At 43.6% G+C, this 287,468-nt stretch overlaps 6 protein-coding genes and 1 non-coding gene across 22 annotated transcripts in view; 3 read left to right on the top strand and 4 right to left on the bottom strand.

The window, feature by feature from the left end:
• The window catches only part of REEP1 (receptor accessory protein 1), a 115,535-nt gene extending 20,631 nt beyond the window's left edge, over positions 1 to 94,904 (top strand). The window contains exons 2-11 of one of the 3 annotated variants that reach the window (XM_063078320.1): positions 32,503 to 32,575; positions 44,980 to 45,056; positions 54,085 to 54,205; positions 56,370 to 56,483; positions 66,498 to 66,647; positions 73,949 to 74,126; positions 78,764 to 78,799; positions 85,202 to 85,353; positions 87,683 to 87,750; positions 94,615 to 94,904. In XM_063078320.1, the coding sequence (XP_062934390.1) occupies positions 32,503 to 32,575; positions 44,980 to 45,056; positions 54,085 to 54,205; positions 56,370 to 56,483; positions 66,498 to 66,647; positions 73,949 to 74,126; positions 78,764 to 78,799; positions 85,202 to 85,353; positions 87,683 to 87,750; positions 94,615 to 94,630 (985 nt within the window). In that variant the 3' untranslated portion in view covers positions 94,631 to 94,904. Of the gene's footprint in view, positions 1 to 32,502; positions 32,576 to 44,979; positions 45,057 to 54,084; positions 54,206 to 56,369; positions 56,484 to 66,497; positions 66,648 to 73,948; positions 74,127 to 78,763; positions 78,800 to 85,201; positions 85,354 to 87,682; positions 90,741 to 94,614 lie in introns of those variants that run through there. The other 2 variants (XM_063078322.1, XM_063078321.1) reach the window with 2 other exon arrangements.
• MRPL35 (mitochondrial ribosomal protein L35) lies at positions 94,446 to 104,590 on the bottom strand. The gene is made up of 4 exons (XM_063078323.1): positions 104,498 to 104,590; positions 99,363 to 99,552; positions 98,060 to 98,204; positions 94,446 to 94,791 (listed from the first exon to the last, which is right to left on the bottom strand). Exons 1-4 carry the CDS (start codon positions 104,538 to 104,540, stop codon positions 94,603 to 94,605), a joined length of 567 nt encoding a protein of 188 aa, XP_062934393.1. The 5' UTR covers positions 104,541 to 104,590; the 3' UTR covers positions 94,446 to 94,602.
• LOC134363425 (small nuclear ribonucleoprotein E-like) lies at positions 98,964 to 99,227 on the bottom strand. The gene has a single exon (XM_063079036.1). The coding sequence runs from the start codon at positions 99,225 to 99,227 to the stop codon at positions 98,964 to 98,966; it is 264 nt and encodes an 87-aa protein (XP_062935106.1).
• Positions 104,591 to 109,553: 4,963 nt separating the features above from the next.
• Positions 109,554 to 145,869, top strand: IMMT (inner membrane mitochondrial protein). Of its 9 annotated transcripts, none has more exons than XM_063077596.1 (15): positions 109,571 to 109,824; positions 117,839 to 117,912; positions 118,610 to 118,799; positions 121,512 to 121,626; positions 122,694 to 122,795; positions 123,143 to 123,238; positions 126,144 to 126,280; positions 130,599 to 130,702; positions 131,939 to 132,074; positions 133,707 to 133,836; positions 137,902 to 137,916; positions 139,274 to 139,497; positions 142,356 to 142,487; positions 143,614 to 143,743; positions 144,913 to 145,869. In XM_063077596.1, the coding sequence occupies exons 1-15, from the start codon at positions 109,780 to 109,782 to the stop codon at positions 145,524 to 145,526; spliced, it is 2,244 nt and encodes a 747-aa protein (XP_062933666.1). In that variant the 5' UTR covers positions 109,571 to 109,779; the 3' UTR covers positions 145,527 to 145,869. The 9 variants fall into 9 exon arrangements, with proteins under 9 accessions (XP_062933670.1, XP_062933671.1, XP_062933666.1 ...); XM_063077594.1 differs by having other exon boundaries at positions 122,667 to 122,795; XM_063077593.1 differs by having other exon boundaries at positions 122,658 to 122,795.
• A 6,072-nt stretch (positions 145,870 to 151,941) lies between these two features.
• On the bottom strand, positions 151,942 to 187,740 carry PTCD3 (pentatricopeptide repeat domain 3). Of its 2 annotated transcripts, XM_063078701.1 has the most exons (24): positions 187,630 to 187,740; positions 185,724 to 185,776; positions 185,586 to 185,622; positions 181,668 to 181,713; positions 171,715 to 171,783; positions 170,618 to 170,722; positions 168,758 to 168,881; positions 166,671 to 166,786; positions 164,517 to 164,587; positions 163,558 to 163,645; positions 163,141 to 163,201; positions 162,769 to 162,854; positions 161,957 to 162,101; positions 161,248 to 161,298; positions 159,456 to 159,542; positions 159,023 to 159,051; positions 158,027 to 158,133; positions 157,141 to 157,219; positions 156,950 to 157,040; positions 155,747 to 155,832; positions 155,048 to 155,196; positions 153,498 to 153,539; positions 152,925 to 153,083; positions 151,942 to 152,571 (listed from the first exon to the last, which is right to left on the bottom strand). In XM_063078701.1, the coding sequence occupies exons 1-24, from the start codon at positions 187,731 to 187,733 to the stop codon at positions 152,481 to 152,483; spliced, it is 2,076 nt and encodes a 691-aa protein (XP_062934771.1). In that variant the 5' UTR covers positions 187,734 to 187,740; the 3' UTR covers positions 151,942 to 152,480. The 2 variants fall into 2 exon arrangements, with proteins under 2 accessions (XP_062934771.1, XP_062934772.1); XM_063078702.1 differs by lacking the exons at positions 151,942 to 152,571; positions 153,498 to 153,539 and having other exon boundaries at positions 152,995 to 153,083.
• Positions 154,002 to 154,138, bottom strand: LOC134363478 (small nucleolar RNA SNORD94). Its single transcript, XR_010021729.1, has one exon. It is a non-coding gene; the product is annotated as a small nucleolar RNA SNORD94 (small nucleolar RNA).
• Positions 187,741 to 188,117: 377 nt separating the features above from the next.
• On the top strand, positions 188,118 to 268,706 carry POLR1A (RNA polymerase I subunit A). Of its 5 annotated transcripts, none has more exons than XR_010021647.1 (36): positions 188,118 to 188,282; positions 194,123 to 194,327; positions 195,178 to 195,327; positions 197,256 to 197,363; positions 198,339 to 198,424; positions 198,549 to 198,652; positions 202,512 to 202,598; positions 203,993 to 204,098; positions 204,472 to 204,634; positions 206,860 to 207,030; positions 207,172 to 207,294; positions 209,416 to 209,646; positions 215,386 to 215,640; positions 220,592 to 220,783; positions 226,854 to 227,003; positions 228,141 to 228,324; positions 231,085 to 231,167; positions 231,284 to 231,442; positions 233,048 to 233,146; positions 234,152 to 234,304; positions 235,644 to 235,726; positions 238,082 to 238,247; positions 239,135 to 239,356; positions 240,249 to 240,463; positions 242,623 to 242,790; positions 243,627 to 243,762; positions 244,242 to 244,399; positions 248,881 to 249,007; positions 250,421 to 250,531; positions 251,155 to 251,439; positions 252,341 to 252,541; positions 253,335 to 253,452; positions 253,980 to 254,144; positions 254,458 to 254,596; positions 266,966 to 267,172; positions 267,942 to 268,706. XR_010021647.1 is itself a non-coding variant. In XM_063078095.1 (35 exons), the coding sequence occupies exons 1-34, from the start codon at positions 188,206 to 188,208 to the stop codon at positions 254,556 to 254,558; spliced, it is 5,142 nt and encodes a 1,713-aa protein (XP_062934165.1). In that variant the 5' UTR covers positions 188,118 to 188,205; the 3' UTR covers positions 254,559 to 254,596; positions 259,041 to 259,097. The 5 variants fall into 5 exon arrangements, 2 of the variants coding, with proteins under 2 accessions (XP_062934165.1, XP_062934163.1); XR_010021646.1 differs by having other exon boundaries at positions 266,966 to 267,184; positions 268,029 to 268,706; XR_010021648.1 differs by having other exon boundaries at positions 266,966 to 267,184.
• Positions 268,707 to 287,468: the final 18,762 nt, after the last annotated feature.

Below are 287,468 nucleotides of genomic sequence, written 5' to 3'. Positions count from 1 at the left end.
TCTACAGCAATGCAGGGCATCACACGGCAAGAATGTGATGAGCAGGAGTGAGCTAATCTTCACTCACTCTCCTTTTAAAGCCATCAGAGCCATATCTATTACTCCATGAATGTATCAATACCTTTACAAGGGCACAGTCCTCACAATCTAATCACCTCTTAAAAGCCCCACCTTTAAAACACCATAATTGGATTTCCCACCCTCTTAGCACTGCTACAATGGAGATCAAGTTTCCAATACCTGAACTTTTGGGGGACACATTTGACCCATTGCAGGGTAACTCAGGGTGTCTTTTCTGATACTGTTGGAAACCATGGTCTCCTTTGGATTCTTTACTTTTGAGGTTCACAGGTTAGAATTATTTTGGTTTCGAGAAAAAAAAATACAACTCTTATTGGCTCATATAACTTGAAAGTCTAGAATGGTACTGACTTCAAGTGAAGCTTGATCCAGCAGCTCAAGATTGGTATGGGAGCAACAAGTTCTCTGGTCTCTCCTCTGCACACTATTCATGTGCCTGTTTCACATTAAGTCTGGCTCTCCTTGTAGAAGAAGAAGGATGGATTCCAGCAGCTTCTAGGGGCCTTGTATTCTTCATTTGTGTCCAGCAGGAAGAAGGCATCTCTCCAAGAGAGAGAGCATCTCCTATGGGAGACATGGAAACTTCTTCCCCAGAAGCCCCTAGCAGGCATCTTGGTCTCCTGAGATCACATGCCCATCACTGAGCCAATCCCTATGGCAGGGGAATGGATGTGCTGACTGACTTAAATCAGCCAGGATCCTCCCTAAATCTGGGGATCTGGTCAGCTTCTCCAAGCACAGGGGCCACGGAGGCCTGGGGAGGGAACCCAGAGAACACTTGGGTCCTGTTACCAAGATGAAAGCCAGCTGGATGGTGTGCTGCCAAAAACCTGCAAGGAAGCCTTCCGTATCCATAAGAATGTAAAACACTTTACTGAGTAGCTACTACGTGGTAAATCTTGTGCCACACTGTTCTTTATTCATTTCAGCACGTACACTCAGTCATTTGGTCTTTTTTTGTTGTTTTAATTTTATTTTTTTCACTGTACATGTTTATGTGGTACAGTTAGTTGTTTTAATACATGCATATATTATATAATGATCTAATCAGAATTGTTAGCATATCTATCACCTAAACATTTGTCATTTCTTTGTCATTCAAGATCCTCTTTTATGGCTCTCTTGAAATATACAATACAATGTTAGTAGCTATTGGAAGTTTTATACTGATGTTTCTGGACCATTTTTCCAATGCTGGTTTTTAGATATGCATTTAAAATCAGAAGTTCAGCAAGGTAGATGACAGATGCCCTTTCAGGTGCTTTATCTTGGTGAAATAAGCTAATGTCTGAACAAGAAAAGATCTTTCATGGTCTTCACATGTGTTTTGTACTGATGTTTCTAAACAATGTTTTAATTCTGCCAAACAATGAATTTTCAGAGATGCACTTAAAATTTGAAATTCAGCAAAGTCGAACAAATGCACTTTCATTGGCTCCATCGAAGTGAATGAAACGAAATTCTGAGGTAGGAATGATGTATCATTGTCTTTTATGTAAGTTTCATACTGGAAGAACTTATTCTTCCTGTCTAACTGTAACTTGGCAACTTTGTACCAGTCTACCAACCTTTCCCTGCCCCTGGTAACCACTATTCTACTCTCTATTTCTCTCTTTTTAATTTGTTTTTCTTAATTAACCCATGATAATTGTATATATTTATGGAGTACAATACAATATGTGGGTACATTCATACTGTGTGCAATGATCTTATCAGGGTGCCTAGTATATCCATCACCTCAAACATTGTCACTTTGTGTTAGGAACATCCAACATTATCTGGACTAGCTATCCAGATATGCACAGGATTTTGTTGTTAACTGTGGTCTCCCTCTATTACTAGAGAACCCTAGATCCTATTCTTCCACCTCCCAAATATTTTGTATTCACATTTTGTGACCACCCTCTCCCCGTTCCCCCTTCCTCTTCCCCCCACCAGTCTCTAGTAATCACTATTATACTCTCTGTCTTCTGGTCTTGAGTGAGCACTACCATGGGCCGAATGTGGGTCACCAGAAGGAGTCATTGTCCTCATGGCGTTTTGCATGTTAGGCTCTGTAATTTCATACAAGGTGGGCACCACTGTCTCTTTCCTAGAAGATAAAACTGTAACTCAGGGCTAGGTGGCCTTCCCAGTAAGTAGGTCAGTGGTGGCACATGCAGACGAGCATGATGGGGCCACTGCACCACCTGGCTCAGGACGGCGTGGGACTCAGGGGTGTACATTCAGGTCCCAGTCTAGCCCTGGTGAGCTGTGTGACCCTGGGCATGGGACTGTGCCTTCCAGGACCTCGTGGAGGGGGAAGGGGCTGGACCTCCTGGTGGGCAGTTTCCCTGATTGTTCACACCGTCCACTCTCTACATCTTCTAGGAGTGCCAGCTGCTCTGAGCTAGGTAGACCCTCTCAGGCTCTCTCCAGAGTCTTTGGGACCCTGCAGCATCTTTGATGTTTATGGTGAGGAGCTGTTGAAGACAGGAAACCAAGGAGGAAAGAGGCAGGACCCTCAAGAATTGCTTCCCTGCATGCATACTGGGGAAAAAGAGGAGTGCAGGATTGGCTGGTGAGTTGTTAGGCTTCCACCCACCCAGACCCAAGAGAATAAGTTCAAGGAGCTTGAATTGGAGAGACTCTGGTCCATCTTCCTTTGTAGCAGTTCAGCCCTGTTGCTGGCTTTCCTGTCCTGGCCGGCTTGGCCCCAGCCAGCCTGCTTACCCAACCTGGGCCTGCCTCATCTTAGTAGAGGCTGGGATCCAAACTCTGAGGTCAGCCTGGGCCAATCCAGCCTCGCAATGTCCTCTGGGTGTGACATAGGCACAGCACATCCCTGGAGGCAGCTCATGCAGCTTAATGAGGCTCTGGGTGGGGAGGTGGTTTCCCCACAAGGCATGGGCAAATTCCCCAGATGACACAGATGCCTAGGCCCCCAAGCTGCTGCCACTAGGCTGAAGGCAGGATGAGGTCAGCTGTGGTTGCAGCATGCCTGGCACCAGGGGAGGAGATGTGGGGCTGGTGAAGTCACTGGGGATGGGAGCTCTGATCCTGGGAGGAGAATTTGGAGAAGCTTCCTGGGGAGATGGACTCTACCACTCATTGTAGGTCAGTCTTTCCTTTACACTACTGTGCTATTTGGCAGTTTGCAAACTGCTTTCACATCTGTTGCTGGATCCAGGGTCACACATGTGGTGGCTCCCTAGGTGAAACCAGCCTGCAGATGCTTGTTTGGTTTGCAGTGTTTTAGATTTGCATCAGTTACCATCATTTACAATTGAGAGATGTGGCACCCGAATTCAAATTTCTGACTTCTCTTGAAGAATCAAAAGAAAGATCTGGCACCACAGGGTGATTCCAGCAGGGGAGCATCAGCCGAGTTCAGCCCCCATCTGCTCAGTCCCCACCTGGCCCGGTTACTGCAGGCTGTACTGTTTCTCATCTTACACCTGGTGTTTTCCATCACTGGCCTGGCCCTTGGTTCTGTATTTCCAGAGCAACCTGGGGAGGCAGGCATTGCTGTTTTGGCAAAGATGTAACCAAGGCTCAAACTGGTTTCAACATGTCATGTAGAAAAATAGTCACAGCCCGATTCAAGCATGGCTCTGCCGCTTAACAGCTCTGTAGCCCTGGCTGGGTGAATCAGTTGCCCTGGGTCCCAGTCTTCCCATTTGTCTCAGTCCATTTTCTGTCACGGCAACAGAATACCATAGGATGGGTAATTTATAAAGAAAAGAAATTTATTTCTTGCAGTTCTGGAAGCTGGGAGTCCAGGAGAATGGCACCGGCCTCTGGCGAGGGCCTTCTTGCTGCTTCATAACATGGCAGAATGCATCACATGGCGAGAGGGCAAGACAAGAGAGCCAGAGAGAGCTCCCTTTTATAACAGAGCCACTCCTGCAGTAGGGACATTAATCCGTTCATGAGGGCAGAGCACTCATTAATCCATTAATCCATTCATGAGGGCAGAGGGATTAAGTTTCCAACACATGAACTTTGGGGGCACATTCAAACCATAGCACCATTTATAAAATGAAGGGGTTGGGGTCTAGATAGTATATTGCTCAGCATGAGAATCATATAGAGTACAGAGAAGCTATGAGAGAAGGACAGGACGGAGAGGGATGGCTGAACAACATAGCAGAGAGGGCAAAGGAATTTTTTAAAGGACCTCTGATATTCTATTTTAATCCATTTGCTTTTCTGTGATATAAACTTTCTCTGTCTCCCAGAACTTTCAGTAAGATTTGCTGTTCACACTAAGAAAAAGAAGGGGAGTAGCTAAATGCTCACCGGGGGTCCTCCCTGCACTGACGTCTGTCACTCTGAGTAGTCATTGGCAGTGTGCTGCTAAGTGCTAGAGGGGCATAGGACCTGTGCTTTGTTCCCCCGACCTAAAGGCAGAGCATAGATCCACTCACCATAATAAAAAGAAGTACTTATATAGACACATACGTATACTTTATGTCAGATGTTGCATTGGCAGTTTGCATACGTTGTTTTGCTTAACCCTGACAACAGCCCCATGGGGTAGGTGGCATTATTTCCTTTTTTCAGATGAGCAGTCTGAGGTTTAGAAGGATAAGGAATTTGCCCAGCTCTTAGACATCAGAGTCAGGAATCAAATTTGGATCTGTCCAGTTTCACTGCCTTTGTGTCGACTTTGCCTGCTGTTCCAGGCAGTATGAGGTCAGGAGGAGGGGTGAGAACGTGACCAGACTGGCTTGCGCTGACATCTTGGGAGTTCAGGTGGGAAAGGTAGACTGTTGAGGTCAAAATACAGAACTTTGCTTTTAGGCAGGGGCAAGCCAGTGAAGCTTTTCATCAGGGGGAGTGATGTGCAAGCAGTATTATCTATGTCAAGTTTGGAGCAACAAGGATTGAACCAGAGACTTGGCGGTGGGAGTGGAATGAGAGGGCTGAATTGGCAAATCAGCAGAATAATTGACAGGGCCTTGGGCCATGCATGTGTTAATTGGAAGGAATTTTGGAAGTCAGCTAGTCCCATCTTGTCCCAGTGCAGGAACTCTTCTGGTGATATCAGTGACAACTATGCTTCAGGTCACTGCCAGTGCACGGTAGTGGGACAGCATTTCACATGGCAGTTAGCTTCTATAGCCAGCACAAGAGGGCAAGAGTTACTCACTATCTGCACTGCATTGAATAGTGTCCCCCCGCAAATGCATGTCCACCTGGAACCTCAGAATGTGACCTTATTTGAAAATAGGGTCTTTACAAATGTTATCAAGTTGGGATGTGTTAACATTACTTCATTACTGGATGAAGGTTGGCCCTAATCCAGTGACTGGTGTCCTTATAAGAAGAAGGAATGAGGACACAGACTGAAACCTACAGGAGAACACAGTGTGACAATGGAGGCAGACTGGAATGATGACTCTACAGCCCAAGGAACACCAAGGATTACCGGCAACCATGAGTACCAAGGGAAAGGCCAGGAAGGATCCTCCCCTAGAACCTCCAGAAGGAGCACAGCCCTGCAGACACCTTGTTTCAGACTTCTAGCCTCCAGAATTGTGAGAGAGTAAATTTCTGTTTTTCTAAGCCACCATATGTGTGGTACTTTGGTACAGCAGCCCTAGGAGACTAATGCAGTGCCCCTTACCTTGAACAACCTGGAGGCCCACTGCTGGCCTACCTAATGCAAGAGGAAACAAGGACAACCAGCATGATTTGTCCTTACAGAACTGATGCAGCCTCCAGGTACTTGTCTCTTTCCTTTCTAGTGTTCACAATCATTTTAATAATCTGATCTAGAATTTTGCATTGATGATCAGGACCCTCTATAATGTGATCCTAGATGACCTTATTTTTCATTCTTCCCATGAATCCCTACATATCATGAGCTTTTGGGGCCTTGACTTGAGTCACTGCTACCTGTCTCCTGAATGCTATCCCCCTCCCTCGTCTACTATATCCTACCTTTTTTTTTTGGAAGCTGCAGTACAGGATTGAACCCTGGAACTTGGTGTTATTGGCACCACCCTCTAACCAACTGAGCTAACTGGCCAGCCCCCTACCCACCTTTAATGCCTACTTTTTCTTCCCTGGACCATTCTAGACTTAAGTGGATTCTCTGTTCTGTAACCACAAAGCACACAGTGCTAGCACCATTTATAGGGCAGTATCCTACACAGCTATCCTGAGACATCTTATGTGTTTTTGTATTTCTTAACCCATAAATTTGTGTTTTTCTTTTGTTTTGTTTTTTAATTTCAGCTGTGTTTGTGTCTTGCCTCTTGGGTTCACATCTAAGTTCCCTGAAGGCAGACAGCTTGTCTTTTGCTTCCTTTTCTCCTTTGTACACTTTGTACATTGTTATTACTCAATATGTGTGTGTGTGTGTGTGTGTATGTGTATATATATATATATATGGGGGGGAGGAGTTTTGAAAGAACAAGAACAATTTTCCTTGTCCAGGAAAGATTAAAAAGAAGAAAGGTCGACTTGAAGGGAAATCTTCTTGACTTTAGGGTAGAAAGCACACTCTGGCTCCTAGAAGGTGAAGATATATCTGTACATATCCTTGAAGCACAAAATCCCCTATCCTGCTCTGAGCAAGTCCACATAAAGGATTGCTTTATCTATAAAGCAGCAACAGCATCATCTTCTGTGTGCCCAGTTCTGTGATGGGCGATAGGGAAGTAGTGGCGGATAAAACAGACATGACCCTTGTCCTCAATGAGTGTTTAGTTTTGTGGGAAATACTGACAAAGAGGAAGTGAATACTACTTGACCTTCTTCCCTGTGGCTTTTCATTCAGGTGGCAAGGTACAGCCAGGGCTGGCACTGGGATAGGCTCCTGGAAGCCAGGTTCGTGCTGCATGACCCGCCCTCTCCACCTGGCTATGGCTGATTGGATCAAAGGTGGACACCTGACCCCAGCTGAGCCAATTGTATTTTCCTTCTCCTGGAAACACAGATGTGAGATTCAGAGGTAGCTAGTTGCTGTGGACTGAACTGTGTTCCCCCCAAAATTATATTTCGAAGCTCTAACTTGCAATGTGATGGTACTTGGAGATGGGGCCTTTGGGAGATAATTAGGTTTAGATGAGGTTGTGAGGGTGGGGCCTTTATAATGGGATTAGTGCCCTTACAGGAAGAGATGCCAGACAGCTCACCCTCCCTCTCTTCCTACCTTCTGAGGACACAACAGGAAGGCAGCCATCTACAAGCCAGGAAGAAAGCCCCCATCAGAACCTGACCATGCTGGCACCCTGATCTCAGACTTCCAGTCTCCAGAAATGTGGGAAAATACATTTCTGTTGTTTAAGCCATCCAGTCAATAGTACTTTGTTATGGCAGCTGAGCTGACTAATAGAGCAGTTATTCAAGAGGCAGGAGATGTGGAGGCTGTGTTCTGCCATATGGATTGAAGAGCAGTTCATGTGAAGAGCATGTGTGCTGTGGTTTTTTTCTAATTTGGTCTTGAGGCAAGATAGCCTTTCTCAAGGAGAGCCTTGACTGTGGGAAAGTTAGGTTCAGGTGTGGCAATCAGGTGAGAACTAATGAGAAAGTAAAACCAAAATGCATGAAAAAGAAGGAATTTATTACTTACAGATCCCAGAAAGGTTAGGGGTGCCGATAGGTGGCCAACAGGAAGTCTAGAGTTGGCAGGGAACTCAGCCAGTGGGTGGGGGGAGAGAGGGAGAGAGAAAGGACCTGTGAGACTATGCCTGTATTAAGGTCCATGGGTGCTATCCCTGACACTTTCCCATGGGGTTTGTGGATTGGCTAATTTAAAGAAAACACATGTGAAGAGGGAACTTTTTTACATGATTCTGACATTAACCATTAGGTTTTATCATGATAAGTAGCCGTGAGATGTGTTGGGGTTTGGGTCAGTGGGATGGGGATCATGTGGGCCATGTCACAAACCACCACATGGGGAGGGGAAGTTTTTACTAGGCCAAAGGTGATGGGGTATGACTGGGTTTCAAATAACTTATGTCAGGTCTAAAAATGGACACCAAGGCAGCAATTATCTTTAAAAAATTTATGACCATGTGGAGGGTGGGTCCATAGAAAAGGAGGAAAGACGGACATTCAGAGAATGTTGAGGTGGCAGGAACGCAGTCTGGCCTCCCCAGGACACTCCAGTCCCAGGTTCTAGCCCTGGACGAGGCTCAGCTCCCCATGGGTTTGTGTGCTTCCTCCCCCTGCCATGTCCTCCCTACACATTCTCTTTATGCTTAATCCAGCTTGAGTCCATTTGTGTTACTTACAACTAAGAGAACGTCTCTCAAGACCCTTCCCATCTTACAGGTGAGGAAAACCAGAGCAGAGAGGCTCAGTGACTGGCCCAGGGTACACTAGTGTGTGACAGCAGTCACGCTGCTGTCTGGGACTTCAGGCCAGTTCTCTGCTGTTCCTGCCCTTTCAGGATGTCAGGATGAACTTGTTAGGGAAGCAGCCCCAGGGTGGTCTGAAACCACGGGGAGAAATGCTGTTATTCCTCCTCTGCCCTCCTTTTAAAACACGGTCTGTGTTCTGTCACACGTGAAAGTGCCTTTCTAGGTCACACGCGTTTGTCCTTTTTTTCTGTAATCCTGTCAAATGGAGTAAGTAGCAAGGCCAGCACCGCCTGCGTGGTTGCATTTGGACATTGCATCTAAGAGATTCTCAGCAGCGAGCACTGGCTGGCAGCCAGGGTCTTCCCGTTCCTGTGTGCTCTTTGCTTTCGTCTTCCTCCCGTTCTTCTAATCTGTACTACATTTATATCTCTAGAACAGGTGATTTTTCTCTGAGCCATATGATAAGGAATGCCTGACACCTGTGCCCTGCTTGGTTTCTATATTTACGTTAGGATATATTTTTAAAATGAGCTCATTAATTGGAAAATATACAAAATAGAAGAGAAAAGTTATTGCTATTTCCACCACCACACTGGAGCTGCCAGTAATGCAGAGAATCTTTCTAGTTGTTTTCGATTTGTGAACTTAATTTGTAAAATATATTGTTGTAATTTTACACATTAAGAATTTTGTGTCCTGCTTTCCTCCTTAGCATGGCAATAGGACAGTTTTGTGCTGTTTTGAACATTTTGTAAATATCACTTTTAAGAGCTGCACGTGTTTTAGTAAGTTGAGCACAATTTACTTAAGTGTATCATGAATCCTTTTTGGTCTGACTAGACAATAAATAAATAAATATGGGAAATGTAAGAGCCGTGGCTCTGTTTGTTAGGTATTTTAGGTTGTTTCTGATTTTTTTGTGACTATAGCTAATGGTATAGCCTTTGCCTTTGTTTTTTTGGATCTTTTCCTTATGCTAGATTCCAGAAAGTAGAATTGTGGATAAACAGGTGTGGCTCTTTTAAAGGCTTTTTTTACGTTATCAAGTTGCTTTTCACAGAGGGCTGATTTGTCCCCCTGCCCAGCAGCAATGGGTGAGACCTATCAGAACATCACTGTGCATCTCTGCCCTGGCCTCTGAATAAGTAACACGTGTAAGAATAAATACCCATGGTGTTCTATTAGCGTTCTTTGTGGCCTGGTAGGAGAACTACTCCCAACCACCAATTTGTAGATCAAATAACACTTATCAAGAGGGAGGGAAAAGCATTTTGTTCTTTCATTTGATGAGGTTACAGTAACTGTCTCCACTGTATGGAAAAATACTTTAGATTTTTTTATATAAAAATCCTTCAGTTATCTTTTTTTTTTTTTTGATAGTAAAGACTAGGTAACAATTTAAGCAAAACTAAGAATATTTTATTATGATCATACTTTTTCAAGCAAAAGGTAGGAAAATGGGAAACTAGATTGTCTTTACTCAAAAGTTTTTGTGTGTTCTGTATTTTGGGAAGAGAGGCTTTTGGGTTTTGAGGCTGGGGTAGTGGGGAACATCTCACAGAAGAGGTAGGGATTTGATTAAGGCTTTAAGGAGGGTTGAGAGAGAACCAGGACCCAGAGTGAACATAGACTTAGCATAAGGCTGAGTTAGAACTCTTATGGTATGTTGGGTTTGGCTGGATCAGCAGGTATGGGCCAAATTTGCAAGATCCTAGAAAGTCAAGCCCAGGAGTCTGGAAAATTTTTAATACTCTGTATGAAGTCATTCAAAGGTTATGAGCAGGGAGGGAAAGCAAATTGATACAGCCACTCTAAAAAATAGTTTGGCAGGTTTTTTTATTAAGTTAAACATATACTTATCATCTCTTGTAGCCATTCCACTCCCAAGTATTTGCCCAAGAGAAATGAAAACATATGTCCACACCAAGACTTTACTCCAATGTTCTTGGCAGCCTCACTTATAATAACTAAAGGCTATGAGCAGGAGAGTGGCCTGGAGAGAACTGTAGCTCTGGCGGATGACTCTGGCAATGATGTGCAAGGGGAACCAAAAGGGTGTCAGCAAAAGGAAGGAAACCTGGTTAGAAGGTTCTTGTAATCCTCCAGGCATGAAATGAGGAGGGGCGGGTGGTGAGAGGAATAAGAAAGGGCTGAGCAGAAAAGTCACCACAGAGGAGAAGCCCAAAGCTTGGAGCCTGCTAGATGTGGGTACCACGGGAAAGAAAGAGGAGAAAAATCCAGTCGAGTGGCAGATGATGGTACCACATATCACAGAGGGCAGTGGTTCTCAAAGTGTGTTAAAAATGCAGATTCCCGGGCCCCACCTCGGACCTGCTGGATCAGGCTCTCCGGTGGTGGGCCCAGCAGTCTGTTTTAACAAGCCCTCCTGGTGACTGTCGGACACCCTCAAGTTATAGAGCCACTGTAACAGGGAAATTGGTTTGAGTTGGGGTACGTGATCCAAGAGGAAATGTTGGAGACAGGGGGTGAAGTTCAGGGACGAGAGCAGCAGGGCTGATGTGGACATTGGGGCTTGTCCAGCAGGTGCAGGCAAGAGTGTAGAGGATGCTTGGAGGGAGGGAGTGGGGTAGAAGGGAAGGCAGAGGCCCAGAGCAATCTTGGGGGTATCTCAGTGAGACTCCTTTGGTTGCACATCCCAGAATCCTGTTCCAGACCAGCTTAAGAAAGAAAGGACACTTATGGGAAGAATGCTGGGGCAGCTCCTGGAACCTGAGGGTAGGGGGTCCACCTGGGCCTCATGAGGGACTGGGACCAGGAGCTAGGCAAAGGTCTGAACCCAGACAGCTTCTGTACCTGCCTGTCCCTCCCCCACTCTTTTAAATTCATGTAACCAGTATCTAGTCACCCTTTAACAATATACCTGTTCTAGGTACCAATGATGAGCTAAAAAAAAAGACTAGACTTTGCCTCCACATAGCATGTCTTCATGCCTTAGCATAAAATGTTGTCCTTGCTTCTGTCTGTTCCATTCTTCTTTTTCTCTCTGCAGATGTGCATCTCTGCTTTGGTGAGCATTTGGCCAGATGTGGCCACCCCAGAGCTCCTTAAGTTTTTAGTCGTCATTTTAAGTAACCTACAGATATCTCAGCCCTGATTCTAAATTCCTGGGGAAAAAATCTGTAAGACCCACCTTGGGCCCAGCCTTGGTGACCTCACCTCTGGCTGGAGGCAGGGTCGCCTTTGGGGTGGGGGTGGGTGGTCATTATAAGACAGGGAATGGACAGCATAGTGGAGCCAAGCAGCGTTTGTCCCAGGGTGCATTGATTTCATCTTTGCTAGTGTGAGCGTGTGTCTCTGTTTGCCTTTCGTGATGAGTTAACAGAGCACCTCAGGAGTGACGTGGCTGCTTCCAGAGGGAGGAAGGGAGTGCCCCACTGCAGGTTTGTGTGCACAGATTATTAGAGACCCTTATTGTTGGAGAAGAGCTTTATGGTGCAGAGAGGATTAAAGCATTGTGTTTTTGCAGAGGGTGGGCTGCGGTGGGTAGATAACCTTTAAAGTCCTCTTCCCACCTTGGGAGTCTGAGATTGCAAATGTGACAACAGAGTTTGAGCATTTGAGCCTGAAGGAGGGTGTCATGGTGGCTCCTGTATTCCTCCCTCTTATCTGGAGTGCACTCACCTTTCACCTGGTTGGTGCTGTCATGAATTTGGATGCATTCATTTTTCTTTGCCCCGAAGTCTAGGGTTTGGTTGCTAATGATTTTACAGGAAATGTTCCTTTGTTTGATTGGAATATTTATGAGTCCTGGGAGACCACAAGAGCATATGTATGAATGAATATACCCCTTCCTTAGAGGGGGGACTTCAACCCACTGGCTCCCTTCATAGTCTTGAGTATAAACTGCTTCTTTAACCTGTTCTCTGCATCTGAGCCATTCATTCATTCATTCAATCAGTCATTCATATTTACTGCTTACCTACTACGTGCCAAGCACTGTGCTAGGAGTTAGAGTTCTTCCAACTTCATGTTTCCAGTCACCAGCCTTGTGACCTTCCTCTTCAGTTTTCCCTCCTCCCGTCACCCTTTGGATCAACACTAGCAGAATGTGCTCTAGGGAGTGAGAGCTTCCCTCAGCCTAGCTTCTGCCTGACCCAGCTACACTAAGCCACTTGTAGCCCTGAACCCACGATGCTCTATCATGTTCCTAGGGCTTGCTCTCCCTTCCTGGAATGCTTCCCCAAATCCCACCTTACTACTCAATCTAACAACCCCCTATTTATTCTTTTAAGATCTGCTGGAGCATCCCCTGCCTGGGGAAGTTGCAGATTTAGAAGCCCAGCAAGGCGTTCGTTGTGGGTGTGATGGTCTGTTTGAGTGGCGTTCAGCTAGACTTGAACTCGGTGAGGACCAGACTGTCCCACTCATATTTGTATCATGACAGCAATGGATGAAGGATCGAATGCTGCTGCGGCCAATGGGATGGGCAAGAAAAGGAAAGGATAAAGAAGAAAATAAAAATCACTCATAATCAACCAGAGATACATTTTGCAGGGGACCTTAAGACTTTCTGAACCCAAAAATTTTATGTGGTTGAAGTTACGATGTATCTTGCTTTTCCACTTAACATTAATATATTAGTATTTTCTTATTGTCCATAAGAATTCTAAGGTAAAATTGTAGTGGCTTTTTAATGTTGTATAGCCAATTCCCTCTTTATTGTTGGACATCTATATTATATTCAATTTTTGGCATAAAAACACCATGAAACGTATTTATGCCTTAATCTTCGTTTGCCTCCGATGATTTCTTCTGGGTGGATTCCCAGGAGTACAATTACTAGGGCAGAGGATAGCAACACTGTTAAGTTTGAGAAATGATGGCAACTTGCCTCCCAGAAACATTGTGCCAATCTCTACTCCCATCTGTAGTTTTTGATGATTGGGTTTGTGAATTCTTTAAAAAGATGGAGTCAAAACAAAGCACCAGTGGCCTCCTAACTGGCTGTGGCTTCAATTCAGAGAAATCTTTTCTCGTGATAGGCGCCAGCATAGAGAAAGACCTGTCACAGTGCAGCCCTGGGGGCTGAGAGGCTGGCCCTCAGTGACAAGGACCAGTGTTAAGAGCCCAGCTGCCCTTTTCCAGGCAGGACTCTGGGACCCGGGAGCCTCCAAGAGAGACTGAACAGCCTCTGGAGCCGGGGAGGGAAGGAAGCTGCTTGCTGACCTCTGGGCCCGGGCTCCAGGCAGCACTCCATTAGCTGCACGTCCGTTAATGAGGCGCTCCAACTTCAGGAAGCTGGGCTAGCTGTATAAAGTCTACCGGGAATTAAAGGGAAAGGGAGTGTGGGGGAAGCATTTACTGCTGTCCTGGTAGGGGAGGTCACGACCGTGCGTTCATCTGCAAGGGGCCTCCTGGCCAGTTAAGCCCAGGAGCAAGTGAGGGTTCTGACAGGTTAGTCATTCCCCTGACCGGGAATCAGACCCTGCCTGGGGACCGAACTTGCAGCCTCTTGGATGTGCACATCTGTTGAAGTGTTATGTATACTCTTGCTTGTTTTTCCTGACATTGGCATTTATGGAATTGATAGCATTTACAGGACACTTTGAGAAATAAAATTAAAAAGCCCTAATCAAGTTTTTATTTTTCCAGCTGACTGTGTACAGTGAGGATGATTCCTCATAAATTATGTTTTTAAATTGACATTACATTGTCACTTAGTTAATTTAAAATATGAATTGAGGAGTTTAATATGAACAGGATGGGAGATGGGAAACTAATATCTGGTGAGTATCATCAGGCTGGTCTCTTTAAAACTCTCTTGTTTCATTTAATCCTTAAAATGGGAATTGTTATTTCTTATTTTTGTAGATGAGGAAACTGAAACTTAGAGGAGTAACTTAAAGTCATAAATCCCTTAAGTGGTAGAATTGAGACGAGAACCTTTGTCTGACTCCAAAGCCCTCGCCCTGCCCAGTGTCCAGGGGGTTGTTTTGCTCCTGGCTCTGGCAGGAGCTGGAAGGAAGACATTGCAAGACAGCTGTCAATCATTATCTGCTCCTGGGGAGGGGAGGGCTGTGCATGAGCTAAGCCCCTCATGGTTTCTGCTGGTGCTGTGATCTGCTCTGAGAAGCACTTAGAGCCGCTTCAAGGAGGAGCTTCAAAGGGAATGCGGATGGGAAAGTTGGACAGTTCCCAGCTCCTCTGGTCTCAGATCTTCACCGTGGGTGCTTGTATTTAGTTGGGGTGATATGACTTCTTACACAAACATACCCTTTTGGTGGTCACCTTATTCACATCTGGATCCTGCTCAGTTGGATTTCTGGCTCTGTCCGCTCAGGAATTGGATCCGTACCTTTTGGTCCATCTGGGTTTGTCGGTGGGACTCTGAGGTGGGAAGGGCTTTGTGCACACAGATGCGTGATCTTGTGTCAGAGAGGACTCAGTCAGCCCCAGTGGACACGAGTTCAGGTTGGAGAGGAGAAAGCCAAGGGGACCTGAGTTTTGGGCATCAGTTGTCTCAAGGGTTATGTCTGTCAAGGCCTCTTCCCTTTTTTGTTTTTGGTTGCATGAACCAAGATAGAGAAAACCAGCTGGGCTGAGCATGAGCCAGAGGGGACTTCTTCACTGTGAAGAGGAAGGGAATTGCAGCTGGACTCCCTGGGGTGCCAGGACCCAGGCTGGAAGGCTACTGGGTAGCCTGCTGTTCTCACTGCCTCTCCTTCCCCTAGGCCCTGGCCTCACTTCTCTGCTCTCCAGCCACATCTGCTTTACTCTCTGCACTTGGGTGTCTGTTGCTCTCTGTCTCCAGACTTCTGCTTTTTATGTATATGCAGCTAAACACAGCTGCCCACAGTGGCAGTCCCCACTCCTGAGCTATATCCCTTTCTTCAAGTATGCAGCAGGAACTACTCAAGTTTCTCAGTGCCAAAAGGAGGCTGCGTTAAGTGCTAAGGGAATATTACAAAGTGTGTAGCAGGCACACATATATGGCATAACCTTCCTTCTAAGGAGCTCAATGAAGGGTTTCACAAAAAGAGTAGCACTGGATCTGGGCATACAACAGTGGCCCTAAAACAGGGGCTGTTTTGCCCCCAGAGGACATTTAGCAATGTCTCCAGACATTTTTGTTTGTCACACCTGGACTGGAGGCATTTAATGAATATAGAGTCCCGGGATGGTGCTAGACATTCTGTAATGCCCAGGAAAGCCCCTCACAACAAAGAATGATCTAGCCCCAAATGTCAGTAGTGCCAAGGTGTCTAATCCAATGCATTAGAAGCATGCATAGGATTTTGGCAGGCAGAGATGGAGGGAGAGCACTCCGGGCCAAGAAAATGATGACTGAGCACAGTGGCAGGAGCGCATGAGTGGACACAGGAATTAGTGGAGGGCCCATGAAGCTGGTGGGGCGGCTGCAGCTAGATGGCAGAGGCCCTCGGTACCAAGATAAGCAGTTTGGACATGTCTCTATGGGCAGCAGGGAGCCATGGAAGTTTTTTGAGCAGTGGAATTGCCCGATTAAGAGTGGTGCCAGTTCTCATCACCCCAGCGCTGCTTCATTGCTTGTCGTGCTGACAGCCTCAGGGATGAGAGCACACCTATGTTTTCCTGTGTTCCTCCCCTCTCTATCCACTCTTTGTTTTCCACCATCCAAAGAAAGGCTCTGTCAGCACTCTGCCTTGCTGACCAGGATTCCCATGCTGGCAACAAAGGGATACAGCCAAAATGACGCCCTTTTGATCACTCTAGTTCCGCCTGCAATTTCCAGGAATGTTCCAAGGCACGGGGTGAGGTCCGTGACAGCTCAGATGGCCTTGTAACAGCTTGGCTTTGCCTCCCCATTGTCTGGGGGCTTGCTAACATCCTCACACTGTCTCAGGACACAGAGCGGGGAGTAGAGAGCCATTTCACACTCAGCGGAGTCCAGGCAGTAGAGGCAGCCGAGCAGAGGCCAGGGTCAGGCTGCCGTCATGGGAGAGAGGAATACCTGAGCTGGGGGCAGGGAGGGCACCCCTAGCTCAACACAGTGCTCTCCTCGTTTGTTCACTGCAGGCTCACCAGCAACTGTGCTGGGAGGCGCTGGGTGAATGCTTTCATAAGGAAACAGCGAGCGACCAAGGTCCAGAGAGGGGGTGAAGGCCCAGGATCACCCAGCTAGTTGGGATCAGAGCTGAGCCTAGAGGTAGGATTCCTGACCCCCAGTTGGGTGGCCTTCCTCGTGCCACATCTCACCTTCAGTGCCTGGGAACCCTGTGCTGTCATCCCGGGCCCTGGCTAGGCAGCTTTAGCCAGTGCTCTGCCCTCCAAACTCCTTCCTTTTCCTAAATTCCACTGCTCCCCAAGCAAACCAACCAGTCAGCCCTAAACAACAGTGTGTCCTTCTCTACCTGCTGCCGGTGGTCCAGGAGCTGTTAAACTCCTCTATGCTAAAATGTCAGAGACTAATAGTTACTTTAGTTATCACCCCCTCTGGGGTATCTCCAGTGATGCCTAAGCCCAGGCATTTCCTGACAGACCAGTTGGGGTTGGGGGTGGGACCTCAATATAGTGCTGAAGGCCTTCTTGGCTCAGATGCATATAGGGAAAGGGAGTGGTGTGAATTTGTCAGTTGTTTTCTCTGTTTTGGTAGGGGCCCAGGTTGGACCCCAGCCATCCTCTGAGACCCCCCAGAGCCTTCTGGGAAGAGCCATTTCTCTGAGGGCACTCACCCGGAACCAGTCAATCAGGGGATAGGATGCTTTTATGATTCCACTGAGACAGTGGCACCCTCCCCGCACCTGCCAAAAACATTCACACTGGAAATGTGTCTCTTACCCCACCCTGGCCCCCAGGGAGAAATCTGTCTTGCAGGCAATGGCTGTCCTTGGTCTCCCAGCCATGTGGCATTCATGGGTCTTGTTGGAACAAGGGCTTGACTCAGCCCCCCCCAGGACTGTCCCATCTGTCATGATGGCTCCCATGTCACCCTTCTGGTGGTGGGACACCATAGTCCATGGTCCTCTGCTTGGAGCCTCCCCACAGGAAAAATAATTTTGCAGGTCTATGCAGCATTTCCATTTTCAAAGTATTTTCTTGGATATTATTCCATTTGACACTCCCCCAGCACCTTTGAGGACACCCCATTTTGCAGGGAAGATAAAACAAGCAAGGCTCCTGGACGCTTGTGCAGGGACCCACATTTGTTAAGTGGCGCAGCACAGACGAGTGCCATGGTCCCCGAGTTCCAAGGTCTCTGAGGTCAATCTCTCCTTCCATGGTGCAGCTTAAGGCTTGAGTGGCTTTAGAGCCAGGCAGAATGGAGGCCACATCCCCTATTCACACATGACCAGCTCGGTGGGTGGGGAAAGCCTCGGGATGTCATCAGTGTGAAGAGAGATCAAGTGGGTGGTTTGTAGCACGGTGCCCGCGTGTCCTCAGCAGAGGGCACTGGGTCTGCACATCAGACGGGCCTATGGCACTTGCTCCCAGGAGAACTCTGAGGAGAAGGGGTAGATCCATAACACGGTGGCATTGACCTGGTTCCTCACTCTTTTGTCTGCTTTCAGCAGAACACAAATTGTGCTATAGTTTGGGCGAGACTTGTTAAGTGGCTTATGTATCAGATGATCCCTTTTTTAATAAACCAATCCTCATGAGGACTTAAAAAGATTTCCTCAGTAAAGCCGAGGATTCATGCTAATACAAACATAACATGTGATCACAATATTTAACTGATTCTGTACAACCAAAAAAATCGGAATATTTGTAGTTTAGCACTCTGGCTTTGAAAATCTCACATTTTAGTTTCAGCCCTGCCACAGACTTGCTGTGTGACCTTAGCTCAATTAGTTGACTTCTCTGATCCTCATTTCTGGTCTATGAAATGGAGATTATAATCATGCCTCCTTTATAGAGTTTAAACTGCTTAAAGCCATGCCCAGCACCCAGCAAGTACTCAGTAATTGGCACTGGTTACTATGGGATGTTAATTTTTTTTCAAAATGTGAAGCTGTCCTTCTTGGTGTTGGTACCCTGGCTAACAGGACATCCCTCACTGAGACTTTCCTTGTGTCTCCCCGTGCTCATGGCCATTCGGGGCTCACAAGTAGAAAGAATGCGAACTGTTTTCATTCTGAAGCACATGAAATCTCTTACATCTCCATCCTCAAAGCTAACTCCTTCTGCTATCTGTCTTGGAATTTTTCTCTCCTTCTGAGTGACCTCGTTTTATCCATTCTCTTCAGATCCGTAAAAGCAAATGGCACAGTTGTTAAAGAGTAATTCTCATTGTGTGGTATTGAGAGGAATATCTTTATTTTCCAGACAAAGCAAGCTGTTTCTTATATTTTAACTTCTTAGCTTCAAGCAGTATCCAACCATTCTTTTTAGAGCAGTCCAAAGGATTGCCCTTTGCAGCATCAAAAATAAAAGATTATTAGCCACACCGGGCCTTGCCTTCTGTACGCAGGCCCATGTTACACACGGTGCCCGGGGGCCCTTGGAGGTGTGTAGCTGCACACTGGAGAGGCCCCGGTGCTGGCGTCCTCCCGGAGAAGTGGTGGCCTTTCCCACATCATCTGCAGGGCAAGTGGGCAAGAGTTTCCAGAACGGTGGCTTCTGGCCCCACGGCTCCATGTGTGCCTGGGCTGGCCAACTCAGGGTGAGGTTCAGGAGAACTTCCAGCCAGAACTATTAGCTGTGTTTGTTCCTTAAACGTCCTGCACTCACTCCTCATTAAGACATGTGCTGGAAATTTTCCTCCCAAAATTTAAATGTTGCTCACTGAAGGAAACTCGGCTGCTTTCCAGCTTGCTTGCTTTTCATGGGGTTTTGTGGTGTAATCAGGGTGGCATTCTGGGCTTCAGCCAAACATCCCTTTGCTTCAGACAATCTTTGTTCTTCCATGGCCAGGTGAGATGGAGTCTCAGGTCTGGACATAGCCGCTCTCCCCTAACTCCTCCCTCTGCTTCAGGTTAGGTGACAGCAGTGCTTTTGTTAGCTGGCCTGAGCCTTTCTGCTGACAAACCCAGTGGCTTGGAATCATGATAATTTCTTATGAGCCACACATTATCTGTAACCAAGCCACCTCAGATCCTTGCTGGAACAAATCAAGATATAAAAAAAAATAACGATGGATAAAATATCAATAGCAGGAACATTTTAAATAGTGTAACTTCTAAACAGAACATAACATACAGCAATATTTTCCTTCTACAACTGGAACCATTTTTAAAAATACGTATTTGCATTGCTTGTTAATTTGCCCTCATCTTAAATGTCATTACAGTGAGTGGCTTGAAACGTGGTGGGTTTAACATGTATTCTATGATTAGTAAATTTTATTTTGTTTGAAAGTTTTAGCAAATTAAATAGCATTATACCATGAAACAGAACAGATGTAAATTGAAAGAATTATATATATGTTTTCTTCTAAATTTGTTAAGGACTGTACTAAGTAAATTCTGTTTTTATAAAATTTTCAAGTATGGATGATTTTGTACAAATACTTATGTAAAGTTTTTTTGGTTCATACACATACATTTATTTTATTATTTTAATTGTGATTTAAAAAACTCATAAAATTGATCATCTTAACCACTTTTAAGTGTATAATTATGTAGTATATGACTCATTGTTCTGTAACCAATCTCCAGAACTTTTTGATCTTGCAAAATTGAAAATTGAAACTCTAGAGCTGGTTGGTTAGCTTAGTTGTTAGAGCATGGTGTTATAACACCAAGGTCAAGGGTTTGGATCCCCATACCAGCCAGCTGACAAAATAATTTTTAAAAAAGAATATTGAAATTCTGTACTCATTAATCAAATCCCTATTTCCCCTCCCCACAGCTCCTGGCAACCATGATTCTGTTTTCTGTTTCAGTGAATTTGACTTATCTAGATAAGTAGTAGACTTATCTAGAATAGCTCACTCATAAATGGAATCACACCGTATTTATCTTTTTGTGACTAGCTTATGTCATTTGACATAATGTCCTTATGGATTGTCCATGTTGTAGCATGTGTCAGGATTTCCTTCCTGTTTAAGGCTGAATAATATTGATATCTGTCTATCTGTCTCTCACATTTTGTTTATCCGTTCATCTGCTGATGGACGCTTGGGTTGCTTCCATCTCTTGGCTATTGTAAATAATGCTGCTATGAACAGGGGTATGCAAATATCTGAGACAGAACCATTGAAAAGGCTCACCTACATTCTACTGTGTTAACTTGGCTGATTTTAACAGATGAAGAAATCAGTAACTCATTTGGCAGTATTTGTTCACATGGTATCATGGGATGGTAAGCATAAGGGATGCTGCCTCAGGGTAGCCATGCGAGGGGGTTGGGAGGACCTGGGTTCATATCAGGGCAGATGCGTTTGATTGGTGGCGCCTGAGCCACAGGCCCACACCCTGCTGCAAAGGAGCCTGGGAAAGTGAGCATAAACCATTATCAGCTTCAGGTACATGAGGTGGAAACTTCCCTACACAAGGCAGGGGAGCTCATTGCTGTGCTGGGAGCCAGAAGACTGACAAGTGCCTGTTACACCAGCTTACCAGCATCTAGAATTCCCACGTCCCATTATGTCAGAGCTCTCCTGTCTGCCAAGAGTGGCTTGGCATGGCTGAGATCACACCATGACATGGATGCTCGAGGTGGTGAATGTAAAGTGTAGGACCACCAAATTCGTGGTGCTCCTGTGGTCACTGGGAACCTTGGAAAACCTCTGCACCGTTGTTCATGTGGCTACCTTTCCATGGTTGTCCTCCCCTCCTGTCTCTGCCAGAACCAGGCCTTGCCTTTCCTTAGGCTCCCACTGGAGTCCGACTCTGTGGGAACACTCCATTCTTCCTTTCTTGATCTGTTCTTATACCTGTGTTCAGGGGTCGATCTAGGTTTCAAGGGACCTGAAGCTTACAATTGCAGGGGGCGACCTTTTTCAGAAAAAGACATCAAAAATTTGATGAACACATTGCTAGGACCCCTCCCAGGGCCCAGGCAGTTGAGGGCCTGGTAGCTTAATCTTTATTAATCACGGTCAATCTACTTTTGCTTGTATTCATTCTTTTTTCTCTCTCTTGTTTTTCTCATTTAAAAAATTAGGGTATGATTTGCATAGAGAAATTCTCCCTTTTTATTGTGTGGCTCTGTGATCTTTGACAAATGCACAGTCAGGCAACCACCACCACAGTGTAAATATGGAACAGGCTCGTCACCTCCAAAAATTCCCCTGTGCCCTTTTGTAGTCAATACCCCCCCCAACCCCCGTCTCTGACAACTCATGTTTTCTGCCTCTATAGTTTTGCCTTTTTCAGAATGTCCTATAAATGGAGTCGAGTAGTACATAGCCTTTTGAGTCTGGCTTCGTTCACTTAGCCTAGTGAACTTGAATTTCATCCATGTTGTCACCTGCGTCACCTCCTCTGCGCACAGCCCTGGAGGTGCTCAGATAGGAAGGCCCAGTCCTGTCCTCAGAGAGCTCATAATCTAATGATGAAGGCACTTGAGCCCATCATCATATGCCTTTCCTTCCACACTCAGCACACACAGCTTTGCCCTGCCACCTATATTGTTCTGATATACCTGACACCCCAGCCACGTTGCGACTGCCCAAAAGATAAAAGGTCTGACTTTCTTGAGGTATCAACTTGGGTTGGAAAGAACAAGGCATTGGAAGCCAGGAAGACTGTTTGAATCCAGCTCACCCACTTAGGAGCTCTGTGACCTTGTGTTGGACTCAGAAGCTGGCACAGAATAGGGACTGAATAAATGTCTGTTGAATGAATGAATGAATGGGTGAATGAATGAATTGACTTAACCTCCTTGAATCTTATGCCCCTGCTGTGTAAAAGGTAATAATAGCAGTCACTTCAGCTGACTGCTGTGGGTATCAGTGCTTGGTGGGTGTCAGTAAAGGATCATCCTGTTCCTGCCAACTTCCCCGAGGTCCTCTGATACCCTCCCCAGACAGGTACTTTCACACATGCGCACCTCAAAGCTAGCTGGTCCCTGACGGAGGACAACCAGCACCTGCCATGTGGGAGCCAAGAGGGCACCAGCTGGGCAGACAAGTCCCCAGAAAACCCCACAGATACCTGCTGACCCCCCTAAGTCCAGATCTAAGAGCCCCTCACACTTACCCCCCACCCCCTTTCATGGTGCAGACAGGAAGGCCCATCCAGTCCTTCCCTCTCCCCAAATATGCATCTTGTAGGGGTCTTTTAATGAAGTCCATTGAGGGCGAAAACCCTTTAGCAAAGACCTCTGGCTGGAGGTCAAGTCTCTGGCTCTCAGATCTGGGGAGGGGACATGGGCTAGCAGACAGGTGGCCACAGGGCAGTTGTAAACACATCTGTTTTCTTCTCTAGAACAGACTCAGTGGGACTCATCACAGGGGTTGTTATGAAACAGTTATTTGTATAATTACATTTGCTGGCTGCCTTCCCTACCGGAGAACCCAGGGCACCCAGTAGGTGCTCAACAAATATTTAATGATTGAATGAGAAATGTTTTGTGGTTGAAAGAACTGGCATTTGATGTTAGTATTCCTGTGGAAGGGAAGAGAAAGGAACGAACATCTGTTATTCATCTATGGTATGTCTGAGATGTTAAATCTTTACCTATAGTCTCCTCATTCAATCTGCATAGTGGCTGATGAAAGTAGGTGTTCTTGGTTTCTGCCCTCCAGGAAACCAGTCCAGAGTAGTTAGGAACATGCCTGCCGTCCCCCACAGCTAGTCAGTGACGGAGCAGGATTCAAACTCAGGTCTGACGTCAAAGCCCATCCTCTTTCTACCACACACAATAAAGCAGGGTTTCTTTAGAAACTTCTACAGGTTAGACTTAAAAACAAAAAGAGATTCAGATTGACATTTGAGCAGGATCTGAGTGAATTGGATTGTAGGGTTAATAGCATAAATTGAAATTTTACAGAATATTTGTTCCTGCTTGAGTCAAACTTTTCTGTTTTGTGCTTTTCTAAGTTGGGTTTGAGAACATTTCTGTAATCCCATGTAAATGGGGATTTTTGCAGCACACATTATACAAAGCTGTAAATAAGCAATAACACCCCTCCCCTCCCGTGCTAGAGGCAGTGTGGTTTGGGGAATCATCATGGACGTGTAGACGGGGGCCTGGAGTTGAATCTTGTTGGATAGGGGAAGAGATCTGGCAGATCCCTACACCACTCTGAGGTTTGGTTTCTTCATTTGTGGATTGGGAAAGTAACCCTAGATATCTCAGAGGGGTGCAGTGCAGATCAGATGAGCAAATAAGTGAATGACATTGTGTGAGGGGTGTCACCCCAGGAAGAGTTGTATATGTGTTAGTTGTCCCAAATCTACAGAGAGGAGCAGGAGACCGAAACATGCTGGGAAAAGAATGACTCTACAGAGAGGCCAGTAGAATCACATGCCAAGGAGAGAAAGCAGAATGTGGTTCATTTCTGTTCTGCCAAGATCAGCACAGACTGACAGAGATCCTCGTCTGCATGAATGGTTTATTGTGCTTGGAACCCTGTAATTGTGCTGTCACCTGGTGTCAGTAAATGTATAATGCAGGGCCAGAGTGGAATTCTGTTCAGCAAGGAAACAGGCAGCATTCTCCCTCCTGCTCTTCTAGTCCCCATTCATTCATTCATTCATTCATTCAGGGATCACCTGCAGGCTCTGAGCACTACGGAGTCAGGAAGGCAGTGTATCACAGCAGTGAAGTGATGGGAAGTGGAGTCAGACAGACCTGGGTTCACGTCTGACCTCATCCCTCCCCTGACTAATTGTGAAGCTCAATTACAGTAGTCCCCCCTTATCTACTGTTTCACTTTCTGTGGTTTCACTTACTCATGTTCAATCACAGTCTGAAAATAGGAGAGTGAAGTAGAATGAGATATTTTGAGAGAGGGAGAGACCACATTCACATAACTTTTATTATAGTATATTGTTATAATTGTTTTATTCTATTATTAGTTATTGTTGTTAATCTTTTACAGTGCCTAACTTATAAATTAAACTTTATCATAGGTATGTATGTATAGGAACAATCATAATACATATAGGGTTTGGTATTGTCTGTGGTATAGGCGTCCACTGAGGTTCTTGAAATGAACTCCCTGTGGATAAGGGGAACTACTGTATTTAATTTCACTAAACCCCAGTTTCTTTGCCTGTACTATGAGGAAAGCAATAACACCTGACTCATATGAAGTTGAAAAGTGATAATGCTCGTAGATAAGTTTGCACAGTTTCTGATGTATAGTGAGTGCTCAGTAAAAAGTAGCTTTTAAATCATAATAATATAATCTCTAGGGAGCCAAGATGCACAGTGGGCCAGTTCTGCTGTTTTCTTTTCTCCCACTAGCCTATTAGGAGGTCACAGTGGGTAAGCAGACGCCAAGGGTTGGGACCCATGGCAACCAAAGCCCAGGTAGTTCGCAGTGCCATGGGAACCTTGAGCTGTGTGCCCAGCCTGAGCAACTCTTCGCTCAACTTAAGCTCCTGGAAAACCATTGTGAATGAGATGTTCCCTGCAGCAGTGTGGTAAAGGTCAGGCTTTCTGAGGTGCATTCGGAACCCAGGCCCATGGCGTATCTGAGACGGTTCTTTTGGGGCTGGAGTGTTAGTGGGCCTTGGAGATGCATTATGGCTTTTATGAATCTTGTTTTGCCACACATGGACCCTCCGACATCCGGATAGTACTGGTCCCCTCATAGCTTGGAGGCTGATGCCCAGCTCAGCTTTATCCATTTTTGGAGACACACACTCACAGCTCACTGGTGAGTGTGAACTCCTTCAAATGCTTTTGGTTTTTTTTTAGGTCAGTTTTATTGAGGTGAGAATAGTAAAATTCACCCTTTTTTAGTGCAAGTGTTTTGAGTGTGATTTTAATTGAGTTTTGACAAATGCATACGGTCGTGTAACCACCACCACAATCAAGATGCAGAGCAGCACCGTCACACCTCCAAATTCCTGCACACTCTGTAGTCAGCCCTTCCCCCCACCTCTAGCCCTGGCAACCACTGCTCTGGTTTTTGTCCCTATAAATTTCCCTTTTTCAAAATAGCACATAAATGGAGTCATATCACATGCTGCCTTTCAGTTTGCTTCTTTTCTTTACTGTAATGCATTTGAGCCTCCAGATCCCTCTGATTGCAGCAAGATTGGTGATTCTGAGATAAGCATGGAAAATCAATAGCATTCCTGTACACTATTAATAACCAATAGAAAATCTAATTTAAAAAATTCACAATACCACCACCAAAAAAAAAAAGCTGAAGTGCCAAAGAATAAGACAAAACATGTGCAAGATCTTTATGAAGAAATTTACAATATATCATGAAAAGACTTTAAAGAAGACATCAAGAAGTAGAAGTGACCATGTTCATGAAGAGAAAATATGGTATCATAAAGATCGTGGTTTTTCCCAGGTAAATTTTGTGAATTCAGTGAAATTCTAATCAAGGTTTTTCGTGGAACTTGACAAGCTATCTCAAAATTAATATAGAAAAGCAAAGGGCCAAGAATATACAAGACAGTTTTAAGGATATTAGAACTATGGTTATTAATATTATGGTTATTAAGATACTATGGGTATATGTGTGTGGCTAGACAGTAGATCAGTGGAATAGAATAGCTGAAAATAATAGCTATACAGGTTGGAAAACTTTGTATATTAGAGGGGTAGCACTGCAAATCAGTGGGAAAGGATCCAGTAAAGGTTACTGGGACAATTGGGATCCATACAGAAAAGAATAAAATTTCACATCATACATAAAGATGAATTCCAGATGAATTAAAACCTAATAGTGAAAAAGCAAAAGTTAAAAACTTTTGTAAGAAAATATATGTGACCAGGATTTCCTCAACAAGATACAATAAACTATAAAAGATCGATATATTTGTCCATATAAAATTTAAAACTTCTCTACAACAAAAGACACCACAAACCAAGTTAAAAGAGCTTATATCTGGGAGAGACATTTGCAATGCATATGTCCAAGAAAGGATTTATAACCAGAATTCACAAAGAATTCCTAAAAATCACTAAAAAAAGATAAACAACTTCATGAAGGGATACAAGCAGGCCAGTTAAGCAGCCCAGATGGCCAGTAGGCATAAAATGTTGCTTAACTTCAGTTGTAATTGAGGAAATACAAATTAAAACAAACATGGGATACAATTTCACACCCATCAGAATGGCAAAAATTAAAAAATCTGACTTGTTTGGCAAGAATGGGAAGCATTAGAATTCTTTTACTCTTGCATGGACTATAAATTGGTACAACCACTCTGGCAAGTGGTTTTGTGTTATTTGGTGGAAGATGCTGTACCTTATGACCCAGAAGTTCCATACTATGTATATACCACAGAGAAGGTCTCAAATGAATGCAAGCCTGTACTGGCCACTGCAAAAAATTTTTTTTAAATGTGCACAAAGAAATATGTACAAGAATGTTCATCATAGCCCTATTTGCAACAGGGAAAAATTGGAAAGAAACTAAATATGCATCAAAAAAAAGTCATGATATACAAGTGTACTTCCAAAAGTTTGTGGAGCAAATGGAATTAAAATACGAATCTTTACATGAACTTTTTGAAGACTGCTCATATTCATATAGTAAAGTGGTACACAGTAGTTAAAAATGATATAGAGAGACAAGTATCAACATGGATCAAACTTCAAAACATAAAGTTGAATTTAAAAACATATCTCCCAGTGTAATACATGTAGTGTGAATCCATTTGTATGATGTTTAAACAGGGATAAACAATATTTTTTTCTATTTATGCCTGGCTCATGTAGGTAATCAAAACATGGTGAGAATGATAAAGACCCAATTCAGGATAGTGGTGACTTTTGGAGAGGGGGGAGGGATTGTTTCATGGAAGAGTATATAGAGGACTTCAAATATCTCTCATGTTTTAAAGTTTTTTTCAAATTAAAAATTATAGCATATTTATTGGAACACCAAAAGGAGCTCACAACCAAGGGGAATTTTTCTGTTAGAGTAGATGATAAAAACAGTCTTAGAGATTAATTCTCATAAGAAGTAATAAAAATTGATCTATAAGCTTTTAGAAAAAGAAATGATATATTTCATTGCATAAGAACAAAAAAATATATATAATCAATATAAATTTTAATACTTTTTAATGCTCAGATGAAACAGATGCCTTCATGAATTGGAAGATCTTCTGTGCAAATTCATTTTCCTGGATATGGCACACCATTTTTAAAAAGTAAAACATATACAAACAGAAAACTTCCGAGAACATATGTGTACAATTTAATATACATTTGTGTTTATAAAGCAAAACTCTGTAATTACCACCCAGGTCAAGAAATACAGCATTCTAGAAGCCCTTGTGTGGTATACTGTTTCTTCAGTGCAATTTGTTTTATAATAGTGTGAACAACCTTTATAATTAGCTTGTAATTCTTTTACATTTAAGAATTAATTTTAGAAAACATACTGCTAGCATTGATTTTTTAAATTTTCAGTATAACTTAGGGTTAGGAAATGTCAATCCAACTGTAGGATGCCTGAGAAGACTGGGGAAAGTACTGGTTTATTTCATGGTTTGCAGAAGACGTGGCCACGGTTAGCCACCACGGTGCCACAGCCTGTAGCTGAGCCCTCGGCCACTGATGGTGTCCCTGCAGATTCCAGAGGACGATAAGTAGTCTTCCTCAGCAGCAGTAACTGGAGTCACATTTACAGTTCATTTGCATGGGCACTATCTCTCTTCCCTTGGCCAGAGCTCCAAGAAGTTGGTAAGAAGCCTTAGAGTTGTGTTTTTCTTGACATTGGCCACTGGAGTAGGTGTGTGGCTTTTACCATTTGGGGCCATCCCCCTTCTATCTGAGCATTTGCTGTTTTTCCTGGAACACTGGGCATTGTTTTAAACACTTGAGGCAGATTTCCCTTTGTGATTGGGTGAAGAGTCTTTGACCCAAAGACTGGGAAACAGTACATTAGGCCAGGGTTCCTCTGCCTCAACACTATTGACATTTTGGACTGGGTCATTCTTTGTTGTAAAGTACTATCTTGCATGTTGTAGGATGTTCAGCAGCACTCCTGGCCTCTACCCACTAGATGCCAGTAGCTCCCTCTTAGTTGTGACAACTAAAATGTCTCCAGATATTGCCCAGATGTCTTTGGGAAGCTCAATCGCCCCTGTTGGGAACCACTGCGTGAGATTGTGGTGTTCACATGAGATTGATGGATGATCCCTTTGAGGTGCTGCAAATGTGGAGCAGGTGGGGGGAGCAATCTGGAAGAAGGCCTCTAACTTGGAGCAAGAGGAAGAGTGAAGGGCCAGGATAGGAGAAACACAGCAAGCTGATAAATGGAGCCAGTAAATTGGGGTGACAGATAATAACGGTGGGGAGAAGGGAGGGTGGGTGCAGAGCTCTGAGGTGCATACGAGCTCCCTTCGAAGATAACCGGGAGGAGTGTGTTAACACAGAGCCTGGACTCTTCCATAGAGAACAGCACTCAAGCCTTCTACCATCTCTCTGCTTGAGCCAACCTTGAGCACCAAAGGAGCTTCAAGCCCTCCTAAATATTTTACCACTTTCCTCCTGACCTTGTAGGGAGTTATGCAAGTCCAGCAGGTGGGCTGAGTTCCTGGGAGAGGGATTGCAACTGCTTGATCATTTATTCACTTAACAGACACCCACTGTTTGTCAAACACCCACTTGGGCAGGAACTGTGCCAGGCACTAGGGACCCCACTAGTCACCCAGGACTGGATGGTCTGGATGGGGAGACAGACTTAGCCAGCACAGGCAGCCCTGGGAGAATAAAGAAGGCAGGCTCTGTCATCAGGCTGCCTGGGCAGTGTCCCAGCTCTGCTCCTGGCTGTGTCTCCTTGGACAAGTGAGTAATACAGCCAAGCCTCAGTGTCCCAGTCTGTAAAGTGGGGTTGTCAGAATTCTTATCCTGTACAGGTATGAGGATTAACTGAAAGAGTGTGTACAGCCTGTAGGACAGTGCCTGGCACTAGGGAGCACTCACTGATATGAATATTTTAAATGTTTTATTACTAGTACTACTACATAAGGGCTGCCACAGACTTAAACAGTGTCAAGAAAATTCTGAGAGAAGAGAGAGCAAAAACTTCACAGAAGAAGTGCCTTTTTGAGATGGGTCTAAAAGATCAGTGGGAATTGATAAGGAAAAACAAAAAAGTTGTGGGGTTGGGGGAAGATTATGCACTAAGATTCACGCAGAAGAAAGAATAGCCAGGAAGTCACAGATTGCGAGTGAGCGTGGCTGATCAGGGGACAGCTGCTGGCTTTGTGATCCCAAGACTGAGTGAGGGGTGGGCCATGAGGCTGGAAGGAGGGCCAGTGGGGCTGGTGGAGAAAGACCTTGCAGGGGAGCTTGGTCTGAACGGACCTAAGTACCAAACCCTTTCAGTATGGGCCTGCTTCATTATTTCTTTTCTTCAAAATAAATTAAGAAAAATGGGCCATTTTAATCCCATTCCCCTCTTCCCTGGGCAGTGAAATCCTAAATGTTGTTGAGTTTTTGGAACTGAAAAGCAAATTTGCCTGTGGTGGGACCCTGTGCTGTCACTTGGGGGCCAGGCAGGGGGATGCTGGCAGCCAGTTCACAGCAAAAGAGTCCTGCAGACTGAGCACAGGCCTCCCTGTCCAGGCACCTCTCAAAGCTCCCTGGCTCTGTGACCACTCAGAGGGTGTCACGGCTCATTGGAGTTCACAGAGCAGCCAATCATTCGGCCGCTGGGTGGAGATGCACTTTCCACCTGTCTCTTCCACCACTCACATGCTGCCTCGGGGCAGGGGCTGGACACCATCCAGGCAGACATGGATGATAACCAGGGCATCTGTGCCCAAGCAGTAGCATGTTTATTTCCCCAGAGTCTGGGGTGTTGTGCCTGAGGCTTTGCTGAATCAGCCTGGAGCCGTCTGGCATCCATCTCACTACCAAGACCTCAATCCCAAGGTCACAAGCGTCCTCTGGACGGTACCAACTTTGGCTTTGCACTCAGAAACTTCATGCATTGAACACATACTTACTGAGTGCTTCCTACTGCACCAGGCACGGGGGTACAGTTATGAAGGAGACAGACACCATCCCTGGCTTTGTGGAATATACATTCTTGGGGGAGAGTCAGACACTGAATAGACCAAGTCTTATGGATAAGGGCTAAGAAAGGGAAAAGGACAGGATTGTGGCAATGGAGAAACTAATCCTCAGGGGTGTGGCGAGGACAGGAAAGGCCTCAATGAGGAACAAAGACTCCCCTGGTACCTGAGGATGCTTAGGAGTGGGGCAGGCAGAGGCAGGGTGCAGGATTTGGGAAGACCTTCCTCACCAAGCTAGCTGTGATCAAACCCACTGAGCTTCCTCGGGCTGCACCCCTTGGCCTGTCTGGTGTCTTTGGCACTGATGCCTACTCTCTTTCATAAATGTTCCCCCTCCCACCCCAGACCTATTTTTTATCCCATTTGCTGGATTATGTTGCTCCTCACACAGATAACTTCTGCCTTCCCATACGGTGGCCTTGGTCTCCAAGGCAGTGGACAGTGGTGGCAAGAAGCCAGGTTAGGGGGAGGCCAGCCTGTCTGGATTCCAGCCCCTGCTTTACCCCTTCGTAGTCACAGGACCTTAGGCAACCAAGTGACTAACTGCTGCGTGCATTGATGTCCTATCTATGAAAGGGCTTCCCTTGACCAAGGCAGCCTGAGTGGGATAAGGCCTATATGAGTGGAGTTAACACAGCCCTCTCCTCTTCAGTGTCAGAAACTGACTAGGTTCCATTAACTTTGCTTTTCCCTGGAAACCTGATGAATGTGGAATGTTAGGGTGTTCCCTGGCAACAGTGCTTGTGGTAAAGTTGACCCCTGCTTGGTAAATTGCATCTGGACTGGGAGTTCTCTGTACCGACCTCTGCATAACCCAGTGAGCCATGGCTATAGGCTTCCTCAATGTGGTGTCTTTTGTAACCAAGCAGGCTCCTTGCGGGGACCCTGGAAGCTCCGTATGTGGGGTTGTCACAGGAGATACTGGCTCCTGTGGGGCCTGGGCCAAGGCGGCTCCTGCACCTAATCAGCTTGTACCTGCGTTGACACTTGGGGGTGACCTCATCTGTTAGGTAAAAGGATTAAACGCTTACAGCTCTGACATTCTATTCATTCATTTAAAAATGTCTGTTGATGGCCTACTATGTGGTAGGTGCTGAGAACACAATACTGACTGAGCAAAACAGTTCTCTGCCCTCAAGTTACTTACGGTCCACCGGGGAGATGACTGTCAGTCAAAGCATCACACAAATAAAAGAACACCCTGATAATAGGTACATTGTGCTGCAAGAGTGTAGTGGGGGGATTTGACCTGGCTAGAGAGGTCAGGGAAGGCTTCTGTGAAGAACGCACATTGGAGCTGGGATCCGATGGATGAACAGACGTAACCAGACAAAGAAGGGGAGGGATGATTCCCGAAGGAGAGAACAGCACTGGCGGAGGCAAGGTGGAGGGAATGAGGGCAGGTGGAGCTATGCTGTGCAGGTCCTTAGAGGCAGGGCTGAGAGCCCTGGGCATAGATCAGTGAGAGCCAATGCCCGAACAGTCACGCTGGTGGTGACATTTTTGCTCCTTCATCTTAAGAGCCATGAGAGCAAGTTAATGGACTTTGGGGATGTGTGTGTCGGGAAGAGGGGTTGGCTTGATTGGATTTACTATGTGAGAAGCTTAATCTGGATGCAGGAGGCTGAGGTTAAGTCTGAGGGGAGTGAAATTTGAAGGAACTTTGAGGGAAAAGGTTTTGATGGAGGAAGCCAAGGTGTGAGAGGGAGTTATAGAGCATCAGGTGGGGATTAGCAGCAGGAGGGGAAAGTCGGCTTTAATTTCAGGGGTCTTGGCTGCTCAGCTAGCCCTCCCCCCATTTTTTGGCTTCCATCACCCCAAACCATCCTTCCGTGTTGCCAAACCACAGATTGAAGGAAGGTGAGTGTATGGGGGCAGTAAAAGGAGATAGAGGTTCCCAGCAGGCCCCAGCCAGAGCAGAAAACCTTCAGGGCATTTGTAAAAATAAGTCAAGCCCCACAGCAGCATTTGCAGTAGCTTGGAAAAGTGCTCCTGGCATCAAAGACAGACATTTTGCATTAAATAGGATGAATGAAAATCACATCATTTTTCTCTCTTCCCTCCAGGCTTATATTTGGCACCCTTTACCCTGCGTATTATTCCTACAAGGCTGTAAAATCAAAGGACATTAAAGAATATGTAAGTAGTGCTTTTTGTTTTGGAGGGGGTGGCTGATGGGATGGTGGGGGCAGCTGGGCGTGAAGTGGTGGGAGAAGGTGGGTGCCCTCTTGGTGTGGGCGCTGGTGGCAGGGTGAAGGAATTCCTTCATCGCCCCTCTTATGAGATTGGACTGGTGTGGCCCAGGAGTCCTCTCCCCTCTTTAGAATTGCCCTCTGTCTAGACCTCGAGTCTTGAAGTAAGGAAAGTAGAGAGGTACAGCGAGGGGAAATGGGCTGTACAGTGCAGCAGACCTGGGTTTATTCATGGCTGTCCTACCCTGGCCCCATTCCAGGTCACTGATTCCAGTGCCCCACCATTTAAGCCCAGTTGCTATATAAGCTTTTTGAGGGCAGGGGCTGTTCATCATCCTCTATCTGTTTCCCGCAGCACCTCTCAGAGGGCTGAGCATGTAGGAAGGAGGTCAGGAGGACTTACTGGTTGGAGGATTGTATTAATTACTGTTGGACGATTTGGGTGCCCCAGTTACCAGCCCTGGGCATGCTGGGCAGCTTCAGGCAGGAGAACGTTAGACCAGCCCCCATTGACAAAGACTGGCTGGGGTGGGTGGTGAGGGAAGGGTGTCCCTTCCCATGTAGGACACAAATTCAGGTTAAAGTGCAAACTGTGTGGATTTTGGCATCAAGAGAGGTTAAGCCCTGCCTCTGACATTCGATTGATGCAATGCTGGCCATGTAGCTTAACCTTCTAAGCACCTCAGTGTCCTCATCGGAACAGTGGGGTGGGGTAACAAAAGTCCCTCTCCCTCTTTTACCCAAAAGATACCAGTTGGCAAGTTTGGCACAGGTAAAGAAATAATTCAAAGTGGACTTGGAAAGCCATTTTCTTTCTCAGATTTCCCAGGAAGTCTTTATGATGAAACTGGCACCTCCAGATCAATTGCAACCAGAACTCACCCCCTACTCTCCGTGTTTCCAAGAACTACTTGCCGTGGCTTGGGTTTTGCTGCTTCTAAACAGGGGATGGGGGGTGAGGAGGAGACAATTTCTCCTCTGGAGACCAGGTCCCTGGTGTATGTGAGGGAGTCTCAGAGTGCACACTGTAAGTAGCTGCTAAGTTGCAAGCACAGAACCTCCTGGTTCTCAATTGACTTGGTGCAGAGCACAGCATCAGGCAGCCTCTTCCAGCCCTCCCTTCCCCAACCCCTCCCCGCCTATGACACAGGGAAACTGTGCCAGGGAAGGAGGCCTTCCTGGGGTCACCGCAGTTCGAGGTGTGATGCCTGGCTTTGCAGGGGCACAAACTCGATTCTGTCAGCTCATCTGGGAGATATCAAACCCTGGTAAATGGTTTTGCTCTGACTAAACACACAGGAGCCTGGTTTGTGAGTCGAATGGCAGTGAGTTAATTTAGCGTGAGAACTGTAACTGACAGGCAGAGCAGCTGTCTGTGTTGGCTGAGCACGAGGGCATGCTTTCCCAGGAGGGGAAGCTCGAGAGTGAAGATGAGAAGAGGTTTCTTGGTAAAAATGGAAGCGGAAGAAAAGAGCTGAGTGGTGTTAGGGGAGGCTGCCTCCTTTCTCTGCACTCACGCAGTCTCACCCACTCCCCCTCACTCTCTCACACATTCTCCCACACTCCTGTTTTCTTCTTGCCATCTGTAGGGAAAATATAGGAAAATGGTCAGGGCTCCCTCAGATGTTCAGAATCTTGCCACGCATTTGATGTAAACATGCACGTGCACCCAGGTGTTCTTTGGTTGTCCAATGTAATTGCGTATAGACACCCAGGTGTCCTGGGTCATCGGACTTAAGTATAAAGGAGAAGGGCTCTGAGCCATGCCCCCCTGCCCTGGCCCAGGGGGATGAGGAGGCTGCTACTGCTGTTGGAGGCTGTTGCTGCCAGAGCCCCCGGGACCCGCCAGGAGGCGGTCGCCACCGCTGCTGCTGCTGCTGCTGAGAACTGAGCTCGTGTCATCTGCCAGTGGCTCCTGGGATACTTTCCTAATTACCTAGTGTGGAACTGCATGTGAGGGGTCTGGTGATCCAGCCTGGTGTGTGAGGGGTCTGTGACCCAGTCTGTATAACAGGTTTGAAGGGTCTGTGGGCCATAACACCTAACCTGGACAATACAAATAGAAAACTTAGGCTAACTCAAACGATGAAACATCTTGGCTTTAGTTATGAATTGCTTTAACAATACAACTGGCTATGTTGGCAGGATTCCAACATTGCCTAACCAGACAGTTAGCATAGCCACGGCCCTAACCTGACACCGTCCTTTTGACTAATAGGCCCATTTGTCCAAGAGACAAACCTAAGAGTTTCCTCTGACTCCTGCTTCCCCCTCACCACCCAACTTCATACGCACTCCCCAGGGGTTACTTGTCTATTCTCTTAATAATCTTTCAAACCAGGTCTCTCTTCCTTCTCAGCTGTCCCTCCCTTAAATCAGGTTCTCATCGTTTTCCCTAGAATGTTGCATTAGCCTCCTGTGATGTGTAAAGTTACAAGACTACGCCAGTTGTCCCAGACCCCTCACACGCAGGTCCACGGTAGGTAACTGGGAAAGATCCCGGGAGCCATTGGCAGATGACACGAGCTCAGTCCTCAGCAGTAGGAACAGCTTACAGCAGCCTCTAGCAGTAGCAGTGGTGGCCTCCAGGAGGGTCCCGAGGGCCCTGGCAGCAACAGCCACCAGCAGCAGTATCTGCCTCCCCAGGGCCCCCCTGCCTCCCCGGGGGTGGGGGGCCCCATGGATCAGAGCCATTCGTCCTTTATACTTAAGTCCATAACCCAGGACTCCTGGGTTCACATATGAAATTACATTAGTCAATAGCCAAGGAACATCTGGGCACACGTGGATATTTACGTCAAATACTCGGCAAGATTCTGAACATCTGAGAGGCCCTGACCATTTTCCTATATTTTCCCAACAGATAGTTTTTATTGTCACTAACAAACTAGCATGAATTTAGTGGATTGGAACAACACAAACGTATTATTGTACAGTTCTAGAGGGCAGAAGTACAATGGGTTTCGCTGGGCCGAAGTCAAGCAGGGCTGCATTCCCTTGGAAGGCTCTAGGGGCGATTCTGTTTCCTCACCTTTTCCAGCTCCTAGAGGCTGCCTGCGTTCCTTGGCCTGGGACCCTTCCTCCTCCTTCAGAAGTACAACGTGTCATCACTCTGACCCCGCTGGGACAGGTTCTGCACTTTTAAGGATTCATAAGATTTCACTGAGGGCCGAGCCCGTGGCGCACTCGGGAGAGTGCAGCGCTGGGAGCGCGGCGACGCTCCCGCCGCGGGTTCGGATCCTATATGGGAATGACCGGTGCACTCACTGGCTGAGTGCCGGTCACAAAAAAGACAAACAAACAAACAAACAAAAAAAGATTTCACTGAGCCCACCTGGATAATCCAGGATGATCTTCCCATTTGAAGGTTCTGAACTTAATAACTCTGCAAAGTCCTATTTACCAAATAGGGATTATCTTTGGAAAGCCATTATTCTGCCGGGCACACCTCCTAACTGGTTCCTCTGCCTCCTGTGCCTCATTTCCCACTCTGTTGTGCACAGAATGCCCAGAAGCCTTTTAAAAGTAGGAATCTATTTATTTCACACACACACCCTGGATTCTTTATTGGCTGCTTATCACCTGTAAGATCAAGTCCAAACTCCCTCTTGAGCTTGCTCCTGCCTACTTTCCAGCCACTTCTCTACACGTTCTTGGTGCTCTAGATCTTGGGTACCTAAGGTGTGGTCTGTGTACCAGCATTATCAACAACACCCGGGAGCTTTTTACAAATGGAGAGTCTCAGGCCCTACCCAGACCTTCCAAATAAAAATCGGCATTTTTAACAGGATCCCCAATTTGAGAAACATTGGTCTCAACATTCGTAGCTTCTATGACTTTCCAAACTTACTGCCCTAGTCAAAGTTTTTGGATGAAAACTTAAACAGAAAAGAACTTATCGGAATTTATACAATTAACTAGAAAGCTGGAGAAAGATACTCAGAAATTGGGGAGGATCCAAGAAGGCTGGATGGCAGTAACAGCCAAGGGAAGCTTCTGCCCGAGTCCTCAGCTTGCTGTGTGGCAACTGAGAAAAGCAAGTCCATATGCAGAATAAATGAGTATTCCAGAAAAGACTCTATGCTGCCTTCTCTTCCAGGAGGCTGGCTGGTGCCTTGAGATATGGGGCCATCGTAGAGATGCTCATCACTGCTGCTGGCAACTTGGTCTCTGAGCAGTGCTGGTGGCCGGGTCAGCCTCGGTGAGAGCATGTTGCTGAGCCCTCGTGCTACCTGTGTCACTTCCACATGGATAGTTGGTACCTGAGTCCACTGAACATGCACCATCTTGCCTGAGGAAAGAGGCTAGCTGACATGCATAGCCTCTTGATCTACCTTTTTTTTTTTTTTTTTATGACATCCACTTGATGATTGAGAGCCTCCTCTGCTATGGGACCTTGTGGCAAGCATGAGCACTGGCCACAGATATCTTCCTTGTTGGGGCCCATTTACATCATTCCCAGACCACTTCAACACCTATCTCTCAGCATCACCCCTTCCAAGTACCCCATCCAGACAAACCCTTAGCTGGTGTTTTCAGATGCACCCAGGATTTGCCTTACTCAGGCATGGTAAGAAACACAGACATGGAAATGGCTATCAAGAAGAAAGTTTATAGTCACGGTTCCCTAGAAGTGGGAGACACAGCACAGAGGGCCACATGGGGAAGCCCAAGGGTCAGACAGCAGAGGGAGAGTGGAGGAAAATGGGCAACAAACAGCCCTTTACCGTAGTTTCCCTGTGAAAGGTGAGGCAAGGCAGGGTGAGAAGATTTAGGATTGATTAGTTTGAATAATTCCAGCAGGCACCAGGGTGTGGGGGCTGTCTCTGTTGTCTGTACTTGGCCCTGGAGTGAGGAGGGGCTGGGGAATATTGGCTCTACCTGTGAGAGCTCGGTAAAAGAGGTAGTTTGGTTAATGCATGATGCAAAGGTCCGAGGTTTAATCCCTGTACCTTTCAGCTGTCAAAAGAGGTAGTTTGAAGTATGGACTCTGGCTTGGTTAGTTTGCATATGAAAGGCATGCTCCTGGCAAGTCTTTGGCTATCTCTAAGAACTGGCTAGCCCTGGGAGGGGCATTTCTTCCAATCAGCAAGGTCCCAGATGGCAGAGCATCAATAATACAGAAAACAAGAAAATGTACTTAGTACACCCGGTGACGGTATAAACACATTACTCTGGGGCATTTCTCCTTCCAGACTAAGTGCACTACTCAAAGTTCTGCGTGCAGGGGACTTTTCCTCCCCCCTTCTTTCAGGGCCACTCCAGCCTGTATAGCGGTCCACTGTGAGCTGGTGCCAGCAGGTCGTGTGGAGTCATCTGTCAAACAGCCTCAAAGTTTTTCTTTCTCCGTCATTTGACATAGGGGATTCCCTGTGAGGCTGAAGCAGGGCCCAGACACAAGAGGAGTGTGAAAGTCTCCAGAAATGTTAGTGTGCCTGGTTAGAAGAGGAGGGTTCAAAGGTGAGGTGAGGCTGCAGAGGTGACTGAGCCTGCTACCCCCACGGCCTGTAGAGGAGGCCTTTTGCAGGCTGCCGGGAACAGTGGCGGCAGGGTCTGGTGGACCATGGAGTCCCAGCCAGCCTCTGAGGGTCGTGGAGGCTCTCCAGGCCTGCTTCCCACCCTGAGCGTTGAAATCTCTTGCTGTGCATGAGGATCACAGCTTCTCTGCTCTCTCCTCTCCTGGATCCTGCCCCCGACCAGTCCAGAGGGACATCCCAGTCGTGCTGTCAATTTTCCATTCCAGATTTGCTCCTGGACATCGCCTCTCAAATCCGCCATAGCCCCCTCTCACTATTCCACCTGAAGGCTCACCCAGGCTCCTCCTCCCCCATCTTGCAGGGAGGTTTGGATAGAATTCCTCAAACCTGGAAAGTTGTGTTTTAAACCTTGGGAAAAATAACTGTCATTTGATTTCTGTGAGGTATGATGGGGGAAACCATTTCCTGGTAATTTTAGATGATATGGTTTCCATGTTCTGAGTCACCAGTATTCCATTTACCTAGTTAGGCTCAGTGAATCGTTCTCAGATCCTTCTTTCTTCACGAAAGTATTTTAAAGTGAAGGAGTGTGCGATGGAAACTTCTTTAGGCTAACACTTCAGGCTCTGCCGTGGCTCCCTCACCTCTGTGTATAGCCCCAGCCTCCCTCCTGAGCTTTGGCCTTGCCTTTCCAGGGTCTGCTGGTCATTCTTCTCAGTGTCCTCCTGGGCCTTCGGTCTGTCGTCAGTCACAGGGAGCTCAACCTCTTTTTCCTAAATTGGCTCTTTATGTTCTTGTTGGTATAAGTGGCTCCATAATTACCATCACTCATGTCCAACTTCTGCAGACACCTTTCTTCCTATGTCTATGCACTGATCCACTCCAAAGGCACTCAGAGGAAGCGTTTGTTGCCTCACCAGCTGTCTAATTCTGTCTTTCCTTCTCAAAAAGCCATCTAGACAGTATTTCCCAAAGCATATTCCTTCTCAACCTTCTTAAAAACATCCTTTTTTTTTTTCTTCCCTGCCATTCACAAGGCAAACATTCTAATCTGGTCATTCAAAACATACTCATTCAGTACCTACTATGTGCCAGGAACTGTTTTGGGGAGCAGAGATATAATGATGTGCAAGAAAAGCTGGTTTCCACCTTCAGGGAGCTTACAGTCTATAAGGAAAAGCAGAGGAAAAAACAGGTATTCGTACTTTCAAAGCAGCGTGGTAAGTGTTATGACAGGGAACATGTCTGGCACTGCAGGAGGAAGAAAAGGAGAGGGAATTTACCTGGATTTGGGGCACTTCTCAGGGGAAGTGATGTTTAGATTGAGATCTGAGGGCTGAAATCTGGGGGCAAAAGAAGATGCACTGTTCAGGGCATTGAAAGAGGTTCGTTATAGCTGGAATGGGAAATGCAAGACAGTAGGGGTGTGGAGGAGAGCTTTTCATGGAGATAATGAGGGACCAGTTCATGCACAGTCTTGTAAGCCAATTTAAGGAATTTGGGCTTTATCTTAACAACAGTAAGGAGCTATCAAAGGCTTTAAACTAGGAAAGAGAATAATCAAATTTGGATTTAAGAAGATCATTTAGACTGGAATATGAAGGACAGATTGGGAAAGGCAGAGGTATAGAGACCAAGCATGAGGCTGTAGTTCTATTTTTTTTTTTTTTTTTTTTTTTTTTTAGTGGCTGGTATAGGGATCCTAAATGTAGTTCTGTTCTAGACAGGAGATGGCAGTGGTCTGAAGTAAGGAAATGGCAGAAGGGAAGAAGAAAAGAAGATGGGTTCAAGAGAAACAGGAGGGTGGAAGTGACAGAACTTGGTGGTTGGTGGGCTGTATTCAGTGAGGAATGCAGAGCTTTCCCTAGGAAGACTGTGTAGTCTAGAGTCAGAAGAAGATGTCTAGAACAGAGCCCTGGGAAGGAATCGATGAGCCTGAGAAGTGGCCAGAAAGGCAAGTGGGAAGCCAGGACAGTTGTAGTGTTGGGGGAGCTTTTCAGAAAGTGATAGTTTCACATCCAGCTGAAAAGTCAAAGTCAAGTCAAAAACTGAAAAAGAGTCCCTCACACTCCCTTGAAGTATGTCACAAAGTGGAAACCCCAGTGAGAGCAGTTTTGATGTGGTAGATGCAGTGCACAGTGCAAGTGGGGGATGGTGAAGTAGACACCGCAAGTATAGATGACTCACTGTAGAAGTCTGTAGCTAAGGGTTGTGTCAAGGAAAGGGAATCTTTATTGTCATTGTCCTTTGCTTTGTTTTAATTGAATATTCTAAAGCATGGTTTGAATACTAAAAAGAAAAGGCATACAGAGAAGGAATTCTGGTTCCTGGCCATGCGTCTGGATGCTACTGTTGGGAATTCCTGGATCCTGGGCCCCAGCATGCTGTGGACTTCACAGCTGGATAATGCCTTGTTTGCCCCCTCTAAGGAGCCTGTTCTGCTACAGATGACCTTGGCAGCCTGTGGTGCCTGATACAGCAGTTATGAGGGTACTTCCAAAAGTTCGTGGGAAGAGTCATATTCTTTTAATTCTATTTTCCGTGAATTACTTGAAATACCCTCATGTTTCTGATGGAATAAACTTTGTTTTTCTGAGTAGAGAAGGTCTCTAAGCATAACAGATCGAGCTACATGTTTTAGAGTCACAAAGACAGTGGGGATTCAGCAGAACAGCCCCTCCCCACCCCTCCCCTCCACTCTCTTTCCTTCCCTCCCCTCCCCTTCCCTTCCCTCTCTTTCCTTCCCTTCCCATCCCTTCCCTTCCCTTCCCTCCCCTCCACTCCCTTCTCTTTCCTTCCCTCCTCTCCCCTCCCCTCTCTTCCCTTCCCTTCCCTCCCCTTCCCTTCCCTCCCCTCCCCTCCCCTCCCCTCTCCTCTCTTTCCTTCCCTCCTCTCTCCTCCCCTCCCCTCTCTTTCCTTCCCTTCCCTCCCTTTCCCTTCCCTCCCCTCCCCTCCCCTTTCTTCCCTTCCCTTCTCTCCCCTCCCCTCCCCTCCCTGCTCTTTCCTTCCCTTCCCTTCCCTCCCCTCCCCTCCCCCTCTTCCCTTCCCTTCCCTCCCCTCCCCTCCCCTCCCCTTCCCTCTCTTTCCTTCCCTTCTCTCACCTCCCCTCCCCTCTCTTCCCTTCCCTTCCCTCCCCTCCCTTCTCTTTCCTTCCCTCCCCTCCCCTCTCTTCCCTTCCCTTCCCTCCCCTCTCATCCCCTCCCCTCTCTTCCCTTCCCTTCCCTTCCTTCCCCTCCCTTCTCTTTCCTTCCCTTCCCTCCCCTCCCCTCCCCTCCTCTCTTTCCTTCTCTCCCCTCCCCACCCCTCCCCTCCCCTCCCCTTACCTCCCCTCTCCTCTCTTTCCTTCCCTCCCCTCCCCACCTCTCCACTCCCCTCCCCTTCCCTTCCCAAAGCTGGCTGGAGACTTCATTTTTGAGAGCTGTTTTTGCTGGGTGTAGAATTCTAGGTTGATAGCACTTTAAAGATGTCATTCCGTTTCTTCTGGTACTCATTGTATCTGATGAAAAGTCAGCTGTCATTCTTATTGTTGCTCCCCTGTATGTAATGTGTCTTTCCCTCCTCTCTTCTTTTAAGATTTTCTTTGTGTTTTTTTCAACAGTTTTACTGTAATGTACCCAGGTATGATTTTCTTTTTATTTAGATTGCTTGAGATTCTCTGAGCTTTCTGGTTCTGTGGATTTACTATTTTTTATCAAAATTTGGAAATTTTCAGCTAGTATTTCCTCAAATAATTTTTAAGTCCCATTCTCTTGTTGTTCTCCTTCTGGAATTGCTATTACATGTATGTTAGACTGCTAGATGCCTTTCCGTGGATATTGAGCCTTTCAGTGGAGGCTCGATCTAGGCTTTAGTCTGCATGACTCTATTGCCTTGTCTTCAGGATCACAGATCAATTCTTTTGTTGTGTCCAATCTGCTGTTAATTCTACCCAATAACTGTTTTAGTTCAGATAGTGTGCTTTTGAGTTCTAGGATATAATTTGTTTCTTTTTAAAGAGTTTTCTTCTTTCTCTTGAAATTCCCCATCTTGTCACTCATTGTATTCATCTTTTTCTGTAGATTCTTTAACATATTTACACTTTTTTAAGGAAAATATTATTGAACCTATCCTTTTTCTCCTGGATAAGTCTTGTTAATTAATGACAAAAGAAAATTTTAGCTTTCATAGCAAAACCTTGTTAATAAGTTGCTGTATGTTTGTATATCTTCTTTGGTGAGGTAGCTGTCAGATCTTTTGCCCATTTTTTAATTGGGTGGTTTGTTTTCTTATTGATGAGTTTTCAGAGTTCTTTGCATATTTTGAATTCATGTCTTTCATCAGGTATGTGTGTTGCAAATATTTTCTCACAGTCTGTGGTTTGTCTTCTCATTCTCCTAACAGTGTCTTAGCAGAGTGAAAGTTTTTAATTTTAGTGAATTCCTACTTATCAGTTTTTTTCTTTCATTGATTATGCTCTTGATGTTGTAGCCAAACTTATTGTCAAGCACAGGGTCACCTAGATTTTCTCGTATGTTATCTTCTAGAAGTTTTGTAATTTTCTGTTTTGCATTTAGCTCTATGATTCATTTTGAGTTAATTTTTTTTGTGAAAAATGTAAGGTCAGTGACTAGATTCATTTTTTTTATTGTTGTTGTTGCATGTGGATGTCCAGTTGCTCCAGCATCATTTGTTGAAAAGACTATCTTTCTCCACTGAATTGCTTTTACTCCTTTGTCAAAGACTAGATGACTATATTTGTGTGGATTTATCTCTGGGATCTGTATTCTGGTCCATTGATCTACTTGTCTCTTCTTTCACCAATAAATACCATGCAGCCTTTATTGTAGCTTAATAATAAGTCTTGAAGTTGGGTAGTGTTAGTCTTCTTTGTTCTTCTTCAGTGTTATGTTAGCTATTCTCTTTGTCTTTTGCCTTTGCATATCAACTTTAGAATTAGTTTGTTGCTGTCCATAAAATAAGTTGCTGGGATTTTGATTGGGAAGGCATTGAATCTATAGATCAAATTGGGAAGAACTGACATCTTGACAATATTGAGATTTCCTATCTGTGAACATGGAATATCTATCCATTTATTTAGATCTTCTTTGTTTTCTTTCATCAGAGTTTTTCTCATATAGACTTTTTTCATATTTTGCTGGGTATATTCCTAAGTAACTTATTTTGGGGGGTCCTAATCTAAGTGTATTATTTTTTTAAATGCTGGTATATAGGAAAGTAATTGACTTTTATATATTAACCTTGTATCCTGCAACCCAGCTGTAATGACTTATTAATTCCAGAAGGGTTTTTTGGATCAGTTCTTCGGGACTTTCTACATAAACAATTATGCCATCTGTGAAGAAAGATGGCTTTATCACTTTCTTCCCTGTTTGTGTACATTTTCTTTTGTTTCTTGTCTTACTGCATTATCTAGGACATCCATTATGATATAGAATAGAAGTGATGAGAGAGAACATCTTCGCCTTGTTCCCAGTCTTAGGGGAAAGCATCTATTTTCTCACCATTAAGTATGTTAGCTGTAGGGTTTTTTTGTAGATGTTCTTTATCAAGTTGTGGAGATTGCCGTATGTTCCTACTTTGCTGAGACTTTTTATTACAAATGGGTGTTAGATTTATTCATTATTGATTCAATAGATATGGGCCCTTTGCACGTTTTATTTATTTACTTGTTTGTTTATTTGTTTATTTATCTATCTATCTATTTGTTGTTGTTGCTATTATTTTGCAACTGGCCAGTACAGGGATTGAACCCTGGACCTTTGTGTTCCTTTGTACATTTTAAATTGGGTTATTTATCCTTTTATTGTGGAGTTATGTGTTCATTATGTATTTGGATATAATTACCTTATTAGATATATGATTTGCAAGTGTTTCCTTTCATTTTGTGGGTATCTTTTTACTTTCTTGATGGTGTCCTTTCAAGCACAAAAGTTTTAAATTTAATTCTATGTGTCTCAGCCACGTCAATATGGATTCCCTTACTCCAAGGGTTGAATCCCTTCCAGTTTCTGCCTGCTTTTCATTGTTCTCCAATAACTTCAAACAGTTGTTTTAAAATATTTTGTTCAGCGTTTATTATCATTATTGGCAGGAGGGTTAGTTCAGTACAAGCCACTCTACCATTACTAGCTGGAAGGAGCAGACTAAGGAATTTGTATTTTATTCTGCAAGTTGGCGATTTTCAATGGGGAAGAAGTCTGATGAGTTCATACTTTGGGGAGATTAGTATGGGAGTTGGCTTGTAGGATGGGTTGGAGAAGGGAGAGCCAGGAGACAAGGGAAGCAGTTAGGATAATCTTGCAGTAGTTCAAGAGAGAGGAGACAAAGGCATTAATTAGGGAGAGAGGCAGTGGAAATGGAAAAGGATGGTCACATGAGAGAGATTTAAAGAAAGATCCAGTTTCTGTGAGGGTCCCTGGTGCCTTCCCACAAGAAAGGATTCTTAACTGACCAGTGAGGATTACTACCATTTCATCCCAGAGTCTGGCCTGGTTATAGTTTATTCCAGGATATGTCTAGGGGGAGGCCTGGAGCATTTACTCACCTTCTGTCCTGGAAAAATGACCTGATCAAATCCTGTGTCACTTCTGGTCTGCAGGTCTCCCTGGCTCACCTGAGGGCTATAGAAGGCCTCCCAGGATCTAATTGGACTTTGAGCCTGTGTCAGTTATGGAACAGCCTATTTGCTTTAAGCCCCAAGGTCTGGAGTAGATCTGGCCATGAGCTGGGGAAGGACAGGGAGAAGGGGTGACAAGTGCAAGCTACACTGCCTGGACATGCCCAGCATCTCCTATCTGGGCCTGTTCTTCTTTACATTGGGCAGTCATTTATCCTTGACCTTTCCTACTAGCTATGTTGCTTTCTCTTTCCACAGGTCAAATGGATGATGTACTGGATTATATTTGCACTTTTCACCACAGCAGAAACATTCACTGACATCTTCCTTTGTTGGTAAGTACTCCAGGAGTCAGGGCATTTCAAAGGATGATTTGCCTAGTGTCAGGGGGCGGGCAGGAAAGGGCTGAGACCTCAAATCTTACCTCAGGCCAGAGTCGCAGGGGCAGGGATGTTAATGGGAGTGTGTTTAGCCCATAAAACTTGTTCTTCAAGTAAATATTCATTGAGTGATGATATAAGAGCTGGTATTTTTCTAGGCACTGTAGGCAAGGTAATAGGAATAGACAAAATGGACACAGTTCCTCAATTAATGGAATTGGTAAAGAAATATTCATAGGTTTAAAAAAAAGGAATGAAAGAAATGGTACACAAAAGTGTACAGTGAAAAGTAAGTTTCCTTCCTACACCAGTCAGTCCCACCATAACCACTACTTACAATTGTGTATCCTCTTAAAAAATTTATGAGGGCCGGCCTGTGGCTCACTTGGGAGAGCGTGGTGCTGATAACACCAAGTCAAGGGTTAAGATCCCCTTACTGGTCATCTTTTAAAAAAAAAATTATGTACATATGTGTGTACACACACATACACACACATGCACCACTCTTTCTGTTTTTAATAATAATATTATACATAACAGTTCTTATTAAATTTATTTTGGAAATACTTTCATATGAGCATAAATATCTCTACCTATTTTTTCGTGGCCACAGAGTATCTCATGGTATAGATGGAACATGTGCATTTAACTGATCCCCTTCTGGTGGACATTTAAGTTGGTTCCCATTTTTTTTCTTATAAACAATGTGGCTATTTCCAGCAATGGAGCAATTTTAAAACATAAGGTAGGTCTTTGTATTGAGATATATCCTATCTTTTTAAGTGAAAGAGGCTGTGAATAATATAGGTATCCTGTTTATATCTAAAGAGCATGAGTTTGGGGCCGAGCCCTGGCGCACTCGGGAGAGTGCGGCGCTGGGAGTGCAGCGATGCTCCCGCCCCGGGTTCAGATCCTATATAGGAATGGCCGGTGCACTCACTGGCTGAGTGCCGGTCACGAAAAAGACAAAAAAAATAAATAAATAAAAAATAAATAAAGAGCATGAGTTTGTGCACATGTGAATGTGTATTAAAAGTAGTGTGGAAGATATAATTAATCAGGGTTATTTCTACAACTTGGGACCAAGGGGTTGGTTTTGCATTTGCTGTGTTGTATGAGTTTTTTGCCATGACCAAGTGTCATCAGAGAAAGATATTTCCATTTTGGAAAAAAAAGTTCTTACCCAGAAAGAACAATATGAACTTACTGTCTGGGATGTCCCAGGCCAAAGAACAGATCTAAATATTACTTCTCTGAATGCGTTTTGGATCAATGGCCTTAGTTATCTTAGTATGTAGTTTTTCCCCTTGAAGGAGTCTGGCTCTCATCTCCACTGGGAGAAATAGATGTCTCAGCCATTGTGGCCTCAGGCTGTAGGGAAGGAATCTGGACTTCCTAATTTAACGTGTTTGCGCCATCCTGCTCTGCACTGTGCCCAGATACCACAGCAGACAGTGGATGGGGCTGAGTCTGCTTGAGTGGAGAGGGAACTCTGCTGAGCCATCCCTGTCTCCCCAGGCCCCATGAGGCTGACACCAGGAGCCAGGCCATTTTGTGCAGAGCTACAATAGGTAGGCTCCTGTCTGATTTATGAAGATGAGGGTGACGGGCCCAGCCCAGTCAAGACCGTGTCGTTGATTAAATAGATTAAATCTGTCTGCTGCTGGGTGATCTCCTGCCTGCTGTCCTCCTGTCCTTCTCTGGAACACCAGTGGGAATAGTGTTATTCTCACGAGCTCTTTCCTGAGAGTATTGGCATTTCAGCCTCTCTGCTTTTTGCTGGGTGGAAATCCTGTCTAGTCATGGCTATTTCCTCCCTAGTATCTGGAATAAGCCCTTAACCATAGCCCTGGAATTTTAGCATTTCAAACCCAGTAAGCACTCAACAGCTATTTCTGGAGTTGATTTGATTTGGGGAGGCATATTTATTTTTTAATGGTACCATAACAAATTACCACAAATTTAGCAGTTTAAAACAACACAAATGTATTATTCTACAGATTTCGTAAGTCAGAAGTCCAGGTGGCATCAACTGAGTTCTCTGCTCAGAACGTCACATGGCCAAAGTCAAGGTGTGGGCCAGCCTGGGCTCTTATCCAGAGGCTCTGGGGGAGATTCCTCTTCCAGGCTTATTCAAATTGTTGGCAGAATTCAGTTCCTTATAGTCGTAGGACTGAGGTCCCCGTTTTCTTGACATGTGCCGTCCCCTCCATCTTTAAGCCAACAATAGTGTGTCAAATCTTCTCATGCTTTGAATCTTTGTTGTCTTCTGCTACCAGCCAGAGAAAGGTTTCTGCTTTTGCTTTACAGGCTTGTGTGATTAGGTTAGGCCCACCCCAATAATCCAGTATAATCTCCCTATCTTAAAGTCAGCTGATTAGTGACTTTCATGACATTTGCAAAGTCCCTTTTGCCATGTGAGGTAACATTTTCATGGGAGTAACACCCAGGGGAGAAGGTCATGGACCAAAATGCTGCCTACCACCGGAGGACGTTTGATACCTGGTGTATTTGGAGAAGGTAGGCGGGGGTGGGTAGGATCCGCCTCTCTTCCTGACACACGTGGAGGCCTCACTTGCTCCCTCATTTGATCCTCTTGGCTGGAGGTGTCAGGCAGCTTATGGGTGGGAAATGAGTGTCCCTTGTCCTTCTGGTGGCCTGAGCTCTGCTTCTGCAGAAAGGGGGCTCCTTGGGAACCTTCCATGCCTGCTTTCGCGCACAGCCTGCTCCTACCCTCACCTGCTTTCTCTTTTTCTCCCCACCTCCAGGTATTATAGGTCACGATCTTCCTCTGGGAGGGTGCTCCCTCCCTCTCCTCCCTCTCGCCCTAAGAACAGGCACAGGACAGGCCCATAAGGGAATGTAAGAGCCCTGCTTCCCACCCAAGGACATGGGACATGGACACCCGATCAGCAGCTCTGAGCTGTCTTTACAATTCAAAAAAATAAAAATAAAAGGAAGTTTACGTCCTAAAGTGCACCTCTTTGCCTCCCTCTTCACTCATTCCCCTCTTTCCACCCTCCCGTAGGGCAGTTTTCTGTTCATTGTTAACTTTTTTAAACATCCTATCTTGATGAGAACAGTAATTATAGATTGTCATAGGATAGGATGGTGGCTTGTTTCACAATTTGGGGAGGTAATTTCATTTAGTTTTTAAAAGATTATAAAATAATACATGCACATGGCAAAATTAAATTGAAAAAAATACACTGGGGCCGGCCCCGTGGAGCACTCGGGAGAGTGCAGCACTTGGGAGCGCAGTGGTGCTCCCACCGCGGGTTCGGATCCTATATAGGAATGGCCGGTGCGCTCACTGGCTGAGCGCGGTGCGGACGACACCAAGCCAAGGGTTGCGATCCCCTTACCGGTCACAAAAAGACAAAAAAAAAAAATAATACACTGACAAGTAAGTATCTCTCTTCCCCCAGCCCACAATTGCCCTCCCCAGAGGTACTACTGTTAAAAGTTACTTGTATTTTATTCCAGAAATGTTCTATACACATTGATTATGTGTATTTGGGACAATTTCATCACACATCCAACCCTCTTAGAATATATCCACCCCTCCAGACTGTCAAGGTGTTGTATGGGGAGGGTGAGGAGATTACAACTGTCCTGCACTCCCAGTGCTGTGCATATGTCTTGGAAGCTGTGGAGGAAATGTGGGGGAGCCCCTGGCCTTTTCTCCTTCAGTATGTGCTAGAGGTCAGTGTTCTTCAAGGGCTTCTCATGACGGAATGAATAGGGTCCTTCTCTACCTCTTGGGTGAAGGCTGGGATGGTGATAGGTGGGCTGGAAGCAGAGTTGCTTGGTGGTGATTGTGTTGGTAGAGCCAAGGGACCCAAAGGCCTCAAGGAAACACAGGGTCTGAGTGGCTCAACCTGGAGGATCTTGTGACACTTAGCAAAAGCCTGGTTCTGTGTGTAATGATTTCAGAGGCAGCCAACTCCCCCCCACCAACACACACAAACTTCAGGGATGGAGATTTGGTGCCTGTAAGTGAGGATCTGGCTTTAAACTGGGGTTGGCACACTTTTTCTGTGAAGGGCAAGATAGAAATATTTTGAGCTTTCAGGGCCATACAATCTTTATTGCAAATACTCAACTTTGCCACTGTAGCATGAAAGCAACCATAGACAATACATAAATGAGCGGGCATGGAATGTTTTAATAAAGCTTTATTTGTAAGAATAGATGACAGGCTGGATTTGAGCCATGACCCATGGGCTTAGGACCCCTAGATCCATTCTAGCAAGCAGTAGAGACCAGCTCTGACTGACGTAAGGAAAAGAGAAGAAAACAATGAGAGTTTGTCAGGAGATGCTGGAATAATTCAAAGAACGGAAAGAAAAGCTGAAAAACTGAGACTGAGGGGTGGGCAGGGTCCCTCAGAGACCCTAGCAATGAATCTCAAGGACTTGCTTGTATCTGCTGCCACTTACTCCCCTCAGCACTGTTTCTCCCAGTTGCAAATTTTACTCTCCTATGATCTAGAGATCACTAAGTACTTAGTACTTACTGTGATCTAGAGATCACTTGGTATAAACAGAGGCCACCAGGGGCCTGACCATATGTATGTAGGATGGAGGGAAGGGATATAGTCCCAGGGAAGGTGGTGCAAGAGGTATCTCCTACCGTGAATATTTGTAGAACCTACTGTGTGCAAGTTCTGTGCAGTCGTTGGGTGACTTAGGCAGAGTCAGCACCTCTGGGCAGCCTTTGGGAGAGAGAATCACCTGGGGCACTTCCAACCCCAGTGAGCTACGGGTGCTGGAGTACATCTGTCTCTCTCCCTCCGTCTCATGCTCTTCTTCTGTCCTTAAGTGGGTGGTCCTTGCTGCTTCTTGTCCTCTCTTCTTCCAGGTTGGTGGTTTAGGGGGAGCATTATTTTTTCTCATGTGGTGTATGTGTATGTCCTTCCTCTCTCTTTTCCTCCCTCCCTCCTTCATTTCTTCCTTTCTTTGCTGGCTAAGATGGACAGCCTTTACTCCTACCCAAGAGGTCTCTTGCCGCTCTAGACAGGTAAGGAGGTTTCCCATTTATGCTCTTTGGAGAGAGGCCTTAGAGTTCAACAGCAACTCCCAGCTTCTTTGGATACCATGCCCCAAGGGTCAGCTGGCATCCCACAGAAGCTTCTCTGGTGGCCAACATACGCCATCTCTAAAGTCGCCAGAAACATAGATGTCCTCCACTCTCTAACACTCGAGGCCCACTCAGTCTTAAAGCCATTTCCTCATTTGACTCTGCAAAGGGCAGAGGCCTCACCCACCAGAGGATAACCTATAGAGACCTCCGAGAGGTTTGTTTTGGGCCTATTAAGGTTGAAGTGATGCCAGGTAAATAGTAAAAAGAATTATGAGGTGGACGTTGGTGAGTGACAGAAGATGAAGAGAAATTTGGAGAGAGCCAGAGCCCTTGCCCCCACTAAGACTTTTTTCATTCTTCCATTGCAACATTGCAGCATTGTTGGGGCTGGGGGGAGGGGGGCGTCACCTGGTCCTCTTTGTTCTCCTACTGGATGATAAACCCCTAAGGGTGAGGATATGTCTAACCTAGCTTTGGTTTCCCCATATACTGCTTAGCACTTCCCTTTTACCTCGTAGCTTTTCAATAGAATTTTCCCAGCTGACCAAATGAATAAAACAACAAATCAATCAATAAGCCAGTACTTATTTTTGAATAGACAAGTGGGGCAGGAAAAAAGCTTGAGGAAAGAAAGTGAAAGAAAATGTAGTAATTGCAAACAGTAGTACGCAGTCTTGACATTTTGGTTTTGCTACCAAGAAAAGACTCGAAAGGAGCCTACTTTTAACCAGACCTAGAAAGGTCAGGAATTTCCAGGTCAGCTGTAAAAGCTTCCCTTTTTTCTTCTCTGGATACTTATGCCACCTTTCTGCCTGAGGAACAACCTCAGGGCACTGTGATTCTTCCATAACCAGTTAATTTCCCTTGCCCGAGATTCCTTCAGAGGAAGCTCCATCACCCAAGATGAACAGGGAATGCAGAGTAGCTCTCTCTCACACCAGTCTGGAGCCACATGGAAGGGCAGCACCCAAATGGGCAGGTCTGGATCCCACCCCAAACGAAGTCTGCTACCCCAATCTGTCACTGGAGATGCTCTGTCGGTCTAACAAGAGAAGCCTGGGAAGTGAAGCCAGAAGATTGGGAGGCAAGAAGGTTTTCAAAGGCTGCCAACAGCGTGGATGGGATACACTAAATACAGAAAGGACCCAAAGGATGAGCAGAGTCTGTAGCAGGGGGCCAAAGAATAAAGAAGGCTCAGGCAGTCCAGAAGGACCACTCAGGACTTCGTATGCAAACTCATCCCATGAGCTCTAATCTCTTAGCCTGGGGCAGGCTCACAGTTGGCCATACACAGGGAAGGTGCGGTCGTGGGGAATCGAGCTCTCTTACTCATGTTTGCACGGAGGGGCAATCTCTATCTATAAATAAATTGCATACAGAAATTCCACTTCTGGGTGTTTTTGCTAGGTACCTTTTCATGTTTACGTAAAGAAGTACATACAAGGAGGTTTACTCACAGCTCTGCCATGGTAGCCAAATATTGTAACCATCGTAAATATTTATTCATGGGGCCTGAGGAGATGCTCGTGCACACATATGCAGCCGTTAAGAAGAGTGAGACAGCTCTGCACTGGTATGAGATGTCCCCAGGGTATACTGTTAATTGTGTGTGTACTAGAGGGAACCAGGTATAGGACGGGTGTATGGAATGCCACTGTGTGTGTATGGGGGGCAGATAAGAGTCATATGGTCCATACCTACATGATTATATATCCTAGCCCTAGTCCACCTCTGGAAGGATGTGCAGGTAACTGATGTTTTTGCTTTTAGAAAGGGACCAGGGGTCGGGGTGGAAAGGAGACTCTTTGTTGTATACTCCTTTGGACTTTTAGAATTTTTTAAACTATGTGTGTGCATGACCTATTTTTTTAAACTGTGTCTTTTACGTAATAAATAACAGAGCCGCAGTGCGACAGATGCTGTTGGGATGATCTGTGTATCTTGTGTTGCCTGACTCATTTGCTTTCCCCTTGTGGCTGGCAATTACTTGTTTGCAAAACAAAAGTTCCTCCATTATTAATCACCAGAGGGCTCAGATGTAGGAGAATCTTGCCTCTGTTCTTTCAGCACCTCCCTCTCTTTTCTGGCTGCGGAACATGAAATAGTCTTGCCATGGAATTGCCCCCCAGTTGATGAGCCTATCAGAGGCAGAAAGCAGGGGCCAGTGGACCCTGACAAAGGAGGAGTGGGTGGGGCTGCTGATTTGAGGGGTTCTGTGTGAGAGTTAAAGAGCCCCAAAATGACTTGCTAGAAATTGCTCTTTTTAATTTTTGGCTCCCTTATCTGGGGAAGATGCCTGGAAAGGAATTCCTTTTCTGGTCCCTCAGACTAGAGTAGGTGACGTTCTGCCTCATAGCATCGGGTTTTAAAGATACCCGGGATTTGTTTTAATTAGGCACGCACACACGGAGATGGCTGTCATGGAGGAGGAAGTCTGTACTCACGGATCCCTAGAAACAGGAAGCATGGCACGCAGGGCCGCAGGGAAAGCACCAGGGTCGGTCAGGAGGCAGAGGGAGGAAGCGGGGTGGGGGCCTTTACTGTGGCTTCCATAGGAAGGAACAGGCGAGACAGGGTATGCAGGCTTAGGGTTGGCTAGTTTGAATAATTTCTGTGGGCTCTGGGGTGTAGGGGTTGTCTCCGGTTGTTTAGTACCTGGTCCTGGGGTGATTGGGCAGGTGGATAGTGGCCTGGAACACGAGAGCCCAGTAGAGGGGATGGCTGGAATATGGGCTCTGGATTGGTTAGTTTGCTTACGAAAGGTGTGCTTGCAGGCCAATTCTTCACTATGTCTAGGAATTGGCTCACCCTGGGGAGGGCAGTCCCTCCAGGGTCAACAAGGTCCCAGATGTGAAAGTATCAGAATACAGAGAATAAAAAGATATGGTTAATAGGCCTCAGGACTGCCAAATATGGTTGCTCAGGTTGTTCACAGTACAAGGTATCTGGCTGAGGAGGTGAGGGGGGTTGAAATCCAGACCAAGCTCTACTTTCCACACCCAAAGACTGCATCTGATATGTTCAAAGGCACCACAAGAGGCCACCACGGCACTTGTCTCAGGTTGCTGTTCCATGCTATATGTAGTTATTTTATCAATCTCTGTTTCCCTGACTGGACTCTCAGTTTCAAAGATGCCAGAATCTTTTCTGTGTTTCTCATTGGACTGGAAGCTACAAGAGGGCAGAGATCAGGTCTTTGCTCACCATCGTCTCCCCAAAGCTTGGCACAAGCTGCCACGTATAGGTGCTGGGTGAGTGTTTGTGGGACAAATAAATGAATGGGCTCAAATGTATGCAGGACATCAACTCCAGAATTGTATCTTAACTGCATTCCAGATTCTTCTTTCTCTTGGCACCAAAAAGATCAAGATCTGTTTACCTACCATTGACTTGAGTGGGGCAAGTTCCTGGCAAGAGTTGGGTTCCTGTCCCAGCTTCAATTTAGGCCAAGAAGACAGCCAAGAAGGAGAGGCTTTTATTCTCAGTCTGGGGTTCTTTGGCAGCTCCACCCTGCTGTAATTCCTCCTGATGTTTGTGCCTCCTTGGCCACGAGCAAAGAAGGAATGATTGGGTATGCGGTGGGGACATGGTCTTCAGAGCCTGCAGGCTGTGGCTGAATCCTCAGCTCTAACCCAAATGGATGTAGCCTGGCAGGGCCTTACAGTGATTGCTGGAGAGAACCTGCATTCCTGGCTTGCTTTGGCAACAAAAGAAAATAGGAACCAACTTTCAAAGAGAGGCCTTGGAGTTGTGCTGTGTGTGTGCATAGGAGTGCATACGCCTTCATGGGTGGAGGAAGGAGGAATCTGTGGACATTGCAGCCATGTGTGGGCAGGAGAGGCATGAGGTGTTGTTGCTGAGAACCTACTGGAATGTGTTTTCTGCTCTCTCTCTCCAGGTTTCCATTCTATTATGAACTAAAAATAGCGTTTGTAGCCTGGCTGCTGTCTCCCTACACAAAAGGCTCCAGCCTCCTATACAGGAAGTTTGTCCATCCCACACTATCTTCAAAGGAAAAGGTATTTATTTATGCTGCTCTGCCTTTCACTCCTTCCAACTAGTGAAAAATACAAAAAGTGATAAATAAAAAAGGCAGATTATTTTATTGCAGGATTCCCCTTGATGGGCTCTTGTTTGCCCCCAACAAGCTGTTCCTTCTAATCTTTTTTTTTTTTTTTTTTTTTGGCACACCAGTCAGCTAACAGTCTTTTTTTTTTAAGTGTATTTTTTGGACATGTTTAGAAATAGTGGGGGAAATTCTCTAAAAGATGTTATTTCTCATTATTCATTGTAAAACATTTACATAAATTCTAACAAAGAAAAAAATTCATTCACAATTTAACCCCCAAACTGAATTTCCTTCCTTTCATCATGCTTAGCCCCCGTCCTTTTGCAGATATGATTTTTACATAGACTATTTAAAATTTTACATGGAATATTTTTTAAAATACTTTTAAAATTTAACACAGATAAAATATTTGTATTCTGAGATCTTAAACATGACTGCATGTAATTCATTTCTACTTGGTCTTCATAATTACCCGTGATAATAGAACTGTTTATTCCCTTACTGCTAGAAACTTAGATTATTATTTTTTTCCTGATATAGATAATTCTGCAGTCAACACCACCATACATGGAGTTTAGTTCCTGATTTTCTTAGAATAAATTCTTAAGAGAGGAATTATTGGGTCAAAAGATTCAAAACATTGCATGAATTCATTAATTATATTACTTTCTAAACTGATTGGTAGGATTCCTTAACATAAAATAGCACTATAGGTGACTTGATACATTAGTTTCTATCGTTTCTGAAAGTTGAATGCTTTGGACGTCTAGGGGAATGCTTTTGGGAATGTATCAATTGGAGGAGCAGACTACTGTAGACATTTCTAGAAATCCCATTAGGAACTAGGGCCTCAGAAGTGTGGATTTTGAGGAATGGATCCCTGCTGTGACCTAGTTATCAAATCCCTACTCCTCCTACTTCCCTTTCCTCCAATCCTGGGCTCCCCTGAAGCCACCAGTGTGATTTCCCTTGAAGTGAAGGTGACTGACTCTTAAGAGCTGCCAAGAATCACTCCAGAGTCAGTCGAGGGTGACAGTGAGAGGGAAACCTTAAACCGGGACTCCAGCAGGGGGTTGCTGACCCCACCTGCACACCTCAAAGCAAAGGAAATGCACTAATGTACTGAACTTCATGAGGCCCAATGTCATTGTCTTACTGAACTCTGAAATGAGCTACTGTCAATACAAAACAGCATTTTCTTAAACAATGACAACAACAAAACAACCCAAAAGAAAACAAACAAAAACCAAAACAAACACAAAGAATAAGCCAGAGTTGATCCGAATCTGAAATAAGCCAATAATGGACTTGGCTTTGGTCCCTGCAGGAGACCTTGATCCTGTTTCCACCTCACCTTTACTTTGTTGTGTGATGCTGGATGACTCCTAATTTCTGTGTTGATTTCCATATCTGTAAAATGATCTCCCTTATCAACAGAAATAACATCCATTTCTTTCTGCATCCTAATCCCTCTCATCAATACATTACATGGGGTGATATCTGGATATAGATTTAAGTAACTATAAACAAACAGAATTTTAGAACCGTGAAGGCCAACGCCCTCAAGGTAAGGAAAATGACAGTGGTTTTCACGTACTGAAACCAGCCCCTGTGTTAGATGCTCTGCTGGAATTACCTCATTTAATCCTCACCACACTCTACGAGTTAGGTAGTTATCATTATCCTCATTTTTCAGAAGACAAAACTGTGTGTAGAGAGGCTGAGTGCTTGCCAAGGCCTGATGGCCAGTGAGTGGCAGGCCTGAGGTTAGAAGCCCAGGTTCTCTGTGTCTTGTAGAGCAGCTGTCTGTGGAATGCCACCTCCAGGGGCCCCTAGAGCCTCCCTAGAAGGTTAGCGGCCTTAGAAACCATGCCAAGGCATTGCTGGGTCAGTAAAGTCGCTATTTCTTCAGAATTCCCTTTTCCGCTCCCCTGTACCTCTGCGGTCTCTCTCCTCCTGTCTCCACACACGTACTCAGAATGGCTGTGGCTCTTCAGGCCCAGTGAGAGTCAGTGACCGGGCAAGCCACCAAGCCAGCACTCAAGAGAAGGGAAAGAGAGCAGAGACTTATTTGAACCTTTCAACTCAGTGTGTCTCTGTTTTTCCTGTCACAGGAAATTGATGATTGCCTGGTCCAAGCAAAAGACCGAAGTTACGACGCCCTTGTGCACTTTGGGAAGCGAGGCTTGAACGTGGCGGCCACAGCGGCCGTGATGGCTGCTTCCAAGGTACCATGCTGGGCCCTGACCCCTGGCTGTGTGAGCACCTCAGTCCCTCCAGTCTGCCCACTCAGCACCATGCAGCTTGCATAGGACAGGCTAAAGATGAGTCGGTGGTTTCTCATCTTTTTTGGGGTCCTTTTGAAGCTCTGATGGAAAAAATGGTGAATCTTGCCTGAGAAAAGTCTCACACACCACACACATGCACACACACACATGAATGAAGTGTCCAACACCAGGAGGCTCGCAGAGCCCCTGAAGCTCACCTGTGGGTCCCAGGTTAAGAATTTCTAAATTCCTTGGAGCTTAGGCCTGGGAGAAAGAGAAGAGGAGGGAGGGAGAGAGTGCTTCTTTGCAACTTCCCAGGGTGCAGTGGGAAAGTCACCTCAACTCCGAATGGACAGGTGGAGAGACTGTCTGAGTGAGTGGGTGGATTCCATGCTCACATGGCCCAGCAGATCCAGGGGAAGGAACCCAGAGAGAACTCATCCTTCCAACCTGGAGGATGGTGATGTGCACAGCAGTGGTAATGGAGGTGGAGGAGCTTTGAAATAAACACTGGTCTTTGGGATATTGTGATGTAAGCATTACTTCTTTTTCTTTTCCATCCAGCCCTGTTCGTGAGTCCCCTGTGTTCCTTCCTAGCTGCTTCTCACATCATATTCTTTGTCATTGTGTCAGTTTCTCATCATGTAGTTAGACATGAAAAATTAAATTGGTCAGACATTTCCTCTCAAAGTAAATTCAGCAGATTGTCTAGTGTTTCCCAGCGACAACCCCTGCGTGTGGACAAATCCACATATGGAGCAGGAATCTACCATCGGCCAGGGTGGAGGAAAGGCAGTTAGGCTAATGTTTGGGAAGACACAGTAGTGGCAAGGTGAGTTGTATTAGCAAAGGGAACTTATAAGTCCTGGATGGTGATGCAAGGGTTTTGGAGAAGGAGGTGGTGGAACTGTGGAAGGGTTTGGAAGAGGAGGCTTAAAGCAGATCTTGGTGCTCCATAGGCTTTCGGTGGATGGCAGGGTGGAGTGTGCTGAGAGCCAGCTGGGCCAAGGGACTGAGCTGGGTTTTCTGTGCCGTGACCCAGGAAGAAGCACATTAGGAGCATTTCTGGGAGAAGGACTCAACACACAGGGCTGTTTGAAAAGCACCTTCTACCTGAAATCAAATTCTGCAAAGGCTGGGAGAGAGGGAAGGAAAACCAAAAGGAATGATCCCTGTTGTAGACAAGGATCAGCTCCTTGTGTATCACAGAACTTTAGTGAAGTGTCCCACTACTCCATACAGCTGACACCTGGGGGGGGAGGTCTCTGCACACCTTAGTGTCATAGTTGCTGGCAAGGGGATGGATCCTAGGGAGTATCTCTGGAAGGGAAATTCTGCTTTGGCATCTATCAGGATTTATGAAGAACCTTCTGAATTCCAAGAACCTTTTGTTTGAGGTGCAACCATTTTATGCTTTTATTTTTACGCTGAAAGAAAAGAGAACTCAGATTTGCTAAACTGTAAACTCATCAGGCCAACCTTGCAACATAAAGCTACAGAAACCCTCTGTTAGTCTCTCTCTTCACCACATCTCCTCTGCCTCTGAAGCCTGAAGGAAGATGGGCTACTGCTGTTTTCTCAGTGCAGTCATAGAGTATAAATACAGTACCGGTCATTGGGCTACTCAGCTGCATGCATGTAAATTTTATTCTGACAGTAACTTCTGCAGGGCTGTCCTTTTCCAGATCTGCCTCAAGCTGGAGGCTCCAGAGTCTTGATACCATCCTGGCCAGTCACCACCCACCCCTCTGACCACCCGGGGAAGCCCATGAGCCCAGGACTTCTCCAGCCAGGCACCTCACAACAGCTAAAACCTGAAGGAAGCTCCAGACAGTCTGAAACTTGCCTCAGGAAATAACTGTTCATTAGTTCTTTCCAGTTAAACTAAAGTAGAGAGGGATGTCTGCTTTCTATTGAATGTGGTTTCAGATGAGAAAATTCTCTGCCTTGTGGGGCTTTGCTTTTTCTCTCTAAATATAAATATCTGGAGAGAGAAAACACATCTCTTCCAAAAATAACGCCCTCTATTTTTGAAAGATGTATACTTAAAAAAAAAAAAAGTAAAATTCAAAAATTCAGTCTGGCTGAGGTGTACATCAGTGGTTTCCATAGCAACAGTGGATCACTCCAGGTAGAGGTCAAAGAATGATGACTCACCAGTGGGTCCAAATCTGGCTTTCATGCCCAAATCACCTGGTAAGCTTTGTTTTTTGTTTTTTCATAGGTTCTCGGATATGCTGAATCAGAATCTCAGGCAGTGGGCCCATGAATCCCTATTTTTAACAAGTTCCCTAGATGATTTTTAAACAGCCAGCTCTATACAGGTCACTGCCTGAGGCCCCATTTAGAACCATACAAGCATAGGTGGTTAGAGTTAAAATCGTTAACTTCCGTAATATTCCTGGAACGCAGACTTAGCTCCTTAGAAGCATTAACCTTGGGAATGAAGAAAGCTGGGGAAGGGGGGGCAATGTTTATTTCCTCAAAACTTTATGCCAGTCGAGAAATACCATGTTTGGACTACAGGTGCTTCCACCTCTCGTGTAGTACTCCAGGGAGCCTGGCACAGTGCTCTGTACCCAGCAGAGCCCTGGACAACCTAGTTGATTGCCCCAGGGGATTAGTCAGAGAAATTACCTGAACAAGACACCATGCCAAGGCATCCGTGACTGGAATGACCTTATAATTTATTGTCCAAACCAGGACAACTGAGAATGAAAGGGGTGCTATGATAATTACTGTGGGACAACAGGTATAAACCACGCCTGTCCCAAGCAAACCGGGATTTATGATCACCCTACTCATGAATTCATTTTAAATCTCTTGGACCCTGCCTGTTTTCTCCCAGAAAATACCCTCAATTCACAAATCAGTTCTCACTCTAAATGTCTACCACATTTAGTCAAAGGGATGAAAGAGGGAACGCCACGTGGGGGAAAGACTCTTAGCTTTGGCAGATGAAATGGAGGCTGGGGTATCAAGTGATGAGATGGCGTAATTTCTCCCTTTCTTCTGTGCTTTTTTTCCACCTTTGATGGCTCCCTGTAAAGTATGGCAAATCATAACTAACGCCAGAACGTTTCATTATTTTAGTTATAGTCAGTTCCCATTCATATTGTCAGAGCTAGGGCTAAGACCCTTTAAACCCTTTGTGCAGACTGGGTCACCAGACCCCTCACACGCAGATCCATGCTACGTAATTGGGAAAGATTCCAGGAGCTGTTGGCAGACGACACGAGCTCAGTCCTCAGCAGCTGCTGCAGCTTACAGGTCCGGTAGCTTACAGGCCCGGCAGTGGCGATGGCCTTGCGGAGGGTCCCGGGGCCACTAGCAACAGCCTCCCGCAGCAGTAGTGGCCTCCCCATGCCCCCGCCCCAGGACATCCTGCGAGTGGGAAGTGCTGGGGATCAGAGCCACTCGTCCTTTCTACTTAAGTCCATAGCCCAGGACACCTGGATGCACATGTGCAATTACATTAGACGATAACCAAGGAACATCTGAGCACAGGTGCCTATTTACATCAAATGCTCAGCAAGATTCTGAACATCTGAGGGGCCCTGACCATTTTCCTATATTTTCCCAACACTCCCGAGGTGGAAACTATGGAGCTTGAACAGAAGAATGAAAGATCTTTTGACTACACTTTTAGTTAATCCTGTTTAAAATAATATTGAGCCCTGAGCCCTTTCCCTAATAAAAGTAATGTTTGCAGGTTTTGAGTTTTTTTATCATCATGAAGTGTGAAAAAACTTTGTAAACCATATCTTATACGATATATATTATACAAATAGAAGTTATAAAAAAAACTCACACAAATAAATTTTTATTAATGTTCATATTAATATTTTATCTTATAACTGAAAAAGATAAAACAAAAAAATTAGACAGGAGAAATTTCTCCCAGGGCAATTAACCCCCTTCCATGTCTAATTTTCCCCAAGGTCTAACTCCTATCCCCAGGAAGTGCAGATGTATCTTTTCTTTCAGTGAAAACCACTCCGTCTCCTTCCCAAAGACACAACTTCTCTAGCACCTTCTGTCTGAGCACCCCTAGTCTCTTGGCTGGCTCTGCTCCTATATTAGCTGTTTCCTACCTATAATTCCACCCACAGGGAAAATTGAGCCCCAGGCCTTTTTAAGACTAGAATTGGAAATCTCTCTCTCTCTCTCTCTTTTAAAAATACTGCTCTGGAAATTCATTTTTTAAGCAAAACACATTCTCACATGAAAGAGAAACCGTAGTGAGAGGAACCAACTGATCTAAAGTTTTGAAACCATGAGGTATCCAGCTCACTTCACCCCCCTTGAAATTTGAGCCGTACCCTGTCTCTTCCACCTGCCTGATTCTCAGACCTGGTCAACCAGCCTTGCTTTTTACTCGTCTTATAACTTGAAAAGTAATGTTGTTTTAGTTCCCCTGGAAATTCTGTCCCTAGAACAGTTCTATTAATGCCAATACTATTATTAAAGTCACCTGTTGAACAAAGCTGCTCTAAGAAAAACTGGCCTGCAAATTAGGGATTCTTCTCGTGTGTGTGTGTGTGTGTGTGTGTGTGTGTGTGTGTGTGTGTGTGTGTGTGTGTGTGTGTGTGTGTGTGTGTGTGTGTGTGTGTGTGTGTGTGTGTGTGTGTGTGTGTGTGTGTGTGTGTGTGTGTGTGTGTGTGTGTGTGTGTGTGTGTGTGTGTGTGTGTGTGTGTGTGTGTGTGTGTGTGTGTGTGTGTGTGTCCTCTCCCCGCCACCCCATGTAATATTTCCCTATTAGATTTTTAACTTCTTGAGATGAGGGGCTCACGGCTACTCATTAATCCTTGTTGATTGATCTGAAAGTATACACCTTTTTGTGTCTTCCAATCGTCCTCTGACATGGTAGCCACTTGCCATGTGTGGCTATTTAAATTTAAATGAATTGAAATTAAGTATACCTGAAATTCAATTTCTCCGTTGTACAAGCCCCATTTCAAGTCCTCAGTAGCCACTGTGGCTGGGGGCTGATAGACACATTGCCTTTCCGTCATCGAAGAAAGTTCTATGAGCAGTGCTGCCCAAGCCCCCTGCTAACCCTCCTGGGTTGTCCTTTGCCTTATTTTCACCCCTATGCCTGCAGCTGCTCTGGCTTGGACAGGACACTTTCTCCCCCGTACCCATTTAGCTCCTTGGGGCCTTTGTATAGAAAATTCACCAGGACATTAAGGAGCTGGAAACTTAGCCTATAGCAAGCAGCACCACACTGTCACGCATTTCTTTATCTTCCTCCTGGGCCCAGCCCCACTTTCACTCCAAAACTCACCCTCCCCCAAATTTCACTTTGCCTACAATTATGGTTAGTGGCTACCAGGGGATAGCCAAGCCTTGGTTAAAGCCCTAGTTTCTGAAAAGCTAGGCACGATCCACTGAGAGAGAAGTTATGTTTTCCCACCCATTTTTTTTTATTCCCACCTAGTTTTTCCTTAAAAGAAAAAATGCTCTAGGAAAGAGTTCAACATAAATAGCAAAAAAAATCCTTATCTTTTATTCATCAGTGCTGCTTTTCTAAAACTCTGGCTTGAATACAAGGTTGCTTTCAAACCACCCTGACATTTTATTTTTAGAATCAGAAGTTTATTCCAGGAGTTCATCAGCCCAGTGGTTTGGGGCTTCTGACCTGACTGGAGTCAGTGGCCTTGCATTTCTTTTCTTTCCAGCACAGCACTACCTATTTACCATTAATCAGAGGGCAACACTGTTCTCTCTTCAAAAGACCTCCCTGTGTCAGCTTGTGCCTAGGAGGAAGAAGAGATGTCTGCTCTCGTCTCTCCAGGTCCCTGTGTCTCAGTTCTCTGGCTTCACTCCCTCATGTCTGCTGAATCTAAGGAGCCAAGGACTCCAGAAAACCCCACACGTCTCTTCACCCCTCAGAGCAGCGTTACCCGGCCTCCAGGCTAACTTACATCGAGTTAGCCTGCTTTCTTCTGTTTTGGCCAAGGATGTGGCATAAAATTAATATTTAGAATTCACCACAGCAACCAGTTTTAAACACCAAGATTATCTAACCCATTAGGGACAACCTGCTGAAGAAAGTTTGGAAGTATTCCCTACTCTCTCATCTCCCGAACAAACCAGCTTAGACTCGAGCTTTGCTTTCAGCTCTTGTCTAAGCAGAACCACGTGACTATTCGCCTGTCATTCAGCCCCGTCATCCTGGACTCCTGCTCTCCCAGGGTTTCTACCTGGAGTGTTACCTCACCTCACTCCACTTGGCAGATGGTTAGGTGGATTCAGACAAACTAAGCCCCAGCATCACTGGCAGCTGAAACGGAAAGGCTGGGAATTCACACGGAGTTGCTGGTCTGAAGTTACCTGCCCTTCTCTGTTCCATGCTTACCTGCAGATATTATGTAGCCCGATGCATCAAGGGTCCAGTGGACAGAGAGAGCCTGTCTGCCTGCCTGACCTCAGAGAGGAGCCTGGTTGGACCTAGAAGGTCTGAGCAAACAGTCTGAGGACCACACAGGAGCCATAAGAGCTGGCTCTCGGCTCTGGTGACATGGTTCCTTCTGCTCTCTGACTCCTTGCTCGTGCTCGCTCCCTTCCTCTTGTCCGCACTCCTTAGGCATTGGATGCATTTCTCCAGGCCCCCACCTTGCTCTCCTCTCCTTCCAGGTGCCATCTCATCCTTTCCCTGACCTTCAGCTGTCACCTGAGCACCTGGTTCTCTGTGAGGCTGCAGTCCAGCGTTTCTGGTTCTCTGCCGAATGCCTCCTCCCCTTGTCTTCTTGTACCTTTAGTCAACATTCCCCTCACTCCACATCTGCCCCTCCTCTGTGTCCCACCTTCCTCTCAGGCATGCAGGCTCCAAATCTCAGTCATCTTTGATGCCCCACCTTCCTCCCACTTACTCATCAAGGCCTGACCATTGGACATCCCTTCCTTCCCTCCTTCTGTGTCTTCTTACCCTGCTCCCTCCGTTCTAGCTTGGACTGTTGCAGTAGCTACCCAAGCGGTCGACTGCTCCTCTCCCTTCCTGCTAGAGGCCTGTCCAGTCCAGCCCTGATCCCGGCCTTACAGTCCTCTCTCCCTACCTTTCCAGTTCTTCTGGTACTGTGCCCACAGCACCACCTTCTGTTCTGTTCTACAAATAGCAACTCTGCATGCTGTTTCTAGAATTTTCTCACTCCTACCTCTGCCATTGCTCATGTTGGTCTTTCATCTGCCTGTGTTTCCACCTTTTTGAAATCCTGCCCACATTTCAAGGTAAAATGCCACCTCCTCCACAAAGCCTCCTCTGATCTCAGGTAGAAGTCTCTCACTCCTTAGTCCTCCAATGGCACTCTGTGGTAGTCATTTATATTCATGTCTTATCTGCGTCCCTAGTAGATGCTCAGTAAATGTTAAAGAAATGAAAGACTGTTGTGCATATTTTTAGCTGCCACGGCCAATACAGCAATGCTTCGCATCAGGTATATCCAAAATATGGGCTTGGGAGATAAGCAAACCAGGTTTAAAAGTCCCACCTCCACTGCTTACTCTTGTGCCTCTGTGAACCTCAGCTTCTTCATCTGCAAAATGGGGATGCTAATTGTACCTGCCACAAAACACTTCAAGACAATGTACTTACAGGCTTCCCAGAATGCAGAGCTCATAATAAGTGCTTAATAAAGGTTACCTGTTATTCACTTCTACTGCTATGTGGGTTTGATGTGTGAGGCAGGTTATGATCATCTCTTCACTGTTGAACAGAAATAAAAAATGTCAGACACTGGCATTGGGCAGTTATTTACAATTCAAGCTCCTCTGCAGAGGAGGCTGTTTTCCATTCTGGTCACAGTCCATCTCACATGGGCAGTGTCTTCCCGGGCAGGCCACCTCCCACCCTGGGCTTCGGATTTCTCATTGCTCTGGGCCTGACTTGCCATACAGTTCTTCCTCCTCCTCTCCAGCCCTGAGGTGTGGGGATCCCTGCAGGGCAGCATGCAACACGTGAGTACCTGCCACCTGCCACGAGAGAGGGAAGGTCAAACCATGAGTTGCTGGAACAAGAAGGAACCTTAGCTGGCATACACTGTACAGAGGAAACTGAGTCCTGGGATGTTGCATGACTTGCCAAAGGTCACACAGCTGTTAGCTGCCAGCTTGGATCAGAGTGAGGGTCTCTAGTTCCCAATCCAGTGTTCCTTGCATCACTCCAAGCATACCTTCCCTCTCCCCCCACCATACACAGACTGACACTTTGTGGCCATTTTCTGCTTGGATCACACCACCGGCTCTGAGGACCAGTGGCTGAGTACCTGAGAGATGACTGTCTGCCACTGAGGATTTTACATTAGTCACAGCCCAGGATATTTTAAGGTTGTCTACCTTCTCTTCTGACCATTATAACAAGCACCTCTAGGAGTAAAGAAGCTGCACTAATATACAAAAGACAGGGCTGGCTGGTTAGCTCACTTGGGAGAGCATGGTGCTGATAACACAAAGGTCAAGGGTTCAGATCTTCATACTGGCCAGTGACCAAAAAACAAAAGATAGCTAGCAAATGGTGCCAAGGCAGGCTCTCTCTTGACTTGAGGAGAGGCTGGGGCAGTACCTAAATGCAGAGTAAAAGAATATGGATCACAAATATATGTTATCATTAAGATATAATTTCTTTAAAGCTTTATCACGTGATAGCATGGGCATGTTTGTAAATGTAAGTATAAAAAATGATAGCTACACTTTTCACTAGCACCTGGACAAATTTGTCTTGTAGATGTCCTTCCTGCATTCCCAAGTCCTTTCTCCCTTCTCATTGGCTGTTTCTAACAGGGCCTCTCTCATGCACACACCTCCCCCTCCCAGCCCCCACTCAGGAAGAGAGATCTGCTACCTCAGGGCTTTGCCTCTCAGGAGGAAGCATGGACGAGGCAAAGCTTCCAGCTGGGATGATTCATCTTGACTTCCACATGCTGGGGCAGGGCATAGCTGCTGTGTGGAGAGTCCTTCCTGGTGAACCTGAAAGCCAATCATCAGATGCTGGCCTGACTCACGTGACCAGGCCTGGGCTGGTTCACAGACACCTGGTTTACCTGTGCACAGTCGTTATTTGGTGCAGCCCTCTGTCACCTCCCAGCACCTGCTCATCACCTCCCTTGCAACTTCTGGAATCTCACATCCAGCCTGCTGCAGACTACGAGCACCAGCCACCCTGCCTGCACCAGTTAATGTGACTTCTGCATTGTCTCTCATTCAGGGCACTTTCCAGAAGGAAGGCTAGGGAGTATACAGTCCTTATTCTGAACATCCGTGTGCCCAGCTGCCAACAGGAGAAAAAAGGGAAAACAGATATTGGGGGCCAGTTCTCAGTGTGCGCCGTGTGGAATATCTAGAATATTCTCATTATTCTCACAGCCTGCTTTCTTCACACTGCTCATTACTCAAAAACCTTCAGTGGAGTGCTCCATTTATTGTCAAAGACCAAATGTGGGCAGCCGAAACCCAGTCCTCCAGGCTTAGTTCCCGTTACTCACACCAAAGCCGCTTCTCATCGGGTTGGTTCACTCACACTTTCCCAAATGCACACCAATTTTCGCTCTCACCCCCTGCCAGCAACAGCCTCCACCCTTCTCTCTGCTGAAGCAGCCCTCGCCCCGCTCCAGGTTAAGCTCTGCACGAGGCCTCTGCTGAGTGTTCAGCCCACAGTGCCATGCCCCACCCTGATGTCGCACCTTCATCTTTCTCGTGTGCTGCCTTGTGTACACTTGCGTCCCAGTGCCCAGGCTGGACCATGAGCTCTTCAGGAGCAGGGACCATATCAGACTTATCTTTGTTCCTCCGCGGGGCTGCACACAGAGTTTTGTGGACACTCCAGCAGTGCTGGTGTGAGTGAGTGAATGAATGAATGAATGAATGAGTGAGTGGAGGGAGGGGAGGAAAGAGGTGAGGACGGCTCAACTCCCTCCAACCCCATTTTGCTGGCTTGATGCCCATGGCTTTTTTTTTTTTTTTTTCTTTCCCCTTTATCAGGTGGCTCGACTCTTTCATTTTGTCTCCTCTTTGGATCTCAGAGAAGGGCAGGTAACCCTGTTGAGAGGTGTGACTAACTCCAAACTGATCCAATCGGGTGGAGAGGCCACGCAACCACCTGTGCCCACCAGCACCTGGTCTGGATCGGAGGCAGGTGTCTCTCCCACCTGGACACCTGTGTGTGTACATGTGTGTTAATCCAGGCTGGGCACACAGAGCCGGGCCTCATGCCATTGTCCTTCCGGAGCCTCTGTTGTGTTAATATGATAGCATCTAACATGTGATTAACTTATTTGGACTTTTTTCTTTGTTTAATGCCCGGAGAATGACTTGAATTTGATTGTTGATGCTATCGTGGTAGAAATTCTCTTCCTCTGTGTTTGATTTGTTAATCTAGTTTTATGTCCCAAACAAGGCCTGGTCTTCATGCAGCATGTTGATAAGGAGCCTGCTTGGCATTGACGTGAGCATGGATAGCTGTAGAGGGTGACTCTGTCAGTGAGGTGGGACACTGTGGGATTTAGAAAGAAGCACTAACTCCTTTTGAATTACCAGTGGGAAATGTGGTTATGCTGGTGGCTTTGTTACCAATTGCCTGACTCACTAAAAACCTCTTGTCTTTATTGTCATTGTCATCAGTATCTGGCATTAGATACTGTGTAAGGTGAGATAGGCTAAAATTTGTTGTGCTCTGCTGAAGCGTTCCCCTGTGACTTGGTGTGTCCCTCTGGAAACGAGGACCTCATCAAGAATTTAAATCATTCATTTCCTGGAGATACCACGTCTTCCTTCTTGGTTCCGTTTCTTTTTCTATTTAAATATTCCCTTTTTTGTTGTTTTTTGGTATTTGTCAGCATCATGCAAGCCCTATGTTCACAAAAATGGGGTCCTCAAGGTGACCTTGAGAGAGTGCTTTGGGTGTTATTGAAAATTAAATTGTTCTGATTTCTTAAAGGTAATGCATGTTCTTGTACAGAATTCTAAAAGGACAAAAGGGTGTACAGTGAAGAATAAGTCTCATTCCCACCCCCGCCTTTCGCTGGCACAGTTGTTTTAAAGAACCCCTGTGACTTTTCCACAGGCACTTTCACTAATAAGAGACATTCTTGGCCGTTAACACAGTAGAACTGGACCCCCATCTACTTAGTAGACAAAACTGCAAGGGCCTCATCTGGGGTGGAATGAAGTGTCAGTCCTTGGTGGTGACAAATATGAAAAAATGTACTTTTCTTTCACTTTGTCCCATCTTCTCCCACCCAAGTCCTCCAAGGAATTCTCCTCTGAGACCCCTTGCCTCTCAGATGTGTACCCTCTGTCCTCTGCACCCTACAGCCCTCTGACACTTCTCATGCACTCCTTGTGGACACATCTCAAGGCCCTGTTCAACAGATGCTCCCGCAGGTCTGAGACCCTGGCTGATGTGTCAGTGTGGGAGTGGGGATTTCCTACACTTTACTCAGGCGGCAGCTCATAAGTAGCCCTACGTTCCTTCATTCAATTCCTTGACCCCTAGTGTGTATCAGGTAGAATGGCTGCAATAGTAAACGAAACAAACAGTTGGCGAGGAAAGCAAACCAACAAACAGTGTCAACAGTTAAATATAATTGCATGGAGTACAACAAAGAAGTACAGGCTGCATTGAGAGCAAATTACAGGGAGTCAGGATGGTTGGAGAAAGCTTTTGTGAGAAGGGCAACCATATTTCATTGAATCTAAAATGCCGTGGTTTCTAAGAAACATCATTATTCTATGTACCACTAAGAAAGAAAATATTGCCGATTAAATTAGGACACAATGCTTTTTCGCTTAGAATGTTTACTTCTTATTAAAAAGACTCTTTTAGACTTACTTAGACAGAGATTTGTTAGTGTGTCACTTCTGTACACACATTAAAAGGAACACATAAGCCCAATAAGTTGGTTAAAGTCTTCCCAACCTCACTTCTTCACTTTTAGAGTCCCTGAAGCACTTTTCACCTCAGCCCCTCAGTGTCCATTTGTGACCATGCCATGTCATTCTTTGTTCCTTCCAATGTGTTGAGGTAGTTATTGTTTCTGGAATTTTCATCCAATCTGCTGATACCCATCCTGCTGGTTTTGATGCTGTCGCTTTCTTGATTGTACCAGGAGGTGTCAGTGGAATGTGTTTTAGGCAGCTAGTACTCATGTTCCTTCCTCAAGTGGTTCTTAAATGGTTTGTTAATTAAACACTCAGTGGCTTCCATTGTCCAGTCATGCCATGGGGAATGACAGCCACATGTGTTCATGTATGGCAATGACAATGATGTCAAGGCAGCTGCAATTGTAAGACCCACTCCCAATTTCAGAGATGAAAAAATATGTGTCTTGGAATTGATAAAAATCACTTATAAGAAGTCTAGGAGTAGATGGGTCCAGTCATTACTCCAGTGACATAGCAATGTCAAGGCTCTGGGTGGATGGTTCTCTGATTCTCCTAGTCACAAGCTATCATTTCCAGGTGTATTAGTCAGTTTCTATTGCTTATAACAAAATACTCAGAACTGGGTGATTTATAAGAGGCTAGGAAGTCCAAAGTCCAGGGAACATATCTGGTGAAGGTCTTGGTGGTGGTGACAGTGATGCAGGGTCTCACATTGTGAAATGGTGTAGCAGAGAGAGAAAGAGAGACAGAGACAGACTCTCTTCTTCTTTTAAAGCCCTCAGAACCACGCCCCTGACCACCATTTTTAATCCACTCACTACTGCATGGTCCTCCAATCCAATCACCTCGTCAAGGCTCCACCTTTTAATTACCATAATAGGATTTCCCAACCTATTAACAGTCACAGTGGGGGCCAAGTTTCTAATACATAAAACTTGGGAGACATTATTCAAGCTTCAGTGAGTTTTGGGGGGACATAATTCAATCCTGTACACCAGACATCTGAACCACACTCAAAGGTAGAAGCAGGAAGCAGGATCAGGCTTTTCTCCTCTCACATATCAGGAAGAGAAAATACCTTTCCCAGAAATCCCTTGGCAGATTTCCCCTTATATCCCACTAGCCGGAACTGCAGCATAAGGCCATCCACAGCTGCAAAGGAGGTTGGGAAATATGTTTTTTTCTCCCCATTTCAAGAATGGGATTGGAATGACTTTTGGACGGTTAACCAAAAACGGTATCCCCATTGTGGCCAGATACATTTGGGATATACTAAGTTAAACAACCTGAAACACTGCAGGACTTCTCAGAGCTTTCAATATGGTAATATGGCTCATTTATTATAGAGAATGTTATTTTAAGCTTTTCCAAACTTAGGGAATCCAAATTTATTTTCCTAAGGCAGAGAACCCATTTTGCAGAATATCAATGACCAAACACTCTTGGTTGTTCGCAGAAGGCAGTGCTCCAGCATAACAAAATGAAGATTCTTATCGTGCACTGAGCACTGCGGTGGGTATCCTAAGGGCCTAATCTCATTGAATCCTCAGCACTATGCTGCCAGGTGGTTGCTAGCCTGCAGATGAGGGCATGGAGGTGGAGAGAAGTTAAGGTCACCCAGCAGTTAAATGAGAGCACTGGGATTTGAATCCAGGTCTGATTCAAGAACTATTGTTCTTAATCTTCACTCTCTGTTGCTTCTAGTCTGGCACTTCTGTGCTGTTATTTGTACATTTGTCTTTTTACATTTAGTCAGAAATTGAGCTGTATATTCGGTATTTCGTAATAGCACCTAGTATGGTGTCTTGCCCATAGAGAGTACTTCATAAATAATTGTTGAGCAGATAAATGAATTAAATGGGAGGATGAATGAGTGAATTAGTGAGTGGTTTGTCCGAATGTTAACCTAACACTGAATTACTCAATTATAATGATCAGAATATTTTCTCACTCTTTTCAGAATCAATATTTGTTCTTTAGTCATCAAATTTCTTCTAAATTCTAGATGTCATCTAAAATGTTTCTGATGGACTGGCTGGTTAGCTCAGTTGGTTAGAATGCAGTGTTGATAACACCAAGGTCAAAGGTTTGGATCCCTATATCAGCCAGCCACAAACAAACCAACGATAAATAAATAAATAAATAAAATGTTTCTGAGTAAAATAATCATGGATCATTGGCTGTTACATTTATTTATTTATTTATTTATTTTTGTCAATATACAATGTGGTTGATTATTGTGGCCCATTACCAAAACCTCCCTTCCTCCTCCCTCACCCCTCTGCCTCCCAACAATGTCCTTTCTGTTTGCTTCTCGTATCAACAGCAAGGAATTGTAATTGTTATGTCTTCCTCCCTCCCACCCTCCCCCCCGTTTTTTTTTTGTATTTATTTATTTATTTTTAGCTCTCACAAATAAGTGAGAACATGTGATATTTCTCTTTCTGTGCCTGACTTGTTTCACTTAATATAATTCTCTCTAGGTCCATCCATGTCGTTGCAAATGGCAGTATTTCATTCCATTTTATAGCAGAGTAGTATTCCATTGTGTAGATATACCACATTTTCTGTATCCACTCATCTGATGATGGACATTTGGGCTGGTTCCAAATCTTAGCTATTGTAAATAATGCTGCAATGAACATTGGGGAATAGGTATACCTTCGACTTGATGATTTCCATTCCTCTGGGTATATTCCCAGCAGTGGGATAGCTGGGTCATATGATAGATCTATCTGCAATTGTTTGAGGAACCTCCATACCATTTTCCATAGAGGCTGCACCATTTTGCAGTCCCACCAACAATGTATGAGAGTTCCTTTTTCTCTGCAACCTCGCCAGCATTTATCATTCACAGTTTTCTGGATATTAGCCATCCTAACTGGGGTGAGATGGTATCTCAGTGTGGTTTTGATTTGCATTTCCTGAATGCTGAGTGATGTTGAGCATTTTTTCATATGTCTGTTGGCCATTCACATATCTTCCTTTGCGAAATGCCTATTTAGCTCTTTTGCCCATTTTTTAATTGGGTTGATTGTTTTTTTCTTGTAAAGTTGTTTCACTTCCTTGTGTATTCTGGATATTAATCCTTTGTCAGATGTATATTTTGCAAATATTTTCTCCCACTCTGTTGGTTGTCTTTTAACTCTGTTAATTGTTTCTCTTGCTGTGCAGAAGCTTTTTAGTTTGATATAATCCCATTTGTTTATTTTTCCTTTGGTTGCCTGTGCTTTTGGGGTCATATTCATGAAGTCTGTGTCCAGTCCTATTTCCTGAAGTGTTTCTCCTATGTTTTCTTTAAGAAGTTTTATTGTTTCAGGGTGTATATTTAATTCTTTAATCCATTTTGAGTTGATTTTAGTATATAGTGAGAGGTATGGGTCTAGTTTCATTCTCCTGCATATTGATATCCAGTTATCCCAGTGCCATTTGCTGAAGAGGCAGTCTCTTCCCCAGTGTATAGGCTTGGTGCCTTTGTCAAAGATCAGATGGCTGTAGGTGTGTGGGTTGATTTCTGGATTCTCTATTCTATTCCATTAATCAGTGTGTCTGTTTTTATGCCAGTACCATGCTGTTTGGGTTATTATAGCTTTGTAGTATACTTTAAAGTCAGGTAATGCTCTGCCTCCAGCTTTATTTTATTTTATTTTATTTTGCTCAGCATTGCTTTGGCTATGCCTGGTCTTTTGTTATTCCATATAAATGTCTGGATAGTTTTTCCATTTCTGAGAAAAATGTCATTGGAATTTTGATAGAGATTGCATTGAATTTGTATATCACCTTGGGTAGTATGGACATTTTTGTAATGTTCATTCTTCCAATACAATAGCATGGAATGTCTTTCCATCTTTTGTGTCCTCTTTAATTTCTTTCAGCAGTGATTTGCAGTTCTTGTTGTAGAGATCTTTCTCACCCTTGGCTAAATTGATTCCTAGATATTTTATTTTTCTGGTGACTATTGTAAGTGATCTAGCTTTCTTGATTTCTTTTTCTACTAGTTTGTTGTTAGAGTATAAAAACTCTGCTGATTTTTGCATGTTGGTTTTCTGTCTTGCAAGTTTGCTGATATTTTAGTGCATCTTTGTTTTATTCTGGCATGTCTTCTAAACCTAACTGTGAGCCCCTTTTGTTTCCCCCTCCCTCTAACTAACTCATTATGCATTTGCTCCTTTATCCTTTCTGGATCATTCACTGCAGTGAATCGCTGTGCTTTTTCGACCATTTTCATTTTTTTTTAATTAAGTAAAATGAAAAAATCTCCTAAACTCTTCTCCCATCTCTGAAAACATTTACTCAGCTGTTTTACTCTTGTTTATTTCATCAGTCCCACCACCAGCTCCAAGTCCTCTTGTTAGCTGCCCAAATTGATTTATACTGATGTGTTGGGTCTGTTCTGTCTGTTGTACCTTATTGTCCCCAAGTCCTCCAGACCTCTAGGACCACTCTCTTTCCTCCATTATCCAAATGAAATACCTCTTCCACCACTGCTGTCCATGTCCCTGTTTGGACCCCACTGCCATCCTACGTACCTGAGGGAAGTCTGCACACACCCAGTATTTCTGAAGATGCTGATGTCACTGATTTGTCCAGTGGTTCCTTACCTGTTACTTCTTGCTCCAAACCCCAACCCAATTATCAATAACCCAAGCCCCCATTCCCCTCTCAGGTTTCCTTCCCCCAAACTTGAATCTCTCTCTGACCCCCAAGGCACACCTAAAGTGATGCTGCCATCCCTGAACCCTCATTGCAATCATTTTCACTGACAGATTCTCTCATCCAGACAGCAAGAACCTTCCCTTTCATTAATCTAATGGATTTATCTTGCTCTCCAAAACAAAAGAACAACCCCGCCTCCCACCCCCCAGATTAATTCTGTGGCTCCTTCAGAATATGAAATGGTTACAGTCAGCAGGGTTGTTTTTTAATATATTTTTCTTCCCTGACTCATTTTATGAAGTTCAAATGTGTTAATGGAAATAAATGTGTCTTATAAACAGTAATGTGCTGTACAGTTAAAGAAATTGCTGTTGTCATTCATTTAAAAATATTCTGTCTGCATTTTACTTCCTTTGAAAAGAGTAAGGACTGAGCATATAGAGTAGCACAGAGGTTTTGGTTTTCTGACCAGACTCTTGTGTACTGAGAACTGAGAAGAACGTAGCCATATAAGGATCTTTATTTATGCAAAGCAGGAGCGGCAGCCGACGCCCTCTGGGGAGTAGGAACTGCTGGCAGGAGCCATGCCCCTGATTCTGTCTGAGGCTCTAGCTCATCATGGGGGTGCCTGAAGGAGAGGAAGGAGCCTGGAGCCAAAGGAGCAATGGCTGAGCCCCTGAGGAGGCCCTGGAATATTCCAGGGCTCGACCCTCTCAATGTTTCCAGAAAGTACACCTGGGCCCTGCCCTGCTGCAGAGTTGTTCCAGGTCTTGGTTTCCATCTTGCTGACCATCAGAGCTCCCCCTTGGCCTTTGTCATGCCTGCCCCCCATGAATGCCCATGAACCTGTGCGTCAGGCCTCTGATGTGTGCCCCCTCTTGTGTCATATCCAGGGACAGGGTGCCTTATCGGAGAGACTCCGGAGCTTCAGCATGCAGGACCTTACCACCATCAGGGGAGATGGTGCCCCTGCTCCCTCAGGCCCGCCACCACCAGGGTCTTCGCGGGCCAGCAGCAAACACGGCCAGCCTAAGATGTCCAGGAGTGCTTCTGAGAGTGCTGGCAGCTCAGGTAGGTGTTCCTTTGCTTCCCCTCTTTCCTAATCCTTGGGCCTCACTTTCATGAGAGCAGACTGCTCCACCATGTGGCATGCAACCTGGCCCTTGCTCCATGGACCTGCCACCAACACAGACATCAGACTATGCCAGGCCAGCTAAGGGGCAGAGCACCACTCAGGCCAGGTCAGGAGGGTGCCCTGGGGACTCAGATCGGGGCAAGATTAGGTCACCTGAACCAAAGGGTTCTGCCTTCTCCATCTGATTGTCTGGGGAGTTGGGGGTGGTTGGGTGGTAGTGCCTGGGCCAAACCTAGAGGCAACAGGTACAGCGAGGCCCGGGCCATGGAGCTTTTTTTGTTCTTTTCCCCTCTGATCCCACACTCCTTGGTGGGCTACCTGTATTGAGCTCCTGAGCGTCTCCTCTGACTCACCCAGGGCTTCCAGCTCTCACGGGCCCTCTTCCCTGCCTGAATATTTCCTATTCACTCTCTCACTGTACTGTCTCCTCCGCATACCTGACACCCCATTCACCACGCACACCCCCAGCTCCTGCACACCAATGGCCATACTAGCTCTGAGGTCTAAGTCCTGTGGAGGCCAGGGCCTTCCAGAAACCACACCTCTACCTCCGACGTCTAACTCTGGTTGTAAAACACCTGGCATGAAGTTTCCATAATCGGGATTGATCAGGGGAACTTGTTAAACATGCAGAGTCCTGGGCCCATCCCCAGAGGTGTCAGTAGGTCTGGGGCGAGATCCAGACGTGTGATGTCATAGAGGTGCAGCCACGTTTGGGCCCCCCCAGCATCTGATCCAATGGTGTGTGTTCCAGGCTTGTAGAGGACAAGGGCATGAACTAGCGGGTAGGGAATGGGGCCAGGTCTCACTATTTTCCAGACTGCTCCTTGGGGAGATGACAGGGACCTTGACTCTCAGGAGCTGAGCACTGCTGCTGCTGGCAAAGGGTTGCTGGTGGGAGGTGTAGGGGATGGTTCTGGGTTGCCACCTCCATCGCTCCCTGTGGTGGGAAGGGTGAGGATTGGGCCACTCTTTTAGAATCTGTGGCCATGACTTGTGCCTGGTGGTTGCCCTGCCCTTAAACGTATAAATAGGGACGTCCACGCCACCTGACCCTGAGTGGATGCTATGAGGTGCAGCCTGCAGGGACACCTCGGCCCTGCGTCCCGGGCCTGACAATCGCACACGACTCTTGGGGGTCTTAGACATGGATGGAAAAGCATGAGCCCTATGGCTGCCCTGGGAATGACCACTCATGCCCAGAGCCAAATGCAGCGCAGGTGTCCATCAGTTTCCTCCCCTCTCAGGAACGTCCCCTCTGCTCCTCCCTCAGGTTTGAAGACTGGGCTTTTCTGTTGGGAGATGCTTTAACCCTGTCACTGCTGGAAGCAGGGCAGGGTTGGGAGGTGGAGGCTGGGCCATAGGGTGAGAGCCATCTCAGGAAGGGGTTATCTCCTGAGGAACCCCTCCCAGGAACTTAGAATGGAATCCCCAAAGGCCAGGCAGGAAGGGATCTCGGGGGTCATTCAGTCTAATACTCTGATTTTACCAGCAAAGAGATGGAGACCCAGGAAAGGGGACTGTCAACAGGGTCCCCCACAGTGGGCTGCAGCAGAGCACAGCCTCCTGACTCCCGGGCCAGTCCCACTGACCACTCACCTGCTCATCCAGGCTTCACTGAGCATCTGTAGCTTCTGACCTGCCAGGCGCTGCCCCAGAAGTAGGAGTGAGAAATTGAATTAGGCATCATCTCCACCCTTGATCAGCTCATTGGCTACTGAGCCTCAAAAGAAAGCTGTCACTCGGAAGTAAAAAGGGCCCCAATTCAGTGAGACCCAGAGGCCAGAGAAAGAACTGAGGGGGTGAAGCCCCAAGGGGTTAGTCCCGCAGCAAGCAGCTCACCCTCTGTGCACCTCATTTCTGTGTCTACATGGGGATGACACCCATGTATCCACACAGGTTGTTGTGAGGCATCAATGACATAAGCCATGCAGAAGTGCTTAGCATCATGCCTGTTACCAATATGTAGTAGCTGCTATTATTGTTCTTGTTATTTATCTCACCCAAGAAAGCACTTTGTCATACTAAGTGTCCAGGAGAGAAATGGGCTGCCTTGTAGGGCGGTGAGATCCCTGACACTGGAAGGGCCCAAATCAAAGTTGAATGGTCAGGCTCTAGGGAGGGATTCCTGCTTTGGCTAGGAGGTGGGCCTCAGTGGCCCTGCAGTCCCTTTCTCTCTAAGAGTCTGTGTTGCCCTTACAGAGGTGAGCCAAGTGGAGGAAGCAGGCTCAGAGAAGTTGTGCACCATGCCAAGGCCACACAGGACCAGAACCCAGGCCTTCTGCCTAGACCTCCCCTTGGTGGATTATTTAGGGCAGCCGCAGGACTGGGAATCTGAGAAACTTGGTGGAGTCTAAACGATGATGGGGGTGTGGCCTGGGCCTTGAACCGGTTCCCAGCCCAGCACCAGGTAGAAAACGATTTGGGATGATGTGTTTTGGCACTGGCCCTGCCACCCTCCATTAGCAAAGATGGTGACATCCCCTGCTACACCCCAGGGAGGCCGTGGATCACAGGCTGAGAGAACCAGCCTTGCTGTTATGTGACCCGGCCCTCCACACTGCCCTTGGCCCCAGCATCTGTGATTCAGGGACCTAGAAGAGAGGCCAGGCATGGTCTCCCCAGCTGTTCTGGGGCCTAAAATAAAAGCCACCTCAGAAGGAAAGACAGGTGAAACATGGCCCAGGGCCTGGGTGTCGGACAGAAACGTCCAGGTCAGAGGCTCTGGGGCTGTCATACCCCTGAGTGGAGGATTGGGTGCCTGGGAGGAAGTCTAGCAAAGGAAGCCCAGCCATGCAGGTGGTGTGCCCTGCCCAGCTCAGCTTGCAGCGTGGACCTCGGATACCCGGCCTGGTCAGGTAGGGAAAAGGGCTCAGGGCGGGGAGGAGGCTGGGATTCCATCCTGGCTGGCTGATGCTCAGCCTGTGCAGACACAGCAAATGCAGCACAGCAAGGCACACGCCACTGAGCAGTCACCACACTTGTTTCTGCTGGGCCCAGATTCAGCCTCAGAACTTTTCTCACAACAGTACCCCAGGTGGTCCCTACCAGAGGATTTGACTTTGGCACAGGAGATGGACCCAATTCCCTTCTGTCTTCTCCTATGACAAAAGGGCCCAATAATCCCTATTCAGCCTACGTCTTAGGGTTGTGAGAACAAACAAGATCATTTGCAAACCCTGGACAGGTAGCAGGAGTCGAAGACAGCCTGGGAGAGAGGACAGGTAAGAGGTGGTGGCTGCACCCGTGGAGTTCTGTGCAGCCACTGGAAGCAACAGATCACAAGTACACACTGATGGATCTTGAAAACATTATGTCTAGTGCAAAAAGTACAAGACTGAATGAGATTTTAAGATTTTATGTAACATTTTCTGTAAAATAAAACTATATGCCCACCATGCAAAATAATATGGAGTTTGCAAGAATAACACATTTAAACAAAAAGATGCACATTAAAATATTAAAATTGCTGCTCCTTGAGGAGAAAGGAGCATATGAGTGGGGTGTGGGGACAAAAGTCATGCAGAAGTACACAAGGAGCAAGGGGGTCCCATGAACCAGTGAGGAGCATTTGCTGTGAACTGAGAAGGGAGATCCACACAGTCCTCTGCATCTCAAAGAAAGGAAGGAGGCAGCATGTGAAGGAGGAAAAGAGGAAGGAGGCACATATGCTGTCCCTGCAGGGTTACTTTGCTCCGCACGCTCCTGGAAGGCAGTCACACAGTCTCTGCTTCCCCCTGTAACCACCCCAACTCGATGTGCCTGTCACATGCCAGGCACACAGAGGCCCTGCATGTGGTCAGGGGAGGACACAGGGTCTGGGCATTGGGGATGGAGAGGGATAGTTCTTTTCTGTTGTTTTCAGCACCCAGGCTGGGGTTGGGCAGTGCATCTGACCTGACCCCTCACCTGCCTGGAGCTTTCCTCCTTGCTCCAGGGGTCAGGAAGGGCAGGAACTGACATTGCCCTGTCTGCAGGGTGAACTGGAAGGTACTTAGACACCATATATTGAATGCCTAGCATTGGACACTAGGAAGGGTACCAAGGGAGTTGAAAGAATGGTCCTGGCCTTCCAAGCACTTGGAGTCACTCAGTCAGCATGTATTTAGTGAGCACCTACTATTCGCCAAGGCTCAGATGTGCAAGACCGATGAAGAGTGCAAGGCAGCAGCCAATTAGGCCTTCGGCCAAATGCACAGCCACTAAGGACTTTGGGGTTCAGAGGTCAGTCTGAGGACGTTTCCTGGAGGACATTCTGAACTGGAAGGCATAGAGAGGAGAAGGCTTCTGGGCAGGGGTGGTTGGCGTTATTTCCCAGAGCAAACTTTGACCCCATCCCCGTCTTTAGGGCTATGGGCCAGGTGAGGGTATTTTCTAGCACCTGAGAGGAAGCTGGATCTGAGATGATTCCTCTTCTCCACCTTGGTGTCTCTGCAGAGACCCACATTTCTGGGACCCATATATTGAACACACTAGGATCCCCACAGCTCACCCAGGCCTCCCTGTTTGCCTTTGGGCTGGTTCCTGTCCAGTGGGGGATGTCACTGATGGTGCCCCCACCCCGTTCCCACAGTGTGTACCTGCTGCTCCACCTGCAGGACCCGGAAAGGTGAGTAAGCAGCCAGCCTCTGCAGCGTGCTGGGCTCTCGCCTCCAAAGAAGATTCTAACCATGAGCTGGCACCTGACCTTGGGGTTCCCTTTCAGCTGCGTGGTTACAGAGGAGGGGTCAGGAGCTTAGCCCCTTAAAACAGCAAACACATTGTCTTACCATTTCTGTGGGCTAGGAATTTGGGAGTTGTTCAACTGGGTGGTTCTGGGTCAGGGTCCCTCAACGGGTTGCAGTCAAGACTTCAGCCAAGGCTGAATCATCTGAAGACTTGACTGAGCCTGGAGGAGCCACTTCCAAGATGGCTCTGTCATGGCTTTTGGCTGGAGGCCTCAGTTCCTTACCACATAGGCCTCTCTAGGGCTGCTTGAGTGTCCTTACTACATGGCAGGTGGCTTGGCCTAGAGTAAGTGATCCAAGAGAGAGAGGGCAGGCAGGAAGCTGCGGTACCTTTTTTTTTTTTGTCATTTTTTGTGACCGGTAAGGGGATCGCAACCCTTTGCTTGGTGTCGCCCGCACCGCGCTCAGCCAGTGAGCGCACCGGCCATTCCTATATAGGATCCGAACCCGTGGCGGGAACGCCGCCGCGCTCCCAAGCACCGCACTCTCCCAAGTGCACCGGCCCTGCGGTACCTTTTATGACCTAGGCTTTGAAGTCACATCTGCCACTTCTGCCTTATTCTGTTTGTTGTCCAGCCTACACTCAAGGGGAGGAGAATGAATCTCCACCTTTTGAAGGGAGGAGTGTCAAAGGAGACAGCAGTATACTTCCTCATGTTCTGGGTGATGAGGACACAGGAACTTACCCAGGTCCTCTGAAGTGACAAAGCTCTACAGTTCCAGGGCTTTCTGGTCCTGGTGCAGCCAAGGGAGCCCTGGTCCTGCTTTGCGACTTACTAGCTGTGCAACTTTCTGTGAATCACCTAACCACTCTGAGCCTCAGTTTCTTCCTCTTACAATGGAGATAAAGATCCCTGCTTCCCCACCTCACTGTGCTGTTGTGAAAATGGCTGCAAAAGGGCTTTTTAAATGATTATTATTGGAGCAGCCAGGGACCTCTTGGAGAGGGCATGAGCCTGGGGTCTCACAGTTCTGGGTGGGGACTCCTGCTGCTGCCCTCCCAGTGTATGTGTGAGTGACGGCTTGGTGGAGCCATGGCCACCCCGGGTTGGCTGAGTTGTTCTCTCATGACCTGCACCTCCTATTTGCTTGACCTTAACTACACACATTAGGGACTGCAGAGGGTGCTGGACTAACCCAGCCCATCTCCCCTGCCTGGCTCCCCTGTGGGCATGGCATGGCCCTCCCTCATAGGTGGTGAGCAGGACATGGAACTGCATTATGTGAAGTGTCCTGTCTCCTCCACTTCTTCATTTTTAAGGCTTCTCAGTGCTAAGCTTTTTAAGGGCTATGGAAGACCTGGGGGTTTTGGAGGCCATAAGGCCAAGCTGAACTGTCAGAGGAGTGCTGAGCCAGGGGACAGTAAGAGACCAGCATTCGCCCACTATTCTCACTCCAGCCAGCGTGTGTCCCAATCCACATCAGAAATAGAGGGGCTGCACACAGCTGGTTCCAGTGCTGGATGCTAGGACTTGGGCCTGGTGGACATACTAGTTCATGGGAAACAACAATGCAGTCCCCGGGGCCCCAGGTGACTGTGGTTATTTCTGTCTATTCCATTCCAAAAGCCTCTAATTCTGGGATGTCACCACCTGAGGGACCAGAGAGAGTAAAGCTGCCTTCTCCGTTCTTCCCTGCTGTGTGCTACTCTCAGAAGCCCTCACCTGCCACCACACCTGGGGGTTTCACAATCAGAGGCTGCGTTCCCAGTGTATTTAAATCTAACTGCAGTTGACTGTAGGAACTGACTGGTTTGGGAGGGCCACTGTGGCAGGCTGCATGTATACAAGAGTGTGTCCAGGATTCAGTGGGCTGGGTGGGGATTCTGGTGTCTCATCCCAGAGTGGGCAGGGGAGCTGCAGGGAGGGGAGTTGTTGGGGAGTGGGCAGCAGGTGGGTTGGACCTGCTCAGGGTCCTGACCTGGAAGCCTCTGCCCCAACTCTCCTGCTCTTGGGCCTCGACCTCTCCAAGGGCCTCTTACCACCCAGTGCCCTGGAGTTCTTCCTCTCCTCTCCCCGAGAAACCATCGGATGACTCAGTTCCCTAGGCCTCAGTCTCCCCTCCTGTAAGGCGGTGTGGTTGGTCCAGCTCTGATGTTCTCTGCCAGTAGAGCCTGCTGGGTTGTGAAGTGTTGGCAGGTGGTGCCAGGGGGGAAGGGGTTTGTCTGGCACCCAGGGCTGGAGGCTGACTCTTGAGCAGCAATGCTGTGAGGGAGGATTTCAGGGGGGGTCATAGACCCTTTCTTCCTGGTCCCCTGAATTGATGTTTTGTGGGGGACTGCTCAGGCCACAGCCTGGGAAGCTTCAAGTCCTTTGGGGGGCCTTATAGAGCCCCAGGATCCCTGAGCACAAAGGGAAGTTTTCTAGGGGTTGTAAATCCAGGTCTTGATTCTGAAGTGGGGGTGGAGGGAAGGAAAAGTGGGCATTTGGGAGGCTAATAAGCACATCCTAGGGCAGTGACAGCACAACAGCAGAACTCAGAGGCTTCAGAGAGCTGCAGGCGTTGGGCAGAGCCTCAGTTCTAAGCTGCGCATTTCAGATGCCAGGAGAAAATTCTCTCCCCACCTCTGCTCCATTCACTCCCCTCTCTCCACTGATTCCCTGTTGTTTCCTGCCTTTTTCTGTACTTCTATTATTATCTTTCTCCACCACCCTTACTCCCCTGTTTTCTCTCTGCCTACCTTGATGCAATATAGAACTGGATTACTGTCTGTTAGAGAGATAGAGATTGAGATAGAGAGAGAGAAATGCATTTTATTGAGTGTGGTTCCTGGACAGGATCTTTCCTCTGACCACAACAGGAGGAGTTGTCGAGGTTTAGCGCATGGGAAGTGAGTGTGTGTATGAGTGTGCATGGGTGTGCGTGCTTGCACACGCACATGTGTGAGTTTCATGCACAAAGACCTTTCCCTAACAAAATGTTCTTTTCTCTCTCCTTGGTGGCTGTTGGGGACGCGGATGTAAGTGTTCTGGATGGGCGTGCTCTTCTTCAGACACATTTGCTGCCTTCCCTTAATGCTTCCACTAACGTGTGCTGTGTGGGGTGTGTTTGCTAACCTGGGGAATGTTCTTCTGCACTGCGGCATGGGGTTGCCAAGGCTCTGAGCAGGCGACTCTGCTCAGACCTTTAAAGGGCTTGGAGACTCCGCCAGTTCCGCCCCACTCCCTTCTCCCCTCCCCCAAGAGAGAAGAGGTGGAGCCCGTGGCCCAGCCTGCTGTAGCTCTGCTGACACGTTTCCTAATACAGAAATGTCAGCTGAGGCCATACACCCATTCTCCTGCTGTGAAAGACAACGGGGACCCCTACTGTGTCCTAGAGGTCTTCCAGCCTCAGTCACCTTGGTGGCAGCTCTGGGGGCCCTAGGCCTTGGCTGCCATCACCTGAGACTTGGAGGTGGTGGTTGTGGCCATGGCCTTGCATGGGAGACTCTCCTCCCACACAAATTGTCTCCAGGACCATCAGTGTACCAAGATGTGGCAGCAATACCCTTTCAGGCCTGTTGCCAGGGGTAAGGACCTATCGGTCACAAATTCTGTTTAGATCGGCAGGGACAAGAACACTGAGGAGGCACACTGCTGAATTTTCTGCCCAGCTACTCATCCTCATCCTCACCCCAGTGCCGCCCTCAGTGGGATCATGTTCTGTGGGGTTTATTTCTCCATTTATACTCCACCCTGTGTCAAAAAGGATTTAAGTGTGCTTGTGGAAATATATATAATATATAAGAACAAAGGAAGAAAGATGAAACAAGGAGTGGGCAAGTAAGATGGAGTCAGGGGTGAGAAGAACACTTAAAATGCCTGCCATCAAGGTGTAGACTGCCAGAGAAATGGGGCTTCCTCACAGCCACTGTAGAGAGGGAACACAGTCAAGAGATGCAGTGTACACAGTCAAGAGATGCAGTGTACACAAAGCAATAGCCAGAGGTTCGGTGGCTCAGCTTGTCCTGAGGTATGTTCTCATGGGTCCTGAGAGTACAGCGAAATATTACAAACAACACTCAGCAAGAATCTTCAGTGAACACAGTGACCAGAAGGGTTCTTCCCCATGTAGGAGGTTCTCTCTGCACCTTCCATCTGAGGCTGCTTCTGGCCCCCAAGCCGCCCACGCCAGCCTCCTTTGCTCCTGGCCTCTGCTGAGCTGAGCCCTCGTTTCCTGTTGCTGCCTGAACATCTGGGTTCCCGTTGGCCATCGCTCCAAATGGACCAGAGGGTCATGTCTGTCCTACCCTGTAGTCCTTGCTCAAGAATGCAGTGGAGAACACACATAAAGCCATTTTGGTTTCAGTCCTGAGGCTGTGATGATTATGATTGTGGTTATGTGTGAGTTCACTGCTCAGACTCAGTGAATTCGGAATGGAGGAGTGGGCTGAGCTGCTAGGTGCCTGAGGATCTCATGGTAACTCTGGGCCACCTTCACAAGCCCAGAGCGATCAGTACAGGAAAGTGCTGGGCCCAGATGTGCAGAGGCACAGACTCGAACCAGAGCCCACCCCACCTCCACAACACTGGTTTCCTGCTTGAGCGGAGCTGGCCAGGCTGCCTCTGCAGTTTCTGCCTTGTTCTCAGGGCTTTTTGTCCTGGACAGTTCTGTCTCTTTTTCCTGCTGTTAGGCAGGAGGTATGTGTGTCCAGAAGAAATTGCTTGGTGGATGGGTGTTGAGCTCTGAGATGGTGTCAGTATTCCACTCAGTTTAGTTGATGGTGGCCACTGTGCGCCCAGCCCTAGTCAGGTGCTCAGAGAGATCAGAATGGCCCCCAAACCTCAGGACTCTTTTTTTTGGGCTCAGGCAGTGAGACTGACATGAGAACCAGGGAACACAGCACACACCATGTGGTACAGATGTCAAGCATTATTGGGGTCTCAGAGTAGGGGGAGGCCAGGGAGAGCTCCCTGGAGTTGCTGGTCTTTGTGTTCAACAGGGTTCTAAGGGTGCAGCTGCTTTGGGCAGAGGAAGGGACCAGAAGACAACCTACACCTGGAGTAAACAGGCTGGGGGAAGCACAGACTAAAACAAATCAAAGGAAGGCTAAGGATCTCAGGCCCTTACTAAGGCACACACAGTCTGAGCAAATCACTCCCCAGCCTTCAATTCAGCTTCGAGTCTTGGTCAAGGCAGCTGTGCTGTCTTGCTGCCTCCTGCTGGCTACTGGGGAGCACAGCAGCAGTAACTGGCAACGCTGCTCAAGATCAGGGTTCAGTTGTTAGTTTTGCTCGACGTCTAGTGCTATTAAAGTCTGGCCAGTCCCCTGTTGATGGAGAGAGCACATTTGGTGCCTGAACATGTTTTAGGAGCAGTAGGTGGTATCCCGGGAAGATCTCTGGTTTCTGTCTGTAGACTTCAGGGTGGTGGGCCAATGACCACAGGGCTCCCTAGCTCTGCTTCCGGTGATTATAGGTAAAAACAACATATGAAGCATAGAAAGATGTGTCTGTGGATGTCAGATAAGCTGGGTACAGGCAGAAAATATTTTGTATCTCTGCTAAGGTAGAATCTCCTGGCCGGATGACATGGAATATGTTATTAGCATTTAACATTGTTAAAATACTGTGCGTTCAATAAGATGGATTAATTCTGAGCTTTTCCTGTGGATTTATCCAAGGCAGACTAAAACAGGAATCTTGGTGACATTTTCTTTTTGGTGGGGGAGACTACTGTCAGATTCTCTTTCCATTAGGCACCTCTGCTTCTCTAGGATGAAGCCTTTGAAATGAAAAATCTACATAGATTTGCTTAAGGTTATCCCTCAAAGCTTCCTGGCATTTTATATCTTGTCTCTTAAAGAATCTGTGGAGCTGGATATGCAAGCGTAATGCACTGTCACCATTGCTTCTGTGTATACTATGGAAACTGTGCTTTCCTCCCTCGAAGTCACTGCTGCTCTCCTTTCTAGAGGGAACTCTTTCCCCGAGTATTCTTGTGGTGTGGAGTCACAGGTCTAGGCTGGAGGGTTGGATATGTGTCAATTAAGGTGGCTTCTTTCTTCTCCCAGGGAAGCAGTGCCCCCACAACCTCCCTTGGTAGTTTTTTGGTAGGTTCTGAGCCTGTGGTTGTTTTTGTGCACAGTGCTGGCGAGTCTTACAATTGCACTCTCACAATCCTGGAGGCCCTGCAGGGAGGCCCAAAGAGATCAGCTGCTTCTTCACGCACAGGGGCCTCAGCTGTCCTAACAGGGCTGACTTGTCGTGCTGTGTGCCTAACCTTGCCCTTCCTTGACTCTTTCTACACTGACCCCTCCTCGCTCTACTTTGTCTCCTCTGTGTAGATTGCAAATGCACATTAAGTGGTTGAGGGAGATGTGAATGAGGGTGGTGTGAAGGCATGGGAGCCCCACCAGGTCCAAAACCCATTGGCATTTTCTGACGAGGAGGAGGAAGACCTGCTGGATTTCATGTACAAGTATAAGGCACCTCGAAGAACGGAATTGCCCTTGGAGGTACACGGTGTCTGGGGCTGTGGGTTGGAGCATGTGTTTGCACAAGGACTTTGTCCTGGAGATCTGGGGGGATCCTGAAAACAGCATCTCTTGGGGCATCCACTATCTTCTGAGTGCCTAGGGTGGGAAGATCTCCCTCCATCAAACAGGTAGGACAAGCCACTAGGTTGCATCCACCTATTTCCCAAGGGGAATAAAAAGACCCTACTAATTTTATTTAGAAAATAGCAGAAATGCTAAAACATCAACAGTTTTTTCTACCAGATATTAACAACCACTAACCTAAGATGATGTATGAGTGAAAAGCAACCCAAATGAGTGTTTTGGGGGAAAAAAAACCCCAGAATGTGTTATTTGACAAGTTTTTTATAAATAAAGCTTGCTTATCACTTATCTCCAACACAGCATAGCACCTGATATGAAGGAGCTAGTCATAAAATGTTACTAAAGAGGAACAGCTCTTTAAAATTACCAAAAACAAGACACTTGACATATTCACTACTGCCAGTCGTATATGTGGATGGAGTTTTGGCAGCAGGAGAGCCAAGCCTGGAGCCTCATGGGCCTTGCTCTGTGATGTGGTAGGGAGTCACTGGTCATGGGCTCAGGTGCAAGACCTGCAGAGTCTTCCTCTCTGCCCCCTCAGGTCTCCTCTCCTGTTCTCCATCTCCTGAGAACTGCGGCCTGAGAGTCTGCCTGTGGGAAGTTGGGAGTCCCCTATCCGCAGAGTAGAGCCCTCTGTGAGACTCAGATGAGGAGGCGCATTGAAACGTTCCCCTCCACAAACATAGAGGCCTAGCGTTCCTGTGCACACTAGGACAATAGTTATGGCCACCTCTGTGTGCAGGAGACCATCTGTTCCTTCCCAAGGTCAGGCACATGTGGATCGATTTCGAAGTTACAAGGTTTGGGAAAAGATGTTGTGGGCTGGGAACGCTGCTGGAGGAGTCTGGTATGGGCATTATGGCCTGCGCAGCCTCCGGATGAGGAGAGGAGCCCAGCCTAAAACGTTCTGGGGCCCAAGGGTTTGTGCTGTTTTGGTTTTGTTTTTTAAAGCTGCACAAACCACTTGACTATTTACTGTTAAACAGCCTGCCGAGAGGCAGATTACTAAAAAGGCAGGTTACACTGCTGCTTCTTTTAGTCTGTGTCCAGAGGTGGTTGGTAAGCATTTCCCAGTGGTAAGACTGCAGCCTGAGGACTCGTGTCAGGGCCTAGGCTTGTTCTCGGGTTCATTCACTCCCCCTCCCCTTCGTGTGCCTGCCTGACACTGAGCTAATCACCAGGAAATGGTGGTGACCATGACATGGGCCTGCCCACAGGTAGTTCACAGTCTGGTGGGGAAACAGTGAGCAGAGAACATGTACCCCACTCTAGGAGCAGAGTCCTCTGCTGTGGGGCACGTACAAAACACTGAAGGAGGTGACGAAGCCTGGTTGTGTGTGGCAGGGCAGTGGCGAGAGGGGCTTAGGAAAACCTTTGCAGAAGTGACTTTTGAGCTGGGTCCTTGGGAGGACCAGAAATGTGCAAGACAGAGAAGGGAGGGAAGGGCTTCCAGTCAAAATGAACAGAGGTGGGAAAGGACATAGTGCAGAGGAAGAAGTTTTCTGTATGTGCACAGAAGTGGACAGAGACAGGGCCTGAGGGTAGGTTAGGGTCAGTTGTGTGAACCCCTAAATGCTGTGCTAGGAGAAATGTGTCCCTTTCCTTTTGTTGTAACAGTAATTCCTCCTGTGATTTGTGTATCTCACAGAAGGAGGGGTCCCTGAAGAGTCATCTGTGGGGGAGATGAGGTGGAACCCTTTATACTTAAAAGTGGTGTGTGCCTTCATGGTGTGGTTTGCTGTGCACTAAAGGGTTTCACATTCAGAAAGGGGACTGGAAATTTTGCGATAGAAATTTGAAACACATACAAAGAAATACGAAGCTGGTTCCCAAAGGAAATAACATAAAGGAAAGAGATGGGGAGGCGTTTCTCTTCGCTGAGTCACTTAAGATTATTTTGCTCTGGAAAACAAGAAAGATGAGTCATTCCTCTGCACAACCATCTGCTTGGGAGAGCTCAGGACTTGGGAGAGCATGAAGTAGCCAAGAGGGACGTGGCCTTCTCAATGGCTCAGCTTTACGAGGATGCATGGAATGTGACTCTGGTGCTCGATTCCTGTTGGGAAGACTCAGAGGGAGACCCCAGCCCCAGCCAGCTGCCACATACATGGGCTTTTGGCCAAAGGAACTGGATGCCTCAACACAAACCCATCCAGGTGCTGTCTCCAAAAGATCCCATATTCTGTCAAATTGAGGGATACCTTTCTTTCTGTTTTCTCTACAGGCACCGCCTAGAATCCTTCGATATCGCTTCAGGAAGAAAAGTACCTCATCCTCAGCCACTGAAACCACGTGAGTGAGATGAGCCAACAGCACCGGATCCACAGAATGTCTCTTCTCTGCCTTAAAGAGCTATTCACTAATAACAGAAATCTGCAAGCTTGGTGTGCTTTGAGTGTGCCGCCTCACAGACATGGCCTTTTCCCTCTCCCCTCTTATACTTTTTTTTTTTTTTAATTTTTTCATTTTATTTTGCTGGGGAGAGGCTAAAGGGAAAGGTAGTGGGGGTGGGGGGTGACCTTTAAGTCATCTGAGGTTAGTAATTTTCTGCAGTTGGATTATCGTTACAGACAGCAGTGCGTTTTTAGAAATGTAAGAGAATCGCCCCTATGCTGCTGAGATGTACATTTGTAATTTATCTGTTGCATACTTAGTTTTTAGTTCTGTAAATGCAAACAAAGCAATTTTTTAAAACTTTTTTTGTTCTTGGTACTAATATTTTGACTATGATGTACATATTTACGGCTTTTGGCTTAATATAATGGACTTGCAAGGGCTGCCAGAGATTCTGATATGTAAGAAAATTGCAAAAACAAATATAAAAATTTTTTTTTTTTGGTTCTAGAGAATGTCTCAGATATGCTTATAAAACTTCCAAATACAGCTCCGGTAAAACATCCCTTTTCCTGTGGGAAGATAGTCCATATTCTTCAAATAGTTATTTAGTCAATAGGCCAGAGAAATTAGAAATGAAGAGATATTTTAGCAGCAGAGATGAGTGTCATGAGAGGTCAAGGGAAAAGCTATGGAGTCACAGGAAGCTTGTCTCTTCCTTGGATTCAGGATCAGGAACTTCTGAATCTTTTCGGGGGATATAACATTGCCTTAGGCAGGTGGCTCACCCTTAGCAAAACTTCTTGGGGATAGGGACTCATAGAGCTGTTGGGAGGAATAATTTTGGGTGTTTCAAAAGTGCTGGCAAATGACTATTTCTCCTTTATAGTGATTAATTTCCCCGGGTAGAGGAGACTATAATCTGAGCACCTTATTTTGGAGAACCCCAAGCAAAAACAAACAATAGGAAAAACCCTAGGACTATGCTGTTTCAGAAATGCTATAAAATATATGAGACACACGTGTAACAATCAAGATGGTGGGTTCTAGAAAGGTTTCAGAGGTTGAGGTCTTTAGGGATAAGACATGCTGCTCAGATTCATGGGCAGCTGTGGCTCACACCTTCTGTTCCCTTCTGGCCTGTGCGCATGTGAATGGGAACAGACTCACACTCATGGGCGCTCTAGGTCTTAACCAGATATTTTATACAAGCCAGATTGCTTAGTCAGAGAATAAAGCACTAGCTGAGGAGACTCCCTACTTAGATTTGAAAATTTTATTTGAAAAGAAGAATCTGGTTTAAATGGCACTGTAGTCTGAGGTAGCTTCTCTCCCCTCTGAAAGCTGAGCCGAAATGTAGGACTAGTATATTTGTGCTTAGAGTTGGTGTTTTCTTTCAGTGTAATGCATGCAGTGGTCACAACCCAGTTACTCATAATATTTGGACTGTGTTTGCTTGTAGATATGCCCTGAAGACTAGAAAATTAGTGTTATATGCCACATAGAACTTACTGTCAACCAACTACAAACAGGCCCAATTAAAAACTGCTCCATTACTAGGCTACAGAAACATGTTATCAGTGGCCTTGGCTGATTACACATTAGCTGGATACTAGCCACCTCTGAAAGGGTTTTATTTGAAGTTGACTGTTTCCAGATACACATATTGAAATCCCTTCCTCTCACAGTTCCTCTGAAGGTGATTTTGTGATTTACAAAAGGATTTAGGAAAATAAACTAAAAGCAAATTGTGGCTGAGAGGGCAACTAGAGGACATTTGCTCATTGTGCCCCTCACCTACCAATACCTAAACCTGTTGAGGAAGACAGAAAATCTGTTCTCTTCGAGCTCACTGAATAGTTCGAGGAAAAAATACTCTTTAAAATGTTACTTACCTGTTAGTTGACAGTACCTGGAATTATCAGAAACAAGTGCAAAAAGGCTTTAAGTTAAGCAGCTTTTTAGCAACTTTTTTTTTTGTTTCTAAAATAAATGCCTTTAGCAGCAGAATTTAAAAGCCTATTATGAACAAGCTATATTTTCACCATTTCACAATGGAAAATTGTAACAAGTACAGGTTATCAAGTTTGCACTCAACTATGCCAAAAAAAAGTTTGAAGCACTCTAATCTCAGACATGCTGTATTACTTCTTATTCAAGATTTAAAAATATAAAGGTATACAAACTGCTGTCTTAATGTAAACGTTCCTTCAAGTGTTCATTAGGGAGTTGGTTTCTCTCTTAAAGACACTCACTGTACAACTGAGAGCAGCTGTCATATTTCTGGCAAAAATGTGTTTACTTATCCACAAGCTGTATATTTGTGTATGGACTGACATAAAATGTGAATGCCTATAAGTGTACACGTAGTGGTGTGTTCTGTCTAGAGGATATAACTGAATGTTTATAATTTACTGGCTTATTGACACAGGCTGTTTACAAAATGCTAGCTCGTAAGTCTGTAATTCTCATGTCCTAACTTTTAGTTAATTGCCATTAAGCACCAGTTCTGTTTCTGAGAAGGTGAGATGTGGTCTTGTGCTTATAAACTAAAGAGTTTAGTCATAATCCCTCCTGGCTTTATGTGACTCGCTTGCCTACTTTGCTGGCCTCTGACATGTGTATTCTCCTGGGTAAACTGTCCATGTGTTTGTGATGAGAGTGCTTGTCAACCATGACCATCACTGAATCTTCCTAGTTTTTCACCTTGCACAGTATTTGCAATGGCAAGAGATATGCTTCATCCTCTAACAGCATACAAAGAGCTCATATTCTGGATTGTGACACTGTGCACATTTCCTCTAGTTTATTTCTGTAGTCCCTAAAGAACGATCTGTAATAAAATAGTTCACTGGACCGTGCATCAAAGGGATGTAAAATTACAGTATTCCAAAGGTTGAAGTTCTACTGTTTTGTTATAATGCCTGGTATACATCTTGAATAAAGTCTTAACATTTTTCTTTTAAAAAACATCTTTGTAATGTTGGGCTTATGAAGAAAGAAGAAATACTTTTTAAAAAAAAAGTAGCAAGGATTGGAAGCTGAGTGCTCAGCAACTAACTGGCCTGGTGACTTGGCCCCATGCCTATTGCATAGGATTATTGGGAGGAAAAATAATTAAATGACATGAATGTTTTGAAAACCAGTTCATTACACAAATATAAACCTGAAAGTATCACTGTTTTACATTTTTAAAGATCATCAGTGGAAACTGAATAGCTGTGCCAATAGAGTAGTTCATTGGTAGGCAGTTTTAATTCTGCAAACAGACCACCTTTGGTCTGTCGTTCTCTTTCTCTGAGCATTTCTTCATCTGCAAATGGGAAAGTGCCTGCACAGGTCAGAACAGGGTGGCTGGTGCACATGCAGGGCCACTGTGGGTGTAGGGATGCTGTTATCCCGATAGCAGCCCTTTAAAATATGAACAGGTCTGGGCTGGCTGGTTAGCTCAGTTGGTTGGAGTATGGTGCTGATAACACCAAGGTCCAGGGCTCAATCCCTGTACCGGCCAGCCACCAAAAAGGAAAAAAAATACATATGAACAAGTCCTCTCAAGCTTCTTTAAGTGGTCATAAAGACTTGGAAGCTCAAAATTTGAAAACATTAAAATTAAAGACAGGCCCATTTTCTTTGCTTTTATAGTTCTATATTTTATGTCTGACACAAGGACTGTAAAGTGAAGCAGTAGCAGGAAAAGAAGCAGATTCAGAGGACTGAAAGCAGGAAAAAGAGATGGAAAGAAAGAAATCCATTCATTTATTCATTTACTGAGCCAGGTCCAATGTCAGCAGTACTGAGATTAACCAGGTTAAGAGCTGACAAATATCAGGAAAACAAAGTTATAAAATTTAAAAGCTGAATTGGTACAGTATCATAAAGAAGTATTTAGTATTTATAAGTACTGTCACCCAGCCCCCTTTTTTAAAAAAGAAATTTTTTTTACATTCATAGATGATGTTGTAGAGCAGTGAGAGGGGCAGGTGGGAGGGGGTAGGGAAATTGAGGTGGAGGTGGGGGGCGGAGTTGAGGTCCATGGGTTCCCCCACTACTGGAGCTGGGGGGTGGGGGGTTCCAGCAGTGGCTCAGTTGTGGTTGGGTTGGATGTGATCATTGGGGGTCCTGGCTAAGGCCCTTGGCCCCCTCCCACCCTGGCTCACAGGCCAATGGGGATTCCAGCAGTGGGTGGGTTGTCCCTGGGCCCAGCCTCTTTCTTTAAAGAGAAAATTGCTCAAAGTCCTCTGGAAAGTATGAGGGTTTTCGAGACTGAAACGAGTTCATGTCTTAGGACAAAAATGTGAAGTCACTTGTTGATTTAGTGCTAGATTACAGTCATAGAGTGCTAGAAAGATCTCAGAGGCTGAGATCTTTATGGATAAGGTGTATTACTTAGATCTACGGGCAGCTGTGCTAGAGAACAGTCATTTGCTGATTTAGATAATGAATTTTCATGTTATTAGAAGACAGGGAAATACACAGGATCTCAAAGAGACTGGGGTTCTGGGACTTATTAGCTATACTTTTAGGTAATTTATTTAACCCTCTCTAAGCTTCAGTTTCATCAAATCTAGACTAGGGATAATGATATCTCCTCTGCAAGGTTGGTATGAGAATTAGTAGTTTTATAGGTAGGTACCCAGATTTGTAGATATACCAGGACATAGTAGGTGTTAATAAACTATATATATGTTTGAATAAACTATACATATACCTTTAAAGCTATACATATATTTGAATGTCATTTAGGTAGACTCTTTAATATAAGATGCCGTATTTTCAAACTATACTCGTAAAGTCAGTGTTGATAAGCCCTCCTACCCACAAAACAAATTGTTATGTATGAAATTCCCTTTCCCCTAAATCATGTGCCTGTCAACCCTTCCACTTCAGTCCATCTCTGGATGTTGAGGCCCTGGTCCCTGGCCTACAAGAGAAACCAAGGTGCTCTGAGGCCCCTGTAAGAGACCCCGTCCGTATTTGCATTAGAGAAATCATGGAGGCTATGGGAAAGTGTCCTCCTCCCCAGCTTCTGCAGGCACTAGTTCCATCCCACTACCAGGTGAAAAAAGATGTGGAAGCCTTGTAAGTGGGTGGCTTCTGCCACCTCAGAAGTGTGAAGAAATGAAAACCCATCAAAACAGAACACCATTCCATGTTTCAGGCTCTTACCTCATCTCAAATCAAATGTCTGTTCTCTATTAATTGGTCTTGTAAAAAGATGCACACTTTGCCTTGGTTTTAGAATATTCTGTTGTTACCCACTTTCCTTTTAATGCACACACACTAGTTTCAAGAAATCCCGCTAATAACCCTGTCCTGACATGCCACAGAACTTTAATTTGGTCATCTTTTACCTTATTGTGCTAACAATAGAGGAACATCATCTTATCAACATCAACTGTTTTATGAAAGGATTTGAAGCAGTAATTCATGCAGAATTCTCTTCAATAATGGTTTTCAACCAGGCAAAGTGCTCTTTGCTGTTTATAAATTCTTCCCAGATGATTCTGATGGGAGAGCTGAGAACCACTGCCCTAGGCTGTAACGACCCAATCAACTGAATTTTACTCAATGCCTCCTACCTTCAAATAAATAATGCTTAACTCATACATCATTTCTAAAATGACTCAGACTTTTTCCTTAGTTTCTACAATGCATTTTTGGAAAATTCTGGAAAAAGTTTATCCTTACAAATGAAAATATGACAATACCTGTAACTGGCAAGCCACCAAAAAAAGAAAAAGAAAATGTGAAATCTCAAGTGGATAAACTTTTAAGAAATACCTTTCAAAACTTGAGTAAAAAGTGTTTGTCTTCACTTGTATAGCCTCCTCTGTTCCATAAAAGGCCATGCCGAAAGGCTATTTCAGTTACTCTTCTATGAAAAAATCCTGTTCCAATAAGCTAAATGAGAACTACTGTGAACACAATGAACCTGGTATGCTAGATGTTAAGTGTGTTGCTACCCCATCTTCACCTCAAAGTGAAACTGCTCACGTAACTCTTCTTAGCTCCACGTAAACCTACTAACACAAGTAAATGGGCCAGGGTAGGCTCCTGACCCAAGAACAGCCAATCCCTAAACTGCACTGTGAGACAAAAGAAAGCTGGTATAAAAGGTAAGCTGGCCCAGTCAGATCACTTGGCAATTAGGGACTGGAGACAGGAGCTGAGGTTCATGGTGTAGAAAAGAACCTCAAAGGTACAAGCTAAAGTTATCATGAGGGAACAGAAACTGTCAGTAAGCAAAAGCTATGAATCAGAGAGTTGATGAGTATAAAAAGAGTGGAGTTAAAAGTGTATGAAGAACCGAGTCGCACGCATGGCAGAGCCCAAGCCTTGTTAAGATCCACCATCTCCTGCTGAGGATCACCATCCAATTTCTACTGTTCCTGAGGCCTGGGGGTGACTTCTGAGGGGGAGATAGGGCTGGTGAGGTGGTTCCTGACTTCCAAGGCACGTATCCTTAAAATAATGTCACACTGCTTGAGCTAACTTGCTAGATTCAGAGTCTTTTTATGTTTGTCCTAACTTGACATTGCCTGCAACTAAATAAGCCTAATTGGAACAAGTAGTTAAACCATTGTCATTTGTTAAAAATAATACATAATATTAAACTTCTATTTCTCTAAACAAATCTGGGAATGCTTAATCCGTTAAGTTTTAAAATTTTCATAAGTTTAATGTTGGTATTGTATGTTTACATATCAGGTAGTACAATTTACATCAAATTTTATATTTAATCATTTTTGCAAAGACATCATGTACACAAAGATACATATTCAGTAACTGGGAAATCATAAAACTTCTGATCTATACTTTCAGGTTTGTTCGATCATGATACTTCTGATAAGGATCAGCAGCATACCAGTTTCGCCTCTTCCAGAAAGACGTCGTCATTTTATCTAAGAGTTTACTCTGGGTTTTATTGCAGAAAACAAATTCTCTCAAGCGTCTTTTTCTTGCAGCCGTCTTTTTCCATAATTTTTTCTTATAACCAGCCTGTCATATAATATTAGAAAGATATTTAAAGTATTATATTGTGTAGTAAGATATCTTCACAACTCATGATTTATAAGGCCCAATGGGAATAAAAAACACACTTCCATAGCTAAGTTTTTTGGAAAGATGTGATTCTCAATTGGGGGTGGGCAGAGAAAGCATGTGTAGTTTGACAAAAAAATAGTAAATAATTTAATATTCTGAAAAAAGATTATTCAATTAGAATGACAGGAAATAAAGCTAAATAAATTTGTATGGCTGGTGAAGTACAAGTTAATGATATATAATTATAATAGCTAACTTTATATGCATTATCTTATTTATCTCTTCAGCAATCTTCAACAACATACTATTACTCTCATTTTACAGATTAAAAGAAACAACCTTAATTAGAGAAGTTAGATAGCAGACTGAGGTCTGAACGCTAACAAGAGTTCTTAACCACTACATTGTACTATCTTTCCTACTGTGAAAGATGATGAAAGGGAATACTGGCTAGGGTGATAACATGTTCATTTAAGGGGCTGAGTGTTACAAGGGCTGAGAATCAGTTCTTAAATAGATTGCTTCATTTATTCTTTTCACACACTAGGGACCAATTTTTATAGGAATTACTTTTCTAAAGAATAGCGAATACAGTGAAACTACTATTAGGAGTGGTGAAGGAATGGTTAACCCATATATTTAACCCAGAACTTCCATATATACCATCCATGCATTATTGATTTTGAAGAATTTATTTTTAGAGGAATAGAAAATTAGATTGAATAATAAAAACTATAATAAGAGACCGTAGGTGGCACCCAAGTTAATCACCACAGAGTAAGTTATAAGGAGGTGAGAGTAAGTACTAAGCTATTGGTAAGAGCCCTTGGGTTGTTTCAAGCCACAGGCTCTTCACGGCACTACACCAACTAAACAAAACCATGGCTTTTCATTCAGAAGGTGCCTTGGAGTTTGACATGTCTTAGTGTCATCATTGTGACCAGCAACTTCTCTACTACGATGATGCTCAGAAATGAGGGAAGGTTATTTAAGAGTTCTGATTTTAAAATGCCAGAGATTAGATTTGTGCTCATTGCTTACAACTTTAAATTCAAAGATTCAAACCAAAATCCCCACATTTGTGTAATAATTTTCTGCCAAACTAGGTCCTTGTGGATCTCTGACTTAGACATCTAATCTCCTGTCCTGGGCCGGCCCATGGCTCACTCGGGAGAGTGCGGTGCTGATAACACCAAGGCCCCGGGTTCGGATCCCATATATGGATGGCCGGTTCGCTCACTGGATGAGTGTGGTGCTGACAACACCAAGTCAAGTGTTAAGATCCCCTTACCGGTCATCTTTTTAAAAAAAAAATAATCTCCTGTCCTGCTCATCACCACCAGTATCCTTTAAAGATTACTCTGTGGAATGGAACCACTATAAAAATGCTTGAAACTTTTTAGACACTCTAGGTTCAGAAATGGAAGGAGGGAATAAACAATAAAAATTAAGAACACCTGGATGAAACCGTGCCACAGAAAATACTTTGTTTTTATACATTAGTATAAATTAACCCACCCAGATTTTTTGTTTTCCTCTTAAAATTAGATTTTGATGGGGGCCGGCCCGTGGCTCACTCGGGAGAGTGCGGTGCTGGTAACACCAAGGCCACGGGTTCGGATCCCATATAGGGATGGCCGGTTCGCTCACTGGCTGAGCACGGTGCTGACAACACCAAGACAAGGGTTAAGATCCCCTTACCGGTCATCTTTAAAAAAAAAAAAAAAAAAAATTAGATTTTGATGAAGCAGACTGTTCTGCACATGCGGCCCTGAGCTGGGGCTAGATATTACGACTAGAGTTTGATCAGATCCTTTATGGTAACATGAGGGTTCCAGGACCCAATAAAAGGAACATGGAAAGGAAGGCAAAGAAAACCACCCACTTCATTTTATCTAGGGCCAAACGAGAATCTGGAAATAACTGATATGATAATAAAGGGGAGGAAATGTTTCCAATGGTCCAGAATTCACAAAACTCAGAACTGTTAGAACTTTAGCTATTTACGGATTACATGAATGCCTGCTGACTGTTGTGGGAAACGAATTACCACAGTATTGTTTCAGTGTAGAACTGAGCTGAGAGTTCCAATCAACCCATTTACCTACAAATTTAGGATTGTTTATACTCCTTTCAACCTTTTGAATATTAAGAAAGTTCAACCAACTTATTTTTACAGGAAGTTAAATTTTTATCTTTAAAGAATATTTGTTAACTTCCAAAGAGTAAAGGGAATTAGTATTTAAACAGTTATTAAAACTCAAAGGTGGTTTTGGAAAACTCTGGTTTTAAGCTGCTTTCTAATTATTAGCCACCATTTCCTTGAATAAGGATGTGAATTAAAAAGCCAACATTTACACTCAGGACACACTGTGGGAAAGGACAAAGCAATAAAAATTTTTCAGACTCAAACTTAGAGGCTGTGGTCCCTAGCCAGAGTAATTAAGAGTTCTGTCTGAGATGGTTCCCAATCACACATACCAACAGACAGAAACATTGGTTAAGTAAAAAAACAAAAAAAAAAGCGTATGTGGGGTTAATATACTGCCATAAAGATTAAGCCAGGGCTGGCTGGTTAGCTCAGTTGGTTAGAGTGCGGTGTTGTAACACCAAGGTGAAGATTAAGCCACTTGGAGAATCCAATCCAAGGTAGGCTGAAATGCTCTTCAGTTCCCAAATCTGAGCCATGTGACTAAGGCCATGCTGAAGTCTACTGTGCTGTTTTAACTTAACTGTTTAGGCTTAAATAGAGCCTCTAGCTGGACGGTCAGCTCAGTTGGTTAGAGCATGGTGCTGATAACATCAAGGTCCAGGGTTCAATCCCTGTGGCCAGCCACAAAATAAACCACCAAAATACGAACTAAACAAAACAAAGAAACAGAGCCTCTAAATAGGTTATTAAACTTATGGAGTTTCAAGGGCTTCTGGTAATCACTAGTTAAGCCAGGTATGTTACAAGACCTGATGTGAACCTGTCCGATAGTGAAGACATTTGCCATTGTAAATAATATTTGGTTTGTTTTATGAATGCTTACACATTTTCTTCACATGAATTCGTTTACACAGAGAGATGCCTGCCAAGCTGGTACTTAGGCGCAGCACTGTAAGGGCTATTGGTAAGATGGGGGGGAAGATGTGTCAATGAACAGGCTAACTGAATTCTGCTCATTTTAATTTCCTGCTCACACTTCTTCTTCAATTAAGTAACGGTGTGAAGACTTACCTTTCTCCTTAGCCAAAGGCCAGAATGAAGTCGAAGAAACCTATAGATGACAGCTTTCACAGTCTTTCTCTTGCCTTTTCGTGAACTGAAGTATGTTACATTTCTGACTGGTAGCTTCAGGACATTTGGAAGCATGAAGACCACTCTAAAATATATTTAAAATTTTTTAACTCAGCAATCAGACTGATTAAAAGATAAAACCCATTTCTATACTTAGAAATAAATGAAGCAGCTCTAATGGAATAGAGCTAATTTTTAATCTACAATGTTACTTCAAATGATCCATGACACTAAGCATAAATAAGAATAGGAACTATCACCAACTTGCAAGTGTTCTACAATCTACCCCCTCAATTTCTATGAAAGAATTTATCCTATTATATTTTAATCACCTGATTTCTTATCCATCAGCCCATCAGACTGTAAACTCCTTGAAGACTTCAACTTGTCTTTGTGTCCTCTCTGCCAAGTACAGTGCTGGGCACCCAGGGGTGCTTAACTGAGTATTTGCTGACTGAACAACCACCATACATAGCCCAGCCTTGTAAGCTGAGCATCTAGTTCACCTTCTACTCTGGCTGATAGCTTTCATCCAAGAAACCACATATACAACACCATAAGTGTGTTCTGTTTGGTAGTCCCTGCTGCTGGCAATGCAAGTATATGCATGTCAATCATATTCTCCTGCTCGGTCAGGCAAGGTCTGTATAATAAACTGCAGGTAGGTAAAGAGTCCCATCCAATTCTTTTTTGTTTTGTTTTGATAAAAATAATTCCACAGCACTTATTGTCATCTGGTAAGAACATAAGGGAACTATATTCCCAACAAAGGATGCCTAAAAAACCAAACTATATTGCCTTCTCAACAATTTCTCACTTTATTGATCATTTCTAGTTAGACACTTTATAGCAGAGTAACATTATCTTCTTTTAGCATGATCCAACCCAGTTGTTTTCTTGACTTTGTTTTACAATGAATTTCTTCTGCATCATCTAATATGAGGTTCACATACTCATTTAAACCAATGATACTTCCCTCTATCTGCATATTCACTTGCTCACAGAGCCACACCTGAATCCAGGACCTATATTGCAAGTATCTGAGGATGAGGCTGATGGGCTGCACCATCACCTTCAGTACATTTTGGCCCTGGCCATGGTATGCCATGGTAGAATCTCACAAAGACCACACTGACCCGCACACTACTGCAGAAAGCAACTTCTCATCCAATTCTAAGAGGTCTTTGCAGGCATAAAAATTTTACAAATTTTGTCTAAGCATGTTTACTGAAATATACTCTACCTATTAAAGATCGTTTCAGTATGCCCAAATGTCAGGTGACTAACAGACGTGAGAAGTCTGGGAGCAGAAGAAACAAGTGGTGTCTGAATATGACTAAAATGTCGGACGGACAATGCAGAAATAAGACAGACATTTTTGGCACAGTTTTGATAGGCTGAAGATGCCAAAATATTCAGGGGCCGTAAGATTCCTGTAAAGATAGAGAGAGGTATATATACTTAATATGACACTCCAAAATATGCATCCAGATATTTAAAATTAATATATCAAAGCAACCAAGTATTATACATAATTAATGTGTCCTAACCAGATTCACCTGTGAAACTTTTTACCAACTTTATTGAGGTATAACTTACATACCATAAAATTACCCATTTTATGTATACAATTTAATGATTTTTATAAAATTCAGAGAACTCTGCAATCATAATCACAATCCAGTCTGATGTGTCTTAGCTCTGTCTAGTACTAGGGAACAATATACATACGTAACATTTATTCCCACTTCCCAGATCTTATACACAGACAGAACTCTCACACACAGTGCAATGGCAGGTCAGATGCACGAAAGCTTGGTTCCTTCCTGGAGAGATGACAGAGTGGCAAGAGAGGTATTCATGAAGAAAACAAGAGGCACCTGAGTTCTCCTCTAGACAATGAATAAGCCCTTAGAGGAGGAGGAACACATTTCAGGTAGGATGAACAACATAAGCAAAGGCATGGGGGTTGAAACAAACACTGTACATGTATGGTTTGGGGACCAGAACTGCCACAGACACTGAGCACTGCTTGCCTGACTGTATCAGAGATGCCTGGGGAGACGTAGTGGGAAATGAGGCAGGAAGCAGTGGGAAATGAAGGCAGATTTCAGACGGCACAGATGAGTGGAGTGGACGCAGCCCTCTTTATCAATCCTTCCCACTATGGCCAGACTAACAGTTCATGGCTGCAAATTACAATCACTCATGGAGCTCTGACTCCATTCATGAGTTCTGACTGAGTCCCTAAACTGGAATGTGGTGATACTAAATTTACTAAAAATTTAGTAAAAACTTGCTAAATTTACTAAAAATCATCAAATTGTACACATAAAATGGGTAATTGTATGGCACGTAAATTCTACCTCAATAAAATTAGTATTAAAAAAAAGGTCCATCTGAGTCTGATGCTCAGCCAGGATTTAGAACTACTGTCCTATTGTCCAATGCACTGATTTCACCTAACAAATGAGGGGTAGTATGGTGTAGAAGTGAAGTGCTAGGGTTTGAGGCAGACTGAGTTCATATTTTAGCTCTACTACTTACTAGCTGTGTGACCATGGGCAAGTTACTTAACCTCTCTGTACCCCAGTTTCCTCAAATTTCAATGAGGTTAATTATGGAGAGGTAATGAGAATTAAATGAGATAAAACATGTAAAGTGCTTGGCCCAGAGAAACATTTAATGAGTGCTAATAGCAGACAATAAAGGAGAGCTGAGGAATGCTTAGCAATGATAGTACATGTTAACAGGTGGCAGAATGAAGACAGAACACTTAAAAGCCTTATTTTTGTCTTTCTCTTCTCCATCAAAGATACCAATTTTCAAACTGAAAAGGGTAGCATAAACATTAGCAAGTTAGTTGAATCCAAGATTTAAGAAACTGGTGAGAGAGCCCTTATATCTGGCCCTGAGAAATCAAATTCTGTACCCAATGCAGGAATTCAAGTCTCTGGGTACAAATAATTTATATCTCAAAGAGCTGAAAAGATTTGCAAATGGGACTACAAGCTAGGAGGTAATCTTTGAAAGATTAAATGAATTGAAGAGGAGGATTACAAAAAACAAACAAAAACAAACTCCCAGAAATTCTTGGAAACCACCACTGGATGAAGTGACCAGACAGACTCCGGAACATATAAATGGGTAAACGACAGGCTCATCTATAGAAAACAATGTTAGAAGAGATAATAAATAGGAAGTTCACAACAAAAACAAAAACGATTGTCAACTACACTAGGTGTCAGTTGTTTCTTAAAAAGAACTAATTTTGTTTCTTTTTTTTTTTATACAGCCATAAGCCTGGGGAATCAGTGGAATGTCCTAGACATACTGTATCCTGACTTTAGGAAAGTCTGAAAAAAGTTTCTTCATATTCTAAAGAATACAGAAATGTGGGCAGGATAATAGAACAGTTAAGTAAATTCCAAGCCGGCTGGAAACTATCCCCAAAGTAGTCGATTGCTGTTCGCCTGGTGAAAAGTCTCTTCCTGGCTCCCTAATGGACTCTGTTTTGTTCCCAATTTTTGTGATGGTCCTGAAGTTTAATAAAACATGTTTATGAATCTGCATAAAAAACAAGCTGGTGGCCGGTTAGCTCAGTTAGTTAGAGCGTGGTGCTGATAATACCAAGGTTCAGGATTTGATCCCTGTACCAGCCACCCCCCCATCCCCCACCAAAAACAAGTTTGTATCGATGGCTTGTTAATATATTTGGAAAAGAAAGAGAATTTCAGAACTGCAAGTGATTTCAGTAAGAGAGAAAAACAGATCAAAACCATCACTGAAGTTAGAAAAAAACAGAACTTGAAGGGTGAAATTGGCTTGAGAGCAGTTCATGAGAAAATGACTTGTGGGAGCTTTATCTACCACACCTTCCAGTGGACCAACCATGTGATTTAGTTTGTCAAACTAACTGACTTAGACTGTTAACAAAAGTACACTATACAAATCATAGGAAGTAACTATTCCTTCAGTCCCTTGCCTGGTTTGGGCATCTTCATACAGACAGGTCATCTCTAAGCACCCTCTTGCATGGAGAACACAAAAAAGGTAACACAAAACCAGAGTTTTGAAGGAATAAGAGGAGGCAGAGGGAATAGGAGATGCAAAAGTGAAGAAGCAAAATCGCTATAGTAATTTGGGAGATTACAAATAGCCCTGTGTGGTATGAATCACAGCAGTGGTGGCTAAGAGCTGCACTGGGTAGGGGTAAAGTGAGTGTAACAGAATCTAAACCAATGGTCTTTACACTTTTTTGATCCCATACCCCCTAAAAGAATTTTGAAAAATTACGTACCCTTTCATAAATTCTTAAATAATGCCTAAAATATTAAACAGTTCAAATTGTTTTTTAAAAGGATGTAATTTCCAGTATATTTGGAATACTGACATTTAGGGCTGGCCAGTGAGCTTACTTGGGAAGGCATGGTGCTGATAACACCCAAGTTAAGGGCTCAGAACTCCATACTGGCCAGCTGCCAAACATAAATAAATAAATAAATAAAAATAAGTTGTCACATCATTGTTTTAAATGTTTTCAATAGAATCTAAATATCAAAGGGAGCTGATACCCCCCTACATTATCTATTAAAAAATACAAGGACTATAAATTCAAATAGATGAATATAAGAACTTCTTTTCATCAAAGGATACTTCAAATAAAGTAAAAAAGACAAGCCAGAATGGGAGAAGATATTGGACCCACAAAAATGAAAAAGGACAAATATCCAGAATATATAAAGAACTACATAAATCAATAAGCCAAACAACCCAGTAGAAAGACGGGCAAAATATTTAAGTGGCTATTTCATAAAAGAAATTCTAAAGGCCAATACATATATGTAAACATATTAAGGCTCATTACTAATTAGCAAAACGCATATTTAAACCTCAATGAGATACCACTACATAGCCACCAGATTTAGAATTTGTGGGTCTGACAATACCAAGTATTGGTGAGAATGTGAAGCCTCCACTGCTGTGGTAACTGTAAATATGCATATCACTTTGGACGACAGTTTGGCAATATGAGGCAATGCTGAATATATACATACTCTCTGATCCAGCAATTCCTGATCCAGAAATTCCACAGCTAGTTTTACACACACACACACACACACACACACACACACACACACACTTTAGAAATACTCTTGCACTCATGCACCAGGATACAAGGTAAATCAACTTTGTACATAATTGCTCCCAAACTGGAAACACCCAGATACACACCAATAGTAGAATGGAGAATTGTAGAACAGTCACATAAGAGAATATTATATATCGATGAAAAAGCGTTAACAGCTACATGCAAAATGAATGAATCTCACAAAGTGAAAGAAGCCAGACACTAAAGAGTACATACTGCATGATTCCATTCATGTGAAGGTCAAAACCACGCAAAACTAAACGATATGTTATTGAGAGATACACACACAGATTCTAAAATTACTACAGGAAAAATAGGCAAAGTAATAATTATAAAAATGAAAACAGTCTTTATATTTGGGGGAAGCAGGGAATTCTGATTGGGGAGATGCACAGAGAAGGACCTTCTGGTAGTGCTCTATGTCTTGACCTGAGTGTTACACACAGTTGTTAAACCATTCATGCATGTTACGTAAATTTTTCTTTATATGTATTATATTTCACGCGCACACACACAAAATACCCCACGTAAAAAAGTTGGAAAAATTACACCGTTGCTTTTTTTTAATCATCCTACCGTATTTGAATGATTTTTTACTTTTTGCAATAAGTCCTTAGAGTGACGGCAACTTAATTTTTTTTGCTGCCTTCACACGTGTAATTTCTGTCAAAAAACCCTTATGCCCACCCTTGTGCTAGGGGCTGTAGTTCCACACTCGCTGATGGCGTTGTGTCAAACTCAGACCCTCAAAGCTAACTATGTGCCAGGCACTACGCAAAACTCTTTACACGCACGAGCTCATTTAATACCTAGGTAGGTGGCACTATGCCCGTTTTACAGCTGTAGAATGTAAAGTTCAGAGAAACTAACTCTCGAGGTCAAAGGTCGTGAGTGGCGGGTTGTTTGTAGTCTCTACCTCAGAAAATTAGGTGGCAATTTTTGTGTTTCTCTCGTCCCCCTTCTCCCCAATCTCTCTGGTTTGTTTTCCACAGAAAAAAGGCCGGCAAGGAAACGCAAAACGTGGGCCCCGCAGGCCCGCGCGGGAGGGAGTCGGGGACCCCAGTGGGGGCTGCCGGCCACAGCAGCCCAAGAAAATTCGGAGCAACCTTGTGACCTCAAATAATGACCCTTTTTTCCAGTTAACCTCCGCTCTAAACGCCCACTCCATCTCGCGCCAGTTCTCCTTTCTGTGAAGGGATAAATAGAGCACGTCGCTCTCCACCGACCTGAAGCTGCTCTCACGGTACGGACTAAAGCAGAGGCCGCCATCTTGCCACCCTCACCTACGGCGCCCGCATTGGGTCGAAAAGCACCGGAACAAAAGGGACTAAAGGAAAAGCAACCGGGGCGGAGTCAAGGAAGAGAAAAAAAAAAAAGAATAAAGGAGTGGTCAACTCAACCTTTATTGAATGAATATCGTGCGCCAGGTTCTGTCCTTTGCCGCTGTAAAACAACTGCCTATAGAACAGTGCCGGGCATATAGAAGGCTCTCAAAAGAATTTTTTTGAGCATGTAATTAAAAGATCTATTTAAAGTACACGACATACTAGAAACAATTTCTTTTTGCTTTCTTTGTTAAATTTATTTTAGAGAATAATACTTGTTATTCTTCCAAAATTGGAAGATGTTAGATAAATGAATGAAAACAATAGCAAAAATCATTTCGTAAAAAATTGCATGCCAACTATAATCAAATGAATGTATTTTTAAAAATCAATAACACTGTCATTTGGTAGAATAGCATCTCAACTCTTCCCTGAACAATTCTACAGTTCTTATTTTATTCCCGAAAATACATATCTTTTTTTTTTTTTTTTTTAAAGATGACCGGTAAGGGGATCTTAACCCTTGACTTGGTGTTGTCAGCACCGCGCTCACCCAGTGAGCCAACCGGCCATCCCTATACAGGATCCGAACCCGTGGCCCTGGTGTTATCAGCACCGCACTCTCCCGAGTGAGCCACAGGCCAGCCCTACATATCTTTTTCTGATGTTCATTCAGACAACACACACACACACATACACAAGCACACACACACCCCAAAGCTCTCTTCCATGCTATTGACTAAGATCTCTTCTGTAAGGAATATCCGGAGGTATTCCATGCATAGACAATATACAACATTTACAGGTTGAAATGGGTAAGAGTCAAACACCTGGTCTCAAGGAGTTCACATTTAATAAGCAGACAAACACAGAACATAAATAAGATGAAGCAGATTAATGACTCATTGGGGTAGTTGAAAGTTATGAAAAGCAGGCTTCTGGTTGGAATGACCAGGGACCAGAAGGTAGACTATAAGATGGATGTTAAACAGTGGGGAGGATTTCAACAAGGGCAAGGCCATGATAGACAGTAAGAACAGCAAGAGCTAAGGTGAAAAGAGAGGGAGCCAAGACAGAAAGACACAGGATTTATTCAGAGCAATGGTGCTTCAACTGTTTGGTCTCAGAATCCTTTTACACTTTCAAAAATTATTGAAGATCCCAAAGAGATTTTACTTATATGGATTATATCTATTGGTATTCACTGTATTGGAAATTAAAATTGAGAAAAATTAAAAATAGTTATTGTATGAGTTTCCTATTGCTGCTGCAACAAATTACCACAAACTTACTTGCTTAAATGCCACGAATTCATTATCTTACAGTCAGAAGTCCAAAATGGATTTCACAGGGCTAAAATCAAGGTATCCATAGGGCTGCATTCCTTCTGGTGGCTCTGGGGAAGAATCCTTTTCCTTGCTTTTTCCAGTTTCTAGAAGCTGCCTGCATTCCTTGGCTCATGACTTCCTTATATCTTCAGACAACAATCGGATCACTCTGACCTCTGCTTCCATTTTCACATCTCCTTCTCTGACTCTTTACCTCCTGCCTCTCCCTTTTACTCAGAAGGACTCTTGTGATTACACTGGCCCCACACAGATAATATAGGATAGTCTCTTCATGTCAAGAGATACTTAATTTAATTGTACCTACAAAGTCCCTTTTGTCATGTAACATATTTACAGGTTCTAGAGATTAGGAGAATGTGGCCGTCTTTGGGGGATCATCATTCTGCCTATCCCACTTATTTTAAAAATAACAATTATAAACCCAAAATTTATTATATTATAAACAATTATAATAAGTAAAATTATTACTTATTTTTAAATAATATGAAATATTATTTTAAAATAATATGAAAAATAGCTATCTCCCCCCCCCAAAAAAAGAATAGCAAGAAGAGTGGTATTGTTTAACCTTTTTGCAAATCTAAATCTAAAATCTAAAAAAAGGTGTAGCAAAATAAAAACCTGGATTCTGAAATTTGCTTCTGCATTCAATTTCTTGCCATATATTTCAGGTAGCTTCTGGTAAAACTCGACAATTTTGAGATAATGAGAGGAAAAAGGGAAATAATATGTTAACATATTATGAAAATAGTTTTCATTTTATGGGCCTTCCTCTGACTGAAATGGTCTCAGGCTCCCCAGATCACATTTTAAGAACCTCTGAGGTTATACTTCAGTTTCTCTGAGATATAGGGGGTATAAGTGGGTGATGAGCTTGGAACCCTATTGTTGCCATCTTGATCTCCCACCTATGGTGGCCACTTTTGAGTCCAAATACATCCACAAGCTGTAAAAGCATATTGAGAAATTCATAGACTCTTTGAATTGGCGATGGAAGTCATCACACGTTTTTGAACAGGAGACTGATATGATTTAAATGTGAGTTATTTGGGAGTCTTGATAAAATGTGAGAGCCAAAAAAATTCATAACTTGCATGTGGAGGGCTAGGATTAAGGACTTTGTTAAAAGAGAAGTTAGGAAACTAAAGAATTTTGAGGTTTCAGGTCTTGAAGCTGGAGAGGTTGCTAATGATGGTCAGGCCCAAGGAGTGGCTGTGACATACATGGCCAGAGCAGAATTAAAGTGCTCATTGGCCTTGAGAGGTTTAAGGCCAAGGGTGTAAGAAAAGTCTCCACCCTGGCATCACCCAGCATGACAGCGGTAGGCAGGAATTGGGGCGAGGACACTACAGTCTCAATTACTAAAGATACTAAAGAAAATGAAAAGCGCTCTGGAGACTGTTAGGTGACAGAGATATGAAAGAGCATAATGTAATTACTAAAGTATTCTGAAAGGCATAGAACATATACAAGTGCAAATAATTGTTTCATTTTAGATAATCTTCAAATCCACTTCTCCATTTTACAAATGGTAGTAGCAGTGCAGTCTATTTCTAGAGAGAATACTATACTGTAACAAGTTACCTAATGAAGACCTGAATGTACTCTGCAAACACAGGAGAGGATATACAAGTCATTTAGTTTCTATGATATTGTGGTAAGATAGTAATCCAATTTTTTTAAGATCACACAATGTAGTGGACTGAACTGTCCCCCCGAAACTTATTGAAGCTTGAATTGTGTCCCCCAAGATTTATGTATTAGAAACTTAGCCCCCACTGTGACTTAAGAGGGTGTGAAATCCTATTATTGTAACTGTAAGGTGGGGCCTTGAAGAGGTGATTGGATTGTAATATGACACTGTACTAAACGGATTAAAAGTGGTGGTCAGGGGCGTGGTTTGAGGGCTTTGAAAGAAGAGGAGAGTCTGTCTTTCTCTTTGTTCTCGCTCTGCTTCCACCACCTTGCAATGTGAGACCCCTGGGTCACTGTTGCCACCACCAGATGGACTTTGGACTTCTCAGCCTCAGAAACTGTAAGCAATAAATTTCATTTTCTTTATAAATTATCCAGTTCAGTGTACTTTGTTATAAGCAACAAAAACGGATGAATACACACAGCAAAAAAGCATATTTTATTGATCTTAAAATGAACATTATATCAAAATGCACCGCAAAGGATGGAGTCTTAGCACTGTGTCAGTTTAGTTGGCAGCATTTTCTTTTCTTAGTTGTTCACAAAATAATGTTGCATCTTACAATCAATGGCATCTTAGATATGATGAAATATGTCCACTTTTTTTTTTTCTTTTTTAGCGGCTGGCCGGTATGGGGATCCAAACCCTTGACCTTGGTGTTACCAGCCCTATGCTCTAACAAAGTGAGCAAACTGGTCAGCCGATGAAATACAGATAGGTGGCCAGTCCTGCCTAATAGACCAATGTCTTCAGTTCCATTTCTCACCCTTTTTCTACTCTACTTTGTATAGTAGGGGGTGCTGACCCCTGCAGACTTCTGTCCCAGGCTTCCTTGTTCCCTAGCTTCCAGCTAGGTTCAGTCCATGGGAGGCAGCAATGGGAGCAGCTCCCTTCCCCACCACACTCCACCACACTCCCTTAAGCAGCATCTCTTGCAGTAACTGGTTCTCCTTCTGCATTATTTGGGGATATCAGCCCCTGGACTCCTATAACATAGCACACTCCCTGGATCTCGACTTTAGCTTAGGGGTGGTGATACCTTCCTGCTACTGCGAATTTCTGCATTGCCTCACCACCTCTGTATAGCTTTTCAACAGTTCCATTCTCCGCGTAACCAATCCCCTGAATTAAATTCTTCTTTTATTTTTTTATTTTCATTGAGATTTAATTGATTATACATATTTGTAGGGTACAGAGTTGACTACCAACACTTGTGCACCATATGTGACGGTAAAACCAGGATAATTAGCTTGTACATCATTACAGTGTGGTCATTCTTGTTAATGCTATTAATATCATAGTGCAGTATACACGGAGTGTTAAACCGTGTTCAATATTTAACATGTTATATTTTGATTACACTCAATGGCACACTTTGAACAGTACTTCCGCACTGACTTCCTTATCTCCCACCCCATCCCACAGACTGCTGCCAAAATTATCTTTCTAAAATAGAAACCTGACGGGGAAAGCAGGGTGATTTAAACTGGCAGAAGTGGAAGTTGTGGAGCCCGAAGCCTCTGGGTTCCTATACCTGCTCTGCCACTTATTAGATACGCGAACCACACGTTCCGCACAACCGTCCCTCCAATGTTAGTTCACCCAGTCTCCAGCAATCAGGATGACTCCCCGAGGAAGGGCAGTAAAACGAAACAAACGCGCAAACTGGGTCCACTCCATTGTTTACGTAACTTCCTTCCTACGAAATAGCCAGCTCACAGAGATGGCTGAGAAACTTTCTTGCTTTAATCCTCCAGAATCACGCTTGTACGTTTTCCGCCTGCGCTCGAACACCGAATTTCAGGCGCCCGCGCTCCAACGCCACTGCAACCCCTGTTCCGAGTTACGGACCAGCAGCCCGAGCGCGACCCGGAAAGGGAATCCGACCTTCCCGCCTCCTCACCAAACGTCTCGAGCTCGCCTTGCCGCAGCCTGGGTACGGCCCACCCTCTCGCAGCTGCAGGCTGGGGCCAGGGAAGGGGTCTGCGCGTGCGCAGTGGCGTTGGCTGCCCTTCCGGTGCGCCCGGCGCGGAGAAGCGGCACGAACGCAGGCACGCACACACGCACGCACGCCTTCCCTGGCTTGCGCCGCCGCGGCAGCTCCCGCGTACACCAGTAGCGCCGTCCGCTCGGCCGAGATGCTGCGGGCCTGTCAGTTATACGGCGTGACCGCAGCCGCCCAGGTGAGCGCGGGAGTTCCGCGAGAGAGCGCGTGAGGAAGATGACTCGGGACAGCAGCAGAAAGCCGGGGAGGCTTTGGCTCTGCCTAGGCCCCAGGACAAAAGCGGGTCGTAGGCCGCCCTCATCCCAAGAGTCTTGGGCGTGCCCGTGAGGCAGTTCGCTAGAGCGTTCGCCCGACTGGGATGACTTGAGGGTTATTGCCGAAGTGGGATGGGGTGTGGACAGGTAGTGGGGAGGCGGGCGCAGGGCGGCAGGCGCGGCTTCGCGGACGTTTCATCCAATCAGCACCTCGCTACCCCAAGTCAAGGGCCAATGCTGGCTGCGGGCGTCCGGGTCGCCGGTTGGGCTCGTGTTAGGTTTCGAGGGGTGAAGGTCGAGCCGGGAGAACTACAGTTCCCTGCAGGAGCTACTTAGCCGAGGCTTGTTGCATATGTAAAAGGAGGTGCCTGGACTGCTAGAGAGAGTCCGCGTTTTAGGGGTCGGGGGTGGAATTATACAGGAGGGACTGCCTTTCTTTTTGCAGCTGAGAACACCTCTGAGGTATTCTTTCCTACGAAAGATTTTCGTTTATGGAGCTCAAACTCCTGGTACTTGGGGAAGGACAGGATGCATGACCTTGTGCTTATTTCTTAGATTATCCTGGGGATCTGTGTCTCCAGGTGCTAGGATAACTTTGGATGACATTCAAGGAGCCTAGAAACCCAGTTACTATTAGTTTTGCATAATTATGAAAGTAACTTTCAAAAAACTGAAAATAAAAATAAACTTATTCCATTGTTCACGATTTTCAGAAAATTGATATTTGGGCAAAATGTTGTATTGCAAAGCAGATACTGCGACTCAAGCAGCAGTTGAACAAAATCCCTGGTATAGTGAGTTAAAGATCATAAAAGTCAAACTGTTTTTTCAAATTTACTTCTCTCCCCATTCATAGCGAGAGTAAGAAATGTAGCCTTTTCCGTAGGAAAGTGAGGCCTATATTAGCCTTCTGTTACTATGTAAAAAATGCCACAAACTTAGCTGCTTAAAACAACACCCATTGATTATCTTACAGTTTCTGTAGGATAGAAATCTGGACTTGAATGATCTGGGTTCTCTGCTCAGGGCCATACAAGACTGCAGTCAAAATATTGGCCATACTGTGATTCTCATTTGGAGATCTGGGTCCTCTTCCAAGGTCATGTAGTTCGTTGGCAGAATTCAGCCCCTTGCAGCTGTAGGACTGAAGTCTCTGTTTTCTTGGTAGCTCTGAGCTTCTAGAGGCTGCTCACAGTTCCTTGCCACAAGGCCCCCAGAGGCTATTGGTAAAATAGATGTTTGTTTTCTTGCATACTGCCAGGACCTTGTCTCTCTGACTTCAAAATCTTACTTGCCTGTTTTTGCTCTCTAAAAACCAGATTTAATGGGCTTATGTGATTGGGCCAGGCTCACCTGGATAACCTCCCTTTCATTTAATTCAGAATTAACTATTCAAGATCCCAATTAGGAAATAAGAAAACTAATTAAAACTTAATAAAGTATGAACCCTTTTCTAGCTCTCAATCAGGATTTCCAAGCTTCCTGAAATTGCTGTCTTGTAAAATTCATTGGTTTATTTTACCTCCTCATTCATTGTATAGCATTTGATATTGTTGCTTTGTGAAACTTTTGCACTTTGCCTTCTCTCATGTATTATCTTAGGTCCCATCTTAACCATCTCTCTCCTCATTTTCCTTTATGGAGTCTGCTTCTTTCTTGTACCTCTGAATATACCTCTTTACATCTCTTTCTATCTCTTTATATACTTACTTGGGATTACATCAACTCTCAGAACTTTAATCCCTAAGCAGATGACTCTTTAGCCTCCTCTTTTTAGCTTTGTACTCAAATTTCTAAATTCTTTTTTGATTTTTGTCAGTTTATCCAGAATATTCCATTCTTCAAGATCCTTTCCACTTCATCAAACCCCGTCTTCTTAAATATCTTCCTGCTTTTATTATTTTGCTGGTAGAGTCAGAGTGGTTAATGGAGGCTTTTAAAAAGCACACAGATTATGCCATGCCATTTAGTGACATCCCATCACATTCAGAATAAAATCTAAACTTCTAACCACACCTTCCAGGTCCTTCCTTCATGATCTGGCTCTTTTCATGTTGGCTTTCTACTCTGCCTCACTGTTCTTCTGGTATCTTCAGCATGTGCCTCAGTGCCTTTTCATTTGTTGTTTCAGCCCCTTCCTGAAGAGGAAGAAACATTCTCAAGAGTCAGCCAAGCTGGCTTATTTAACTAAGACCAAGTTCAATAACCTGGCTAGCTTAGGATTGAACTTGTGTGTGGACATGATCTGTCATCTTGTAAAATTCTTTCCATTAGGATTATAAAACAGTATGTTATTAATAGAGGTAGGCAGCTAACCACACGTGCTAGAAAGTAGTTTAGTAGGGCCGGCCCGTGGCTCACTTGGGAGAGTGCGGTGCTGATAACACCAAGGCCATGGGTTCGGGTCCTATGTAGGGATGGCCGGTTCGCTCACTGGCTGAGCGTGGTGCTGACAACACCAAGACAAGGGTTAAGATCCCCTTACCGGTCATCTTTTAAAAAAAAAAAAGTAGTTTAGTAGATCATACAGCCTGTTGTTTGCTCTTATCCTTTTCATTATTCCTCATTTTCATATCTCTAGACCAGTGACCTTCAGACCATTTTGAAATACATCTTACTTCATAATTTAATACACCCCAGTGAGAATATATAAAATATATTCACATGTATATGTAAGGAAAACGGTGGTGAGAAGGGAAAGTGGCTTTATTCCGGACCCGAAGGAGGTGGCAGGCTAACCCATCTCAAAGGCTCAGATTTACTGAGGGGTTTTTAAGGAGGAGGTTGAGGGAATAGAATGTGGGAAGATTTAGTAGGGAATCAACTTCTTTGCAAAGCTCTAGCAGGTAGCTTCTGTTAACTCATAGCTGGACCTTCTATTCCTTGTTGGTGCTCAAGGTCAGCCTCCAGACGTCTGTTTTCGGAACTCTGCAAGCCTCAGTGAAGAAATGTTAGTTTTGTAAGGTCCTGATTAGCTTCCAACAGCCTTGTTATTCTACTTAGCAAGCGGGAGAAGAAAGTTAGGGGATGGGAAGAAGAGAGGAAAAAAACTGCCTTTTAAAATTTTCCTAAAGCCCAGGTCCTGCTCACTCTAGCATTAGGAGGTTTTTGAGGTCTCACTGAGGTAGTGAGGTTCTGGAGAAGGTGATGAAGTTCTAGAAAAGCATGTGGGATGGGAAATGTAACAATTCTTAGTAGTACAATCTGCCACAATTACTAAACAAACAAACAAAACCCCACAAAATTCATCGTTAGAAGTGGACAAAAGTTATCCTGCCTTTCCTTTATGAACTGTACTATCGGGTAACAAAATTGTGGATGAAGGGTAGCATCTCTTTATAAATGTTTCAGATAATAAATGAAAAATGATAGATACTACTTTTTACAACTTCTAATAAATTAATGGATCTAGACATTATACATCAACACAGTTATTAATGTCACAAAAACAGAGACAACCACAGCACTACCTGTAGTCTTGCCAGAGAGAGTGAACAGCCATCTGAGCAAGTATCTGTATTCAACTACAGTGTGCAGGAAATAGAGGACAGGAACATGTTAAATTGCACCGTTAGCAAAATCGAGTCTGTGGAAAATTGTACAAGTCAAAAACAACCCAGGTTCTTCAACAGGTAAATGTTATAGATAGAAGAGACTTAAAAGATGTAAGTTGTTTTTTAAATAAGTAAGACTGTACTGTGGTGTCTAGGGATTCATACTTGGGCGATAAAACTGTAAAAAACGTAGATTTTTCTGACTATTAATTTTTTTTCTTTTTTAGGTGGCTGGCCTAGTATGGGGATCCAAACCCTTGATTGTGGCATTATAACACTGTGCTCTAACTAGCTGAGCTAACTGGCCAGCCCCCAAGATTTTTCTGATTATTAAAGCTGTTATTGGGATACTAAATACTACTTAGAATATGAGGGTGGGCTAATGAATGGGATACTTGAATTTTTTAAAAGCAAGAACCAGTTTCAGATAAAAACTATTAATCTGAGTCATGATAAAGTAATTTTTTTCTATTTTTAATATAGAAGTGTGAAACTTTTTGCTACCATGTTTTGGTTATGAAAGATAAAATTATTTTTCACATTTTATCCTCTCAAAGCAGGGTGCATTTTACAGTGACAGCATGTCATTTAATTAAAAGCATTTTTCCTTTTTTTTTTTTGGTGGTTGGCTGATAACAGAGATCAAACTGTGGACCTTGGTGTTATCAGCACCACACCCTAACCAACTGAGCTAATCCTCCACCCCTGCATTTTTCCTTTCTTAATGGTACATTTAAAAAAGTTTTTGTCTTAGTGTTTGATGAAATAAGATAGTTTAAAAATTAAGCTCAGGGGCTTGGCCAGTTAGCTCAGGTGGTTAGAGTGTGGTACTGGTTACACCAAGGTCTGGGGTTTGATCTCTGTACCGGCCAGCCACCAAAAAGCTCAGCTTAAAAAAAACAAAAGAATATTAGGAAAAATTCTGAAAACGAATAGTACTAGAAGATGGGACTAGTGTAGCCCTACCAAATTAAAACCTAATTCTAAGATGTGTGGTATTAGTATATGAATAGATAGATCAGTAGAACAAAACAGGAAGTCTAAATTCATATAAGAATTTAGTATATTTTAAAGGTGGCATTTCAAATCATTGGAAAAAAATGGATTATTTAGCTTATGATTTAGGGATAACTGAATAGACATATGGAAAAAAATTAAGTCAAATCCACACCTCATACTTTACACTAGTTTCAAAGATTTAAATTAAAAAACAAAAACAAAAACATGAGAGTAGAAGAAACCATGAAAGGTTTATTTTATAATTTGAGAGTGGCTTTCTAAAAATATGAGAAAACCCAGAAGCCATAAAAGAAATGATTGACAATTTTGACTCCATAAAAGTAATTTTCTGCATGGCATAGACTACCATTAGCAAAGACAAAAAGATGATCACAAACTGGAAAAAACATTTGCAATTAGCAGACACATGGCTAATTTCTCTTCGCATATAAAGAGCACTTAGACAAAGGAATATGAAGTAGATCGATCTAATTTAGAAAGTGGGCAAAGGGTATACTGACAGTTAACAAAGGAAATAAAAATAGATCACAAACATGAAAAGATGCACAATCATAATAAAGGGGATTGTGATTAAAATTACACTGAAACACCATATTTTCACAAACCTTCAGATTGTCAGTGATAAAAAAAAACTTGGTACAGTGTGTTGGAGAAGATATGGGAAAACATTCTCATATTGCTAGAAGACAATTTGGCTAATTTGGCAATATTTATCAATATGGAAAATTTTACTTTTAAGAATGCTGTTAAGAATTAACACAAAATAGGGCCGACCCCGTGGCGCACTCGGGAGAGTTCGGCGCTGGGAGCTTGGCAGTGCACCCGCCATGGATTCGGATCCTATATAAGGATGGCCGGTGCGCTCACTGGCTGAGCGCGGTGCGGCCGGTCACAAAAAGACAAAAAAAAAAAAAAAAAAAAAAGGAATTAACACAAAATATGTATGTACAGTTTTACATAGGCAGCATTATTTATTATAACAAAAATTTAGACAAAACCTCAATATTCATCAGTAGGGGGCTGGTTAGTATGTTAGGTAACATCCATACAGTAGAACAATGAATCACTCACTATAAAATTCACTAGGAAGCTTTTCATGTACTGATATACAAGGATCTAAAATACACTTGGATGAGCTTTAGTACAAAACTGGGTGTATATTATAATATCACTTGTGTAAAGGTGGGGAAGGTCAGGAAAATATGCATGTATTCCCTATGGAGAGGGAAACTGGATGGCTGGGGAACTAAAGTATAAGGAAGATTTAATTCTACACATATTTGAACCTTTTGAATTTTGATTTCAATTGTCAAATTTGTTTGATATTGGGAACTTACAGTCAAATAAAATATATTCTATCAAAGGGAGGATAGAGTGTCAAGATAAAAGAAAGCAGAAGATGGACAAAGAAACAGGTTAAAAAATATTGGTGTGAATTAGGGTGTTTTCAAACTCTAGTGCTGAATTTGCTTCTGTATTGCCCAGAATCAGTTAGCTATTATTCTTGCTGCTTGATATTCCAGTTAGCTAATTGTCCACTGTCAGCAGTGCCTTACTTTTTACCTGAATTACCTGAATACCTGTTTAAACCTAGAGAGTTAAAAAAATATATGACTTTAGATAAAACACAACTTTAGTGATGTCCTAATATTTCCTCTGTATGTCACAAAGTGGAGTTGTTGACATATAAAAGTAGATACAATTCTGTTTACAATTTCATACTATCTGCTTTACAGAATGGAAGGAAGACACCCTAATTGAAATACTTTTTAATACCAATTATATCTGCTTTACATGTTTTAAAACATCTGCTTTTTGTTTTTTTCAAAATCTGTTAATACATTAGGTGTTTGCCTCTAGGCTTTGGCAAATAGAACGTAAATTGCAATTGTAATTCTAGAGTAATTTCACGTGTCATGTGATCATATGATATACTTTCTTTAAAGATATTTTTTAAAGGAAATTTGTGTTTTTCTGATATTCTTTAGATAAAATTTCATGAAGGAACCTAGAGAGTGCATTTTTCCTTGACTTGTTGCAATGTGATTTTCTACTTGGTATAAAATAAGATTTTATTTATGGATGCAGTAAATTGGAAATTTCAAATTGATAGTGTGTGAATGGTTTTAAGTTTATCAAAACCTTCCCCAAGTAGTATTTAAATGCTTGTTTAGGGCCGACCCTGTGGCGCACTCGGGAGAGTGCGGCGCTGGGAGCTTGGCAGTGCTCCCGCCGCGGGTTCGGATCCTATATAGGGATGGCCAGTTCGCTCGCTGGCTGAGCGCGGTGCAGCCGGTCACAATAAATAAATAAATAAATAAATGCTTGTTTATTTGCTTAATTTAAGGATCCACATATTGTTAAGGAGCATTTGGATTTGTGTGTTTTACTTTGATTAAAATAAATCACAGAACATAGCCCTGATCATTTGCTTTTATGCAAGGACCCACTAGTTATATGGAGATAAGTGTACTTGAGCATTTACAACGTTAGTTAAAAAATTTTTTTTTCTTAAAACTGTTGGCTTTTGGTCTTTAAAAAAATTTTTTTTATTTTTAATTATGTTATTTTTTTATTTTTAAAAAGATGACCAGTAAGGGGATCTTAAACCTTGACTTGGTGTTGTCAGCACCATGCTCTCCCAAGTAACCTAACCGGCCATCCCTATATAGGGATCTGAACCTGTGACCTTGGTTTTATCAGCACCACACTGGCGGCTTTTAGTCTTAACAATACTGTATGATAAACCTTTTAGATTTAGAGGAATCCCTCTAAGGAACTGACCAGCTACCTAGTTAGAGCAACTTGGTTTTCTGGATGAATGAAGCTGAGGTTGAATCCCTCACCTGAGTAGACTTGTATGTATCCTAAGTGCCATGGTTTTAGCTAGTCTCTGGGTGATTTTTCAGATGTCTGAATTAATTTTACAAAGTAAAATAGATATTTTATACTATAGTTTTATTTTCCTGCTAACCAATAACGCATATGGCAAATCCCAACTATATTTAAGGAATAATTAGTAATCATAATACTTTAAAGTGCTAATTGGTCATAATTGGATACTCCTTTTTTAAAAAAAATATTAAAAATAATTTTTTGGGAGCCTAAGGGAACAGAAAGCATCATGTTTTTTTTTTTTTTGAAAACCTTAGTTTTTATTTACAAGTGCATGTGAGTTGCTGAGCAACTCCGAAAGCATCATGTTTTTAAGAATCTATAAATATGTTTTATGGTAAATTGATTTCTGAAAATAAAATATTTATTAATGAAGACATTTGTACTAAAATAATTATTTCTGCATTACCAACTCTAAAAGCTTTCCAGATTCCTTTAACTGTATTGGTTGTGGTATTTTCTCTTTCAGAGTTGCCTCTGTGGGAAGTTTGTCCTCCGTCCGTTGCAACCATGCCGTAGATATTCTACTTCAGGCAGTTCTGGGTATGTAGTATGTATCCCTGTAACTAAGCTTTTTAACTGTGTGCTGCTAAGGGGTGTGTGTGTGTATTTTCCTTGAATATGGAAATGGCTGCCTAAAACATTTCTTTAAGGGATACCTACATTAAATGAAGCCTTGCTGTAATATCTTTGGGGTACCTTCTGGGTCTTTATTTCTAGGTGAAAATTGGTTAATGGTGCTCCTTTTGGTTCTTTGGTAATTGGATGGCATACAAAGCAGACTCCCACCCTCAGTCCCCCCCACCACCAATGTGCTATCTTTCATTCTATGGCAAATAGATTTATATTCAGAACTCAGCATGTTGTAACTTTAAAATGTATTTCTTAATTCTATTTGATATCTTAATACTTTACTTTTGTAAGGGGTTTATTTTATTGCATTTACAGAAATGTTGAGAGGAGCTTTGAAAGTTAGTTGCTTCATTCTTTCTATTCTAGATATTGTACTTTTAAAAAAATGTAATTGCCTGTAAATAAATGTTATTATTTTCTATCGTAGACATGTTAAAAACAAATCAGGAAAAAGTGATGTGTAGCTGTGGTGGTAAACTTGGCTGATGTTATCTGAATCAGTGGTAGAAGAGTAAGAGGTTAGAGGTCTTTAGACTCTTACATTGGTATAGGAAAGTAGGTATAAGAGAGCCAAGAAATATAAATGTTTCTCATTTCTTTCACTTAGGTTGACTACTGGCAAAATTGCTGGAGCTGGACTTTTGTTTGTTGGTGGAGGTATTGGTGGCACTATCCTATATGCCAAGTGGGATCCCCATTTCCGGGAAAGTGTAGAGAAAACCATACCTTACTCAGACAAACTCTTTGAGATGGTTCTTGGTTCTGTACCTTATAATGTTCCACTGCCGAAGAAGCCGGTAAGATAAACAGTATTTCAATTTATCCTATGGAATACTTTTAAAAGCAAGTTATTTTCATCTTTAGAATATTTGTATGTATAATTCAGTGCAACTTGCCAGATGTAGTTTATTAGTTCTCTTTAAAATGAGCTAATAATAATCTATACAGGTGGATTTTTATCCTTTTGGAGTCCCATAAGTGCTCTCAGTACATACCACTTAGAAAATAATTGTGCGGTGCACCAGGATAAATGGAGGAAGCATCTTGAGGTTACTGGTTGCCCTGTAGATTGAAAGGGGTCTGTATGTGAGCCCATACCGCTGTAGCTATCAAGTTCCTTTTAAGACCATAAAACAGAGTGACAGAATTTTCAGCTACATGCTGATGAGTTGACAGGAATATCTTCCAGTATTCCTGGAATTTTGTGCATATTCTTTAGAATTTCACCCTATTTATCCCCACCAGGCTTAAGAAAATTTGTAAAACTCATCTTAAATGTTTCTTCATTCAAACACAGCTTTTTGTAAAAGAAAAAAAGATTACAAAAGAGCATGGGTTTTTGGCTATTTGGTATGGGACATTTCTTTATGCTATGAGGTTGGACATGGCTGATCAGTTCTTTCTTAGAAACCAGGTGGACTTCTGTTCTTACACACACATACATGCACACACACACACAAATCTAGTAAGAATTCTAGCGGATTTTTCTAGAAGGTGAGGAACCAGACAAGATTTTTAAATCTTTTTTTTTTTTTTTTTTTTTGCTGGCAGGTACAGGGATCAAACCCTGAACCTTGGTATTGTCATTATCATACTCTAACCAACTGAGCTAACCAGCCACCTCAGACAAAATAATTTTAAAGTTCATATGGAAAAAACTAATGATATACAAGACTAGGACGTTTCAAAAAAGGGGTGTGGAGGGTCAGAAGACTTGTTTTTCCAGATATTGACTTTATTATAATGCTACTATAATAAAATAAGGTTTTGGTACAGAAATAGAAATTAGAGGGATAAAACAGCTGAGTTTGGAAATAGATTATTTATACACACACACATGTACATTTTGAGAATGTGAGTTGCTAGAATCTTATGTGAGAGTTATCTGTTAATACCTGTTAAAACATAAAACTCCTTTGATCCAGCAATTTATCTTCTGGGAAACTGTTCTACAGATATCATACTATAGTGCTTTTCAGTTATATGAATGTGGATGTTTATTGCTTTGTTGTTTGTAGAGGCGAAACAAAATAGGAGACAACTTGAATGTCTGTAAATGGGGGAGTAGTTGACCAAATTATGGGATATCCTTATTTTAGGATATTATGCAACTAAAAAGAATTTCTTGACCTGAAAGAGGACATTCATGATATATTGTTAAATGAAAAAAGAGCAAGCTGCATGGTAATTTGTATAATATAACTATATTTCAGTTTGTTTAAGAAAGCAAAAATTTGTATTTCTTAGTATATCTGAGTATTTCAAAGTATATCTGAGCTTATTTATGACCAGGGTTGGAAGGATAGATTTCAGTCTGTCAGCAGTGGCTACCTGAGAGAGCTGGAAGGGAAAGGAACAGTGAAGAGGCAAATTAAAACCATTGCTATATCTTGATATCATTTTGCTTGTTACAGCAAGCATGTGTTTCATAATTTTCAAAAAAAGAAAAAACATAAAAAGAAAGTGGGTATACTTTTAGTTTCTGATAATGACAAAGTTTGGAACCATTTCTGTTATGTTTAAGTACTCTTAGGGATATCGAGTCCCATTGTTAACTTCTGGCAAAAGGTGGGACAACATAGGTAGAAATAAAAATAATTCTATTTCTTGGTAATTTTCTCTGGCATGTTATCTAGCAATCCCCTTAATGATCAGTGCCTTAAACTTAAGGCAGGCTGTAATTGGGAAAGAGAAAAGTGGACATTACTTACAAATTGATCGTGCATCTTGGTGTGTAGTTGCAAGAATCCTGGAGGTCAAAGAAACAAAAAAACAATTTTCATTTTTACTCAGAGTCTTTAATAATCATTTGTTTGTAACTGAATGTATACAGAAGACACCATAATTTCATTTAGAAAGGAAATGAAAATAGCCTTCTCAGTGTTGTATATGTATAAAGAATGGTGTTTAACAGGAAGGTCATACATCATATTCTTTATTTATTTTTTATTTTATTTTTTGACCGATAAGGGGATCGCAGCCTTTGGCAGGGTGTTGTCTGCACCACGCTCAGCCAATGAGTGCACCGGCCATCCCTATATAGGATCCGAACACGTGGCCTTGGCGCTACCAGCGCCGCACTCTCCCAAGTGAGCCACGGGGCCAGCCCATCATCATATTCTTTATTGATTGCCCTAAGAGAAGCCTTTGTTACTACAAAAGTATGGATTAGACATTTGGAATGAAATATTTGGACTGTATTTTTCTAGTAATGATTGCTTGTCTTACATATTACTTTATATTAAAAATCTTGAAGACTTCACTTTTTTTTTTTTTTTTTTTTTTGTCGTTTTTTCGTGACCGGCACTCAGTCAGTGAGTGCACCGGTCAGTCCTATATAGGATCCGAACCCGCGGCGGGAGCGTCGCCGCGCTCCCAGCGCAGCACTCTACCAAGTGCGCCACGGGCTCGGCCCAAAGACTTCACTTTGAAATATTGCAAATTACTGTATGTTACCTTTTTTAAAAACAGAATTATATCTGAAATGTTAAATGTTTTTTATTTCCAAGATTCAGTCTGGTCCACTGAAAATCTCTAATGTATCTGAAATAATGAAAGAATCTAAACAGCCTGCCTCACAACTCCAAAAACAAAAGGAAGAAGGCACTCCAGCTTCAACAACAGGTGCTTATCTTATATTTACAACTATTCTTTTAAAATTGAAAGAGATAAGGGCAGAAGCAGAGAGACCAGTTAATGCATTTTGTGATAATCTAGCTTTATCTCTTAAATGGGACCTTCAGTTTATTCAAAATTTCTTGTATCCATTTTGTTGCCCCTCATTTCATCTCTAGAGATTAATTTTTCTTTTCCATCAACACTTTTGTTTATAATTTGTAAGCTCTTGATTTTTAACCTTCCTTTCTTTAAAAATATGTCTATAACTAATTTTTGTTGTTGTTGCTGGTCGATCTGAACAGGGATCTGAACCTGTGACCTAACACTGCACTTTAACCAACTGAGCTAACCAGCCAGCCACTATAACTAATTTTTTTAAGTTAAGTTCTGCTCTTCTTCACTAATTTACTGTCTTCACTTTGAACGCTTCTTTCTGTTTGTTTATTATATTTCATTTTTTGGGGTGGCTGGCTGGTACAGGGGTTGAAAATACCCTAAACCTTGGTATTATCAGCACCACACTCTAATCAACTGAACTAACCAGCCCCTCTTCAGTTTTTTGTTTAAAACTGTCATCTTGTTCCTACTAACAACTCTTCTTTCATCTCTGCCACTCTTCAAAGCAATTAGAAATATTCCTTGATTAGTTGCTTCCTTTTTTCTATCTTCTTCATTACAGGCTCTCTTTTCCTTTATTTTATTTTTTTCCATGTTATATAAATCTAATGTCCATGTTAGGATCTTATATGTTAAGATTTAGTACTGTTACTAGAAGACTTGCCTGAGAATAATGATGGTTAAAATGCAGATGGGTACAGAGAAGAATTTTTTTCTCTTATGCTTTGCCATTGTCCATTCTGTATGAGTTTGTATATATGGTGGGCAGTGCCTGTCTGTGTGTTGTTCAAACATGTGGCAGTACATGTATCTGTGTCTTTAAGGGGTCAGATGTGAAATGGGCAATAGTAGTAGTAAATTCCTGTGTGTTTCTCTGTATACCGAGAAGAGTATAAATACCATGAATAACATATTTATAGCACCTACAGAGGCAGCTCAAATTATTTCTGCAGCAGGTGATACACTGTCAGTCCCAGCCCCTGCGGTTCAGCATGAGGAATCTGTGAGAACTGATCACCCTGAAATTGGTGAAAGAAAACCCAGGCCTGCAGCTTCAGGTAGTATACTCATTTGTATTTGTTGTTCTATAGATGATATGCTCATCAGAACTATTTAATGCCTAGGCACCACCAGCACACATTTATGCTAGTTTTAAATCTTCAGATTTGCTTAGGCAATTTTTAAAATTTAAAAGTTTGAGTGAATCTTTGAAAACAAGGAGGTTAAGGGCTGATATCTTATTTCTTCATTTTGGAATTATTAAGAGACTATATGGTTTTAGAATCCTTACCCCAAAAAGCCTTATATTGATGTAACTGTACAAATGATGGTGTATTTATGTCCCTGTTAGCTGTAAAAATTCTGTACTGAAATTTGATTTCCTCTAATTTACTCTTGCTCTAAGAGGAAGTATCCTCATCTTCTGTAAGGGAACGACCACCAGAAGAAGTTGCTGCTCGCCTTGCACAACAGGAAAAAGAAGAACAAGTTAAGATTGAGTGTATGTAAATCAAACAGCTTCTTAAGTACTTTGGGTCATCTCTCAGTTGCTCTCTTCTTAAACCATCAGCACAAGATTGTCATCTGTTGGCTACTTGTTGTTTCTTTTGTTTCTTAGTGGCATTGCTGTATTCCCCACCTTCATTTCTTCATTTGTGCTCTTTACATTTAAACTTCTTTTACCCTGGTGACAAGGGCTCTTAGTGGGAGAAAATTCCAGAAAATACATGTACTTTCTCTATTTGTTTTATTATGGTTAGTGCTGAAGTTTCTTTATACTCTGGGGAACAGAACTGATTATGTTTTAGCAACTTGCTTCAGAGTCTTTTAATTGTTAAACTTGTAAATTTATTTGTGTAAGTCAGAATGACTCATACTCTGACTTATCATCCAGCTTCTGGACTCTCACCATAGTAGTGCTCTTTTCTGATGTCGGTGGGGCATGGAGTATTATACATGGGGCTGGTTGCCAGCCAACAAGCATATTCCTTTTTAAGTTTCGAAGTTATTTTGAGTTTTTTGATGTTTTAAAAAAAGATAGGGTTGGCTAGTTGGCTTACATGGTTAGAGTGAAGTGTTATAACACCAAAGTCAAGGGTTCTGATCCCTGTACTGGCCAGCCATCCCCCCAAAAAGATAATAGATACCTAAAAATGTATTTTCCTGTCTTAAGGCACATGGAACATAATTTATTATACTGTGCTACAATATATTGATGTCTCTGGATGTAGGGAGGTATGTAGCTTTTTGCTAGACAGAGTTAAATTTTTATGGCAACTGGTTATAGTTTTTTGGTATCCCCCTCTCATTTATTTCTGTTTGTTTTTCTGTCTTGAGTCGTTCTTGTTTCCCTTCTAGTGCATTGGTTCTGCCCCATTCTGAGGAGCCAGGTTTGTTAGAATTGTGTAAAAGAGTAGAAAGGAAAGAGAGAGCATAGATGTAGGGCATTAGTTTGGTTACTTTGATTTGTTTTGTTTTTGCATTCTTTTGAGTTCTTGGCCATGTTATAAATAGTCAAGAATGTTGAATAAGTGACTTCTAAATAAGTAAAATATTTACATACTTCTTTCCCATTTTTTAAGTTTTCTTGAATTCTCTGCTGCTTCAACTCAAGATTTCTTTTTTCTTTTTTTAAAATTTATTTATTTATTTATTTATTTTTACATTCTAAGATGTTGCAGAGCAGTTGGGGGGGAGGAGGAGAAGGGAAGGGGGAAGGAAATAGGATGGGAAGAGTAGGAAGGAGGTGGGGTTTGGTTGAGGCTTTTATTCTTTTATTTGTATTTTTTCTTCACTTTTTGCTTTTCTCCCTTTATCATATGGACACTTCAAATTAAATAATAAATTAGAAATGGAGATTACTGCTGTTTCATATCCTTTTTACTTTGTCCAGTTCCTCTTATTTTTCATTTTGGGCAAAGTGAAAATTTTCAGGATTTTGTCTGTTGCCCTTTAGTTTTCTCCCAAATGTTATTTTTAGAGAGAGAGAGAGAGAGAGAGAGAGAGAGAGAGAGAGAGAGAGAGAGAGAGAGAGAGAGAGTGTGTGTGTGTGTGTGTAATTTTGATCAAGGATCAGAGCACAGTGAGTAGACCTCTGAAGAGGGCTTGAAGCAGCAGGTGGCCTCCCAGCAGCCCACTTTTTGTGGGCCTCTGTAAAGTGGTTCACTACCCTCTGTGCATGTCATGGGAACCAGATAACCACATTTTTCCTCCCTTTTTTGCCTCTTTCTCTCTCTTTGACCCTTGCTTTTCAGTTTAACTTCAGTCTCACATTCATTTCTTGGTATTTTCTCATGATTAGCTTTCTCCTTTATCTTTCTTGCAGAGATACCATGTGTGGTTTATCAGTTTCCTTTTGTTCATCTCTAGCTCATGCTCCTTTTGGTCAAAATCACCTTTTGTTTTCGTCTCACCTGTCAAATATATTTTCCATTTTTTGTTATCTCTGATATCAGTTATTATTCAATTAGTATTCTCACTGGTCTTCTTTTTTCAAAGTACTATTTTTCCATTTTAGCATATTATCTAAAGTCATCTGTGCTTTAATTTAAAAATTTTGAAGTTTTTTTTTTTTTTTTTTGTCTTTTTGTGACCGGTAAGGGGATCGCAACCCTTGGCTTGGTGTCATCCGCACCGCGCTCAACCAGTGAGCGCACCAGCTGTTCCTATGTAGGATCCGAACGCTGCGCTCCCAAGCGCCGCACTCTCCCGAGTGCGCCACGGGGCCGGCCCTGAAGTTTCTTTTTGCTATTTCTGAAGCAGCATATAGAAATGTGATCTTAATAGGTGGAAGCCCCTTGAACATTGGTGTCTGCTATTTCTTGAGTCTTTTTGTGGGAAAACACTATCCATTCCAAGTTGCCTTTGGTTTTTTTATTTGCTTGTTTTCTTGTTTGTCTTTTTGTTTCTCTCATCTTTCTGTTATTTCCTTATATTTTGGTTACACACAGCACCTCTTTTTCCCTGTGGATCTATATTATTGTTATTTAAAGTGAAAAAAGCTAGTGGTTATGCTGAATTTATAGCCTCTAATATGTAAAAGGGGCTATAGTGTCCCATTTAAAATTTTTAGTCTTCTTTAAGCAATTTTTTTCTTAAAAAAAAAAAACCCAAACTTTTTATTTTTAAAAAATTCATATATATATTTATATGTACATATATATAAAAGTAAAAATGGTGTCATAAACCCTAATAGATCCATCACCCAGATTCAGTTATTATCAATATTTTTCCATACTTTTAAGTGAAACTTTGATTCCCTAAATTTGGGTCCCATGTATATTTTGTGGTTCTTTACATTTTTGTGGGAAAAGCACTGGAATACTCAGTGGGAGAAGAGGAACAGTTTAAAGTAATTTGTGGAGGGAGGGATTTGTTTTTTAACTCTTTTTTTTTTTTTTCTCCAGCTCTAGCCAAGAGCTTAGAAGATGCTCTGAGCCAAACTGCTAGCATCACTGTGCAGGCTATTGCAGCTCAGAATGCTGCAGTCCAGGCCGTCAGTGCACACTCCAACATATTGAAAGCAGCCATGGACAATTCTGAGGTAAGCCAAAGAATGATTAGACATGTAATATTTAATAGACTGATTTCTTCTTCATGGTATGGGCTTTATCTCTCTCACTGAATGAAGACAATTTAGAATAATTGTCCTTAAAAAACTGAGAAAAGCCTTTAAAAATATATATGTATATATTTGTGTGTGTTTGTTTTGGGGGGCTGGCCTGTTTGGGGCTCTGAACCCTTGACACTGGTGTTGTCAGCAACATGCTTTCCCAAGTGAGCTAACCTGCTAGCTCTAAATATTAGTTTAAATGAATTTTTTATATGATGCTTTATCACAACACTGATCAGGTACAAGAATTAGTTAAGATTTGCCAACCATTTCTTTAAATAAATTGATTATAATAAGTAATACGGTATAATAAGTAAAACAGAGAGATTCCATGTACCTCTAAACACCAGCTGTTTTTAATGTTTATGCTGAATATTTAACTTAATTGACCATTTCAAAGAATAAAAAAAGGTAATACCTGTATTCAGTAAATTTCCTTTCTATTGCATTCAGTTATTCAGTATATAAAAATGTTTCTTGACAAATCATTTAATGAGTAAAATAAAAGTAAAATAAGTATGTCAACTGTAAAGCTCAATGATCAAGATCGTTCATGATCAGGAAAGTTACTTTGCCACCATAACTGTATGTGTTTTAATAAAATTTAAACACACTTTCCATTGTTTCAATTGTTTGTACATCACAAGATTTAAGTTAGATCTTTGATTTAATAGCTGGAAACTGCAACCTTTGAAAACTTAAAAGAAAATTCCATTTTATTTGAAGTCCAAGAAAAAAATTTAAAATTAGTCAGAGTTCAGTCAGCAAAGTGGATATTACACAGAATATTTAATATGCTGGTTACACAGGTGTGGGAAGGAGGGAAGTTGCATATGTCAGGGAATTGGTTCAAACACAAGTGGACCGATATCCTTTGGAAGGACACTGATTAGTAGCTTTAAATGTCTGTGGTACCAGTTTGGTCTAAGGCTACATAAGAGGCTATTTTCTCTTCTCAATGAACACAGAATGGGTAGTGCATGTGGATTAGACAGTGTAAAGAAAATCTATTGCAATCAAGATTTTGCTACTAAAGGACACCTTATAGTAGCGGTTAACTAAGATTAGGGAGTATTAGCTAATGTTACAAAGTAATCAGAAAGATGTATGAACACATGTTTTGAAATGTTAAGAATGGATACCAACTTCTGTTTCTTCTTTTAGTAAAAGAAACTACAGATGCACATGGGATCTATAATATATACCGAATTACGTTCTCACAGCAGTATTTGGAAACAGTTGGACTTTGATTGACCATAGGAGAACCTGTGTATGTTACGGGGTAGCTTCTCCTTGGACCTCTATCTGTAAGCAGATATGCCTTCAACAAGGGAGACACATTTTGGCCCCCAGATGTATCATTGACATTTACATGCTTTATGAGTCTATTTGGGTCAGTTATCAAGAGGCTTTTCTTAATACAACACCAGATTCTTCTAACAGCATAGCCTAGTGTTGTGGAAAATTTATTATCCATAACAACATATTCATATGGGCCCAAACACCATCCTTTCTTGATATATTTTATTTGCAAGGTGCCTAAAGTGGGAATTCACTGAAATATCAACTTTATTATTCACAGCATAAAATTTAATTTGCTTTGTTATTTTGCAACAATTTACATGGAAGATTAAAAAAAAAATGAGACAAAATGTAGGAGAAAAGTACCAAATATTTCTTCTAAAAGCAGGGGTTCTTAACTTGGAGTTGGGTTTATGGATAGAATTCAAGGGCTCATTGAACTTGGATGGAAACATCTTTATTTTCCCTAGCCTCAAATTGAAATTTAAAACCATTTCCTTCAATTATGAATATTGACAACAAACTGCAGTAGTGTTAGCAGTACCTGTGATTTTGTCACTAATAGAAAGCACAGATGTTTTCATATCACATTGTAGTATTTGCAGATCTCTTGAAATACTATTTTTGCTCATCGCTACTTTTTTTTTTTTGGCAGCTGGCCGGTATGGGGACTACTTCTAAATTAGGGTACTTAATAGTCCTATTACTAGATCTTGGTTACTATGTACCAAAATTTAACTTTTTTTTTTTTTGGTGGTTGGTTGGTACAGGGGAACTGAACTCTTGACCTTGGCGTTATAAGGCTGCACTCTAACCAACTGAGCTAACTGGCCAATATGTTTTAATGTAATCGGTTTCCTTTGTAATCTTTTGTAGTTTCATTTTAAGCATCTAAAAATAGTGTTCTGAGAAGCTTTTTTAGACTGCCATGGCATTCCAATTGCAGTAAAACAGTTAACCTTGCCTTTAGGGGATTAGTTATTTAAACTCTCCATTGATAATTGACGTACCTTTTTATTTATGGGTTTTTTGTTGTTGTTGTTGTTTTTTTAAAAGATAACCAGTAAGGGGATCTCAACCCTTGGCTTGGTGTTGTCAGCACCACGCTCAGCCAGTGAGCCAACCAGCCATCCCTATATAGGATCCAAACCCATGGCCTTGGTGTTATCAGCACCACACTCTCCCAAATGAGCCACGGGCCGGCCCTTAATTGATGTACCTTTAAAATGGAAATGTATTAGTCCATTTTCTGTCACTTATAACAGAATACCTGAAATTGGGTAATTCATAAGGAAATGAAATTTATTTCTTACAGTTTTAGAGGCTGGGAAGACCACAGTCCAGGGGGTGCATCTGATGAGGGCCTTCTTGGTGGCAATTCTCTACAAAGTCCCAGGGGTGACACGGGTTATCACAGGCAAGGGCTGAACAGTTCGTGCTTTCTTCTTCTCCTTATAAAGCCACAAGTGTCACTCCTCTGATAACCTACATATCCATTAACCCATTAAGCCATAAATGGATTAATCCATTCGTGAGGGCATAACCCTCAGTATCCAGTCACCCAACTTTCAACACTGCCACATAGGGGATCAAGCTTCCACATGAGTTTTAGAGGGGACAGACATTCAGGCTATAGCAGGATACCATGTCAGATGCCAGTAGAAACATAGTTTGGAGAATTGGTGCTGAAGGAGAGTTCTGAGTGACCCAAACCAGAGCCCCTTCTAGCAAGTCTAGGGCTGCAGAGGCAGAGCTGCTTGTATTTCTAACAAAGGAAGATACCACGTGGGCAGCCAAGCCCAGAGACACCTTATTGAGATGGCAGCCTCTTCTAGGTGTGCAGTTGCCTTTGCAGTAGCCCTGTTTGGATGTTTAAAATCATAATTTTTGAAACAAGTTGTTCAGTAATGTAGTTTGTATGTTCCTGTTCATCTTCAGGGTCCTAGCACATTGTAGTTTGAAGATAAGCCTATAAGGTGGTTTTGTTTCATACCTACGTGCAACATGTTCAGTTTAAACTATGCATTTGGAAATGAAAAGAGGAAAATCATTTAAAATAATTAATAGTTAAAGATAATTTTAAATAGTTCTCGGTTGCATTCTGCTCATTGTGTATGTGACGCACAGTGAGGGGAAGATGGAAGCCCTGACTTGTCTAGGCCCTCAGTGTCCTAGATTCCCTTGCACCTCTCATAATGTGAGCACCTTGCAGCACTGAGTGTGAATATAGTGTTTGAGATTTTTTGGGGGGCGGTTATGATGTGTTCTATAAATATGAACCAACTCTCCTCAAAGAAGTGGCAGTCAGTTCCAAGACTGGAGAAAAAAATGTGTTGGACTTGCCTGAGGGATTTTCAACGGAAACTTTTTTTTTAACTGTATCTTTCACATACCGTAAAATTCACCTTACAGAAGGTTTTGGACAGTAGTTGATTTACACCTTACGAATTAGGAAGGGTCATTCTGTAGGATAATGTTTTGGAGGAATAAGAACCCTACAAATGTGCAAACTTTGTGCTTAAACTATTTTGATAGTCAGCCCTACAGTTAAAATTTTACCCATTGGTAGGTACTTTATTGAAGAATGATTTAATCAACAGACAGTTCATGAAAAGGTATTGATCTTTTCTGGTTCGTATTTCCTTTTGAGATTCTAATAGAAAATATCTCTCCTTAGAAAATGCTTATATGCACTGGAACTCAGGCTTTTATTTTATTTTATTTTATTTTTTAATAATTTTGTGGAAGGACAGTTGATTAGAGGTGGTTCATGGACTTCTTTGTGTCTCACCATGAGCCTTAGATCAAGAGTTTCTACTCTGGAGAAATACTGTATATAAATTTTTACCTTTGAATTTAATGTCACACGTTTCTGCAGTTAATCTTGTCTGTCCTATGACAAGAATAGTAGTTATTTATGTTTACATAATGAAAATGTTTTGTTTAGGTTGCAGGTGAGAAGAAGTCTGCTCAGTGGCGCACAGTGGAAGGTGCATTGAAGGAACGCAGAAAGGCAGTAGATGAAGCTGCTGATGCCCTTCTCAAAGCCAAGTAATTACTCATGGACTTTAACAAGTAATTAGGGCCTCCTGGTGGCTTTCTTTGGGCTGGGTTTTCTTTGTACTATCTGTTTAGAGTAAAGAGGAGGCAGAGAAACCCTTCCCCCCCTTTCTCCACCTGTGTGTGATCTGAATTGTCATCAGGAATACAAAGAGAGGGAATAAAATATAATTAGGCCAAAATAAATTTGGGAAACTTATATAAAGGATTTTATATAAAAATAGGTTTTGCTTTGGATTATTGCTTAGATGATGTATCTCTGCAGATTTACTGAGATTCTGCTATAATTACAAGATTTTGCTAGGATGGTTTGGGCAGTTTTATCAGAATTTTGAAACTATGTCACAATCTGTCTTAAGTAGTGACTATATAATAGGTGTAGTTTTATGCCCCCTTGACCCTGATTCCTGGAAGTTGGCTAAAACTAGGATCAAGCAAGCAAACCCAAGGATAAGATCAGCCCCTGATGATGGAAACTTGCATTTGACTAAAGATTCATATGAACAGTATGGAATATTTTTCATTCAGAATTTTGCTGTCTTAAAATATTTATTATTGATAGGTTCTCTATCAATAATAGAAGAAAAGAAGTCTCCTAATAAAGTCAGCATATCTTTTAGGAAATTTAAGACATTATGCCCACATCACTAGATCATGTGTCAGGGCTATCTGATTTCTGTGTTTTGTGTCTGTCTGTCCTATGAAACATTGAATCATGAGGGCTTCCTGAAACCCATTTATTTATTTGCTCAGCGAGGTCCTTGGCCTTCTCCCTTGCCTTTGCTGCCTTCCTTAAGCTCGCTCTCATTGGCAGGAGAGTCAGCCTAATCCTTCTGAGAGTTGCCATTTATTGAGTGCTCATGATGTGGCAGGCACTGTGCCAGGTACTTCTCATGAATTACTTCTCACCCCTACACAAGCGTGCAGCAAATGAGAGGCTGATCTGGGAGTTGAGTCCAGGTCTGTCTTGTTCTGAAGCCTGGGTCTTTCCAGACACTATACTCCCTTTGTGGTTCACTGTAGTAAATCTAACTTCTGAATGAGGTGTATTCAATTGTTTGAAAAGTTTTTTTGCCTATTGACTGCAAAAAAGCATTGAGTAATTTTTTTCAAATTATATTTCCTTCATAGACTTTTAACAATTTTATCTTGTACTGACTTCAAAACTCTTTAATAAAGTTGGCAAGGAGTTATACTAAATCTTTATTTTGTTTTATTGGTTTCTAGAGAAGAGTTAGAGAAGATGAAAAGTATAATTGAAAATGCAAAGAAAAAAGAGGTTGCTGGGGCCAAACCTCATATAACTGCTGCAGAGGGGAAACTTCACAACATGATAGTTGATCTGGATAATGTGGTCAAAAAGGTGTGTTTCTTAGTTCTTTTACACTGTTGTATTTTTTATATATACTTATACTTTATATGTATGTATATATGTATATATATATATATATTTTTTTTTTGGTGGCTGGCTGGAACTGGGATCCAAACCCATGACCTTGGTATTATGGTCTGCACTCTAACCAACTGAGCTAACTGGCCAGCCCTTTCATAGTTTTATTTTTTAAATTTTTTAATTTTTTTGGTATTTTACATTTAAAAAATTTTTTGTTTTTTTATAATTTATCTAATAATACAGAAATGTATTATGATGAACTCTTGAAAACAAAAATGTTCTTAACTATCTGATTTAGAAAATTCAAAACTATCAGAAGAGAAGAGATGCAGAAAAAATAAAAGAAAAAAACTTAGATCATAATGAGAAGTGAGTTTTGAGCTTGATTTCAATCTCCCATAACAAAGTATGTGAAAGAAAATGAATGATAGTTACATATTTAACAAATCGCACAATATATATAAAGATTAGTATACCCTAAAAGAATTACATAAATGTTTGATTAAAATATTTACATCAATGGTGCTTTATGGACTGCTTAATAGTCTTTTTTTTTTTTTTTTTTTTGATTCTCTAAAAAGATCAACAAAATTTGTAAAACTTTATCTAGACTGATGAAGAAAAAAAAGAAAACAAATTATTAAAATCTGAAATAAAGCAGGGGCATGGTAGAGCAGTTGCTTCTTCTGTTACACCAAAGTGGGCTTTGAGGAATGAGACATCCTCTTGTTTTTCTGGTCTCCACTGGTGACTCACCTTGTGTCGCTGAGTTGAGTGATGGGCCATGAGCATGGAGGCTGTGGCTACTGCTGTGGTGTCAAGCCACTTCTGCAGTAGCCATGGCTGTGGCAGTGGCTGTGGTGGGCTAACCCACGAGTAAGTGGTGTTTTTGGCATGCTCTTTGCTTGTTTCCTGGTGGGGGATGCTGCCTTTGGTTCCTGCGTAAGGACCCCGGGAATACTCTGTTTCTTGCCTGTTGTTGGGCAGAGGGTTCTGCCCGCAGTTCCTCCATATTTTTAAATACAACCCTTTGGTCAAAGGATTTTAAGAATTCAGGAGAATAAGATTTCTACTATCTCTCTACCTTTTCCCCTGCAAAGAGTATTAGTTTTTACTATTTTAAAAAACTTGCCTTGGTTGTTCAGTATTGTTACTTTCTGTAATAGGTAATACTTTTGGTTATGGTTATTGCCACTTAGGAAAATTTCTCTTTTTTTGCGGCTGGCCAGTAAAGGGATCCGAACCTTTTTTTGACCTTGGTGTTTTAACAATGTGCTTTAACCGGCCAGCCTTGGAAAATTTTTGTTTTGTAACAGATTTTTTGTTTGCACTTGTGTGATCTATATGGGTTTGCCATGACCCAGAGAAAAAAGGAAGAAGGCACAGTAAGATGGGAAAGGGCCTGTCCATGGCATTCGAAAAGGAATTAAGAAACGAAGACAAAGCTTATGTTCATTTTTCTGAGCTTCTGATTTCTGTGTATGTGTTGTTTGCACATTTCCAGCCAAACATAAATAAAGGATTATTACTTTATTGTTATTCTTGGAATGTTTATGGTACTTTTTGTTCAGTTTAACCACTATACTCCTTGTATTTGTTCAGGTCCAAGCAGCTCAATCTGAGGCTAAGGTTGTATCTCAGTATCATGATCTGGTGGTCCAAGCCCGGAATGACTTTAAACGAGAACTGGACAGTATTACTCCAGAAGTCCTTCCTGGGTGGAAAGGGATGAGTAAGTACAGCTGGAGTATTGGCACTTTTCTTTTTTTGATTTTTAAAAACTGATCAACTAATCTAAACTTGCTTTAACTCCATTCATCTAGTCCAAACCTCTCTAGCATGCATATCTCTTTTGGTATACACAGTACATTATTTCATTTCAACCACAGTCATGATGGATGACACCCTTGTGATTTTAGCTGTGGTGAACACTAGTTCCAGTTAGTGTTTAATTACATAATCCATTTTTTCATTCTGGTCTCTGCTACTTAAAAAAAGTTTGGAATCCAAGTGAGGGTGATATTATAACCTTGACTTTATTAAAATATTACATACATATAAAATTATTCACAACCTTCAGTACTTTACAAGTATTTGTAATGAATTAGTTAAGGCATACCTTATGACATCTCTGTGACAACACAACATTGTGTGGAGAATTCACTTAGGGACCCTCCAGCAAAAAGGAAATCAGGTATCTTGCTGTCCATTTGCAAAAGCTCAGACTACAGGGAACTTTGACAGTGAAGCAGTTACATGGTGTAACTGCAGGGAGTAAGTCACGTTTCCCCAAAGCTTAGAGAGAATACTAAGAATCACAGAGATTACTAGTCTCAGCAAAATCAAAATACTGTTTCAATGCCAGCGTCTGTTAGAAACCAAACTTCTGGTGTTATATGCCTCTTTGGGCTGAAGGTGTCAGGGTTGCGTCATACAACCGTGGCTAGTTGCATAATGGCCAACTGGGGAGATTTAACAGCAAGAAGTAGAGTCATGGCTGTTAAAAAATTACTCACATTTAGGTTTTGTTTTTTTTTAAAAAAAGATGACCGGAAAGGGGATCTCAACCCTTGGCTTGGTGTTGTCAGCACCACGCTCAGCCAGTGAGCTAACCGGCCATCCCTATATAGGGATCCGAACCTGTGGCCTTGGTGTTATCAGCACCACACTCTCCCGAGTGAGCCACGGCCGGCCCTACATTTAGTTTTTTTAATGCAGTTGACTCAAGGGGGAAATGTCTGCTAGACTTTTGTCAAAGAAAAAAAAGTAAAAGGAGATATGAGACAGAAGATAAAGTCGAGAAACATACAAAGTTTGGGAACAGTGAATCTTGTTTGCACATTGTTTAAACTGATTGGCTAGCAGCTAGCAAAGAGGGTGTTGTGGGCAGTTTATCCTTGAGCAGGATAAACTTGAGCCACTCCTGAGCCACTTCCTCATCAGTTTCTCCAAGCACTGTGCTTCACTGAATTTATATCTGAAACAGATGTAACCAGCTCAGAAAGATGTTCCCTGACATCTTCCTCCACAAGTGCTCTACCATATTACGTTATTTTATTTTCTTGAAATTCTTTAGTTTATACTTTCTTCTTGAAAGTTTATTCAGTTTGTGTGTTTGTTGTCTGTCTCTGTCCATTAGATCTAAGCTCCTTGGCATAAACATGGCATTGGTAGGTAGTAGGGAGTCTAGGTTGGCTGAAATAAAATGAAATAAGGTTGAAAGGGCAAGATAGATTTTGCCTGTGGAGAATTAGTAATGAGTATCAACCCTGGGAATTTGCATTTTATCTGTCTTTGGTCTTCCCATTGGGCTAAATCCTACTAATTTTTCTCAACCAGCTCTTTAGTGTTTAACTTTTTTTTTCTTTTTGGAGGGCTACTTTTGAAAGTGTCTGTTGTAAAACATGAAAATGATACAGCAGTAGTTCTCAACCCAGAGTGTTTGTGCCCCATAGAGCACATTTGGTAATACTTGGAAACATTTTTGTTTGCCACAACTGGGGAGTGTTACTAGCATCTGATGGGTAGAGGCTGGAGATGCTGCTAAATATCCTATAGTATACAGAATAACCCCTTACAGCAAAGAATTATATGGCCCTGAACATTAATAGTACCAAGGTTGAGAAACACTGCACTAAAGAAATGTGTTATGTAGAAAGTGACTGTCCCCTGCAGTGCAATCTCTGAATTTTTTTTTTAGCAACCTCTATTTACATTTTTGTTAATTTCTTAAATAGAGTATTTATTCATATGATACAAAATTTGAAAGGCATGAATGACATTTGGTGAAGTTTTCCTTTCACTACTGCTTATAGCCACACAGTTTTCCTCCCAAGGGGCAACCAGTGTTACTGATTTCTGTGTACTTCTGAAGGTGGTAATTATTCCATGATTATCCAGCCCTCAGTAGATGTCCTCCCCTCTGAAATCAGTATGCGTTTAAAAATGACCTATACCAAACGTGTTAGTACTAGTTTGTGTTATGAGTTATTTTGCTCTTACTATTCTTTTTTTTTTTTTTGGTCTTTTTCGCGACCGGCACTCAGCCAGTGAGTGCACCGGCCATTCCTATATAGGACCCGAACCCGCAGCGGGAGCATCGCTGCGCTCCCAGTGCTGCACTCTCCCGAGTGCGCCACGGGCTCGGCCCTGCTCTTACTATTCTAATTTCCCTAAGTTATAAATGTCCTGGTGATACTCATCACGTCCAGTACTCTTTCTGTGTTTTCCATAAATGAGCATAGTGCCAAATATATAATAATAGCTAATGTTATTGAGTATTATTTTGTGCCTGGCGCTGTCTTCTATGCACTTTACATGTATTAACTTATTTAAAGTTCACAACAGCTCTGTGAAGTAAGTTTTGTTATCATTGCCATTTCATAGACAAGAAAACTGAGACAGAGAGATCACGTAATTTGCCCAAGTTTAGGGATAGAGCCAGGATTTCATTCTTACCCACTACCCTCACTGTTCTCTGCCTGATTGATTTGTATTGGCAGCATGAAACATCCTTTTAGCCTCTTGAGAAGAGGAATGATGTGATTGTAATAAGCAGGAAAATTCATTTTTGAGATTGAGGATGTAGGGAGAAGTACCTAAAGGCAAGGAAACTGTTTAAAAGGTGCTGGAGTAATCTGAGGGTGAAGTGATATGGATCACCTAGTGTGTGTACCAGGGCACTGAAAATGAAGAATAGTAAAGACACTAGGAAGCAACCATTTACCAATTGGTTTGTTGAAATATAATTTACAATATCTGAAGTTGAAGATGTTTATACTCTCTGATCCAACATTTCAACTCTTGGGTATGTACTCCAGAAGATTCCACAGGTGCTCAAGGAGACTCATAAAAATGTGTATTGCAGCACTGGTTGTAAGAGCAGGAATACTGGAAACAGTTAAATGTGCTTCACACGTGGCAGTGCACGTGAATGAGCCCGTACTCTATCTCTCAAACACAGATATTAAGAAAAACTTGTTGAATTCAGAGGTCATTAAGGAGCTCAGGACATTACATACCTGTGATGTTCAGAAGCTCATATTGAGAGGCAGTAGCTGAAACTGGCTGTAGTTTCCCTCTCCTGTGAAGTGTGTTCACACACTCATAGGTGGGAAGCATCATTCAGACTATTCAAGAAAGTTATACCTTTTCTTTACCCTCAAGTCAGGCAGTCATAGTTCTTCATTTAATTTGCCCAGGTTAAACATCTATTTAATGTGAGTTCACTGTTTTAAAATTTTAGAAGAAAAAGCATTAATTTATTAAGTATTTGAAATGTTATGAGGGGCCTGGTACTGAGAACAGAGATTCAGGACTATGGTTAGTTAAATACGAACTAGTGCAGATGGAAGGGATAAAAGAATATTGAGTTTATGAGAAAACTAATTTGATTGCTTTGGTGAAATAGAGAAAAGTTCCTTAAAACCAAACCTACTTTTAATATCAATGATTCTGTTTTCTAAAGTGTTAGAATTAACCTTGATTTATATATATATTTTTAATTAATTAATTAATTAATTTTTGGCAGCTGGCTGGTACAGGGTTGTGAACCTTGGTTTTATCAGCACTGTGCTCTCCCAAGTGAGCTAACCAGCCAGCCTTATTTATATTCTTTTATAATCCCTTTAAATTTTAGGAAATAATCTCTTATTTTGCTTTCCAGTATTAAAATATGCTTTTCCTGGTGCTGATTTCTGATTCCTTCTTGTTTCCTTTTTCAGTGTTCCTATTTAATGATCAATAACTGATGTATGTACAGTGTTTTTTTTCAAACTGTTCTTCTTTTCCTTTGTAGGTATTTCTGACCTAGGTGAGTAATTATGTGTATTTTCTGTGTAAAGGCTTTTGTTTTGAGTCTTGAAAGACATCTTTTTGTTAAGCCATTCTTATGCTAAGCCATCTAAATAATATAAAGTAGAATTATGTCACGTGTGATAAATCTGAATTGGATGTTTTTGACATCCATGTACTCTCAGGAGCAAAAATGTTTCGTCAAGTGATTGACGAAATATAGATGTGAGGTGTGTGTGTGGTGGGGGTGTGGTTAAATACTTATTTTGGAGAATTTCAAACATGTAAAAACTAGGAAGAAAACTATAATGAACTCGCATGGACCCATCACCCAACTTCAGTTATCAACACATGGCCAGTTTTGTCTCATCTATTCCCACCCTTCCCTAGCTTATGTAGATAAGTGGTAAATAACATGTCCTTTCACTTGTCAGTACTTGCAGTGTATTTTTTTAAACATTATCACTATACTGTTATCACACCTAAAACTTAATTCCTTACTGTTATGAAATGTCCATTCAGTGTTCAGATATCACCAATTGTTTCATAGAATAAGTTTTTACAGTTGTTTTATTCAAATCAATGTCCAAAGAAGTTCCACATGTTGAATTTGGTCAATAAATCTCCTATGCCCTCTTTTTTTTTTTTTTTTTTTGGTTTTTAATTGATTTATTGAGGAATTTAGTCATTTATTATACAGAATTCCCAACATTCTGTATTTTGCTGTTGGAGCCATAATTCTTATTGGAACACTTTTGGAGTATTAGAGTTAAACACACAACAAAAAATACATGAGTTTAAGTATGAATGAGAGTCTTTGCGTATGAGTATTTTAAAAAGCTCTACAAGTGATTTTGATGGACAGCTCTGGTTACAGATTACTATCCTAGATCATATGTGTTTAAGAAAAGGAACAAAAACTTATTAGGGAAAAGTCTAAGAGAATTTGAATTTGATTTCAGTTTAGCAGAAAAGAATCTTTAATCAAGCCTGTTATAATTATTCGTTATACGTGGAAGAATATAGAACTAATTATATATATAAGCTTTGTCTGTAGAGGCAAAATTATAGTAAATTAAAAAGCCAAATTATAGTTAGTCCAGATTAGAAGTAATCATTTGGGTTCCTGGAAAAGAACTCATTATACAACGACTGAGGCCTACATGAATTACTTTGCTTGGGATTGAAGACACCTAAATTTTTGGACATTAGCTATCAATTTCTGATTGAACTGGAGAATCTAAATCTCTTTTCATGTTAGCTACTTATTGCTTTTCTTTATGGCTGTTAAATTACAATCAATTGAAGCAAATTACTTTGTAGTGATGTATAATTTTGGTGAAATTACTAACTTTATAGTGTGGTTTTCTTTTCAGCTGACAAGCTCTCTACTGATGATCTGAATTCCCTAATTGCTCATGCACATCGTCGCATTGATCAACTAAACAGAGAGCTTGCAGAACAGAAAGCCACAGAGAAGCAGCACATCGCATCAGCCTTGGAAAAACAAAAGCTGGAAGAAAAGCGGGCATTTGACTCTGCAGTGGCAAAAGCATTAGAACATCACAGAAGTGAAATACAGGCTGAACAGGACAGAAAGGTAGAAGAAATGAGAATCATTGCCTAACATTTAAAGTGAATCTAACTTGATTGTCTACTTCTCCAGTTAATACTGGCTTTCAAATACTAGATGTAAGTAATGCCAGCCCACTTTTAGAATGGAGCTTAGGCCTTTGTTCTCCGTGTCAGAACTTCTAGGAAAGGATTGATCTAGCAGAGTTCCTTTATGTTGAGCAGCTGTAGAAGTGTAAGAAAGTAATAAAAGATACTGATACGTAGGATTATCTAACTCATCTTTCCCAGTGGAACCTCTGTTCCCCAAAGCAGTGCTGAAACAATCTCTGTTAGATTGAGTATATTTTTCTTGCCAGTGTTGTTAAGTGGTTGGTGGTTAAAAATGGATGAAATAGCTCCTTTAACCCTCTGTCTGGGACATCATGTATTAAATAGGTGTCCACGGGCCAATTTGGGAGCCTGACTACTCATCCCACCTTTGTGTCTTCTCAGGAGTGCAGATGACCACTCCCTTCTCCTTGAAGCTCTTTCTTCCCTAGGCTGCCAGACACCATGATCTTCTGGCTTTTCTCCTACCTTGCTAGCTTCTCCTTGGCCTCCTCTGCTCAGCCTCTTAAATATTGGCACACCTAGCATTGGTTCTGAATCCTTTTCTCCAAGTGCTCTTATCTAGTTTGGCTTTGAAGATTAAATACCATCTATACCTGATTAATTTATATCTGTAGCTCTGACCTCTGCCTTGGCTTTAGGTTCCTATCCAGCAGCCTGTTTGATATCTCTAGTTGGATTTTCGATAGTCCTTCCAAGCTCAGCATGTTCAAACCAGATTTTTTGATTCTATACAACCTGTCCCAGCCCCTCAGATTGTTTCTCTCTAAGTAAACTACTGTCTACCTAGTTCAAGCCAGAAACATGCTTGGTTGTTCCTCCATCAAGTCTTGCATCCAGTCCACAAACAGGTCCTACCAGTTCTGCATCCAAAATAAATCCCAAATCTGTCCACTTTTCCCTTTCTCCATTGCCACCATCTTGGTCCAGGCTATCATCTAATTGGTTTCTGTTTTCATATCCTTCTTTCTATGTCTATTTGCACAGGCAAGTGGTCCTTATAAAATGTAGTCTACTCGTTCTGGCCAGCCACCCAAAAAAAAAAAAAAAAAGTCTGATCAGACACTACACTGCTAACAATCCTCCATTAACTACTCACTTGATTTAATATAAAGTGCAGGGTTTTTTGTTTGTTTTGGGGGGTTTTTATTTTGATGGCTGGCTGGTATGGGGATCTGAACCCTCGACCCTTGGTATTATTGACACTGTACTCTAAACAACTGAGCAAACTGGCCAGCCTCAAATTCTTAACAAGTACCAAAAAGGCCACTTGATCTGATATCTTCTTGCTGTGAGCCAGGCTCCTCTTCATTTCACTGCTGCAGACACCCTGGTATTTTTTCTGTGCCTTGACTACTTCTATCACCCTGGGACCTGTTGTGCTTACTGTGCCTAGTACATTATTCTAGCTCTTCTCCTCAAATCCTAAGCACTAAGGTCTAAGCTTAGTTGTCACCTTCTCAGCAATTCCTTTCCTATCCCTTCAATCGAGCATTTAGCCCCTTTATAACTTTTTGTCATATTGCTCTATTTTAAATGTAAGGGGGAGGAAGGAGATTGAAGAGGAGTTGATACTTTACGACGTGTCTTCACCTGCTTTAATTCATACTTAGCAACAATTATCACAATCTGAGATGTCCTTTTTGTTTACTTGTTTGCTCTCTTCATTGAAATGTACTGTGTGAGAGCAAGAAGTTTTTCTGCCCTGAGCACTGTTGCATTCAAGCATATGGTAGGTACTGCCTGCCACAGGGCTAGCTTTTCATAAGTATTTATACATTAACTGATTGGATTCATCAGTTCATTATATTGTTTACAAGAAAAAATAAGTTCTGAATTCTGGGTAATCAGTGTTAAGTGATTTGTAATATGACCCACAGCTAATTGTTAGGCAAGACATGATAGGCTTTTCATATTTTTGTTTTGATTTGATTCATGTTGAATCTAAATTCATGTTAAAAAAAAACAGTTTTCGGGCCGAGCCCGTGGTGCACTTGGGAGAGTGTGGCGCTGGGAGCGCAGCGACGCTCTCGCCGCGGGTTCGGATCCTATATAGGAATGGCCGGTGCACTCACTGGCTGAGTGCTGGTCACGAAAAAGACAAAAAAAAAAAAAAAAAACAGTTTTCTGGGCCGGCCCGTGGCTCACTTGGGAAAGCGTGGTGCTGACAACACAAAGTCAAGGGTTAAGATCCCCTTACCAGTCATCTTTAAAAAAACAAAACAGTTTTCTTTGTTTAGAAGAAATTATATTTAATAACTGTCAAATACTTATAAATTTTCTCAGTAATTCTTCAAAGTAGCCATTATCATTCTCGTGTGAGAAAATGGTGACTTGAAAGATAAATAATTTCCCCCAGGTCATACAGATGGCTGTGGTGAAATTACGTTTGGTCGCGACTCTGTGTGGTTATTTTTCTCTATCTTCTGGAATTAGTTACTTCTTAGGGGAGTGTGTGATTCAAGAAATTAACAGTGTTTGTTTTATATGGGAAGCATCCTGGCAATCTGGAGGAAACACAAGTTTTGGAGCCAGAGAGACCCCTATTTGAAATCTGATTTCTGCTGTGACTCTGTGATTTTGAATTGCCTTCCAGCGTTCAGCTTTCTGATTCATGTATGAAATAGAAGTAAAGGATGCTTATACATGCTTGGCACATTGTAGGGGTTCTGGACATGGAAGCTGCTGCTATCATTGTTAGTACTAGTCTTTCTCTTTTCCTAAAAGTATATGTGGGGAGTTGGGAACTAACCATTACTTTGTTTGGTTTCACAGGTAGAGGAAGTCAGAGATGCCATGGAGAATGAAATGAGGACTCAGCTTCGCCGACAGGCAGCCGCTCACACTGATCACTTACGAGATGTTCTTAGGGTACAAGAACAGGAGCTGAAGTATGAATTCGAGCAGGTGAGGAGCTGTTATACAGCATCAACTCCCCTTCAACCTCTCCGCCTCTTACATTATTAACAGGCTCTCCTTTCCTTTTTTTAAAAAAAATTATGTTATTTGAATTATTTCTCCTTTCCTTTTAATGTACTGTGAGGATGCTGAAGAATGGGGAAATATTTCTAATGTTACCTGGCTGTGGAGTGAAACGTCTCCTTTTTACATAATGGTATATCTGTGTGTTCTTGATCGGATGTGTTTTATATATGTGTCCTAGTCATTTGGAGTCTTCAAAGCTTTAAGTAGGGTTGGGAAAGGGGTTTCAGGAATGCAGGCAATAATACTTGACACACATATCTCCTACTTTATCTCCACAAAGTCCTGTAGATTATATGGTAGTGCTCTGATTTTATAACTCTGGAAACTTAACCAGAGGTAAGTTTGGAAATAGAAAATCATCAGGATACCTTTAATTATAATTAGTTTCCACTCAGCAAATCATTAACAATAATGTTAACTGATTATCTTATCTTGCAAGAAGAGAATGAGGTTTCTAAGTAAGAAAATCTTCTAGAAAATTGAAATTTATGCCACTATGGAAAGGTATTTTATTTTAAATTCTATTTGATGGATATTTTTCTGAGAAAATGAATATGTAAGTTCTTAAATAGAAGATACCAAATATAATTTAATTATTATGTTTGGGTTGCAATACAGTTAGTTTACTTTCTTTTTTTTTGTCTTTTTCGTGACCGGCACTCAGCCAGTGAGTGCACCGGCCATTCCTATATAGGATCCGAACCCGCGGCGGGAGCGTCGCCGCGCTCCCAGCGCCGCACTCTCCCGAGTGCGCCACGGGTCGGCCCCAGTTAGTTTACTTTGTAAAGTTGACAGTTTGTTTCTGACTTTAACAGCCTTCTCTCTTCTGGTCTGCATCCTCTAATATTAGGTTTATCAGTAAGTTAGTGGAGAATTATATATCTAATACAAGACAGGGTATTTTTGAAACTACATGTAATGCTGGAGTTTCATGACAACTGTTTTAAGATTTTAAAGGCCATCTTTGCTTGAGCAGTTGCTGGAAGACTAGCATCCAATGAAGTGCCATGCATCACTTTTTCTGTACACTATTTGTGTTTTATTTCAGAATCTATCTGAGAAACTGTCTGAACAAGAATTACAGTTTCGTCGTCTCAGTCAAGAGCAAGTTGACAACTTTACTCTGGATATAAACACTGCCTATGCCAGACTGAGAGGAATCGAACAGGCTGTTCAGAGTGAGCGTAATATATGTTATTTTATAGATAATTTTATTCAATGCAACTTCCTAGGATAATTTCTTGTTACAAGGATAATGAGGTACCTGCATTGGTGTCAGGGCGTGAAGATGCTAAGGTTACTCTACTAAATTTCATTTGTTTCTTGGAAAATTAGCCCCAGATTTGATAAGTTTTGAACAGTGTTGTGAGAGGAAATTTAAATAAAAGGATCTAAAGGGCTGGCTAGTTAGCTCAGTTGGTTAGAGAGTGATTTATAACACCAAGGTCAAGGGTTCGGATCCCCATACTGGCGAGTCCCCCCAAAAAATAGATAAAATAAAAATTTAAATAGCTTGAAGTTTCACTCATTATATGACAAACAGGAGATTACCATTTACAAGGCAGTTTACCCAACACACTTTGGTTATGTCTTTGTATCCTGTGTGAAGATAAGGTCAGCATGGCCCCATGCTTGCCGTCCATGGACTCTGGAAAATTATCTGGAGGTGGTGTTTTACTGAATGACTGAATTCACCCACCAAATGGACAGTAGTGATGCTGAGGCCTCTCTGTGTGCTACATTGAAAGGGAACTGCCCTGACAGTGGAGGTGTTGATAAAACGGGTTTCTTTAGGATGTTATGGAATCAGTTGTGTCACATAATGATAAAAATAACCTCAATTCTCATGGAATTTCAAGATCCAGTAGTTGTTAAGTTCATTTAAAGTCTTACATTCCTTTGCAGGAAATTTCTGATGGCCTTAGCATAAGTCTTGGCTCAGTTTAAGTAACATGTTTCTTTCTCAACTACTAAACATAAAAATATCTGAATTAGATATCATGCAAATATAAATGACTTTGGCATACTGTTTGACCATGCGTCATCCTGAGTATCACAGAAGAGGGAGGGGAGACTTAACTGTGCTTGTGCACATATGTCCCCCAGTTTTCTCCTTGACTTTAGTAAAGACAAGTCCTCATCAAATTATGTCATGTCTTATTGCCTCCTATGAAGAGGACAGCTAGGAAAGAACAAACCAGAAATAAATGGTGGGGTGTGGTTTAAGAGGCTCGCTCTGGCCTCATCTTCCACATGTGTGAATTTAGCTTATTGAATGTGCATCAGTTCCATGGATGTATGTAGTCAGGTGAGAGAAAAATGTTTTTCTTTGCTTTTTTTCCTTCAGGTCGTGCAGTTGCTGAAGAGGAAGCCAGAAAAGCCCACCAACTCTGGCTTTCGGTGGAGGCATTAAAGTACAGCATGAAGACCTCATCTGCAGATATGCCTACGGTTCCACTGGGTAGTGCAGTTGAAGCCATCAGAGTCAACTGCTCTGATAATGAATTTGCCCAAGCTTTAACCGCAGCTATCCCTCCAGAGTCCCTGACCCGTGGGGTATACAGTGAAGAGACCCTTAGAGCCCGTTTCTATGCCATCCAAAAACTGGCCCAAAGGGTAGCAATGATTGATGAAACCAGAAATAGCTTGTACCAATACTTGCTCTCCTACTTGCAGTCCCTGCTCCTATTCCCGCCTCAGCAACTGAAGCCACCAGCGGAGCTCTGCCCTGAAGATATAAATACATTTAAATTACTGTCATATGCCTCCTATTGCATTGAGCATGGTGATCTGGAGCTGGCAGCAAAGTTTGTCAATCAGTTGAAAGGGGAGTCCAGACGAGTGGCACAGGACTGGCTGAAGGAAGCTCGAATGACCCTAGAAACTAAACAGATAGTGGAAATCCTGACAGCATACGCCAGCGCCGTAGGAATAGGAACCACTCGAGTGCAGCAAGAGTAAGGTCTAGGAAGAGTTTTGTAAAGTCGTATTTCATGTCAAAGGAAATCAGCAGTGATGTAAATGAAGGGTTTGCAACAAGGGTCCCAGAATTGTCTAGAAATGAGCAGGTCACAAGTACTGTTCTAAATGTTAACACCTGTTGCATATGTATTCTTTCCACTTGCTATCATGTCAGTGAACTGCAGGAGTGCTTTCTTTGCAACTTGTGTAATATTTTCTGTTTTTCAGGTTTTACTGATCAGGCTTCTGAGCCAATCAAAGTAATGTTTGTGATCCCTACTACTATTGATTTTGCCCTTGGAGCAAACTGAATAAAACAACAAGATGAAAACGGAGTACTTACTACCCCTTTTCAAACAGTTCAGTTTCTAGTTTGTTTTGTGTACATAAGATTTCCTTGAGAAGCAGTAACAGAACTCATGGCCACACAGTTTCCAGGCTATGAATTGGGTCACCAGAAGTCCAGGGTCTGCTTCTTGGCTTTGAGGGTTTTGGTGAATTGATTCCTGCTGGTCAAACTCAAGAGTGATGAACAAACCAAATTACCAGTGTATTAATAATTGGGAATATCATTCTAGTGATGTAAAGGCACTAGAAATAGTATGTATCTCAAACTTTTTTGATTGCTGCCCACAGGAAAAAATTATATTTTATGTTGGGACCCAGTACACACACACACACCTGTTGCATTTACATGAAACTGTTCTCAAGCCACTGCTTACCCTTTCTGCTTGTGTTGCGCTCTGTTTTCTATTTTGTGGCATTTAAAAAAATGTTGGTCTCTACTCACAAATTAATTCAACAGCCCTCAAATGGGTCAGAGCTCAGCTCTAAAACTGGTAATGGACCTGGATTCTTTCTAGTAACTGAACTGTGAATATCTTCACCGAAGTGGGAGTAGTGAGCCTGGAATCTTAATGAAAGGACTGAATAATTTTGTCATGTATTTGATCTGGATTGCCATAAAACTTAGAGAACTTTCTCAGTTACCTTTCTAAAGATGAGGACAATGCTGTATTGTATAAACACCAACAAATTCCTACCTTTTGATTTTTTTACTCCATGAAGACCACCACCTCCACATAACAATACCTTCATTTTTATTTTCAAAATCAGTTTTTTTGCTGGCGTTTATGTGCTCCCAAAGACGACATGAAGGAGCCACTTTTATCTGAGCAACATATCTGCAAATCATGAAGGGGGTGGGGGAGGGCTCTCTTTTTTGTTTCTGCAGGTGTATGCCAGCCCACGAATTTGGATAATACCTTCAGGTCTCTGCTTGGCGTAGACCTTGTCCTTTGACTTGGGGATACAATAATTCATATTTGGCCTGGATAGATATTGTTAATATTCCTTATGTTCCCTCCTAAGTGGATTCTTAGTTCAACAAAATCCATCTTGTTTCTCTGATTGGAACACATCCTTTGTGTAATGCCCTTAAACTCCGAAGGTTAGAGGCACTTTGGGCACCTACCTGGGGGCTTTTAAGTTTTTAGTAGAAGATAATGGGGCTGTTCTAAATTCAGTCTTCCCCTTTGGAATGGCATGAAATTGCAAATTATGTTAACTTGCGAAGCTAAATTTATATGTCGTATTAGAAATGCTTGTAATTTCTACAAGGGTACTTCAAAAAGTTTGTGGAAAAATAGAATTAAAAGATAACACAAATCTTTCCATGAACTTTTTCCTCCTAAGAGATATGTGAAATTTACAGATTATAGGTAAATTGTTTCTCTTGGGTCGCTGAAAGAATTTCCTTTAGATCTATCAGAGCTCACAAGAAGTAAGCAATACAGAGTGGTTTACTTTAGCTCTGCCAATCAAAATTATGAAGAATTCTGGCTTTCAAGTCTTAAGTAATTCCTTTAACAAACCTCCCCACTCTCATTGCTTATTGGGAAAGAGAATGATAATGAAAAGGGGACTCTGCTTGCCCAGGCCTTGATTTTCCTTCTAATGCCTAGTAAAACTCAATCTTCTTGTGATGTCTCTTGGTAATCATGTGAAAAGGAGGCTGAGCCTTAGAGTTTTCAGCTCTACTTCAAGGAGATGGAATCCAAAGGGCCAAGGTTGGGAGGAAAGTGGATATAGCCCAGGCAGTTAGGGTAGGTCAGCTTCACTTCAGCATATTGTCATTTAAACTGCAAGTGATGTCATACCACCACCACATCCCATGTAAAGATCATGTAAAAGCCAAATCCTCACTTCCTTCTTCTGTTTTGCTTTTGTGGTCTCAATGTTTTAACCTTAAGTTGGATTACCATATTGCCTCCCTGTTGAGTGCTGTAGGACAGTACAGTGTTCAACATTTTTTTAACTCATGCCTCCTGATTTAACATCAAAACTCTGATCCTTAATGCTTAAAGTTCCAAAATCAATATTGTAGTAAACTAAAACGTAATTTTAGACAGTCTTTTTTAAGGCACACTACTTCTGTTTTCCTTTGTAGTAACATAAATCCTCTGCTCTTTCTTAACAGGTTCTGGATAAAAACAGTCTCCAAGTCCCAAAAGAGTTGCCCCAGTTTTAAAGTAACTTGCTTGAACTCAGTGCAGAAGAACAGATAATTTGAGTTAACACAGAAGGGAAATAAAAACATTTAAATGGCAGGCAAATTATCTTCATCAAGTGCAGTGGTCACCATTCCCCTGACCCACAGGTCTGTGCTTCCCTGATTTCTTTCCCTTTGATGTATCCAGGGGCCCTGAGGTCAGCCAGGAGCATGAGAAAGCAAAGGATAGGGGCAGGGAGGAGGGTCACCGGCCCACTATAGCTCTTACCCATGTGAGAAGGTGATGTGGTTTCACTCCCTTGTTAGTTTTGTTGAAGGGTTCTTGAGGGGTTGTGAGGCAGATGCCAGTGAAGGAGCCATTGTTGTGGGAATAGTTTCCACTGGTACTGGTATCAAAGATTAGGTTATCCTGGGAATAAGTTCTGTCATCACCTTTACTCCTCTTGGACATTCTTAGTTTTCAAGTGTCAAATCTTGCTGAGCTCTGAAAAATGTTCTTGGGCTTGGTCCCCAGCAGTCCTGATTCCTCTACAGCTGAGCAGGGGTCAATTGGACAGCACTTTTTTTTTTTTTTTGACCGGTAAGGGGATCGCAGCCCTCGGCACGGTGCGGTCTGCACCACGCTCAGCCAGTGAGCACACCAGCCATCCCTATATAGGATCCGAACCCGCCGCCTTGGTGCTACCAGCGCCGCACTCTCCAGAGTGAGCCACGGGGCCAGCCCTGGACAGCATTTTTTAATAGACTCCTTCCTGGGTGGGTCAAGCTTAAGACTTGTTCACTGCTGACTTTGTGTACCTTTCTTTCGATTATCCCATGTCTTAGCACATTACATCAACCAGTTGGAACATACCCATTTCTCTGGTAAAATGCCACTCTGCCTTTAAGGTTGAATTTCAATGATTCTATAAAATGACCTGTCCAGTGTGCTCCTAGTGACTCTCTCAGCCATCCCCCCTCTTCAGTGTTTTTCACGTTTGACCATGACCAGCAGTAAAAAATTTATATCATGATCTGTACACTTATCCATGTGTATCTATATACATGTATCTGTGTTGCAATGTAAAAACATCACAAGTATCAAAACTGCAGGTGATACAGATTTTCTAATCCATTTCATTAAAAAGTCCTAGTCATTACCCACAAAAATCAATTTCAAACTCTGCAGGTCAATAGACAAACATTGCCCTACTTTACAGAATATGGGACACAACAAGCAACCACAATCTAACATCTTTTCCTCTAAAGCCTAGTGCTAGGTGTAGTGTTTATATAGCAGTGAAGGATACCAGATGAGTAAGCTTTTAAACTCAAGTGAAGCCTTTAAGAGATGGTAGCCTTCATTAAAGTTCACTCAGCATTTACTAAGCACCTTATAGGTGACAGATTTGAGTTGGAGACAAGACATCTGAGATCTTTCAATGCTGTCAGATCTTTGCTTGAACACTTTGATAGAGCTGTAGTAAGAGTCCATTTTATTGTTGAGTCCTTAAATGTTCTGTCAAACCAAAAATCTGTTAGTTTCTCATTTAGTAATCTGAGGCAACACTGAACAAATTCGTTCCACGTATGTTAAGACTCTCCCTTTTCCCATTTCATCAAGTCCTTAATCCCTTTTACTCTTCTGATACTCTGGTTTCTCTTGCTCCTTTTTAAAAAGTCACTGGGCCAGCCCCATGGCACACTCGGGAGAGTGCAGCGCTTGGGAGCGCAGCAGCGCTCCCACCGCGGGTTCGGATCCTATATAGGAATGGCCGGTGCACTGGTGAGGGTGAAACCACGCCAAGGGTTGCGATCCCCTTACTGGTCACAAAAGGACAAAAAAAAAAAAAAAAGCAACTTAAAAAGTCACTGTTTCACTATCCTCAGTTCCCACTTTACAAAAGCCTGTTTTCTGACTTTAACTGTTTGCTTTATAAAACTCCGATGCCTCTCAGCTCTGTCATCAGTAAAGCAGCACATCCCCTTTTAATGTTCTCAGGGTTTTTCAAAATTTGACTCTGGTTCCAATTGGATCTGAATTATAACTCAAACCTTTCCTCCTTTCATCTCGTTTAAAATGTTGAATTGAGTGTCAGGTTGTAAACATAAATTTTTCCTATATAAACATCAGCTAGGAAATGTTTTATTAATACTGTTCTATGACAGTGGAGTGGGTCTTAAAAAATGAGGGATTCTTCTATATCACCAATAAGGCACTTGTGTTAATAAATGCCTTCTAGGAACGCAGTACTTGAGTTGTGTGATATGTATAAATAGTAGTGAGGAAGTACAGATGGACGGCAGACTACTCATGAAAAGTGAGTACAAGAAACAACTGTATAAAGGTCAACTTTAGAATTTTATAAGAAAGGAAACCTGTATGCATGGACAGTGGGGTGGGAACCAGTGGAGGTAAAAACACTGGGGTTGGGACTGAAGGGATAGCTGGGACCAAAACCAGAAATTGGAGATATTAACTATGGCATAGAAAAACATCTTATACTACAGGCTACAGACTATGGTGAAATAAACACTTGCAAATAGAGTACGGAAAGTCATCCTATATGCCTTAATTTTTCTCTGGAAAGTTCAAGGCAGTTATTTGCCGGGGGCGGGGTTTTGGAATATCTGTAGCACAAAGTTAAACCACATATCACCCACTTTAGAAGTCCACTACAGATTCACGTGCCATTAGTCCAGATGGGTTTCCCCCCATCAACTCTAGTTGCAGAGCAACGTGATTCAGGGTTAGGGTCTGGATGGGAAGAGGTGTATTGCACATGTAAGGGTCATAATGAATACTAAGGCCAACAAGAGACTCGGTGTGATGAACCAGAGATAGGAAGGGGCTGAATTAAGTTTCCAGGCAGCCAGGTTCTTGGAAGTTGTACACCAAGATTAAAGACTAATTTGCCCTCGCTGTCCTTTTGCAAATTTGTTTTAATATGAAGCAATTACACATGGATGCTTAGGTAGGTAGTTATTACACTGTCGTTTTTTCCCCCTGTCCCTCAATTAAATGCCTTAAGACCTGACATTGTAGGAGAAAACATGAACCAAATACTTAGGTTTCTAAGGATATATGGCTAGGTCCTGGCTGTCTTACAGAGGATGGTAAATGGAGATGAGAACATACATTAACTAATACCAATACAATATAGCATCCCATACATATCAGGGTGAAGATGAAACTGCCTTAGCTTTCTGTTGCTTAGAATACCTGAAACTGGGTAATTTACAAAGAAACTATTTCTTACAGTTTTGGAGGCTAGGAAGTCCAAGGTCAAGGTGGCACATTTGGTGAGGGCCTTCTTGGTAGGGACTTGCTGCAGAGTCCTGACGCAAGACTCTGTCCTCTGGCACAGGGTGAGAGGGCAAGAGCATGTTAACATCTCTCTTCCTGTTTATAAAGCCATCAGGTCCCCCCGATATTGATCCATGAGTAGATTAATTCATGAAGGCAGAGCCCTCATGATCCAGTCACCTCCCAAAGGCCCCACCTCTCAACATTAGCACATTGGGGATTAAGCTTCAACATGAGATTTGGAGGGACATTCAAACCACAGTACTGCTTGTCTATGGAGAACTTATGGGTGTCTCAGTAAATGTGGGAACAGGTATGTGCAAACAGCCTGTGGTGGAAGCTCTTGTGAAGGCAAGAATGCTCCTGTAAACCTCAAAAGTTCTTGTTGGCTTCCAGTACCATTTAAAAGTCATAGTGGTAAGAGAATGCCAGAAGTAAAGGTTCTTAACCTACTTGATTACCAGCAGTACAAAATCAAGTCAAGAACACATTTCACATCCTCCTGTTATCACTAGCCCTCATTCAGACCACTAAAGGTGCCTACATATAGATAAAAATAGAGGGAAAGATGAAATGCTTTTGGGTGTTCTAGCTGGAAGACTCAGGCACAGGCTGTATTAAAATAACAAATGCATACACATACACATTTTTATTTAGTCTTCATTTTAACAGTTGTGCAGCCTAAACTGCCATTAATCCTGTCGAATCAACTCTAATATGCCTATTTTCACATCTAAATATCCCTGAAATTGGGACACTATTGACCTCACAGCAATTGTAACGTAACTGCATGAAAACCTCCTTCAAACACTGTTTCTAAGATGAAGGAAGACCAGCATCATAGTGGCACATCAGGCCAACAAAGTCTGAAGTCCAGCAGCAGGGAGAGGACAACTGTCCGCTAACGATGGCAGCATGACGTCAGCCCACCTGCAGGTGTGCAGGGCTTATCCCAACGCCCAGAGACACAGACCCACAAGGTGTGTCTTAAGAAATGAAAATGGTGCTGCTGTTTAAAAATGATGTGTTAACAGACGGTTTAACAAGTAACTAATTAGCTTAATCTAAGTAAGCCAGCACTTTATCAACATCTCAGCTCTAAAATGTGATTCCTATAGCCATAGGTAGGCCATCACTGCTCCGGAATCTCCCGTTTTCATTTGCCTTCATCAGTGTCACTGCTGCTGCTGCTGTCGCTGTCACTATCACTGTCGCTGGTCAATGCAGTTAGGTTGCCCAGGGCTTCCCTGTAAGGAAAAGAAAGTGGAGAGTTACACTGTGATTCAGTTAGAGGCTGGGATCATTGGTATCTCTGACACTCACCTATAATCTATCAGTTTTGAAATCAGAAAACAAACCCTGCAGCTGCCTAAACTCTATTAAGAACAAAGGAAAAGGTTCTAACAGCCAAATCTATAGGATTCCCTGACTTGTATAACAAGTGATATAGTCATTAAATTACTACATCCTGACTTTTTGTAATAGGAAAGAATGAAATACAAGGGATAGAAAGCTATAAATATCTGAATGGACAGATGAACCGATGGCCTGCTCCATTTTATAAACTTCACTTCATGGTGAAGACACAGGACCCACTTACTTTTGTTCTTGGTTGATGGCAAAGTCAGTCAGTACTCTCTGGGTGAGGCCCTCACAAACAGGTAAGCTGAAGGCACTGGCCAGCTTCACCACCTCAATGGCCAGGGAAGGACTGCTGGACATGGCTGCACTGTCCATAAACTCATTCAGCAACTCACCTCTATAAAACAAAAGCAAAATGTGAACATTCCCTAACTAAACTTCTTAACCCCTCTAGTCAAAGATTTATAGGCAAAATCCAGCATAAATTCAATAATAAAATCCTCAATTGTAGTTTTAGAGGAAAATTTCCATGAAGTCTAACCTTAAATAGCCAAAGAGATAATGAACATTCATTCACCATGCCTTCACTGAGGGTCTACTCAATGTATCCTCAGTGTGCTGCAATCTAAAAAACAGTGCTTGGCTCAGGATACCTCAGATGGTGGGGGAGGTTGACAGCCTGCCTAACAGAAAAGTGTCCAAATGTGGTAGATGAGGTATTTGAAGAAATTCCAATTACCCACAGTAAGAGTCAAGCCCATGCAGCTTATTCTGGGCTGTAACCACGTGGAGCCTGTTAATTGCAACTTACCTAGGGATCTTATTATGCTTCCTGAAAAGCCCCAACATTTTCCTGTTCAAGATGAGATAGAAGAATTATGAATACTAATAGAAAAACAGAAAGCAAACAGATGACACTAGCTGTTCTCTCCCTGGACTCAGAGACAAAGAGTCCTTTTCTTCCTAACTACACTGTAAGCTCCTGAAGACACACATCTGTGGGCTACACCGGCTACCAGCCCTGTTTATACATCAGAATCACCTAAGGTGTTTAAGTGATTAAACACCTTAACTCCTCCCCCAAAACTCCATCTATCCACATTACAAGTTAAGCAGGTAACTGTGATATGCAATATGCTGCTAATGTTGAGAAGTGCTGGTATATGTCCTCCTGTAGAGGATCACCTCTGTCCTCTCACAGAGGGAATATACCCCGCTCACAGCTGGAGGAGAAGCATGGAACAAAGCCTGGTCTCTTTCCCTCTTTTACAATATCGCATGGGTTCAGTCTGTCCTAAAATCACTTTCTGAAGAGCAGGCTCAGATTAAGGCAACAGTGTCATGTAAGTGCTCACCATCAACCTGCCACATGCAGGACAAAGGAGAAACACACACATTCAGCTCCCATGACTCAGCTGAGGTCCGTACCCCTGCGCCAATCATCACAGCCTGATTCATGGCAAGTGTGTTGCCAAGCTTAGCTAACAAGCAAATGCAAGTCTCAAATGTCTCTGAGTAAGCCATACCTGTAAGACAAGTTGAGGCAGCAAGCTTTCACAATCTTTTCTGGGTTTTGTGGTTAGCCACATTTTGGACTTGTAATCAGATGTTCAAATCAAGTTACTTCTTGTGCAAGAAACCATGTACAAGTACCCTGAACTTACTGACTTAGAACTAACATGTTGATATCCAACACAAAATACAGCAGAACCACCTAACTGTGACTACCCCTACAAAGTAACCTTTTGCTGACTTTCTGCTTTTGGAAAAATAAATATTCCTAAGGTCCCCAATCTCAACAATTAAGATGAGCATTTGAACAAAGTGCTGATGAAAACACAAAACCAGAACATAGTGGCACAAACTAAAGATGAGTTCTAGTCAAGACTATATTTAATAAATGTGGGTAAATGCCAGTTTCTAGAAGGCCACGTACCCAGCCCACATTTTAAGATGGGGTGTAGGGGTGAAAGGAGCACCTGCAATATTACTTCAATAATCCAGATGACCAAAAAACATTTCAAAAATACATTTCTTTGATCACTGTGTTCCATTTAAGTGCGCAGAAAAATAAGGTTAAGTGACTTACTTGCTCATGAACTCAGAAAGAAGAAAGGTCATAAACAGAAAGAGAATCCTCAGCCCATCTGAACCAGGCCTGCTCTCAATATATCATGCATACCAGTCTTCTTTCAAAAGGTTCCTTTTTAGCTGGTATATGCAAGTTCCCATTGAAAACTCACTGTACATTCTAGTTTGGCTCTTGATAAACTACGTATCATACAGCCAAATTAAAGAACCTCTCCCGCCCGGAGATGTTTTAGATCCAAGTACAAATTACAGTTGTGGTACTGTACTCACCAGGCTTCCTGGGTTCTCCCAGCCCTTAAAAAGAGGACAGCAATACAGTTGAGAGGGTTGGCTGGCCAATCGGGAGCAGTATGTCTGTCATCTTGGCTTTCATATGTACATTTGATATCTGCAGCACAGTCAGCAAATGCCACCTGAAGCTGAGAGGCTCTAAGAGTCAGCAGAACTGCCCAACTGGTTTTATGAAGATTTGAACTCAGGAGACGTATAGGACCATTAAATTTTTTGAGTAATGCATTTTACCATTTGAACATTTCACATGTATAGCACACAAGCAATACATAACGAAAGAAAAAAGGACCCTGTTCTGGGATAAATAATTTGATTAGTCACATATTTCAAATTCAATGGTAGGTTTTCTTTTAAGATGGAAATTTAAAAAAACAAAACACATGCACACACAAACAAGCAAGCTACTGTTAATTCTCAGAACACAGAAGAAGCTAAATTTCATGTTGCTTGCTTTGGACTACAGGAATGAGGGTAACTTTAAGAATGGTTTTCTGCTAAGGTCAAGATACGTTGAGACGCAGCTATCATAACTAAAATCTGGGTTTGGGTGGCAGAACTCTCTACAATGACAGATGAAACCAAGGAAACTACCCTTAGAAGGAGCTCAGTATTAGAGCATATACGGGTTAGAATACATCTAATAACAGTAACGAAGCGTGAGCTTCAATACAGCCCTACCTCTGGTGGGTGCTTATCCCTGGCCATGAGCATCAGGATCTCTTCTCTCAGTTCACTGCGAAAAGTGTGACCGTATTCTTTACTATCTTGAAACAAAAAAGGAAGACAGGAGTGATCATTACCATCATGTAAAACCAACACTCTTTTTGGCTGACCTTGGTCCACTTCTGGCTATCACTCTTATTTTTTGGTGGGTAAAAATAAGTTGCTGACATTATCTATTCATTCCAGGTTTAACCCAGGATTCCAGAAACCCAAGAGGATTCACAGTAAGAACAAATAATAGCAATGAAAGCCAATGCCAGTAACCTGTCCCCAGTCAAATGTTAAACAAAGCACATGCACTAAATTCGAGCAGCCACCAGCTCCATACTGTAAGACACTGTTTTACAGCACTTGTGAATTTTCAATGCTTTCTTACATACAGTCACTAGAGCAGTCTTGTGAAGTAATATGGCAGGACTACAGTCTCAGTTTCTCAAACATGAAAACTGAGGCAGATAGAAATTTTATGAAAATACAGTTGTCACCTAACAGAAGAGACAGAAAAGATTTGTCTCATTTTGCAGCCATTTATACACATAAAACAGATCAACACACCACAGCCATAGCTATTACTTAGAAATGTAATTATCACCAACTGGTTAGCAACTCAACCAAAGTGAGGCAGCACTGGTACAGAGGAACTGCACAGGCCTTGAGACCTGCATTCAGATTTAGGGTCTGCCACAGAACTAGCACTGATCTTCCCTGGGTAATGTCACACAACAGGTGCACAAAATTTAGCCTGTGCCTTAAGTCATGAAGGGACTGACTTAGGTTGTTTTCAATGCATTTCTACTCATTGTATCCAATATGCAACATGAGCAAGTGATCTTGAAGTAGAACTCAACTAATGTATTCAATTCAGTCAAAAATCAAAGTTTTCGGGCCGGCCCGTGGCTCACTCGGGAGAGTGCAGTGTTGAGAATACCAAGGCCCCGGGTTCGGATCCCATATAGGGATGGCCGGTTAGCTCGCTGGCTGACCATGGTGCTGACAACACCAAGTCAAGGTTTAAGATCCCCTTACCAGTCATCTTTAAAAAAAAAAAAAAAAAAAAAAATCAAAGTTTTCATCTCTAACAATGAAGTTAACATGTTCATTAATCAAAATGTAGGACAATGAAGTGAGATGGGTCTGGACACACAAGCTGAAACTGACCTTCCCAAATTTGAGGAATGACTTCCAGCCGATTGGCCACATCCAATGCTCGGAGAAGATCTATCAATGTTTGGGAGTGAGGAAAAAAGACCTGATTAAGAGAAATACAAATATATTTTTAAAGCATTAATCAGCAAAAATACCTACAAACTCATCTACAGTGATAAGCAACAAGTAATGAATCATCTTACTGAAGGTATCAGGTCCTTATACCACTTCAAGGTGACATCAATTTGTTCCATTAAACAAAGCACACTGAAGAACTTGGAACTGTCATGGAAAGAAAAAGTATGTTTAGTGTAAGATCTCTATGTCTAGGGGCTGGCCGGTTAGCTCAGTTGGTCAGAATATGATGCTGATAATACCAAGGTCTAGGATTTGATCCCTGTACCAACCAGCTAACAAAACAAAAATTACAGCAGTTATATGACAGTGTGTTACACATAATTAAAAAATATTTACAATTTCAAGTTACATGGGCCAATGCTTGACTTAAGAGGTGCTAACTGGGCTTAACTTCCCAATTCACGCCTTCTTACCTTTTACTGGTCATTGATGACTGCCGCCTCAGAATAGTCACATGTCATGGGGAGCAATACTAAGTATCACATTCACTTTAGAAGCATTCAACGCGAAGCAAGAGTTTGGACACACAGAAAACAATCTTCACATACCTATTAACAGGCTGCTTCCTTAAGTTTTTATCTGCCTAAATGCAAATTCATTTAAGGAGACTCTCTGAGTCCCACTATCTTGATCTTTAAATACAAAAGCAAGGGAGCTGGAATGAAATCTTTAGGGACTCACCCTGCTATAATAATTTGAAACTATAAAACATGAGGAGGATAGAGGAAAAAGATGTGGATTAAAAATGTTATTTAAAAAAAAAATCTCAAAAAATACACAACAGACTTCCAAACCTGGCAGCTTTACCCCTGCTTTAATTTCTAAGTGCTCAATTAATATGCACTACTAAACATGGGCAAGTTGTCTGAAATATGGAGGGCCACCAAAAGCCTCCCATTTCCAGAATCTACTAGTATTAATGCAAAAGGATACATTTCCAAACATACTTACTAATAGAAATTACGCTGATAATCAGGTCCAAAGAGTTTCCGGTTGTCTCCAGTGTTTAGAAGGCCATGTACTTGGTAAGCAAGTTCTAGATCTCTGAGAGATGAGCACTGAAAATTTGCAAATAAGTATCAATCTGATATCCTCATCAGCCAAACAGCACTAACTAAGAAAAAAAAGATAGTTCCCTATGAAAACACTTATGCTGATTCAACTTTATTACTGGTTGAGAGCAAATAAGTTACAAGGAATTGAGGGGGGGACCAAAATAAACACCCAAATTTTCTGAAATTCACATTTTGATTTAGCAATTACACTATAAGAAATTAATCCTACAAAAACACCTGCTCAATTCCACAAAAGACATGAGGCGCTCAGTCTAGCCTCACTTACTAGCAAAAACCCCATGAAATAACTCCCAAAACTATCCACAGAAGAGTTAAGCAAGTTATAGTTCTTCTCTCCAGGGAAATATTGACTGCTGTCAATAAATCCACCACCACGGAAGTGTGTCTGGGTGTACATAATGTTTGAGTACCCAGAGTTAAAAACCTGGGAAGGTACACACTCAGCTGCAAAGCAATTACCCTTAGGTAACAGGATACACTTTATTCATCCTGAAACTGCTTGAAATTTTTCCTATGATGAGCATGATAAAATGAAAAACCAAAATAAAAATCTTTATCAATTTAAAAAGTTATTAAGAGGCAAACATATAGTACTCTAAAAGCTTATCTGAACAGAGGCACGAAAAAGGCAACACACACAATAAACACAGGGTAGGGATGTTACACTATTAAAAGTACAAACTTTAGGAGGGAAAGAGAAAAAAAGTACAGATTTTAGAGAAAAAAGAAAAATAGAGGCAAATACATGAACAGAAGAGTTAGGAACTGAAAGAACCAGGGAGAGCCCTCCCAGTTACAGATAAATTTAGGAAATGAATAGCAACCTTCTTTAGAAAAAGGAAAATAAAGTTAAACAAGAAATGGTACTTACAACTTTCATGGCTGACTGAAAAAATATACCTGAAAATCGAAGTTCACAGGAGCTTTGGTTACTAGAAATAAAATATATTTTCAAGACTGTAACATTAACAAAAATCCTTCCAATAAAACTGGTAACATGTAAGACTGAAATTAAAGGAATAAAAATTCAGGGAGAGGAAGTATAAAGTGAAGTGCTAGACATTTTGGCTTTCTTAGAATAATCACTCCAAATATTACTAAGCTAAATTAAACTCTGTCTTCATCACAACACCAATAACTAATAAATAGTACTCAGGAAAACAGGCCCTCTATCTTCAGAAGAGGAAAATAACTGGTACTCAGGAAAACAGGCCCTCTGTCTTCAGAAGAGGAAAATAACTGGACTCAGGAAAACAGGCCCTCTGTCTTCAGAGGAGGAAAACACAAGGAATTTCTGGACATACCATCATCCGGGTCCCTTGGAGAAAATTTCTTTCCCACTAATTCATTCATTATATCATAGATGATAAGGGATGACGCTTTTGAAAGGCCTTTTGCAGAAAAAGAAAGCAAATGATGAGTCCGCTTCCCAAACCACCACCAAATTCACAGCACCTAGCTCAAAGGGGCACATCTCTCCTTCCTCCACCTCTGGCCTAAAGCCCAGCTAGTATGGAGCTGGGCAGGGGGCAAATGCTCGCTAAAGAAGACACTGCACCATGCAGACAATCACAGATCTCTGTCCATGTGCTCCAGTCCAAGACTTTTCCCTTCCTTCTTAGTCTCTTTACAAGAGCTTGACTTTCAATGGAATGGGAGGCAAACACCAACACACACACATACCCCTCACCAAACCAGCATACTTAGAAAAAACAAACATGTTTTTTGCTAGCAATCATTCATGTTCCTTTTAAGTATAACCAAGATGAGAAGGCCAAGAGAAAGGAAACTAGATAAAGGCAGTTCTGTAAAAATCACGAGGTGAACTTAGTAAATCAGAAAATCCACCTACAATATTCCCAAATATTTATCTACATTCCCTTCCCTACCTTTTCAACATGCAAATGATAACACAGATGTAATAACAACACAGATATATATTTATAATTTCCTCAAGCACCTGCTAACATTCCTAATTATTTTACTAGTTACAAAATATTTTTATGTGTATGGTCATCTTATTTTAGGCTCTCTCCTTTGAGTAAATTCTTATAAATTATTATTGCAGACAGCCAGTTTATGTACATGAGACAAATCCACACTCCCCCCTGCCCCCCGGCATGGTCATAGCTGTTTCTGAAGAAACCGAAGTACCACTGACCTTGGTTAGCGACCAAACCAAAGTGATACATGGTGGTGTAGAGGAAAGCAATAGACTCCAGGGTCAGAAACACTAATTTTACCACAATCTCACCAAGGTTGAGGAAAATTTTAGAGGGCACAATTATTGTGGAAAATGTCTATGTTTCTAAGATAAAGTCAGTTACCTGCTGTTTGGTTTTTTCCCTGAAAAGATTAAAAAAACAAAAACACACAAAAAAATTTGCCCATAAGTGAAGATGTGGATTTTGTAAAACTAGCTCTCCAAACCACAGAGAATCAAGTTCATTTCTGTTGTTTTTATAGTCTATCACAGGAAAGAATGACTAGATGTACTTTTGCTCCAAAGTCCATTCCACAGAGCACAGCTCCAAAAGGAATTAATTGACCTGAAAGTAGGTGACAAATGGTGCATCAAAGTCTTCCCCAAGAGGTTTCAAAATAAGGTTAACCTTCCTCTAGAGTGGCACTGTCCATCAACTTTCTGCAAAGATGGAAATGTTCTATACCTGCATCATTGAATATGGTGGCCACTAACCACACATGGCTATTGAGCTCTAATGCAATAAATGAATTCTTTTATTTTACTGAGTTTTAATTAATTACCCACATTTGGCTAGTGGCCATTGTACTGGACAGCACAGCTCTGGAGAGCAAAAGGAACTCCAAACTAAAATACCTTCTGTTCATTCTTATTGATACTCCAACACTGCTAGTACATTTTATAACCCTCTCCCCTACAGCTCAAGTTTTACATCACAAACAAGGTTACTACCCTCAAGAATTAACTTTTTGTTCAGGCTGTAAATGTTCATTTGTGAATTCTCTATTCTTAATTCAAAAGCAGAGAAGATAACCTGCAACAATTAATCATATAAACTCAAAGGAGCTGGTGCATTTTCTACTTAAGTTAATGTAACATAAGGCCATACATACCATGTTGATAAAACAGCTGAATAATATGGTGATATGTTGCAAGCGAGGGTTCTCATATTACCAGGTGGATTGAAAAAAAAGAAAGAAAAAACATAGCTATTCAAAATACAGCTTACTGAGGCATGCTGAACAAAAAACACACTGATGTTAATACTTAAGCAAAAGACAATGTTTCTATTGCTTTGAACAGAGACATTTTCCAGCTCATCTATATAATTAAAGTTGAAAAATCGTCATAAAGATTGCCTCTTTTAAGGAAGTCTAAACACCTATAGTAACATGATTGGTCATTTAAGAATAGAAAACCATACGAAAGTGAATTGGTTCCCAAAGCAATCTTCAATAAAGTAATTATTGAAAAATACACAACATACTAGCACACACTGTTTCAAACAGTTATGCTAGAAAAATGTCACAGAATTTAAAACTAATAACTCAAAGTGATCAATTCCCCTCAGAAACAAGAGATCCATTAAAAAATTACCTGAAATACTAATGAACATTGCAATTTGCTATAAAGACCATGAAGATAAAGGTGCTCTCACCATAGTAATACACGTGATTAAGTGTGCCAAATGGTAGAAAAGAAGTTCCTAATACATTACATAAACAGCAAAAGAATTAACAGATCTTCTCTGCATATGTGGCCCTGAAATTACTGGTCAGCATGGTCTCTGTCTTCACTGGGGACTCCAGGGTACATCCTCACCTATTCCGACGGCTTTCATCTCACGTAAGGTCTGTAAAGCTGGCAATTTTGCAGGTATAGAAAATCTTCGGAGACATTTCAGAATGGTATTAAAAGTCTGTAGATTTGGTTTCACCTTCTGTGCAACCATTTCTTTAAGCAGCTCCTAGTTCAATCAAAAGGAAGGAGTATAGTTTGTATCTGGGTAGATACTTTGCCCAATAAATTGCATTTCACACACAAAAAAGATTTTAGTTTTCTGGCTATGTCTAAAACCAGGTTAATAACCATATCCCTAATTTAAGAATTGCCTATTAATTAGCAGAACCAGTGATTCTGCTTTTTAGAGAATTTAGTCATTCACCCCACTTGATTGAGGTATCCTATTGTCTTCAGTCCTCTACCTAGTGGGTCTTCTAAGAAAAGACTTAAGCAAGAGACCAGACCAGTATGGTGTAAAAACATACTTCTATTCCTATGTTACTAGGCCAACAATCAATCCAGTGATTTCAAATTTTTTAATTAACCTGACAAGAATTTTACAATGAATATGCATTAATTTTGAAACAAAGAAACTATCAAAGAAACTATTATGCGAAATAAATGAATAAAACAACCTGGGTCTTCCAGAATTCTAGCTGTATGCTCTGAATCAAGTTACCTTTTTCTTCTCATGTGTCAGACACAGCCATGTAACTTACAGGGATGCTGGAAGGGCAGTGAACATGTAATCACTTTCTGAGGGCAGTGACTTCTGTCTCGATCTGACATATTTCTAGTAAAGAATATTTAATTAAGGCCTACTGAAAGACAAACTGAAGGTTACTCCTTACCAGTATATTATTCCATTTCACCTCAAATTTTTCATTTCTTATTGATGCTGTTGCTTCAATCAATGCATTGAAGGTATATACATCAGCTGTAAAAGAAGAACACTATTTAACAAAATTTGAGATTGAAGATTAACCTTTAAATGGCTGTTTAACACAAAATGGTCATTCATGTGTCCCTTAGCTAATCACCACACGTCCACAGAACTAGAAAACCATTCCTTGCCTGGATCTCTACTCTTGCTTCAATCACCAATGCAAGAGGAAAAGATGAAACATGGGCCCATGATTGAGGCGAGATCCAAGATTTCATGCAGATTCTTGACAGAAGGAAAGAAAGGGAGAGAGGGAGGGGAGTTCTCAAAACAAACTCACCACGGAGTCTGCTGTTTAATAACTCAGTGTACAAGTTTAACGCCTGCACATGAGCTTGGTGCTGGAAGAGGAAAAGAAAAAATTAAGCATCATCAGACTCATTCATTTAAGAAGTATGTGCAGATCTACTACTGTTACAGGGTTTGGGAAAACAGTCATTAAGCAAAACAGACCAGGCCCCTGTTGTCATGAAGCTTATATTCTAATGCAGTGATTTTCTACCTAGGGGACATTGGGCAATGCCTGGAGACATTTTTAGTTGTCACAACTTGGGGTGGGTGTAGACTAAGGAGTACTCAACATCCTATGATGCACAGGACAGCCCCCACAAATTATCTGACCCAAAATATCAGTTGTTCTGAGGTTGAGAAACCCCGACTTGGAAATTAAAGATTAAAATAAATAATACAAATATACCTTCACCATTCCTCGGATCATTGTGCAATAGGAATGTGCGTTTTTCTCTGGTATCAGAGCAAAAATTCTCTCAGCATTATTGTTTGCTCTAGAAACAAGAGAGTAAGTGTGAACCAGGAAAACAGGAAAAACCAGTAATAGCTAAATGGTACCATGTTACGGGTCGGCTTTAGCTCAAGCGGTTACTTCCTCAAGCCAGACTTCAATCTGTCTAAATGGTACCATGTTATACAAACTATCCTGTACCTTGATTCTCCCCTTGATATATTGTAGAAATCAGACAAACCAGAATTTGAGACAAGAACCTATTCCAAAGTCCATGCTCTTAACCACTATACAAAATTACTAAAACTTATCCCAAGAAATTTAACCTTCCATTCCATTAAATTCATCACTTCAAAAAAGACTTTAGATATTGACGGTAGCTCTCTTTCTCAACATCTATGTGAAACATCTTTCCTTTATTTAAATACTTCCACTCAGTTAACTTAAATTCTCAAATGTAGTTAAATGTTATTCATCTTTTGTTCAGAATATTTCTGCTTGCTGGTCAGCAGTCTTAATTTAGCACCACATTCTAGTGCCTACTGCCTGTGTATTTTTAGAAAACAAAAATATCAAATAGTTCAGAATTAGAGGTGTATATCCCAAAGTAGAACTGCTAATGAGACTACCAAAGGAACTAAACCATCTGAAGGCTACACTGAGTTAAGTGAGGAGGGGAAAAAAAAAATCAAGCGTTCACCTCTAAATGGACTCTTTTGATGCTGGTTGGAGGTAAAAACCTATGAAAAAAGTTCTAAACGCATATGAACATGAATTATGAAATTTACATTGCACAATGAAACAAACTCTTTTTTGGAATATTACAGAATGACATCATCTTCGGAGGTTGATGGGACATATTCCACATATGGTAAGAAACCATAAAACGAGGTTCTTAACTATGTGTAACATACCTCCAAGTAACTCTAAACTGATGACCAGCCTTCATCCTAGATTTCTTGCTATTTTCTTCTGTGGCGTCTTCCTGGAATGAATCATCAAGAGATACAGAAGTTAAGACAATGGAATGCATTCCCCCAATCAGACTACTCGAAATCAAGAAGGCAAATGGAACTCAGAAAAACAAAGGAAATACAGATGAAGCAAAAGACAAAGAGAAACCCACTAAATGTTTATGCCTATAATTTCCTAAGTATAAATCAGCAAATTCACTGATGAAAAGCAAAGTTGCCCCTTAAAGCAACAAGTGATAGCCTGGAGACAAGATGAAACCAATGTCCTGTACAGCTGGTCCAGAGATAGAAACTGGAAAGCCAAACAACATAGCCTGCTTCCCCAGAGGCTATGTCTGGCTTGATCCATATGGAAATACTGTACATAAGTACCCTTGTATAATTAAACACTGAGCCAAACAAGCTAAAATTTTGTAAAACTAAATCTTGTCCTTTATTTATACGTCAAAGACTGGGATGAGGCCGACATAGGGTGAGACAGGCTTGGCTAGGATCGCAGTGGTCGGTGCTGGGGCTGGAGGGCAGAGGGTCAGACAGGCCAGGGCTTCAGAAGATGCCCTTGAAGGCAAGGAGTGACTGCAACCCACTGCCCATGCACTGTGAAAGACTTAAATTCTCTGTATAATAGTGGAGAAAAATTAGAAAAGACAGACAGAAAGAAAAACACCCATAATCCCACCCCAGAAAAAACTTTTTTAATATGATGTTCTTATGCATATAAAAAATTTTTATGAAAATGCAATATTTATATTATCATATAGCCTGTTTCACACTTAAATGATCAATCATTTCATACCTAAATCTATTCTAGTGCTCTCAATGGCTACACAACATTCTGACCATAATTTGATCATCTACTATCAGACATCTAGATTGTTTTCAACATTTCTGCACTTTTAGGTATAAATATATTAAGAAAAATGTCATATACATTTCTGTCTACCTGATCCAAAGGATTCCTTGGGACCCATTTCTAGAAGTAACTCGTGAGTTGAGAAATAGGCAATGACTCAACCTACCAGCAGCCCTCGGCACAGTACTGTTCTACACCCCTGCCTAATGTGTTCCCTCCTCTCTGCCCACGTATGGATGAATTTTTGAGGGAGCTGGGGCCATAGAGTCTTTCCCTGGCTATTATGTTACACCTTCCTCTGTGTAACCAAGATGGAGAAAAGAGAAAGAATTCGCTCAAAATACAATCAATGAGGCCTGGAGGGATTGCCACCCATCAGGGGAGCAGCCCCGATCCAAAATCAGCCTTTCTTTTTATTGACAAGATGAGGAAGTTTTACAAGAAAAATCAGTGGATTCAATCATCAAGGTAGGACATAAGGACATGGGCAGTGTTACAAAAGTTGTCTATGGCTAAGTATAGCTTAACAATGGAAACTAGTAACACCAGTAAATTAAAGCAACATTCCAAAGTACAATTAGTAAAGAGATAAATTGGTCAAACTGGCTCATTATCTTAAGTATGACCTCTCCTTAAACAAACAAAAGTTACACTCTTATGATAAAATCTAAATACAACTATCTCTAAAGTTTCCCCCAACAGACAGCTTGCCCCTAGCAAACATCTTTTCCACAACTTTCCCTTCAGCAATTCTTAAAATCTCTTAACAGAACCTACTACCTGTCATCTCTAAAATAAAGTATACAGTCCCGTACCTAACCAGTGATTAAGAGTTGATTAGATGGGCTGTGGACCCTGTCCGAGGGCTTTTGCCCCATACATGCATTTACCTAAAAACCTTATTCTAAAATCAAATGAGAATCACGATTTCTAACCCACTACACTATTACACATCATGTTGTCACTATAAGTAATAGAGGGGCCAGCCCAAACTTTCTGGTCAAAGTTTTGCCTGAATATGTGGTAGGCAAGGACAAAACATTTCTACGGGAACCAGAGATAAAATAATTGTTTAAATCTGTCTCTTCCTCCTGCACCACTCTTCATCAAGGCTACTGTACCGTACTACATCTCAGTACAAATCTTACTATCCTGACACATGACACAAGAACCCATTTTACTTTGAAAAGGTATTACTTTTAAAAGAAACTTTTAAAAAAATCAATGCCAAAAGCTATTACCAATTCTTCTGACTGTTCAGTTTGCTGAAATTGATAATCAGCTGGGGGCTCCCGGTCACCATAGTAACACAATAAATCCAAGAGACTATTAGTTGTTTCAAGAGACACAGTGGTTCCTGTGGGTAGGAGAAAAAAAAGGGAAAAAAATCTTGAAACAAATATCCAAGAACTAAAACCTGTTAAGTTAAAATTCTTCACTTTTTGTGTTAGCTGTGGCTTTCTTGGCTATATGCTTATTATCTACCACTTTATCAACTGATGAGTATGCACTCAACATCAACTTAAAACACCCGGAGTGATGCGGACAGGGACACATTCCTTACCAACCGTGTGGTCTGACATAAAAGATTACACTACAAGAAGTCTGACCCTGTGTTCACTTACTCCATGTACTCATATCCTCAGAGAAACCATCTCATGGTTTTAACAATCATCTCCAAACTGAAGACACACGGCAAACTTAGCTCCCCTGGCCCAAGTTCACTGAACAAATCCAAGGAGAATTATTCCACCTGATTCCAGAGCCTCACTAAAAACTTCCCTAGAGGGGTTGGCCAGTTAGCTCAGATGGTAAAAACTTTCCTACAAATACTGGTTTAATTACCTAATTATACTAGCCTTTTAAAAATTGTTCAAAACATTATGCTACCATTAATTGACACTACTTAAAAAGGGAAAAAAGGCACAGGAAGAAGTACGAGACACAAAAGAAAAAGAACTGCATTTGCACTGATAAATGAAAATGCCCTTCAGGAAAGCAAAAGCCCAGAAGAGAAAGCAGCAGAGTGGAGAGAGCACTGGCTATGGAACGTAACTCAATCGAGTCTTACTATCTCAGTGCTGTGGGACCCTAGAAAAGTTACCTAATACTGTAGTCAGTTTCCTTTATAAAATTACTATAAAACACAACTTATCTTTAAGATGCTGTAGAGTTAAATTAAGTATATGAAATGCCTAGCAGAGTGTTTGGCACTTGTTAAGGGCTTAATATGAAATTTTCTATGATCCCTTCCCTAATGTGTTGGTTGGCTCATTGTTACTGAACTATGGTTCGGACACACCATGAATAAAACAGGCCTTAGCAATAAGAATTTTCATGCAGACTGATACCAGATGATCATGTTCAACAAGCTGAGGGAAGAGCCTCACCAGATTATCATCTGCTATCATCACTCAGTTGTACACACGATGCTGTACATAAGAGGCTACATACTGACATTCTCAAACACAGCTGTCTGCAAATGTTTCTTGTTGTGTTCAAGTTGATAACTCAAATAATACCAACTGCCTTTGATGTTACTGTACACACATTCTCATGGTAGCTTATTAGCCATGCTATCTGTGTATGTACCCCTGGAGGTTCGTCTAGACCTAATTCAGACAGGCACAGAACTTTGGAGCCAGAAGCTCTGAGGAATTAAGTGACTTTTTCAAGTCCACAGAACAGTTAGTGTCAGAGCTAGCACCAGTGTCAAAGCCAGTGATCCCAGTTTAGTGCTTTCCTTTTTAAACATTTCTTTGTTTTATGTAGCCCTGTCTTCCAAACATACTTAAAAAGTACAGGAAATTTAAATACAGTGTATGCACCTAATATTAAAAACAGAAGCGAAGGAAGTATGACTACATAACTTCTCTACCAGAGGTATAGCGTAACAGCATAATAAACTAACAAAGTTGCAATTCTATCTCACCTATAATTTTGAAATGAAGTTAAAGCCGAACATAAAATAGTATTTATTAAACTATTAAAAACACAGCCATCAAGCAGAATAAGTAAAGTAGTACAGTTGGCTCTTGAACAACATGGGTCTGAACTGCATGGGTTTGCTTACACATGGATTTTTGTCAACCAACTGAGATTGAAAATATAGTACTCATGGGATGCAGAACCTGTGTATAGAGAGGGCTGGCTTTTCATATCCGCACCTTCCACAGGTCAGACTTTGGGACTTGAGTATCCACGGAGTTTGATATACATGGGGGTTCCTGGAACCAATCCCTTGGACAAGTGTACTTACAACTTTCACTCAAAACTATCTAACTGTGGCCCACTTTAAAGCCCATGTTCCTAGAGCTGCTATAATCACCTGCTTGTGAGAGCTGATCAAACATGTCCACCGAAGCTTTGACTTTTTTGAGCTTGATTCGTTCCTTCAGGGCAGCTTCACTTACATCTTCGATCTGAGGTTCAAAGGACTCAGGCATTAAACACTAGGGAAAGATGGCTAAAGTTACTATAAACAGTTACAGGTGAAAGGATAACAAATTTTCATCATCAGTACATCAAAATAAAACTTCACTGCTCCAATTCATGTTTCCTACACTGATACTTTAACATGAATGTCTTGTATGGAATCTAACTAAAAAATGTTAAAAACAAACAAACAAACAAAAAAACCCAAACTTTTCTGGTCTCTAAAACATGAAGCTTGTTTAGCTACCTCCTAGTTTGATAAGAATTTATTTTTTTTTGAGAATTTTTTTCTTCAGTTTCATGGAAGCTCCTGAGTAATGTCAAAGGATAAAATTACAACAAATTTATTTTTTAAAATTTTTTCCTTAAAGATGACTGGTAAGGGGATCTTAACCCTTGACTTGGTGTTGTCAGCACCACGCTCCCCCAAGTGAGCTAACCGGCCATCCCTATATAGGGATTCGAACCCACGGCCTTGGTGTTATCAGCACCGCACTCTCCCGAGTGAGCCACGGGGCGGCCCTTAGTTTGATAAGAATTTAAAAGCACCCTGCTAAAAACCATTCTTCCTCCAATACCCCATCTTGACTCAAGGAGTCAGGGTGCACCCAGTTTCCAAAGGCAGAAACTTTTCATCCCTGACGGTACTTTTACTCTATTTAATACCTCAAAGGTATGTTGATTTTAACTCATTCACTTATTTATTCAAAACACTTTTTGAATGCCTACTACGTATTTACCCCAGGCACTAAGCTAGGCACAGGGGAAAACAGAGATGAAAGGCACTCTCTACCCTCGAGGTGCTCACAGTCTAATGGAAAAGCAGATGAGGAAATCATTACAATACAGTGTGAATGGTGCTGCCCACCATGGAGGCAGGGGACACTTGGAAGGCTTCAAGCAAGAGTGATCCTGGAGCTAGGTACAGGAGAGTGACTGTCAAAAACATAAAGGGGAAAGGGCAGGATGACAAACGATCATTCTATCACTGCCACTGTCTTAGTTCAGGATTTTAATATTTTTACTGACATAACTGCACTAGCTTTCTAACCTGTCACTAGAAGTTGGAGTGTGAGAATAGTAGGAATGAGTATGTTTGGGTGTGAGTTTTGGGAAGCAGAGAGATGTGAGGGGAAGAGAGTAGTTTTAGATATTATGAGTCTGAGATTGGTATTTCCACTAATAAATTCAGGAGGGCAGAGGCACACCTGTTTTGCTCGCCTCTATACTGACAGTACTAAGCACATTGCCCAACACACCGCAGGCGCTGAATAAATACTTGCTGCACAACTGTAGAACAGAGAAGTAGCTAGAAATACAATTTGGAGTTCAAAGTAGAGGATCTAGGCTAGATACACAAAAATGCCAAATGGAGTATAAGGGTCACTGAAGCAGGAAAGGAAAGATAAAAAGAGAAAGTGACTGAGCATGGAAACCTAAGAATGATACCAATGCTTAAGGAGTGGACAGAGAGCCAGTGAGGGAAACTGGAAAGGAATAATCATAGAGGTAAAGATCCCAGAGTGTGGCATCACAGAGGCTAAATGGGGAAAATATTAAGATGAAGAGCAAATTCATACAAAAGGAATTTTAAAAAGGTTAGTATGGTTGAGCAAAGATAACTCCACATGTTAAAATGCTTTCCATTCAGACACTGAGGGTATACAAATGGCTATTTCACATTAGCCATGAGAGCTTGATTTAATTTACAATGATATAGTATTATGTGAAAAATGCAACTACCTCTCCTTACCGGTATATGAGGTTCAGCTATGTCCTTCTGAAAATATTTGGGATGTGAATTAATAACAAACTTTGCTGCATTCTCCCCAGACTTCTTTGCCAATAAAAACAAACGCTATATAAAGAAAAAGATTCAGATAGAAATTGGTATTTATGTTAATTCACACTCAAGCAAGATTAAAGTTACACTCTCAGCAAGAATGATTATTCTCCCCCCGACAAAAAAGAATGCAACAATACATGGAACCTCAATTCGAAATTAAATTACAGTGCAGATGACCCTTGAACAACATGGGTTTGAACTGCATGGGTCCATTCCTACAGGGTTTTTTTCAATAAATACACTGAAAATTTTTTTTTTGAGATTTGTGACAATTTTTTCACATTATCCTTTCATATTTGATGTCTAGTGTTAATAATACATATAATATCTACATTGCTTTGTATCCCATAAGACGATATCAGTGTAGGTACTGACAGGCAATTCATTTTGTAAACAGACGATGTAAACCTAACAGTATCAATAAATAAAGTACAGTACCAGAAATGTATTTTCTCTTATGATTTTAATAACATTTTCTTTTCTTTAGCTTACTTTATTATAAGAATACAGTATATAATACACATAACATACAAAATATGTATTAACCGACTGCTTATGTTATTGTTAAGGCTTCTGGTCAGCATTAGACTATAAGGAACTAAGTTTTGGGGCAGTCAAAAGTTATACATGGGTTTTTGACTGTGCACAGGGTCAGTGCTCCAACCCCTGAGTTGTTCAAGGGTCAACTGTACATCATACATCCGCCTCTTCTACAGAGTGTAACAAACAGCTTGAACTACATAAAAACAACACATTTAAATTATGTGGGTTGCTGCAGTGTGAAAAAGCCCTAAGTATTTATTAAAAAGCAAAACAAAAACTCTCCATAGACAATATCTCAATCTTTTTGATAAAAGTAGTAAAAGATTCACAAAGTCTACCAATTTATCTATCAGCACCTGTAAACTTTTCAAAGGTTTTTACAATTAAATTGTATATGTACTCTTGTACACAAACCAGCAAAATAAAACATAATACCTGAAAAGTTACATGAAAATACTCACAGATTCCACAGAGGATGTTGGTATGAGGTATGGATCATCCTGAAAGGCATAAGGGGCAGCTGTGGTATCCTGTGGAGAAGACACAGAAGTCTTTTTAGATTTTTATCAAGAGGACCTTCTGAGTTTTGGTGATAACCAAAAATCTGTACAATAAGTTTTAATTACATATATAAAATACATGCAGAAGTTATGTGTGTATGTGCATGTGGGTATATATACATACATAAAGAAACAGACAGAAGACACACTAATTCCTATACCATACTCTCAGCTCTACACGACTTGCCTAAGGATGACTTAAAGCAAACAAAGGCTCCAACCCCCAGGGCTGCTTTCTTAAGATTGGAGCCTACTATCACTGGGGACTATTGCTGTTTTAAACTCTAGGTAAGGACCCTCTGAAGTAACTAGTCCTGACACCAGTTTCCTGGTATAGGATTTCCTTCAAAGCATGGTGGCTATCCATCCATGCTTAACCTCATCCAAGAGTTCCTCCTCCACTGGAGGATAAAATTGGGCCCCCTGAGAAGGTATGAACAGCAGCACTTTCTCCTGTGTCCTGTTGCCCAAGGTTCTGCATTTCTTTCTTAAAACTCTTCTAAAATTGCTCCTTAACCCTGAGCAAAATAAAGTCGCCAGCACCCCCAGGGGCCCCACTCAGAACTACTCCAGAATTACTTCCTCTATTCCTCTCCTCTGCCTCTGAGCCCCCTACTTGGGCCTTCTTACTCACCCTCTGCCTTGAATCTCTGCTGACTGTGCCTTTGATGCCTTGTCTGACAGACCTGGACTCTCCTGGGGGCAGAGCTTCCCTGCAGCTCTCAATAGAAAGCTGCTCATACCTGGGACCTGGAGGCAGGCTTATTTATTTATTTTTGTCTTCGCTTTCTCCTGCCACTTTAAAACCCCTATACTTCTATTCCTCCACACTCCTCAAGTGAGGCTTATTTCATCTTGTTATACAACTCCCCACCAAGACATGGCAGGTATGGAAAGGCAAGCAGAAATAGCAGTTCTAGGTTAATTGTCCTGGACTACTCTCTGATTATACTCAAACTATAACTCATCTCTGGCTCTGATCCTTGCCATCACCTTCATTTAGATACCTATTCGGGCCTCTTCTTCTGGTGACATGCTCTACACCTCTCAATTTACTAGACTCATCCTTCCTATTTGACTCCCAATTTCCCCTCTGAGTGACTTCCAAGTCCTCCATGGTCTCTGAGAAACAACTTATGCAGTCTAGCCCCGTAGCTCAGACACCTCAAACTAAATTTGTCCCCAAACTGAACTTCCCTGACATAGCTACTGTCTCCCCTGTCACCATCTCAATGAATGGCTGGACTGGCTGGACCATCTTGTAATCCAACCCAAAGATTTTCTCCCATTCAACTAACCTGTCATCAGCTTTGGCCAACTGTAACTCCTTAATATCTCCTACCTACTCCATTCTCTTACCCTAGCTGCAAATGCCTCAGTTCAGTGCCTTCCTTATTCATTCTTTCAGTATTTACCGAGTGCCTCATATGTGGCAGGCATTATTCTAGCTACCAGGGAGACAAGAGACAAAATCCCTGCCCCCTCATACAGCTTACAATTTAGTGAGAAATAAATCTCTAGAAAATAAACAATATATAGTAAATTAAAAAGAGTTTAAATGCTCTGCAGAAAAACAAAGCACAGAAAGAGATATACACTTTGAATGGGGGATGGTCAGGGAAGGCCTCACTGAAAAGGTGATATTTGAGCAAAAACTTAAGAGATGAGGGAGCAAGATATGCAGATATCTGAGGGAAAAATACTCCAGGCAGAAGGAATAGCAAACATTCAAGTCAAGGCAGCTGCATGCCTGCTGAAAAACTGAGAACAGTCGGGAGGCCAGCGAGGCTGGAACACAGTAGGCAAGGGACACAGAAACAGATGCAGTTAAGAGAGAGGTAATGGCAGATTGTGTAGGGCCTTAAGGGCCCTGATGTGGACTTCAGTTTTTGTTCTAATTACAATAATGGGAAGCCATTCCTGAACTGTGAGAAGAGAGATAAGATCCAAGGTCACTATAGCTGCTCAACAGAGAAGTCTGTAGGGGTTGATTAATATAGACTAGTAAGAGATGATGACGACTAAGGTGATCATGGTGGTGGAATTTGCATAGTGTGCAAGAGTTATCAGGCCTGAAACTACATTAGAAAGGCCTGTTTCAAGAGTGGCCCTTGGCTGGCATCTTGGAACTTGGATTTTGGGAGGGTTCTCATCATTCCCCCAACTGGTAAGAATGGTGCACTGTGCCCAATCTGTTCACACGATGTGGTTTATACTGAACACCTGCTCTCCTTTTGGGAGTATGGAACCTGGTTTGTGATAGCCAGAGGGGGTGCCTACATGACCAGCCTCCCATAAAAACCCGGGGCACTGAGTTTCTAATGAGTTTTGCTGGTAGACATTTCACAGGTGCTGTCACTACTCACTGTTGGAAGAATTAAGCATGTCTTGTGTGACTCCACTGGAGAGAACTTTTGGAGGTTTATACCTTGTTTCCTCTGGACTTTACTCACGAGTGCTATTCCTTTGCTGATTTTGCTTTGTATCTTCTTGCTGTAATAAATCTTAGCTGCGTGACTATATGCTGAGTCCTGTGAGTCCTCCTAGCAAATCACTGAACATGGAAGTGGTCTTGGAGACCACATACACATATATTTTCAAAGGAGAAACAAAGGCTTTACTAATGTGAAACATTAGAGAAAGATGAGCAAAAGAAGACTCCCAGGACTTTGGCCTGAGCAACTAGAAGGATGGAGTTGCCATTAATGAGATAGCAAAGAAATGTGTAAGGAGTAGGTTTGGAGGGAAAGACATTGCTGTCTTCTCTAAAAGTTTTCTGATTATGTCATATCCTTTGCTGAAAATCCCAATGGACTTGGAGAAAAATCGAACTCCCCAGAACAGCATTCATGATCTTGTCTCATCTCTCTCACCTAAAATCCTTGATTCCCACCACAACAAACTACTCATTCTACGCCTTTGTGCCTCTGCTCATGGTGCTGCCTCTGCCGGGAATGCTCTTTCCCACTACTATATCCTTGCTTCTCTCCTTTCAATCATCAACCCAATTATCAACTCTTCTGAAGTCCTTTCCCAGTCTGGGTATGTACTCCCTTCATGCTCCTTCAATCTACCCTTTAGGAACTATGCAAGGACTGTGTCTGAATTCGGTTTTTTAAATTTAATTTTATTTTATCAATATACAATGTGGTTGATTATTTTGGCCCATTACCAAAACCTCCCTCCCCCCTCCTTCCCAACAACCTCATACCTATTCACTTGTCAAAACAACTTCAAGGAATTGTGACTGTTGTGTCTTCTTCCCTCCCCCACTCCGTTTATTTGTGTATTTATTTACTTTTTGCTTCCACAAATAAGTGAGAACATGTGGTATTTCTCTTTCTGTTCCTGACTCACTTCACTTAATATAATTTTTTCTAGGTCCGTCCATGTTCTTGCAAATGGCAGCATTTCATTCTTTTTTATAGCAAAGTAGTATTCCACTGTGTACATATACCACATTTTCCGTATCCACTCATCTGATGATGGACATTTCGGCTGGTTCCAACTCTTAGCTATTGTAAATAGTGCTGCAATGAACACTGGAGAACAGGTATACTTTCAACTTGATGATTTCCATTCCTCTGGGTATATTCCAAGCAGTGGGATAGCTGGGTCATATGGTAGATCAATCTGCAATTGTTTGAGGAACCTCCATACCATTTTCCATTGAGGCTGCACCATTTTAAAGTCCCACCAACAGTGTATGAGAGTTCCTTTTTCTCTGCAACCTCGCCAGCATTTATCATTCACAGTCTTTTGGATATTAGCCATCCTAACTGGGGTGAGATGGTATCTCAGTGTGGTTTTGATTTGCATTTCCCTAATGCTGAGTAATGTTGAGCATTTTTTCATGTGTCTCTTGGCCATTCGTATATCTTCCTTTGAGAAATGCCTATTTAGCTCCTTTGCCCATTTTTTAATTGGGTTACTTCTTTTTTCTGTTGTAAAGTTGTTTTGGTTCCTTGTACATTCTGAATATTCTTGTATATTCAAAGGATATGAATCCTTTGTCAGATGCGTATTTTGCAAATATTTTTTCCCACTCTGTTAGCTGTCTTTTAACTCTCTTATTTTGCTGTGCAGAAGCTTTTTAGCTTGATATAATCCCATTTGTCTATTTTTCCTTTGGTTGCCCATGCTTTTGGGGTCATACTCATGAAATCTGTGCCCAGTCTCACTTCCTGGAGTGTTTCTCCTATGTTTTCTTTAAGGAGTTTTACTGTTTCAGGATGTATATTTAATTCTTTAATCCATTTTGAGTTGATTTTGGTATATGGTGAGAGGTAAGGGTCTAGTTTCATTCTCCTGCATATTGATATCCAGTTATCCCAGTACCATTTGCTGAAGAGGCAGTCTCTTCCCCAGTGTATAGGCTTGGTGCCTTTGTCAAAGATTAGATGACTGTACGTGTGTGGGTTGATTACTGGATTCTCTATTCTAGTCCATTGATCAGTGTGTCTGTTTTTATGCCAGTACCATGCTGTTTTGGTTATTATAGCTTTGTAGTATACTTTAAAGTCAGGTAATGCTATGCCTCCAGCTATATTTATTTTGCTTAGAATTGTTTTGGCTATGTGTGGTCTTTTGTTATTCTGTATAAATGTCTGGATCATTTTTTCCATTTCTGAGAAAAACATAATTAGAACTTTGATAGAGATTGTATTGAATTTGTACATCACTTTGCGCAGTATGGCCATTTTCACAATGTTGATTCTTCCAATCCAAGAGCATGGGATATCTTTCCATCTTCTTGTGCCCTCTTTAATTTCTCTCAACAGTGGTTTATAGTTCTCATTATAGAGGTTTTTCACATCCTTGGTTAACTCTATTCCTAAGTGTTTTATTTTTTTGGTGGCTACTGTAAATGGGCTAGCTTTCTTCATTTCTCTTTCCACACGTTCACTATTGGAGAATAGAAATGCTACTGATTTTTGTGTGTTGATTTTGTATCCAGCAACTTGGCTGGAATCATTTATCAACTTCAAGAGTTTTCTTGTAGAGGCTTTAGGCTGTTCGATATATAGGATCATGTCATCTGCAAACAGGGACAGTTTGACTTCATCTTTTCCAATCTGTATGCCCTTTATTTCTTTCTCTTCTCTGACTGCTCTGGCTAGTACTTCCAGCACTATGTTGAATAGGAGTGGTGAGAGTGGGCATCCTTGTCTAGTTCCTGTTCTTAAGGGGAAAGCTTTCAGCTTTTCCCCATTCAGGATGATATTGGCAGTAGGTTTATCACATATGGCTTTAATTATATTGAAATACTTTCCGTCTATACCTAACTTGTAGAGAGTTTTTACCATGAATGAGTGTTGAATTTTGTCAAATGCTTTTTCAGCATCTATAGAAATGATCATATAGTCCTTGTGTTTGATTTTATTGATATGGTGTATCACAGTTATTGATTTGCATATACTGAACCAATCTTGCATCCCTGGGATGAATTCCACTTGCTCATAGTGTATAATTTTGCATATGTGTTGCTCTATTCTGTTAGCCAGTATTTTATTGAGGATTTTTGCACCTATACTCATCATGGATATTGGCCTGTAGTTTTCTTTTTTTGTTGTATCTCTCTCTGGTTTTGGTATCACGGTGATGTTTCATAGAATGAGTTTGGAAGAATTGCCTCTGTTTCAATCTTTTGCAACAGTTTGTAGAGAATTGGTGTCAATTCCTCTTTGAATGTTTGGTAGAATTCTGCTGTGAACCCATCTGACCCTGGGCTTTTCTTTGTTGGGAGCTTTCTGATAACAGCTTCAATCTCTTTTATGGTTATTGGCCTGTTCAGATTTTCTATTTCATCTTGGCTTGGTTTTGGTGGTCTGTGTGTGTCCAGAAATTTATCCATTTTCTCCAGATTTTCAAATTTGTTGGCATATACTTTCTATAGTAGTCACTACTGATTTCTTGTATTTCATATGTATCAGTTGTAATATCACTTCTTTCATTTCTAATTTTTGTTACCTGGGTTTTCTCTTCTCTTCCTAGTTAGCTGTGCTAATGGTTTGTCAATTTTATTTATCTTTTCAAAAAACCAACTTTTTGATTCACTGATACTTTGTATCACTTTTTGGGTTTCTATTTCATTAAGTTCTGTTCTGATCTTCATTATTTCTTTCCATCTGCTAACTTTGGGTTTTGATTGTTCTTGTTTTTCTAGTTCTTTAAGGTGAAGTGTTAGGTTGTTCACTTGCCATCTTTCCATTCTTCTGAAGTATGCATTTAACGCAATAAATTTCCCCCTTGGTACTGCTTTTGCAGTATCCCACAGGTTTTGGTATGAAGTATCATTGTTTTCATTAGTTTCAATAAATTTTTTGATTTCCTGTTTGATTTCTTCTTGGACCCATATGTCATTAAGTAGAATGCTCTTTAATTTCCATGTGTTTGTATAGTTTCCAGAATTTCATTTGTTATTGATTTCTAATTTTAATCCATTGTGATCTAAAAAAATACATGGTATAATTCCAATTTTTTTGAATTTGCTGAGACTTGATTTGTGACCTAATATGATCTATCCTGGAGAATGATACATGTGCCGATGAGAAGAATGAATATTCTGAGGTTGTTGGATGGAATGTTCTGTAGGTATCTGCCAAGTCCAATTGGTCTAGAGTGTTGTTTAGATCTTGTGTTTCCCTGCTGATTCTTTGCCTAGATGATCTGTCCAGTACTGACAGTGGGGTGTTCGGGTCCCCTGCTATTATGGTATTAGTGTCTACTCCTTTTTTAGGTCTAATAGAGTTTGCTTTATAAATCTGGCTGCTCTGACACGGGGTGCATATATATTTATGATTGTTATGTCTTGATGGATAAATCCTTTTATCATTATGTAGTGACCCTCTTTATCTCTTTTTATGGTTTTTAGTTTCAAGTCTATTTTATCAGATATAAGAATAGCTACTCCAGCTCGCTTTTCATTTTTATTTGCATGGTATCTTTTTCCATCCTTTCATTCTTAGTCTATGTGTGTCTTTACAGGTGAGGTGAGTCTCTTGAAGGCAGCATATAGTTGGGTCCACGTTTTTAATGTAGTCAGTCAGTCTGTGTCTTTTGAGTTGGTAATTTAAGCCTTTTACATTAAGAGTTGTTAGTGAAAAGTGTTGATTTACCCCTAGCATTTTATTTTCATTTGGATGTCTTAAGTGTCTTTTCCTTTCTTTCTGATTTACTGTTTGTCTTCTGTATTTGTTGGTTTCTTGGGTGGTAGATAAACTTTTTTTTTCTCTTCTTTGTTAGCATTTTTACTTTACTAGTGGGTTTTGATTTTTCTTGAGTTTTTATGGCAGTGGTAGTTATTTTTCAGGTACCAAACCCAGTACTCCCATGACAATTTCTTGTAAGGGTGGTCATGTGGTAGTGAACTCCCACAGTTTTTGTTTGTCTGAGAAATATACTATTTGCCCTTCATTTCAGAAGGATAGCCTTGTGGGGTAAAGTATTCTTGACTGGCGATCTCTGTCTTTTAGTATTTTGAATATATCATCCCATTCCTTTCTGGCTCTTAGGGTTTGTGATGAAAAGTTTGATGTTAGTCTGATTGGGGCTCCCTTATAGGTGACTTGACGCTTCTCTCTTGCAGCTTTTAACATTCTCTTTGTCTTTGAGTTTTGCCAATTTGACTATAACATGTCTTGGAGAAGACCTTTTTGGGTTGAATATGTTTGGGGATCTTTGAGCTTTCTGAATCTGAAGATCTGTGTCTTTTCCTGTACCTGGAAAGTTTTCTGCCACTATTTTGTTGAATATGTTTTCAATGCAATCTCATTTTTCCTCCCCTTCTGGAATATCCATGACTCAGATATTTGAGTGCTTAAGGTTGTCTGATTCTTAGTTCTTCAATGCTTTTAATTCTTTTTTCTTTTTGTCTGCCTGTGTTATTTCAAACAGCCCATCTTCAAGGTCAGAAGTTCTCTCTTCTGCTTCTGCAAGCCTGCTGGTTAAACTCTCTGTTGTGTTTTTTATTTCACTGAATGAATTCTTCAGCTCAGCAAACTCTGCTACATTCTTTTTCAGGGCATTGATTTCCTTGTACACTTCTTCTTTCAGGTCCTGTATACTTTTCCTCATTTATCGTATTGTCCAGCTGAGTTTTCTTATATCTCATTTAGTTTCCTTAGAATTATCACTCGAAATTCCTTGTCAGACATTTCAAGGGCTTCTTGTTCTATAGGATCTAGAGTTTGAGAGTTATTACCCTTTGGTGGTGTACTTTCTTGATTTTTCATATTTCTGGTATCTTTCCTTTGGTGTTTAGTCACTATGGCAAGGGATTGCATGGTCCACTGGTTTGACACTATTGTCTGGCTAGGATCCTGCGGGACTGCCAATTTGGCACGGCTGCCTCAGTGCCTGTGGGTGGAAGGTGCGGGCCTCTGTGGTCAGCACCCACTTGCCCAGGCTGGGGGGGTGGGAGGGGTCCAGTGGCAGTGATGCCTACCTGCTCGGTTGCACTGGTGCCTCGAGGTGTGTGGTTGCCACAGGTCTTGGGCCTCTCTGGGGGGGCACCTCTCCAGTCAGTGCACACTTGCCCGTGGGGGTGGGGTCCTGGACCATGTCTGAATTCTACACCCAGCACAATGTGTGGTAAGCATCATAAAAGTACAATATATGGTTGCCAAAAGAATGAATGACTATCTCTTGGATTTTAAGGGCCAAAACCCATAATTCTACAACTTCTCTGACTTGAAGGAGGTGCTGGGCCATTCTTATTGAAATACTGAGAACAATCTCAGAGGCCCATTTCTGTGGTATTCATTTCAGGTGACTATTTATGGATAAGTGAGCTGCTGAAAATCTCAATGATTTTCAAGTGGAGATGTATAATACTTAAAAACCTTTCTCAGAAATTGGTAGAGTGTATCACTGCACATTTGGCCCTACACCCCACAAGTTTAACATCTACAACAGGAGAACGATTCGGTGTATTTGTAGTAACCAACTCAAGGAGAGTCAGTATCCACACAGATATTGTGGCAAAAGAAAAGATTTAATTATTTTAGACTTTCCCCCCATAGTTGAAGTTGTTAGTAGTTTCCAGCTAATGAAAAATACACAGGAAAAAATAAGGAAGTTCCATTTCTGATCAATTTGCCAAAGTTTCAGAGTATCCACCACACTACAAACTCTATACTTGAGTTGTCAACAGAACAAATTATTGACAAATGAAACCAACAAGATAGTAGCAGCAATAATAAAATAACTCTCATGTACTGAGCATTTCCTTTGTGCCAGACACTATCCTATACTCTTTAATGTATACTTAACTCATTTAATTCTCACCACAACCTTGAGGTTTGGTGATAAAATTAATCCCCATTTTATAGATCAGGGAACAGGAGCATCAAGAGATAAAGTAACTTCCTAAGTTCACAAAACTAGTAGCTTGGTTATTAAACAAAACACTGGGCTCCAGAACACACATTCTTTTTGATTTATTTTAGTAAAGATGATCATAGATAATGAACCCACATTCTTAATCTCTGCATTATTGCATGGCAGGTACATTATTTCTCAAAGTTGATATATAGATCACCTGCTATAGTTACTACTCCCAAACCATCCCCCAGGAATATGCATTTCAAGAAGCTCTTCTGTCACTATAGATCATTGGTATGGTATAAAAACAATGCATCTGGAGACAAAAGACATGGAACTAAGTTAAGGTTTTAGCATTCCAAACAATTTTGGTCCAGTGACATAGTTTCCTCATTTGTCAAATAAAGGGATTGGATCAGATAACTTTAAAAAAACTTTCCTGATGCACAACAGTTTAATTCTGAATAATGAAGAGGTATGAACATTAAATGTCTTATTAACCAAGTTAAAAACCTAAAAATCCTACTTACCCTGTTTACTGTGGAAGCAAGTGCTTGAAGAACGGCTACTTTATCCCTAGAATAAGAGTCACAAGTTAACCTTCATCAGGGCTCTTCATAAAGTGAACAAGCGATTCTACTCTCACAGTGCTCTGGCCAATACCAAAGTTCAGGTCTTACCTAGAGCCGATTCTTATCTTTCAAGATCACTAGAGAATAACAAGCTTAAAAATAAGAAAACTGTCTAGTTCTTTTGCCTGAAGTTGTTTAATACATATTCCTCTCTTTGCTTCGCTCGCCTCCTCCAACCTAGTCCCTAATACCATCACCCAAGGCTAGTGATTTCCAACCTTACCTCATAAAATTACCTTGCTTATTACTTCCTCCTATCCACTTTTCTATGCACTTTTATTGCAGCTTTCTGGACTACTCTTGCCTTTACTATCTAAACTGGTGGCTCTTAATTCAGCTATATATGAGAATAAATCACAGGCTCCTCTGGACCTACTGCATCAGAACCTCCAAGATCCACAGAAGACTGTCACATGCATCTTCACTGGATTCCAAGATGATTCTGATGCATCCTCCTGGTTTAGAACTTCTCAACCATATATAACTTTATGACATGAATTGCAGACCAGCTGTCCACTGTGCCTTTGGGTAAAGACCTTCACTAAACTACTGGACAAGGTTTCACTGGAATAAATGACAAATGAGATAATTCAGTTTCAAATGTTATTTTTGCTTCCACATTAGATGTGTTGCATTTCCAAAAGGGAATTATAGTGAATTTAATCAACCAAAAGTATTTCTCTAAAGTTTAACATAACATTCATAAGAATATAAGTCATCTGAGAAAGACAAAAGATACAGGAAATTTTAGATTACATCAAAATGGAGTAATTCCCTAGTGTATACATACATCCACTGGATTCTCTATCCAGTTTTTAAAGTCACATTTGCGTTATTTCAGCAAGAATGACAGACACATTCTCTTATCTCTCAGCATTCCCTAACTAAATTGTACATTAGCATGTTTAAGTCTTTACCAAGTTAGCACATCTTCCTAACATGTTAAGCAAATGCCAGTGAAGAAATTATGACATTCGGATTACTCACCAGCTCTCTTTTTAAAAAGGGTTATTTTTAAAAAGAATTGCAATGACTATATTATCTTTAAAAAATAAACTAGACCGTTATCGATAAAGCTAAAGTGTCTGGTATCATCCTGCAACCCCACCCTACCATAAGCTGGGTATAGATAGTATTTCCAGAGCTTTTTAAGGTATTTTCACACACACACCTCCATAAGAAATATATACTGTCATTTTGCATGTGTTTACGTAAGCTTGATTTTACTATCCATGTTATTACACATATAAATTCTATAAATGTTATATTGTATAATTTTTATTATCTATTCACTTATTGATGGGCAGTTAGGTGGTTTCAACTTGTTACTATTCCCAAGTTATAAGACATTCTCATCCATGTCTCTTGGGGTATATATGCAAGCATTCCTCCAAGGCTAAGTGGTAAGGTATGCACATTTAAAACTGTGATTCTGCCAAGTTTCCCTCCAAAGAGTTGTTACAATTTTACCGCCCCATCAACCAATGTATTGGAGCACACATTTCTCCATATTCTCCCCCTGCCAATCTGGTAAGTTTTAATTTGTATTTTCTTATGAGCCCAGTTACCTATGCATTGATCATAACTGGGCTCCGTGCCCTCCCTAACATAACACTTGATTCAGATTAACTTGTTCAAAACACTACCTTTATTTATTCATGTCATATTCACATATGAAAACTCACAATAACTCCTTAAAATTTATTGAAGTCTTCCATGGCACCTGTGTGACCTGGGAAATTACAGCTTTAAAAGATGCTTCATCTCTAAAATAAGGCAACAGAAACTTTACAACAGTAGTCCTTATGGCTTTTTCTAGTTCTAAAAGCATAGATTCCTGAGCCTGGAAATGCTTTTTCTGTGAAAGGACAGACAGTAAATATTTTAGATTTTATGGGTCTCAGGGTTCTGCCCAAGCTACTCACCTTGGCCAGTGTAGTATAAAAATAGCCAGACAATATGTAAACAAATTAGCAAGGGTGCATCCTAAAAAATTTAATTGACACAAATTTGAATTTCATATCATTTTCATCTGTCATCTTGTCTTCTTTTGGTTTTTCTGAACTATGTAAAAATTCTAAAACCATTCTTATCTCATGGGCCATACAAAAATAGGCCTTGGTTTGCTGACCAATGCTCTTATTTGCTGACCAGTGCTCTGTATCAACTACTTTGTTTCCCCTCTTCTAACAGTGTATTTTCCACAGGCATGCCTGGACTCCTAACTACTAGATGTACCATGATCATGCCCCATTCTGCCTTATTTTCTCTGTATCTATAGGTCTCATAATCTAGAGTTAACAAGAACTACCTAAGGGAAAATGCATTTTAAATGAAATCCTCCCATTTTAAGGTACTGCTAAATTTCTACATTTTCAATAAAAAACACCTTGATTAGTGTAATACAACCACTCTTCATTATATCATATTGTGTGTGCCCTCTAGCCATGTGTACAAAGTTATGTACAAATACAAGGTATAAAATATGCATGTGACTAACTAGATCACAGTGCTCTCTCCAAATGCTGCCTCTTTTGTATTCCCTGTAGTACCTTCTTCAGAAGAGAAGGTACAATGAGTTGGTAAGTACTTTGGATTTGAATGCCATCATGGAAATGCCTGACTCATGGATACCTATATTTTTACTCTCATCATGGTTCTCATTCTTAGGCCAAGAAAGAAAAAAATGAACCTGAATTTATCTATATAACAAAATACTATGTAGCCATTAAAAATTAATAGGAGAGTATAAAGAGTACATCTAACAATTCAATTCCAAACTAAATGCATATGTATGGTTTTACATAAAAAATAATTTAGGCTATACCCCCAAAGTTTAAAATAACTGCTATCATCTATAAAATCTGACTATATGAAAGGCACTGTTCAAATGCTCATTTAATCCTTTGAGGTAGATAACATCATTATCCACATTTTACAATGACACAGACAGATTAAGCAACTTGCCTCTAAGTAGTGTGATTCAGTAATTTTGTTTCCTTTTTACATGTTAGATTTATCCATCCCCTTTTTGGCAAAAATCATTAATTACTTTCATAACTTAAGAAAGCCTTTTTTAATGTTTTTAAATGAACCTGAGTCTTCAGTCATACCCAGAATTACAAGACTTGGGTTCTTGAGGGACCTTTAAACGCATTCAATAATACCATGTTATAACAACTACTTTTGTGAAGTTTTATTTTTTGTAGAACCCAGTATTCCCAGACGGTCTCCCAGGCAAGTACTAACCAGCACTGACCCTGCTTAGCTTACAAGATCAGATGAGATTGGTCAAGTTCAGGGTGGCATGGCAAAGACTGTGAAGTTTTAGTTCTTACATATTCAACAAATGTTGAATAAATGAGATAAGGCAATCTGTTCAATGATCTATCCAGTGAAAAGAAAAGCTAAATTATTGAAGTCTACATCATTTCTTTTATTTTACCTCATTAGAGACCATAAAAATAATAATTTTGTCTGATCTCCCAACCATGTGAGAGAAAGTCCATTAAAAAAAAAGAAATTATTCTAATGATGATGCTCATGATTAACCACTGTTAAATAAATATTAACCCACAAGTAGTCCAGATCTTTTAACTCTTCTTCTAAGTAAATCTCATTCCTGAGTTCACTCGCTACTCTCCACTTTCTTCCTTTCTGTCCTTTAAACTCCTCAATTTCCCTCCCTCAGATGTTCCCTATCGGAGAATGCTCTCCCACTGCTCTTCAAGTTACTGACTCCTTACCTAACTCCTATGTTTCGCTCAGAATAAGCACTCAACCACTTGCTGAATGAACACTGATAAGAATACTCACCAAGTTTTCTTTCTTGGAATGACTATTTCTTCAATCCCTTAATGTGAAAAATAAAACAAATCAGTTTCCAGATATTACAACTACAAAGGAATACAATGTGTTGGTTTAAAAACAATAGTTGTTTTTTTTTTTATATACCTGTTATATCAGTTCTGTTGACCTTTGGAAGGGTTGTATTTCCAGAATAAAATCTGTAAAAACAAACAAACAAACAAAAAACCTAAAGCCAATACTCACTAATGAAGTTCCCAGCTATGGCATTTTGAGCCCAAATTTTCCTATTACCATAGATCAACTGACTGGATAAATCATGTCAATGCACGCTGAGAGGACATGGCCTGAACAGCATGTTCAAAACGATTAAAGAATGGATACAAGATATGGGCACAAGATGGTCAAAATTTTTTGAAGCAGGCAATCTCATTACATAAAATCAGAGGAAAAAAAAGAAACTTTTTAACATCTCTTGAACAATCTGAGCAGATGGTTTGAAACACAAGGGACTTTCAACTTTGGGGACCCAAAACACTTTGAGGTTAAAAGAAACAATTTAGTGAGCTCCTGCTTTTATATGGATAGTGCCCTGACAGTAAAGGCCTACACCTCACTTACTACTTTTTTACACAAAATATAGAATCACTGGTCCATGACTAAGTTTTAAAATGTCCTGATCACACTAAAAATACAGTCAACACACCATGCAGTTAATGTGCACGATTAATACTATCTTATGTACTCACTTCCTACATGCATCATTATCATTAAGAAAACTCAAGATGTGACTACATAGAAAAATACTTCCTCCACTGGTATCTGGTCTCAGGCATCATTTAAGACAACAATACCTGTCTCTGCTAAATAAGTTTCAGAAAGAGATTAACTCAAATCATGCTATTTGTTTCTCATGACATTAGGACAGATCACCGTTGTCTTGAGGATGAAGGCTGAGGGAGAGATACTGCTGTTAGGCAAAGAAAATGGGTAGAAAAATGTCAATATTGGGCACCAAAAGGTAAAAGAGGATGGGACTGAATGGCAGCATAAAAGCTTCGTAATACCAGGTAAAGGGTTTTCTGTTTTCTTGAGGGGAAATGAGGAGAAGTACATGTAAAAAATATACTGTAAGTTACACCTCACTTACTGCTCATGATTTTTTCAGATGGTTATCAGTACTCCAGTCTACAGATGAGAAAATTTGTCTACTACCATCCTTCTAAAGAAACGGCGAACACTTGACTCTAAAATTCATTTTTTCCCAAGTTTTCACTGCACCTTATTGACCCTCTTATTTCTACAATGCCATTGTTTGTACCGGGTGAAAAAAATTACAAAACTAGGTGAAACATCTTCCAAACAGTACCCATCACAGATCCAAAGAGCGTGGTTCTTTTAGACTTTTACGAAAACTTGATAATTTCTTTGGCCAAAAGTCCACACAAAGTCCTACACAAAGAAGTGATCATACAGGGCCAGCCCATGGCTCACTTGGGAGAGTGTGGTGCTGATAACACCAAGTCCACGGGTTCGGATCTCTATATAGGGATGGCCGGTTGGCTCACTGCGGAGAGCGTGGTGCTGACACCACCAAGTCAAGGGTTAAGATCCCCTTACCGATCATCTTTAAAAAAAAAGAAAAAGAAAAGGAGTGATTACACACTACCTTTATTTGGGAAATCTTATGCGTTCTTCCGTTCCTCCCGATAGGGTTAAAGTAAGGGTGGATACTTTATTTTTAAAATTTAGGTGGCGTTGCTAATAGCCACACTCACAGAAATACAAACTTCACAAAAGCAGGGTCCTAGTTTTCTGGTCAATTTTAACTCTAAGGTATTGCAAACAACCAATAAATAGCTTCCTAATGAATAAATGGGTTTCGAGCCCTGTTTCGAGGCAGTGGCTTCTCGTGCCAGGGATTCGGCGCAAGCGGCCGGTACAGTGCGCATGCGCAACCCACTCCACTGTCCCTAGTTCCACGATTCCCTGGAAAACACAGCACTAAGTTGATTCCATGGTCTTTCTCGTGGATCTCCCAAACTTCTCTTACCTGCAATTGGGTGCCCGTTCACACGAACTTGCCCGCCGAACCGTCAGAGACAGGCAAAGCCCGCTGCGGATTCTCAGCCAGCAAAGGGACATCACCGCCGCCATCTTTGGCTTCTTCGCAGAGCATGCTGGGAAGCATGCCCACGACCTTTAGAGTCACCGAGGGAGGCGGGGCAAGGTGGGCGGGGAACAGCCCAGCTATTGGCTGAAGAGGAAAAAGATGAAAGCAGCCAGGAAATGGAGGTTGAAAGTTCATGGTTGGAAAGATTTCGTCAGGGAAGCTAAAGGCTCAAAACACCTCATTTTCCTCTAAGAAATTTTCTTAGGCCATTCTTTTTATGTCTTATATAACTTTTATTGTTTTCAAAATAAAACGGTGAGTGAGAGTTGTGATACTATTTTCCTGTCCCCCCACAGCAGAAGTGATCTCTCCCACATGAGTATGCCCACTTCCGTTTCCCGCGCGCACGCGCAGTTTGAATCACATGGTGGCTGCTGGCCTGAGGCTGAGTTAAGAAGTCAGCCGTGGAGACTGGAACATCTCTCTGGGTGTCGGAACTGAAAACTGATCTGGAGGATGTTGGGCTCCAAGAACATGCCCTGGCGGCGGCTGCAGGGCATTTCCTTCGGGATGTATTCAGCTGAAGAGCTCAAGTAAGGAGTTTTGGTGGGAAGCATGCAGAGCCTGGCACTTGAGGTCGGCGCCATAAACTAATGTTCCCAGAAGGTCTTGCGCCCAGTCTGTCGTCTAAGTCCATGGTTGTCAAGCGCGTGTCCTGCTGGGATCCGTAGTTCTAGGGAACGTTCCTGGTCCGGCGTGCACTTCTAGAACCCGGTGGGGCTGTGGAGAAGAGTTTGCGTTGGGCCGGTGGGGGAGGGTGTCCTAGATTGCAGCATTATCACCTGCCCGTCTCCTCATTAATTAACAGACGTTTGTGGGATTATTGTAATGTCCCTGACGTGGTTAATTAAGCACGTAATTAGTTTTCTCTGGTTTGTAAAATGATTATCCTTGAAGTCTCAGTTTAGGCGATAAGTTCTGTTTGCCAGGACCCCGCTATATTCTCCGCTTAGTTACTAAATCTCATTAGTCCTCATTTTGATCACGATAGCACTTGACAATCTTGGCTACATCCTCTTGAAACTTCCCTCTCTTCCAGGACCTTATTTTTTCAGGTTATTCTATTTCTGTGACGAGTACTTTTTCCTTTCTACCTTCTTATATCAATCTATCAACGCACAAATATTTATTGAGCATTCACTATTTGCCAGGAACTAAGCTAGGCGTGAATGACACCTTGGTGAACAAGGTCCGTTCCCTTTTAGTCCTCAAATGTTGGTGCTTCTCTAAGTTCTATTATGATCATGTTTATTTTCTTGTCCTAAATGTTGTCCCTGGACAATCTCCCCACTTTCATGTCTGATACTCTCAAATTTAAATCTCCACCCCAAATTTCTTTTCCTGATTTTCGGACTCTTATTCAGCTGTTTTCTGGACATCTTTACTTGAATTTCACACAGAAATCTTAAACTTATACATCAAAAACTCAACATGCACACCACCATCCCCCATAGGGAGAGGAAACTTGCTCCTCCAAAATGGTGTACTTAGTCTAGTGCAAAATGGTCACTAGAAACCAGGAAATAATTCTAGACCTCTCTCTCCTGATATCTCTTTTATTTATTTGGCTCTTACTGTGTGTCACCTACATATCTATTTGTCCTGTACTCTTTTTCTCATCCCTATTGCCACTGCCTTAGATTAAGCCTTTATCTGATGTTTCAATTGTCTTTTCCTTCTACCTTTCTCCCTTACATCTGTCCAGTCCATCCTCCATACAGCTGTCAAAATTATTCTTCTAAAGTGCAAATGTGATACTGTCACCCTTTAAACCCTCTATATTCTCTCAGGTAAATTATACTTTCTTAGCAGTGCCTACAGAGTCTCCTGTGACAAGGCCAATGCTGGTTGTAGCTATAACATCATCATCTAACCCTACCAAACCACTTGCACATTTCGGAAACTGCTGTCATGTTTCAACATCTGGGCCTTTCTTCAAGCTATTCCCTCTTTGTGCAGTGTCCTTTTGTGCCAGAGGGTCCTCCTTCTGTCCCCTGCCCAACACACACACCTGGAGGCTCAATTCAATATCCCTCTGAGGTCATTATACACTTAGTACAGTTGTCTGTTATGGTGCCTTAGTCGCTTTTTTGGGCTTGTTTATGTTTGTCTCCCACCATTAGCCTTAAGCATCCTGTATATCTCATTCCTTTCTTTATCCTCAAGACTGCTTGAATAAATGGACTAATAAGCTCCTGAGCTACAGCTGTGGTATCATTGGTACCAGTGTGCTAGCCCAGAAATTTCAATTATATCATCACAAGCCATAGGTAGATACAGTTTCATCCAAAAGCAAAAATGTTTTAGGTTGCATACATTTTTAGCAAGATAACTGCAGAGTTTTCAAATAGGGAACAACATGAGCAAATTTATACCCATCTGTAATATTGTACACCTATTTGAGTCTAGAGTTGAGCAATTTCAATAATTATGCTGTCTTTTATTGTGCTAGGCTCTAGTGGCTTCCCATCTCACTTGGAGTAAAACCAAGTCTTTAAAAGGGCCTGGAAGGGTCATTCTGGCCCTTGCTACCTATCTGACCTCACCTCTATTCCAGCTACCGTGGCCTTCTTGCAGTTCCCAGTTTACCACAGGCACACACCCACCTCAGGACCTTTGCACTCCCTGTAAAGGGAAGCTCATAAGCATAGGGATTCTTGTCTGTTTCCTCAGCACCTAAAACTATATCTGGCACATAGTAAGCACTCAATAGATATTTAATGAGTGTGTGAATAGATGGATGGGTAAGCTATCTTCAGCACTTGGTGCTTTCAGTCCTTGATGCAGCCATCTATGGTGGTGTCTCTAGTCACAGGAAAGGAAATTTAGGCCCAGAGAATAAAATGTCTCTCTAGGAAGTGTCAAAGGTCATCATCAAATCCAGTCTGTTGGTCTCAAACTCTGTACTCTCCAAGGGAATCCTTACTGGTTTCCCCCCACTCTGTTCCACTCCTGTAATGGTGAGAGGGACTTTCTCCTTTACTCCAGCAAAGAGAGAGGAACTTTGTTTCAGGTGCTATATTTATATACATTTTCTTCTGATCATCCTAATAGAGCTGCTGCAAGTGCCCGAATTGTAAGTGAGAAAAAAGTTAAGTAGTTATCAAAGGTCACAATAGAATGAAAAGGCAACCCATGGAATAGGAGATAATATTTGTAAATCCTATCTGATAAGAGATTAAAATCCAGAATATATAAAGAACTCCTACAACTTAACAACAAAAAAACCCTGATTTAAAAATGGGCAAAGGACTTGAATAGACATTTCTTCAAGAAAGATATACAAATAGCCAAGAAGCACATGAAAAGATGCTCAGCATCACTAATTTTAGGAAAATGTAAATCAAAACCACACTGAGATACCACCTCAAACCCCTTAGGACAGTTGCTATAAAAAAAAAAAACCCACCAGAAAATAACAAGTGTTGATGAGTATGTGGCGAAAGTGGAACCCTTGTATGCTGATCTAGCCATTTTGATTCTGGGGTTTAGGCCCAAAGAATTGAAAATAGGGATTCAAAGAGAGATTTGTACACCTATGCTCATAGCAGCATTATTCATGGTAGCCAGAAAGTGAAAACCACTCAAGTGTCTACCACCAAGAGTCGATAAACAAGATGTGGTATATACATATGATGGAATATTATTCAGCCCTGAAAAAGAAGGGAATTCTGACACATCTTTTAACGTGGGTGAGATTTAAGGACATTATGCTCAGTGAAATAAGCCAGTCACAAAAGGAGAGGTACTATATGATTCCACTTATATAAGGCACGTATTCAGATTAATAGAAATAAAGTAAAAGGGTGTTTGCCAGGAGGTAGGCAGTAGAGGGGAACAGGGAGTTACTGTATAATGGGTACAGAGTTTCAGTTTTGCAGGATGAAGAGTTCTGGAGGTGGATGGCGATGATGGCAGCACAATGTGAATGTACTTAATACCACTGAACTATACTCTTAAAAATGGCTAAGATGGTACATTTTTTGTTATGTATATTTTATCACAATTTCAAAAACTAAGATTAAAAACAAAAAGCTAAGTAGTTTGTTCAGTGTAACCCAATTCAAGGTTGCAGGTGTACTCCAGGTTTGTGGGAAGAGACCACACATACAGCATCAGATTAGATTAAGTTTCTCATGAAATTAGTTTATTGGCAGCAAGGTGCTCACATATAGACAAGAGCCACAGCTATAGGCCTGTCTCCGTTTAACCTTGGCCCTCAGAGTGACACTGGCCATGCAGCATAGAATCTTCCAGATCTGAACAGCATAGCTCTTGAAGGACCACCATCATTTTACGCTCAGTACATAGATCACCATTTATGAAGAACTTAACACTATTATTGTGCTTAATTAAAGGGAATGTTTACATCAATAGGGGGCTGTCCTCCCCAGCAAGGCCCCACCCTCAGGTTTCTTCTAGGGTGTGAGATTGGGATGGTTTCTTTGTCCTTATCTATTTTCTAAAACAGAAAAAAGTTTAAAAAGCAAAGTTGGCTTTCTAAGAGTAGTTGTTTAAGTGTCCTGTGGGAGTCCCCTTTAAATCAAACATAAAATGTGATGAAACCTTTTGTAAAACAAGTTATATTTCTCAGAGGTTTGAAAATTTGTGTTTATTTTCTTGAATTTACTATTGCTTCTGTACAGGGATTATTGTATCAGTCCCCTTCATTGGACTGTGAGGCTCTGGAGTTACGTCTGGTCAATATCCCACCTCCCCTGTGTTCTGACTCCATCACCTGCATTAAATCACCTAACTATTTTGAGCCTCAGTTCCCTCCTCTGAAAAATGCATGTAGTGATACCCATCTCACAGGGTTAAGACCAAGACCAAGACTAAATACAGGTTGAGCAACCTTAATCCGAAGTCTGAAATGCCCCCAAATTTGAAACTTTTTGAGCACTGCCATGACATTCAAAAGTCTTGCTCAAAGGAAATGCTCATGGGAACATTTTGGATTTTGGATTTTCAAATTAGGGATTGCTCAACTAGTAAGTATATACAGATGTTCCAAAATCCAGAAAAGTCTGAAATCTGGAACACTTCTGGTCCCAAGCATTTTGGATAAGGGATGCTCGATCTGTCATGGTACTTATAAAGCACTCATTGCGTAGTAGGTGCTTAAGTCCTTTTGTAAACAGTCTTCCAATGTACTCAGGGCAAGCTTTGCTCTGCATCTGTTTTTTAAAGATGTTGCCACTTACTCATTTAGTATATGTTTGTGGCATTACCATTGTGTGCTGGCTCTGCGCTAAGGGTTGGGATGCAGTGGTGAGCAAGGCAGACAGATTCTGCCCTCTGGAGCTGTCACTGTGTCTGAGGAAACACATTAAGTACAGATTGAGCATCCCTACTCTGAAAATCCGAAATCTGAAATGCTCCAAAATCCAAAACATTTTGAGTGCCAACATGACGCTCAAAGGAAATGCTCCCTGGAACATTTTGGATTTCAGACTTTTGGGTTAGGGATGTTGATGCTCATTGATGTGTGTTCTGCAAATATTCCAAAATTTGAAACATTTATGGTCTCAAGCATTTTGTGTAAGGAATACTCAACCTGTTCTCACTTTTTAAAAAAATTTCCTTTATATGAAAGCAAAGAATAGGCAAAACTAATTTATAAGTTTACAAAATAAGAAAAGCTAACTTTGTGAAGTATTGCCTGAGAAGAGGCATGAGGAAGCTATCTAGGGTATGGAAACACCACATCTTAGTCTGAGTGATGGTTATTCAGGTGGATTTATGTCAGTGAAATCTTAAAAAAAATTTTTTTATTAGCATAGTCATTATTATAAATCATGCTTATTCTTTATGCCCCTTATCCAATCTCTCTCCAGTCCCCTTCCCTCTAATAACCATAGATTTGCTCTCTCTGATAGATTAACTGTTTCTCTGTTGATTTGTTGCCTAGTCAATCTGTCCAGTGCTGAGAGAGGCATGTTCAGGTGCCTTACTGTTATCGTAGAGCAGATGCTCCTTCTATTACTCTGGCGTGTGCTTTGTGGAGGGAGACATCCTCTTCTTTTTGTTTTGTTCTCTGCTGGTGACTTTCCTTGTGTCGATGAATTTGAGTGTCTGGTGGGCCACCTGCATGGTGACTGGGACTACTTCTATGGAGACTAGCTGCTTTTGCACCAGCCGTGGCAATTGCGGTGGCTTTGGAGGGCTACCCACGTGGAAATGGTGTTTTTGGTATGCTCTTTACCTTGTTGCCAGGAGGGTTTGGCTTTCTCCGGCTCCTGTCTTGGGACCCTGGCAGGGCCCTGCGGTAGCCTCAACCTATGCTCACTTGACTACAGTTTTGTAAATGCCAAAAAGGAAACACAGAGGTTGGTAACCATAGTTTTTCTTTGGTCTTTTTAAATATTCTTAGGAAATTAAGTGTTAAATCCATTACAAACCCTCGGTACCTGGACAGCCTGGGGAACCCGTCAGCGAATGGCCTGTATGATTTAGCTTTGGGCCCTGCCGATTCCAAAGAGGTGTGCTCCACCTGCGTGCAGGACTTCAACAACTGCTCCGGGCACCTGGGCCACATTGAGCTCCCGCTCACGGTGTACAACCCTCTCCTCTTCGACGTATGTGCTGCCCTGGATGTGTGGGTCTTTGGGGCTGCTGGTGGGATCTGTGAATGCTGCCTCCCTCCCTACAAGACATGCCTGAGGAGGTTGAGCTCCTGACACTTTGCATTAAAGCATTCTTTAGAATCAGATTTAAAACCTTGAGGAGCCAAAGACAATAACTTCAACTTATGCTGTAGCCTTAACTAAATGAATTTCAGTTTAATTCAAGTTGAGAAAATCTGCAGCTTGATTCTGTTCATGTTGTGGGGAGAGTTTCAGTTCATCCCCTGTACCTTTTGTTTCAGGGGCTTTGTGCCCTTCAGACATCTAGGTGGCACCTCCCTGGTACAAGAGGGAACTTCAGTGTTCCCAAAGCCTTGCTGAGCCGTTCGGCTCTTCCATAGTAGCAGGAGAAGCAAAACCCCAGAAAGCCCAACAGTAAGATCAGAATGAAGCTACTGTCTAGAGTTCTACTTGTACATGTTCAGCTGTTTATATCACTAACCTAGCCTCTAGGATTTTTTTTTAAGGTACGTAGATGATGGTATGCATGGACATGATTTTTGTCTGTTAATTGTATTAAAGAAAGAATTGTCTTAGAATACTTGGAATAAAATAAAGGTAGTTCCCTACCTCAGACTATATACCTAAAGTAAATTTCAAATTTTAATGGATTAAAATGAAAGCATAAAAGAAAATATAGAGGACTATTTATCTAGTTCTTCGGGTCGAAAAGGCCTTTCTAAGCATATGGGCTGAAGCAGAATTCTCAAAGGAGTAGACTGCGTAAACTCGTGACTACACTGAAAATCACTGTGACTGCTATATCTCTTTCTAAATGCTATTTTTTTTGTTCTCTCTTCAGAAACTCTACCTGCTGCTCCGGGGCTCTTGTTTAAACTGCCACTTGCTGACCTGTCCCCGGGCTGTGATTCACCTCTTGGTCTGCCAGCTGAGGGTTCTGGAAGTCGGGGCCCTACAAGCAATATACGAGCTCGAGCGAATTCTGAACAGGGTATGTGGAGAGTGGCGGTCATGGAAGTCAGGAAAGCCACCATGATGGGGAACAAGAGATGTGTCTGTGTTGTCCCTCATTGGCATCCTAGTAGTCATCAGAATGTTTGATCTTTATATCTTATAACTGAATAATAGCTAGATGAGGAAGCATGAAGCTCTAAGAGTAATTGAAGAAATGTTCATGAAAACGACATGAAATACCATTTAACTCTTAGTGAGCATTTTTTCCTGGGATTTAGGATCTAGTCAGGGTTATGCATTGCTTTTGGTTGTTAAATCTCTTTGGTCTATTTTAATGTAGAACATTTTAGTGTAGAAAACTTGTTTTGTGATATTGACTTTTTTTGAAAACTCAGGGCCTGTTGTCCAATAGGATTTTTCACATTCTTGATTGTCAGAGTATTTCCTCATTTGATTCACATTTTGGCAAGAATACAACCTACATAATAAAGGATACTTCATATTGCATCATTTTAGGAAGCACATGATGTCAGGTTGTTCCAGTATTGGTAATGTTAAGTTTAGTTACTTTTGGATAAGGTGGTGATCACCAGATCTCTCTATTATAAAGATAACATTTTTCTTTTTTTTTTTAAAGATGACGAGTAAGGGGATCTTAACCCTTGACTCGGTGTTGTCAGCACCATACTCTCCCAAGTGAGCTAACCGGCCATCCCTATATAGGAATCTGAACCTGTGGCCTTGGTGTTATCAGCACCACACTCTCCCGAGTGAGCCATGGGCCAGCACTCTTTTCTTTCTTTTTTTTTTTTTTTTTTGGCAGCTAACCAATATGGGTATCTAGCATTTTTCTTTTTGTATTTAGTATTTTAGGTTTTCTGGTACTATTATAAGTACCTTATTTAAAATTTTGTTTTGTCTTTGTTGGTATATCAAAATATTTCTTTGTATGAAGTATCTGGCAAATTGTCTCAGCAATCTAATACTTTATCCATAGGTACTTTTAGATTTTCAACACAGTCATTTCATCTGCAAATAATGGAAGTTTTGTTCCTTCCCAGTCCTTATACCTTTTGTTTCTTTTGCTTACCCTATTTTGGTGGCTAGGATCTATGTTAAAGTGATAATGGATGTCCTCGACTTGTTTCTTGTTACACAGAGAAAGCTTTCCCCTTTCTCCTTCCCATCTCCCTTCCTGAATACTTCTGTCCTAAAGACATTAGGTGGGCAGAGCAAGGCGGGATTCCACACAGAGGTATGGCCCAGTGTGGGGTGTCTGAGCCCCAGCAGGGCGAGGAAAGTGTCCCAGCACTGGGACTCCACCTGAGCAGAGTGGGTTCCTAGCTTGTTGTGTTTGGTCGGGGGAGGGGAGATTGATGGTATTCTGTTAGATTACTATCCTTGCACTAGCTTTGGGCTTTTATTTCTGTCTTCTACACCATTTGAAGGCTTCGAAATGAAAAGTTCAAAATTGCTGATTGGAAAATGTGCCCAATGCCAGTGCTGCCATGTCACAGCGCTCCAGGGAGCATGGTGGATGACTATGTTGGTGTCTTTCCCAGGAGCACATGAGGACACTGTATGATGCCTGCATCAACGCAGATGAGGCTGCAGCTCTTTGACCTTGCTAGATTCCTATTTCTCCTTCACTTTGGTCTGGTTACTCCTCACTGTCCTGTCAGTCCTTCAGAGCATTAAGATTTTAAAAGTATTTCATCCTGTCTGGCAGTCTTGATTTGGTCTGAATAATCTAACCCACTGTTATTCGAAGGAGGATATTCTCTTGCTTGATTTTTTTGAACAGCAATATTGCCTCAACTTTTTGAAAATGCAACGTAGTGGCTGTGGTTTGTTCTTCTCGTCTCAAACTCATCCCTTTTGCCCTCGAAGCAGCTGGCCCAGTGTGCTGCTCTTCAGACGCATGCTTACTTTACTGCCGTAACGGGTTTCCTCTTTATTTTTCAGTTTCTGGAAGAAAACGCTGATCCTTCTGCCTTCGAAATTCAAGAAGAGTTAGAAAAGTACACAACCAAAATTGTGCAGAACAACCTCCTGGGGTCCCAGGGCGCATATGTGAGTTACCACTATCTTTTCCCGTTAACACTGTTTTTAGCGTAATTATCACAGTTCCTGCTGCACTGTCATTTGCATGTACTTTCGGCTTCCCAAGCTAGACCTGGCTTTGAACCGCAGCAGCTTTGCCTCTTACGAGTCCTGTGACCTCTCAAATTACATAACTGTCCCTGAGTGTCCATTTCCTCATCTTGAATGCCTGCCTTCAGGACCGATGAGAGGATTAGGCAAAATTAGGTGGTTTAGGTAGAGCAGTAAGGATCCACTTTGAGAGTAGCATCCATGCCCTTTTCTTCTTTCTCTCTCCAGTGCTTTCTCTCAAAACCACTGTTACCTCATCCTCCCCTCCATAGCACCCGTGTAAGTATTCATTTGTTCAGCGAATGAATGAATGGGGTGGATAATCAGCCCACGATCCTAATCTTGAAATCTGATTCATGCACATCCACCTTTTGCACCAGAGATTCTGATTTAATTTGTCTAGGGTAGGGCCCAAGTGGAGGTTACAGGGGATCCTAGTGGTTCCTCTTTGCAGCCAGGCTTAGAACCCCTCATGTTGCCTGACTCAGATGTGCCTTCCTCAGAACCCTGAGGTCCATCTGAGGGAGGGAACGGTGAGGGTACACCTGCTGTGTCCAGACAGGTTTATTTAAAAAGTTAGTCACTAGTGTTTATTGAGTACTCACTGTGTTCCAAGCCCCCCGCTGTATTCATCATCTCTTATCATGAAACCACTTCATGCTGCTGAGGTGGTCACTATTCTTACTCCCGCATTGTGAGTGAAGGAACTTAAGGCTTAAAAGCAGTCACTCAGTCATTGGCAGAGCTTAGTGTATTAGGGTTCTGTGCACAATTTTGTTTAAGAAAGTTGGCGTGGTTTCCTCTGGTTAAAAATAAAAGTTGAAAACCACAAATGAATACATATTGGCTTCTCTTCAAAACGGCACTCCAGAGTTCTCTGACTTTTCTTAACAGGTGAAAAATGTGTGTGAGAGCAGGAGCATGATCCTTGCTTACTTCTGGAAGGCACATATGACTGCCAAGCGATGTCCTCACTGCAAGTGAGTATTGGGGCACTTGCCTTTCTCTCTCCCCAAGTGAGAAATGTCTGACCAGTCACTCACAGCTATTTAGTGTCTTATTGGGTTTTTTTCTCTCCTCAATCACAACTGTTCTCCTGCGCAGGACTGGACGGTCAGTTATCCGAAAGGAGCACAACAGCAAGTTAACGGTCACGTATCCGGCCATGGTGCACAGGAAAGCCGACCAGAAGGACACAGAGCCCCTGGGTAATCAGGCTGGGTCCTGGGAGGTGCTCCTCGGCCACGTTTCTCATGCGTGGCCATCCATGTGTTCCGAACCTTAGGAATACCTGGTCCTCTTCGACACCTGTTTCTCTTCTGTGTGTGTGTGTGGTGGGCTGGTGGAGGCCTCTTAGGGCTGGAGGGGACCCTGTGAGTGCCCAGCCCAGGCCTGTCACACAGGAGAACTGATGGGTGAGGCTGTGTTATGAGGCAGTGCTCCACAGGTGCCTCTTGCCTTACATGGTTGTTTTTCTAAAAGATTTTTTAGGAAAAATTAAACAATTTACCTGGCAAATATTTTGAAACATTTGATTGTAAAACAAGTGTGGATTTATTTTGGAGTAAAATGTAGGTGAATAATTTTTAAGAAACATTGCAAGAATTTAACAAAAAGTTAGCGCCTCCCACAGGCTTCTCCTGGCTGTTCACTCTAATCCCCAGGGATAGGGTCCCCCCTCAGCTCTGCTCTGCTCTTGGGGTACTTCAGAAAAAATGAAAAAGACTGAGTACTCCCACTTTTTAAGGCTTGTTTAAACACATTTTTTGTTTCTTATTCTGAAGTAGTGAAAATTAAATAAGGTATTCTGTGTGAAGTACTGAAACCAGTACTTGCTATGTAGTATGTGCTCTGTAGATGCTAACTATTTATATTTTATTATATCATCAACATGGCAGGGTACAAAAAGCACAACCTGCAATTGACACTCGGCTCTGCCACTTATTGTGAGTCGCTGAGAGAAAACTACTTTTTGGAGCTTCAATTTCAACTCTATAAATTACATGCATGAAATTTCATAGCAGATAATGTTACCAAACCTTTTTGCAGGGCTCGAGAATACAGGATAGGCAGGGAAATAAGTTCCCCTCCTGGAATTTGTATGCTGTATCTTTTATGATGAATATTCTGATGATGCCTAGATTATTTTTAAATAAGCCTTTTATTTTAGAATGACTGTAGATTTACAGAAGAGTAACACATAGTACAGAGAGTTCCCATGTACTCTTTGCTCAGTTTGCCTAATGTAACATCTTAGATTGCCTAATATAACATACTACAAATTTAACATTGGTACAATACTATTAACTAAATTACAGACTTTATTTGAATTTGTTCAGCTTTTCTGGTAATGTCCTTTTTTATATTCCAGGATCTAATCCAGGATACCATACTGCATTTAGAAAGCCTGTTTAATTTTGTTTAATGGTTACCAGCACCACAAGAGTGGATTTTCTTACACTTACCTGTGAATAGCCCTTAAAACAATTTTCTCTTAACACTGGTTGGGAATTGCTGCTATAGCCCTTAGGATGCCTTAGAAAATGTTCTTAGATTGAGAACAGAGATGGTCGGAATTCTAGAGGTAACTGTTTCTTTGGGGCAAATGTCCAGCAGTTAAGTAGTCTTTCAATGCCTTTGCCAAACCCTTTCTTCTGAACTAATCATCACTACAGCCGTGAGACTACGATGGTGCAGCCAGAAGTCTGTGCATTAGAAACAAGAAGACAGTAGCCTTTGACAGCTCCAGGATTGGGTTTTTAGTATTTAGCAAACATTTATTTGTTGGGCACTCAGCGTCCTGCCACGGACCTTGTGTGTGGTTGAGCACAGTGCCAAGATGGAGACCAGAACATGCGGCCTCTGCTGTCAGAGGAGGCTGCAGGTGACACAGTTGAATAACTCCAGGGAGCAGACGGTGTGGAGGCAGGCGAGCATTCTGATCATGGCTCTGGCTATGTTCCTGGTACCAGAGGGAGCCAAGAAGTGAGGCCTGTGCTTAAATGGTCCCCACAGATTGGTGAAGCCGCAGGAGTGCTACAAGTTTGTGAGATGTTGCGTACACTCCAGTGTGCTCCCTGAGCCTCATAAAGCTCATTAGCATTTAAAATAAGAGTTCTTAAGCAGAGACACTCCCACCCAGGCCTTCCCAGGGTGGGAATGCACAATGCACAATGTGCCGAGAGAATGCACATTGGAGAGGCTCTGAAATCCCAGCTAGACATATTTCGTTGCAGGCTGCAGAGGTGTCTTGTTAGGAGGGGTGCAGCCCATGTGAGGAGGTGGCCTCCCTCAGGTCTCCTGTGGTGTTGAGATCCTATGTTTGCCTTCACGGTGACTAAACTGTGGTGGAGGTACTGCTGGGATGGGAGCTGGGGAGATTGGACCTATCTTCCTCAGCCCTTCAAACGTCTTTAATGGGAAAGAAAGTTCAGGTACTCATTCCCAGAAATGCCCACAGAATTGTTCTTTAGGTTAATGGGGTCTGTTTTTTCATGGTGAATGTACGTAGTTTTCTAATGCTGTGCTTATCCCTGAGGGTCAAAGCCACTCTTCATGCTTTCTTCAGTTGCAGCAACAAAATGTTTTGCTTTTGTAAAACTTTAAATGTGCAGACTCCTTGGCCTCACAATTCCACTTCTTCAACTTTATCCTGAGGAATTAGAATACCCACAGTATTGTCTGAGTAGATTAAAATTGGATATGACTTAAATGTTTATTAATAGAGATTAGTTAAATAAATCATGACACATTTATTAATTGTTATTCAAGTAAGAGATTTCTCTAAAAACTTGTGATGACATATTCTCTGTAGATTATGAAGAAACTAGTTGGAGAATTGGAAATGGAATTAAGCTAGATTTTAAAAGTGAAAAAGGCAGTAGTGAGATTTCTAAGTATAGATTATCTTAGGATATTTTGAACATTGGTGACTATATGACATCTGTTGTGTGCTAGACACCATGTCCGGTGTTAGTGACACATCCAAAGCATAGTTCCTGCCCTGATAAGTACCTAAAAAAGGGAAATAGAGCAGTGCTTGATTTCAGTGAACGCGTCCCAGAAAAGGTTGAGAGTTTTGAACCTAGAGGATCATACTGCTTAATTATCCTTGTTAATCATTTAAGTATGTGGAGCCTGGCCTCCTAAATGGCAGCCCGAAGACTGATTTTCTAACTTAATCTGGATATATCTGGTAGACAGTATCTCAGGGTGATCATGCTTAGTCTACTACTCACTTACTGGTATGACATTTGTGAAAAGAAATCAATATATGTTTACCCATAAAAATGTTCACACTCATTTATCCATAATTCTACTTCTTTGAACCTTTCTGGTAAAAGCCATGTGTGTAAAGATTTATCATCGTGTTACTTAAAATAGTAAGAAATTATAATCAATCCAAGTGTTCAACTATGGGAGTATGGTGAAGTAAATCAGGAAACATCTTCAGTGGAATATCATGCAGCCATTACCAATTTTTTTTTTTTTTTTTTTTTTTTGGTCGTTTTTTCGTGACCGGCACTCAGCCAGTGAGTGCACCAGTCAGTCCTATATAGGATCCGAACCCGCGGCGGGAGCGTCGCCACGCTCCCAGCGCAGCACTCTACCAAGTGCGCCACGGGCTCGGCCCTCATGCAGCCATTAAAAATGGTAGTCAGGTAAAAGCTATGTAGCAACACGCAAAAAGGCTCACAAGATGGTGCTAAATGAGCAAAGTAGTGTCAAAATAAATCCACACTGAAGATTACAATTATGTAAAACACTTGTGTAAAACAAAGGACTGGGAAAGTATATATAAAAGTGATAATAGTTAACACGAGGGGATGGTGAGTAGTGTTTTCTTTTGCTATTTTTTAGGTTATATATCATAGTTACATTGTTCATTATTTTAGAAATTAGATTAAGGGGGGGAAATCCAGGGCTGAAAACATGCTGTTCTAGAGATTGAGTTTTGGGGTCAAATTGCAGGCTTTGCAATGTGGGGAGTAAGAACTGATAAATCCCATTACAGAAGGAGTACCTGTTAATGATTTATTGTGCTTTGATTCCCCTCCTCGGCTCCAGGAATTGAGGAAGCTCAGATGGGAAAACGAGGGTACCTGACACCCACCAGTGCCCGAGAACATCTTTTAGCCCTTTGGAAGAATGAAGGTGCTGTACCAGGCTAAAGAAATAGCCATAATCTTCTCTAGGCTTTAATTTATTGAACTTATTTACCCTGCCCTATTATTGTTCTTTTTTTAACAGTAGTCATTATTGCAGCCCTCTCCTGAATTGATCCATAGGTTTAAGGCAGGCTGCAAGGTACAATGACATTGAGGCATCATAGAGTGGGGGAAGTTATATCCATTACCATGAACTTGTCAATCATGTAACAGACCCTGGTTGTTAAACAACAGCTGAAGGTGGATCTTGCTTAATGCAGTTTGACATATGTCTAGAGGGTTTAGTATAACTCACCTTATTTTAAATGCCCATAAAAAAGGGCCAGCCAGTGGCTCACTTGGGAGAGTGTGGTGCTGATGACACCAAGGCCAAGGGTTCAGATCACTATATAGGGATGGCCGGTTAGCTCACTTGGGAGAGCGTGGTCCTGACAACACCAAGTTAAGATCCCCTTACTAGTCATCTTTTAAAAAAATAAAATAAAATAATAAATGCCCATTTTAAAAAAAAAAGTCTTTTTGAAGGTTTCTGTGGGAATTTCGTCTGTGAATCAAGGAATGAACTCTTTTTTTTTAAATTAGGATTTTTATACATTTCAGGTCCCTACAAAATGGGAAATCCTTCATTCCCTTTTGAGTGTATAACAAAACCTATGCAGTATCCATATAGTCAAGCCCCCATGTCCATCCTCTAAGAGTATGTTCTGGAACGCTGACTCTAATCTCTGTATGGTGATAAGCACTTACAAAGGAAATGCTGTTAAAGGGATATCAGAAAAAAAAGAGCACTCAAGCTAGTATGATTTTTTTTTTTTTGTGGCAGGCCCTAGCACATTTTATTCATTTTCTCTGGGCATTTTTTTTTGGTCACCAGAACCTTAAAGTACAGCTTTAATCCACAGAAGATCCCTTCTTGGCAGCACCCGTGGGGCGGGGAGGGAATTGTTTTGTTTTGTTTTTCAGGAGCGTAACTTTTTGGTTGTTTAATTATTTTCTTTATTTCAATATGTTTTTTATAAATACCAAGGTAATAAATACTCGAGAGAGAGAGAGAGTGTGTGTGCACACGCGTGCATGTGTTTAAGTCCAGAAGGATAATGAAAAACAAGCAAAACTTTTTTTTTTTCCTATCTCTGCCCATCTCATTGCCTGGGCTAAGCACTGTTGTCCCTGAAGCACCCATTTTTATGTTGTCATCTCACCTACTTTGTCATACACACAGAGGCTAGTTTTTGTTTGTTTTTATAAAGAAAAATGTGATCTTACTCTACATATTTTGTATTATTTTTTTTCTCACTCAGTAACGTTTTTGTGGTCATCCTCCCATACTCTTACATGTACATTTAAATGGTCTTTTTGGTTTATTTATTTCAAACACAGGATTCTTTCTGAATTACCTTTTCTCCGGACTGGACAACGTTGGCACAGAGTCCAGATTCAACCCCAGTATGTTCTTCCTCGATTTTTTGGTAGTGCCACCCTCAAGGTAATGCCCTTTAATTAACTTTTTTCACCTGGAAAAGGTTTATTGAGGAATTGAATAATGACCTCTAGGAGGGGTGGAAGTGTCAAGGGCACTGAGAAATAAAGCAGCAGTCTGCCTCAGGTCGCAGGTGGTACGAGTACAAGGGTACTTCAGAAAGCTCATGGAAAAATAGAATTAAAAGATAATATGAATCTTTCCGTGAACTTTTGAAGTACTCTCCCACTTTCCTCTGTGTGTTGTGAATGCAGTAGGAATGTTGGTTGTCTTTGAGCTTGGCGGGGTGTGTGGGCTACAGTAAGCGTGGGCAAGAGGCTGAACAACACGACCCTTCCCTCGGGCTAAATGTTCACAAATTCCATGTGTCCCTCTGCAGGTATCGCCCTGTCAGTCGCCTGGGGGACCAGATGTTTACCAATGGCCAGACAGTGAACTTGCAGGCTGTCATGAAGGACATAGTTCTGATCCGAAAGCTTCTGGCACTCATGGCTCAAGAACAGAAGCTGCCATGTGAGGTGGTGGCTCTCGCCACAGACGAGGTCCGGGCCACCTTAGTGCTGATGTCATAAGTGCACACAGTTCTAACTTGGTGCAGTGTGGACACAGATGCTTGGGTGCCAAGTGATGCTGACTGTATGTTCTGTGCAGCTGGTGGCATCCTCAGTGGGAGCTGTGGGCTTAGGGGAACCTAGTTAACATCGGGGGACCGGCAAGGGCCTGAGTGAGGAAAGGCCTGGGTTCTAGTTAGGTTCTGCCCCTAGTGACCATGATGGGTAACCTTGGTTGAGTCACTTTAACTTCTTGGACAAGTGCCCACTATAAAATGTGTGTGGTTTGTGGTGAGATTTCACATTTGGGCTGTTCTGGGCTACCAGTTGTCGACAACTCTAAAAAGAACAGTCTTCTTCCCTTGGGCTCTAAGAATGTCCGTCCTGGGTCATAGTACTAGAACTCATGTCACCTGGCTCTGTTTTGGACTCATTAAGGTCTCCAGCATTGGGGTCAGGAAGGCAGTGCTATAGAGTGGGAATTTCCCAGGATAGGACTATCATAGTTAACATTTTCTGAGCCTCTTCAGTGTGCTAGGCCCTGTGTTAGGTCTTCAGTGGATATAAAGATGAATCAGGCACAGAAAGCTTGCTGAGGTCACTGAGATGCTCTAAGATGCTCTCTGGATGCATAGAGGAAGGGCTATCTCCAGCCTTGGGTGGAAGGGCAGGGCTCTTAGCCTCCCTTTCAGCCTCTGGGACAGTCCAGTCCCTTGGTCAGCCAGGGTGCCACCTTGTCTCCTGGTCATTTATGCTGTGGGTTACCCAGCCTTTCTCCTTGGAGCTTTCTTTGGCTTAGCTTAAGTTTTTGGATTGGCCAGTGTAGATGTGCTTTTTAAAAAATCCTCAGTATAAGAGATATCTGCCATCTGTGTGCCTTGGTCTAGTTTGGGAGGTATGGCTGTAGAATAACCAGGTCCAGTGACCAGGGCTGAGAATTTTATTTGATAGGCCTTAAAAATAGGGCCTTAAAAAACTTGGTCTCTGCAGAAACAAGCAGCATCCTGTCTGAGTCCTAAGTCAGAGTGCCCTCTTTCCCCAATCAATGAGACATGTTCTTATTTTTCCCACCTTGCTCTCCACTTTGCATTCCCAGGGCAGGCCTGGCCAGGCACTGTTCTAGCCACTGGTTATATGCTGGTGAGACAAGGTCTCACTCATTTCATGAGTAATCACGTGGCCCTGAGCCAGGTAGTGCCATAAGCAGCATGTTAGGCTGACGGCCCTGTCATCATGCAGGTGGCCATCTCTCCCTGTGAGTCTCCTTCAGCCAGAGGGGGACCCTGAACATTGTCTGCAGAAATATATCTGTCCTCCCTGTAACTAATGATTCCTGTTTTCCTCAGAGTTGAGGACAAGCCCACTAGTGTCAGTAGGTGGTGCTCCAAGGCAGGTTAAGGCCTCTGTGTATTTCTGTCCCTGGGCAGATAAGGGAGGCGAGGAGGAGGCAGAGCCAGGGACAGAAATATTGAAAAAGAGGGCCGACCCCATGGCTCACTCAGGAGAGTGCAGTGTGGGAAGTGCCGCGACACTCCTGCCGCGGGTTTGGATCCTACATAAGGATGGCCAGTGCGCTCACTGGCTGAGCGCGGTGCGGGTGATACCAAGCCAAGGGTTACGATCTCCTTACCGGTCACAAAAAAAAAAAGAAGAAATATTAAAAAAGAGATCAGCCAGTAAAACTTGACATAGCCTGGTTGGGGACCCACATCTTAATTGAGGGCATAGAATGTCATATGGCACGTTTTTCCTTTTAAGAAATTGCTCTACCTGCATTTTTGTAAGTGCTTTCGGTCAAGTTTTTCCAAAAGTAAATAAAGCTGAAAATACATATGAGAATCAGTTCTCTGGCAGGATAGCAGAGCTTCATAAGAAAAATATTGATGTGGGAAGGACTTCTAAGGTTGCCTTGGGAACTAGATATTATAGGACTTCAGCAAATACCGTAAGATAGGAGTCTGCTCATAAATCTTGAGTTCATTTTGCTATCAGAAAGACACTGGCTGGTAGAAATGTAATGGGGCTACTGTTTTATTGATACACACAAGATTGACTTATTAGCACTTTTGCCACTGATCTGTCAGGTTCAGAAAACATAAAGGCAAACTCCAGAGCTCATTGTTTGTCAGAGCTAGAGTAAGAAGGAAAAGTATAACCAAGCCAGCCTTCTGGGGTATTTTTCCAGTATGCCTCTTTTCTTGGTTGTATCTTCCCAGGAAAAAGACTCTTCAATTGCTGTGGACCGATCCTTTTTAAGTACACTTCCAGGCCAGTCCCTCACAGACAAACTTTACAACATTTGGATTCGCCTTCAGAGCCATGTCAATATTGTGTTTGATAGCGAGATGGACAAATTAATGATAGAAAAGTATCCTGGCATTAGACAGGTGAGCAGTAAGTTGGATTCCCATTACTACTTTAAGAGAGTGAATAATAAACATATTTGTATTGAAGCATAAAAATAATAAACATACTTAAAAAATTTTTTTATTTTTTCTTATTTTTTTATGGACCCTTTCTCCATAAAGATCCTGGAGAAGAAGGAAGGCCTGTTCCGAAAGCACATGATGGGAAAGCGAGTAGACTATGCAGCCCGCTCGGTCATCTGCCCAGACATGTACATCAACACCAACGAGATTGGAATTCCCATGGTGTGTGTGTGTGTGTGTGTGTGTGTGTGGGTGGAGGGATCCATTTGCTCCTGGTGGGTGGCAGATGGGAGTGCCATAGAAGGCTCAGGACAGGATGTACAGCAAGATCATGGTGGCTTGGGTGGGGACAACCCATGTGGCAGGGACTCAGCTGCAGGATGGTGTTGCTCTTCCTCTCATGCCCTGGGGCACGGGGAGCTGACTGCAGAGCATTTCCTGCCCCATATCTTCCTCCTACCCACCTTGGCCTAGTCTTTAAACCTTCCTGGTCATATTGAATTGATGAGGAGAAGAAGAGGGAAAGGGGGATTTCAGTCCCACCTACTTTCTGGGCGTTATGAGTCAGGAGTGTCCGCCCCTGGTTCCTGGTAGAGAAAGGTGAGAGCCCCCAGAGAGGAGGCCGTGCATGTCTTCTGTCCCCCCAGTCCCTCCTCGGGGCTATGTGGCTCACCCCTTCCACCCCAAGTGCTCCCTGTGGGAGCCGGCTTCATTTTCTTACTTCCCCACACTGTAATTGGTTTCCTCCATAGTGGGCTTTGAGGTCAGTAATGTGGAGACAGTTTAGTTCCTTCTGTGGAGTGTCTTGTTTTCTCGCACGCCATCTCCTCTGCCTCTCTGGGGGGTGCTGCTGATGAGCCACGCTGAAGTGTTCTGATCATCCTGCATGCCTGCTGCCTTGTCTTGGACACGCTTGGGCTCACTGGACAAGGTTGTGATGTGTCAGGTAACAAGAGCCAGAGAGCTCAGTCCTGTGTGGCCTCCTGGGACCATAGGTCTTTGCATCTAAAAGCTGGGTCAAGTGGTGAGGAAAGACACTGAAGCCCAGTGACATTCCCAATTCTGTGACCCTGGCAGGAGACCCAGAGCCTGTTCGTTGCTCTCTCTGGACAGAGGGCAGGGTCCACCCCTGTGAACTTTGACCTCATGGTAACTATAATGTCCTCAGCTTTGGGAGAAACCTTTAGTGGTGCCTCTTCTTTCTACCTTCAAAAGGCGCCAGGCTTCTGTTTCTCAGGTCTGGGTTCATTTGGTAATGGCTTACCCCTGAGGAGGAACTTCGAAGTTACCCTCTGCCTGCCTTTATCCTGCCCCAGGTCCCATGGTGGCTGGGAGTGTTACTCATAGAACTGCTTCTTGGCCCCTTGTGCTATCCCCTCCCCAGATAGCACTGTTGATAAGGTGTAATAAGAGCAAGGAGGTGACAGAAGTTTGGGCAATGTGGTAGAGACCAAGCAGTAAAGCAGACAGACCAGAGTGCTCCCTCAGAAGGCTGTGCTCCAGTAAGCAGATAAGCGGTGCATAAGTGGTGCATAAACACTGTCAGACAGCAAAAAGTAGCATGGGCCAAGGGGCTGGGGAGACCACTCAGAAAGTACCGTTGTGCAGAGACCTGGAAAGAGTTGGACAAGTTACTTTATGTAGGCCTTCTTAGAGGCTCTGATGTACTTGTGTGCATCAAATTGGTTTATAGTCAGTAGCTCAGAAACTCACTTAACCAGGGAACTCATGTTTCTTGGAGCATATTCCAGGCCTGGTGTTAACAGAGCACACCGTTTTCTCCTGCATCAGAAGAGCAAATTGGTTTCCTCTCCAGCGCCACCTGGCTGTCATGGTGCCAGAACTGCTGAGTTAAGAGATTCTGATGCCATGTTTGGGCTCAGGGAAAGTGCCATGATCAATTAGGGATGTTTGCCTGGGGTGCAGGAGAGGTGCGGTGGTATTTGAGGACAGGTATTTACCACTTGTTTCAAGCAAGAGTCCCATGCTGTGTTCCCTTCTTTGGGGACTTAGAATTTATTGGCAGAAAAGGAAATGGTGAAGTTTAGGAGTGAGTTAAAAAAATTCTAATGTGTAAATGGCAACACTTAAATTACTCTCCTCTGGCTGATTGTACAAAAAGAAGGCCCTATCTCTATTCCCTTAAGAGATGAGTCTGACAAAATGGCTCTGTGGAGCAGACAGCCAGGATGTCACTTTACTCACTGATGGGCCTTCCTGGCCAATTCAGACAGCTCCTCCATGTCTTGCAGGGAAAGTCACACCACCTGCTGAGTCAGATTTTGGGTCCCTGTGACCTTTTTCCGTTTACCCTGAATTTCTACATCCACTCCTCGTTTTTAGGTATTTGCCACAAAACTGACCTACCCTCAACCAGTTACCCCCTGGAACGTTCAGGAACTGAGACAAGCAGTCATCAACGGCCCCAACAAGCACCCAGGAGCCTCCATGGTCATCAACGAAGATGGCAGTCGCACAGCACTGAGTGTCACAGATATAACACAGCGGGAAGCCGTGGCCAAACAGCTCTTGACCCCAGCCATGGGGGCACCTAAGTCCCATGGGACAAAAATTGTGAGTAGCAGGTGGGTTTTGTGAGTGGTACAGCCAGCTCCTGTCTGGCTCCCCTATGGCTACAGTCAGTGTCAACATGGGACTGCTGTGTGAGCTGCTCCTGCACCCCCAAGAGGAATCTTCCCCGACACGTGGGTCTCTAAGGTACTTTGTGGAGTCACCTTGTCTCCCCAGCTGGAGCTTGTGCTCCTAGGTCATGGACACCACAACTAAAGCTGTGTTTGGCCATCTTAAGCTACACAGCACAGTGCTGGACACACATTGTGTGCTTGAGAGATGTTCATTAATAACTCACTTGTGGTCCTGGAGCAGGAGAATTTGCTGCCCTTGAACAGGGCTACTCAAAGGGCGCTCCTCAGATCACCAGCAGCAGCTGCCCTGGAGCTCACATGGAATGCAGATTTATCCTCCCTCCACCCTGTCCCCCTGCCGAATTAGAATCTCTGGAAATGGGGCTCAGGAATCTTTTTTTAACAGGCTCTCCAGAGGGTTCTCCTGCATGTTAGAGTTTGAGAACCGCTCCATAGGAGGGAAATGCTCTGTGTCAGTAATCATCGATAACTGACAAGTTGTAACTAATGCTTCAATTCTGGGCAATTGCTGTTGCCCACCCATAGTTCTGTGTTAAGAGATGCTGAGGCTGGCTTTGTCTGGGTTTCACCTGAAAGAGCTCATGATCAATTAGCAGTGTTGCGGAGGATGTGAGGTCGGTAGGTGACAGCGTTTGTATCTGTGTTAAATAATAGCCACTCCTGTTGGCAGGGGAGTAGCAAATGACCCCTAACCAGGCAACAGTGGTGGAAGTTGTTGCATTGAAATGGATTCGATTTGGGTTTAACTCATCAGTGACTACCCAGAGTCAAGAGGTGACTGACTGCGTTTTCCTGACCTACGTGTGCAGCTGTGTCCAGTGACTGATTAGCTCTTCTTTAGTAATGGCTTTAAGCCAACAAGGATCATGTGAGCCTGGAAGGAACAGAGAGCAGAGGGCAGTGCTCTTGGCCTTGTCACAGTGACCATTGGCTCCTATTATTCTTCCCGGTGCCACAGGCCTGCCCTCTTGCCTTCCTCTTGATCTTGCGGCTCTCCAGAGATGAAACAGTGACACACTGCCCATTTTCTGCTTTGGTGACAGGGGCACATAAAGACACAGATTACGTCACTTATCTGTTCTTTCGCAGTGCATTAAGTAAGATTTGTGCTCTGGTTCATAGGGTTATTCTGCTTTTTCTAAGTGCCTGGTATTTTGCTAGGAGCTGTATGCAAGAGAAAACAAGGTATATTTCAGCTAGCTTTTGGTGAAGCCAGACAAACATGAAGTCATCTTCCTCGTAACTCAAGTCAAACATGTGAGACAGTCTCACATCAAGAAATAAGGGGAAAAACACTGAGAGACAAGAGAGCAGTGAGGGGTTGGGTGGTACTGAGGTCCTGCTACATGCTGCCACTTTGTCACTGTGGGTGTGATCCTTGCTACCCTGGGGCTGACAGCATGGTGGGAGCCACCAGTAAATGCATCACGTGCTGCTGAGTGGTGTGGCAGACACCATAGGGAACAACAGTAGGAACAGTGACTTCGTGTTTATGATGCTCAAGAAGGAGTTTGAGGTGAGCATGCAGGGAGAGAGAGGGCAGGGAGTGTTCGGAGTCATTAGGAGCCACTTTTAAGCTAGGTCATGGGCCAGCCTAGAGTGCTGCAGGGAGAACCAAGGGCAGGTGTGGGGGATGTTTCACAGGGAGAGCCAGGGTGACAAATTGGGTGCCTGGACTGTAGAAGAGAGAATAGATGAAAACAAAGCCATGATTTCCAGCACAGGAGAATGGTAGGGCCAAAAAAGGAGATGCTTTGGGGCTCTTCTAAATTTGAGCTGACAGTGGAGATTCTAAGGGTTCACTTCCTGTAAAAAGTAGAAACATGAGACTGAGATCAGGGGCCATAGAATTAAGAATTGAAACTCTCAGGGTATTCACTTCTTTCAGCACAGAGTACAATAGAAAGAGAAAATGGGGGGGGGGGGCTGAAATGTGAGAGTGGAGGGAAGGAAAGGGAGGAACATGGCCAGGCTTGCTCATTTTGTGTCCACATCTCTTACATGTGGTTGTGAGGTTCTTCAGGGTCAGCTGAAGGTCACCTGTGACCCATGAGAACACACAGTGAAGGGGCTGGGTTTCAGAGCCTCCATGATGAGGAAGCGAAGGCAGTAGCCAAGGGCATTTGAAAGAAAAAGCAGGACGCAGGGCTTCTGCACCTCACGGGATGTGAGCACCAGGCAGAGGCACATGGCACTTCCTGCACATGGCCTTGGCTAGCTGCTTCTGTGGGGTTGGAGAGAAGGTGATGGGAAGGACAAGGACTGGGAGCGTAGGAGAGGGGGAGGCTGGCCTCGCTGCAGTGTGCTGTCAGTCGCTTGTCTTCTGGCTTCAGTTCAAATCCTCAGCAGGCTTGTGAGTCCTCACATCGTCCCCGCTTTCTCCCCCAGCCCCATCTCTCACCTCAGCCTTCCTCAGCCTCTTTTTTTTTTTAAAAAAAAGATGACCGGTAAGGGGATCTTAACCCTTGACTTGGTGTTGTCAGCACCACGCTCTCCCAAGTGAGCTAACTGGCCATCCCTATATAGGGGTGCGAACCTGTGGCCTTGGTGTTATCAGTACCACACTCTCCCAAGTGAGCCACGGGCTGGCCCTTCTTCAGCCTCTTTGTTCAGCCGGTCCTTGTCAGTGCTGGGCTCACTCCTCCCTTTGGGCTTTGCAAATGCTGTTCCCCTGCCCAGATAGCTTTGCCCTCCTCCAGATTCCCCAGCTAACTCCTGCAGTTCTTACAGGTCTCAGCAAAGCCCTCATTCCTGTAGGGTCAGAGAGTAAATATTTCAGGCTTTGTGGGCCGTACAGGCTCTGTTGCTAAAGTGGCCACAGGCAGTATGTGGACAGATATGCCTGGCTGTGTTCCAATAAAACTTTATTTACAAAAGCTGGTAGCCAGCCTGCCTACTAATTTGCCACTCTGATATCCTGTGGTAGGTGCCCCCTATGTGTTCCCACGTTTCCCCTGTGAGGTGTGAAATCTCTGCCTCTTCCCCTGGGCCTCGTTATTAAAGGAGGAAGTGGCCAGGACAACCTCGTCTTTTCCCTGCCCAATAGTCTGCCAGAAACAGGCTTTTGGCTCCAGTCCTGCCTCTGAAACCTCTGACCCGGGCACTGGGCACATTAATTTTCACTGCTGTATTTATTTAGAGACAAGAGAAAGGAAGGGCCTTAGGTTTGGGTTGGCAAGGGGAGCGCCCTCTGCTCCAGGGCTTTTGTTTGGATTGGCTGGTGCCTGCCAGACTGGCCTATGGACCTTCCCAGCTGTGGTGAGTTTGCTTACGCTGGAGGATGCCTCAAATTTGTGAGACTCAGATCCTAGGCCCAGCCTGATTTTTTGGGCCTGGGACACAGGTCTGGCCCGTTTCTCCCTTGAGAGGCTAAAGAAAGAAGACCTCAGACTGTGATGTAGTCAGGCAGCAGCCAGTGCCCTGGGCAGAGGCTCATGGGGATCCTCAGAGTCCAGGTCTCCTTGGAAACTTGGGACTTGGGGATGGGGTGGAGAGGGGAGGGTTTGAATTCCTCGAGGAAAGACGGACTCCATGCTGTGTGCTTTTAGAACTGCCTTTTGGTATTTGAGGGTTTTGCTTCCTGCTCTTCTGAGCTGGAGGGAACTTTCAGCCCAGCCGAAGAGGGATGGGGGAAGAGTGGTGGGAAGCATCTGTTATTAACCTCTAACCTCTCTCTTTAAATAACCAATTTTCCAACACAACTTCGTAAATTGGGACAACTGAAGAAGAAACTAGACTTGGAATAATTTGTTGTGTCCCCCAGCCTGTTATCTGCTGTGATTTGGAGATTTGGGGTGGGGGGAATATGACTGAGTCACCATAATTCCTCTGGACTACTAAAGAGGGGCCTCCACAATGCTTGGGGCAGCAGTTACCTTCATGCGTTTGTTTTTTGTTTTTTTTTCCTCCTCCCCCCCCCCCGCCATGCATTTGTTTTTTAAAGTGTTGTTTATATTTAGTATTTACGAAACCTGGCTGTTAATGTAAAATAAAGGTAGTAAAAGGCTTAATGAGCATTGCAGTATAGTTAGCTTTGTGTGAGAGGTGTTCTGTCGGAAGGACCTGAGCAACCCATGTTTGTAGGGGGAAAAAAGTATGAACAATGGTTATCTTTGAGGAAGAAAATTACTCGTGTTTTTTTATTCTCTTTAATTTTGTTTGTATTTTCTGGTTTTTGCCCCCACAATGAGCAATATATCCCTTGAGCAATTTTTCTTGCTTTCTTTAAAAAAACTGAAGATCTTTTAAAAAATAATTACAGAAGTAATACATATTCATTGTAAGATGAATGGTACTAACATGTTTAAAGGTAAAGGTACTAATCTATGCCTCATTATCCTTCCTCATGGTCCCATGTCCCTGAGGAGATCATATTAACAGCTTAGTGAGGATCCAGGTACCTCTTTTCCCCTATACACACACACACACAGAGTCAGCCCTCCGTATCCACGGGTTTCACATCTGCGCATTCAGCCAAGCACAGGTGGAAAATATTTGAGGAAAAAAAATAAAAATAAAAACATACAAATTAAAAAATGTAGTATAACAACTACTTACACAGCACTTACATTGTATTAGGTATTATAAGTAATCTAGAGATGATTTAAAATATACAAGAGGATGTACATAGGTTATATGCTTTGAGTATCCATGGATTTTGGTATCTGCAGGGTGGTCCTGGAACCAATCCCCTACAGATACCAAGGGATGACCATGTGTGCACAGAGTTGGGTTGGGTTTTAAATTGCCTCATTCTGTCACCTTCCATGCTGCCTGGATTTTTTCTTTCCTGTAGTACATTATTGCTATCACTTCAGGAACTTGTATATATTTAACTTAGCCTTTTTCATCATTGCATAATATTCCACAGTGTGGATACACTGCAATTTATTGCCCCTTCTGTGGGGCAGTCAGGTTATTTCTGGGTTTTGCCACTGTAAACACTGCTACATAAACATATATTCACATAACCTTGTGTTGGTGCTTCTGAAAGGCTAAAAGGAAATGTGTTTTAAATATTCCAATAGCTATTTTCAAACTTCTTTCCCCAAAGACAGGCAGTTTACACTTCTTTTTAATTTTTTAAGTGTAATAAAATGTTTTCAGAGGGCATTGAACTGGGAATCAAGAACCCTGTGTTCTAGTCCTGGCTCTGCTGCCGAGCAAATTATTTCTAAAACGTGCAATTCATATTTAGAATAACTTACTCATGTGACCTTGGGGGTGATTCAAGAAGTCTGCCAAGTCCTTTCAAACCTAGGGGTTTTATGTTGACTTGAAGGTGTGGAGTCTTCAAGTTTGTATCTGTTTCTTTCTTAGATTTGTTCTCAGAGGAGTCCAGGACTCTGGGAAGGCCATGCATCTCTGAAGAAAACAGAGATTACTAGATAGACACCTGTGGCTGTGTCTGTTCCTTGTACCTCAGAGCCCAGAGCCAGGATCAGGGCTGTACCAGGCCAGGTCCACAGGGGCCTAGGAGCTATTTCTAGGGTTTTGCTTCAGACTAAAAATTCCCCTTGCATGTAGTTGACTAGAACCCGAGACAACAGAAGCCACACATAGGCCAAGCTGAGGCAAGCCCTTGAAAGGAGCTGTGCTGATGCTGCAGTGCTGCTGATCACCCACCTGTTCTCCACTCTGTCCCCAGGTATGCCGGCACGTGAAGAATGGGGACATTCTCCTACTGAACCGACAGCCCACCCTTCATAGACCCTCCATCCAGGCCCACCATGCCCGCATCCTGCCTGAAGAGAAAGTCTTACGGCTCCACTATGCCAACTGCAAGGCCTATAATGCTGACTTTGATGGAGATGAGATGAATGCACACTTCCCCCAGAGTGAGCTGGGCCGGGCCGAGGCCTATATCCTGGCCTGTACCGATCAGCAGTACCTTGTTCCCAAGGTAGGTCTGGCCTTGAAGCTGTTCCACAGTCATTGCCAGCATGACTTGGCACTTTGAACCTGGGCCCTCACCATCTCCTGGGGTCAGTGGTCTTCTGCAAGGCAGATGCACATGGAACAGAGGGTCCATGTGGGGTTTCCAGGCCTCTAGTTGCTTACGGCAGGGAAAAGTTTCTGTCTTGCTGTGTCTTAAAATGGAAGTCAGGAAATAAATTGTGATGGCCATCCCAGAAAGCCAGGTTTAGTAGCTGCATAACAGGTCTTCCAGACTTATGTTTGGAAGGTGCTACAACTTATTAGCTCCTGGCAGGCATTGGCATCCCAACTGTGATGGTCCTCATTATCCACAGACAACTTTGATCCTTTGAGTTCTGACAAGCATGAATTTTAAGAGGCAACTTAACCCCCAAGGCCCAGACAAGATCTCCTTACCGCCCATGAAGGCGTCTTCTCTTCTGTTTGAATCCCTTCCTTCTCTGTCCGAGGTTGGGCCTCATGGGCAGTCCCATGTGGTCATGGCTGTCCAGAGGGACACATGGGAAGGAAGTAACTTCCTCCCACCTCGCCTGGCTGGCTAACTTGTTCCCATTGAGTGGCAGGGGCTGGAGTCAGCGTGTGCTGATGAGAGAGACAGAGTGGGGAAAGAGCCAGGCTGTAGGAAAAGGGATGGAGTATGTTCCAGTCCCCACTTACCCCTTACCACCTGCCCAAAGGTCTGAGGCCTTTTCAATTATAAGCCATTCACACCACAGTGATTCATTTGGATTGTGGTAGAGTGTGAAAGAACTAGTAGTAATAATGATGTAAAATCACAGCTACCATTTACCAAGCAGTTTTTCAGTGCCAGGCACTATGCAAAGCACTTTGGAGGCTTCTCATTTCAGCCTCCCCACAGTTCTTGAAGGTAAGTGCTATTAATGTCCACATTTTACACTCAAAGAATTGCTGTAATTTGCCCAAGGACACCCAGATGAGATGTAGGACAAGGAGCTCCCAGATCTTCATAGGGTTTGTTCTGTAGCATAGACGGAGAGCTCTGTACCCAGGGAGCACCAGGGGCTACTTTGAGATGCCCAGTGTTGGTTAGCACCCTCTGTTCCTTGGAACTTCTCTTCCCCATCAGCCATCTGCCACCCAGGGCATCAGGCAATGGCCAAGAGCCCAGTGTCTCAGCCTCTTTTCCCACCAGATGTACTACTGTGACTTCATGAGGGACCCAGTTGTCTGAATTTAACTTTTCCTTCTCTGCCCACTTTAGTGGGTTGTCAATTAGTGAAGGGACTAAAAGTAGGAAGAAGGGGCTAAAGGGTTTAGATCACTTGGAAATTAGAAAACATAATTTTGCTAATTTGAAAATTAGCCTTTTGTCTTTTCCTGAAAGTGTTAAGAGTAGTAGCTATAGTATGTGGCATTTATTGAGCAAGGCCTGGGCCTCGGGCACTGCTTTGAGCAATTGGCAAACGTTCTCTTATTTAGTCCTCATGTTACAAGACTCAGGTCCGGCTGCCTGCCTCTTTGAAAAGGAAAGAAAAAAAACTCAGAAGTCAAATGGTTGGTGTTAGAAAAGCAGATATATTCAGCTGAAGGAGATGGTAGGCTACCCCATCTCAAAGATTTACATTTACTGAGGGGTTTTTAAAGGAAGGGTTGAGGGAATGGAGTGTGGGAGGTGAAAAGAAGGAGAGCAGGAGATGTGAGTTACGAGGGGTCCATTTCTATGGGTCAAGTACCAGGACTTGCCAGGGCTTCATCTGGTTTCTCTTCTCATCTTCACTGTTATCTCAGGACCATGCAAGATTTTGATTTGCGCCAGTGTACTTAGCTAGTGCCCAGGTCAGCTTCCAATCGTTTAGCCTTGATCATTTCTCAAAACTCTACAAGTCTCAAAGAAAGAACTGTTAGCTTTGCAAAGTACTAATTAGCTTCTCGGCCTTTTTTTCCTACTTAGTGAGTGAGATAAGAAAGTCAGGGGATGGGAAGCAAGAGTGGAGAGAAAAAAACTGTCCTTTAAAAAATCCTCCCTGCCTCTGCAGCCCAGGCAGCTTTAGGTCCTAACATGGCTTCAGTCCTGCTCACTCCAACACTCACAACAGCCTTAGTGTGATTTTCAGGTGAGGAAACACCAAGTGGGTAACTTAGCAGCCAGTGAGGAGCTAGGACTTGAACCCTGCACCTTTGGACTCCCAGGTCCATGTGCTCAGCCTGTGTGCTCCATCCCACCTGACAGGCGGGGCTGGGGCTGGGTGAGGGCATGTGGCAGAAAGTGGCTTTCAAGACTATTCCAGCTCTCCAACTCAAGATCAGAGGCACATTTCACCAGAGGGGACACTACCAGGGAGCAGCAGATAGTTTTTTGCTGGCAGGGTGACCTGTGAGCATTAGCTACATGGGGAGTTGAGGCACTCCAGAGTCCTCAGACCAATGATCTTGAATGTTCTATACTTGATTTTGATTGAAAAAGGTGAGAAGCAATAGGAGGCTTCATGCTTACATTGTGTCCTGCAGAGGGCTGGCTTATTAAACCCAAATACGCCTCATTGCATGCTCATTTGCCTATGAGTTTTAGGTCAGGCATACACTTAAGGGAGGCAGGCAAAACAAAGATAAATCAGCTTATATCAATAAATCAATTTCTTAAAAAGTAAAAAATGTGTGGGGGATGGCCTGAGGGTTCACTTCTCTTTCAATCAATTTCTTTTGTTAGAGGCAAAGAGGTTTTAATTCTCGATAAATTTTATTTAGTGCTCAGTGTTAATGCCAAAAGGTGGAATCCTTATTTTTGCTATTGGTTATAAAAATACAGCATGTTTTTGGTGGCAGAGTCCTAAGAGGAGAAGAGCTGGTTTGGTTAAAGTAGGAAGGCCAATTTTGGGGGGTCATTTTTCTTAGTGTATCTTTATTTCCCTTTGTTTCCATTTCTCTTTGTTCGTTTGCCCATTTCTTTTCTATTTACAGGTTTTCTAATTTAACTAGCCATAATATCGGATTAAAGTGCATTTTATTGTTGGTTTTATGTATTTAATGGAATTTTGTGTTGTCTTCTTACTTAAAATAGGAGCTGGATGAAACTTTAGCTATTTCTTTTATTGGGAGCAAATGCTTTGTGAAATTTTTTTAGCAAAGCTTGAGACATAGTTTCCTGACTTCTACTTAGCTAGAAACATCAAGTTACAGAATACCTTATTCTCTAAGTATCCTGACCAAAGACATTAATTGTAATGTCATTTTGCTGTGATATGTAGCAGAATAGGATAGCTATCAGTTTGGGGGGGGTTTGATTCAGAGATGTTCTTTCTTATCCTAAGTGGGATTTAGGAAATTCAGAATTATAAGTAGACCCTTAGTAATTGCTTTAATCAGCATTCCTCCCTGGAATTCGTGATTATTGTGCTGAAAGCAATTTAGCCATTAAAGTAATTTTCCAGTCAAGGAAAAATCTGGATGGAGAGAGGAGAAGACACGGTATCATATAACTTGTAATTATGTTCTTTAAAGGAAGAAAACAAAAGGAAAAATCTATATCTGCCCCCAAAGACTGTGGGATGAGTCAAATGCATAATACTGGTTTGGGTTTTTCCCCCAAGCAAAATAAGACTATCTTTGGAATAAGACGTAAAGTAAAATTTTTAAATTTATGTTAATAACTCAGAGGCTTCATAAAAAGGGCTGTGTGCTCCCTCTGATCTTGCTTTGCATCCATGGTACTTTTCAGCCCATCTGTAGTAATTATCTCTGAGTTTACATAGAGCCATTGCTGTATTTAGACCATTTGACAAGAATTCTTTTTTAGCCTTTGAATTAGCGTATGTGGTTAAATTCCTGGCACTTCTCCGTGGCTGCATTTGTGAATTCCCTTAGCCTTAGTTATGAAACATGGCCATAATATTGGCTAGTATTTAACAAATAATTATGATAACAATCGTTAGATCCAAGACAAAGGTTTTTCTGAAATTCCTATAAACTGAAAAGTTTGCAAAAACTACTTCTTAAAGAATGTCAGTGAGCATAGCTATTTTTACTTCAGTGTGCCTTATGTTGCCATGAACACAGACCTGACAGATGAGGTTCAGGAGACTGGGATCAGAAAGACTGTGAAAGTGTCAAATGAAATGAACATACCCACCAAATCTGAGCTTTTATAAAAGCCCTTGTTTTGGCAACTAGTAGGTTACTGCCTTTATTAAGGGCCCATCTTGAACCATGTGCTACATTGTGAAAAGATGATAATAATGGACATTCTTTCCTTCTGCACTCATGTACATCAGGCCCTCTCATGGCCTTCTTGAGGAACCTATGCCTGAACCCCTAGATCTCTGCACTAGCCGACTCCAAGTCACCCCTTGGGCCTCATCTGTAATGATGCTCTTCAGAGAGACCATTCCTGATCATCCCTCCACCCTGAATCTATGTTATGATCCCATCCTGTTATGTTCCTCCATGGCATTTAAAACACTTTGTGATAATGTATTCATCCAATCATTTGTTCATTGCCTAGGCATACAGTAGGCTCTCAATAAATATTTGTTGAACGGATGACTGATTTATAGGAAAAACCAGGCCAGAAATGTGTGAAAAATACTAAAGCATGAAACCAAAGTATAAAAACAAGAACATAGCTAACTGGCAGCCAGACCAAACTTATGCTTAAATACCAGAAGTATGCTGGAGTAGAACCAGATGGGATTAAGCAGAGATGGCTTGGGGAACTGGCTGAGTTTGAAGGGTTTTTGATACTGGACAGTGGGCAAATGGCAAGAATAGAAGGTTGTGTAAGCCCTGGTCATGTGATATGGGAGACAGTTTGCTCCCAAGGACATGGGCAGGACAGCGCGGGGATATATGGGAGGAGTGTTGCTAACAGGAGCCTTCCAAGACTTCCAAGCAGATGATTAGAAATTAGAGTTTGACTTAAAATTCATCTTTATTCTTTTCTTATCTGTTTTGTTTTGTAGGATGGCCAGCCATTGGCAGGATTGATCCAAGATCATATGGTTTCAGGTGCAAGCATGACCACACGGGGTTGCTTTTTCACCCGGGAACAATACATGGAGCTGGTGTACCGAGGACTCACAGACAAAGTGGGGCGCGTGAAGCTCTTTCCTCCTACCATCCTGAAGCCCTTTCCACTGTGGACAGGAAAGCAGGTAATTGGGAGAAAACAGCCAGGGTATAAAACAAAAGGAAATAGGCCACTCATATATAAGGTTTCATTTCCATTAGAGCCCAGGCCAGAGACAGAGAAATGGCTAATCAAGAAATAGTCTGACTTTCCCTCTTTTAAGGTTCCTAGGTCTGGGGTGGTTTCAGGGGAGTGTCTAATAAGAGTAGGTTGCATCGTTTTTGTCCTTTGCTTCTAACTTAAATTTGGTGTCCTCATAATTCAAATATGGTGTTACTATGCAATGGTGTTGGTAGTGGTAGTTGTAATATTTGTTGGGAAGTACCAAGCACTTTGCTGATGCCTTAGATAAGTTATCTGATTTAATCCTCACAACTAACCTGCAATGCAGAGACCATGATTATCTCTGCTTGGTAGATGGTAGCACTGGGTCTTTGGGATGTTAAATTACACACCCAAGGCTATAGGAGATAGAATTGGGATTTAAACCCCAGGACTTTCCAGCTCCCAAAGCATCACATCATACTTTCTCTCTAAGTAACCAAATTATAGTATACATGGTGATCAAATAATTAAACACATTCTTCTACTGTTGGCTGGGCCTCCACGTTCAGCCTTAAGGGTCAACTTCTAATTGGCTATGTGAACTTGACTCTGTGGGCCGCGGTTTCTCATCCATATAAAAAGGAGTTCAAGTGATGATCTTTAAGGTCTCTTCCAGTGCTACAGTACTTTAAGTCTGCGGACTTAGGATTTGACTGGTTTTCAATTGCTAAATCAACCTTGCATTCCTGGGATAAATTTTACTTGGTCATGAGTTAGAACCCTTTTTATATATTATTGAATTCAATTTGCTGATATTTTATTTAAAATGTTTTTACATTTATGTTCATGAGGGATCTTGGTCTGTAGTTTTCTTGTAATATTTTTGTTTGGTTTTGGTATCAGGGTAATGCTGGCCTCATTGAATAAATTGGGAGGTATTTTTTCTTCAGTTTTTTATAAGAATTTGTGTAGTATCAGTATTATTTCTTCCTTAAGTGTTTGGTAGAATTCACCAGTGAAGGCATCTGGGCCTAGAGATTCTTTGTGGGAAGGTTTTTAACTATAATTTCTATTTCTTTAATAAATTGCTATGGTTTAAATATGTCCCCCAAAGTAGTTGTGTTAGAACTTGATCCCCAATGTGATGGTATTAAGAGGTGGGACCTTGAAGTGGTGGTTAGGTCATGAGGGCTCTGCCTTGCATGGATTAATGCTGTTATTATGGGAGTGGGACTGTTAAGGCAGGAGTCTGTTCCTTATAAAAGGACAAGTTCGACCCCCTCTTGACCTCTCTCTTGCCCTGTCTTTGCTCTTCTGTCATGCTTGGGATGACATAGCAAGAAGACTCTCACCAGATTTCAGTCCCTCGATCTTGAACTGCCCGGCCTTCAGAACGTGAGGAAATAAATTTCTGTTCTTTATAAATTACCCAGTCTGTGGCATTTTGTTATAGCAGCACAAAACAGGCTAAGACAAAACTATAGGGCTATTCAGGTTATGTATTTCTTTTTGCGTGAGCTTTAGTGGTTTATGTTTTTCAAGGAATTTGTCCATTTTGTCTAAGTTGTTGTATTTTTAGGCATAAAGTTGTTCATAATGTTCTTTATTGTCCTTTTCTATCTGTAGTGGTGTCACCTCTCCTATTCCTGACATTGATAATTTGTGTCTTCTCTTTTTTTTTCTGATCAGTTTGCCTACAGATTTATCAGTTTTGTTGCTCTAAAAGAACCAGTTTTTGGTTTCATTAACTTCCTCAATTTTTCTGTTTTCTATTTTATTGATTTCACTCTGATCTTTATTATTTCCTTTCTTTTGTTTACTTTAGGTTTAATTCGCTCTTCTTTTTCTAATTACTGAAGTCATTGATTTGAGACACTTTTTCTTCTTTGTTAATATATACCTTTTATGTATAAGTTTTCCCCCTAAGTTCTGCTTAAGAACAAATTATATATTGTTTTTTTCATTTTCATCTACTTCAGAATACTTTGTAATTTCCCTTTTGATTTTCTTGACCCATGAATTATTTAGAAGTACATTATATAGTTTCCAAATATTTAGGGGTTTTCCAGATATTGTGGTTACTGATTTCCAACTTAATTCCATTGTGGCCAGAAACCATATCTTGGATGAGTTGAATCCTTTTAAGTTTATTGAGGTTTGTTTTATGGCTTTGAATATGGTCAGTCTTGGTAAATGATCCATGTGCCCTTAAAAATAATGTAATATCTTCTTTGGAGAAATGTCTATTTAAGCCCTTTGCCCATTTGTTAATTGGGCTGTTTATCTTTTTGTTGTTGAATTGTGAGAATTCTTCGTATATTCTGGCTCTTAGACCTATACCACATATATGATTTGTAAATATTTTCTCCCATCTGTAGGTTATCATTTCACTTTCTTGATAGTGTTCTTTGATACACAAGAGTTTTTAATTTTGATGAAGTCCAATTTATCTACTTTTTCTTCTGTTGCTTGTGTTTTCACTGTCATAGCTGAGAAACTATTGCCTAATATAAGGCCATGCAGATGTACAGCTATGTTTCCATCTAAGAGTTTTGTCCTTTTAGCTCTTACATTTAGGTCTTTGATGTATTTTGAGTTAATTTTTGTACACAGTGTAACGTAGGGGTCCAAATTCATTCTTCTGCATATAGATATGCAGTTGTCTCAGCAGCATTTGTTGACAATAGTATTTTTCCCCATTGAATGTTCTTAACAGCCTGGTCAAAAATTGATTAACTATAGATGTGTGGATTTATTTTTGGACTCCCATTTCCTTTTTTGTTTGTTTGTTTTTTGTTTTGGGGGACTCTCATTTCTATTTCATTGATCAATGTATCTGTCTTTATGCCAATATCACATTGTCTTAATTTCCGCAGCTTTGTAGTAAGCTCTAAAATCTGGAAGTGTGAATCCTCCAAATCTGTTCTTCTTTTTCAAGATTGTTTTAGGTATTTGGGGTCTGTTACATTTTCATATAAATTTTAAGATCAGCTTGTTTGTTTCTGCGAAGTTGGCAGTTAGAATTTTCAGAGGGATTGCACTGAATAGGTAGATCAATTTGAGGAGTGTTTCTGTCTTAACAATAGTAAGTCTTAGAGTCTATGATGTCTTTGTATTTATTTAGATCTTCTTTAATTTAACAGTGTATTATAGTTTTCAGGGTACAAGTTTTGCACTTCTTTGGTTAAAGTATACCTGAGTATTTTATTTATTTTTCAATGTTATTGTAAATGGAACTTTTTTCTCAATTTCATTTGCAGATTGTTCATTGCTAATGTATGAAATACACTCGATTTTTGTATGTTGATCTTGTATCCTTCAGCTTTGCAGAAGTCATTTACTAACTGTAGTAGGTTTTTTGTCAATTCTTAAGTGTTTTCTCTATGTAACGTCAAGTCATCTGCGAATAACGGTAGTTTTACTTCTTTCTCTCCAACCCGGGTGCCTTTTATTTTTTTTCTTCCTGAATTGCCCTGGTTAGAGCCTCTGGTACATTGTTGAATAGAAGTGGCAAGAATAGATATCCTTGTCTGTTCCCAATTTTAAGGGAGATAGCAGGCAGTCTTTCATCATTGAGTATGTTAGCTATAGATTTTTCATAGATGCCTCCTCTTTATTAGGCTAATGACTTTTCCTTCTATTCCTAATCTGTGGAGTGTTTTTATCATAAGGGTGTGAAGTTTGTCAAATACTTTTTCTGCCCCCTTAATTTTATAGATGAGGTAGCAGGTCACATTTCCCTGTCCTCAGATGGTTAGAAACACGTGTTTGTGTTACCTTTCACACTGAGTTCCAGTCTTGACTGTGCATGTGGCACTTTGGCTGAGGTGCAGCTGTGGTTGGCATCCCAGGGAAGTCTCACCCTCACGCCTTTACTCCCTTGCCTGCTCACCTTGCAGTGCCAGCCTTCTGTGGAGCCGAGAGGTGGAGAGGGTGGGTCATGACCTTTCTGGTCATCTACTGAAAAAGCAGGGAGTGTTGTCTGCTTCCTTTAAAGATGCTATTTCCAGTTGTTCTCCTGCTCCTGATGCACATGCTTGAAAAGGCAACTGCTCACATAACTGCCCTACCCCCATTGTGCACATGTGAAGACACTGCTTTGTGGGGTTTGGTACAGGCACACAAAGAGCTGTTGATGCCAATTAACATCTCCCAGTACCCTCCCCAGTCCTGGCACCTGTTATACCTGCCTGTCTGTCCCCTACCCTGTATCGACCATGGTTAGCGCCAGGAATAGCTGCCTCCCCTTGGGCCATCTGTGGAGCAGCTGCTTGAGAAAGTGCTTCTCCTGGCTGCCTCTGAGCAGCTGCTCATTGGGTGGATGACCCTTCTCATGGAGCCAACTGGGGCAGGGGAAGGATTCCCCAGCCTTTCAGTAGCTATAATTACTTCCAGTCAAATAAATTTATTCCTGGTGTTTAGCCCTGTAAAGGCTAACTGCGGGAGGCCATTGGGTTACTGAGTAGTCACCTAAACAGCATGTCCAGTGATGTACCTCACTACAAAAACTGCCAACCTATGCTCCACACTCAGATCATTTTAAGATCACTTGTGGGCAGGCTGGTTAGCTCAGTTGGTTAGAGTGAGGTGTTGATAACACCAAGGTCTAGGTTTCAATTCCTGTACCAACCAGCCATAAAACAAGCAGATGAACGAAAAACCACTTGTATTTTCCCAAAATTCATATGTTGAAATTCTAACCCCCAAGGCGATGGTATTAGGAGGTGAGGCCTTTCGGAGGTGATTGGGTCATGGTGGCTGATCCCTTGTGAACGAGATTAGTGCCCTTATAAAAGAGTCCCCACAGAGCTCCCCCCCCACTTCTACCACATGAGGACAAGAAGGCACTGTCTGTGAGCCAGAAAGCAGGCCCTCACCAAACACTGAATCTACCTTGATCTTAGACTTCCCAGCCTCCAGAACTGAAAGAAAGCTACACAGTGTATGGTATTTTGCCATAGTACGCCCAAACTGACTAAGGCAGAGCCCATTACTCGTGTGATCAAAACCTACCAAGTAACTTTCCTTTTCAGATGAAAAGCCTTTGTCCCTGCTGTTTCTCTGTCTGAAATGCATGATCTGTTCTGTGCATACTCCCTTCCTCACCACCTCTTGCTGAGGCCTTCCCTGACCGCCTGATTTAAAATCTTGGATACCCTCTCTCCCTACTCTACTTCAGGTCCTCCTTCCCTGATTTTCCACCAAAGCATGGTCTCCCTCGAGAGTGAAAGTTCTGTTGAGGGCAGGGACTGCATTTGTTCACAACTCTCTTCCCAGTGCCTGGCTCACAGTGGGCACTTGATATGTGATTGCCAAACGAACGAATGAATCTTATCTATATTCTACAAATGAGCAACACTGAGTCTAAGAGAGGATAAATATGTGCCCCACAGCACACGACCAGTCAGTGATGTGGTAGACACTGGGACACCCCGATTCTGGAAGCTTCCTTCTGCAGCTGCTTCTCAGTCAGGTCCCTCAGGCCTCCTGTGTGATGCTCCTCAGTAGGAAAGCTCTCGAGTCTTAGTCTTTTCATCCTTTCCTTCCTTGGCTCCCTCCAAAAAGTCCAAGTTGTTCTGCAGGGAGGAAGTTATTGAACATGTGTAATAGTTGTCATCTGTGTTGAGGTGAGCGAAGGATGTCTCTGAGAAGCCTACCTCGACCTCTGCCTCAGTCAGTGACTGTCACTGTGTCGAGGCTCACTTCTGGCAGGTGGCAGCATTATGAGCCCCACCATCTCTCTCAACCCTGCTAACTCCTTGCTTTTGGGGTTTTTTTTACCACATACTCAGATATATCTTTATGTTCACCCCATGGAGATTTACTTTTTTCCTCTCCTTCATTTGGCCTGTTCAGGAATTTAATTCAGGTTCTTATTGGTATATTTTTGTTTCCATTTCTAAGTCTTTCAAGTAAAAAGTATGATCAGCGTGTCCTACAGAGCTGGATCTGTCTGTTTTTCTCGCTCCACCTGAGATCATCAGAAGGTCCTAAAAGGGAAGTTCTCTTCTTTTCTTCCAGCCATCAGTTTGTCCTCTTTTTCTTTCCAGGTTGTGTCAACGCTGCTCATAAACATAATCCCGGAGGACCACATCCCACTAAATTTATCTGGAAAGGCGAAAATCAGCGGGAAAGCGTGGGTGAAGGAAGCTCCTCGTCCTGTTCCCAGATTTAACCCTGACTCAATGTGCGAGTCCCAGGTACGGCCGTCCAGCTGTCTGGGTTAGAGACTTCTAGTCCTGAGTGTAGACAAATTGACTTAAAACAGAGACAGAAATGGAAGCACACTCATAGAAACAGGTGCCATCCCTGAGATGAGGAGGAGTCGTGCCTGAGAAGAGGAGGAGTTGTGCCTGAGTTGGTGTCACTGTTTTTGTTGGAAAGAGTCAGAGTTGATCCCTAGCATTTGAACCTCAGCATGAAATTCACAACCAGCTTAGGAAGATTTCTCCAGCAGAAAGGCTGGAGTTGATTCTGCAAAACTTGGAAATGCAGAGTCTACATTTTGCATTAAGACCACTGAGTGGCTCAAGATAATCGAACTGCTGTGAGGCCCACACTCCCAGCTCCTAGGCTTAGGAGCCAGGCCTCAGGAGGGCAGTGAAGCCTGGGCGCTGAGATGCTGCAAGAAAGCAGTCTACACCGAAGACTCAGGCCTCTGCATGTTCTCTATGGGCAGTATCCCTGTCCCCAGCTCACAATGTGCTTTGTAACAGGGTGTTAAGGAACATTCCATTCAGACCCGAAGCTGCCACTTTTCTTTCCCTTTATAGATCATACATTTAATGTGTGCTACATCGGGCAGCTAGAAATTCTTTTCTTTTAATTAGCTTTTAATGCTTTATGTCAACTTTATGAAAATACAAATTCAGGCCTTAGAGGACATTAGAAAGATTTCGTTGTTATTCCCAGTATGCAAGGAAGGAGGAGTGCTTAGGCCAAGGTCACTACTCCAAGGTTGAAGTTCTAAATGTTCTTATTTCCAGTCACAAGGTCTTCATCAGGAATACTTGACCTTAAGTCAGTATGGGTGGGTGGAGTGAGCAGGGGGACATATAAATATACTGAAGAGAGAGAGAGAGAGAGTGTGTGTGTGTGTTGTATAGTCCCAAGAAAAAAAATTTCAAATTATTGGCCTATATGTGCTCACCTCCTTTATTTTAAAAATACGTATATAATACTAGTTTCATGTATACCCCATATACCCTACTTCTTTTGCGGCAGGTCACAGGTAAGGGACGTTCACAAAAGTTAATGCATGTGGAATAGGGGAGGGTAGGATGGCTCCCCCAGGAGGCATCACCTGTAGCCGGCACTGGTGGCCTTTCCCTCCGCAGGTGATCATCCGGGAAGGGGAGCTTCTCTGCGGCGTGCTGGACAAGGCACACTACGGGAGCTCTGCCTACAGCCTGGTGCACTGCTGCTATGAGATCTACGGGGGTGAGACCAGCGGCAAGGTTCTCACTTGCCTGGCCCGCCTCTTCACTGCCTACCTGCAGCTCTACAGGGGCTTCACCTTGGGTGAGTGTCAGGCTCGCACCCAGGGCTTGCCTGGAGCAGTGGCCTGGTCCCCCATCTTGTGGCCAGCATGGTGCCAGGCTGTCTCCCTGGCTCTACTGTCCTCCAAGGGAGCAGCCAGTCTCCTTCTACAAGGGCGTCCTCGCTTGGCCACTGGCCTCGCTCCCTCTCAGTGCTGCTCACCCCCTGCCCCAATAGCCAGTGTTTCTTCTTCCTCAACAGCACAGATTGACCCCCTCCATCCCCACTTCCATTCTGGTCCTTTTTCAACCCCATTCTTTACAATTTTCTGTCCCTCAGATTGATTTCTCGTACTCAAACCCACCCCCATTCTCTCCTGTAAGTGCCCTTCCAGAATTCCCTGGACCCTCCCCGCTCTACAAGGGGTCCTCCATATTGTCAGAACTGCCCAAGCCTTCCCAACGCAGTGGGGGACATCAGCCCTTCTGGAAACACTGTGCTGGGGCAGGCCTGTCAGGGACCTAAGAAAGGAAGAGGAACTCCCTTGTTTGCTGCCTAGAAATGAGAGCATACTGTTTTAGGAAACTGGCTTGGATGAAGAAAACAAGTGTGCTATCTCCTTCTGTGTACCAGGTAGGATTGACATCAGAAGATCTGAAGGGCTCGGCCTCTGGCTGAACAGTCAGGAGACATGGTGTGGAGTCGAGTCCAAGCCCTTTTGCAGCGTTCTTTCTGTGAGCATGAAGTGCGATGCTGTATGTTGAGTGCATGCCACAGCACGTGTGGGGTTGCCTAGTCAGTGATAGCATCGGTGGTGGCAGTAAGGCTCTCTGGGCTTCATGGACCTGCTCGAGTGCAGACGTGGTTGGACCCCGCCGTGGGGCTGTGGGCCTGCTGCAGCTGCAGTTTGTTCATTGCCCTGCAGTGGGGCTTCCATTACACATTTTATTCCACTTTTTAATTGTATAATATATTTAATTGTGGACAGATAAAGAAATATACAGACATGAAAATAATTTAAAATCACCCAGCATCCAATTGACAGCAATAACCACAGATTTGATGTGCATTCTTCTAGATTTTTCCAGTGCAAATACAATCAAAAAAATGGGCTGCTACATTACATACTGTTTTGTAATCTGCCCCCCTGCCCCTGACATTTCCAAATATATTTATAAATGTCTTTTGGGGTCAGTTAATATAAATCTACATCCTCATATCCAGTGGCTGCAGATGGTTCCATTTGTTTGGATGTTCTGTAGTTTATTTAACTGGCTCGTATAACTAGACATTTAGGCTGTTTCTGGGTTTTCACGTTTTTGCTGGGTTGAGCACCCTTGGACAGACATCTTGGCATGCCTGTCCAATTACTTGATCAGGGTAAGAATTATAAATTACTAGTCTGTGTGGGGGCTGAAACTCACCCCTATCTTGATACTTGGGCCTGAACTGCTGATGGAGGCACCTGTGTCCAGGATCACCCGGTTCCTGCTGGGAACCAGACTCGAGTCATTCACTGGGTAACTGAGGGAAATGAAGCGAGATGACTAAGAACCGTGCACTTACAATATGTAAGTCAGTTTTAAACAGTGACCTAGAATAAGCACAAGCATTTCTGCTAACTAGGAAAAGTTCAGATAGCTTTGAAAACGACAGCTGGAGGGACATGCCATACCCAGCTCCCGATGAGGACCAGACTTCACACGCAAGCCATTCTTGCTGCTGTCTCAGCATGCAGGACCAAGAGCAATCGGCCGCCTGAGTGCAAAGACGAGCCGGATACCATGAGGCCGAGGAGGAAGCCAGGCCCAGCTGGGAGGAGGGCTTCGAGGGGAAGGTAGCCTGGAGACTAGCATGACCTCCCTGCAGCCGTCTCAACCAGAGGGAGTCAGTGAAGGGGACAGCAAGATGGCCTGGAACTGACCCCCTGGAAGGGCCCGCTTTCGTGATGGGGGCTTCCTCACAGGGGGGCTATTTCTTTCCCCTTCTGCTCACACATTCTTTAGAAGCCCTCAGGTTTCCAGGACATTGCATTGGGAATTCCAAATATTTCTACACCAGCTATTGAACAGCACAGTCATTCATTTTACTTCCCGCTCAGGTCCTGGCTGAGGATTTATGTGTGAGTAGCACTCACAGGTATGGGCAAACAGTAGTTCATAGAGTTGAAGTAGACCAGCATACTACTGCCTGATGTGAGGAATTCTTGAACCCTTGGCAGAAGGACGGGCTGAACTGAAGTGACCCATGCTTTCACTCTCCTGAGGTGATCCTGAGGAACCTGTCTGGTGGTCCCTGTCCCCCAGGCCTGAGCGTGTCATGCTCATGTGTGCCTGAACACACATGTTCATAACTATGTAGGGTGTGCCCTGTGGCATGTGACTAAACTGGGATGTTCTCTTTCTCTCTTCTTTATCTAAACTTGGCTTTTCATATAAAACCTCTTAATCTCTAGCCCATTCATGTAATACAGGTTCATTGAATGGAGGCGGTGTAGCTGGTGACCAAGAGCACAAGTCTGGGGACTCAGGCCTGGGTTTACTTTCTGCCTGTGTGACCTTGGACAAGTAGCTCAATTTTGAGCCTTAGTTTTGTTATTTGTAAAATGGGGAGTATAATGTTTGGGCTCTGGTAAGCACAAGAGGAGGTAGCCATCTGTTAATAATGATGCTAGTATCATCATCACTGTTCAGGTGCTTCCTGTGTCTGTGGCGCTGGGCTCTGTGCCCTGACTTCACTGTGTTTATAGTCTGGGGAGAAGTCAGTTCTGATCCCCTCTGACTTGTCTGTTTCACTTCACAGGCGTGGAAGACATTTTGGTGAAGCCGAAGGCGGACATCAAGAGACACAGGATCATTGAAGAATCCACCCACTGTGGCCCCCGGGTAAGGAGGGACTGGGGGCGATGGCCTGCCGTGTAGTGGTCAGGTGTCCGAGAGGATGACACCCACACCCTCCTCATTTGGCTGCAGCCTGCGATGTCTTCCTTTTCTCATTCTAGGCTGTCAGGGCTGCATTAAACCTGCCAGAAACTGCATCACATGATGAGGTACGAGAGAAGTGGCAGGATGCCCATCTGGGCAAAGACCAGAGGGATTTTAACATGATTGATCTGAAATTCAAGGAGGAAGTGAACCATTACAGCAATGAGATTAACAAGGTTAGTTCAGCACTGCATGCACTTATCCCCACCGTTTTGAATGCTAATTTTTTTAAGAATTACATTTTGATTCTTGCCCAGGGCCCTTTGGAGCAATTTGGCTACTTAACAGCTGACTAGGTGAAATGTGAGATGGGACAGATAGAATCCATCATTTTGAATAGCACAGGGTTTCATTCCCTCATCCAGGTAGGGTCTGGAAAGGCCTTGGATTAATGTTAGAGTGAATGCTTTGCACTGTTGTTCTTTTTATGTTTTTATCTGGGGGTAACTGCATTAAAGGGTGCTGAAGAAAGACATCTTTCCTATGGGGTCACTGCAGGTGGACCCACAGGAGGAAGAGCCAAAACCACCACTGGAGCTTGTGCAGTGGAGCCAAAGTGAAGGCCTGGGCTCAAATCCTGGCTCTGCCTTGCGCTTGCTGTGTGACCTTGGGCAACTGATGTAACTACTCTGTGCCCTGGTTTCCTCACATGGAAGTAGGGATGTGAAGAGTACCATCTCCCAGCGTTGCTAAGAGGATTAAGGAGTTAAAATACACAATGCCAAGCAATTCCTGTGGCAGTTGAGGAAAAAGAGGAAATCTCTGCTTGAGCCAAAACCGCAGCCTGGTTCTCCCTGCCTTCCTGTCCCACAGCCGGGACTTGCCATCCTGTAGCGTAGAGGAGCCAGCCTGGCCCTCACTCTGCCTCCTGGGCCTTAAGGCCCATCCTGAGGAAGAGGCAAGGCTCGTACTCACCAAAAGTCAGAGTTTGTCTGTGGTGTCCTCTTGCCTGGCTTTCAGCATGCTTATTAGGCTGCCAAGATGACAGACCTCTTGTTGGTGTGAGTTCTGTCCTAGGAGGTTTTATTCAGAGGAGCCTGCCCAGCCCTCCCGGAGAACCAGGAGGCTCAGCTTCCAGGGTGGACTGGGAATGCTGAGGTGGGGGAACTGTCTTCAGAGGCATCAAAGAATGGCTTCGTGTCCCTCCGGTTCTCTTCCCACCACCTCTTCCCACCCAGGCTCTGCCACTTCTATGCTGGACTGGGTCTCTGCAGCCCCAGGCAGAGGCTTAAATAGACTCAGAGCCCTCTCCCAGCATCTCACCAGGCTCCCACTTGCCTTGCTGACTTTCGATGGCCCTGGAAGTGAGGCTCCCCAGCTGTGCTCAGGCAGCATGTCAGTAAATGTGAATACGACACAGATGTTGGTAATCATTGCTGGTTATGTGGGGACCAGGCCATGCTCTGTTGTGTAAATCACAAGGGCCTCCCCTGAAATTTTATTCTTATCCAGCTTCTTTTTAGAGGCACAGCTGGATATGCTGGCCCCTCTGCTTTTCCTTCTCCTTTTTTGCTGCCGTTTGGCCAGTGACTGGAACCTTGGGGTTCCCAGAAGAGGATATCGGGAGAGGTCAGGGCAGGGGGCACCCTTTGACTTCTCTCTAGGGGTTCTACTGAAAGGATTGATGTCAAGTGTGACTTTCCCTCACCTCCAATGGGATTTGGTGCTTATCTCTGGATAAATATTCTGGATTTTTTGTTTCTGCATCCTGGATTTACCTTCTGAACCTGGATGTTAAAAGAGGGTGAAGTCACTGACAGATGTGTTGATTTAATCTGCAGGCATGCATGCCATTTGGCTTGCACCGACAGTTCCCAGAGAACAACTTGCAGATGATGGTGCAGTCAGGAGCAAAAGGTTCAACTGTGAACACGATGCAGGTGTGAGCAAAGGCGGGTTGGCAGGTTTGCTGGTGGGTCAGGTGATGACAGGAGGCGGTTCTCAGGTTTGTTTTTGATTTTAAAAGGATCCACTTTCCATGTGAAATGTGGCAAGTACTGAAAAATATAAAAGCATCCAGAATCACTACAGGAACTAACTACTGCTAACATGTCAATGTTACAGAAAGATATGGGTACAGATACAGTATGTATAATGTAGCTATATATTGCCAACTTAATTTTACATTATTGTATTGAATATACTCATGTTATGTATATACACTGTATGTGTGATCCTGCAATTTTTGCAGAGTCTGCTTTTTTCCACTTAATATTACATTAGAACTGTTGTCCTAGAGGTTTCTTAACTTTTAATTTGAGGCCCATTATCTCCTCTGATTACCACAGTGCTCTCATGACATTTTCACAAATCTTAACACCTTTGTTTTTAATCTTGGTAACCTTTAGAGGGTCTTAAAGACCACCCCATTGGTGAGTGTAGAGCAATGGGGATGGGCTTGAAAGGCTGAAGGCCATCAGGAAGCCCCCTGACTAAAGCAAAATTCAGACACACTGCTCTTTTCCCCAAGAGATGTAGTAGGAAGTTTTCTAAACAAACAGCTTAATAGCTTGAGCTCTCTTTTGGCTCTGGGGTATAAGGATCACAATAAATTACTTTTTTCTGTGGGCCTCCATTTCCCTTTAGGACCCTCAGGTGCCTTCCAGGTATAACGTGATGATTCTGAGCCATGACTTCTTTTACTGACATCATCTGTTTTCATCTAACCCCAAATGTGAAAATCCACATCAGTCAAAAAAAGGCAGATGCGGTGATTTTTTTCAAATGCAATCTTCCTTAGGCCATTTAAAAATCTAGGTTGGCCTTCAACAACTTGGTTACTGTGCGGCTTTTCTTCAAAAGCAAATTATCCCTCCCCTGCTAGGACAAAGCATTGTTTAACACACATGTGGATCTTGAGTTTCTTTGGGTTTCCTTTCCCCCAGATCTCGTGCCTGCTGGGCCAGATTGAATTGGAAGGTCGGAGACCCCCACTGATGGCATCTGGCAAGTCACTGCCCTGCTTTGAGCCTTATGAGTTCACCCCCATGGCTGGAGGCTTCGTCACTGGCAGATTCCTCACCGGCATTAAGCCTCCAGTATGTACTTTGGTTTTTCCATTTTGCTGCATTCCTTATTTTTAGGCTCAATGATAGGTGACCTCAATGATAGTCCCCACCAATGACTTTGGGCACAAATGATCAAGTAGTACATGCCAAGCCATTTATGTACCCATTGGACCCTAGGGCCCAGGAGGACCCGACCATGACATGTACACCATTATAATGCCAGAGCCTAGCATAATGCTGGCACAGAGTAGGTGCTCAGTAAATGGTTGCTGACAGATGAAAAGATGAGTAGGACCAGCCCCAGCTCCACCTTTTTCTGCTCTGTGACTCTCTAAACCAGTTCTCACCTGCATTTGAAGACAGCTGGCAAGGGAGGTGCCACTCACCAGGGTGCTCTTAAAAGGAGCATCACTGAGATTTGTTTTAGGAAGCCCTTCCCTCAGGGACCTCGCATGACTCCTCCGTCACAATGGGAAAATAGATTGGCTGTGACAGATACCTAGTTTTGCTTTGTCAGCAAGAGAATTCTCCCCTAAGAGAAGGGTTTCTCCTCACACTTGTCAGAAATGGCTTTTTGAATGTTGGTACCTTCTGTTCCTTGGTGTAGTATGTCTCTGAAAGGGTGACCTCTATGGTCAGATAACTAAGTCCAGACTGTGAACCATCCCTTTGTTTCAGGCTACCGACTACTCCAAGGGCTCCTCCATCGCCTTCACGTGGACTTTCCATTTGGCTGGTCATCCATGGCCTCTGGCAAGGGATGATGGAGAGTTGATGTAGAGCAGAATTTTTCAAATTCTGATTGCAACTCCTTAGTGGACCATGAAATCATCGTAGTAGATAGTGACCAGCATTTCTTTATATAATGACACAGAGTGGTAGAGGAAATATCAGAGCTGTCCCATGTAGGAAGGGGTGGAATAGTGTCATAAGGTTTTAGTTTGAGTTGTACATCTTTATATGCATGTGTGTATATATGTCTGTGTTTGCTGATTACTATTGTAAATATATTTCTTACTGTGGGTTGCAATCACAAAGTTTGGGAAACAGTGTGTACACTGTTAGAAGCAAATTCAGATGTGCAGGCTGAACTACACGTCTGGACAGTGGGGTGTGGGGTGCAATGTTGAGGATTGCATGAGTGCACCTAGCTCCTGTACATGGAAGCTGTTACTTCTGATCCACTTGAAGAGAACCGCAGGGGAGGGCAGAAGTCACCGGGGCCATTGGAGCTGTCAAAGCCAAGGTCCTAGGATATCAGGGAAGTGGGCAGCCCTATCTGGTCAGAAAAGGCTGCTGGAGGTGTTGGCCTTCAGAAAGCACACCATCTTCACTGCCACCTTTGGGACCTGGTCCCGCTCTTCCACAGGAGTTCTTCTTTCACTGCATGGCAGGGCGAGAGGGCCTGGTCGACACTGCTGTGAAAACCAGCCGCTCTGGCTATCTCCAAAGGTAAAAAGCACCTGTTGTGCCCCCTTTAGTTGAGGTCAGTGCCCGAAAGCCCTTCACCTCTGTCTTTCATTCAAGATTCTTTAAAAGAAAAAACTTTTTAAAAATCCCCATGGTTGGCCTGAGACAGAGAATAGCAGGTGTGCTTCCCCTTGCACTGGACAGGGAGAGCATGAGCTCAGAGGTTTATACAGGGCCCTGTGTTTTGAAGGTCTGCCATTCCCTGTGGGAAGCTATGGATGCAGGAAATGGTCTCGAGTAAGGATGAGCTTGTCCTGTGCCTGGGAGGCTCAGCAGCCAGGGACAGTGCAGAGGATTCCAGGCCCAGGGTCCCTGCCTGTGAGTCTGTAATTGGTGTAACTGTACCTCCAGGTCCAGGTGGCACCTTGGGGTTCCCCAGCCTAGACCTGCCTGTTTTTCTCTCCTCTCTGTGAGGAAAGGGAACAAGTGGCCTCTATAACTGGCCTTGTTGGGCATGCGGGGGGATTGAAGCTTAAACCTGAACAAGCCTGACTCCAGGGTGCCAGGTAGCACAGGGCAGCAGATCCCTGCGCTCCAGCCTCCCTCCCTTGGGGTGCAGTGTGGGAGGCTTTGCCTTTGAGATTGTTTTGTAACGGTTCCTCCTGAGCCCAGGCAACCTATGACAGTGGAAGGTAGAGGAGACTATGAAACTAGATCCCCATGCTTCGTAGGCCTGGTGGCTTTAAGTTATGTCCTCAGGGAATTCTGATAACGAACTGAGCTGGGGCACAGCTCCTTCCTTCCTCCCCATCAAAGTTCTGTTCTAGTTTGTCCTTTCTCCTGTTTCTGAGTTCCAGGATTCCCACAGCTGCATACTTTATTCTGGTCCCTTCCCCTTGACACCCAAGGCTGTAGCCCATGGGAGTTAGACGGAGAAGGGAAGGGTAAGGCTGGGGTAGGGTCACACCTGGCTGGCCTGTTGGTGACGAGCCCATCTGTAGAGCTGGCAGTGCCCGTCGGGGAACAGGTACCCAGTGCAGTCAGGCGTAGCCCCACTCCTTCCAGGAGCATGGATCTCATGGCCAGTTCCCTTCTATGAGCAGGGGTGTGCCCCACCTCCATCCCCCATAAATCATTCAAGAATACATGTGTAGAATAGAAATACTAGAAAACTAATGCTCAAATAAGCCTGGGGATGGGAGATTCCATGTGTGGGATGGGATTCCCCATGGCCCATTGAAATCACGGCAGGCAGTAGGAGGGTGTCAGGGGTTCTGGTTGGAACAGAAGCATAGCAGCAGCCGTGAGGACAGAGGCACACACATCTGGGGGATCCCCCTGCCAGTGGGAGCTAGTGGAGGCTCAGGACTGGAGAGGGCAGGTGTGGTGCTTCAGATAGGCTGGATAGGGGGGGCCCAGCCCACAGTTGGAAGGCTTCTTGGAAAGGAGAGAGCAGATGTGGACAAGGAAGGGGGTGACTGGCTCAAGCACAGAGATTAGGGGTGTCAGGCCCTATGAGTGTTCAGGCTGACGTAGCAGCACAGTGACACAGTCAACGGAAAGCAGGATGTTGTGGAGAGGATGAGGAGATGTGCATGGGTGTGAGGTGGCAGCAGCAGGATATTCGAGGAGACATGTCAGTGGAACCTAAAGATGAGGCCTGAAGTTCCAGAGAGAGGCCTGGAGATGCGGCCGTGAGGGGCGGCTACTGCAGTTGCGGGAGGCGAGCAGAGCAGAGTGTGGAGTGTCCAGCACCAGCCTGGCCAGGCCCTGGGCTGGGTGCCATGAAGACAACAGTGACTAACACCAAGCTCTGTCCTCTGAGCTGGGATGGGGGTAGTGACTCCTAGGAAACCCTCTCAGGGGGGCAGGAGGAGAAACGGAGGCAGAGTGGCCAGAGAGGGAAGTAAAGGGACCAGGTCAGAGGGCAGGAGAGGTTGAAGGAGGCAGCCAACCACTAGGAGGGCTAAGGGAAAAGGCCACTGGGTTAGGAAAATCACATCAGATTTAGTTCCTGATGCCCCTTGGTATCAACAGAGTTGGAGAAACCTTGACAGGTCCCCTGTTTTGCCTGCCTTGTAGACCTAAGGACACTGGTCCCTGGGGAGCTCTGTGTTGCCATAGAGCAAAGGGGCAGGCAGCAGTCCTGGCAAGATGGGGGCCCACGTGTAGCAATGGCATCCCAGCCACTCAGTCACACGGCCACATCCTCCTCCTCTTGGAAAACCATCAGTGCAGCCCCTGGCTGGTGGATGCTATATTGCAGCTGGCCTGTCCTGGAATCTTGCTTGGCTACAGAATAGCAGTCCCCCTCTCGTTCCCCTCCACTGTCTCAGCCCTCATCAGAGGCTGTCCTGGGAGCTGGCGAGCCTGGCTGAGATGAGAGTCTCCTTACAGGTGTATCATCAAGCACCTGGAGGGGCTGGTCGTCCAGTATGACCTGACAGTCCGCGACAGTGATGGCATCGTGGTGCAGTTCCTGTATGGGGAGGATGGCCTGGACATCCCCAAGACACAATTCCTGCAGCCCAAGCAGTTCCCTTTCCTGGCCAGCAACTATGAGGTAACAGGCCAGACCCCCAGTGCCGAGGGTGGTGGGGCTGGGGGCCATACATGGACCTCCCTCCCTGAGTTAGAAAACTTGAGCACCTTGAGCTTTTGGGCCCAGTCTGAGTGTCAATTGAAAGGTAGAGAGGGAAGAGGTTATAAAGCACCAGTCAGTGCCCTGAAACACTTTGCATTTTCAAAGCCCCTGTGGATTTTCGTCATGTAGGATGGCAGGAAGGCATGAGCACCTCTGGATTAACAGCTCCTGTTTGGGGGGCATTTGCCATGCGCTGGGCCCCAAACCAGAGTACACTGTGAGTACCGTCTGGGTTCATCCTCGCTGCAGGCTGGGAAGTAAGCATTACTCTTGCCGTTTTACAGCTGAGGCAACTGAGTCCTAGAGCTTAAGTAACTAGCTGGCGAGAGGCAGAACCAGCGTTTGAACACAGGCCTGTCTGGCACACATGCTGGTGATTTTCATACCATACCTTACTGCCTCAGCAGTGACCATCACTGTCTGCAGATTGGGAGACTGGAACCGACGTGGCCATCCAGGGTCATCAAGCTGATGGCAGAACTGAGTTGTACTCCGGTGCCAGGGCCTTTCCATCCTGGGCTGGCCATCACTCTTCCCTTCTTCCTTTCTTCCCAGAAACTCCCCTGTGTTCCTGGAGGTGCTCTGAGTGTGCTGGTGTCTCTTCCAAGACCCTCCCAGTGCCTGAGACCACCAGCTCCTGAGACTGGTTTGCACAGCGTGAGGGCCCTGACTAGCAGTGTGTTGTCAGCCCCTCTGAGGGACATCATGAGGGCTCTGTGCCAGCTACCTGAGCCCCCTGAATTTGTGCAATGTGGCCCTTCTGTCACACCCTCTTCTCTTACATCTGGCATCTGTGGTTTGTTCAGGTGATAAGGAAATCGAAGCATCTCCATGAAGTGTTATCCAGAGCAGAACCCCAGAAAGCTCTCCGCCACTTCAGAGCCATCAAAAAATGGCAAAGCAAGCATTCGGATGCTCTGCTGAGAAGAGGCGCCTTCCTGAATTATTCCCAGAAAATGCAGGCAGCTGTGAAAGCCTTGAACCTCCAGGGCGAGAACCAAAATGGCCGCAGCCCCGGGACTCAGCAGGTGACATGAGGAGGCTGTGTCCCCAGTGCTTGGCACATCCAGACCCCAGTCAGTGGGTGAGGGATGAACGCTTGTTTTCCTAATAGAGGGTATGATCATTAAATCAGGCTTTGCTCACCATCCCTCAGGACACAAGTGGCACTCAAACGGGAATGTAAGGAAGGGACTTTTTACAAGGGTGTGTTTGGGATTTGGGGGAACTAACTGGGGATAGTGACTTTGGGGTTCCTCATCACCCCAGGTGAGCAGTTACCAGAAGTGGAGAGGGTGGCTGTGGGCAGAGGCTGCTGGACAGGAGCCCTGGGTAGAGACTCATTAGAGAGGGGTCGGGGGGAAAACATCCGGCTTCTCTCTCCTCCCACCTTCCCTCTGCCGCAGTGCCTCCCGTTAGCCAAACACAGCTGGGAGCGGAGGAGGGGGAGCTCTTTGAAGCAGTCGCTGTGGGGCAGCCTTGGGAGCACAGAGAGTGTGAAAGAGCCTGGATCCGGGAGAAAATAGATCCAGCGCAGTCCTGGCTTGTGACTGCATCCCAGTTGGCATAGGACAGTCTTGGCCTTGCTTCTTGTCCTAGCATAGTCATTAACAGTTTGATCCCTGTTTTACTCTAAAGAATTCCAATTTGGACAGTAAATGGCATGGTCCCCTACCTGTGCTTGCAGGGCCTGGAAAAGAGCTATAGAGTCATGTTCTGCACCCTGGGACAGATTTGCTCCAGTTTTAATGTTGATATGGTTTTCTCATTGTACTTGGGTTTCTGTCTTACCTCCCTCCACCCCCTGCCACTCCAATTTGAAGCCAATGCCTGTGATCCTCCCCGTGTTACTGGGTGGCCCAGGTGGAGAAGCCCACTGCTGGTGTCCTCCCACATAGCTGACACTGACCTTCCTTTCAGATGCTGAGTATGTGGTGTGAGTTGGATGAGGAGAGCCGAAGGAGATACCAGAAGAAGGCGGTGCCTTGTCCTGACCCCAGTCTGTCTGTCTGGCGCCCTGACATTTACTTTGCATCCGTGTCGGAAACATTTGAGAAAAAGGTTGATGACTACAGTCTAGAGTGGGCAGCTCAAGCAGAGAAAAGTTACAAGAAGTCAGAGCTTTCTCTCGACAGGTAACGACTGATTTGCTGCACGGCATGTGCCCGGAAGGTTTTGCCTTTCAGGCCCTCCCCTCCCCACTCCTAGGGCTGAGCCCCCAGCAGGGAGGATGGCAGGGAGATAGTAAAGGGTGCCTTGCAAGCCCCAAGGCCTTAGGTCAGCCAAAAGCAGCCAGGCAGGAATGGACACCCCCATCCCAGCTAAGCAGGGAAGAGTGTTCTGTTGGTTTACAGGCTTTCAGAAATAACCTCTTGAGTTTGCTGTGGTGGATGTGGTCAGGTGGGACTCAGAGAATCTGGTTGCTGTTCAGCTGCTGCCCACTCTGTGACGAAGGGCAAGTCACTCACTGCCCGGGGACACTGTCTCAGCTTTTCATGGGGGCTTGGATCTGATCACTCCAGTGATCTTTTGAGCTTTGGGTTTCAAGGCCGTGAGGAGGGAAGGACCATGTGGAGGCCTCAGCTTGGACTTGGCCACACACACACACACAGACACACACACAGACACACACACACACACACACACACACAGACACACACACACACACACACACACACACACACACACACACACACACACACACACACACACACACACACACACACACACACACACACACACACACACACACACACACACACACACACACACACACACACACACACACACACACACACACACACACACACACACACACCCGTGGTCTCGGTGGGTGGGAAGCTAGCACCTAGGTACAGTGGGTTAAAGCATCAACAGTGCCACCCAGGCATGCCTGCTTGGGTGTCAGTCTTGGATCCTTCCCGCTCAGCTTCCCTGCCTGGCCTGCAGAGTTGAAAGACTCTGAGGTCATCTGCTGTGGCATGGCTGCCAGTCCTGCTCCTGGTGAAACCCAGTGAGGCATACAGCGAGGCTGGTGGGGTCAGGGAGTGGGATGAACAATGAGAGATGGGGGACAGTAAAGGCAAACGAGCAAAGACAAACACTTGAGTGGAGGAACTGGGGGGCAGGGGCACGGATGTCTCTTTTTGCCCTTTAAAGTGGTTTCTGCAGCCAGGCCTCAGAAACTCCTGGGTACACTAAGACATGCCAGGTCATCTCAGCTGCCAGCAGGCATTCCCTCAAAGAGGAAGGTCGTGAGTCTCCATCCCTCACCTGCATCCCTGCAGCCCAGGAGGCTGCATTTACCTTCAGAAGGACTAAGTCGGTCCTCCCTCAACTGTGCACATCCCAGGGTGGGGATAGGTTCACCCTGGTCAGCACCATTTGGCTTTGAAAGGCCAAGTGGGAGGGCAGTTCTGCCTCAACAGCTCTCACATGGGATTTGTTAGCAAGCAGCAGGCTCTCAATGGAACTCTGAAGTTCCAGAAGTGGTTAAAGGTGTTTCCTGTTAGGAATACTGATAGTCACTCAAACCTCATTGGTTGGAGGTCCTTGGGAGAGAAGACAGATGGGTTTAGCGAAAAGTCTGACTTTTAAAAAGAACTTGCATGGGAGTTTAGTTTTGTTACTGTCCCCTGCAGTGGTACCATCCTTCATCCCACACATTCATTCACACGTGTCCATGTTTGTTGAGCCCCTTCCTTGTTCCACGTGCTGGGGGAATACAGGGTCCCTCACGGCTGTTTTAAAAGAACAGCTGTCATAGGAAGCAGGGTTAGTAAACGACAGAACTGTGCAGTGTGGATGCTTGTGATGTGGTCTGTGGCCATTTACACCAAGTAAGAAAGTAAACACTCCCTTCCCCCCTTCCCCATCACTGTTTTGTGAACCCCTTTCTAATTTGCATAGCAGGAGGTTTAAGCCCTCTCCAAACTGTCACAACCAGTAGGGGAAAAGTAAACAAAGGAAAGTGTGAATAATGAGCCCAGAAGTTCTCACTGCTTAAGGGGCTTGTAGTCACTGGCCCAGAATGGACATGTGACATTCCTGGGGTGAACATGAACAATCCAAGCAGGAATGTCTAGAGCTTCAGCTGCCCAGCTGGGATCTGTGCTACATGACTTTAGGACATCCCAGGGTCACTAGTGGGACTTTAAAGATGAGGGAGATCATTTGCCTAGGAAAAACAAGCCCAAAGTGAGGTAGAGGTTTTGGGTTTCAGATTTCTGGTTTCGGGTGGGTGGATAGTGAGTGGTGTCTGCTCCTGACCCCTGTTGCCCACTGCTGCCTCCAGGTTGAGGACCCTGTTGCAGCTGAAGTGGCAGCGCTCGCTGTGTGACCCAGGCGAGGCTGTGGGCCTGCTGGCTGCCCAGAGCATCGGGGAGCCCTCCACCCAGATGACCCTGAACACCTTCCACTTTGCAGGCAGAGGCGAGATGAACGTTACCCTGGGCATTCCGAGGTACGGGGCTGCGTGTGTGCACAGGGTGGGGTGTGTCCTAGCCCTTTCCAGGGGACGGAGTCATTTAACAAGAGGGAAGGAGTGAGCGTGTGTGCATGTGAGAGGGAGAGAGAGAGATGGGGATCTCCATTTATCTCTCTGCCAACTCCTACATCAGAGTCACCTGGGATGCTTGTGAGATGCACTCTGGGGTGGGGGGAGGACTCAGGAATGGACATTGTTAATTAACAACTGCCACACAGGGCCACCTGGTTGCCCAACTCCTTAACCCATGTGGACCTGGCCCTTCAGGTAAATGTATACACACTGCAGTATCATGACTGCTGAGCATTGGGTCAGACCCACCTGTGTTTGGCCCCTGGCCCTGCCACTTTCTAGCAGATGGACTCTGGACAGGTTCCTGAACTTCCCAAGCCTGAGGATGCCCTCCTAGAATGCTGGAGGCGGGACCCTCACCTAGTCAGGCTGTGCGGGCTTAACTAAACTGATGGTTGAGGCTCAGTAGGTGCACTTTGGGTGCCTTCCTCTAATCTCTCAGTCATTCAGTAAGCTCTCAGCAAGCACCTGCTGTATGCAAGGCACAGGTGATAGGAAACCAGCATCAGACACAGCCTTGCCCATTAGGAGCCCGTACTCCAGGGAGGAAGCTGACAGGGGAGCCCTTCACAGTCTCACATGGGGCCAGAGCTGGGATTCTCTCATTCAGCATGCTCCCCTGTGAGATCCCAGGGCCTTTCTCGGATCCCAGAAGAGCTCTAACCTCTTTAGAACAAGCTTCTCACAAACAGGAGGTCTGGTGACCTCTCATGACCAGATGTGCCCTTGGTCTGTGACAGGTTGAGGGAGATCCTCATGGTGGCCAGCGCCAACATCAAGACGCCCATGATGAGTGTGCCCGTGGTCAACACCAGGAAAGCACTGAGGAGAGTGCGGAGCCTGAAGAAGCAGCTCACCAGGGTGTGCTTAGGGGAGGTAACTGTCTCTCTTGCAGCAGCTGCAGGCTGAGTGGAGGTGGCTGCCCATGTCCCCCACTGTCCATGAACAATAGACTGTGCTGACTGCCCAGACCCTGACTCAGATTCCCACCAGTGAGAGATAAGCTGCCTCCACCAGGTGCTCAGCAGGGATGGATCAAGATGCTTTTAAGATAATCATTAGTTCCACAGCATCCTCATGTGCCTAAAAATAAAATGAAAACACTTCCTGGGTTAGCTTACCAGCTCCATTGGAGCCCGCTCCTTGCAAGCTCGGGCCATTCTATGGCGGCGACTTGCAGACTAAGGGCCCGCTGAGAGATCCACACTTGCAGAGCTCACTGGGGTTTCTTTGGGGTTTGGGCTTGTGGCCCCAGCTGCTGTCCCCCCAAACCCTTGGGTTTTCCATAACCCCCTTGTGGTGCACAGTTACCTGGGACCTGGACAAGTCAAGTTTATCTCTCCATCTGGTTCTAGGTGTTGCAGAGGGTTGATGTCCAGGAGTCCTTCTGTATGGGAGAAAAACAGAACAAATTCCGGGTTTACCAGCTGCGGTTTCAGTTCCTGCCATATGCATATTACCAGCAGGAGAAGTGCCTGAGACCTGAGGACATCCTGCACTTCATGGAAAAAAAGTGAGGACTCAGGCCATGTTTGTCATTGACCTTGACCCGGAGAGCACTCCTGGTCGCAGGGCTCCTAGAGATTGGACACATTTGCCCAAATGGACGCTTCAAGGGAACTGTTCAGGAAAACAGCAGGCCCTAAAGCCTAGTCCGGCTTTGCGGGTGTGACTTTGGTAGCCTCACATCACTCCCTGAACCCATTTCCTCTCTTGGGTTAGCGGTCAAAATTGTTGTTTTCTCAGGCTCTTAGGTGTTATGATGTGAAAGTGTGTGGACAGTAGCAAGAAGGGAGCCCCGGGCTGTCCTGCTAGCTGTTTGTTAGAGTGTGGTGCCAATAACACCAAGGTCCAGGGTTTAATCCCTGTACCAGCCAGCCGTCATAAAAAGAGAGAGAAGGGAGCCCCTTCACAGCAAATGGAATTGATGTTTGATAGGATGCGATTCCAGGCAGCACAGCGTGGTTCCTGACATGTTTATATTCTCTCACTAATGAGCAGTGTACTGATGGCGTGCTACTCTTAAACTCCAGTTCTGTAACCAGGGTTTCCCCAGCTTCTTATGAAGAAATTCTCGTTCCCATCTGGTACGGAGAACTAACATCCTTTTTCTTTTGAGTTCAACTTACTGTTAGATATTTGACGAGCACAGGCCATGTACTTAGTGCACGGGAGCAGGAGGATAGACTTTTTGGGACTGGGGAAAGCAGGAAGAGCAGTGAAGCACTTTGGACTCTAGACAGTGGAGTGTAAAATCAAGTGGCTGCAGAGCCCGCCAGGTCACAGAGGCTCTGAAGCCAGGGAGGCCCCAGCAGGCTGCGCAGTGTGGAGCCTCTCTCAAGGGGGCAGCTTTCACTGTGCAGAAATGTGGGCCAGGGTGGCCAGATCTTCCCATTTAAAAGAAAAAGGAAAAAAGCCTCCCTCTTGTTTTTTCTGTCTTTGGTCTTTTAGTTGGTTGCTTTGCTTATATAAAAAAGAAGTCTCTTAACTTTTAAACAGTGGCAATTATTCATATGTGTTTAAAAGCCTAGTAAGGCCCAGATAGTTCTGTTCCAATTGTTGGCAGGATTCGGTCACAGGACACTGCCATTGCCTGTAATCTAGACCAGCTCTCAGGTCTTCCTGGAGCTGCTCAGACGTATTGAACTGATGGCAGAGCAGAGGCAGAAGGCTCCCCTTGTGCCCGGCCATCCACAGACATTTACTGAGCGGTGCCCATTTGCAGTTGAGTCATGGGAGCAGGCGTGGCCACGAGAGTGACTATTCTGGCCTCACCCACTTCCCTCTCACCAGAAAATGTGGCCTGGCTTCAGGCTGGCCTTCTAAGCTCTAAGCAGGTGGTGTTTAGGATGGTGGGTATTTGGGTGGATGAGCTTGGATGTGAACTTAGCCCTTTGGACAGGGCTCACTGGCCAGGCAGATCCTGCCTAGTTGACGTGATCCTTGGGTAAAGTTGCTGGCTGGGCCTTGGGGGGCAGCCGTGTCAGCGCCCGCCTAGCTTGAGAAGATTCGTTCTCTCAGGCAGTCCTCCATGCTTTCTGGGACACTGGGCAAAGTGACAGGAGCAATATGTGTACCAGCCTGCTGGCTCGTTAATTAATGGTGAAGAGCATAACTCCCAAGCTCGGCGGCTGTTTGTGCTGGTCTGGTGGCCCTTTTCTAAGAATTGGGATCACATGGCCTCTTGAGAATTAGTGACTGACAGGGCTGGACGGCGGGCCCCATTTCTCCCTCACCTGAGACCCACCCTGCCCAGTGGGGAGGTCAGCCGAGGCGTGCCCTGGCTTGTTCCCAGCAGTGAAGTGCTTTTTCTACTCCTACTCTGTTTTGCTTGAAAAGCTGTGATACACAAAGCAACGTGCAGTAGCTTCAGTGGTGGTCTTAGTGACTCGAGCAGGATGGAGCAGTATGTGCACTGGGGTACGGTTTGGCCTCCCTTTATCGGGCCCCGCAGAGAGCAACCACGTTAGGCCTCTGATAGCCACAGTAAATGGAAGGGAGTGTGAGTGTGCTTTTGGGAGAGTCGCCCTTCCCCCAAGCAGCTTTTTCTCCCTCCCCTTGCCCTTTCCCTCCTCTCTCTGCCATCTCCTTTTCTTTCCCTTCTCCTCTTCCTTCCCTTTCTTCTCCTCTTTCTCTGCCAGCTGTGGGATCACGAGACTTTCTGACACAAACTGGAGGAAAAAAAAGAACAGACAGGTGCTTCTCTGTATAGAGACGTACAAGCATCAAAAGTCCCCTAAATATCTGTACAGCACCCGTCACTGTGAATATTTGTGCACATTATCTGGAAAGTGGGCCAGGGAGGTGAAGTGGGAAAGCACTGAGACTGGAGTTGGGGATCTAAGTTCTATCCTCCAGTCCCCAGCTGTGAAATGGCCAAGTCAACAGTCTCTGTGATTACAGCATCCATATATCTAACTTTCCAAACAGCTGGTGGTGGAGCTGTTGCCGGGCACTTCTGAAACAGCCGAGGGCTGTGCTCTCTGTAATTAACTACGTGGGATGGGAGGTTTCTTTGCCACCTACCCCTCCTGTTGCCTTTCAGGTGTTACATTCTTACAAATAGCACAGCTTTCAGAAAGTAGTCACTATGGGCCATCAGGTCCCTTCCTCCTGGCAAAGTCACAGAAGGGCAAATTGTTTGTACCTCCAGGAAAGCTCTGGCACACTGGTAACATGTCTCCCACTTATTGACCAGGTGTTTCTTCTGCTTTTTCATTTTCTCTTACGTTCTTCACCAGTCTTGGTCACCAGAAGAGGCAGGCAAGGTAGAAAGGATTCTAACTGGGAGAATCGAGAAGTCTTCTTGGAGGAGTTACATCTACTCTTAGACCCAGCCTTGAAGGGTGGTACAGCTCCAGCAGGTAGATATAGGCTGGCAAATTTGCTGCCAGAGTGAACAGCTTGAGCGAAGACCCAAAGGGTGCATGGGGTGGGAGCAGCCAGGCCTTTGGGGTTGAGGCCAGTTGTGAGATGCTGGGGGGAAGAGCCTCAGAGCCATGACATCGCTACAAATTGAGATAGGCTAAGGGCACCTGATGAGGTGGAACAGCAACCCCCAGCAGAGGGAAGCAGCCTATGTGCGGGCAGCAGCCGAGCCCCCCCCACTCCTCTCCATCTCATTACATCCCCTCTGCTCTGCGCAGTAGCCTTGTGTGCAGGGTGAGTGTTCCCATGTTACAGGTGAGACCAAGGCCCTCCTCTCCATTCTGTGGCAGAAGGGGGACTTGAACCTGAGCCTGTCCTTTCAGAAACATCTCTCCCCCACCCCCTCTTCCCAGTTGGATTGTATGTTTCTATAGTCAGGCCTGGCCTCCTTTCATCTGGCCTGCCTGTCCCTGTCCCCAGCGCCTGGTTAACAAGCCCTTCACTGGGTTAGTGGGTGAGAAAGGAGCCTGTGTACTGCCAAGGGCAGAAATCTCTGTAAAACCATATGCAACTTTAAAAGTTAAAGAAAAAATAATGGGGATGGAGAGTGGCATTCTTTTGTTTTTAATGAGCAAAATAGTAAATATTTGACCCGCCTGCTTTTCAGATTAAAACTATAAGCTCCTTAAGGGCCAGGAGCCCATCTTTTCATCCTTGCTTTGCACCCCGCCAGGCTAGCACAAGAGGGGTATGAGACAGTAGCTCAAAGAATACAGTTGGCTGGCTGGGCACCTGGTACTTTGTACAGTTGACAGCAGTCCATTTTGGTGTGCTGTAATGGCCTGATGAAGAAGACACACGAGGTTATGTGAGAAAAGAAGCAGTGTGGAGGGGGACGGGGCAGACCCCAAGGGACCCTAAAATAGATAACTCAGGAAAAGGGACAAAGGGCCAGGAAAGGCCTCCCAGGCTTGAGCTTCAGGTTGTTCTTTTAAATTGGTTTGGTTCTAACCTGTTGACATGACTCATCGCCACAGAGTAAGTTACCACTGCACTTTGAAATTCTGATGAACTCTTCCAAAGTCTTCGCTCTTTCATCACTTTGTCAGGACTCCTACACCAAGGAGACAAGAGCTCTCTGGCCACTTTCTGGAGATACTAAAGGTGGCAGGCGGGGAAAGTTCTAGTCCCAGGCTGGGTTCATTAGGCGACAACCCCAGTGGTACCAACACCTGTCATTTACTGAGCATCCACTCTGCCAGGCCCTGTGAGAGTTATCAGACCTGGGGTTGTTTCTAATCCTATTGCACGATGAATATTAATACCCATATTTTCCAGATAAGGCAGTTAAGGGTCAGGAAGCTGTCTGTCATGCTCAAAGCTGTGTACCCTAGGAGCAGCAGAGTGCATGTTCAGACCAGGCCTTTTGGGCTTTGGAGTTGTTCTTTCTGACATGCCAAATGCCATGCAGGAATGGCAAGGAGGGGAAAGTGAGTGCAGAGGAGAGGACGTATTAATAGTGTATTAATCTCCTATGGGAATCTCTCAACATCCTACCCCCAAAATGACGGGAGGGCTTTACATGCTGGTACTGAGTGGGACTGCATGGCTTTCTTCTCATTTTAGATTCTTTAAACTTCTGATGGAAGCCATCAGAAAGAAGAATAATAAAGCCTCAGCCTTCAGAAGCGTAAACACTCGAAGAGCTACACAGCGGGATCTAGACAATGCGGGAGAGTCAGGGAGGAATCGGGTAAGTACCCCAGGGGTCCCTCGGGAACCTGCGCAGGGAGAGTGCCCAGGCTGGGAAGCATGTAGGGTGTCGGCTGGCTCGGGCTTCTGTCCTGGGAAGGCTCTCTGATTGTTCTCTGCGCTCCTCAAGCCCTAGCCTGGTGTCAGCCCATCTCCCACTTACCTTAGCATTTATCTGCAGTTCTGAGAGAGCCAGGAGGCACCAGTGACTTCTTGAGCATGATGGGCTGGGCAGAGGAGGTTGCCAGACAACATGGTCTGGTGGGCCCTGGTCAGGCCTTAGGACATCATCCCTCTGCTCTCGAGGACCCTTCTCTAAGTGGATTTCATTCTGAGGGGATACTCAAAGTAATGGTGTGCACTGAGCCTTTGAAAGTTCTCTTTCTGGTTTCCTTTTGCTCTGCCTTTAACCACCCAAGCCAGATGAACTGAGGCCCCCCTGAGCACTGGCAGGGACCAGAGAGGTATTGTGAAACACGAGGTATTTGCCACAGTGACAAAAAGGGAAGGAGCAGGAAAAATGATTGGAGGAGGGGGAAAAAACCCAGGATAATGATAGCATATCCGCCAGGGGACCCAGGAGTAGGTCAGACCTGAAGGTGGTGTGAGGCAGGTCCCAGGTGCCATCAGAGCCAGCAGTTTGTAGGGCTGTGCCGATGCACTGAGCCTTTTGGGTGAGGGCAGCGTGATGCGGACTGGGACTGCCCCTGCCTGGCTCTGTGGTCTCAGTTGTGTTACCCCTTTCTGGCCTTGTCTCCTCACCCCTAAAATGAGGAGCTGGCCTAGACCAGAAAAAATACTGGATCTCTCCTGCCCTGCGGATTTACCCATTGATTTAATTCATGCATGAACGGGCATGGGATGTCTTTAGAATGCTGCCCTGTCTTAATTCTTATTTCACCCAGAAAGAGACTGTAAGAAACTAGGAGCCAAGGGCAGGAGGAAAAAGATAGAAATATCTGGTTTTTAAAATGGTCAATATTCCACCAAGACAACCCATCCTTCTCATTCCCACCTACAACTGGGGTAGATCAAAAATATTTGGAACAGTATTTTATACTGTTTTTTTTAATGACTTGGAAAACCCTGGGACTTTTTCTTAATTTAGAAAAATGAAATACTGCAAGTGGTACTTGTAATGATGAATACTGAAGGGTCGGGGGCCTGGATTCCAGGGCTAGAATGAATACACACTGGATCTGGTGGGTTGGGTTGGGTGAGTGGTAGAGGGAAGGTGATTGATAGAAGGGTGGGTGGATGGACAGTTGGAAGGTGGCAGGTGTGTGTAGTGGCTGGATGGGTGAGGGTAGTGGAAGGGAGGATGGATGGATACATAGGATGGTGGGTGGATAGAGAGATCCTCAAGCACTGGATATTGAAGCTAATCTTCTTTCTCCTTGTCTCTAAACCACAGGGAGAGCAGGAAGGTGATGAGGACGAGGAGGGGCACATTGTGGATGCTGAAGCCGAGGAGGGGGATGCTGATGCCTCTGATGCCAAACGCAAGGAGAAGCAAGAGGAGGAGGTGAGGGGGCTATGGCCATGCCCTCCTCCTCTGTCATACCTGAGGGATTGTCCCCTGGCACCTAAACCATACCTCTGTCATGCTGGTAACCCACCAGGGACCTTGGAGCAAGTCCTGCCTGCTCAGCCCCCGAGAAGATGATGGGGTTTCTAGGGCAGGAATTTGGCAGGGGGCCGTCCCGGGGCTGCCGTTTGGATCTGGCTATCTCTGGATATGAATCAGACAGGAGGACCAGAGAGGCCTCTGGCAAGGAGGTCAAGCTGCTGCTCGTTTTTACAATGAAAATATAATACCTCCCTCCCCTCCCCAAACTAGTCCCATACTGTCATGATTGTGGCAGGGACAAATGGCAGTTTAGAGGGACTGAGGGAATTGGTGGGTCAGAGAGCCCAGGTGAGTGGTGTCTCAGAGGCAGACATGCTGGGATAAAGGGGTGGCATTTCCAGGGGAATGGCCAAAGGGAGGGAGGAGGAAGGCAGCCCAGGCAGGAGCAGAGAAGCCAGGGGTGTGGAGCAGGTGGGGCCTTTTGAGCCAGGCCTTTGCAGGGGTGTTTGTTCCCCAGGCAAAGTCTGGGTAGATGGTGGGGCCTCGGGTGACACAGCCTGTGCTCCGCTTCCTGCCAGGTTGATTATGAGAGCGAGGAGGAGGAGGAGAAGGAGGGAGAGGAGAACGAGGACGAGGACGTGCAGGAGGAGAGGGGTGTCCATGGTGAAGGCTCCTACAGGGCCCAGGAGCAGGATGAAGAAGTGGGTTCAGGCCCTGAAGATACCTCGCCCCCCCGGAAACCCTCCCGCAGTCGGGCACCCCAGGGAGCTGAGGCCGTGGAGTGCAGGGTCCAGGCCGTGCGTGAAGCCCACCAGTTCATAGAGAACTACCAGTACGACACTGAGGATAGCCTGTGGTGCGAGGTCAGTGAGCCGTGTGGACAGAACCTGCTGCTGAGCCCCCCGCACAGTAAGCTGGGGGCAGCCTCACTCCCCATCTCCTGCCTCCTCAGCACACTCACGCCTTCTGTTCTGAGAGTCCCTTGCTCACTTTTGAATCCCAGATCCCTTTAAGAATCTGGTGATGACTGTAGACTCTCTACCCCAAAGCACAGCCGCATGCATGTTACTTTCAAACCCCTAGTGAGCCAATTCTCTGATTTTCCAAAAATAGTGTATAGTGTATACATGGGTCTCACCGGCCAGGCCCGATACTGGTACTTTCAAATATATCGCCTCATTTAATCCTCAGTACAACAAATGCACTAACATAACCGTTGCTGAGGGGGCCTTGTTCTCCAGCATGGAAGAGCATTTTGGTTCCCTGCCCACACAGCCCCAGCCACCGTCCTCTTGGAGACGTCATGGTTCCTTTTGAGGCTGGATGGTTTGGATGCCTAGACACCTACACACACTTACTCTTTGTCTTCCTTTGATCCAGTTCAGTGGTTCTTAAATTGTAGTATCGATAACAAGGATCACTGATGGGATCGCACACACATAACACAGACACTATTTTGTGGTCACTGAAAGGACAGTAATGGGGATGTTGGGCAGACATGAGTCTCAGCATTCTCACCAACATCTGCAAAAACACAGCTGCACTGCTTCCACCTGGAATCTGAGTGACTCTGCGGTCAATTAAACCACCCAGTGTTCAGAACCACCTGCCAGCTCACCCAGGAGGAGCACCTTCCCCCAGCCTGGGTGATAGAAGGTTTTGGAGGAGTCTTCTGGGGAGTCTGGCCCGTGGGCCTCTGCCCTCTTCCTGCAGGTTGGGGGTGGCTGTCTCCCCTGGCCCAGCTCTCCCTCCCTCCTCTTGCAGGTGACATTGAAGCTCCCTCTGATCAAGATGAACTTCGACATGAGCTCCCTGGTAGTGTCTTTGGCTCATGATGCTGTCGTCTATGCAACCAAGGGCATCACTCGGTGCCTCCTGAATGAAACCACCAACAGCAAGAATGAGAAGGAGTTTGTGCTAAACACAGAAGGAATCAACCTCCCAGAGCTGTTTAAGTACAACGAAGTATGTCTCTCTCTCTCTGGGCCATCTGCTGGCCTTGGACAGTAGTAACCCTGACCTCACGTTGTCTCAGGACTCAGCCACTTGGATGCAAGTCTCTAGCCAATCTATTCTGTCCCTGAGCTGTTATGTTTCTAGGCCATGTTCCCCAAACCAGGTGTGCATGCCATAGCCTGCTTCCTGGGATTCACGGTGCACATTAGCCTTATTAAGGCCTGCAGTACAGAAACCTGCTGAACTTATCTAACCCAGAGTTTCCCAGACTAATTTGAGTAAAATTTTTTTCCTTGAAATTCAAATCTTCCCAAAGTAGAAGAAATAGTTTGCTGCATTGCTGGCCTGGCTGCTGCTAGCTTTATCTGGTAAAGGAGGCCCTGGGAGTGGCAGTGCCCAAACCTGGTGTTCCACACCTGGCACTCCTTGGAGCTGACTTCTCCCTGCTCCATGTGCCCTGGGGGGGTGTTTAAAGTTTCTCTGCTGGGGGATCTTTTCTCATTTCTCAAGGGACTCTCCAATCCTAGTAAATGGGTCTCTCTATTGAATCTAAAGCATCTCCCAAGTCATCTCTGGACTCTGGTAGTGACAGCGAGACAGACCTTGGGGCCCAGCCAGCATGCCATCAACAGTTGTGCCTAGAGCATTTCCTTTTGCTAATCCGGGGCCACCTCTCAACTGCTTTGTCATCAGCTGTACTCAGCTGCCAGACACAAGGAGAGAGATTGTGGCTGGGGTGAGATATGTGGACAGAAGGGAGCAGATGGCCAGGCTCTCTAAATCCCTTCCTTCCTCTCCCCAGATTCTGGATCTGCGCCGCCTCTATTCCAATGACATTCATGCCATGGCCAACACATATGGCATCGAGGCCGCACTGAGGGTGATCGAGAAGGAGATCAAAGATGTGTTTGCAGTGTACGGTAAGAGGAGTGTGCAAACAACACCCTGGAGGTCCCAGCACTAGTCAGAACACCAGACAGCTAAGGGACGAGGGTCAGGACCATGTCTGTCTAGCACTGAGGTGGGAACTAATACGTGGGTGCGGTAAGTGTTTGCAGGTCTCTGGGAATCACCGAGAGGCAACGTGAAGAGGTGGCAGCCCCCATCACCAAGGCCCCTCAGTGGTTTCCTGTCTGCTGGTCTCTTTGAGGAAGCTCCCGTTCAATGACTTGGCCCCATCCTACCTTTGTGGTTTTCATTCCCAAATGAAAGCAGTGCAGTTAGATTCTTGTTTCCTGTGCTGCTGGACACGAGTGGGAAGTTGGGTGCAGGGATTATGGAGGGACGTCCCAGGCCAGGGGTAAGGGTTAAGTAGCTGCATGAGTAGGTGGCCAACCTGGAGGGAGCCCAGGATCCTGGAAGCAGCCTGGCTTGTGTCAGGTGACACTTCCCTAACTGTTCCCCTTGTCTCTGCTTAATCTTTCCTTATGTACTGCCCGTATGACAGGCATCGCTGTCGATCCTCGCCATCTCTCCCTGGTCGCTGATTATATGTGCTTTGAGGGTGTTTATAAGCCGCTGAATCGCTATGGGATCCGGTCCAACTCCTCCCCTCTACAGCAGATGACGTTTGAAACCAGCTTCCAGTTTCTGAAGCAAGCCACTTTGATGGGTCAGTGCATAGTGGGTACCCCGGCCTTCCCTCTCCTGGCTCCGCTCTGCACAGCACAGGAGCAAGATCTTGGAATCTGGGAGGGACTGGTGGGAGGGGTGGGCAGCAAACGGGAAAGCTGCCTCTGCATTTGAAGGAGCAGGAGAGGGCCTTTCTGTCTTTCAAACACAGGAGCAGTGTAGCATCGTGTAATCTCATCTGCCTCAGAGACCCAGTCCTTGGGGCCTCTGAAGTCTTCATCCACACCACCTCAGTGATGAACCCCCAGCTCCACCCTGAACCACCTGCCAAATACTCTTTTTGTCTCTCACAGGAGCCCATGATGAGCTGAGGTCTCCTTCAGCCTGCCTCGTGGTCGGGAAGGTTGTCAAGGGCGGGACGGGCCTGTTCGAGCTCAAGCAGCCCCTGAGATAGCAGCCACTGTGGCACCATCTGCCAGTCAGAGGACCTGGGTAAGGGCCTGGCCTACCCTCTGCATGAGAGGACCAGGAGACCAGAATCCAGGGTGGTTCAGAGTGACATTGCAGAGCACGGTAGTGCCCTTGGGCTCCAAAAAGCAGCTGGCCTCTTGGCTGGGCCAGCTTCACCTGGAAAGCGGTGGCATTCCTCAGCCCTGCCCCTCCCCATCTCAGGAATATTGACAAGTTTTGCCAAGTCCTCTGAGTCTCTTCCAGCTGGCTGGAGCTTCACTTTTGCTGCAGGAATCCTTGGTGACATAATCCCTAAGGAGAAGCACCAAGGCTGTTCACTAGGAAAAGGAGGGGCATGCTTTGCTGCTGGGGACCCCAGGTACCTCCAGGGTAGGGAAAAAAGGTCCCCTTGCTGTGAGTGGCCAGTGACTGCAGGCAGGATTCCTGGGGTGCCCAATGAGTGGGCACGTAGAACCTGCTGCCCCACAACCTGTTCCTCCCAGCTGCTCCAGCCCCTGGGGGCAGAGGCCCCAAAGAGTTCCCCACCCAAGGCTTCTTCCCTGGGCCAAGTGCAAGGTAGCACAATCCTCCACCCACCCAGCTTTTGTGCCTGGGAAGGGCCCTTCCCCTGCTGCCATGTGGCTAAATGTCCTTCTAGACTGGATCAGCCCCCAGGCTGGGGGTGGTCTCTTCAGGATCCTAGCAGTTCACTCCTGCACATAACACCCTGAGTTACCACTGGGGCATTCGAACAAGTTGCCTGGCTTTTTCTGGTTCTTGTCTCAGTTTGGTGTCCAGCCTGTGTCCCTCCCTGTAGGCCCTGCTCTGTCTGGGGTCATCTGGGATCCCTCCACCCCCAGCACCAGCAAGGTTCCCTGACACAAACAGAAAAGGCAGAGAGGACTTGTACAAAGGCTTTGTAAAACCAGAGGCTCTTTCTATTTTTGTCTGATGTTATTCTGGTTCAGGCTGAGTAATAAACATCACTGGAACTAGCTGTGAGGAAAAAAAAAAGACTTCGATTTTTTAATTTTTTCCCTTGGTTTGTGGTTCTGCATTTGGATTTGAGAACCCAGGATTGGGATTTTCTTGGCACAGTTAGATCTCTGATCCCTGTTCCTGTTCTTGTCTAAGGATGCAGGAGGAGCACTGAGCCCCTGTAGCCGCCCCTGCCTTTGAGCCCTATCTGCCCCTGCAGTGTTACCTTCCAGAGCTGGGTGCTGCTGTGACCTCAAGAGAAGGTTCAGGGGAAAGTGACCATACTGCTCTCTCTAGACATGGGATGGGACCCAGTCCATGCCTCCTCTGCCCTCACTGGGGAAAACCTGGCAGAAACCAATACCTCACAATGGGATCTGCCAGGTTCAGCAGGTTTGGGCACAGAGGAACACACCAGCCTTGGCGGGCGGCAGGAAGGAAGGGTCACCTTGGGACCCTGCCCTAAAGAGGCCCAGCCTGCAGGGTGATGCAGTCATTGTTTGAGTTAAGGGGCACATTCCCTACTTGATGGTTTCCACTCATCCTAGTACTGTGAGAGAAGGTCCTCAAAGGAGACCACAGCATAACCTGGTGGCTGTGACATCTGGTGGATGAATGAGTAATTGGTTCCATGGGGTCAACCCCACCCAGGCACTGAGGGCACGAAAGTAAAGGAGCAAGTCCTGAATATTGGCGAGGGTGTGAATCATCCCCACTTAAATCAGACCCTTGACCTGTGTTGGGATGTGAGTCGGCCCTGCTCTACACCTGATTCTCCCTGATGGAAGAGTATAAAAAGCTCTCCTCGTTTTTAAATAGACATTACACAGCCGGCACGTCTTGATGAGCTTTGAGGAATCTCACTGTGGCCCTTTATGGGATTACACGCTCACTTCATTGGTTCTCTCTGTTCAGAAGCCTTTGAGGGTAGCCTCATTAGTGTTGAAGGTGATATCATCTTGGGCATATTCTCAGGATCGTAAATATTCTTTCTCTGAGGGTGCATTTGAGTTTTAGAGTCACAAGTTGGCTTAAGCCAAATCTGATGAAGAAGATGGATCAAGCTGTGTAATCATTTTTAATCAGAACGGAATAGAAAGTGATTAGTGGGTTTCACAAACTTCTCACAGAAGCTGCAACTTCTTTTGGTGCTGAGTTGCCCTTAGCCAGCCACTGCTCAAGGACATCCGTGTGGCAATGTCCATACTTGCTTGCTCGTAAGTGGTTTTTTTTTAAAATCTCCTTTCTGGTTTCTCCCACCGGCTTTCCCACTGATACTTCTGTAACTCTTTGAGACATTTTCTATCCCGAATCAGGCAGGAACAAAACAGGAATGGACGAAGCACCTTGTCCCATTCCCAGTCTGGAACTTGAACCCTCCTTTCTCTCCGCTTTGCCCTAGTCCCAAATATCTGCACAAATGTCTGTACCCATTGGACACTTAACTCCCCATTTCCCCTTACCTTATTTTCAGCCCCTGGCAACCACCATTCTACTTTCTGTCTCTATGAATTTGACTTTTGTAGATACCTCCTATAAGTGGAATGATAGCAGTTGTCTTTTTGTGATTGGCTTATTTCATGTAGCATAATGTCCTCAAGGTTCATCCATATTATAGAGTGTGTCAATTTCCTTCCTCTTTAAGGCTGAGTAATATTCCATTGTATGCATATACCACATTTTGTTTATCTACTCATTTGCTGATAAGACACTTAGTTTGCTTTCACCTTTTAGCTATTGCAAATAATGCTGTGCACGTGGATGAGCAAGTATCTCTCAGAGACCCTGCTTTCTTTTAGATATATATATACCTAGAAGTGGATTTGCTGGATCATGTCATAACTTTTTAACTTTTTGAGGAATTGCCATCCTGTTTTTTATTCATTTTTCATTCCCTGTCTTTTATTCATTTTACATTCCATTTTACATTCCCACCAACAGTGCACAAGTGTTCCAATTTCTCCATGTCCTTGTTTTGTTTTGTTTTTTATAATAGCCATCCTAATGGGTGTGAGGTGGTATCTTGTGGTTTGACTTGGGCTGTGTTTTAATCAGGTGTTGGGGTCCTTAGGTGGTCTGTACATACAGAGAGTTAGGAACCATTGAAGAAGTGTGTATTGCTTGCCAATCTTAAAACTATGAGTTTACAATTGAGTTGGGGGCTGTAGGAATCTAGAAAATGCTTTTAAAATAGGAAACACTGGTCCTTACAGCTGGTTAGATGAAGATTCATCCATCAACAATTTCCCTCTCTGCAGACTCCTCAGTCCTGGGGCCCCATACTTATAGCCTGTCCTTGAGGTTGTGCAGAGTTAGGTAACAGCGTTGCTAGACCTACCGAAAGTCTCCCAACCCTGGTGCAATTTTACTTCAATCACAACCACCACAATAGCTCTGCTCAAAAATTTCAAAGTTCCTACACCATCAACCCCTAGCCCCCTTTTTGCCAAAGTCCGCTTAGAACAGAGACTCTCATTTCTGCACATTGGAACCACCTGGGGAGCTTTTAAAAAGATAGATTCCAGGGCCTCACCCTGAGATTCCAATTTAAGCGGCCTGGGCATTAAAAGATCTTCAGGAAATTCTAATGTGCAGCAGAAAGTCTAATATTCCTACTCTTTCCCACCTCTATAACCACAGACTTAGGATGAGCCCTAAATTGTGGAAATTCACAGCCACCATCACCTCCTTTCAATATGATGACTTCTCAAGGAGTGAGTCACTGGCCCCAGGTTTCTGCAGTAAGATCTTAAGCTCTGATCCCTGCCCTCAGAATGTGTGAGTGAGTGAGTGAGTGAGTGAGTGAGTGAGAGAGAGAGAGAGAGAGAGAGAGAGAGTGTGTGTGTGTGTGTGTGTGTGCGTGCGCGTGTGCGTGCGCGCGCACGCGCACGCGTTTAAACTCCCATGGTGCCATAGCTGATGTCTGCAAGAATTTTACTATGGGGTTCAAAGGAAGCCGTTAACTCTACCTTGGGGTCCAGCAAAGCACATTAGGGAGACTGCTTGTCTACCTAAAAGGTCCTGTCAGCAGGACACCAGCAGGGGCAGAAGGAGGGAACACTAAACCAGTCATTGTTTCCTAGAAGCGGCTCCATAAGAAGTTTCCATTTTAAAAGTTCAACCTTGGGCCGACCCGTGGCTCACTCGGGAGAGTGCGGTGCTGGGAGCGCAGCGGCGCTCCTGCCGCGGGTTCGGATCCTATGTAGGAATGACCCATGCGCTCACTGGCTGAGTGTGGTGCGGACGACACCAAGCCAAGGGTTGCGATCCCCTTACCGGTCACAAAAGAAAGACAAAAAAAAAAAAAAAGTTCAACCTTAATTTAATGAGAATCATACCTTGAGTTCTTTTAGTACCTCTGTCCTCCCATGAGTACTAATCAGGGCACCTCAGTTTCCTTATGTGTAAAATGGTGATTAAAATTAAAGTGCTCATAAAATCATGTACAACGATAGATGTTTACCTGTATACTAAGTGGTTCTCAACAGGGGTGATTTCCTCCCCCCAGGGGACATTTGGCAATGTCTGGAGACATTTTTGGTTGTCACAACTGGAGGGAGGTGCGACTGGCATCTAGTGGATGGGGGCCAGGGATGCTGCTGAGCCTCGTCCAGTCACGGGGCAGTCTCCACAACAAGGACTTGTCCAGCCCCAAATGTCAGCAGTGCCAGGCTGGGATCGAGAAAGTGCCCCATACACATGTATGGGGACTAACATTGCTTCTTTTACAAAATGGAATCATTTACATTTTAATCACTCTGATAGGTAAAACAGTGGTGTCTCATTGTTACTGCAAGTTGCAGTTCCCTATTAATAAATCTGAGCATCTTTATGTGTATTTATTGATTATTCTGATTTGCATTTCTGAGAATTGCCTATTTGTATTCATTGCCCCTTTTATTTTTAAAAAATTTTATTGAAACATACTGATTGTACATATTTATGGGGTACACAGTTATATTCCAATACATGCATACAATATGTACTCATCTATTCAGGATAGTTTGCATACTCATCACTGTAAAACTTTGTGATTTCTTTGTGATGCATACATTTATCTCCCCTCAAGTTGTTTGCTTATGTGCAGTAAATCATTATTAAGCATAGATTTCTGGGTCAACTGTACACCAATAGAACTTATTTGTCCTATCTAGCTATAGTTTTGTGTCCATTAACCAGCCTCTCACTGTCCCCCCTCTGCTTTCCCACCTCTAGAAGCACAGTTCTTCTCTCTTAACTATCAAATTATTATTATTTGTTCTTGTTGTCTTTTGTTGAGTTCTATTTTTTAGCTCCTACAGATGAGGGAGAACATGAGGTATTTCTCTGTGCCTGTCTTGTTTCACTTAACAATTTTATCCAAGCTCATCCATGTTGCTGCAAATGACAGAATTTCATCCTTTTTTATGGCCGAGTAGCATTCCATTGTGTACATATACACCACATTTTCTTTGTCCAGTTGTCTGTCAATGGACATTTAGGTTGGTTCCATATGTTGGCTATTGTAAATAGAGCTGCAGTAAACATGGGAGTGCAAGTATCTCTTTGACATGATGATTTCCATTCCTTTGGGTACCTACCCAGCAGTGGAATTGCTGGGTCGTATGGTAGCATTGCACATTTTTCTATTGGGTTGTTTCTGTTGCTTTCATTGTCAATTTTAAAGAGTTGTTGTTTATTATAGATGTAGATAACTTTTGTCATCTGCATTGAATACTTTTCTCCCAAACCATTAAGTGATTGAGATAATACAGGTGAAGAATTTAGTACAGAACCTGCACTGTGGCAAAAACTTCAGTGAGGTTAGCTTTTGGCCACCTGGGTCAGTGGTCACCCTTAGGCTTTAGTTAGTGCTACTGGAGCATTTTATTGATTGAAAAAGCAAATTACCCATGTGAGGGACTACACGTATGACAGTCCAGATGCACTGGAGGGATTGTGATAAGAGCAGAAAATAACTAGAAGCCAGGAGCAAAATGAAGCCAGCCCTGCCCTCCTTTGTGGCTTCTGCTTAGCTCAGTTACAGATACGGATGCCTACCTTCACCTGGAGCTTACCATGCGTGAGCCTGCCCAAGTCCTTTACATACGTTAATTCATCCAATCCTCGCAACAAGCCAGCAAGTGGGGTACGGTCACTCTCCTCCTTTTACACTAACTTGCTCAAGGACACAGTCCACAAGTAGTGGAATGAGCATTTGAAACCAGGCAGCTGGTTCCAGGGTCTAAGCCCTTCATGTCCTCTCTGTGCCCACCCCCTTGGCTTGGACAGACCAGGGGAGGGGACTTTCATAGATAGATGGCAGCTAGGTGTGAGGGCACCAAGTGCCTCTCCAGGCCAAGGAGCACCTCTTCTCAGGTATGTCTCGGGGGGGGGGCACAGACAGGGTTGCTGAGGGGCTGGGGAAGCTGGCAGCTCACAAGAATGAAATGGGAACAAATAAATGACAAGCAGTCACTTTAAAGAACTAAGAACCCCAAGTTTATGGACCAAGTCAAAGTAGAGGTAGATTTTGAAGTTTGAGAAAATGTACTGAGGACCCGAATGATGGTGGGTTAGAATCTCTGAACCTTGGGGCTTCACCATGGAGGAAACCTGGGTATGGGCTGTACCAGTTCCAAAGGGCTTCCATGACATCGTCTCATCGAATCCCCACAGCCCTGCAGCACGCGTCCTATTGGCCCCATTTCACAGTGGAAGAACTAGATCTGGAGGAGTAAAAGCGATGCCCTAGACTCCACTCAGATGCAGGCAAAGATACTTTCTGCGACTCCTCTTGGAGCTGCGCCTTTTCAGGATGCACCTCTTGGCAGTGCCATCGGGTTTTTGTTGGTGCAGGGTGACAACTCCCAGGTTGTGTTAATCAGAGTGGCTACTATCTCTCTGAAAATAGAAGGGCAGCCCTGAGGAACGAGCCCCCGGTCAGTGAGGATGGAAAGAGGAAGTCCACAGCAGTCTGGCAGATGAGTCTGTGGGACCTGGACTGCGGAGTTCATCGCGGGTGGTGGATAGAGCATTAAAAGGGGAAACTTAACAACTTGACCAGCAAAGGCTGAGGGCTGGCAGCTCCCAATGCCCACAGGACTTCTGTCCTGCTCACTGTACTTCTTGGCCTGCTTTCCAGCCCTTCCTCTGAAGGCCTGGACTGGGCGGCACGGCATTGTCACAGGGGCTATCCACAGACCACCAGCTCCTCACCCAGCATCCTCCCCAGGAGGAGGGCTGCTGGGCTTTGCCAGGGCTCTCACAGGGCCAGCAGGCCATCCTGGCCCCTCTCCTGAAAGGCCGGTGTTTCCCCTCTCCGGCCTCTGACTCACTCGGACTCCTCTGCATCCGGTCACACCATAGGCTGGAGCCCTTGGCAGCCAGTGGCCATCTGGCCGGCCCAGCTCTAGACTCTGTGCTCTGAGAATAAGACTTTTTTTCTTCTTCTCTGTAGTCCCAGTTTTAAGTGCTCAATACATAAATGTTGAACAAAGAAGGAAGGAAAGAAACAAGAAAGGGAGGCAGGGAAGGAATTCATGTGTCCATGGTCCTTAAAATGAGCATCTTTTCCTCTTCCATTTTCTAGTGGTTCTCAAAGAGTGGTCCCCAGATTAGCAGCAGCAGCACCCAAGAACTTGTTAGAAATGCAAATTCTCAGGCTGCACCTAGACCTCCTGAGCCAGAAATGGTGGGAGGGGGGCCTGTTATCTGTGTTTGGACAAGCCCTCTGGGGGATCCCCACCCCTGCTCCAGTTTGAGAACCACTGCTCTAGAATGTCATTAGGAGGCTTTCTTACCTCTGGCCTGTCGGGTTTTTTTTTTTTTTTTTTTTTAACTGTTTTGGCCCCAAAACTCTTCTGGCTTTGTGGAAATAGTCCCAGAGGCCCTTGGCTTTTACAGACTGTAGCTCCCATCAGCACCCCAGTTTGAGCCACTGAGGGGCAGCTGGGCCGGTGTGGCAAGTCTACAGCAGCAGCAGTTGTGGAAGGATACAGACCCTCCATATTCACTAGTTCGTTTGACCCTCCCAACAATCTGTGATGCCAGGGGCGAGCACCAGCACCTCTGTTTTATAGACGAAGAAAGGGAAGGGAGAACGACAGTTCTCCCTTGAGAACCTTCTGACTCCTCAGGGGCACAGTCTGTGCCTGTGAAACAGTTAACAAGGCAGAGCCTTTCTGTCCCTCTGCTGGGGGTGTGGAACTCCCGCAGCACCTGCTCCCCCCAGAGCCAGGTGAAGGGACTGACTAGGACATCCTAGGACCTGGCATCCTCATGCAGTGCTGGTGTGCAGCATTTTCCCAGGACCCCAACATAGCCCACCAGCACCCTTTGCCCATATAAAGTCCTTTATGTTTAAAAGTCCTCTGGCACCAGCAATCCCATTTCTGGATATATACAGTAGTCCCCCTTATCTATGGAGGCTACATTCCAAGATGTCCAGTAGATGCCTGAAAACACAGATAGTACCAAACTCTATACACACATTGCTTTTTCCTATACATACACCTATGATAAAGCCTAATTTATAAATTAGGCACAGTAAGCAACTCACAACAATAGCTAATAATAAAATAGAGCAACTATAACAATACACTGTAATCAAAGTTATGTGAATATGGTCTCTCTCTCCCTTAAAAAATCTTACTGTATGTAACATTTTCAGACCACGGTTGGCCAAGGGTAACTAAAACTGGAAAGTGAAACCATGAATAAGGGAAGCTACTGTACCCAAGAGTTCAAAGCAGGGACTCGAAGAGATATTTGCACACTCATGTTCACAGCAGCATTATTGGCAATAGCTGAAAGAAATAACTCAAATGTCCACCGACAGATGAGCGAATAAACAGAGTGGGGTATATGCATGTAATAGAATAGTGTTAAGCCATACAAAGAATAAAATTCTGACACGTGCTACAACATAGATGAACCTTGAGAACATTATGCTAAGTGAATAAGCCAGACACAAAGGACAAATACTGTGTGATTCCATTTATATGAGGTACCTAGAATAGCCAAATTTATAAAAACAGAAAGTAGAGTGGTGGTTGCCAGGGGCTAGGAAGAGCGGGGAATGGGAAGTTAGTATTTAATGGGTACAAAATTTCAATTTTGCGAAATGAAAAAGTTCTGGAGATGGACTGTGGTGATGGTAGCACAACCATGTGAATGTACTTAATGCCACTGAACTGTACACTTAAAAGTGGTTAAAATGGTAACTTTTTTTTTGCAACTGGCTGATAAGGGGTAAAATGGTAACTTTTATGTTTATTTTACCACAATAAAAACTTTCGCAATCCCTTAATGATTCCTCACTCACTCCAAAAAACCTTCTGGATGTTGGGACCGTTTCCAGGGAAGTAGGAGCATATAGGTCTTTCTGCAAACCCCTACACAGCCACAAGCCACCACGACTCCACTGCGGCAGGGGGGAGAAAGCCCAGAACACTGGGTTTTATTTCCTGGACCCGCACTTTCTGTCCCTGTGGCCTTCAGCAACCGGTCAGCTGATCTCAGACCCTCAGTCTCCTTGTCTATAAGATGAACTGATAATATCTCAGAGTTCTTGTGAGGGCCAAATAGGAAACAATCTGAAAGCTTCTGGCACATAGCAAGGGCTCAATCCATGGTAGTTATTTATGGTGTACCCTCAGCCTAGGATGTTCTCTCCCTTCTCTACATGGTAAGCTACACAGTTCATCCTTCAAAGCCCAGCCTGCTTAAATCCCACCTCTTCTGTGAAGCTGCTGTAGTCTGCAGTATCATCCACCAGTACTGGCTCCCCCTCCCTGCCCAGTATCGGGCATGGACATGCGACTTGAATGACTTTAAGAGCCACCTGGCGCTTTGCTATGACTTCTTTCCTTCTGGCCTGGTCATGGCTTGCTCCAGGTGGTACATGCTCTGGCTGCCTGGCTCCAGGAGCAAAGCCCCAGCCAAATTGCAGTGTATATGCAGCTTGAGTGAGAAACAAACCTCAGACATTCAAGCCTCAAGATTTGGGTTGACCAGCCAGCTGCCAGAAAAAAAAAGAATGAAAGATTTGGGGTTGCTTGTTTCCTCAGATTACCCAGCTCAGGGCCACTCAAAGCGTGGTCTTTCTTCAGCCAGCATCAGCATCCCGTGGGAGCCTGTTAGACCTGGACATTCTCGGGCCCCACTCCAGACATATGGAACCAGCTTCTGCCTTTCCTCATAAGGCAGCATGTGCAAAGTGCTGAGCACGGCATCTCTCCCATAGAAGTGCTCAGTGGTGGTTATTTCCTCCACTTCACACATCTGGTGAAGGCTTTCATTGGTGGTGACTTCAGTGATGGCAGGTATCACGTTGCAAAAATGGCAGAGCAGAGAGAAGGACAGACTCTTCAGGCTCCCCTTTTAATGCCCTCAGAATCATGCCCCTGACCACCATCATTAATCCATTGACTACAGCATGGTCCTACAATCTAATCACCTCTTCAAGGCCCCACCTTTCAATTGCCATAAAAGGATTTCCCACCCTCAACAATTAAAATGGAGATTAAGTTGTGGGGAGACATTCAACCCAAGGCACCCCTCCTAATCGCTTGCATCCCCACCTCTTCCCAGCCCACCCCATCTCCCCCCTCCCCTGATCAAATCTGCATGCAGCAGTCAGATCTTTCTAAATGCAAATCTGAAGATCATTCCCCAGTGCTTTTATGGTAAGTCCCAAGGCCATGGTACAGCCTACATGGCCAAATATGATATAATAGCTCCCTTGCTTTCTAATCCCATCTTTATCTACTCCTCTCTCTAAACACCATGGGCTCTAGACATTCTAAGCTACTCCCTGTTTCTGAAACAAGCTCTGCCTGTTAATACTTCCATCCCTTTGCCTTAGGGATAACAAACTTCATGTTCCATGTTAACTCTATGTAGTAGCCTGTTCGAGTTGCTATAACATAACAAAATACTACAGACTGGGTAGCTTACACAGAAATTTATTTCTCACAGTTCTAGAAGCTGAAAGTCTAAGATCAAATTACCCACAGGATATGTTTTACTCTGAGGCCTCTTTCCTTGGCATGTAGGCAGCTGCCATCTTGCTATCTGTCACATGGCCTTTCCTCAGTGCATGCAGAGAGAGAGAGAGAGAGAGAGAGAGAGAGCCTGTGCACACTGGTGTCTCTTATAAGGATATTAATCCTATCGGATTGGGGCCCTACCCTCATGAACTCATTTAATTATTTCCCTAGAGACTCTCTCCTAATATAGTCACACTAGGGGCTAGGGCTTCAACACATGAATTTGGGGGGGACACAAACACTCACTCCATAACACTCAATTAGGAGTGGCTGCCTAGACAATTGTGTTGAGAAGGATTCTGAGGTCCTGCCCAGGCTCCATGATAAAGGGAACTGTGCTTGATTAGTGATGTCTGCCTTGGGCTCAGATGGGAGAAAGGGTAGTGGCTCATGCACTGCATATTTTCTTGCCTGGTTTTATATGTTGATCTTTGCCAGCCCTCTCTCCTGGCCCCAGCATAATGCCCAACACATACTAGGCCCTCAGCACATTCTTAGTGAATGAGTCAACAAGTGAGGAATGGTAACAAAGTGCATATCACATCCATGATCTCAGTTAAGCATCACAGCAGGCTGTGAGGTAGGGACAGACTATCAGAGGTGGCTGGCAGCTTGTGTAAAGTGCTTGCCTTTCTCTTTCCTCACCCTATGCTGGAGACACTGTGTTTGCCTTAGAGACTGGGTATGGAGGTCTGGACGAGCGTCTCTCTGGATTGTGGGTGGCTCTAGCTGCCACTGCCCCCTAGGGCAGCTGATGCTCCATCCTTCCTGCTATCCCCACGACCCCCGCACCCTACTCTCCCCAGCCCTGCCACCCCACCCTCTGGCTGCCATCACTTTGAATGAGAAGCAAATAAGTTCTGTGACCTCCAATCCTGCTAGAGGAGGGGAGGGACTGATTTGCCTTCTGACTGGAGACGGGGGCACATGCTCTCTACTGCTATGATACAGGCAAATCCAGAGCAGATGAGGGTGTGTGTGACCAGGGAGAGGGGTGCCGTGGACCAGGGAGACTCAGGTATCCTGAACAGTCAAAATCATAACAACAGAAAGTAGAATGGTGGTTGCCAAGGGCTGGGGGGAGGGGAAAACAGGGAGTTACTGTTTAATGGGTACAGGGTTTCAGTTTTGCAAGATGAAAAGAGTTCTGCAGATGGAAGGTGGTGATGGTTGTACAACATTATGAATGTACTTAATGCCTCTGAACTGTACACTTAAAAATATTTAGGATGGTAAATATTATGTTACTCATAGGTATATTTTACTACAATAAAAAAATTGAAAAAAGAAGACAGTACTAGCTGTTAGAATGCAGTGCGTTTTGATTGTGAGTATGTGTCTGAGCGTATGTGTGGGCCTGTCACCCCTGCCCCCGTGCTCAGCCACCCTGCCTCCCCCACAGCCAGATGTGCCACATGGCTGAGCCCGTGTGAACTGCTGCAGGTGGACATCCTGTCCTGGCCCCACCCTGCTCTGGCCCTGCTGTGGCCAGCACCGTGCCTAGCCCTGTGAGATGTGCTCCTCGTGGCAGTGACAGTGGTGGGACTCCCCTGGGTCAGCTGTGTGTTGGGAGGACCAGGGGCAGTGATTCCAAAGATAAGCTTTCCAGGTGAGAGAGCAGGTGAGTGGGCACGGGGTGTGTGGGTGTGCTCAGGACAGTTCATCCTCCTCTTTGCCTGAAGTGGAGGGTGGGAGCAGGGGGCAGAGACCGGATCAGGAGTAGGTGGTTGGGTTGGACTGGATAGTGAGGAGACAGTACCAGGAGGCTGCACTGGGGCTCTCGGCCTTGAGAAAGGGGCAAGCCTTACTGCAACTGATTCGCATGGTCTGTCTCCTCACTCACGGCCGTGTCTCACACAGTGACTGCTAGGAAAGAAGGGAGCAGAGCCCTGAGGGGGCCCAGGGCCCAGCCTTCAGCTGGGGCCTGGCCTCCAGCAAGTTTCCCAAGGCTGAAGGGGGGTTGGGAAAAGCCTGGGATCATTCATTTCTCAGACCATCCCAGGCCTTCCCAGGAGACTCACCCGGAGGGCGCTGGCCTCTCCACCCCCAGCATCTTCCTGGAGGTGCCGCTAGCCCCGCCAAGAAGGACATTGTGTCCCTGGGCATGGAGTCATGAGGAAAGGCAAGGGCTTCCACATCCCCATGCCTGTGCCCTGCGGGGCACAGCCTCCCTGCTGCATGGCCAGGGCCATCAGAGGTACGCTGAGAAGCGGCCAGGTCTATCTACGTGCAAAGCCTGCCCTTTGACAAGCCCCAGTTCTAGGAGAAGGGTCCAGGTGGCTCACGCTCTGCAAGGTTCCTTGCTCCCCAATGTTTATTGCAGTGTAAACACTGAGTTTTTTCACATTCGTTTTCTGTCCATTATGTACCTTCTACAGTGGCCCCCCAGTAGGGGAGCCAGGGCAGTGCAGCCTGTGAGGGGGTGACAGCAAAGCAGCTCTCTGAAATCTCACCTTCTCCTCAAGCCCTTCTGCCTACCCAGCCTCCTCTACTAACAGAACCCGGTTTCAACCCGGCTGCAGTACGCCTAGCCATGACTGGCCTAAGCCGATCACAGGAACCCCAGCCCTGCTGCTCCTGACTGGCCTGACCCTGATCATGGACACATAAGTCGCTTCTGGGAAAATACAGTCTATCACATCTACAGGGAGAGAGCCGTCCTTCCTCCTTTGGCCATGAGGGTGCCACTGAGAAGACTTAGAGGCCAAGGGCCCTGGCACGTTGAGCCCGTTGTGATCCGTTTTGATTCTGCACTGTATGTTGCAGTCAATACACTGTCATCACTCTTACATTTTAGGGGAGGATTATGTCTTTCACCATGTTCCTAAATTTAAAAAAAGCTGCACAGTCCTCTTCTGCAAGTTGAATAAATGAGAGTGAGATCAACAAATTCAAGGGAAGTTAATTATCACCTCAACTGGTGGAAAAGATCAAATGCCTGTGTCAAATACAATTTGCAACTTTATGTGAACAAAAGTTTTCTACAACACACATCTGGCAGATGTTACCACAACAGACATTCTGGTCTCAAGGTTGTAGGTCAACGATCATTTGAGCCATCACTATTGGAACTTAGAACTTTCACTACTTCAGGAAAACTTTTTGTCCTTTTTAGCAAATAAACTTAGAAACTGAATTTTATGATGAACATAGGAAAAATAGTATAGTTTTAACTTGCATTGCACTTTAATTTGCATTGCAAATATGTGAATATTTGCTAACTTTTCTTTATCTAACAATGGCTGGCTCAGGGCTTATTTTCCTAAAGCACCTATGTCAATAGACTACTATTCCATCAAGGCTTTTCATTAACTATGGATTTAGACTTGCAGCCTTGCACTTGGACTAGACTTTTCTAGCCAGGGCTGAATTAAAGAATACATGGCTCATACTTCTCTATTTCCACAAACTGTTGAACCAACCTTGGAACTCCTACCCCCAGGTCTTTGTAATATGATATAATTAAACATCTTTATCACTAAGCCCAGTCATTTGGGTTTTCTGTTACTTGCAGCCAAATGCATTCCTAACTGGCACAGAGACTTCCCAGGAAGGATTCCAGAGAAGCATTTCCTACAGACAAGTTTTCCCTTCTAGGGTTCCCCATGACAGCTGCTCTTGTACAAGGCCTAGCAGACATCACTGACCCCTCCTTCACTGACGTCCACCCTCCCAGTCCACCACCTACCCCACCTCCATTACACTCTATTCTTTGCCACCAGTGGAGTCCCAGCAATTCTTTCACCTCTTGCCTCTGCTGTTGCAGGAATCTCCCAACAAGTTCTGCTTGCACGCTTGCTCCCATTGAAACAGCCACTGACCTTCGTAAAGTGTAAATATGATTCTGGCACCCTATCCTTAAAATCTTCCATGGATTCTTCTTGGATGTAAGATTTTTTTTATGGAAATGCCTGTTTCTTCTTTTATTTATTTTTGTTATTTTAATTTTTTTACATTGACAGATAACATTATATGTATTTAACATGTACAACATAATATTTTGAAGAACATGTACATTGTGGAATGACTAAATCTGGCTAATTAACATATGCATTACCTCACATAGTTATCATTTTTGTGGTGAGAACACTTTACACCCACTCTCAGAGTTTTCCGAGAATACAACATATTATTAACTATAGTCACCATGTTGTATGATAGATCTCGTGAACTGATTTCTCCTAATTGAAATTTTGTATCCTTTGACCAACAAATCCTCAGGCCCCACCAACCACCCCAAACCCTGGCAACTGCCACTCTACTCTCTACTTCTATGAGCTCAGTTTTTTAGATTCCACATATGAGTGACATCATGCAGTGTTTGTCTTTCTGTGCCTGGCTTATTTCACTTAATGTAATGTACTCCATGTTCATCCATGTTGTTGTAAATGACAGGATTTCATTCTTTTTATATGGCTGAATAGTGTTCCATTATGCATGTATGCCACATTTCCTTTATCTGTTCATCTACTGATGGTCACTTAGGTTGATTCCATATCTTGGCTATTGTGAATAATGCTGCAATGAACATGGGAGTGCAAATATATCTTTGATATACTGATTTCATTTCCTTTAGATATATACCCTGTAATGGGATTGCTGAATCATGTGGTAGTTCTATTTTTAATTTTTTGAGAAACTTCTATACTGTTTTACATAATGGATGTACTAATTTGCATTCCCACCAACAGTGTGCAAAGGTTTCCTTTTCTTCACATCATTGCCAACACTTGCTGTCTTTTGTCTTTTTGATAATAGCCATTCTAACAGGTGTAAGATGATATCTTACTGTGGTTTTTAATTTGCCTTTCCCAGATGATTAGTGATGTTGAGCATTTTTTCATATGCTTGTTGGCTATTTGTATGTCTCCTTTTGAGAAGTGTATATTCAGATCCTCTGCCCATTTTTTTTACTTGGGTTATTTGTTTTCTTGCTATTGAGTTGTTTGAGTTCATTATATATTTTGGATATTAACCCCTTATCAGATGTATAGTTTGCAAATATCTTTTCCCATTCTGTAGGTTGTCTCTTGACTCTTTTAACTGATTCCTTTGCAGAAGCTTTATAGCTTGCTGTAATCCCATTTGTCTATTTTTGCTTTTGTTGCCTATTCTTTTGGGGTCATATCCAAAAAAATCATTGCTTAGACGAAACTGATGGAAATTTTTCCCTATGTTCTCTTCTAGTGGTTTCATAGTTTGAGGTCTTACATTAATGTCTTTAATCCATTCTGTTTTGATTTTATATGGCGTGAGATAAGGGTCTAATTTCATTCTTCTGTATGTGGATATCCAGTTTTCCCAACACCATTTATTGAAAAGACTGTTCTTTCCCCAATATGTGTTCTTGGCTCCTTTGTTAAAATTGTTGGCTGTAAATGTGTAAATTTATTTTTGGGTTTTCTATTCTGATCCATTGATGTATGTGTCTGGTTTTATGCCATTACAATGCTGTTTTGGTTACCATAGCTTTGTAGTATAATTTGAGGTGAGGTAGTGTGATACATGCAGCTTTGTTCTTTTTGCTCAAGATTGCTTTGGCTATTTGGAGTCTTTTGTGGTTTCATATAAATTTTAGGATTTTTTTTCTATTTCTGTGAAGAATGCCATTGGTATTTTGGTAGGGATAACATTGAATCTGTAGATCACTTTAAGTAGTATGGACACTTTAACAATATTAATTCTTCCAATCCATGAACATGGGATATTGTTCCGTTTATTTGTGTCTTCTTCAATTTCTTTCATCAATGTTTTCTAGTTTTCAGTGTAGAGATCTTTGACCTCCTTGCTTAAATTTATTCCTAGGTATTCAGAAGATCTTAAATCCATAGCATTGTTATTAACTTCCTATTGCTGCTGCATAACAAATTATCACAAACTTAGCAACTTAAAAGTACACACATATAATCTTACAGTTTCCATGGGCCAAAAGTCTGGGCATGACTAAGCTGAGTCTTCTGCTTAGGGTCTCACAGGCTACAATCAGAGTGTAGACTGGGGCCATGATCTCATCTGAGGTTCACTGGTTTTTGGCAACTCCCTTGTAGCTATAGGACTGACCCTCAACCCCTAAAGGCTGCCTGACGCTCCCTGACACATGGCCCTTTCCACAACTTGGCAGTTTGATCCCTCAAGGCCAAAAAGGGAACATCTCTGCTGCTGCTTCTTTCTCTGACATCTAGACCCTCTTTTTTAAAAAAATTGTGGTAATGGGCCTGCCCCTGGATCACTTGGGAGAGTATGGTTCTGATAACACCAAGGCCACAGGTTTGGATCCCTATATAGGGATGGCCAGTTAGCTCACTTGGAAGAGCATGGTGCTGACAACACCAAGTCAAGGGTTAAGATCCCCTTACCAGTCATCTTAAAAAAAAAAAAAAACTGTGGTAAAATACATATAACATAAAATTGACCATCTTAACCATTTTTAAGTGTACAGTTTGGAGGCATTAAGTACATTCACATTGTTGTATGGCCATCACCACCATCAATTTCTAGAATTCTTTTCATCTTGTAAAACTGAAGCTCTATACCCATTAAACACTAATTCTCCATCTCCCCTTGCCCCAGCCCTTGGTAACCTCTAGGCTACTTTCTGCTTCTATGATTTTGACTCCTCTAGGTACCTTATATAAGTAGAATTGCCCAGTATTTGTCCTTTTGTAACTGGCTTATAGACCCTCTTTTAAAGGACTCATGTAACCTGACCTAATGGTCATGCCCACCCAAGATAACCTCCCTTTTGATCAATTTAAAGTCAACTGATAAGGGACCTTAATAACATCTACAAAATCCCTCCCCCTTTGTACATAGAATGTAACCTAATCACAGAGGTGACATCCCATCGTATTCACAGGTTCCACCTCCACTCAAGGGAAGGAGGTTATACAGAGTGTGTACACAGGTTGCAGAAATCTTGGAGAGCATCCTAGAATCCTGCCTAACACACATGGCCTCTAAGGCCCTGTGTGACCTGGTCCCCATGTCTCTTTCCCTCTGACCTCATCCAAGCCACTGTCATCATTGTCTACCCTCCTTTGGCCCCACTAACCTTCCTGAACCTGAAGTACCAACCTCTTTCTTACCTCTGGTAAAAGGGAAGCTGTTCCCACTACTAGACCACTTCCCCCCAATTCCTTACTTGGTTAATTCCTACTCATTGGACAGCTGGTTAGCTCAGTTGCTAAGAGCATGGTATTGTAACACCAAGGTCAAGGGTTCAGATCCTCTTATTGGCCAGCCACCAGAAAAAAAAAAAAAAAATGCTGAATAAAAGTCACAGACCCCAAATTAAAAAAAAAAAAATTACCACTAGTTCTTCAGGTCTCAGCATAAAAGTCTCTCTTCCAGGGAAGGCAGCCCAGAGTTCTCCAAACTAAATGAAGACCCCACTGTATCCTTTCTTGACATTCCACACTTTTCAAACACATATCACAATCTGTAATTAGATATATATTTGTGGGATTATTTCTTTGCTGCTGGTCTCCCCACTAGCCTGCAAGCTGCATGAGAACAGAACCCAGGTCTGCTTTGTTCACCACTGTGTCTCTAGCCCCTTACACAGTGCCTGGCACCTGGGAGCCCCTCAATAAACATCAATGGATTGACGGACAGGCTGACTGGATGGATGAGTGGAAAAAATATACTAATAGGGTCGTAATCACAAGTGGGTCCCCCATCAATCATCAGAAGCAGGGAGCTGAACAATATTCTTAGTAGTAGGATTCATAACCCCTTGTATTATTGTAGAGACAGGCTAGGTGACAAGATACCTTGAGATAGATGAATACAATGGCTCCAACAAGACAGAAGTCCATCTTGCTTATGAAATTGGTCAGAAGTAGGTTGGCAGTACAAGGTGATAGACACTTGGTTTAATGAGGTTCTTGGGGGTCAAGTCTCCCTATCTCATTGCTCCACCAAACCTCAGGGGTCCCTCACCTACATCATCAAAACCGCTCACTCACCAGCTCTATGTCCACACTCCAGCCCACAAGACAGAACAAGGTGGAGGACAAGTACTTACTGATAACAATGTGGCCTGGTGCTTGCACATGTCACTCCTGCCACATCCATCAGCCTAGCCCTGATGAAATGGCCACATCTTGCCACAAGGGAGGCTTGGAAATTAAGTCTTTAGTTGGGTGGCCATGAGCCCCCCAAATCTCAGGATCAGATCTATTACTACAAGGACAGAGGGGAGAATAAAAGGTAGTCGCTGCAACTGTCATGTCTGTGTAACTCTTCTGAACTTTCCAATACACTTTCTTATCTGTTATTTCACTTAACCCCACTGGTTAAATATAGGCTGGTCTTAGGAAAGCCATTTGCCTGTAATGGCTGTGACTCACTTTGCAAGCTAACGCAAAGTATCTCTTGGGTTTTCCCCATTAGCTGCTTCAGCACCCACTTGCCTGTCTTAGCAGGAAGTCTGGCAGCTCTTTTTCGAGGCTTTGCTCTCACTTTGTTCCCTCCCTCTGCCATTCTCCAAGAACTCCCAGGGGCTGATTCAATCCACAGGGCTCAGTCTTGCTTCCAGTCCCCAGGCCTGTAGAAGAGGCTGGGTATGGGGCTGTTCTTGCTTCTGTTGCCATCATGTTGTGTCTTGGTTAAAAACTAGTTCTGTCCCATAAAACGTAGCTTTGTCCCTGCTACAGTGATGCCCTGGTTGGCCTGAATCCCCAGGAAATCCCCAGAGTCTCCTGAGCAGGAGCTCCAAGTTCACCCTCCTACGCTCAGCCTCAGCGGGGGTTGGCTTTGCCTGTGTGTCCAGGGGTTTGGGAGACTCAGCCACGTGCTCTGTCAGAAGCAGCCCTTCTCCACAATCCTCTAGCCCTGTTGCCCTCCTTCTCTTTCAGAACGATGATGTCCTGAGTAGGTTCTCTCCCAGTCCATGAGGGTGGTCCTAATAACATTGATATTCAGAAGAGAAGCAGTTAGAGTCCTAACTCTGCCTTGCCAGGACCCCCCTTGGCCCCTAGTCAGCCATCTCTGCATGTGGAGGGTGCTGGGAAGGACAGACCTTGTCTGGTGGCCAAAGCTCCTGCTATGCCTTGGCCCTGTGGCAATACAGCCCACTCTTATTTTTACACAATACAGAGTGGCACTGAGGTTCAATGGGAGGGGACAACCAAGTTCTTCTCCAAGTTTGTCCACAGTCATTGAAAAATTATTGGCGGTTTTTCTCTCTACATGTACTTACATCCCCCTCAAGTCCCCAGTCACATATGGGAAGGAAGGAGAGGCCCAGAGGATGAACAGGCCAAGGTCACAGAGCCAGCCATCAGCCATCAGACCCTGGTGTCCTGCCTCCCGGCTCTGATTGCTCAACTGCTATGTCTCTATGCTTAGGCCCCTGGTCTAACCCAGAAGGCTGCCCATTGTCACTTTAAGCACTTTCTTCTGTTTAACCTCTTTGCTTCCACAGTCATTACCATTGTTTTCTCTGAAGGGTCCTTTTCTCTTTAGCCTGCCCTTCAGAGGGGCTAAGGACACTGTCCAGTCTTGGCTTTATTTACTGTCCATGAGGGTTCATGCAAGAACTAACTGGGACATTGGCTTATTCACCATGGAGTGTCCTTCCACTCACGCCTCACAGGCCAAAGCAATTTACATGATAACATCTAACTTTAAAGAGGGCAAAGAAAATGCAGCCCTACTAAATGGATGACAGGAGGAGAAAAAGAATATCTGTGCCCAGCACTAATGACTGTCATAGGCATTATGCGAGGCTTCCTTATATGCCTTGTGGAAACCATCACCTAAAATTCTTTGAATCTCTATCTGTAGTAAATCTCTAACCTATCAGCCTGATAACTGTACAAAAACCAAAAATGAGATTAATTTGTCATGATTTATTCTACTCTTGATCTTAGCCAAAAGACCAAGAAGTAATGATGACTTATTCTTAGTAAACTTATATTGATTTCCAATGATCAGTAATTTTTTCTTATAACTTTTTAAATATTCCAATGTAGATTCTCTTGATTTTTAATTTATATTCTAAGTAATCACAATCTAATGTTTAACTAACCACTCTAGAATTTTCCCAGGAATAGAAAGAAACTACAAGTCTGTGGTTTTTTTAAGGCATTTGTAATCAGTTGCCAAAAAATTAATTGCATGATATTCATTCTTACGGTGCTAGTAAAGGCCTTTGCTAAATAGGATCTTGTTGCTGTGGTCAAAGCAATTGCAACTCAAGATTGAATGATCAAAAGTATTATGAATACTCAGAGCTCTGTGTGTGTGCTCACACGTGTGCATGCAACCAAAGATGGTTGAAACCCACTGAGGCTTAACCTCAAAACTGGCAGAAGACTTGGGCTTTCTATAGGGGCAAAAGAAGGCATAGGGTCCCCTGGTATTCACAAAGCCAGGTCAAGACTCCCCATCTGAAGACTGGCAAATTGTGCCATGAAGGCACCTCCTAGGGAAGTCCTTCCTGGTGCTTGCTTAAGATTCCCAGTGAATCCACAAACTGACTTAACCTTTGATCCAAGCATTTAGGTGAGACAACCTGAGGCCCCAGATTTGTGAAGAGGAAGCAGATGGCACCATGGTGAGAACCAAACCAGAGAACAAACCAGAGAACAAAACCAGATCATGGACAGGCCTGAAGGGGAGATGACACTGCCTAGAGCCACAGGGTCTCTCCCCTCCTCTGGGATGCAGCTGGCCATACATCTCTTTGGGGAGACAAAAAGAGGGTCCCCGGTGTGCATGTGAGTACTATCCAGTGGGTGGGCACAGACACTTGAACTGGTGCATGAACTCCACTCTTTCCGTCAGCTCTTCCTCCTGGATCTCTCAGTACTCCCTCTGCAGAATGTGAGGGCTCAAGGTGATGGGTCACTTCTGGGTGAGTGGACAGGGAAAGCCTTACCTAGGAGGTGGGATCTGGACTGTATACTGAAGAACAGATGGAGAGAGTGGGGGTAGGGATTGGAAAGACCGTGAGGAATCTGACTCGTCAGGAGTGGGAAGTTCCTGGAATAGGCGATAGGCCAGAAAGCTGAGTTGGGGACTGACTTCAGAGGCCTGGGATGTCAAGCTGAAGCCTTCAGACACTTTAGCAGGAAGCCATGGAATGCTTTGATCTGGGACTTGACATGCACAGGCCTGGATCAAGCCAAGAGAGAGGGCTGTGGAACAGACTGGGCAAGAGAGACCAGACCCAAGTCCATAGGCTATTGTCAAGTCAAGGCCAAAAGTGAGATGTGCCTGAGCCAAACCAGAAGAGGAAAGCAAAAGACAGGTATTCTGGTGACCAATCCTATGAATTTGGGAGTGAAAAATACAGAGAAGTGGACAATTTAAGAATGTCTTCTGTTCACAATCTGTATGATGCTGATGTTTAGGCAGCTGTGTCCTAATAGAGAGGGCTCTTACCAAATTGGTAGCCTATTTCCAACTCATTTACATGATCACATTCTCCCAGGAAAATGGAGGGTTTCTTACAGAAGAAGTAATTCCACCCAGTACATGTGTGTTATTTTGCACTTCCAGCAGGATATGAGTATCTTCTCAGTTCTTATTTCTAATGTTTATCTTAAACCTAGAACTTCTAACTCTTCATTCACTTCCTATAGCAGCCAAAGTAGGAGGTGGGTTAGGGAGACAGATCTGTCTTGCCCTCAATCTCATTGTATCAGTCAGAGTCCCAGCAGGCAAGAGATGCCAACTCAAAGTTACGTTCAGCTACTGCCCAGAATGCAATGAATGGACTATTTACAAAGATGTGGGCAAGATGAAAGGAAACTAAAAAGGAACCTGCAGAATAGTAATGGGAGCACCATCATCACTGTAAGCGTGAGGGAACGAGGGCAGGAAGTGGTGACAAGAACCCAGAGCAAGCTAAGGCTGAAGGAGGGGGTGCTGGAAAGTTGCTGTGGCCTTTAGCAGAGGAACCTGACACCCCCCCCACCAACCCAACCCACCCCCACAGGAAAAGAGCCAGAACACTATGTGCCCTGGTGGCTCTTTCCCCTGGTGCCCACTGCAGGCTAAACTCAGCCAGAGCCCAGAAGTGAGGGAACTCAGTGGACACAGTTCCTCCAGCTCAGTCCCCAGGGTCAGGGCGAGGTGGAGAGGAGAGGAGAGTGAGTGGATCCGGAGGGACAGATGGAATATTCAGCATGCTAATACGGATACATGAAACAAAGCTTCACAACAGAAACTGGCTGTCATTTACTGAGCTTTAGTTGTGGACCTCACTCGAGGGAAGAATACCAAGCCAAGGCTGGGCTCTGAGTACAGTCGGCCCTTGCCCTCTGTATCTGCAAGTGCTGCATCCAATGATCCAACCAACCATGGATTGAAAACATTAGAAAAAAAAAATGGATAAGAGCCGGCCCGCGGCTCACTTGGGAGAGTGCGGTGCTGATAACACCAAGGCCGTGGGTTCGAATCCCTATATAGGGATGGTCGGTTAGCTCACTTGGGAGAGCGTGGTGCTGACAACACCAAGTCAACTGTTATGATCCTCTTGTCAGTCATCTTTTTAAAAATAAAATTAAATTAAAATTTTTTAAAAAATGGATGGTTGCATTTGTCCTAATCATGTACAGACTATTTTTTCATGTCATTATTCCCTAAACAGTACAGTATAACCACCATTTACATAGCATTTACATTGTGTTAGGTATTATAAGTAACCTAGAGACGATTTGAAGTATTTGGGAGAATGTGCATAGCTTATATGCAAAAACTATGCCATTTTATGTCAGGGAATTGAGCATTCGTGGATTTTGATATCCATGAGGTGGGGGAGAGGGATTCTGGAACCCATCCCCCATCGATACCGAGGGACACATATAAATATTTGTGGGGAGAGGAGGCTGGCACTGAGGCCCCAAGAGAAGTGAACAACCAGAACCTGTGGAGACGCAGCAAGAGGGGAGAAACTAAAAATCCCTTTTCTGGTTCCTGGTTCCACTTCTCTGTGAGGCCTGGGGCCTACTCTCATGAAAGTCTCCTGATTCCATACAAAAAGCTTCCCTTTTACATAAGGCAACTTGAGGAAGTTTCTATTTCTTTTTATTTTTTAAATTTATTATTATTATTTTTTTTACATTTAAGTTGCAACAGAGCAGTTGGGGGGACGGGGGGAGGGGAGAGGGAGGGGGCTAGGGTGGGCAGAGGAGGAAGGACGGAGGGGGTGTGTTTGAGGCCCGTGGCACCCCCCCTCATTCCAGCAGGGGAGCCCAGGGGGCTTCTGGCAGGGGCTTGGTTGTGGCTGGGCTGGGTGCGGATTTGGGGGTGGGGGGGTGGCTGAGGTCCCCAGCACCCCCCAACCCTGGGAGCCCGTAGCAGGAAGTTTCTATTTCTTACAACCAAAGAACTTTGGGTGTATTTCACTGGAAACAAAACAACCTTGAGCCTACCTAATTTCATTTAACCCATAAAGCACCCTGACTGGTAGGCATCCTTACTCCCATTTTAAAGGTGAGGATATTCGGGATCTGAGTAGCATTAGGTGAACTGCATTGAGGGAACTGGAACTCACACTCGGGTCTCCCTGACTCCAACACTGTGGAATTTTCTTGGACTCCACAAGCTGACAAAACTGGCCAAAAGCAGCTTCCAAAACTGGAAGGGAACTCCACCCTCAATCAAAAACACCCAGTGGGGAAACCGGCCTCTCCGTCAGCTTTTAGAGCTAAACCACGTTGGTGTTCTGCTGAGCAGCTGGCAGGCACGGACACCCGGCACCTAAATGCTGGACAGAGAGCAAGAAAGGGACTGACCTTGGACTTGTAAAACCGCAGTCAAGTTTCTTCAAGTACTCCTAGGAATGCTGTGTATTTGAAAATGCTGTGGTGGTTCCTTAGCTCAATACCAAGGGCAGGGCTGACTGCACACTGGTGCACGCCACTTTCCCCTGTGTCCACTGCTCCCAGCCCCCCAGGGAGACTGAGCTGCTGCAGCGAGGACGGCCTGCTGACCTCCAGCCCCCAGGAGCCCAGAGTGGGCTCCCGGACCTCCCCCTCCCAGTCCCACCGTGGGGCCCACACCCTCGGCTTCTCCTCCTCAGAGCCAGAAGGTGAGGTGAGGTAATGTCTCCACTCACCCGCAGCGGCAAGGAGATGAAAAGAGTCTCAGAAACGCTATGTTTAATTTCAAGCAGACCCAGCCCGCTTTAGCCAGGCTGCAATTTAACCCAGAATAACCAGTTTGTTTTTCTTGGACATTCCAGGAACTAACTGGCCACCCCCTGTTAAGGCCCCACAGGAACGTTACTGGGGCCCCTCACTGGGGGCCACAGAGCCACCCAAAACTCAGCCACTTGCTATTTCATTCTCCCTCAGGCCAGGGACTCCTGCTTTGAGGGTGATTGGGCCATCTCTGGGGGTCACTTGGGTGCCTTCCCTTTGCTCCCTGAGGCTCCTTCGCCCCTTGCAGCTAACTTGATACCCAGGGTTCCGGGGTTGAAAGGTCATCATCACAGCAGCGTGACCTGTTATCTGTCAACATGGGCTGTTTGCTGTGCGCTCTCCGTGCCTGGGGCTGTGCACAGCACTTTCCACTCACTGTCGTGTCAAATCCTTACAACAGCCCAAGAAGGTGGGTAGAAATTTTGTGTTACTCTGTTTCTACAGATGGTGAAATAGAGGCTGAGGGAGGTTACATAACTTGTCCCAGACAGCCCAGCAGGGATTCGAACTCACCCAGGCCTGGGTCCAAAGCCCAAGCTCTCCTTGCTGCTCTTCCAGAGGGCCCCTCCCTCCAGAGCCTGATAATTTTCAGGGAATATTTGCTCCAAGGCCTTTGTTGGCCTTACTGGTGTCTGTGATGGGAGCAGGTATGGGGCACCTTGGTGACTGCTGGTGGAGGGGGATGCTATAATCACAAGCCTTTCTTTCTAGTTGTTGACACCCCGACTTAGGGGTGGGTTGGCTGGGGGCTTCCAACCCTTGTGGGGTTTGCTGCTTCCCAGGATCTGTTGGGCTCCTGGCTTGTGATAGTGAAGTCCTGGCTCAGAGCAGGGAAAAGCAGCCCACGTGCTGAAATAGTGCCTGAGTGATAGGCAGGCTCCTGGGTTCTGGGCCTGCTTTGTGATCTTGGCCTTAGCTTCTCCTGTATAAAATGGTAAAAGGGAATGGAGTGGGGAAGGGATACAGGACTCCAATTTCTCAGACCACTCTTGACCCTAACATTCTCTGATTTCATTCTTTATCAGGATTTGTGCAGCTCCACTTTTGGTCCAAGGAGCTTTGTGGTGGGAGGGACAGACAGAGGAGTGACTTCTGGGGAAGTTTCCAGGACTTGGGAGAGAATAAAGAACAAGTGGAGCCTGCAGCCAGAACCAGGAACTGGCTGGCCCAAATGGATTTATTCCAGAGCCATTTCCCAGGGCCTGGCCTTCTTCCTCTAGGCCAGGAGGGCAGAGCAGTGGTCTGTTCAGGGCATAAGGCTACCCCAATCAGAGAACAGGTTTTCTTCTTTTCAGCTTCAAAACGGAGATTGAAAACCTAGTTCTGTGCCTCTCTCTGCCTGGTGCCCCCTCTACTCTCAGGGCTCAGGGCAAATGAGAAATGAGCTCCCTTGCCTCACTTCTGGGGCTACCTTTGATTTCATGGGGAATAAGGAGGGACCCAGGAGGGCAGGATGCCAGGTGGTGGATCCTGCAACAGGTGACACTCCCTTTGGCCCCCCAGGCTGGACCAGCAAGAGAAAAGCTGGTATTGCTTGGGGGGTGGGGGGCTGGGGGCACCTAGGAGCTACAGGCCAGGAAAGGGCCAGCTGGGGGGATAATAGGCCTAGTGTGGGAGGACTGAGCTGTTGCTTTCTCTGGGGCTCTCAAGAGGTTTCCATGGCACCCAGAAGCTGACTTGGCCACAATGTCAATGGAGACATTGTGTGGGAGTCCTTGAGTGCCAGCTGCTCCCCTGGGGTGGGGAGGACTGGGTGGGAAGGAGCCATCCTCTCTGGTGCTACAAATGTCCCCTGACACTGTGCTATGGGATGATGCCCAGGGGCCTCCGAAGCCTGCCCACCTCCCCTCCTCCACTTCAGAAAAGGGGGAGATGTTGGAGGTCTTCCCAGGGTGGCCACTGTATGAGGTCCCAGATTCAGGTCTATATTCTTCAGGAGTTGCTCATCAGGGGTGGGGTGGGGGCAGATAGGTGACACGTACTCTTTTTGTGTATTTTTCCCAAACCTAAGGCAATCAATTAACTCTCCCCTATATGACTCATCTGTGGGAATTACAAGTTTTGGTGCTATGTTTGGAGAAATGGGAGGCATTTTACAAGTGACCAAGGCATGGACTCTGCAGCACACTACCATAAACTTCCTGCTGTTACCTCCATCACAGAGTCTGCTCCCTGGGGGACCACCCTGCCACAGGGAAGACAGGAAAGATGACACATAAGAATTAGGTGTGACTCTCACATGTCTTCCCCTTCAGACCCACTGAGCCCTTCTGCAGGGGCTAGGGGCAGAAGCAGCTCCTCTGTCCCACCCCGGCACTCCTACAGGTCTGTCCTGACATGCTACTTACTCTTTTTTTTTTTTTTAACCAAAGTAGCACTATATCTAGTTAACCTAGTAACCCTTAACTCCAGGAAGCTAATGGCAAATGCTGTCACAAGTGTACAAACAAAATGCTTTGATGGTGACCTGGGGTTCTAGGAAGACTTTGCAGAATTTCTGGTGCTTGAGTTGGGCCTCACCAGGCAGGGATCTATACCGGCAAAGGCACAGAGGTGGGGATGTGTGGGAATCATGGGGCAACTAACTGGGTGAGTTTTTCAGCAAGCCCCTCCGGCTAACACGCTCTGACCAGCAGCCATGTTCGCACACGACTGTTGTGAAAGAGCTCATTGTGAGGGCAGTTGTTTATCCTGTTTTCCCCAGGAAACTGGCAGCTCAAAGAGGACCCATGCCCTGCTGGGCAACTATAACAGTGCAGGGCAAAGGCTGTTGGGGAAAGCGTGGGGTGGATTGGGGAGGGAAGACTGGATAAAGGATGATGGAAGGGGGTTTGTGGGAAGGAAATGGAGGGTGATGGGAGGGTCACACAGAGTGGTCCTCCCTTGCCTTGGCAAAGCCTGGAGTGTGGGGTGGTGGAGGAAGGAAGGACTCATCCCAGGGATCCTGAGGAATCCACCCGAGGAGTCTACCCGAGGAGTGTGCTGGGAAGCGTGTGACCACGGGCTCTCTGGAGACAAAAGCCCTTAGCTCTTAAAGTGCTGCTTGAAGTGACTCTTTGGCGTTTGCTTATAGAGTCAGCTTGTTTGAAAAAAGGCATATTTCAATCCAAGGTGTTAATGTCAAACATACTGATTTAACAAGAGTAACTCACAGATGACTTCTTTTTAATAAATAATATCCCTTTTTCCAAAAAAAAAAAAAAAAAAAAAGAAAAGAAAAGAAAGAAAAGCCCTTAAAGCCCTGATTTGTGGCATTTGCTGATTTTCATGGTGTCAGTACTTGCACTGTGGTCACTAGCATGAAGGTGCTGGGTGCTGAGTCAGGAGGGAATGTGCATAGTCAGTCCCTGGTCACAAATCAGGGAAGATCTTTCCAGGGTACAGCTGACCCTTCTGGCCAACTTGCATCCCTTTGCAGTGGGAAGGGTGTGAGAACAGTGGCTGTAACCAAACAAAAGCTTGGGGATCAGATACCTGTGTGGGTCTGCCTCCTCGGTGTACCAGCTGTGTGACCTTGAGTAAATCACTTAACCTCTCTGGATGCCATTTCCTCCTCTGTAACATGAGGGGGTACAGTGAAGATTAGGAGGGCTTGGTGTGGCGTTTGGCATGGGCTATCCAGTCTACCAAGAAGACTCACTGGTAGTGTTTGGGTCATTAATCACATCCACCCCAGGGGAAATTGAGAAGTGGTGACCTTTTGTCCTGGGAATCTTTGGGACTGTAGATGGAGATCATTGAGGCTCTTTTGTTTTTGTTTTTCTGGCCTATCAGTGACTGACTTTAGGCATGGTAGAATAAGAAAGCCTTAAACCAGTAGCTTTACATTCTTTTTCTGGATCTTCTCCCAAATCCTGTAGAAGTAGGTGGCTGTGGTCCATTTTACAAATGAAGAAACTAAGACTCAGAGAGGTAATATTAGATCTGGCCTTGCTTGTCCACCACTTATTTAACTTTCCCCCTGAGTGCCGGGCAAGCAGTACTCCAGGACAGACCTGTAGGAGTGCTGGGGTGGGACAGAGGAGCTGCTTCTGCCCCTAGCCCCTGCAGAAGGGCTCAGTGGGTCTGAAGGGGAAGACATGTGAGAGTCACACCTAATTCTTATGTGTCATCTTTCCTGTCTTCCCTGTGGCAGGGTGGTCCCCCAGGGAGCAGACTCTGTGATGGAGGTAACAGCAGGAAGTTTATGGTAGTGTGCTGCAGAGTCCATCCAAAGGGTGACCTTGGGCCAGAAGAAGTGGTAGTGGGCAGCAGGAGAAACTGAGTCTTAACAAAGGCCTCAGCCAACCCCGGGAGGAGCTGTGGAGCTGGGTGGCCTCTGAGAGCTCTCCTGAATTGGGACAAGAGGACCAGGCCTTTACACATCCCATGTCGGCCAGTTGTTGGATTTGGGCTGCGCTGGGGAAAGGGGGCTGAATTGCTTCCAAAGGGGGCTGGCAGCTGAGAGAAGGCAGCAGTTGGAGCAGGTCCTTCAGTCCTGGAGGGGGGTCTGGGCGACACCACGCACAGTCAAGTGGGAAGGAAACTTCCCTCTGAGTCTTGGAGGCCACATTTCTGAGAGGGAGAGTGTGACTGACCCAACCCATTTTTCTGAGCCAGCCTACCCAAGTCAAAGGCCACTGGCCTGCCCATGGATTGGCTGTGTTTGGGAGAGTCATACAAGATTCTCAAAGCTAGATTTTTTTTTTTTTTTTTAATGAGCTTAAATGTAACTTCTGTGCTCAGGGAAAAAATTACATTTAAATTGTACAAATTGTGAGTCCTGTGTGACTTTTATTTGTCTGTTTATAAGGCTGTGTGTTGAGAGGGAAGAAGGTGAGAGATGATAATTCAGTGAAATAGAAAAGGACCGTGGGACCAGCGACCAGCAAGGTGTCTGGCACGGGCGGATCTACCGTTGCCAGCGCCTTACACGGCTATTCTCACTCTCAGCCGTGGGGATGAGTCCCACAATGTGGAGCAAGAGAAGCTGGACACAGAAGAGCACGCCCTGTAGGATTCCATTTTTATGAAGTTCAAAACCAGGCAACACGAATCTATGGTGATAGAAATCAGAATGGTGGTTACCGTAGAGGGAAGGATTTTACCTGGGACAGAGGAGAGGGAGCCTTCCAGGGTGACGAAAATGTCCTATATATGGGTCTGGGTGGTGCTAACCTGGGGGTACATGTATGTAAAAAGTCATTGAGCTGCCCACTTAAGATGTGTGCTCTTTACATGTGACAGTTTTTTTTTTTTTAAAGGAAGGGGAAAAAAAAGCAATTTTCTCCTGAAGTTACATGTATTTTAGTGGGGATCTAGGCCAGTAAAGGAATTGGCTCTTACGATAGTTTTACTAGTTTTTCTTGTTTTTAAATTGTTTTTTCTGGAGGGCCAAAGGGAACCTTGATGACACCTTTGGGGCTGTGAGGTTTCTATTTTGCTCAGCTCTCTCAGTTCCCCCTCTGATTCTCCTAGTTCTCAGACCCACTATATATGCTGCCCCATGTGCTAGAGACTATTTTTAGAGATGGCTTAAGAGCTTCCTCTTGACTTGATGGGTCAGCAGAAGGGGATACTGACTGAAGACAGGGTTCCTTGGGGTGTGCCTACCCCACGCTGGGCCTCTTTAAGACCCTGGGCCTCTGCTTACTTCTAAAGTCTCCATTCCAAAAACGCATCAAACACATTAAACACAACCCACACTGAATATTATAAATGTATGTATATATACATGTATATACACGTATATATATGTGTGTTTCTTATATTGCAAAATGTTTTTAAATAATTTAAATAATAATTTAAATAATTTTCCTTTAAAAAATACTAGGGATATAAGCAACACGTTATTACTTTTTTTTTTTTTTGGCAGCTGGCTGGTACGGGGATCTAAACCCTGAACCTTGGTGTTATCAACACTGTGCTCTAACCATCTGAGAACCGGCCAGCCCACATATTATTTCTTGGCAATCCCCATGCACTCCTCAAGAATTCTTGCAAAGGAGGAGATGTTACTTTCATTTTGTTTTGCAAATGTAATGAAATTTTTAAAAATACTAAATGTATCAATTAATGAGGTTGACATTATGTTCCACTTTGTAGGCATTTAATTAAACATTTATTCACTTTGATTATGCAGTTTTCTTTTTATGGTTTGGAGTAAATTAACTTTTTCCCCAGAACTCAGACTTTTCCTATGAGGATAGTGGACAATCGGTAAACTGGGTCTGGAGGGGGAGTGAAGTTTTGACTAGGTGGGTGGACCTGGCCAGGATCTTTAGGATGAACAGCAGAGCTGCTGCTGGGCTGTGCAAGACAGGCTGTGGGGTGTGGGCAGTGACGGTGGATGGTCTCAGAAAAGAGTTGTCTGTTTCCCTAGGAATTGGTGAATGTTGTGCTCTTTCCAGCCTGTGGTGATGGGGAGAAAGTCTTTGAGTCCAGAAGACCCTTGGAAACAGGGAGCTGTATTGAGAGTGATGAGTCATCTCAAAAAGTCCTCTCATGTGATAGATCTGTTCAAGTGGATGTGAAAAGATGTCCCAGGTAGAGTCAAATTAGAGGGGCGAATCTTGTAGCAGCACGGTGAGGAGTAGCATGCTGCATGGTGCGTGTATGCACATGCACGCGTGCGCACGCATCTGCACAGAAACACAGGCAAAATGTGGAAGGATTCACCAAGAACTGGAAACACTGATGACATCTGGAAAGCAGAATTAGGTGGGGAACTTTCAGCTTCTGCAATGAGCGTGTACATCCATGTCTTGACTTAAGTGATGTCAGTCTGGAAATGTGTGAGTTCACTCAAAATGCTTACCTCAAAACTTTACGGTAGCTGGCCGGTACAGGGAACTGAACCCTTGACGTTGGTGTTACAAGGCCATGCTCTAACCAACTGGACTAACCAGCCAGCTGACCTCAAACCTTTAAAAGGAAGTTTCTCATACGAAATTGAGAAAACACAGGTGGTATATTCCAGTAGATTGAAAATAGCATGTGAGGACTGTCCTTTTTTGGTCATCTATTAAATAAACAGTAAATAACCCATATAAATGTATATTGACGATTGTTCGAGAAACAAACAAAAGGTCACCTGGCAAATAGTAGTGAAACTACAGGTGGCTCTGGCTGGCCTACAACTGTTAAATGTGTGTTCCTCAATTTTCTCCATTTTAGGAAATCTTGCTTCCAAAATGTTTGTCCTGTGTGACACTTTAGTCTTTGTCCTTTTTACAATTTTGTGGCTCTGTTGTTTGATAAAGTAACATTGGATTGAAAGGTTCACCTGGAGGCCATTTCTCTAAGGGCTGACAATTTTCTGATGATAAATGTTTGGCCATTTATTCATGCTGGACCTTCCAAGGGTATCACTTGATACTTTCTAGTCACATATCACTACGAGGTAAACCCCCTGAGAAACACATGTCACAGAATGGCATCTCAGCCATCTAAGTAAACTGATTAATCAGAAAGAGACCTACTTAATTTTTAAAAGGAGCAGCTCAGGCTTGTAGGTGTCTGAGTTTTCATTAGTCCGTCTGTTCATTTACTCATGCATTCAGCTTGGCTTGCTACTAAATGTGATACCCCTAGACCCCATCCTGGAGAGGTGGCAGAGGCTGGATGGCACCAGAGCTGAGGCTCCAAACCATCAGTAGTACATGCTTCATTGTCCCATCAGACTTACTCACAATACACAAACTTGAAAATAAAACCATTAAAAATTTCAAGACAATAAGCACAGAGCATTAAACTCCAGATGGGGAGCCC

This window comes from Cynocephalus volans, chromosome 14, assembly GCF_027409185.1.
Source record: "Cynocephalus volans isolate mCynVol1 chromosome 14, mCynVol1.pri, whole genome shotgun sequence".
NCBI classification, from domain to species: domain Eukaryota; kingdom Metazoa; phylum Chordata; class Mammalia; order Dermoptera; family Cynocephalidae; genus Cynocephalus; species Cynocephalus volans.
Note: the sequence above shows the minus strand (reverse complement) of the source record. Positions and strands in the feature narration are given on the sequence as shown.

What these genes read in the sequence shown, in the direction of transcription:
- IMMT (XM_063077593.1), top strand. Translation starts at nt 109,780, where the DNA reads ATGCTGCGGGCCTGTCAGTTATACGGCGTGACCGCAGCCGCCCAG. An exon ending in AGAACAAGTTAAGATTGAGT is followed by an intron (nt 123,239 to 126,143) that starts GTATGTAAATCA and finishes TTTTTTCTCCAG; the next exon opens with CTCTAGCCAAGAGCTTAGAA. An exon ending in GATGCCCTTCTCAAAGCCAA is followed by an intron (nt 130,703 to 131,938) that starts GTAATTACTCAT and finishes ATTGGTTTCTAG; the next exon opens with AGAAGAGTTAGAGAAGATGA.
- POLR1A (XM_063078095.1), top strand. Translation starts at nt 188,206, where the DNA reads ATGTTGGGCTCCAAGAACATGCCCTGGCGGCGGCTGCAGGGCATTTCC. An exon ending in CCAGGGTGTGCTTAGGGGAG is followed by an intron (nt 243,763 to 244,241) that starts GTAACTGTCTCT and finishes ATCTGGTTCTAG; the next exon opens with GTGTTGCAGAGGGTTGATGT. An exon ending in GAAGCAAGCCACTTTGATGG is followed by an intron (nt 254,145 to 254,457) that starts GTCAGTGCATAG and finishes TGTCTCTCACAG; the next exon opens with GAGCCCATGATGAGCTGAGG.
- PTCD3 (XM_063078701.1), bottom strand. Translation starts at nt 187,733, where the DNA reads ATGGCGGCGGTGATGTCCCTTTGCTGGCTGAGAATCCGCAGCGGGCTT. An exon ending in ATTAAACAGCAGACTCCGTG is followed by an intron (nt 162,855 to 163,140) that starts GTGAGTTTGTTT and finishes CTTCTTTTACAG; the next exon opens with CTGATGTATATACCTTCAAT. An exon ending in TCAGCTGTTTTATCAACATG is followed by an intron (nt 159,543 to 161,247) that starts GTATGTATGGCC and finishes TTTCTGCAAAAG; the next exon opens with GCCTTTCAAAAGCGTCATCC.
- MRPL35 (XM_063078323.1), bottom strand. Translation starts at nt 104,540, where the DNA reads ATGGCGGCCTCTGCTTTAGTCCGTACCGTGAGAGCAGCTTCAG. An exon ending in ACTGAAACGATCTTTAATAG is followed by an intron (nt 98,205 to 99,362) that starts GTAGAGTATATT and finishes AATATATTTTAG; the next exon opens with AGTGGTCTTCATGCTTCCAA. An exon ending in GCCTTTGGCTAAGGAGAAAG is followed by an intron (nt 94,792 to 98,059) that starts GTAAGTCTTCAC and finishes ATTATATGACAG; the next exon opens with GCTGGTTATAAGAAAAAATT.
- LOC134363425 (XM_063079036.1), bottom strand. Translation starts at nt 99,227, where the DNA reads ATGGCATACCATGGCCAGGGCCAAAATGTACTGAAGGTGATGGTGCAG.